The 271629-nt window shown below is 50.6% G+C and overlaps 4 protein-coding genes, 4 long non-coding RNA genes and 2 pseudogenes across 25 annotated transcripts, besides 58 other annotated features; 5 read left to right on the forward strand and 5 right to left on the reverse strand.

Annotated features, from left to right (window-relative positions):
* Positions 6203 to 6851: an enhancer, noted in NCBI's record as "H3K4me1 hESC enhancer chr4:6902995-6903643 (GRCh37/hg19 assembly coordinates)". NCBI's record gives its function as "activates a minimal SCP1, AML or CMV promoter by ChIP-STARR-seq in primed H9 embryonic stem cells {active_cell/tissue: H9 hESC(primed)}" and the evidence as "EXISTENCE:reporter gene assay evidence [ECO:0000049][PMID:30033119]".
* Positions 6907 to 7133: a silencer, noted in NCBI's record as "fragment chr4:6903699-6903925 (GRCh37/hg19 assembly coordinates)". NCBI's record gives its function as "represses an EF-1alpha promoter that drives an FKBP-Casp9 reporter gene in an ReSE screen in HepG2 liver carcinoma cells {active_cell/tissue: HepG2}" and the evidence as "EXISTENCE:reporter gene assay evidence [ECO:0000049][PMID:32094911]".
* Positions 14128 to 15187: a silencer, noted in NCBI's record as "silent region_15240". NCBI's record gives its function as "represses an Ori minimal core promoter by ATAC-STARR-seq in GM12878 lymphoblastoid cells {active_cell/tissue: GM12878}" and the evidence as "EXISTENCE:reporter gene assay evidence [ECO:0000049][PMID:35858748]".
* Positions 14401 to 138049, forward strand: TBC1D14 (TBC1 domain family member 14). 18 transcript variants are annotated; one of them, XM_011513508.2, is made up of 15 exons: positions 14401 to 14440; positions 28308 to 29046; positions 72239 to 72359; positions 99119 to 99237; positions 101260 to 101342; positions 104020 to 104137; positions 106080 to 106186; positions 109779 to 109859; positions 111567 to 111661; positions 112459 to 112560; positions 114812 to 114883; positions 115588 to 115716; positions 119383 to 119492; positions 129939 to 130197; positions 135262 to 138049. In XM_011513508.2, exons 2-15 carry the CDS (start codon positions 28325 to 28327, stop codon positions 135325 to 135327), a joined length of 2184 nt encoding a protein of 727 aa, XP_011511810.1. In that variant the 5' UTR covers positions 14401 to 14440; positions 28308 to 28324; the 3' UTR covers positions 135328 to 138049. The 18 variants fall into 18 exon arrangements, with proteins under 18 accessions (XP_011511810.1, NP_001106832.1, XP_016863966.1 ...); XM_011513507.4 differs by lacking the exon at positions 14401 to 14440 and adding an exon at positions 14761 to 14886; XM_017008480.2 differs by lacking the exons at positions 14401 to 14440; positions 28308 to 29046 and adding exons at positions 47659 to 47697; positions 49129 to 49226.
* Positions 15428 to 15497: an enhancer, noted in NCBI's record as "active region_21263". NCBI's record gives its function as "activates an Ori minimal core promoter by ATAC-STARR-seq in GM12878 lymphoblastoid cells {active_cell/tissue: GM12878}" and the evidence as "EXISTENCE:reporter gene assay evidence [ECO:0000049][PMID:35858748]".
* Positions 20727 to 21691: an enhancer, noted in NCBI's record as "H3K27ac-H3K4me1 hESC enhancer chr4:6917519-6918483 (GRCh37/hg19 assembly coordinates)". NCBI's record gives its function as "activates a minimal SCP1, AML or CMV promoter by ChIP-STARR-seq in naive H9 embryonic stem cells {active_cell/tissue: H9 hESC(naive)}" and the evidence as "EXISTENCE:reporter gene assay evidence [ECO:0000049][PMID:30033119]".
* Positions 21692 to 22656: an enhancer, noted in NCBI's record as "H3K27ac-H3K4me1 hESC enhancer chr4:6918484-6919448 (GRCh37/hg19 assembly coordinates)". NCBI's record gives its function as "activates a minimal SCP1, AML or CMV promoter by ChIP-STARR-seq in naive H9 embryonic stem cells {active_cell/tissue: H9 hESC(naive)}" and the evidence as "EXISTENCE:reporter gene assay evidence [ECO:0000049][PMID:30033119]".
* Positions 40799 to 40937: a silencer, noted in NCBI's record as "fragment chr4:6937591-6937729 (GRCh37/hg19 assembly coordinates)". NCBI's record gives its function as "represses an EF-1alpha promoter that drives an FKBP-Casp9 reporter gene in an ReSE screen in K562 erythroleukemia cells {active_cell/tissue: K562}" and the evidence as "EXISTENCE:reporter gene assay evidence [ECO:0000049][PMID:32094911]".
* Positions 43772 to 43821: a silencer, noted in NCBI's record as "silent region_15241". NCBI's record gives its function as "represses an Ori minimal core promoter by ATAC-STARR-seq in GM12878 lymphoblastoid cells {active_cell/tissue: GM12878}" and the evidence as "EXISTENCE:reporter gene assay evidence [ECO:0000049][PMID:35858748]".
* Positions 44535 to 45112: an enhancer, noted in NCBI's record as "NANOG-H3K27ac-H3K4me1 hESC enhancer chr4:6941327-6941904 (GRCh37/hg19 assembly coordinates)". NCBI's record gives its function as "activates a minimal SCP1, AML or CMV promoter by ChIP-STARR-seq in naive H9 embryonic stem cells {active_cell/tissue: H9 hESC(naive)}" and the evidence as "EXISTENCE:reporter gene assay evidence [ECO:0000049][PMID:30033119]".
* Positions 45113 to 45690: an enhancer, noted in NCBI's record as "NANOG-H3K27ac-H3K4me1 hESC enhancer chr4:6941905-6942482 (GRCh37/hg19 assembly coordinates)". NCBI's record gives its function as "activates a minimal SCP1, AML or CMV promoter by ChIP-STARR-seq in naive H9 embryonic stem cells {active_cell/tissue: H9 hESC(naive)}" and the evidence as "EXISTENCE:reporter gene assay evidence [ECO:0000049][PMID:30033119]".
* Positions 45254 to 45383: an enhancer, noted in NCBI's record as "active region_21264". NCBI's record gives its function as "activates an Ori minimal core promoter by ATAC-STARR-seq in GM12878 lymphoblastoid cells {active_cell/tissue: GM12878}" and the evidence as "EXISTENCE:reporter gene assay evidence [ECO:0000049][PMID:35858748]".
* Positions 47239 to 47308: an enhancer, noted in NCBI's record as "active region_21265". NCBI's record gives its function as "activates an Ori minimal core promoter by ATAC-STARR-seq in GM12878 lymphoblastoid cells {active_cell/tissue: GM12878}" and the evidence as "EXISTENCE:reporter gene assay evidence [ECO:0000049][PMID:35858748]".
* Positions 47853 to 48678: an enhancer, noted in NCBI's record as "H3K4me1 hESC enhancer chr4:6944645-6945470 (GRCh37/hg19 assembly coordinates)". NCBI's record gives its function as "activates a minimal SCP1, AML or CMV promoter by ChIP-STARR-seq in naive H9 embryonic stem cells {active_cell/tissue: H9 hESC(naive)}" and the evidence as "EXISTENCE:reporter gene assay evidence [ECO:0000049][PMID:30033119]".
* Positions 48679 to 49504: an enhancer, noted in NCBI's record as "H3K27ac-H3K4me1 hESC enhancer chr4:6945471-6946296 (GRCh37/hg19 assembly coordinates)". NCBI's record gives its function as "activates a minimal SCP1, AML or CMV promoter by ChIP-STARR-seq in naive H9 embryonic stem cells {active_cell/tissue: H9 hESC(naive)}" and the evidence as "EXISTENCE:reporter gene assay evidence [ECO:0000049][PMID:30033119]".
* Positions 49505 to 50330: an enhancer, noted in NCBI's record as "NANOG-H3K27ac-H3K4me1 hESC enhancer chr4:6946297-6947122 (GRCh37/hg19 assembly coordinates)". NCBI's record gives its function as "activates a minimal SCP1, AML or CMV promoter by ChIP-STARR-seq in naive H9 embryonic stem cells {active_cell/tissue: H9 hESC(naive)}" and the evidence as "EXISTENCE:reporter gene assay evidence [ECO:0000049][PMID:30033119]".
* Positions 64293 to 64793: an enhancer, noted in NCBI's record as "H3K4me1 hESC enhancer chr4:6961085-6961585 (GRCh37/hg19 assembly coordinates)". NCBI's record gives its function as "activates a minimal SCP1, AML or CMV promoter by ChIP-STARR-seq in primed H9 embryonic stem cells {active_cell/tissue: H9 hESC(primed)}" and the evidence as "EXISTENCE:reporter gene assay evidence [ECO:0000049][PMID:30033119]".
* Positions 69150 to 69389: an enhancer, noted in NCBI's record as "active region_21266". NCBI's record gives its function as "activates an Ori minimal core promoter by ATAC-STARR-seq in GM12878 lymphoblastoid cells {active_cell/tissue: GM12878}" and the evidence as "EXISTENCE:reporter gene assay evidence [ECO:0000049][PMID:35858748]".
* Positions 75713 to 76350: an enhancer, noted in NCBI's record as "H3K27ac-H3K4me1 hESC enhancer chr4:6972505-6973142 (GRCh37/hg19 assembly coordinates)". NCBI's record gives its function as "activates a minimal SCP1, AML or CMV promoter by ChIP-STARR-seq in primed H9 embryonic stem cells {active_cell/tissue: H9 hESC(primed)}" and the evidence as "EXISTENCE:reporter gene assay evidence [ECO:0000049][PMID:30033119]".
* Positions 77628 to 78265: an enhancer, noted in NCBI's record as "NANOG-H3K27ac-H3K4me1 hESC enhancer chr4:6974420-6975057 (GRCh37/hg19 assembly coordinates)". NCBI's record gives its function as "activates a minimal SCP1, AML or CMV promoter by ChIP-STARR-seq in naive H9 embryonic stem cells {active_cell/tissue: H9 hESC(naive)}" and the evidence as "EXISTENCE:reporter gene assay evidence [ECO:0000049][PMID:30033119]".
* Positions 77877 to 78171: a silencer, noted in NCBI's record as "tiled region #8425; K562 Repressive non-DNase unmatched - State 19:H4K20". NCBI's record gives its function as "represses a minimal TATA promoter and a strong SV40 promoter by Sharpr-MPRA in K562 cells {active_cell/tissue: K562}" and the evidence as "EXISTENCE:reporter gene assay evidence [ECO:0000049][PMID:27701403]".
* Positions 78266 to 78904: an enhancer, noted in NCBI's record as "NANOG-H3K27ac hESC enhancer chr4:6975058-6975696 (GRCh37/hg19 assembly coordinates)". NCBI's record gives its function as "activates a minimal SCP1, AML or CMV promoter by ChIP-STARR-seq in naive H9 embryonic stem cells {active_cell/tissue: H9 hESC(naive)}" and the evidence as "EXISTENCE:reporter gene assay evidence [ECO:0000049][PMID:30033119]".
* Positions 90887 to 91646: an enhancer, noted in NCBI's record as "H3K27ac-H3K4me1 hESC enhancer chr4:6987679-6988438 (GRCh37/hg19 assembly coordinates)". NCBI's record gives its function as "activates a minimal SCP1, AML or CMV promoter by ChIP-STARR-seq in naive H9 embryonic stem cells {active_cell/tissue: H9 hESC(naive)}" and the evidence as "EXISTENCE:reporter gene assay evidence [ECO:0000049][PMID:30033119]".
* Positions 91452 to 91501: an enhancer, noted in NCBI's record as "active region_21267". NCBI's record gives its function as "activates an Ori minimal core promoter by ATAC-STARR-seq in GM12878 lymphoblastoid cells {active_cell/tissue: GM12878}" and the evidence as "EXISTENCE:reporter gene assay evidence [ECO:0000049][PMID:35858748]".
* Positions 91642 to 91721: an enhancer, noted in NCBI's record as "active region_21268". NCBI's record gives its function as "activates an Ori minimal core promoter by ATAC-STARR-seq in GM12878 lymphoblastoid cells {active_cell/tissue: GM12878}" and the evidence as "EXISTENCE:reporter gene assay evidence [ECO:0000049][PMID:35858748]".
* Positions 91642 to 92411: a biological region, named in NCBI's record as "H3K27ac-H3K4me1 hESC enhancer GRCh37_chr4:6988439-6989198".
* Positions 91647 to 92406: an enhancer, noted in NCBI's record as "H3K27ac-H3K4me1 hESC enhancer chr4:6988439-6989198 (GRCh37/hg19 assembly coordinates)". NCBI's record gives its function as "activates a minimal SCP1, AML or CMV promoter by ChIP-STARR-seq in naive H9 embryonic stem cells {active_cell/tissue: H9 hESC(naive)}" and the evidence as "EXISTENCE:reporter gene assay evidence [ECO:0000049][PMID:30033119]".
* Positions 92002 to 92411: a silencer, noted in NCBI's record as "silent region_15242". NCBI's record gives its function as "represses an Ori minimal core promoter by ATAC-STARR-seq in GM12878 lymphoblastoid cells {active_cell/tissue: GM12878}" and the evidence as "EXISTENCE:reporter gene assay evidence [ECO:0000049][PMID:35858748]".
* Positions 92512 to 92561: an enhancer, noted in NCBI's record as "active region_21269". NCBI's record gives its function as "activates an Ori minimal core promoter by ATAC-STARR-seq in GM12878 lymphoblastoid cells {active_cell/tissue: GM12878}" and the evidence as "EXISTENCE:reporter gene assay evidence [ECO:0000049][PMID:35858748]".
* RN7SKP292 (RN7SK pseudogene 292) lies at positions 101947 to 102261 on the forward strand (annotated as a pseudogene).
* Positions 112208 to 112846: an enhancer, noted in NCBI's record as "OCT4-NANOG-H3K4me1 hESC enhancer chr4:7009000-7009638 (GRCh37/hg19 assembly coordinates)". NCBI's record gives its function as "activates a minimal SCP1, AML or CMV promoter by ChIP-STARR-seq in primed H9 embryonic stem cells {active_cell/tissue: H9 hESC(primed)}" and the evidence as "EXISTENCE:reporter gene assay evidence [ECO:0000049][PMID:30033119]".
* Positions 112847 to 113486: an enhancer, noted in NCBI's record as "OCT4-NANOG-H3K4me1 hESC enhancer chr4:7009639-7010278 (GRCh37/hg19 assembly coordinates)". NCBI's record gives its function as "activates a minimal SCP1, AML or CMV promoter by ChIP-STARR-seq in primed H9 embryonic stem cells {active_cell/tissue: H9 hESC(primed)}" and the evidence as "EXISTENCE:reporter gene assay evidence [ECO:0000049][PMID:30033119]".
* Positions 119199 to 119318: an enhancer, noted in NCBI's record as "active region_21270". NCBI's record gives its function as "activates an Ori minimal core promoter by ATAC-STARR-seq in GM12878 lymphoblastoid cells {active_cell/tissue: GM12878}" and the evidence as "EXISTENCE:reporter gene assay evidence [ECO:0000049][PMID:35858748]".
* Positions 120763 to 121266: an enhancer, noted in NCBI's record as "H3K4me1 hESC enhancer chr4:7017555-7018058 (GRCh37/hg19 assembly coordinates)". NCBI's record gives its function as "activates a minimal SCP1, AML or CMV promoter by ChIP-STARR-seq in naive H9 embryonic stem cells {active_cell/tissue: H9 hESC(naive)}" and the evidence as "EXISTENCE:reporter gene assay evidence [ECO:0000049][PMID:30033119]".
* Positions 121267 to 121770: an enhancer, noted in NCBI's record as "H3K4me1 hESC enhancer chr4:7018059-7018562 (GRCh37/hg19 assembly coordinates)". NCBI's record gives its function as "activates a minimal SCP1, AML or CMV promoter by ChIP-STARR-seq in naive H9 embryonic stem cells {active_cell/tissue: H9 hESC(naive)}" and the evidence as "EXISTENCE:reporter gene assay evidence [ECO:0000049][PMID:30033119]".
* Positions 126663 to 127240: an enhancer, noted in NCBI's record as "H3K27ac-H3K4me1 hESC enhancer chr4:7023455-7024032 (GRCh37/hg19 assembly coordinates)". NCBI's record gives its function as "activates a minimal SCP1, AML or CMV promoter by ChIP-STARR-seq in naive H9 embryonic stem cells {active_cell/tissue: H9 hESC(naive)}" and the evidence as "EXISTENCE:reporter gene assay evidence [ECO:0000049][PMID:30033119]".
* On the reverse strand, positions 135489 to 151166 carry LOC100129931 (uncharacterized). The gene is made up of 4 exons (NR_033828.1): positions 150594 to 151166; positions 149915 to 150037; positions 140106 to 140209; positions 135489 to 138988 (listed from the first exon to the last, which is right to left on the reverse strand). It is a non-coding gene; the product is annotated as an uncharacterized LOC100129931 (long non-coding RNA).
* Positions 142543 to 142622: a silencer, noted in NCBI's record as "silent region_15243". NCBI's record gives its function as "represses an Ori minimal core promoter by ATAC-STARR-seq in GM12878 lymphoblastoid cells {active_cell/tissue: GM12878}" and the evidence as "EXISTENCE:reporter gene assay evidence [ECO:0000049][PMID:35858748]".
* CFAP184 (cilia and flagella associated protein 184) lies at positions 145784 to 147936 on the reverse strand. The gene has a single exon (NM_153376.3). It carries the CDS (start codon positions 147871 to 147873, stop codon positions 146206 to 146208), a length of 1668 nt encoding a protein of 555 aa, NP_699207.1. The 5' UTR covers positions 147874 to 147936; the 3' UTR covers positions 145784 to 146205.
* Positions 147569 to 147718: a silencer, noted in NCBI's record as "silent region_15244". NCBI's record gives its function as "represses an Ori minimal core promoter by ATAC-STARR-seq in GM12878 lymphoblastoid cells {active_cell/tissue: GM12878}" and the evidence as "EXISTENCE:reporter gene assay evidence [ECO:0000049][PMID:35858748]".
* Positions 147999 to 148258: a silencer, noted in NCBI's record as "silent region_15245". NCBI's record gives its function as "represses an Ori minimal core promoter by ATAC-STARR-seq in GM12878 lymphoblastoid cells {active_cell/tissue: GM12878}" and the evidence as "EXISTENCE:reporter gene assay evidence [ECO:0000049][PMID:35858748]".
* On the forward strand, positions 148307 to 162887 carry TADA2B (transcriptional adaptor 2B). Its single transcript, NM_152293.3, has 2 exons — positions 148307 to 148784; positions 158997 to 162887. The coding sequence occupies exons 1-2, from the start codon at positions 148515 to 148517 to the stop codon at positions 159987 to 159989; spliced, it is 1263 nt and encodes a 420-aa protein (NP_689506.2). The 5' UTR covers positions 148307 to 148514; the 3' UTR covers positions 159990 to 162887.
* Positions 149519 to 149578: an enhancer, noted in NCBI's record as "active region_21271". NCBI's record gives its function as "activates an Ori minimal core promoter by ATAC-STARR-seq in GM12878 lymphoblastoid cells {active_cell/tissue: GM12878}" and the evidence as "EXISTENCE:reporter gene assay evidence [ECO:0000049][PMID:35858748]".
* Positions 150697 to 150866: an enhancer, noted in NCBI's record as "active region_21272". NCBI's record gives its function as "activates an Ori minimal core promoter by ATAC-STARR-seq in GM12878 lymphoblastoid cells {active_cell/tissue: GM12878}" and the evidence as "EXISTENCE:reporter gene assay evidence [ECO:0000049][PMID:35858748]".
* Positions 151606 to 151655: an enhancer, noted in NCBI's record as "active region_21273". NCBI's record gives its function as "activates an Ori minimal core promoter by ATAC-STARR-seq in GM12878 lymphoblastoid cells {active_cell/tissue: GM12878}" and the evidence as "EXISTENCE:reporter gene assay evidence [ECO:0000049][PMID:35858748]".
* Positions 152125 to 152626: an enhancer, noted in NCBI's record as "H3K4me1 hESC enhancer chr4:7048917-7049418 (GRCh37/hg19 assembly coordinates)". NCBI's record gives its function as "activates a minimal SCP1, AML or CMV promoter by ChIP-STARR-seq in naive H9 embryonic stem cells {active_cell/tissue: H9 hESC(naive)}" and the evidence as "EXISTENCE:reporter gene assay evidence [ECO:0000049][PMID:30033119]".
* Positions 162888 to 163829: 942 nt separating the features above from the next.
* GRPEL1 (GrpE like 1, mitochondrial) lies at positions 163830 to 172999 on the reverse strand. Its single transcript, NM_025196.4, has 4 exons — positions 172906 to 172999; positions 168996 to 169158; positions 167320 to 167401; positions 163830 to 166143 (listed from the first exon to the last, which is right to left on the reverse strand). Exons 1-4 carry the CDS (start codon positions 172965 to 172967, stop codon positions 165797 to 165799), a joined length of 654 nt encoding a protein of 217 aa, NP_079472.1. The 5' UTR covers positions 172968 to 172999; the 3' UTR covers positions 163830 to 165796.
* On the forward strand, positions 169818 to 171561 carry LOC105374368 (uncharacterized). The gene is made up of 2 exons (XR_925102.3): positions 169818 to 170122; positions 171115 to 171561. It is a non-coding gene; the product is annotated as an uncharacterized LOC105374368 (long non-coding RNA).
* Positions 170224 to 170325: a silencer, noted in NCBI's record as "fragment chr4:7067016-7067117 (GRCh37/hg19 assembly coordinates)". NCBI's record gives its function as "represses an EF-1alpha promoter that drives an FKBP-Casp9 reporter gene in an ReSE screen in phorbol 12-myristate 13-acetate-treated (for megakaryocytic differentiation) K562 erythroleukemia cells {active_cell/tissue: K562(+PMA)}" and the evidence as "EXISTENCE:reporter gene assay evidence [ECO:0000049][PMID:32094911]".
* Positions 172645 to 172874: a silencer, noted in NCBI's record as "silent region_15246". NCBI's record gives its function as "represses an Ori minimal core promoter by ATAC-STARR-seq in GM12878 lymphoblastoid cells {active_cell/tissue: GM12878}" and the evidence as "EXISTENCE:reporter gene assay evidence [ECO:0000049][PMID:35858748]".
* Positions 173195 to 173324: a silencer, noted in NCBI's record as "silent region_15247". NCBI's record gives its function as "represses an Ori minimal core promoter by ATAC-STARR-seq in GM12878 lymphoblastoid cells {active_cell/tissue: GM12878}" and the evidence as "EXISTENCE:reporter gene assay evidence [ECO:0000049][PMID:35858748]".
* Positions 173335 to 173384: a silencer, noted in NCBI's record as "silent region_15248". NCBI's record gives its function as "represses an Ori minimal core promoter by ATAC-STARR-seq in GM12878 lymphoblastoid cells {active_cell/tissue: GM12878}" and the evidence as "EXISTENCE:reporter gene assay evidence [ECO:0000049][PMID:35858748]".
* Positions 173425 to 173514: a silencer, noted in NCBI's record as "silent region_15249". NCBI's record gives its function as "represses an Ori minimal core promoter by ATAC-STARR-seq in GM12878 lymphoblastoid cells {active_cell/tissue: GM12878}" and the evidence as "EXISTENCE:reporter gene assay evidence [ECO:0000049][PMID:35858748]".
* On the forward strand, positions 175483 to 203993 carry LOC105374370 (uncharacterized). The gene is made up of 3 exons (XR_925103.3): positions 175483 to 176958; positions 177192 to 177347; positions 203387 to 203993. It is a non-coding gene; the product is annotated as an uncharacterized LOC105374370 (long non-coding RNA).
* Positions 175590 to 175659: an enhancer, noted in NCBI's record as "active region_21274". NCBI's record gives its function as "activates an Ori minimal core promoter by ATAC-STARR-seq in GM12878 lymphoblastoid cells {active_cell/tissue: GM12878}" and the evidence as "EXISTENCE:reporter gene assay evidence [ECO:0000049][PMID:35858748]".
* On the reverse strand, positions 202359 to 208311 carry LINC02447 (long intergenic non-protein coding RNA 2447). Its single transcript, NR_027441.1, has 2 exons — positions 208203 to 208311; positions 202359 to 204389 (listed from the first exon to the last, which is right to left on the reverse strand). It is a non-coding gene; the product is annotated as a long intergenic non-protein coding RNA 2447 (long non-coding RNA).
* Positions 207012 to 207141: a silencer, noted in NCBI's record as "silent region_15250". NCBI's record gives its function as "represses an Ori minimal core promoter by ATAC-STARR-seq in GM12878 lymphoblastoid cells {active_cell/tissue: GM12878}" and the evidence as "EXISTENCE:reporter gene assay evidence [ECO:0000049][PMID:35858748]".
* Positions 208340 to 208439: a silencer, noted in NCBI's record as "silent region_15251". NCBI's record gives its function as "represses an Ori minimal core promoter by ATAC-STARR-seq in GM12878 lymphoblastoid cells {active_cell/tissue: GM12878}" and the evidence as "EXISTENCE:reporter gene assay evidence [ECO:0000049][PMID:35858748]".
* RN7SKP36 (RN7SK pseudogene 36) lies at positions 217099 to 217334 on the reverse strand (annotated as a pseudogene).
* Positions 240273 to 240875: an enhancer, noted in NCBI's record as "H3K4me1 hESC enhancer chr4:7137065-7137667 (GRCh37/hg19 assembly coordinates)". NCBI's record gives its function as "activates a minimal SCP1, AML or CMV promoter by ChIP-STARR-seq in naive H9 embryonic stem cells {active_cell/tissue: H9 hESC(naive)}" and the evidence as "EXISTENCE:reporter gene assay evidence [ECO:0000049][PMID:30033119]".
* Positions 243907 to 244562: an enhancer, noted in NCBI's record as "H3K27ac-H3K4me1 hESC enhancer chr4:7140699-7141354 (GRCh37/hg19 assembly coordinates)". NCBI's record gives its function as "activates a minimal SCP1, AML or CMV promoter by ChIP-STARR-seq in primed H9 embryonic stem cells {active_cell/tissue: H9 hESC(primed)}" and the evidence as "EXISTENCE:reporter gene assay evidence [ECO:0000049][PMID:30033119]".
* Positions 244563 to 245217: an enhancer, noted in NCBI's record as "H3K27ac-H3K4me1 hESC enhancer chr4:7141355-7142009 (GRCh37/hg19 assembly coordinates)". NCBI's record gives its function as "activates a minimal SCP1, AML or CMV promoter by ChIP-STARR-seq in primed H9 embryonic stem cells {active_cell/tissue: H9 hESC(primed)}" and the evidence as "EXISTENCE:reporter gene assay evidence [ECO:0000049][PMID:30033119]".
* Positions 254862 to 255362: an enhancer, noted in NCBI's record as "H3K4me1 hESC enhancer chr4:7151654-7152154 (GRCh37/hg19 assembly coordinates)". NCBI's record gives its function as "activates a minimal SCP1, AML or CMV promoter by ChIP-STARR-seq in primed H9 embryonic stem cells {active_cell/tissue: H9 hESC(primed)}" and the evidence as "EXISTENCE:reporter gene assay evidence [ECO:0000049][PMID:30033119]".
* Positions 261287 to 262265: an enhancer, noted in NCBI's record as "H3K4me1 hESC enhancer chr4:7158079-7159057 (GRCh37/hg19 assembly coordinates)". NCBI's record gives its function as "activates a minimal SCP1, AML or CMV promoter by ChIP-STARR-seq in naive H9 embryonic stem cells {active_cell/tissue: H9 hESC(naive)}" and the evidence as "EXISTENCE:reporter gene assay evidence [ECO:0000049][PMID:30033119]".
* Positions 265661 to 266162: an enhancer, noted in NCBI's record as "H3K4me1 hESC enhancer chr4:7162453-7162954 (GRCh37/hg19 assembly coordinates)". NCBI's record gives its function as "activates a minimal SCP1, AML or CMV promoter by ChIP-STARR-seq in naive H9 embryonic stem cells {active_cell/tissue: H9 hESC(naive)}" and the evidence as "EXISTENCE:reporter gene assay evidence [ECO:0000049][PMID:30033119]".
* Positions 266163 to 266662: an enhancer, noted in NCBI's record as "H3K4me1 hESC enhancer chr4:7162955-7163454 (GRCh37/hg19 assembly coordinates)". NCBI's record gives its function as "activates a minimal SCP1, AML or CMV promoter by ChIP-STARR-seq in naive H9 embryonic stem cells {active_cell/tissue: H9 hESC(naive)}" and the evidence as "EXISTENCE:reporter gene assay evidence [ECO:0000049][PMID:30033119]".
* Positions 269728 to 270228: an enhancer, noted in NCBI's record as "H3K4me1 hESC enhancer chr4:7166520-7167020 (GRCh37/hg19 assembly coordinates)". NCBI's record gives its function as "activates a minimal SCP1, AML or CMV promoter by ChIP-STARR-seq in primed H9 embryonic stem cells {active_cell/tissue: H9 hESC(primed)}" and the evidence as "EXISTENCE:reporter gene assay evidence [ECO:0000049][PMID:30033119]".
* Positions 270229 to 270729: an enhancer, noted in NCBI's record as "H3K4me1 hESC enhancer chr4:7167021-7167521 (GRCh37/hg19 assembly coordinates)". NCBI's record gives its function as "activates a minimal SCP1, AML or CMV promoter by ChIP-STARR-seq in primed H9 embryonic stem cells {active_cell/tissue: H9 hESC(primed)}" and the evidence as "EXISTENCE:reporter gene assay evidence [ECO:0000049][PMID:30033119]".

Genomic DNA, 271629 nt, shown 5'->3' on the forward strand with positions numbered 1-271629 from the left:
ATGCCCGCCATCCATTTCTGATTGAGCCCCAACCTCAGTTAGCAATACCAGATCGTCTCATTAAAAAAAGAATTGGCTGGGTGTGGTGGCTCACGCCTGTAATCCCACCACTTTGGGACGCCGGGGCAGGCGGATTACTTAAGGTCAGGAGTACGAGACCAGCCTGGCCAACATGGTGAAATCCCATCTCCACTAAAAATACAAAAATTAGCTTGGCGTGGCGTACGCCTGTAGTCCCAGCTATGCGGGAGGCGAGGCAGGCGAATCACTTGCACCTAGAAGGCAGAGGTTGCACTGAGCCGAGATTGTACCATTGCACTCCAGCCTGGGCAACAGAGCAAGACTCTTAAAAAAAAGAAAAAAAAAGATAAAGAAAGGAAAAAGAAAAGAAAGGCCAGGCGCAGTGGCACATGCCTGTAATCTCAGCACTTTGGGAAGCCAAGACTGGCAGATCATCTGAGGTCAGGAGTTTGAGACCAGCCTGGCCAACATGGTGAAACCCCATCTCTACTAAAAATACAATAAAATTAGCTGGGCATGGTGGCGGGCGCCTGTAATCCCAGCTACTCGGGAGGCTGTGGCAGGAGAATCGTTTGAACCAGGGAGGTGGAGGTTGCAGTGAACCAAGACCGCGACATTGCACTCCAGCCTGGGCAACAAGAGCAAGACTCCATCTCAAAAAAAAAAGAATCATGAGGTTTCCCTTGAAGGCTTTTCCTTGCTGTGGTATTCAAGAACATTCCAGGAGGCAGACACTCTCCTTCCTCTAAAGATGCCTCATTGAGAAGCTAGACAGTTACTTGCTTGGTACAGCGGACAACCCTGCTGCAGGCTGAGCCCCCACTGCTGCCACTCACAGGAGCTCTGGGCATTTGGAAACTGGAATTCCCGAGTTTTCAAGGCGCTCAGCCGTTCTCTGCCCTGCAGTCAGGATGATCTTTGCAAAATGCAAATCTGATCTCATCCCCTCACATCTACCTCCATCTCAGCTCCAAGCAGATAGCTCCTCCTTTATTGCTCCCTGCTGCTATGGCCTAAATGTCTAATCCACTCCCCGCCGCCGCCACCAAATTTATATGTTGAAATCCTAACCCTCACTGTGCTAGTGTTAGGAGGTTGGGCTTTGGGGTGGTGATGAGGTCATGAGGGTGGAGCCCTCATAGACGGGATTAGTGTCCTTATAAAAGAGACTCCAGATGGGCCCCTCACCCTGTCCACCGTGTGAGGACACAATTGAGAAGGCACCATCTAGGAACCAGGAAGTGAGTCCTCACCAGACACCCAATCTGCTGCTACTTTGATCTTGGACTTCCAGGCTCCAGAACAGTGAGAAATAAATTGTGGTTGTTGATAAGCTCTCCAGTGCACAGTATTGTGTCATGGTAGCCCGCATGGACTAGGACACACCAGCACCACAGGGCACCCTGTTTTTGCTGCCAAGGGTGTCTTTTCTTTTCAATCCCCCTGACTAACGCCAACCAGCCTTCAGGTATCAGCTTCCCTTATGGTGCCAATATAGTATAGTCTGCTGTCACACTGCTAATAGAGACATACCTGAGGCTGGGTAATTTATAAAGGAAAGAGGTTTAATTGACTCATAGTTCAGCATGGCTTGGGAGGCCTCAGGAAACTTACAATCATGGCAGAAGGGGAAGCAAACACATCCTTCTTCACATGGCAGCAGCAAGGAGAAGTAGAACAAACAAAAGGGAGAAAGCCCCTTATAAAACCATCAGATCTCATGAGAACTCACTATCATGAGGACAGCATGAGGGTAACCACCCCCATGACTCTATTACCTCCCACCGGGTCCCTCCCATGACACATGGGGATTATGGGAGCTACAATTCAAGATGAGACTTGGGTGGAGACACAGCCAACCAATCATCTCCTGTGCCCCCAGTGTATTTTTTTTGTTTTTTTGTTTTTTTGAGACGGAGTCTCGCTCTGTTGCCCAGGCTGGAGTGCAGTGGCGCAATCTCGGCTCACTGCAAGCTCCACCTCCTGGGTTCACGCCATTCTCCTGCCTCAGCCTCCTGCGTAGCTGGGACTACAGGCGCCTGCCACCACACCCGGCAATTTTTTGTATTTTTAGTAGAGACGGGGTTTCACTGTGTTAGCCAGGATGGTCTCGATCTCCTGACCTCGTGATCCGCCCATCTCGGCCTCCCAACATTCTGGGATTACCGGCATGAGCCACCGTACCCAGCCCCCAGTGTATGTTTTTATAACATTTGCCACAGTTGCAGTATCTTTCTGATTCATGTGAATATTTGATCAGCATCTCCCTTTCCCGCTAAGACCACAGATTTCCACAAGGGTGGGACTCCACCTGCATTTTTTTGTGTTTTTTTTTTTTTTGAGACGAAGTCTCACTCTGTCACGTAGGCTGCAATGTGGTGGCGTGATCTCAGCTCACAGCAGCCTCCACCTCCCGGGTTCAAGCAATTCTCTGCTTCAGCCTCCTGAGTAGCTAGGATTACAGGTGCCCTCCACCTGCATTTGCTCTCCTTGTGCCTGGCTCTGAGAACTTGTGAATGGGTGAACATGTTCTCCCTGCAAACCTGGTATTCTGTTCTCCTGAACTACCTTGTTTTAATGAAATTGTTTGATTGTAAAGGATATAATAAGATGATAGAAAATTTCAAAATTAATAAAAAGTGTAAAGTACACATGCTAAAAACTCTACTACAGGCTGTTTTCTGTGGACATTTTTCACAATTGACAGCATTCCTTAGGTCTAATTTTACATCTTACTCTGTGAGCGAGAAGGTCACAGAGTTAAACAACTCATGCCATTCATGCCATTAAGATATTCTAAAATCTTGGCCGGGTGCAGTGGCTCACGCCTATAATCCTAGCACTTTGGGAGGCCGAGGCGGGTGGATCACCTGAGGTCAGGAGTTTGAGACCAGCCTGCCCAACATGGAGAAACTCCACCTCTACTAAAAATACAGAAATTGGCTAGGTGTGGTGGCACACACCTGTAATCCCAGCTATTTGGGAGGCTGAGGCAAGAGAATTGCTTGAACCTGGAAGGCAGAGGTTGCAGTGAACTGAGATAGAGCCACTGCAGTCCAGCCTGGGCAACAGAGTGAGACTCCCTCTCAAACAAATTAAAAAATTAGGCTGGGCATGGTGGCTCACACCTATAATCCCAGCACTTTGGGAGGCCAAGGTGGGTGGATCACCCGAGGTCAGGAGTTCAAGACCAGCCTGCCCAACATGGTGAAACCCCATCTATACTAAAAATACAAAAAATTAGCTGGGTGTGGTGGCGGACGCCTGTAATCCCAGCTACTCAGGAGGCCGAGGCAGGAGAATCACTTGAACCCGGGAGGCAGAGGTTGCAATGAGCCAAGATCGTGCCACTGCACTCCAGCCTGGGTGACAGAGCTAGACTCCATCTCAAAAAAAAAAAAAAAAAATTGAAAAATTAAAATAGGCCAGGCATGGTGGCTCACGCCTGTAATCTCAGCACTTTGGGAGGCTGAGGAAGGTGGATCACGAGGTCAGGAGATCGAGACCATCCTGGCTAACACGGTGAAACCCCGTCTCTACTAAAAATACAAAAAATTAGCCGGGTGTTGTGGCGGGCGCCTGTAGTCCCAGCTACTCGGGAGGCTGAGTCAGGAGAATGGCGTGAACCCAGGAGGCGGAGCTTGCAGTGAGCTGAGATCGCACCACTGCACTCCGGCCTGGGCAACAGAAAGAGACTCTGTCTCCAAAAAAAAAAAAAAAAAATTAAAATTAGTAAAAAATAAAATCTCTCACCTAAAGGATGCTTCACATCATGAGGCAGGGCTGACACTTGGCCACACCTTTACTGGACATTCCAGCTGTTTCCCACTGAAACTCAATAACCACAATCATTTATGCATAAACAAATGCTTTGCAAACCGTCTCAGCCAGATGAGGCGGCTTCCTGGAAGAAACAGGCACATTCGAGAACCTTTACTGTTTGCTACAGCACAGAACAGGCTGTAGGAGAGGTTCCCAGTGGGTCCTGGGTGGGAGACAATAAAGGTGGGTTCTTGGCCTTGGTCTTCCTTCACTCTGTAACTTTTTCTTCCCTGGGCCTCAGTTTCTCCATCTGGAAAATGAGGAGTTGGCCGTGTGATAGATGTAAATTAATAAACCTACACTCTACTCATCATCACAAAGCAGCCACTACCTGTCCTGGTTGGCTACTAACACTCCAAATTATTCTGTCTCATATAACTTCCACTTAGTCTGTGAGCATTCTTTTTTTTTTTTTTTTTTTGAGACAGGATCTGGCTCTGTCGCCCAGGCTGGAGTGCAGTGGCACAATCACAGCTCACTGCAGCCTTGAACTCTGGGGCTCACACAGTCCTCCCACCTCAGCCTCACTAGTAGCTGAGACAACAGGCATGTGCCACCATGCCTGGTTACTGGTTAATTTTTTTTTTTTTTTTTAGAGATGGGGTCTCCCTTTGTTGTCCAGGCTGGTCTCAAACTCCTGAGCTAAAGCCATTTTCCCATCTCAGCCTCCCAGAGTGCTGGGATTACAGGCGTGAGCCACCGTGCCTGGCCTAGGGAATGTTTTTTAAGCTCCTTTTCAGAGGTGAGAAAACTGAAGCTCAGAGACGTTGCTTGCACCACTTGTAAGCCACAGATCAGGAAGCTCTAAAGCTCCAACTCATAACATTTAGAAAAGAATGACTGAAAGGAAATGTACCCATATTTCAGTGGTTACCTCTAGAAAGCAGTATTACAAGTACAACGTATTTTCTTCTTTGAACACATCTGAATTTTCCATTTTTGTTGTTGTTTTTGAGACGGGGTCTTGCTCTGTTGCTCAGGCCGGAGTGCAGTGGTGTGATCTCGGCTCACTGCAACCTCTGCGTCCTGGGGCTCAAGTGATCCTCCCACCTCAGCCTCCCAAGTAGCTGGGACTACAGGCGCGCAACACCATACCCGGCTAATTTTTTGTATTTTGGGGAGCTGAGGTGAGGGGTTTAGCCGTCCATTAAAAAAATGCTGTGGGCCAGGCATGATGATTCAGACCTGTAATTCCAGCACTTTGAGAGACAGAGGTAGGAGGACTGCTTGAGCCTAGCAGTTTGAGACCAGCTTGGGCAACATAGTGAGATCCTGTCTCTAAAAAAAACCAAAAATGTAGCTGGGCATGGTGGCATGCACCTGTGGTCCCAGCTACCTGGGAGGCTGAGGTGGGAGGATCACTTGAGCTTGGAGGTTGAGGCTGCAGTGAGCCGTGATGGCACCACTGCACTCCAGCCTGGACAACAGAAAAAAAATGCTGTGAGAAAGGGTGGGAGGCAGTGTAGACCGGTGTGTGTAGACCACTCTTTCTGGAAGCTTGACCATGTGGGGTTGGAGAGAAGTGGGTGCAGCTGGCAGGCCACGAGGAATAAGCCTTGGAAGGGTTTCTCCTTCAGGCAGGGGCAGCTGAGTCTGAGTCTAGGCTGAAGGCAGGTGCTGGTGATGAGGAGAGGCCTGAGCTCCGGGGGCGGAGGCTGGAGGCTGGGTTGGCTGTGGGTGTGAGGAGCCTGCTGTTCCTGGGCCTCCAGGGAAGGTGCTTGGTGGACCCTCAGGGAGGCGAGGTGAGTGGCTCCTTCCTTCCCTGCCCTGAACCCCAGCCCCCGCTGTGTTTCCAACCCCAGGCCCACCTGTTCTGGGTTTCTACCTTGCGGGGAGGATGATTCTGTGTTTGTTGGGTGAAGCTCGGATCTTCCAGGAGGTCCAGGCTCCCCGGGACTGGGAATGTCTGGAGATGAGATCCTATAACCTGGACCCACCAGCCTCCAACTGTCCTGAGCTCCTGTGTGCCAGGGTGGGCTCACAGTCTAATGGGGGACGCAGAGGGTCAGACAGTGCTAGAGGCCATGGAGTGGGACCGGGACAGGCAAATGTCTAGGAGAGGCGAATGTCTAAGGGCTGGGAGAGGGACACTCACGGAAAAGACTGGAGACCACAGGGCCAGGCCCCGGCCCCACCCACACCTCCAGACGGCACCCTTCATGGTGTGCTCCTTGGCAAATCTCTTGGCCAGTTTTGGAGTTCAAAGGCAGTCCCACCCGCTCCCTGTTGTGTGGGAGGAGGAGGACTGGTCATTCAGCAGACATTTACTACCAAGACCTTCCCCGGCTGTGCGGCGCGGGGCTGGGAGCCCTGAACTCTGCTGCTGCCTCCAGCCACAGAGGGGCCTTGGAGGCCCCTCTGGAGGGAGTAGCCAGGCTCTGCCAGGCATGGGCAGTCAGGGGAGGGGTGGGGAGGTACGTGGCAGGAGCACGGTTGTGATGGCCGGAGAAGGTAAGAGGGAGGTCCGGGCAGGGGAACAGGACAGGGGAAGCTTGGACTGGTGCATCCAAGACTGGTGTGCTTAGAAACTGCACATCAGACGGGGTGGGAGAGTGAAGGATGGGGTTGCAAGTTTAGGCTGGAGCCAGGTTTGGGAGGAGGTACAGGAAGGATCGGGGCTGATGGCCCCACAGAGCATCTTGGTGGCCTTGGTGGGTAGAAATGAAGCGGCATTGGAGGTGGATGTGTTTCTGTCTACTGTGTCGCCCCAGCCTGCCCCAGAAATATGAGGTCCCTCCTCCTGGGACACTGGGTGGCCCCTGCCTTGCTCCTCTCTGGCCAACTCACCCTCACCCTTCCAGGCCCATCTCAGGCATCCCCTCCCCTTTACGTCCCCTCCCACCACCATTAAAACAAGAACAGATCCTACCCTGCAACCACTCTGTGCACAATGCCTGGCACGGGGGAGGCTTAGAACATCTGTGGGCAGATGGGCAGCTGCGGGGGCGTCTCCTGGCAGGTGGTCGTGGCTGAGAAGGAGGTCCCCGGGCCTGGGGCTCCAGTGAAGCCCCTGGGGCAGGGATGGGGAAGCTGAGGCCCGCTCCCGCCCTGAAGAGGAAGGGCAGCGGCTCTGGAGGGAGACAGGCAAGAAGGCACCCAAGAGTGTTTCCATGAGATCTGAGAACAGCCAGCTGCAGTGGGGAGGAAGGACAGGCCGCCGTGGGGCTGCGGGCAGGGAGGTTTCCGTGTGTGAGCCTAAGTGTCCTTTCTGTCCCTGCGGGTGTGAAGGTGAAGAGAGCGGACGCACACACCGTGCGGGGCTCAGCAAGCCTTGGCTGCTGTTCCCTCCTGTGGGGGCCCTGGGCTGGGTGCCAGGGTCCAGGAACACGAAGGCATTCAAGAACGCGGGGAGGGGCTGCGGGAGCCCAGGGGCAGCCGGGGGGTGGGGAGGCGGATGAGAGTCAGGAATGATTTCCTGAGGGTCAGAGCACCTGGGGGAACCGGCCAAGCACCGAAGGAAGTAGGGATGAGAGGAGGATGGGGGTCGCGCTGGGGGTGCAGGTCAGGGCACAGTGGGTGCAAAGGCAGGGATTCCAGAGAGTTTCGGGAACTTCTGGGGATGCCCGGGTGGTTCTGTGGGCCTGGGGAGACCTCAGGCCTGGTGACAAGGGACCTCACGTGTGGCGGGGCGGGGGTTCCCGCAGAGGACCCACGGGAGTGGGAAGGAGCTGGGCCTGCATCCCCTGCCCGCCTCTTCTCTTCAGCCCCCACGCAGCTCCACGTGAGCCCTGACTCCTGCCTGCTTCTAAATCGGGCTTTTCTTTGTGATGGTGGTGGCAGCAGGCAGCTGGGTGACGCCTTTAAAGATAAGGCTATTTGGAAAATTCCACTTTGGTGTGCTGTCACCTGGAGCCCCGTCCCCAAGCGCTTTCTGTTTTCTTAGCACCTAGAGCCTCATGGCCTCCAGCACTGGGCCTCTTAGGAATCACTGAGCCAGGGCCACTCGGGATCCCCCAAGTCTCCTCCCCCAACCTCAGGCCATGGGCTCCAGTCCTTGGAGGACCCGTTGTTTCATTACAACTTCTTTCTGGCCAGGCACGGTGGCTCACGCCTGTAATCCCAGCGCTTTGGGAGGTGGAGGCGGGCGGATCACCTGAGGTCGGGAGTTCGAGACCAGCCTGACCAACATGGAGAAACCCAGTCTCTACTAAAAATACAAAATTAGCCGGGCGTGATGTCGAATGCCTATAATCCCAGCTACTCGGGAGGCTGAGGTAGGAGACTCACTTGAACCTGGGAGGTGGCACAGGTTGCGATGAGCCGAGATCGCACCACTGCACTCCAGCCTGGGCAACAAGAGCGAAACTCTGTCTCATAAAAACAAAACAAACAAACCCTGATTTCTTCCAATCAATTACTTGGGATGCTGTGGGAATGAGTGACCTTAGGTTTTGAGCCAGATCTACCTGGATTCAAGTGCCCCCAGTACAATGGAGGCATTGGGGCTGAGATGCTGTGGAAGAGGGCAGGTCACACAGCCCAGCAGACACACAACTCTACTAGCCTCGCTCCCAGTAATGGCAAAGATTGTTTGGCCTGGTGTTGATTCCTTAACCTCCTGGAGCTTGAGTTTTCCCATTCATAAAATGGAAGCCGTACTTGTCTTGCTTCTCTCGGCCTTGGGGAGACGGCTGGGAACCCTTGCCTGATGGCCCCAGGTTCCTGTGCTTCTCTAGGCCTGCTGTTTACCCATCAGTGAGCGCAGCATATAGCATAAATACAGCATATGTTTGTTGCGAGCAAATTTAAAAGTCAAAAAATATAAGCAGGCCAGCCGCAGTGACTATTGCCTGTAATCCTAGCACTTTGGGAGGCCAAGGTGGGTGGATCACTTAAGCTCAGGAGTTTGAAGTTAGCCTGAGCAACATAGCAAAACCCTGTCTCTACCAAAAAAAAAAAAAAAAAACCCACAAAAAATAGGCCTGGCTCGGTGGCTCACGCCTGTTATCCAAATACTTTGGGAGGCCGAAGCAGGTGGATCACCTGAAGTCAGGAGTTCAAGACCAGCCTGGTCAGCATGGCGAAACCCTGTCTCTACTAAAAATATAAAAATTAGCCAGGCGTCTGTAATCCCACCTACTTGGGAGGCTGAGGCAGGAGAATCGCTTGAACCTGGGAGAGCGGAGGTTGCAGTGAGCTGAGATTGCACCATTGAAATCCAGCCTGGGTGACAGAGTAAGACTCCATCTGAAAAAAAAAAATAATTAGCCAGGTGTGGTGGGGCATACCTGTAGTCCCAGCTACTTGGGAGGCTGAGGTGGGAGGATCACTTGAGTCTGGGAGGCAGAGGTTGCAGTGAGCACTGCACTCCAGCCCGGGCGACAGAGCAAGACCCTGTCTCAAAAACAACAATAACAAAAATGGCAAATTCAGATGTGTCCAAAGAAGAAAATACGTTGTACTTGTAATACTGCTTTCTAGAGGTAACCACTGAAATATGTGTACATTTCCTTTCAGTCATTCATTTCCACATGTTATGCATATCTTGAGTTGGAGCTTTAGAGCTTCCTGATCTGCGGCCTATGAGTGGGGCAAACAACCTCTCTGAGTTTCAGTTTTCTCATCTCTGAAAAGGAGCTTAAAAAACATTCCCTAGGCCAGGCACGGTGGCTCACGCCTGTAATCCCAGGACTCTGGGAGGCCGAGGTGGGAGAATTGCTTTGGCTCAGGAGTCTGAGACCAGCCTGGGCAACAAAGGGAGGCCCGATCTCTACAAAAAATAAAAGATTAACCAGGCATGGTGGTGTGCCTCTGTAGTCTCAGCCACTGGCGAGGCTGAGGTGGGAGGATTGTGTGAGCCCTGGAGTTCAAGGCTGCAATGAGCTGTGATTGTGCCACCACACTCCAGCCTGGGCGACAGAGCCAGACCCTGTCTCAAAAACAACAACAGAAAAAGCCCGCAGGCAGCAGATACTTGCCTGAGCTGGGATGCCCATGTTGGTGTTTCTTCCCATCTTCTTTGATTGCTGTGAATGGAGTGCATTCACATACTTTGATTACACTTGGGGAGCTTCCACATTTCCTCTGTGCTGTCAATTCTTTTTTTTCTTTTTTTTTTTTTTGAGGTGGAGTCTCACTCTGTCACCCAGGCTGGAGTGCAGTGGTGCGATCTCGGCTCACTGCAGGCTCTGCCTCCTAGGATCATGCCATTCTCCTGCCTCAGCCTCCCTAGTAGCTGGGACTGGGACTACAGGCGGCCGCCACCACGTTGGCTATTTTTTTGTGTGTTTTTAGTAAAAGCGGGGTTTCACCGTGTTAGCCAGGATGGTCTTGATCTCCTGACCTCGTGATCCGCCCGCCTCAGCTTCCCAAAGTGCTGGGATTACAGGCGTGAGCCACCGCGCCCAGCCCAATTCTTTAAAGATTTTTCTGATGGCTCCTTTTGAGTTACTCCATTCCCGTCCCTCATTGCTGGACGTGTACATTATGTCTATGTTACCTTTGTAACATGTGACTGCTGCCACTTTATGAATGGTAAAACTGTGGTGAACATTTTTTGATGACAGTCTGCCTCAACTTGGGGGTCATTTTATAAAAGGATGGCTCCCTTCGGTTGTGTCATGAGACCAAAGGGATTCTGTGTGTTAGAAAGTTTTCGTTAGTGCCACCTTTGGCTGCACCCATACCTTTACCCTTTGGTGAATGCGCGGCTACTAGGAGTTCTGCCTCCCTGAATTTGCTGCTCTGAATGGACTGCAAGCTAGGACACAGGTAAGTGCCTTTGTTAACCGTGAGATGCCAGCGGCTGGGCTCTGGCGTGCGGGCCTGAGTGCTGCTGCTTGCCGCCAAGTGCAGAGGTTCTCGGAGGCTCCGCTGGCTATTTGGCACTTTTCCATTTCGGTGTCTCTTGCTGCCTTCTGTGTGCCTGAGGTTGCTGATCTGCAGCCATCTGGGCTATTCCTGCCTTTGTTTTTTTCCTCATACTGCTCAATTTCCAGAACCAACAAGAGAAACCTCAATTCCAGGCATTGTGTCCTAAAAATGAGAAGTCCTGTCTCCATGGTGAAGGAGATGACACTCCAAGTTATGGAGGCAGAAAGGATCTGCTTCTTCATGGACTGCTGACAGTCTTTGGGCCAAAGGGAAGCTCTTTTGAAAGAAATTAATGCTTCTCAAGCTGCCCCTAACCCATAGGGATGGGCCCATTGCCCAGTTGAGCTCCTTGTGTGGCATCACAGCTGCTGTTAGTTTTATTCATGCTGTTGCCCTTGGTGGCTCTGAGCTGGGGCAAGGGGATTGGGAGGGAGGATGGAGACTGGGCAGCAGCTTCTGGACGCGGGGGGCAGAGCTGGGAGCCCTGGGCTGAGTGGCCTCACCACCTGGTGCCTGTGTCCTTGCCTGGAAAATGAGAGTCCAGGTGCCAGCTTGGCAGCTTGTGTGGATCAACTGTGGTAATAGAGGTGAATCAGCCAGCACAGCCCAGGGCACCTGGGATGGTTCCAGGTAGAGACACAGGTACCAGCAAAATTCATGCACCCTCCACAATGGAGCTCACATCTAGGGGCTGAGAAAAGGCTGGGGCAAAATGCGTGTTGGGGAAACTAGATAGATCCCCATATCTCCTGAGATGCGGGGGTGCTCGGCAGGGCAGGAAGCCCCTGGCTTCACTGTGTGTGCACCTCCCACCCCCCTGAGCTTGGGCCATTCCTCACACCTCTCTGTGGCCTCAGTTCTCCCTCTGAATAGTCAGAGGGGACTTGATGCCAAGGGTCCTGCCAGCTCTCACGCCTGCTGATGACTCTCCTGGGGCGTGCATCTGGTCAGATAACCATTTTCCTTGCAGGGGAACAAGGCTGCATTTTTCTTTTCTTTTCTTTTTTTTTTTTTTTTGAGACAGGGTCTCGCTCTGTCACCCAAGCTGGAGTGCAGTGGTGTGATCTTGGCTCCCTGCAACCTCTGCCTCCCCAGCTCAAGCGATCCTCCTGCCTCAGCCTCCCAAGTAGCTGCAACTACAGGTGTGTGCCACCAAGCCCGGCTAATTTTTGTATTTTTTTGTAGACAGGCGGCTTTGCCATGTCACCCAGGCTGGTCTTGAACTCCTGGACTCAAGACATCTGCCCACCCTGGCCTCCCAAAGTGCTGGGATTACAGGCATGAGCCACGGTGCAGGGCCAAGGCTGCATTTTCAAGATGCCACCTCTGTCCGTCCTGGAAGCCCTGAAAGAGCAGGAGTTGTGGGCTGTGGGTCACCCTGGGGTCCCTAGCACCCAGCCCGAGCGGGCAACGAGCGGGTGCTCAGGGCTGGCTTCCATGGACACTGAACACCCTGGGAAAGGCACTCCCCTCCCCAACTGCAAGCTGAGCTGGCTCCTTCCTGCCTAGCAAGCTTCGGAAGGCTCCGAGGTCAGGCTGGAAAAGGTCCCTCAATGGGGTGTCCGAGGAGAAGGGGGGCGTGCCAAGAGTTCTCCAACCATGCTAGGAACTTTCATTTCATTTAGACTTGTTTAATCCTCACTACAACTCAACTTGGGAGGTGGAGACGCCATGTTTCTTGTACAGGTGGGAAGGTTGGGGAGGAGCAGGGAAGCCTTCCGGGAGACCTGAGGAGTTAGCCAGCCCAGCGGCTCCCATGCGTAGGTCCTTTGCCTGGAACTGATGAGAGGGAGCTAAGAGGCCTGGATCTTGTCCACACTAAGCGATGGCTTTACTGCGGGGAGATAATCCTTCTGGAAACCTCAGGTAGAGTCTGCATGGGGAATGAGATGGCTTCATCTAGCCAGTTATGATGGGGGTCTACGCCTCAGGACCAGCAGAGCTGAGATCCAGGGCTGACCGCCCTGATCCCGGGATTATCTGCACATCAGAGATGGGGGTGAGGGAGGTGCCGAAAGGTGAAGTGACCGCACACAGCCACACGGCTAAATCCTGCTCGCCGTGCTAATTTTGTCAGACTCAAGTTGCAATGAAGATTTGTCTAGAACACGTCTGGGCGCTGAGGGCAACAGGTAAGGCGTGGGTCAAATCACGCTGCGGATGCAGGTGACGACAGGCTCCGGGAGAGACGGAGTGGGCGCAGCAGGATGGCGAGTGAGGAAAAGGCAGGCAGAGGGCGCCAGGTGCAAATCTGCAGGACCACAGACTTCGGTTCTGGATACAGAACAATGGTTCCTTGTCATTGTAGGGTTTTAGACCCTAAGACTCGGAATTAGGGCTGGAAGGGATTTGGGAGCCCCAAGCAGATCTATTAATCCAACGCATTAAATTGCTAATTAAGTCACGACTGAAGCAGTCTGTACTTTTCCACTAGGGTTTACTTAGAAAAAGCTGGGGAGGCCTTGTTTTAAGAGGTATGAAGGAGGCCTCGTATTATTTTTACTTAAAACCCCCAGAAATTTAAGCATTTATAAAGTTTCTGTGATGCAGCACTGCGAGGGATGTTAATGTTTTTGCTTTCAAGAGATCGCCTTTAAAAATCTCTCTTGCTTCTGCGTCATATCTCATAGATGCTCAGGGTTTTTACAGCCATGAGCTGGAGAGGAGACCCAAGTTCGGGGTTCCCTAGCCCATCCCTAACGACCGCAGTAGAGACAAATCTTCCATTTCATGCTTCCAGATGCTTCCTGTAATGCGGAAACTCCTCCTGCCCCTGACCTTTCTGAGTGGCTGAGTCTTCCCTTAGATTGGGCTGCAGTCAGTCTCTCCCGGGTTTCCTCTCTGGTAATTTATCTGCCAGTGACAACCCTCAGGGCTCCTGGTTGGCAGGAGCCAAAGCCAAGTGGAAATCCAGGACTTCTGGCTCCCAGCGCTGGGTCTCTCCTCTTGCCCTCAAGTCCCCAGAGTCTAACGACAACCCAATAACGTCAAATACCAACTATTTGCCAGGCCCAGGGAAAATAGCAGTAAACAAGATAAGCCCGGCTTTCCTCATGGAACCCACAGCCTAGAAGGGGAATGGAGACCCACTGCCCGTCAACAGGGGCTCCTCACATACTCTCTACCAGCTCATGGAGGGCTCTGGGGCAGGGAACCTGGCTTCTGCCCCTCTCAGCTACTGACCCACCCGGGTCCTTGGGCGGAGGGCTTCATCTCTGAGCCCGTTTCCCGCTTTGTACAATGGCTCTGATCATAGATCCCGTCTCTGGAGTTTGTGCAATGTTGAGGCCAAATATGCAGATAACGCCAGGCCAGTGGCTTCCAAACCCGCGTGCACATTACACAGCTTCCCAAACTGATGATGCTTCCATCTCATCTTCAGAGACTGTGACTTAATCGGCCTGGGCTTCAGAATATTAAAAGCTCCGCAGGCAATACTAAAGTGCAGACCAGTTTGGGAACTACAGCGCCAGGCACCGTGTCACAGCGCGATAAGAGAGAACGTTCGGAAAAGCCCTTTATAGATTAAGAGACTGAGGCTGGCTGGGAGGACGCCACGGCGCCGCTCCCAAGACCACCGCGGCGGGGCCTGAGCTCCGGTGTCACGCAAAGCTTCCCTTCCGCGGCGGGGCCCGGGCCGTCTCCCGCACACCGGCCGGGGCAGGGGAGCCCCATCGATGCGCTCCGCCGCTCGGCTCCCTACGCCTGAGCCCTGCCCGCTCGAGCCCCTTCCCCCTCCCGGCCGCTTCCCACTTCCAAGATGGCTGCGGGTGGAGCCGACCAGGTAAGGGGCCCCCTGTCGGATGTCCGTGGGGGCCCTGCGGGCACAAAGGCCCGCTCAAGGCAGCTCCTCGCCACTCCGGTTGGTTCTCCGGCAAAAAAAAAGGGCCGGCGACGCCGCTCCGGAGGCCCGCGGCGGGCGGCCCCCGGAAGAGGGACAGCCGGGCGAGCGCCGAGCTCCAGACGCGGCGGCACGGGCGGAAGAACGGGCGCGGGCCGGCAGGGGGCGGGGCGCAAGTGCGTGGGGGCGTGCCCAGGGGGCGGGCGAGGGGGCGGGGCGAAGCGAGGGTGCGCGCCGCTGTTCGCCGCGGGCTGCTCGCGCGCACCTGCGGGTCGGACCCGCTGCCTACCGCGTGCCCGGCGTCCTCGTCGCGCGAGTTGCCGGTCCCGCGGGGCCTGGGCTGCGGGCCCACGGGTCCCGGGGATGGCGTCGGAGCCGCGCTAACTCCGGTACTGAGAGCCTCCCGCGAGGGCCGGGCCGCGGGCCGCGAGGGAGGGCAGGGCGCGCGGGGCCGCCACCTGCTGCAGCGCCGGCCGAGGCGGGGAGCGGCCGGGGCGAGGCAGGTCGCCGGGCGCGGGTCCTGCTGGGTGTCCCTCGCCGCGCGGCCGCGGCTCCTGCACGCCAGGGCAGCGCGTGCGTGGCGCCCGGGGTGCCGTTACGGGGCCTCCGGGGCGGGGGCGACTCTCGGGACTCGGCGGCCCTCGCGGAGGCGCGCGCTGTGTCCCGCTCCTTTACGGAACTTGACGAAAAGTTTTCCTACTCCGACGCGAGGCTCCCGGCCTGAGAAGAGGCGCCTCGGTGCGCCAGACCCCGACCCCGGAGCCCCCTTCCACCTCGGACCCTCAGTCCCCAGGCAGCGGACCCTCCTCCTTGGAGCCCCTGACCCCGCTTTCATCTCTGACCCCTCTACCCCTGGAGCCCCTGACCCGCGAAACCCCCTTTCATCTCGGAGCCCTGACCTCCTTGGACCTCCACCCACGCGAACCGTCTGTCCCTGGGCTAGGGAATCTCTCTGCCTCCGCCTTGGAGCCTCCCATTACCGGGCCGCGAAGACCCTGGCCCGGGGACTGTCTCGGGGCCGGGGTAGCTGCCTTGAGGAGTAAGTCCGGGGACTCCTGGTCTCCCTCCCGCCAGGAGTCTCTCTAGGCTGTGGGTTGCGGTCCTGATGGGAACAGCTGGTCAGGAGGATAGGAGAATGACCCTGTGGACTCCAGAGCCAGCCTCTGCGAGCCCCGGGGTGACCGCGCCTGACCAGGCCACGTGAAGTCGTTTCTGTCCTAAAGTTGCATAGGACGCCGTTTTCTCTAGCGTGGAATTGGAAGCTTTGCTTGGGAAGGTTTTATAGGCACCGGTGCGTTTTGCCCCTACTGGAGGTCCCTGGGCATCACCTTGGTTATTTCACGCACTGAGGCTAGATGAGGAGGGTAGTCGTGGTGGTGTCTTGGGGACAAAATGCTCACTGTCTTGTCCCCAGTATTGTAGGATGTTGGCACCTAGTTGCTGTCTTGCCTAGCTTTTATAGCGGTGGGTTGCCTGTTGGAAACTGGTGGTTGCTTTGTCTGGACCGGGCTAGTCCTTACAGCAGTCTTAGAACACTTCCTGTTGCCCAGTTTATCTGGCCAGTACCAACCCATATCTCAGTTTGGGTATGGCTTCCCCCCTCCGACCAACCCTCTTACTGCTTCTTTGCTGTGTGTTTGACCCCTTGAGATTGTGGGCTCCGCAATCCTAATGAGATCCCCAGTCCTAATGAGAGCCTGGCATGAACTTGGTGCTCAGGGTCATTGGGCGAAAACACCTTTTGGGAAACATCAAGGGTGTCAGCTGGTACTAAGGGAGACAGAGTAACTGGCTGGGAGCCACCCACATGGGGAGAGTCAGAGATGGGATTCAAACTGAGGCAGGCTACTGGGCCAGGCTCTGCTCACCTCGGTATCCTCCGCTGTTCCAGCACTTTGCACCGAGCTGGGCCTGATTCCTGTTTGTGCAACTGAGTTTTCACCGTCTGCCCCCAGCCTACCCTCTCACATTCAGCTTGGGCTTTGCCTCTCCTGGCTTCTGCTGTTCCCCTGTGTTCCTTTAGCCCCTGCAGTTCCTCTGCATTGGGTCCGCTGTCTCCACCCCACTCCCCGTTTAGTGGGTGAATTCCTGTCTTTCATGCCTCCACCTTCCCTCCTCTACTCTGGGTTGATTGCTTAGCTGGTGCGCTATAGAAGGCCTCTCTCAAAGTGGGGACACAGCTAGTCAGAGCAGCTTGTTTGAATCTCTCTCTCCCGTTGGTCAGAGCTTCTAACCTTGAGTCCCAGCCTCAGCACAGGGGATGCCTGCCGTGCAGGTCGGGGGTTGCTTGGGGAGTCTTTGAGACCTTGGAAAAGATTTGTTGTCAGTATAAACATTAATACATAACGCAACAGGATTTTAGGAAAGTGAGTATGTGTTTGTTAACTTTAAAAAAATTTTTTTTTAGAGATGGGGTCATGGTATATTGTCCAGACTGGATCTGAACTCCTCGGCTCAAGCGATTCTCCCGAGTAGCTGCAGTTACAGGAACGCACCACCATGGCCAGCTTAACATTTGTTTTAGGACCACGTATAAATAAAGTTTCAGCTGGGCGCAGTGGCTCATGCCTGTAAACCCAGCACTTTGGGAGGCTGAGGTGGGTGGATCACAAGGTCAGGAGATTGAGACCATCCTGGCCAACATGGTGAAACCCTGTCTATACTAAAAATACAAAAATTAGCTGGTTGTGGTGGTGCGTGCCAGCTACTTGGGAGGCCGAGGCAGGAGAATCGCTTGAACCCGGGAGGTGGAGGTTGCAGTGAGCCGAGATCTCACCACTGCACTCCATCCTGGTGACAGAGCTAGACTCCGTCTCAAAAAATAAAAATAAAATAAAAAAAATAAAAAAATAAAAAATAAATTTTCTTGGGCCCGGGTGGTTTAGAATTCTTGATTGTCCATCTGGAAGGCTCTCAGGGACTGATCTGCTTGGCTAGTCACTTGGTTTTATAGATGGGGAAGTTGAGGCCCAGAGCTCCATCAGTATCACACGGCAGGTGTGAGGAGAGAGACTGGTGACAGGAAGAAGCTGTACATTGTGGCCTTGTAGACACAGACTGGCTGTGTCTGGCCTTGCTTATGCAACTGGTTGCTAAAATAGTGGGACTGAGTTGGCTGGCCCGATCCGTGTCCAGGAAAGAGTAACACCAGCCAACATTTTCCAGGGCTTTCCCTGTGCCAGGCACGATTTTAAGGGCTTTATGTGGATTTCTTCCCCTAATCTTGTCAACTGCCTAACAAGATAGGGTCTCTTACTGTCTTCATTTTGCTGCAAGGAAACCAAGGCTCGGGGAAGTTAAGAAATGAGTCCAAGCTTACACAGCTGGTGAGCGAAGGAGCTGGGACTTGAACCCAGGCAGCCTGCTGCTGGAACCTGCATTATTTTTTCCCTCCTGTTGATTTTGTTTTGTTTTTTGTTTTGTTCTGTTCTATTCTATTCTATTTTTTGAGACAGCGTTTCGCTCTTGTTGCCCAGGCTGGAGTGCAATGGTGTGAGATCTCGGCTCACTGCAACCTTTGTCTCCCAGGTTCAAGCGATTCTCCTGCCTCAGCCTCTCCAGTAGCTGGGATTACAGGCATGTGCCACCATGCCTGGCTAATTTTGTATTTTTAGTGGAGACAGGGTTTTGCTATATTGGCCAGGCTGGTTTTGAACCCCTGACTTCAGGTGATCCACCTGCCTGGGCCTCCCAAAGTGCTGGGATTACAGGCGTGAGCCACCACGCCTGGCCTATTTTATTTTTAAAACTTCATTTGCAGCCTAACAAACATACATAGAAGTGTAAGAATGGTTAAGTGTTCAGCTTATCGATGATCAGGGTTATTGGGTGAATATACCTTTTGGGCAACATTAAGGGAGCTGAGAGGAAGGGGGATAAAGTTTAGGGACTGCATTCATAAGTACGCCAGCAGGCCATGTATGAGCTTTGATGTCAGATCTGGTTTGAACTCAGTTTCTGTTGCTGTGTGACCTTGGGTGCGTGACTTAGCCTCTCTGAATCTCATAGTTTCCTCAGTGCCCTTGGCAGGCTTGTGATTATTAGAGCATGTGATGGCATCCCGCATGCTTGGTGCATGCTAAATGCTCAGTAAATTATTTCTCTTATGAATAATTAAGATTATAAACTATACCGGTTTTAAGTAGTCTAAATATCTTCCTAATGTATCATTTGCCTCCCAGTCACTTCACAGCTACTTAGGAAAATTAGTTAATTAGTAATTTACCAAATCACTAAGTGAAGCTGAAACATTTTGCATTGAAAGTCTTTAATTTAAAATGTCCTGGCCAGGCGCTGTGGCTCATGCCTCTAATCCCAGCAGTTTGGGAGGTTGAGGAGGGTGGATCACTTGAGCTCAGGAGTTCAAGACCAGCCTGGGCAACATGGTGAAACCCTACCAAAACAACAACAACAACAACAAAAAATTAGCTGGGTGGACGTGGTGGCGGGCACCTGTGGTCCCAGCTACTCAGGATGCTGAGGTGGGAGGCTCACTTGAGCCTGGGAGGTGGAGGTTGCAGTGAACCAAGATCATACATCTGTACTGCAGCCTGGGTGACAGAGACCCCATCTCAAAAAAAAAAAAAAAGTTCCACCTGTGCCTTTAATCATAACCAGTGGTCAGTATAAGTTAAGTGTCCGCTTCTTCGGGTTGTGAAGGAGCCTTTGAGGACCCTGAACAATAACCGCAGTTTCTGCCTGGTTTGCCGAAACATACATGGGCTGAAACTTACTTAAACAGCATTGTGTTAAGTTCCAGGTGTCTGAAAGTTGCCACTCACCCTCTGGAGGAATATGTGAGCTTCTAGGAAATTTTTTTCAGGACTATTTTTATCCTAAAGAATCACCCATTTAAAAGCCAAACTACTTTTATAATGGCCTTTTCCATTTTACATAATGCAGATCAATCCACTGTTTTAGGCTGTGTGTGTAGCAGTGGAAACAGTGAGTGCCTCGGCTACTCAGGCTAGCCCGGCACAGCTCTGTTACTACGCACCACCCTTTAGACCGCAGTCTTCTTTCAGCTCTTTGGGTGGTTGTGGAGGTGACAGAACTAGTGCATATAGACATGGAATGCAGTGCCTGATGTGTCATCTGCGCTTGGGGAGCGGAGGCAGCTAGCTGGTCATGTTCGTGAGCCTGGAGCGTCCAGTCCTTTCTGCCTGAGCCAGGACTTGAATTAAAAAAGAGAAAGAGGCTGGGCTCAATGGCTCACATCTGTAATCCCAGCACTTTGGGAGGCTGAGGCAGGCGATCACTTGAGGTCAGGAGTTTGAGACTAGCCTGGCCAACAGGGTGAAACCCTGTCTCTACTAAAAATACAAAAATTAGCCGGGCGTGGTGGTGGGCGGCTGTAATCCCAGCTACTCAGGAGGCTGAGGCAGGAGAATCGCTTGAACCCGGGAGGCGGAGGTTGTGGTGAGCCCAGATCATGCCACTGCACTCCAGCCTGGGCGACAGAGTGAGACTCTGTCTCAGAAACAAAACAAAAAGAGAAAGAGATGCAGGGGTTGGTGCTTGTGGAGCCCTCTACCAGGCAGGCCAGTTCACAGGGAGGTGCCCCATTGCCCAGTGGGTTCTCCTTGGCATTAGAGGCTCGACTGGGCTGTTTCTCTTGAACCGTGCTGCCCTCCAGGGCAGGACGCTCATAAGAGCAGCTGCTTTTATGAGGAGGCTCTTAGTCTCCCCAGAATCCTCACCAGGAAACATGGGGGACCCTGAGAGGCCTTGCGGAGAATGCTGTGGGTGCTGGGGACAGATGCCTCAGGTCAACCCCCTGCGACCGGGGTAGGGGGTTGGGGGTCACTGCACCTGCTCAGCCCAGTTTTGTTATTCCCATCTGGAAACGGTAGAACTCAGCATGCTGTTTACAGGGTGAGGTGAGCAGAGGTGCTTATGTCTGTGACATGCCTTTGTGAGCAGCAAAGCTTACTGAGGGGCCTTGGAGTCACAGACTTGAGTTCAAGCCCAGCTCCGCCACAGTGGAGACCTTGGGCAGGCTGCATGCCTCGGTTTCCTCCTCTGGGTAATGGGCATACTACCTGGCTCACAGGGCTGCTGAGGGGCTGTGAGGCAGAACGGTGTATTTAGAGTTCAGGACGGTACCTGGTACTCATTAAATTGCCATCCTGCGGTGCTGCTGTGGTGGTGCTGTTAGGTGCTGCAGGCTGGTCTGCCCTCTGGAAATGTTGGCTCTGGGATCTGTATACCCTCAGGCCATCGTGGAGTAGGAATGAGCTGTGTGGGCCTGACCCTTAGGATAAGAACCCAGGCCTGGCATGGTGGCTCACGCCTGTAGTCCCAGCACTTTGGCAGGCCGAGGTGGGCAGATCACCTGAGGTCAGGGGTTCAAAACCAGTCTGGCCAACATGGTGAAATCCCACCTCTACTAAAAAAAAAAAAAAATGCAAAAAATTAGCCAGACGTGGTGGCGGGCGCCTGTAATCCCAGCTACTCGGGAGGCTAAGGCAGGAGAATTGCTTGAACCCAGGAGGCAGAGGTTGCAGTGAGCCGAGATTGTGCCACTGCGCTCCAGCCTGGGCAACAAGAGCAAAGCTCCATCTCAGGAAAAAAAAAAAAAAGGGATAAGAATCCGGAAGTCAGTGGCCAGAGCTGGGTTGATGGCAGGCTTGGCAGTGAAGGTGAGCGCACCACCCTTTGAGGATCAGATAGGACAGTGGTGCCCCCTTGCCATTGGGGTTTGAAGAGGCAGCTGTCCTGTGGAGCGTCCAGAGAGGAGCCGGGACAGGGAGTGCTTCGTGCTCCAGCCCTGCGAAGAGGCTTCCGGTGGATATCTACACAGACGGCAGCATGACTTCTCCCTGAAGCCACTAAGCGGATTTTTTTCCCCTGTGGGAACACACCTAGATCTCTTGGTTTGGCCTTGTAAACAGTTTCTTTTATGTATGAAGACTTTGGTTAAGACAGTTCCCACTGCTTTTTAAGGAGGAGAAAATCAAGCAGTTGCTTCTAGATGGAATTGTTTTCCAAAGCCCCACGCAGAGTCACTAGCAGAGCCACCCTCCGCTTTCTGACTTGTATTGAAGTGAAGATTGTGGCTCTGGTGGCGTGACAGTTGATTGAATCCCTCGGGGGCAGCTGTCCTCTTTGCTTCCTGCAGAACTGAGTCTTGTGACAGGTAAATACAATTCAGATGGCCTTGTTGCATGGAATGGAAACAGTCTTCCTCTTATCCGTACTTCACATCTTGTCTTTCTCTTGGCCGGAAGGTGATGACTCATCACCATTTGACTTGTGTTCAGTGCCTCCCGTGGCAGGGTGCTGGGTCAGGTGCTGGGGCGTTCCTCCTGTGCCTTGGGCACCTACGGATGCGTACTGCAGTGGTCACTGCTGCAGGGAGATGCTGTCACTAGGACGTTAGTGATTGGGACTTTGGAAAACACCTGTCAAGGCAGGAATTTTCACTTTCCTGACCATCATGTGTTGACAGCGTTCCTCACCATCTGGTCTAGCCCCTAACCAGTGTGTAGGCTGGTCACTGCTCAGCTGCTGGTGTGCACTCTCCGGGAACTTGATGGTAGGGGATTTCTTCCTCGTAGTCTCACCTCCAGCTCTCACCGAGTTCTTGGAACATAATCCAGCTCTCAGCAGATGTTTCTTGGCTGGGACTGTCCCTGGAAGCTGCCCACTTAAGAACTCAGTTGTTGGTAGTAATTAATTCAGCGAGTAGATTTTTGAAACCTTAATCCATGCCAGGCATTTAACCAGAGAATAGTTCCCAGAAATGATGAGAGCTGTGTCTGCCTGCAGCATAGAATGCAGTGGGGAGAGAGACAGGAGAACAGTTGTAAAATAGCTGTTTCAGGTGGGGTGTAGCCAAAAGGAGCCCAGGAGGAAGGAGGCCTGGGAGCTTTCTGGGAGAGGCAGGGAAGGCTTTTCAGAGGAGGTGGCCTTTGAAAGCACCAATTGAGTGTCTCCTTGTGCCACACCCTACTGGGACTCTGAGGCCCCGATGGCCTACCTGGGAGAGCACCTCAGGTGGTGGTGCAGTAGGGCTGAGTGGGCTGGTGGTGGGGGCGGGTAATGGCTGGGGGTGACTGCACAAGGCTGGAGAGGCAGGCAGAGACGGATCAGGAGGGCCCTGTGTGTCGGCTTGGGGAATTCAGGCTTAGTTTGTCTTTTATAAACGTGGACTTGGAGGCAGGCCATCTGCAGTTGGTCGGTCTCCTGGCTGGCGTCCAGAGTCCACCCATTAGCTTTGTCTCAGAAGCACACACCTTGTTTGTACAACTTCCCCTATAAAGGGTATTATCACGCGGTAGGTGGCCTGGAGTGCGGCTTCTGCCCTAGTGGCACGAGGCGGAAGTGCTTGAGGACAGGTCGCCTTGGCCCTTGCAGAGTTTGGTTTTACGGTATGTTGCAAGCGGAAGTACTTTTTCCTTTTTAGGTTTATTTCCCTGAAAACTGACGCCCTGTTCTGAGGTTTAAGGAACTTAACTGGAATTGGGATCAACAAAGACCTCAAAGGTCACTCAACTTCTCCATAGGAGAGGCCACTGGGCTGCTGTCCCTGGCCCCCCACCGCAGAGGAGAGGAGTAGAAAAAGGTTTTCTTTCTCTACTTAAAGCCAGATGGCTTTGGGCTCTGCCAGACCTCACTTCCTTCTTCCTGTGCTTTCTTCTTGGCGGCAATTCAGGGAAGGGTCCTTGGATTGCCATGAATGAAATCCTATAGTTTCACCAAAATGGTTTCCAATTCCAGGCGTGAGTGATGCCTTCTGTTTGCCCAGGCACTGATTTTCCTAGGAAGGATAGAGTTTTTTGTGTTCCTGTTTACTCTGTCATCAGCATTTGCGTTCTAACCCGCATCTCTTTTGTGGCTTACATTCGTGTTTTGCTGTACTAGGAAGTAAAGGGAAGCACACGTTCATTGGGCACCTGCTGTGTGTCAGTCAGGGGCTGGGTTTGCCAATGCCTTCAGCAGACCTTCTCATTTCTTTTGTCCTCAGACCAGCCTGTGAGCTATAGGGTATTGTCCCATCTTACTGCCGAGGAAGAGGGAAGTTGAGGCTCAGAAGGGTTAAGCACCTCATTTGAGGTCGCCTTACTTGGCAAGTGGCAGAGCCAGAATTTCAGCTGGGCCTGCGAGAGGCCCTCAGCTCTGTTTAGCATAGGATTTCCTCTTACATGTGTGGCTTTTTGCTAGTTTGATCTGCTGGAGTGTTGATGATGTTTTGATAATTCTAATGACCTTGACATTGTCAAAGATTAGCTCTTAACTGTGTGCTAAAAATGTTTCTTACTCTATTTTCCTTTTAATTAAAGTGTATGTAGAACTTCCAAATTTGTATATATTTGAATCATCCTGGATTATATCTTACTTTTGTGAATTCTCTTAGAATTCTGTTAGAAACTTGGATTCTTCCCAAGCAGGGGACACACAGAGGGTCTGCAGTAGCCCTGCCTTGGAGGGCTCACGGCTCTGGGGAAGAGCAGCGAGGGCTGTGAAACACTGAAAACGTGTTCACGCGTAGGGAGGCGATGTCCGGATTCTTTCAGATCTTGACCTGAGTTTTTGCTCTATAGGTTGGAGAAACATTTTATTTTTTGCAGCACCTGGGTAATTTCACCTTTTTTTTTTTTTAGACGGAGTTTTCTCTTGTTGGGCAGGCTGGAGTGCAGTGGCATCATTTCAGCTCACTGCAACCTCCACCTCCCGGGTTCAAGCTATTCTCCTGCCTCAGCTTCCCAAGTAGCTGGGATTACAGGCATGCACCACCATGCCCGGCTAATTTTGTATTTTTAGTAGAGATGGGGTTTCACCATGTTGGTCAGGCTGGTCTTGAACTCCTGACCTCAGGTGATCCGCCCGTCTCGGCCTCCCAAAGTGTTGGGATTACTGGCGTGAGCCACCATGCTGGCCTATAATTTCACTTTTGTATTAAATTCTACTTTTGTCTGTATTTTTGCCTTAGTGTAGTACAGTGTGGTTCTAATTTCTAAGAAAAATTGATTATCAATTACTATAACATTGTGATTAAATAATCCTCCTTTACTCACTGGGTCGTATTTCAAGTTTTTATTTTTTATATTTCTTTATATTTATTTATTTATTTTGAGATGGAGTCTCCCTCTGTCACCCAGCCTGGAGTGCAGTGGTGCTATCTCGGCTCACTGCAACCTCCGCCTCCTGGGTTCAAGCGATTCTCCTGCCTCAGCCTCCTGAGTAGCTAGGATTACAGGCGTGCGCCACCATGCCCAGCTAATTTTTGTATTTTTAGTAGAGAGGGGGTTTCACCATGTTGGTCAGGCTGGTCTCAAACTCCTGACTTCGTGATCTGCCCGCCTTGGCCTCCCAAAGTACTGGGATTACAGGCGTGAGCCACCGTGCCCGGCCTATTTATTTATTTTGAAATAGCGTCTCGCTGTGTTGCCCAGGCTGGAGTGCCGTGGCGCTGTCACAGCTTACTACTGTCTTGAACTCCTGGGCTCAAGAGATCTCCCTGCCTCAGCCTTCTCAGTAGCCGGGACTACAGGTGTGCACTACCATGCCTGGCTAATTTTTACTTTTGGTAGAGATGGGGGTCTCACTGTGTTGCCCAGGCTGAATCAAATATTTATATATAGTTGAGTCTATTTCTGAATTCTGCATTTCATTTAATTCCTTCACATTTCTATTTTTGACTCAGCGCTGCACTCTTACTGGCTCCTTCAATCTCTGGGAAGGAGGGAGATTAGTCCCCTCCCTTTCTCTCCTTTGTTTTTCTGGAGACAGGATTGTGCCCTGTTGCCCAGGCTGGAGTGCAGTGGTGATCATAGCTCATTGCTATGAGTCCTTGAACTCCTGGGCTCAAGTGGTCCTCCTGCCCCAGCCTCTTGAGTAACTGGGACTACAGGCATGAGCCACTGCACCTGGCTCCCCTTTTTCTGCTTTTAATGAATTTGCTTTTGCTGTGTTGACACTGAGGCAGGCCAGGCTTCCTAAAGTAGGAGCGTGCAGGCTCCTTACAAAAGCTGACGCCCAAGCAGGAGTGGTTATCATTCTTTCTTCTGTGCTTGAAAACCTTCAGCTCCTCTCTGTTTGATGATAGCAGCTACCAACAAAGTGCCTGTTGGGGGTCAGGTGCCTATTAAATGCTTTTCTTGTGGTACTTGATTTAATTCTCCCAAGGCAATATAGAGCCCAGGAGCGTGTGAGTCCAAAGCCCTGTTCTTTCTGTTGTTCTCTTGTATGGACCAGATTTGAATGCACCACCTGATTTCTTTTTTACTTTGAGACAGAGTTTTGCTCTTGTTGCCCAGGCTGGAGTGCAGTGGCGCGATCTCCGCTCACTGCAACCTCCACCTCCCGAGTTCAAGCAATTCTCCTTCCTCAGCCTCCTGAGTAGCTGGGGTTACAGGCATCTGCCACCACGTGCAGCTAATTTTTTGTATTTTTAGTAGAGATGAGGTTTCACCATGTTGGCCAGGCTGGTCTGGAACTCCTGACCTCAGGTGATCCACCTGCTTCGGCCTCCCAGTGTGCTGGGATTACAGGCGTGAGCCACTGCACCCGGCCATTTTAAAGAAAAATAAAAGATAGCAGTTGATGCCAGTGTTCTCAGTGTGCTGGGGCTGTGCTCTCCGGGCTGGTGTGCCACATACCCTCCCTTCCTCATTTGTCTTAGGCCAGAGAACTTTATTTTTTATTTATTTATTTTTGAGACAGGGTCTCTTTCTGTCATTCAGGCTGGAGTGCAGTGGTGTTATCAGGGTTCACTGCAGTCTTGACCTCCTGGGCGGGCTCAAGTGATCCTCCCACCTCAGCCTTTCAAGTAGCTAGGACCACAGACGTGCCACCACACCCAGCTAATTTAAAATTTTTTTTAAAGACAGAGTCTCCCATTGTTGCCGAGGCTTGCTTTTGAATTCCTAGGCCGAAGCGATCCTCCTGCCTCTACCTCCCAAAATGCTGGGATCACAGGCATGAGCCACCATGCCTGGTTAGGCCAGAGAACTTTATTTTTTATTTTTTTATTTTTTGAAATGGAGCCTCGCCCTGTCGCCCAGGCTGGAGTGCAGTGGCATGATCTTGGCCCACTGCAACCTCCACCTCCTGGGTTCAAGTGATTTTCCTGCCTCAGCCTCCATGAGTAGCTGGGATTGTAGGCATGCACCACCACACCTGGCTAATTTTTTTTTTTTTTTTTTTTTGAGACAGAGTCTTGCTCTGTTGCCCAGGCTGGAGTGCAGTGGCATGATCTCGGCTCACTGCAACCTCCACCTCCTGGGTTCAAGCAATTCTCCTGCCTCAGCTTCCCTAGTAGCTGAGATTACAGGCGCACACCACCACGCCTGGCTAATTTTTGTATTTTTAGTAGAGATGGGGTTTCACCATGTTGGCCAGGCTGCTCACAAACTGCTGACCTCTCGACCTGCCCGCCTCAGCCTCTCAAAGTGTTGGGATTACAGGTGTGAGCCACTGCGCCCGGCCATGCCAGAGAACTTTAGACATGCCCTTAGATGTGTGCGTGTGATTAATGGATTTTGTTTGTTTGTTTGTTTTTTTAGAGATAGTGTCTTTCTCTGTTACCCAGGCCAGAGTGCGGTGGTGTAATCATGGCTCACCACAGCCTTAAACCTCCCAGGCTCAAGTGATCCTCCCACCTCAGTCTTCAGAGTACCTGGGACTGCAGGCATGTGCCACCACCCCCAGTTGATTTTTTTTAGTCTTCTGTAGAGACAGGGTCTTGTTACGTTGCCCACGCCGCACTGACGGTTTTGACTCTACTCACTCAAACCTCGGAGGTTGTGGTCTTTACTCTTCCTTTATTGATTATCTTCACTGAGCTGGCCTTCTGACCTGGGTTTGTGTAATCCTAAACCAAGCCTTTCTAACCTACGTGTGGTCTCCTTTGGGGTCCCGTAGATCCCAGCTCTGCTGTTAAACAGCAGTGTGATCTTAGACCCGTTTCTTAGTCTTGCCGAGCCTTGGTTTCTTCCGTGGTAAAGGGGATACTACACCCAGCCTCGTAGATGTGAGTAAGCGTGACTGAAACATTTGTGGAGAGGCCTGGCTGCTGCAGATGGCATACATAATTTATTTTGTTGTTGTTTTCCGTCTTAATGAAGATATCTTAGGATTTTAATGCTGTCTCAGAACAAGTAGATCCTTGACTTATGTATGGGTTATGGATTCACATACTTTTGACAGATTATCATTTCACCACTCCCCCAAAAGAAAAAACCCAACCGCCGCCCCCCAAGCCCAGTCCTCACGCTCCTGGTGCTGCCCTGGGGATGGAGATGTGACTGGTAGGGAGCGTGATGATTATTTTTACTTCGGGTGCATCCTTTGTTTGGGTTATCTTCCTGCTATGTTATATCATGACAGTGTATGTTAAAACTCTAGCTTCTGGGCCAGGCGTGGTGGCTCATGCCCAAAATCCCAGCATTTTGGGAGGCCGAGGTGGGTGGATTGCTTGAGGTCAGGAGTTTGAGACCAGCCTGGCCAACATAGGGAAACGCTGTCTCTACTAAAAATACAAAAATTAGCTGGGCGTGGAAGCGCATGCCTGTAATCCCAGCTACCTGGGAGGCTGAGGCACAAGAATCGCTTGAACCCAGGAGGCAGAGGTTTGCAGTAAGCCCAGATGGCGCCACTGCCCTCCAGCCTGGGCGACAGAGCGAGAGTCTGTGTCAAAAAACAAAAACCACTTCTAGCTTCTGGACTTGAATCAAAACTTGGGTATGTGGAACCTTTTCAAGGCTTTCTCCCTTAAGTGAGATCAGACCATTTCAGCTGTGTGTCAGAGGTGTGGCATCTTTGAATTTTATATCCACTTTAATTTCCATGTTTGTGTTTTTTCTAGTTTCTCCTTGGACCAAGATGACTGATGGAAAACTCTCCACCTCTACAAATGGCGTAGCCTTCATGGGTATTCTGGATGGTCGACCAGGAAACCCCCTTCAGAACCTGCAACACGTCAATCTCAAGGCGCCCCGACTCCTCTCCGCGCCTGAGTACGGGCCCAAGCTGAAACTCAGGGCTTTAGAAGACCGGCACAGCCTCCAGTCCGTGGACTCGGGGATTCCTACCCTGGAGATCGGGAACCCGGAGCCTGTACCCTGCAGCGCGGTCCACGTGAGGAGGAAGCAGTCCGACTCCGACCTCATCCCCGAGCGGGCCTTCCAGAGCGCCTGCGCGCTGCCATCCTGTGCGCCACCAGCTCCTAGCAGCACCGAGCGGGAACAGAGCGTGCGCAAATCCTCCACGTTTCCCAGGACAGGCTATGACTCGGTAAAGCTCTATAGCCCGACCTCCAAAGCCCTGACCCGCAGCGATGATGTCTCCGTCTGCAGCGTGTCCAGTCTTGGGACAGAGCTGTCCACCACGCTGTCCGTCAGCAATGAGGACATCTTGGACCTTGTGGTCACGAGCAGCTCCAGTGCCATTGTGACCCTGGAGAATGACGATGACCCACAGTTTACCAACGTCACCTTGAGCTCTATCAAGGAAACCCGTGGCTTACACCAGCAGGACTGTGTTCATGAAGCTGAGGAGGGGAGTAAATTGAAAATATTGGGGCCATTTAGTAACTTCTTTGCAAGGTAATGCCATCTTTGCCCTCTAGAAGATCGTGGTGGTTGAGTCCAGACCAGTCTCCTTGTTCCTGTCTCAAATGTGTTGTGTGTTCTCTGTGGTGTTAGGCAGGCACTGTCTCACACAGATAATTGGGTCTTTTCCCAGAAGCCCGGAATCCTGTGGGATTGTGAGAACTGGTCTGTTGGGGATTCTGTTCTTCGGTGTCCCTGGCTCATTTGCAGTCTGTTGTCACATCTCTGCCTCTGACCTGCTGTGGCTGTCCCACAGGTGGCCAGTGTTACCAAATCAGCAGCCTGAGCCTCTGCGGGGCCCTGTGCACTCATAACTTAACGTTTCTTGGGCCAAGCAGAGGGCACTGGTGAGGGTGACGCCAGTGAGTAACTCTCATTTCTACTGCCAGCCCCTGCTGGCATAGTGCAGTGCTGGCATGCCGGGTGTTCCAGCCGTGTCCCCGTGCCCCTGGATGGCTGTGCTCTCGTGTGCCTGTCCTGGCCCTGCCTCTGCTGTGGAGGTGTGTGCTCTGCTGCACTGCAGCCCCATGCATTCCCAACGTGCTGGGCCTGGCCATGCACTCCGTCCCCATGGGGCCTTGTCACCTGAGTGCTGGAGTTCCTGTGTCTCCCTGAAGCCCTGGGGGGGCCGCGCCTTCAGCTTCTGCCTCTCGTTTGTGCTCTCATGCTTTTGTTCAACAAGTGCCTATTTCCTAGGCCCTGTTCTAGGCTGGTCATGTGGGGTAATACGGTGAGAGAAACGATGTTGGGTCATGACTTAGGGTGGGCTTGTGGCCTGGGGGTGGTGGGAGTGGACACCTTCGTCACACAAGCAAATGTGAACTCCCGAACGGTGGCGTGCTGGGAGGAAGGGCACAGGGGCTGTGGAGAGTACGTGTAGAATTGAGATCTGTGGCTGGGTGCAGTGGGTCACTCCTGTAATCTCAACACTTTGGGAGGCTGAGGTGGGTGGAGCACCTGAGGTCCGGAGTTCGAGACCAGTCTGGCCAACATGGCAAAACCCCGTCTCTACTAAAAATACAAAAATTAGCCAGGTATGGTGGTGCACGCCTGTATTCCCAGCTACTTGGGAGGAGGAGGCAGAGGTTGCGGTGAGCCGAGATCGCGCCACCGCACTCCAGCCTGGGCGACAGAATGAGACTCCATCTCAAAAAAACAAACAAACAAAAAAAGAATCGTGATCTGCTCCATAGCTGCTCTTTGGAGGGCTCTGGGGCCGGGGCTTGGCAGGTGGGAACATTTCTGCAGTTGACCCTGGCTGCCCCGTGTGTGTGTCTCTAGCAGAACCCACGTCAGACATTGCAGTACCGGGTGTCCCTTTGAGATGGTGTGGTGTGCCGGCTGGAGTCAGCTGGCGACTCTGACTGTGGCCAACACATTACCACTGCCTTAGTTGCTTCATCAACTAAAGGGGATCATCTCGGACCAGCCTAAGGCCAGTCCTGAGTGAGATGATCTGTGGTGTGGTCTGTGGTTTTGTCGGGAAACTTTCTTCTCGAATGTGCTGACAGATAGGTATCTTGGTACCATGAGCACAGTTCCTGGTCTCAGAATGCAGTAACTCAGCGATTGCCCTCAGTGGGAGGAACCTGGGAACTTTGGGGGAGATCTTGTCACTATCCCTTCTGAGGCTGTAGCCATATCGCGGTGTTGCTGTGGTTAGATTTGTGTGGCGGAACTTCCCCGTGCTCAGACGAGTGTGTTCAACTGTCCCTGCTTATGAACAACACCTGGTACCCGTTCCACGCGGACCTCAGGATCCATCCAGACATACAGAATCAGAAGCTCAGCGAGAAGGGCCTGAGGATGGGTTTTCAGAAATGTGGGAAACCTTGCTTGAAATGGGTTTGGCCGGGAAACAGCATGGTGGAAGGAGTGTGGCTTTGGAATTCAACCGACCTGTGCCATGTCCAGCTCTGTGCCCTTGAACAAGTTCCTTCACCTCCCAGTCAGTTTTCTCACCCCTAGAACCGTGCGCGGAGGAGCGTGGCCCGTGTGCCCATTATGCTGTTGACGAACGCCACACGCTCACCTTTGTCCTCGCACGTTCTGTCTCCGCTGCCTCACCTGAGAAGTGGGGATAATGAGCCCTTCCTTCCGTGGCAGTGGGGATTAAAATGGGTTAGCATGTGAGAAATTTAATGCAGATCCAGACACGTAGTAAACTTTTAAGTATGAGTTGCTTGTGGCGATCATGGCCACGTTGCTCTTTCTGCCGCCGTTGTGATTCAGCTGACTGAGCTGTGTATATTGGATTCTCTTCCCCTTTGAAAGGAAGCATCGTTGGTTATGCAATTTCTAGATCATTTCTAAAGCTACCGTTTCTTGGAAGTCATACTCAGCTTTGTGCTGCAGGAAACAAGTGTCTCTTCTTTTATTCCTTGGTTCCTTATCCTCGTTGTGATGGCTGTGACATTGTTATTGTGAGCCTCTCTGAACTACCTTTGGGAAGATAATGGAATATAATGAAAAATGACTTAAAACAAGTGATGACATGGGCAGAGTCTAGGGTTCTTTTGTCCTAGAGTCTTAAAAATGTTAGAGAAGAGTTTCCATGTAGAGTTCCTTTGAGGGGAAAGGGTTTCTGTGCCAGAATCTTTAGAGCTCACTAAACATTTTACAGGTGAGTAAATGGAGTTACAGTGAATGTTCATCAATTCAGCCCAGGGCCTGGCCCACAGCAGGTACCCAGAGGACTGTGGGCATCGTGAGTCTTTGCTGAGGGCAGGGCTGGGGCTAGAGCTGGTCCTCTGGGGTTCCCAGCCCTGGCTTCTGAGCCATCCTGTTTCCCCACTTTGTCCCCTCACTCTCTTGCCTTCTGGTTTCCTTGTCCTCAGTGAATCAGTCTCTGGGTTATGGAAGGACGTGTGAACAGTGTAGTCTAGGAGAACATGCTCGGAGGGAAGGGTGGAGACGGGCAGGGATGACCTTGGCTGCTTGATGAGGTGGGAGCAGGGGAGTGACAGGAGGGCTGGCCAAGCCTGACCACAGCCTCCCAGAAGCGCAGGCCCGGCTTGCATTTGTCCTTCACCCACACTGTAATGAGCACTTCTGTCCCAGACTCCAGCCTGAGCTTTAGAGAGAGTCCCTCCCCTTATGGCGCTCATAGTCTGATGGGGCAGACAGATAAGGCATTTCACGGGCTATGGGGGCGGGCACAAGTGCTGTTACTGTGGGTGGGGAGGGGGTGGCACCGCAGCCGAGAGTGCTGGTTCAGGAGTTCATGCTGGCTGGGTTTCTCGTGAGTCCTCCTATTTAATCGCTGTGGGCCTTGGGCAAGTTACCTCTCTGAGCCTTAAGTAGGGGATAAAACTACTGTATAAGGTTAGAGATCAAATAGAGCATTTAACTTCTTGGCACTCCGGAAGTAGTAGCTTTCTGTGGTTCTAACAGAAACATTATCATTTCTAAAAAATACTTTTTCTAAAGCTTTCTCTAGTTCTCACTCCCATATTGTGCTTGCTTCAGTCAAGCTCTTGCTGAAGTCAAGAGCAGGGTCTCTCCCACTGGCCGATGTTTTGGGGTAGATGCGTCTTTGTTGTGGGCGGCTGTCCTGTGCATTGGAGGATGCCTTACAGCTTCCCTGGCTCCGACCCACGGGATGCCAGCAGCACTCCCCAAGTTGTGAGAGCCAAAAATGTCTCCAGACATTGCCAGATACCCCAGGGAGGGGCTGACAGAATCACCCAGCCTTTGAGAATAAGTGTTGGGATTTGCTTCTTTGAAGGAAATTTACTAATGTAATTTGAGGACGATTTTCATTTGTGTAGAAGAGTGGGACCATGTTAAGGGATCATATGAGCCCAGTGTAGATTAACAGTATTTATTTAGAAACCCAGACAGCAAGTGTAAGAGAAAGTCAGTAACATGCTTGTGGTGGGTTTATTTTCCACAGAAGATAGGGTTGGGCTTTGTGAAGCCAGGGGTTTAATCTCCTAATCCACATTGGTCTGGAAGTTGAGAATTAGATTTGACCAAGTACATCGTCTCTTGTGTAGCCCCTTTACGGATCTCTCAGATAATCTGAGTGCCCTTTGCTAAGGAGAAGTGTTTGAACTGCATTGAAGGATCAGGAGCTTGCCCAGTGAAGGTGTGGGGCAGAGGGAACAGCTTGTGGCAGGCTGGGAGGTGGGGGCACCTGGCTGTGTTTAAAGAACTGGAATGATGGATTTTTCCGGACCACTTCCCGACCTGGCTGGGAGCTCCTTGGGGGCAGAGCCTGTGTCTGGTTCACCCTGGCACCAAGTGTAATTCACAGGCAGAGAAGAATATTGGTGGTTGAGAGCAGGGGCTGCTCTGACCCAAGTTTGAACCTCAGTTCTGCCATTTTTGTACTGTGTGATCTTGAGGAGGTCACTTAGCCCCTGCGATCGCCAGTGTGTACTTGAGTGACATGGGGTAATGGCACCTCTTGTAAACAGTTAATATGAGGGGGCCGGGTGCGGTGGCTCATGCCTGTAATCCCAGCACTTTGGGAGGCTGAGGTGGGCAGATCACCTGAAGTCAGGAGTTTGAGACCAACCTGGCCAACATGGTGAAACCTCATTTCTACTAAAAATACAAAAATTAGCTGGGTTTCTGTATCCTGCACTGAAAGCTGACTAATTCAAGTAAGTACCGTGAGTTTTCATTTACATGTGAGGAAACTGAGGCAAGGGGTGGTTAAGTGGTTTGTCCAAGGATACAGGGAAATAGGAACAAGTTCATGCTTCTGAGGGTTGTTGGGATTAAATGGGGAGGAAATGTACATACATGGGACGCACTGGGCACATCGCAGCATGTTAATGTCTAGTCTATGTTTTTATGTTGCCTGACTGTAATTTACTCCTGCTTTGGCCATCTTAGAATTAGCTCTAGTGACCTGAGATGGAACATTGTAACTATGCCTTTTCTGTGCAAACAGTTTGTTAATATTGCTGGTGACTTTGCCCTGGCATTATGGATATACAGATGGCACCTGCTATGGACCTGCATTGCTGCTGGTGTGTATGAGCTTGTATGTTGCTGTGATCCTGAGAGGGAGTGCTGGGTGGTGGTCTCTTGATGTCACTGTTTGCTGGTGTGTGGTCCTCGGTAAGGCAGGTGCTCAGTCTCTCTGGGGCTTAGTGTCCTTGTTTGCAGAATGAGCTGAGGGGTACGTACTTTACATTAGAGTTGCGGCGATGAAAGGACCATTCTAATCAAGGTGTTGGGCTGCAGTTGTCAGGGAGTAAGGAAGCAAGAAGATTCGAAGGTGGGCAGACTAGTGCTGGAGGCCACTGGGTCAGTCCCTCTACTGTGTGATGAGGATCTGGAGAGAGATGTGAACAAAGCAGCAAAGCCCGTTGACAGCTCAGAAAGAAGTAACAGGGCTGAGATGCCAGCTGGCCTTCGAAAGTGCTGTCCACCCGCCTGAGGGTGGAGGTGGTGAGGGATCAGCTTGTGCAAAGTCATGGGGGCAGGAGAGAGCCCAGCCTTCCTGGGAAGGTGCCGTAGCATGAGGCGCTCAGGAGGGGCAGGGGTAGGAGGGGAGACCACAGAGATGGTAGACGCCCAGATGGGGCAGGACTTTGAGGACGACATTTAGTCTCAAGACTCAAAGCCTGTCACAGCCAGACTGCATAAGATGAAAGTCTGCACAGGAGCGGATGGGCTGCCTTGATGAGAATGAGTTAAACTGTTAGCTGGATAGAGTTGAGATGAGCAGCTCCCTTTGGAGAATGCAGTTGCCCTGTTCTGAGCTCAGCTTCTGGGCCAGGCACTTCTGTCGCTTTCTAAAGCATTTCACAGCTCACTGGAGACAGACTCAGAAAGGCTAACTGCACAGACTGCAGAGCTGCGATTTGAACATTCACTTGTTAACTCCAAAGTCCATGCTGTTTCTAAAAAAGACAACACCCTGTCTCTTGTAACATGTGTAACGTGATCAGAAAGGGGGAAGTGCGGGGCTGGGAGAGCAAAAGGAGATGAATGAGAAATCAGAGGTGCAATGGTGATTTTGCAGGGCGGTGTTGGAACTGTGATGCTCTGCAAAAGGGAGGAAGCGAGCAGAGCTCTAAGCCGGGTCAGGGTCTAGCTGGGTGGCGTCTGTCCGGGCACTGAAGCTCCTTGGTGGGAAGACGGTTGGAGAATTGCTTCTTGAGCCATCGCGGGCCAGCAGGATGAGAATGCCTTTTCCTCCTCCAGTTACTCCAGGCATTTGAAAGTGTGGGAGTGAGGCTGGAGTCAGCCGTTTGTCACGGGGCCTGCTGCTGGGTTGGTGGCCTTTGTGGGCTGGCCATCGACAGGGGAGGGAGATACAGTAGAATCACTGCAGGTGCCTCCTGGAGGCCTTGAGCCAGAGAGAAGCAGAAAGGACTTTAGCAAGCAAGGAACTCGTAGGATGGTTCCCATTATTCCTCACTAAAAGTCTATGAGGGGGCCAGGCGCAGTGGCTCACGCCTGTAATCCCAGCACTTTGGGAGGCTGAGGCGGGTAGATCACTTGAGGTCGGGAGTTGGAGACCAGCCTGGCTAACATGGCGAAACTCCATCTTTACTAAAAATACAAAAATTAGCTGGGCTTGGTGGTGGGTGCCTGTAATCCTAGCTACTTGGGAGGCTGAGGCAGGAGAATGGCTTGAATCTGAGAGGTAGAGGTTGCAGTGAACTGAGATAGTGCCATTGCACTCCAGGCTGGGCAACAGAGTGAGACTCCATCTCCAAAAAAAAAAAAAACCTGTGAGGGGTCTCAGTGATTTCGGAAACTGGCCTTTGTTTAAGTGTTTGCACAGGCACACACTTACTCTGGGTCTTCTTTTTTATTTATTTTTAAAATGTTTTTGAGATGAAATCTTGCTGTGTTGCCTAGGCTGGAGTGCAGTGGTGTCATCTCGGCTCACTGCAACCTCTGCCTCCCGGGTTCAAACGCTTCTCCTGCCTCAGCCTCCTGAGTAGCTGGGATTACAGGTGCGCACTACCACACCCAGGTAAGTTTTGTATTTTGAATAGAGACAGGGTTTCTCTATGTTAGCCAGGCTGGTCTCGAACTTCTGACTTCGTGATCTGCCCGCCTCAGCCTCCCAAAGTGCTGGGATTACAGGCGTGAGCCACCACGCCCGGCCTCACTCTGGGTCGTCTGACACTGTTTTGATTCCCCCATCCCGAGGGATTAAATTCCCTGGTTGTGTGTTTTTGTACCAGGTGGATTTTCAGCAGATTGATTACCTCTCGATTGCAGAATGTCTGCACTTCTTTTCCAGCCACTGGTTTACACAGCTGGGTTCTTACCAAGCATTGATTCAGCACCTGGGAGGTCACTGGTAACCTTGACCCGAGACGTTTCTTTAAATCTGGGTGAGCTTCAATTTGAGGTTGTGGTTCATGTCTGGAAACATGCAGCTGATGGTGTCACTGCACACATGGTTGAAAGGAGCCATAGGACGCCAGCTGTGTATGTGCTGGACACACACAGGAGGTTGTCTGGTTACTACTGCAGATGCTGTCTGCAGACCTGCCAGTGGTCCAGCCACGTTCAGAAAGAACAGCTGTGCTTGTAAGGGTGTGCTGCTTCCCTGTGCTTTCCTGGGCTTTGTTTTCTTTTGGCAGCAAATCACAACCATAATGATCCATTTTTTGAGTGGCTGCTGTGTACCAAGCACTGTGCTAGGTTCTTAAATATGTTTCTCATCATACATTCTTTAAAAAAAAATTGACTGAGCACCTGCCATATGCCAAGGCACTGTTCTAGGTGCTTGGGATTCATTTGTGAACAAAACAGAGCCCCTGTCCTCGCAGAGCTTAAGTTCTAGCAGAGGGTGCTGATGGTAAACACAGTGAGTAGATGGAGGATATGTGTTGGCAGACTTAAGAGCTACGGAGAAAGCCAGCAAGCAGAGGTGGTACGAGGTCCTGGGAGGAGCGGAGAAGACAAGTTACACAATGAATAGACTGGTCAGGATAGGCCTGAAGGAGAAGAAGAGATTGAAGCAAAGACTTGAAGGTGGCCAGGCGGGTGGCTCACGCCTGTAATCCCAGCACTTCGGGAGACCAAGGTGGGCAGATCACCTGAGGTTGGGAGTTCAAGACCAGCCTGGCCAAGATGGTGAAACCCTGTCTCTACTAAAAATACAAAAATTAGCTGGGTGTGGTGGCATGCACCTGTAATCCCAGCTACTCGAGAGGCTGAGGCAGGAGAATTGCTTGAACCATTCGGGCTTGAACCCTGGCAGAGGTTGCAGCGAGCCAAGATCGCCGCCACTGCACGATCTTGGGCGACAGAGCAAGACTCTGTCTGGAAATTAAAAAAAAAAAAAAAGACTTGAAGATGTCAGTGACAAAGTTAACCAAGCAGGTACTTGGAAGGAGAGTGATCCAGCAAGGGAGAAGGATGCAGGCAGGCCTGATGCATTTGAGCACAGATGCCCTGGGGATGGACAGAGAGAAGGAAGGGATAGGGTCAGTGGGACCAGATTCTGTATGGGCATGTAGGCCACTGTGTGATGTTGGCTTTGACTTAGACTCAGTGGGGAGCCACTGCAGAATTTTTGTCTTTTCGAGATGGGGTCTTGCTGCATTGGCCAGCCAGGAGTCCAGTGGCCATTCACAGGTGCAGCCATAGCGCAGTGTGGCCTTGAACTCCTGGGCTCAAAAGGTCATCCTGCCTCAGCCTCAGAATAGCTGGGCCTACCACACCACTGTGCCTGGCTCTACTGCAGAATTTTGAGCAGAGGAGTTGCCGTGGTGTTTTGCTGCTGCATAACAAATAACCACACATTTGGTGGCTTGAAACAACATGGCTGTCCATCATGGTGTGGCTGGGTTCCCCTCGGGCACTTATCAGGATGAAACAGCATGTTGGCGGCTGTGTCCCCGTCCCAGTCTTGGCTAAGGAATTGTCTGCTTCCAGGCTCACTGAGGCTGTTGGCAGAGCTCGTTGTGGCTATAAACTGAGCTCATCATTTCCCTGATTGCTGTCAGCTGAGGGTCACTTGCAGCTCCTAGAAGTCATCCAAATTCTTTGCTGTGTGGCCCCTCCATATTGAAAACCAGCAACAAGGCTTCTTTTGTGTGGAGTCCATCTCACACTCCAAATCTCTTCCCAGAGAGAACACTGATTGCTTTTAAGGGCTCACTGAAATTGTGTAAGGCTCATTGAGAATTACCTCCCCTCCCCTCCCCTCCCCTCCCCTCCCTTCCCCTCCCCCTTCCCCTTCCCCTTCCCCTTCCCCTTCCCCTTCCCTTTTCTAGAGGCAGAGTCTCGCTTTGTCGCCCAGGCTGGATTTCACTGGTGCCATCATAGCTCACTGCAGACTTGAACTCCCAGGCTCAAGCCATCCTTGCACCTCAGCCTCTGGAACAACTAGGATCACAGACGTGCGCCATCACACACAGCTAACTTTTAAAATTTTTTGTAGAGACATGGTCTCACTTTGTTGCCCAGGCTGGTCTCGAACTCCTAGCCTCAAGTGATCCTCCTGCCTTGGCTTCCCCAAGTGTTGGGATTGAGCCACCATGACCCACTGTGCCTGGCCTACCTCTGTTTCTTAAAGTCATCTGTGCCATTTGATGTAACCTGATCACAAAGTCACTGTCCCATCATATTCATAGTTTATGCCTGTGTTCAAAGGGAAGGGTATGAACATCAGGGAAAGGGAATCTCAGAAGTCTGCCTGCCATAGGAGTAGTGATTTCATTGAGTCCTAAACAGAATGCCCTGAGGTGCTGTACTGAGAGGAGGCTTCCGGGCAGGGGAAGGGCAGAGCAGGGAGTCTGAGGAGGCTGTTGCAAGAGTCCAGACAAGAGGTGATGATGGCTTCACCTGGGTGGCAGCTGTAGGGAGGGTGCGATTTGAAGAATGGATGTGGGTGTGGAGAAAAGAAAGGAGTCAAAGATGACTCTGAGACTTTCGGCCTCAGCCAGTGGAAAATAGAGTTGCCAAGTTGGAGTGAAGATGAGGGGTGGAGTTTGAGACATCTTAGACATTTGCAGGAAGGAGGTGGAGTAGGTGACTAGAGAGGATCCTGGCAGGAGTGGGGCTGGATGGGAGGTATACATTGACTTGTTGGCATTGGAGGTGGTTTGAAACCAGGTGAGGTCTCCTTGGAAACAGGCGGACAGAGAAGAGGACCAAGGAGTGAGCCTGAGGCCTGCCGGCACCAGGAGATCTGGGAGGAGAGGAGGAAGCAGCAAAAGCGAGAAGGCAGGGCTGGTGAGCTGGGAGGGCACGAGTGTGGGGTCTGGAAGCTGGGTGCCGGCCCGGTGAGCATGGGTGTCAACAAGGGGAGGGGCAACTGGGCAGAGGTTGCTGAGAGGGCAGGGCAGATGAGGACTCAGAATTGACTGTTCAAGCACTTTGGGAGACCGAGGCAAGTCAGGAGTTCGAGACCAGCCTGGCCAACATGGTGAAACCCCATCACTACTAAAAATACAAAAATTATCTGGTGTGGTGGCGGGTGCCTGTAATACCAGCTACTTGGGAGGCTTAGGCATGAGAATCTCTTGAACCTGGGAGGCAGAGCTTGCAGTGGGCTGAGATTGCACCACTACACTCCAGCATGGGCGACAGAGCGAGACTCTGTCTCAAAAAAACAAAAAAGGAAAAAATGAAAAGAATTGACTGTTTAGCAATGAGGAGGCCATCAGTGACCTTTGAGCAGAGCTGTTTTCGTGAAGTGGTGCAGGCAAAAGCGAAACTGGAGTAAATATTTAAGAGAGAATGGGGCCGGCATGGTGGCCTCACACCTGTAATCCCAGCACTTTGGGAGGCCAGGGTGGGTGGATCACTTTAAACTGGGAGCTTGAGATTGGCCTGGGCAAAATAGTGAGACCCCATCTCTACAAAAAAATAGAAAAAATTATCTGGGTGTGGTGGTGTGCACCTATAATCCCAGCTACTTGGGAGGCTGAGGTGGGAGGATCACTTGACCCAGGAGGTCGAGGCTGCAGTGAGCTGCACATTGTTATCACCAGGGGTCTGCTGCACTGGTCCACTGCAGTGATCGCGCCACTGCATTCCAGCCTGGGTGACAGAGTAAGTCCCAAAGAGACTGGGAGAAGAGAAGTTGGAAGCAGTGAGCAGATGATTCTTTTGGTGGCTTTGCTACAGAGTGGAGCAGAGAATGGGGTGATAGCTGGAGGCAGAAGTGGTGTGATTTTTTTTTTTCCTTTTTTAAGATTGGAGAAATACAGGGTTTTGTTTGTTTGTTTGTTTGTTTTTAATTTGAAAACAACCTAGTAAGAGAATAAGAGGTGAACATATCCGGGAGAAGAGAGAATCACTGGAGCTTTGTCCTTGAGTTGCATCTGAAGGAGTGGGATCTAGAGTTCAACAGAGAAGTGGCTTCAGCTGGGGAGAGTCCAGCGTAGCAGGCGCCTGGGAGAGGATGGGGCACAGGTAGATGGGGAGGAGGGTGCTTGCTCTTGCAGGCACTCTCGTGCGTGCTCTCTCCCTCTCCTTCCCTCTATCTCTCCCTTTTCCTCTTCCTCCTCTCCCTTTCCCTCTCCCTCTCTCCCCCTTCCATGCTTGTAGTCTATTGTTTGTAGTGTTGCTTCATTGTTTGTGTGTGAGTGTACTTTTTTTTTTTTTGAGACAGAGTCTCACTGTATTGCCCAGGCTGGAGTGCAGTGGTGTGATCTCGGCTCAATGCAGTCTCTGCCTCCCAGGTTCGAGCGATTCTCCTGCCACAGCCTCCTGAGTAGCTGGGATTACAGGCATGTGCCACCACACCCAGCTAATTTTTGTATTTTTAGTAGAAATGGGGTTTCACTGTGTTGGCCAGGCTGGTCTTGAATTCCTGACCTCAAGTGATTCACCCACCTCGGCCTCCCAAAGTGCTGGGATTACAGGCATGAGCCACCGTGCCCGGCCTGAATATAGATTTTTAATTTCAACATATTTACTTTTTAAAAAATAGACTTTATTTTTTAGAGCAGTTGTAGGTTTACAGCAAAATTAAGCAGAAAGGATAGAATTCCATGTATCTCCTTTTTACCCTCATGTGCACAGCCTCCCCTCTCATCAGCAGCCCACACTGGAGGAGTCCATTTGTTACTGTCGATGAGTGCACACTGGCTGACACATCATTATCACCAGGAGTCCAGAGTCTACATCAGGGGCCACCCTGGGTGCTGTGCACTCTGTGGGTTTGGACAGGTGTATAATGACATGTATCTGCCGTGGCCGTATCACACTGAGGAGTTTCACTGCCCCCAAATCCTCTGTGATCCACCTGTCCGTCTCTCTTTTTCTCCTTACCCCTGGAAACTACTGATCTTTTTACTGTCTCCATATTTTTGCCTTTTCCAGAATGCCATACAGGTGGAAATCATTTTCAGACTGGCTTCTTTTACTTAGTAATGTAAATCCGAGTCTCTTCATGTCTTGATAGCTCATTTCTTTTTAGCACTCAATGATGTTTCACTGCATGTATGTACCGTAGTTTATCCATTCACTGCTGAAGGACATCTTAGTTGCTTCCAAGTGTTGGCAATTATGAATGAAACTGCCATAATCATCTGTGTGAAGATTTTTGTGTGGACATAAGTTTTCAGCTCCTTTGGGTAAATACCAAGGCGTGCAGTGGCTAGATTATATGGTAAAGTATGTTTAGTTTTGTAAGAAACCAGCAAACTGTCTTCCAAAGGGGCGATACCATTTGACTCCCCCTAGCAATGAATGAGAGTTTCTGTTGTTCCACATCCTCCCCAGCGTTTGCTGTTGTCAGTGGAAGTTCTTGTTCGATTGCTCTGGGTTTTTGTTTTGTTTTGTTTTTGGTGAAGTAGGAAGCAGGGTCTCGAGGATGGGTGTCTTAGTCCGTTTGAGCTTTTTTTTTTTATTTTTACTTACTTATTTATTTTTTGAGACAGAGTTTTGCTCTTGTTTCCCAGGCAAGAGTGCAATGGCACGATCTCGGCTCACCGCAACCTCCGCCTTCCGGGTTCAAGCGATTCTCCTGCCTCAGCCTCCCTAGTAGCTGGGATTACAGGCATGTGCCACTGCGCCCGGCTAATTTTGTATTTTTAGTAGAGATGGGATTTCTCTGTATTGGTCAGGCTGGTCTGGAACTCCCGACCTCAGGTGATCTGCCCGCCACAACCTCCCAAAGTGTTGGGATTACAGGCGTGAGCCACCACGCTGGGCCTTTTTAAAAATTTTAAACATAATATTGTAGACGAGGTGGCTTGTAAACAACAGAAATTTGTTTCCCACAGTTCTGGAGGTTGGGAGGCGTAAGATCAAGGTGCCAGCACGTTCAGTGTCTGGTGAGCTGTTGAACATGTTTTTTTATAAGGGCACTAATCCCACTGGGGAGGGCTCCACCCTCATGACCTAGTCACCTCCCAAAGGCTTCATTTCCTAATACTGTCAACCTGAGGGTTAGGATTTCAACATGTGAATTGGGTGGGGGCACAAACCCTGGGGTTGTAGCAGTGGGGATGGTGTGCTGGGTTGGAAGCTGTGTGAAAGCCATCAAGGCGTGTGGGAGAATGGATAGAGAGGGAAGGAAGCGTTGCTGGGGGGCAGCAAGGGCCCTGCCAGGTGATCAGGGACCAGTCAGCGTGCTGCGCGTCTTTCTCCAGCCATGTTTTTTGCACAGGTACACGTGCAGGGCAGGCTTGTCTTTGAGCTAAGTGTGTACAGGGAAGGGAGAGAGAGGCAGGGCTCAGGGACGTGTGAGGGTGATTACATTGGGGCATGGATTCTCCGGGCGGTGGAAGGAGGGTGGATTAGAGAAGCAGGATGGAGACCCTGAAGCCTGGAGGGTAGTGGGGGGTCGTCACCGTGTGGGCGGGGAGGCTCCAGTCACACAGCCGGCTGGGAGTGGAACCTGCAGGGTCAGTTTCCACCACGTCTGACGTAGGCTCCCCCCGGGGCCGTTGCATTGCTGATTGAGCCGCATCTGGTGAGCCTGGTCCAGGAGTGTTGGAGAAAGGAAGTGGAGGTCTTCATTCCACTCCTCCCGGGTGCTGGGTGGGGAGAGGGAGGCAGCAGTGCCGTCCCGGGCGTTGTGGTGGTGGGCGCTACTTTGCTGGGCTGGCCTTGCCGAGACACAGCTTCTTCCCATGGTGTAAGAGCCTCCCCATTTGTGAACAGCACCCCATCCTCAGGGAGAGCTTGTCTGGGGGAGGACCGTGGGGATCAGCCCTGACTGTTGGCTGTGCAGATCCCTCTTCTGGGGGCTGCCTGGTGGCCCCAGTGCTAGGAGCTGCATGAGACAGTGGTGCCATGCTCGGCCACCCTGCCCTTGGGTGGACATAACCTCACATGCTCCTCTGGAGAGGGCCAGGCCAGGATAGCAAGGGGGGAAGTCAATGCCAAGAGGAAACATCTGGGAGGAACAGGGATCGTGGTCACACGAGCGTGAGGCGCCACTTCCTCTTCTTCAGTCCTTGGCCCTCTCCAGGGGATCCCAGCCTCACTCCCAGCTGGCTGCCCACAGCAGGTGTCCCCTTGGCCTTCCCACCAGGCACCAGCCTGGCAGCTCCCCCTCCCCAGGACCAGGTCTGCAGAGAGGTGGGGCTCGCTCATTCAGGGACGCCTTCTCACTGCTTCTCTGAGGATCCACATCCCTAGATCATTTCTGCAGATGTTTAGCCACTGCCAGGAAGCCCTCTCCAGCCTCCATGAGAGGACCAGCCTTGCCTCGCGGGCCTTCTGTGTGCCTCGTGGATCCCGCATTCACCCAGGGGGCACAGGAGAGATGCCGGGGTGAGCATGTCTGTCACCACAGCTGTGCAGGGGCTGTGGCTCGGGCTGGCCTCCCAGGGGCCCAGTGTTCCATTGTTTCAGGTCATTGGGTTCCTCCCCTGCAGCCGCACTCTGAAGAGTATCCGTCCCGGCTGCAGGAGTGGAGATCTGGTTGTGCAGTAGTGCAGCAGCGGCGCCATCCCCCAGGCTCTGTGGGCTGGCCTGAGTGCTGCATGGGAAAGCACCGTGGACACCATGGGGAAGAGATGCTAGTGAAACCCTCTCCGGCTCAGCCGGTGGCCTCTTCCTCATCAGCAGTGGACGGCATCCTGGCTCTGCCACCCACTCCCTCTGCATCTGGGGCAAGTCGCTTTGCAGACACAGCTTTCCCACGTGTGAAATGCAGAGTTGCGTCAGGCGGTCTCGGCATCTTCCAGCAGGAAGAACCTTCTGGAATCAGCAGTAGTCCCTGCTGTCCTCCTGCAGGCCTGGAGACCCCTCCTGGAATGGTTTTCCTGCCTGCCTCTTCCTGCTGCATAAATGAGAAGAATCCACAGGAGCCCCCCCCAGGAAGAATGGCCCCCTTTGCTGTGTGTCGACTCCCAGCTCTGTGGCTGGGGCACCTCTCATGCGCAATGCCACCCGACCAGGTCCCCCCCAGAAGCATGCGCACCCCTCGAGGGACTGCCTCTCACTTATTGTACGCTGGTGCTCATTAGAACTCAGCAAGTGCTTGCCAGATGGTTGAATTCAGACGTCATCCCTTTTCTTAGAGATTATCTGCCCGAGGACCCGGTCCTGGGGATGTAGTGGTCAGCATACCTGCGTCAGTCTTGGGGATGTAACGGTCAACACACCCACTTCTCCCAAATCAAAGCACCCAACGGCAAGATAGTCGACTGAGACCACACTGCAGAGACTGATAAGGGATGCTCAGTGCCAGGCTGTGAGTCCTGTGGCAGAGTTCCTGAGGAGAGGGGTGGGGGTGGGGTGGTGGTGTGGAGGTGGCATGGGAAAGCTGGGAGAGGCTCCACTTTACACAGGGGGGTCAGGGAGGGCTTTGGTGGGAAAGCAGCATTTGAGCAAAGATGTGAGTGGTGTGCGGGTGAAGCGTGTTCTTCCGAAGGACACAGTGGAGACGAAGGCCCTGAGGCCGGCGGGGACTGGCCTTGCTTTTCAGGCGTCACGACCTACACCAGGCTCCTTGAGAAATGGGCACCAGCGGCCTGTGCCCCTGGCTCCCGCGGCACCTCACGCATGCTCAGCAGAGTCATCCCTTTTGGCTGCCTGGAGTCGTATATTGGGGCGCAGCTGGTGCTTTAGTTACTAGAATATCAAACTGCCGTCCAGTGTGTTAGCCACTAGCCCCATGTAGCTATTTAAATTGAGTTAAAATTACCCGAAATGGAAAATTCAGTTTCTTAGTCACTCTGGCCAGTCAGGCGCTCAGTAGCCACATGTGGCTTGTGGCCACCCCGTTGGGCGGCTCAGATTAGTACATTTCCACCATGCAGGAAGTTCTGTTGTTCAGCCCTGGTCTGTGGGACAATCTGTGACTTGAACCTTTGTTGTTCTTGATGTGTAACAGCAGCACACAGTGGGTGTGAAACGAGCAAATCCATAATGGAATGTGTGTAGCCCAGAGAGGTCTACAGAAAGAACCGCCCTCAGGGCTCCGGGGAAGGGGAAGGAAACCCAGGCCAGGTGGCAGGTGGGGGTGCTGGTCAGATAGGTATAGCGGGGAGGGCCCTGCCTGGAGTCAGCCTTGCTGGGGTTGAGGTTCTTGCCTGAGGGTGTGTTTGACCCTCCCTGTGACCTCTAGTGCACATTTAAATATGGGAGATGACGGGGGTGGGGGAGGAGCCTACACCCCTCAGAGATGTATTCTGAAGGTGCCTGTTGTGCCTTCCAGTGAGGGGACAAAGAACCTGGTGGAGATTGAGAGAGTGCAGTCATAGAGCCAAAGATCTGAAAGTCTGCTCTGCCTGGCCGGCTGGGCGGCTGGACACAGTGCTCTATGTTCTTGTGTCTTACCTGTCTCCGAGCTGGCAGCCAGGAGGCTGTGCTTGGGAAGTGCCTGTTACAGCAGTCCATGCAGCACTTACTAGGAGGTGTTAGGGATCACCGCGTCCCGGCTTATGGCATGAATGAACGAATGAATGAACAAATGAATGGTAATGAGGACTTGCCTAAGGGAGGCACTGCAGGAAAGGGAAAATGGAGAAAAAGGATTGAATCAGTTCTTGAGGGTAAACACGAGCGATTTATCTTGGCTATTAATGACTTGATGAAAGCAGGTTGGCTGTTCCGTGATCAACCAGTGCTCGAGATGTTTGTTCTGAATCCCACCTGGGTTTGATGGTCCATTTCCTTCTGTTGGTGGGCTGGGAAACTTGCCTGTATCTGAGGAAAGCAGCTTTTTTTTTTTTTTTTTTTTTTTGAGATGCGGTCTCACTCTGTGGCCCAGGCTGGAGTGCAATGGCATGATCTTGGCTCACTGCAACCTCTGCCTCCCAGGTTCTCGCGATTCTCCTGCCTCAGCCTCCCGGGTAGCTGGGACTACAGGCGTCCGCCACCACGCCTGGCTAATTTTTGTATTTTTAGTAAAGACAGGGTTTCACCATGTTAGCCAGGCTGGTCTCAAACTCCGGAGCTCAGGTGATTTGCCGTCTTGGCCACCCAAAGTGCTGGGATTCCTGGCATGAGCCACTGCGCCCGGCCAAAAGCAGCTCTTTAAGTTCTTACCACTTTATGTTGCTCCTGACATCGTCTTCCTGTGGGGAAGGCAGACACTTGCTGTGAAGCTGTGGAGTGTCAGTAACATTCAGGAATGGCGTGAACTGAACCAAAAAAGACCTTCCTCAGCTTGCACATCTGTTCCTGTGACTTGTCCCACAGACAAGGCAGTGTTTCTGCCCTGGTTTCTGGAAGGTGTTGATGTCCTTAGAAAATGCACAGAGGGCAAGGTTGTTTTGTGGGATGGGGTAAAAGGAGAATGAATTTGCTCCAGATACGTCAGACCTCCTGTGTTCATGGAACTTCCTCAGGCTTGCAGGCAGCCTCAGGAAACAGTACGCCCATCTTCCTGGAGGCTCCAGGTGTGTGTTTAGGTCCTTTGCCAGCCCACCTTCCTTCTGCCCTAGGTGAGGTTAGGTTCAGCCTGGGAGGTGGCGATTCAGTATGAAATGCAGGAGAACTGGTGTGGGACCACAGGAATACACGGGCTTTGAGAAACCCATGGGCAAGCCCATTCCTGCAAAGCAGTTCTTCAGCCATCAGCCACTTGCTACTCATAAATTAACTTCCCTTTGCCCAGATAGGGATAGAATCTGTTCTGCTTTTCAGATGTTAGTGGAAAATATCATAGAATAATGCAGTAATTAAAACGGTTTCCTCCTATTTCCTATCTTAAATAGGAGATTATTTAAAATATTTACACATCTTTTTTATTTTTAGAATATTCAGTACAAGTAACACTGAATTATTTCATGCCTTCTGTATTTTTCATGTGCACACATCTTACTAGATTGCCACATCAAATCAGTTCCTGTTTATGTTGAGCGAGCTGGGTTTGTAACTGCGAGCTGTTTCAACTCCAGTTTTGCTGATTCTTTGTTGTGAATAGCTGTGGTTTATCTCAAGAATCCTGTAAGATTCTGTATATGGAAGAATGGTGAGTCATCTAGAGTTGCAGAATAGCCCTTTTGGGCCCCACAGCAGTCCAGTTTCAGTCCAGTTTTCCTGTTCATTCCCCCTTGCCTCTAGCAAGAGGCTTTTACAACCCAGGCTCTGGGTACCAAGTGTTACAGGTACATGTTTATAGGCGTTTGAAAGTTAGAGGTTAGCTTTAAGCTCTGACCTCCTTTTAGGTTTCAGATCTGGGTGTTAAACACATTTTCTGTGGTGGGAGGAGTGAGGCGGGGAAGGCGGGTCAAAAGGAGTGGGCTCTGCCTTCCCCGCCCCCACATCCTGCAGAACCAGGCACGAGGAAGAAGGAAGGTGAGGGGCCAGTGGGTGGGATGAGGAACCATATCTCCTGGGTCACCCTTACCCTAATACCTGGCTGTTCATTCACTGTAAGTTTTTTGCCTGGGATAGATTTTATCCCTTTTAGAGGTTCGTTTGAGAGCAGTTATTTTTAAAGCAGAAGAAATTGAGTGGCAGGCAAAATTCCTGGGACAAATACATTAATATCTAGTTAGGTGGATGAATGTTCGCTGCTGTAACAAACTTGAAATATACATAAAGCTTCAAACACAACGGAGGTTGATTTCCAGGCCATGCTCCCCTAGGTTCCTTCCGTCCTGTGGCCCCATCGTTTTCAGCAGAAGCTTGCTGGGTTGTTCGGTATTACACCAAAGCAGGGGAGAGCGTGTGTAGGGACCAGTGTGGGAGTTCTGAGAGCCAGCCGTGCCTGAAGCGGCACACACAACTCCACTCAGAGTTAATTGGCTGGAATGCTGCCCCTACCTGTGAGGGAAGCCAGGAAAGAGGACTGCGCCCAGGACAACGAGGAAATGGGTTTGGTGAATAACTGGGAGCCTCGGCTGTGATGTCTTTTCCTTCCTCCCTCTGCCCCTCTCCCTTCTTCTTGAGAATTAAATGCCTGAAACCGATTAGTTGAATACCCCTCTCATTCTCTTGCCCAAGTGATAGTTCCCACCACCTGGAGGATGAAGTCCAGACCAGTTGGTGTGGCCTACGGGGCGTGCAGGATCTGGCTGCTGCCTGCATCTCTGGCCACCAGTGGTGCCAGTGCTCAGAGCCAGTGACGCCCTGCCTCTGCACCTTGCCTGTTCTGCTGCCTCTCCCGGGCAAATTCTTGTTTGTCCCTTAGGATTCAGCTTAAGTGACACCTCCTCTAGGAAGCCTTCTTTGATCACCCCAACCTCTCCCAGACCTCTAATGTGGACCCCACAGTCCCTGGACTTCTTTGAGACCACACTAGCCCACTCCCCGCCCCCTCCTGGAACCTTGAGCTTCTGGAGAGCTGGGGCCACACCGTCCTCCTGTGGTTTTCCGAGCCGGTGCAGGTGGTCAGCAGATAACCTTGAGTGAATGTGAATCTAAAAAAAGTAATAAAGGGATCTGGCACACTTAACTTTTAAATCTAAATATGTTTCTTTTAAATTCTATGATTGTTCTGGGTCTTGAGAGCAGACCTCCCCAACAATTCGGTCTCCCATATGGGGTCACAGCCGTTTGGGTTTCCGATCGCGGGCACGGCACCCATCTGCGGTGTCTGTGAAGCCGGCGCGTTCTGCCGGGGGTTTGGGTTTTTTTGTGTGTGTGATAGATCTTTTTAGCTTAGATACGTTTCTTAAAGCTTCTCTTTGTTTAAAAATGCGCAGGAAAACTTCGGCGTCGTTCTATTTTTGTCCTTTTTAACACCTACCCCTGATTTTTCCTTCTTTTTTTATTTCCTTGCAGACTTTGAATTTTAAACAGATAAAAATGGATGCTGTTTCCATCGTTTGGTGTCCTGCTTTTCTACGTAGAGGAAACATTTCTCAGCACAATTAAAACGTGTTCGTATGCTTATTAATGTCTTTGTAGGATTTCATCCTGTGAATCATTTGCTTGTCCAGCAATAAGGAAATGGCTTTTTGCGTCTGCGTTTTGATGATGGAATTCCCCATGGGCTTCAGAGTGCGGTGCCTGCCTTTCAGATGATTTCCTTAGGACCGAGTTCCTGGGACTTGCTGCTTCATGACCAGCGTCTCGGGCCCCTGTCAGCTCTGGCCTGTCCTCCCTGGGGTGATGGCCCTGCCGGGAGCCGTCTGTCCTTGGCAGATGGAGTTCACTGTTAGTGAGAGCCCAGCCTCTGTTTTACAAACGAGCATGCTCCAAGCAGTGGCTGATGGGCGGTTGGAATTCACCATGGCTCTGGCCTCTGGTTCCTGTAAATTGAGGCGTAGGAAAATTAGTCCTCCCCGGGTCCTCTGGTTTACAGAATGCGGGGATGTCCAGGTTTCTCCTGTCCTCCTCATCCCTGCACTGGTTCCACGGGACTGGCTGGACACAGCGTCACTGGTTCCCAGCACAGCTGACACCCCTTCCAGGAACCTTCTCACTATCCCCGGGGCAGAGGTGGCCTTCCGGGCATGCGTGCTCCTCTCCCGTCTCCTCTGCAGCTTCCTTTTAGTCCAGTGGTGTTTCAGGTGTCTTGCTCTTACTGGAGCTCCTTAAGGACAGGGCCTAGATCTCAGTCATCCCCAATCCCCAGCTAACCCCAGCTCATGTTCCTGATTGGCCCTGGGACACTAGCAGAACGTGACTTGGTTCTGTTCACTAGTGCCATATAGAGTCAGGTTCCTGGAGCTGGTGTGAGAGTGGGAGGTTTGAATCTTCATGGGCAGGGGCTACATTGTGTCAGGCTCTGAGCTTGGCATTTTCCATGTGAAAGGAGACAAGGGCTCCAGGAGAAATGGCCTGTATTTGCTGGGGTGTAGGGGCGGGCCACATGCCACTGAGCTTTAGAAGCCTGCTGGGTTAGGAATCAGCACACAGCCTGGATCAGTGAAAATACAGGAACAAGAAGATAATAGGAGAGTTTGTGCTGTAAGGCAGGTGTTTACAGTTTGATTTTTCTTGAGTGAGTAGAAATGTTGGCGTAGCTTGAAAAAAAATCTGAAATAATTCACTGTCCACGGAAAGGGCTGGAAAGGAGTTATCTTAAATTCACATAGATTAAAGAAAGCATAGCTGGTCGTGGTGGCTCACGCCTGTAATCCCAGCACTTTGGGAGGCTGAGGTGGGCGGATCACCTGAGGTTTGGAGTTCGAGACCAGCCTGACCAACATGGAGAAACCCCGTCTCTACTAAAAATGCAAAATTAGCCGAGCGTGGTGGCAACGCGCCTGTAATCCCAGCTACTCAGGAGGCTGAGGCAGGAGAATCGCTTGAACCCGGGAGGCGGAGGTTGCGGTGAGCCGAGATCGCGCCATTGCGCTCCAGCCTGGGCAACTAGAGCAAAACTGCGTCTCAAAAAAAAAAAAAAAAAAAAAAAAAAAAAAAAAAGATGAAAGAAAGCATTAAAGAAATGAGATAGCATGGGAGGGGAAAGACTTATTAAGGAGCGAAGTTCTCAGTCCTAGCTGCACAGTAGGATTACCTGGCAAACTTAACAAAGAAAAATTAATATATGCATTCTCCCCTCAGAGATTGATTTTCATTGGTTTGGGGTGAAACCTGCGCCTCAGGATGCTTGAAAACTCCCCGGGTGACTCTAGCACGCAGAGGGTTCAGAGCCACCAGTAGAAAGAATGGACTTTCAATTCAGACTTCAGCTCAAATATAGGCACTTTATCGCACGATCTGAGGCAAGGTTCTGTCTCTGAATTTTCTCTTCTTCAAGACAAGCCCCGTGAGGATGGGTACCTACATTTCCGGTCATCAGGAACTATATTCCCAGTACATGGCATAGCACCTAGAACATAGTTGGTTCTCAATATGTATTTGTTGAATGAAAAAAATGACATGGATGAATAAGGTTAGGATTAAATGAGAGGAGATGCTTGGGCCTATATAATTAACAGACTGCTCTTAGTGTTATTTATTTATTTTACTTGTATTATTATTATTTTTGAGACAGAGTCTTGCTCTGTCACCCAGGCTGGAGTGCAATGGTGCAATCTTGGCTCACTGTAACCTCTGCTTCCCGGGTTCAAGCGATTCTCCTGAGTAGCTGGGATTACAGGTGCGTGCCACCAGGCCCAGCTAATTTTTGTATTATTTTTGGTAGAGACGGGGTATCATCATGTTGGTCATGCTGGTCTCGAACTCCTAACCTTGTGATCCACCTGCCTCGGCCTTCCAAAGTGCTGGGATTACAGGCGTGAACCACCACATCCGGCCCCTTAGTGTTATTTATTAATAAGCAGAGTTAACAGACACAAACTCTGATGGTAACTGATTGATGATATCTCCATTCTACAGATGGTAAAACTGAGGCTAGAGAGGTTCATTTCTTGCCTAACATCAGGCAGCTTGTTACGAAGCTGGGATTTGAGCTCCTGACCTGCCTGAGTCTAAATCCCACGTATATCCCCTCCCACCTTAAGTCAGATCTTACTCCTTAAGATTTCTAATATGGAAGGAACATAGTAATGTCATTCCTTCCCTGAAATGCAATCCCTAGACCCCTCATAATTTGTGCTACTTACAAACTTATTGTTAAGTCCTCCTCTCCTCTTTTCCTTACTATTAGGTGGAGATTAAGAATAAATTAGTATTTTTCTTAGTACTGTTTTGTACTAAGTTACATGGGCATTTTTGCTCTGCCATCTCTCTCTCTCCTTGTAAAAATCTAAGTTAGGCCGGCGCAGTGGCTCACGCCTGTAATCCCAGCACTTTGGGAGGCCGAGGCGGGCGGATCACTTGAGTTCAGGAGTTCAAGACCAGCCTGGCCAACGTGGTGAGACCCCTGTCGCTACTAAAAATAAAAAAATTAGGGCAGGCGCGGTGGCTCAAGCCTGTAATCCCAGCACTTTGGGAGGCCGAGGCAGGCAGATCACGAGGTCAGGAGATCGAGACCATCCTGACTACCACGGTGAAACCCCGTCTCCACTAAAAATACAAAAAAATTAGCCGGCTGTGGTGGCGGGTGCCTGTAGTCCCAGCTACTTGGGAGGCTAAGGCAGGAGAGTGGCGTGAACCCGGGAGGTGGAGCTTGCAGTGAGCCGAGATCGTGCCACTGCACTCCAGCCTGGGCAACAGAGCAAGACCCTGTCTCAAAAAAAAAAAAAAATTAGCTGCCCCTGGTGGCGGGTGCCTGTAATCCCACCTACTCAGGAGGCTGAGGCAGGAGAATCCCTTGAACCCGGGAGGCGGAGGTTGTAGTGAGCTGAGATTGCGCCACGGCACTCCCGCCTGGGCAGCAGAGTGAGATTCCGTCTCAAAAAAAAAAAAAAAAAATCTAAGCTGATGTTAGAGAGTGGATCCCTGTTTACTTTTCCCCTCCTGTATTTAAATATTAGAGAGTGTTTGAAGGAGATTTCAAGGAGAGTATGACTTCAGGGAGAACACTAGATCTTGCTTTGGACTCAGTGACTTCATCAGTGGAGACGTTCGTGGCAGAGTCATTTCAGGGTTAGTTAATGAATACCTTTTAATGCAGTTCTATCTGGCAGGTTTTATGTCAGACCTTGGGGATACAAAGACCAAGTAGGAAGCCCGCCTGCCCTACAAATGCAGGGGGAGGTGAGGTGCAAATAACAAAAATGCAATACTCCCAGCTCTGTGTCAGAGATAAATGTGGACGTGCTTTGGGAGCACAGAGGAGGGACTGCGTGGGGAGGGGGCACATGAGCCCAGGAAGGCTGCACGGGAGAGTGGTTTGAGCTGAGTTAGCATGTATTGAAATTTTATGTAAAGGAGAGCAAAGCCTGCAGAACTTAAGTACATGAAGTGAACACACTCGTGTGTCTGCCACCTCAGTCAGTACAGAGACTATGACTAGAACCCCCAGAAGTCTCCTTTGGGTTCCTTCCCTGTCAGCATTTCGCTCCCCATGGGTAACCACTGTTCTGACTCTGTCACCACACATGAGCTCTGCCTTCTTTAGGTAAATGGACTCATCCATTATGCCCTCTCATGTCTGGCTTTCTTTGCTCAACACTGGCAAACTGACCCTGGGAGGTTTTGCATAGCAGTAGCATCCATTTATTGTTGTCTAGTTTTCGGCTGTATGGGTATCCCACTCTTTGTTCTCCCATGTGTGGAGGTTTGATTTGTTCAGGGTCCAATGGTTACAAATAATGCCCACCATGGTGTTCTCACGGATGTCACTGGCGTGTGCGTGCCTGGGGGGTGGGACAGGTGGGTCTCCCGTGGGTCCCACTCGCGGTGTGTGGTGATGCCGGCTGCTCTTGATCCTTCCGAAAGGTGATATTGTCAGTTTATTTTTCTTTTTGTCATTCCGGTGACAAGGTAGGGGTACTTGGTTTTTTTTTTTTTTTTGAGACAGAGTCTGTCACCCAGGCTGGAGTGCAGTAGTGAGATCTCAGCTCACTGCAACCTCCGCCTCCCAGATTCAAGCGATTCTTCTGCCTCAGCGTCCCAAGTAGCTGGGATTACAGGCGTGAGCCACCACGCCTGGCTAATTTTTGTATTTTTAGTAGAGATGGGGTTTCACCATGTTGGCCATCTCCTGGCCGGGCGTGGTGGCTTACATCTGTAATCCCTGCACTTTGGGAGGCCGAGGCGGGTGGATCACCTGGCCAACATGGTGAAACCCTGTCTCTAGTAAAAATACAAAAAATTAGCCAGGCGTGGTGGCGCACACCTGTAATCCAAGCTATTTGGGAGGCTGAGGCAGGAAAATCACTTGAACCTGGGAGGTGGTGGTTGCAGTGAGCTGAGATCTTGGCACTGCACTCCAGCCAGGGCAACAGAGTGAGAATCTGTCTCAAAAAAAAAGGCTGGGCGCAGCGGCTCACGCCTGTAATCCCAGCACTTGGGAGGGAGCCCTTCTATTTTGTTCTGGAAGGTTGTCTTGGCTAGTCTTGGTCTTTTTCATTTCTATATAGATTTTAGAATCAGTTTGGCAGATTGTACAAATAAATTTGCAAGGGTTTGGTTTGGGATTGCATTGAATTTATAGATCAGTGTTTATTACATGAAGACTTCTAATTCGTGGCCGGGCACAGTGGCTCACGCCTATAATCCCAGCACTTTGGGAAGCCGAGGCAGGTGTATCACCTGAGGTCAAGAGTTGGAGACCAGCCTGACCAACATGGCAAAACTCCATCTCTATTAAAAATACAGAAATTAGCCGGGTGTAGTAGCAGGTGCCTGTAATCCCAGCTACTTGGGAGACTGAGGGAGGAGAATCGCTTGAACCCGCGAGGCAGAGTTTGCAGTGAGCTGAGATCGTGCCACTGCACTCCGACCTGGGCGACAGAGCAAGACTCCGTCTCAAAAAAAAAAAAAAATTGAATCCTTGAACCTCTATTTAGGTTTTCTTTCATTTCTCCACATTTCGTAGTTTTGTTTTTGTTTTTTTTTTTAATGTAAAGGTCTTATGTTTCTTTCATTAAATTTATTCCTGGATACTGTTTGGGATGGTTTTACAAATGTCAAGAAATGTAGAGTTGACTCGTTGGGTAGTGTTTGTTGTAAATGCAGTGAATTTTTTTATTTTTTATTTTACTTTAAGTTCTGGGATACATGTGCAGAACATGCAGGTTTGTTACATAGGTATACATGTGTTGTGGTTGTTTGTTGCACCCATCAACCTGTTATCTGGGTTTCAAGCCCCACATGCATTAGGCATTTGTCCTAATGCTCCCTCTCCCCGTGCTCCCCACCTCCAACAGGCCCTGTTGTGTGATGTTCGCTCCCTGTGTCCATGCGTACTCATTGTTCAACTCCCCCTTATGAGTGAGAACATGCGGTGTTTGGTTTTCTGTTCCCGTGTTAGTTTGCTGAGAATGATGGCTTCCAGCTTCATCCGTGTCCCTGCAAAGGACGTGAACTCATTATTTTTTATGGCTAATGCAGTGAGTTTTTGTGTATAGGCCTTGCTAACTTCGGTTACTAATTCTAATAGCTTATCCATAGTTCATTTGGATCCTCTCTGTAGAAAATCGTCCTGTCTGTGAATGAGTTTCTTTCTTTCAACTCTTACACCTTTCATTTTGTTTTCTTGTCTTATTGTATGGCCAGGCTCTCCCATTTAGTGCTGAATTGAAGTGGGACTGGCAGAAATCCTAGTCTGGGTCTTGGGCTCTGGGAAAGCTTTCATTATTTCCTCGTTAAGTGTGATGTTTGCCATAGGATACCTTTTATCAGATACCTTACTCTTTATTAGATACCTTTATTAGATAAGGAAGTCTCCTTTTAGTCCTAGTAAAGGTGTTTTAAAAAAATTATGACTGTTGTATTTTATTAAATGCTTTTTTCCTGCATCTATTGATAACTTATGTTTTCTCCTTTACATGGTAAAGAACGTATTTTTCTAATGTAAAATTAACTTCGCATTCTTAGAATAATCCCAACTTGTTCATAATATATTATACTTTACATTTATCATTGATTTGATTTGCATATTTTGTTTGGGACTTTACTGTCTATATTTATAAGGGTATGGGCTGTAATTTTCCTTTTGGTTTTGATATCAAAATTATGCTGGCCTTATAAAATGGGTTGGGAGAGTTCTACTTTCTGTTTTCTCAAAGAGTTTCTATAAGATTTTTCTCTGGTGATTACATGAACCTACCAGTGTGTTAAAACTCGTAGAACTGAGTGGGCGCAGTGGCTCATGCCTGGAATCCCAGCACTTTGGGAAACCAAGGCGGGCAGATCAACTGAGGTCTGGAGTTTGAGACCAGCCTGGCCAACATGGTGAAACACCCTGTCTCTACTAAAAATACAAAAATTAGCCGCGTGTAGTGGCAGGCACCTATAATCCCAGCTACTCAGGAGGCTGAGGCAGGAGAATCGCTTGAACCCAAGAGATGGAGGTTGCAGTGAGCCAGGATGGCACCATTGCACTCCAGCCTGGGCGGCAGAGCAAGACTGCATCTCAAAAAAAATAAACAACAACAACAACAACAACATAAAAAACCCTCATAGAACTGTATTCAAAAAAGTCCATTTTATTGTATATGAATTGAAACAATAATAGCTGGGTGTGGTAGCCTGCAATCCCACCTACTCCAGAGGCTGATGGGGGAGGATTGCTTGAGCCCAGGAATTCGAGTCCAGCCTGGGCAACATAGTGAGACCTTATTTTCATTAACAACAAAAAAATTAAAAAGGTAATAAAACACTTTCACAAGGGAATTTTTAAAAATGTGTTCATGTACTCACCTACACCCCCTCCCTCACAGACTTTGTCAGATGATCCTCAAAGGGACATCAGAAAGTCCTTGTTGAATAAGTCTGTTTCTTATGATTAAATGATGCCAATAAATAATTTGTCGAATGATCTAATACATTTCCCCAGGGGGTGGAATGGTGGAGGAGAGGGCTAGTGAAAGGTCTGTTCTGTGAGTGTATTTCTTCCTTAATGTTTGGAAGACTTCACCAGTAAGGCCATTTGACCTGGAGTTTTCTTTGTGAGTTTCTAAATTATTGACTTAATTTTGTTGTTGTTGTTGTTGAGGTATAATATATAAATTGTGACTGTTGAGTGTTGAGGAAGGATTTGGAGAGGCATGGGAACACGAGGCTGCAGGGTCTGTATTTGGGAAGGAGACTGGCGATGAGGCGGCAGGGCTGGGAAGGCTTTGGCTGATAGGCTGTTGTCGTGGTTATGCCCCTTTGTGGAGTGACTGCTCTGGGCCCCACCCATAGCTGATGTGCTAGACCAGATGTGGTTTGAAACTCCCTGGGTAGTGGGAACCGATGAGAAGTGTTAAGTAGGACAGCAGGAATCACCTTTCTAAGTGCATGCGGCCGTTCAGAACAGTGGTTCTCAGATCCAGGTGTGCATCGGAGCCACTGCAGGGCTCGTTGAACCAGAGATTGCTGGATCCCACCCGGGGTTTATGGTTCCATAGGTCTGGGTGGGACTCAAGAAATTTGTGTTTCTAGCCAGTGCCCAGGCGATGCCGCTGCTGGTCCAGATTCCCCACTTGAGAACCACAGGGTTTGATCGTATTCATTAATTGGCCCCCTCCCCGAATCAAATGTTGGCTGCCCTGGGGCAGGGATTTTGTCAGTTTCATCCCCTCTGGTCCCCTGGGCCAGGCACAGACTAGGTGCTCAGGACCACTCTCTGCCAGGCCAGCTCTTGTACTTGATTGTCCAGGGTTTTTTAAATTGCAAAAGTAATATGTGCTTGTTTGGTTTTTTAAAACACAGTGCAGACATCTATGAAATAAAAGTAAAATTCCCTTTTCTGCTTCTCATCCTGTGCCTCTCAGCAGACTTCTTTGGTGCCTTGCATACATATAAACACACAGACAGGTGTTTTCTTTTTTAAGGGATGATGGAGCTGACTGTTAGAGGATGCTGGCTGGGGCTTGAGGAGGATGATTCTGCAGGGGCTAGTTGACATAACTGAATGGCGTTGGCTCCAAGGGGAACCAACCCATAGTGCATGCTGGTGGTTTAGACTAGTTTTTTTTTGTTGTTGTTGTTTTTGTTTTGTTTTTGAGATGGAGTCTCACTCTGTCGCCCAGGCTGGAGTGCAGTGGTGTGATCTTGGCTCACTGCAATCTCTGCCTCCTGGGTGATTCTCCTGCCTCAGCCTCCCGAGTACCTAGGATTACAGGCACCCACTGTCACGCCTAGCTAACTATTTTTTTCTTTCTTTTTTTTTTTTTTTTTTCTGAGACAGAGCCTCGCTCTGTTGCCCAGGCTGGAGTACAATGGTGCAATCTTGGCCCACTGCACCCTCTGCCTTCCAGCTTCAGGCAGTTCTTTGCCTCAGCCTCCCGAGTAGCTGGGATTACAGGCACCTACCACCATGCCCAGCTAATTTTTGTATTTTTAGTAGAGACGGGGTTTCACCATCTTGGCCAGGCTGGTCTTGAACTCCTGACCTCGTGTTCCACCCACCTCGGCCTCCCAAAGTGCTGGGATTACAGGCGTGAGCCACCACGCCCAGCCATAAGAATAGATCAGTTGGCCGGGCGCGGTGGCTCACGCCTGTAATCCCAGCACTTTGGGAGGCCGAGGCGGGCGGATCACGAGGTCAGGAGATCGAGACCATCCTGGCTAACACGGTGAAACCCCGTCTCTACTAAAAAAAAAAAAAAATACAAAAAATTAGCCGGGCGAGGTGGCGGGCGCCTGTAGTCCCAGCTACTCGGGAGGCTGAGGCAGGAGAATGGCGTGAACCCCAGGGGGCGGAGCCTGCAGTGAGCCGAGATTGCGCCACTGCACTCCAGCCTGGGCGACAGCGAGACTCCGTCTCAAAAAAAAAAAAAAAAAAAAAAGAATAGATCAGTTTTGGGGGACATGAGGTTGTTAGTTAGCTCTGGGTTTTCGTTTTTGTCTTCAACAGCATTTGAAGTGAGTGAGGGGGAATCCAGAGCGATGGTTCTAGTGTAGGTATTTGGATTAATTTCACGGTTCTGTGCTTGTGACTCAACGGCAGACCTGGCCGCTGCTTCACAAGGCACAGTGCCTGGCACACTGCAGACGCTCAGGAAGCGCTGTGTGCTTGGCGCTTTTCCAGGTCCGAGGTCCCGGTGGGTTTTGTGACAGGTAGCCTGGACGTGCTGTGTGCTTGGCGCTTTTCCAGGTCCGAGGTCCCGGTGGGTTTTGTGCCTGGTAGCCTGCCCTGCCACGGCATGTGGTGCGGAGCCGTGTCCCAGGCCCGAGAACCCGTCACTCAGGCTTTGCTTCCCAGACTTTGGGCTCACTCCTCCCTCCCTGTGACTGGGGAGGCCCGCCCTGCCGCCCCCGCCTTTCCGCCGGCCTGCTGGGTCCAGCTTGCCTTCATCTGGCAGACGCGAGGGGCGGGGCTCCGAGTGCACCCATGGAGTTTCCCCGGGACTGTGGCTCTGGCGTGCCAGGAATGCGGCACGGGGAGAGTCCGTGCTTCTGCAGCCGGCCCCTCGGAGCTGCGAGGTCACAGTAGACATGATGGCCATCTCCCCTGCGCTCCTGTTCATGGACAGGTTTGTGGCTGCTTTCTTGCCTTTCTTGCTGTTGGAACTGGAGACTTAACTGGAAGCAGAGTCTTTCCTGCGTGTAGCTTTGACAGCATGTGACCGTCGGCCTTGGTTGGGCTGAGGTGTTTCTGTGGGTCTCCCCCGGTGTGAAATGGAGGTGATCCTTTCTATCTAGGCAGCATCTCTGAGTGCCCGAGCTCCCTGGGCTGGTGTTTGTGCTTATGTGTATCTCATGCCCACTGCACTTCCTTGACTTGGATATTCTGTTTTTAAGGACTGTTTTTTTGAGACGGAGTCTGGTTCTGTCGCCCAGGCTGGAGTGCAGTGGCACGATCTTGGCTCACTGCAGCCTCCGCCTCCCAGGTTCACGCGATTCTCCTGCCTCAGCCTCCCAAGTAGCTGGGACTACAAACGTGTGCCACGACGCCTGGCTAATTTTTGTATTTTTCTTTAGCAGAGATGGGGTTTTGCCATGTTGGCCAGGTTGGTCTTGAAATCCTGGCCTTAAGTGATCCACCCGCCTTGGCCTCCCAAAGTGCTGGGATTACAGGCGTGAGCGGCCGTGCCCGGCCTGGATTAACTTTTTAGCATCAGTTGCTACTTGAGTAGCATTTTCTGAAAGAAGAGTGGCTCCAAGTATTTCCAGCTCTTGGGTACTTTGGATTGTGTGTGGAACTAGGAATTTTGAGCACAGTGATTGATCATGGTAATAGAACCTCACTTTCTTTCTTCGTGTTTCCTGTGGAGGAGGTAGGATTTTCTTACATAGGAGGTTTGCTCTGAAGGAGGCTGCATTGTTTTTCATGTCTCTGTGACAGTTCAGAGGGCTGGCCCTTTTCCCTTGCATTTTCAAAGGAGAGTCAGAGGCCCCTATGAATGTGTGTGGCAATGTCAGTTTTTGGGGGGTGGAGATCTGGAAAGTATACCTCGGAAGTGGGATTTAGAGGAAGCATTTAGGTTTTGCCTTCTCTACCTTTGGTGAATAACAGGATTGCTATGTCCCTTCAGGAGGAAGCGTCTTAGCCTCGCTGGGCCTCGGTGTCCTGTCCGTACGGTGGCGGCTGTAATACCTTTCTTGTAGGGTCATGGGAGGAGGATGTAAAACATAGGTAAAGTGCCTGGTGCAGCACTAGGCAGGCACCTGATAGTGCCCTGCACCAGGTAACTATGCTTCAGAAAGTGGTGGCAAAGATTCCCTCCTGGGCCTGGCACTCTCCATGGGAGCCGAGTGCTGCATTGCTCAGCTGGCTTCTGATTGCTTTGGAATCGGAAGTTGCCAGCAGTTTCTGTTAATGAGACAAAGGAGGGAAAGAGCAAGAAGCCCTGAGTAACTGCTGAAGTGCAAACAGGCGTTGAAGTGTATGGTATCTTGAGGGAGGGGACTTTGGGTTTATTTCTTAAGACTTGAGAGGCTTTGAGAAAGCCCTGATGAGTGTCCGTGGCTTGTGGAACCTGCTCCACCAGGTCAGGGAGGATTGCGTCCTGCCTCTCCAGCTGTCCTCTGCCTTCAGGGACAGGTAGCAGCCTCGGACACGTAAGTCCGAGTCGCAGCTCTGTGTTGTTTAGGTGGACGAGTCTGGGCCCATCTCCCCAGCCTCCTACCTTCCTCTTGGTTAAGTGCAATAATAATTCTCATGTAATCTTTATAAAAATTAATTGAAAAAAGCTTTCATTCAATAATCTGAGTGTTTTACTCAGTGCCAGGAACTGTCGTAGGCACTAGAGACAGAGCGGTAATTAGAAGAGGTGGTACCCACTTCCATGAGCTTGACATTCTGCTGAAGGAGACAGATCATAGCCCCCCGACTTGTACTTTGTTTTCATAATAAAGTTTTGTTCTTAGAGAATTCCCCAAACTGTGTAAGCTCCAAGGCCCTCCAAACCTAGATCTGCGCCTGCGAACAGATGATGCAAGTGCTGAAGTAGCAGGTGTGCTGGAGTGTGGCGGAGTGGAGGGATTGTGCAGGACAGACCACCCCTGGCCAGAGGCTCCTGAGCAGCTCTGGCTCACTGTGGCCACATCTTCTATTCCAAGAGAAGCTGGAAACCCAGGTTTTTCTGTTTAAAAATGTTGAACAAATCAAACTGAAGAACACGGCGTAGACAGAAAACACAGGCTCCCAACACGCCATCCCCGCTGATGGCTCCTGCGCACGCGCCTACACAGACCTGCCATTGAGCGCCTAGAGTGTGTGGGATGACTGACACGCCCGGTCCCCCTTCACTCTCGCCTGGCCCTAGGAGGAAGGTGGCATGATCTCTAATTGCAGATGAAAGGAGGCCCAGGGACCGGGGTTGCTTGCCCGGGGCTGCTTCTCTGTGGAAGGGCAAGGCTGGCATAGCCACTGCTTGGTCTCCTCAAAGCCTCTTGTGCCTCACTTCTCAGCCAATGCAGGTGATACGAGGTTACCTCCCACCTTGTGGCTTTCTAGATGCAGACCTGTGCCTGAGCTGCCTGTGCGGGGAAGGAGCACTGGGTCTGTGGCCGGGCTCAGGTGTGGGGGCCTTCTCACCAAGAGAGCCGCGGTTCCTCACCGCTCCATTTGCTAGAAGCGAACAAAGGTGGCCCCGGGAGTGGGATGGACAGCCAGTAAGCTGCTTCCGGCTACTTGGTTGTCTTTGCCTTTTTACCATTGATTTGGTATCTCCTCCACCACACCCCACAGCTTTGCCTTTCTTAGGAAAAGTCTGGGAGTGGAGCAGGAGCATGGTTGCACCGTGCTGGGAGCCACATCGCTTGCTGTGTGCTCCTCTTGAGGGTGGCGCCGGCCAGCTGTTCTTCATTTGTACTGGGAGGAAAGTGGAGAAACTTGTAGCCTGCACTGGGAAACTAGACTCCATGGGTCCACCGGTACTTGCCTGGGGAGGCCTGGAAGGGCCTGAGTTTGAGTCCCAGATGGGTGACCTTGAGAACTGACCTAATGTCTAGGCTATTTTCCTTGGAACACTATCACCAATCTCACGTTGAAGCAGTGGGTGATGTTTACAGTAAATTCCATGGGAGCAGGCGCTCCATGCCTGGAACAGTGTGTGACTTAGAGTCAACATACATTTGAACAAGTAAATATTTAGGTAAAGAAATACTTGGACAGATGGAGGTGAAAGTTGCTGGCATGGTACGGCGTCTCCTTGCTCTGTAAAGGTGTTTTGTTTCTGTGTTCTGAAGCCGGGGGCACACTTCCTCTCCTTTACCCATATAGCGCTCGCCTCTTGCTTTTGCCTACTGGTCTCCTCTGGTCTTGCCAGGAGAGGAATTTGGGCTGGTGATTGGGCACTTCTTGCTATATTCCTGGGAAGAGAATGTGTCTTTTAGGTTTTATCTTAGAAAGTTAGAGGGAGAAGGCCAAGGCGGGAGCATGGCTTGAGCCCAGGAGTTCGAGACCGGCCTGGGCCACATGGTGAGACCCTGTTTCTACAAAAATTAGCCGAGTGTAGTGGAATAAGCCTGTAGTCCCAGCTGCTTCAGAGGCTGAGGTGGGAGGACTGCTTGAGCCCGAGAGGTTGAGGCTGCAGTGAGCTGTGTTCACACCACTGTACTCCAGCCTGGGTGACAGAGTGAGACTCTCAGGAAAAAATAAATAAATAAATAAAAATAAATAAAAAAGGAGTGCTGGCTTTTTTTTTTTTATGGGCTGTTTTTATCATCCCCTTGTTGGGATATCCTAACCCTCTTGGCGATGTTAAGCCCACAGTGCTGCCTAGAAATATAACTCAGCCCTTTAGCCTGGGCCAGGCTCATCCTGCTCCCAGGTTCTCAGCTCCCCAGGGATGGCACTGCCTACTGTGCTCTGTGTCCCACTCAGCAGCTGAACACAGCGCCAGGTGTGGGTCAGGCATGAGTCAAGTCACTGTCCAGATGACTGCTCCAGGTGGCCAGCCCACAGTTAGAGCCGGAGTCTGCAGTTGCCTGGCCAGCCACCTTTCCAACAGCCTCACCTGCTTCATACTGGGGGTCGAGGGGGTTATGTCCCTTGAGCATCCTGACTTCAGTGAGTCTAGGAGGTGGGTGATAGGGTAAGGGTGATACACGTGATCCCCACATATACACACACACACACACACACACACACAGATATTACTGAACAATCTTTTTATGCTTTATTTATTTTTTTGAGACAGGGTCTCGCTGTGTCACCCAGGCTGGCTGGAGTGCAGGGGCTCACTCAGCTTGTGGCAGCTTCTAACTCCTGGGCTCAAGCGATTCCCCCCACTTCAGCCTCCCAAGTAACTGAGACCATAGGTGTGCACTACCACGCCTGGCTTATTTTTATTTTAAATGTTTTGTAGACATGAGGTCTTACTATGTTGCCCAGGCTATTCTCAAACTCCTGGCCTCAAGCGATCCACCCACCTTGGCCTACCAAAGTGCTGGGATTATAGGTGTGAGCCACTGGGCCTGGCTTGAACAGTCTTCTTAATGCCCTTCCCTGGAATGCTCTCACTCTTCAATCTTCTTTCTCTCACCCTCGAAAGCCGGACACTCCTCTTGGTTCTCAAGGTGTCCGTACCCCTGTCTCATTGGCCAGTTTATTGGTCAGCTTCTTGAGGATGGTAGCATTTTTTTTTTTTGAGACGGAGTCTCGCTCTGTCGCCCAGGCTGGAGTGCAGTGGTGGGATCTCGGCTCACTGCAAGCTCCGCCTCCCGGGTTCACGCCATTCTCCTGCCTCAGCCTCCCAAGTAGCTGGGACTACAGGCGCCTGCCACTACGCCCGGCTAATATTTTTTGTATTTTTAGTAGAGGCGGGGTTTCACCGTTTTAGCCGGGATGGTCTGCATCTCCTGACCTTGTGATCCGCCCGCCTCGGCCTCCCAAAGTGCTGGGATTACAGGCGTGAGCCACCGCGCCCGGCCGAGGATGGTAGCATTATTAACTCACCTGTTTGTTTTATAGTTTGAGCCTTGGAGACGATAGGTGCTCACTTAAGAGTGTGTGTCACTGAATGGAATATGCAGGGTGCCAGGCCCTGCAGCAGGTGCTGGGTGCTTTCCTGGCTTTCTTTTTATCATATTTAATCCTGAGAGGTAGAAATGAGGCTCAGAAGCAGTGCCTGCCAAGAGATAAAGTCAAGGGCAGACACAGCTCTGCCTGCTTCTCTGAAGCCCTTGGTCTCTGCTGGGCCTTCCCCCGGGCTGGTGTGAAGGCTGTGGTCCTCCTGCAGGCTCACAGCCGGCTGCTGCTGTTTCCAGCAGGGCCCCCGCCTCTGGGAAGCACAGTGTGGGCAGGGGTTCGTGCAGAGCTGCTGAGTGAGTGGGAACAAGGGGGGATCACAGGCTCAGCGCTCCATGCAGCCCCTTCTCTGGAACCCTCTCAGGATCCATTTTTGAGGCATAGTAGGCATGACGATTGTACTTAGACTGTGGAATAAACATTTTTATGTCTCTTCCAAAGGCCTTGTTTTTTGGTACCAGCAGCGCATCACTGAATACTTGCATTTCTTCTTTGGCCTTTTGCTTGCTGTCACTTCCTACCTAATGCAACAGGAGTGGCCCGATCTTGCCAAGTTGTGTTGCTAGGAGTGCAGAAAAATCCTGTACTTTTTTGGGGTGTGATGAAGTCTTACTGATTTGAAGGATGAGGTGGGAGTGGTACAAAGCATTTCATTTTCTAATGGCAGAAATGCCTAGTTTTGCAGTGGCTTTTAAATTTTTTATGAACTTTTTTCCATCAGCAACACGTTTGCATGGCTCAGAAATCAAAAATTACAAGACAGTATATGGGTGAAAAGTTGGCTTTCTACCCTGTGCCCCTTTTTTTTTTTTTTTTTTGACACAGAGTCTGGCTCTGTCACCCAGGCTGGAGTGCAATGGTGCGATCTCAGCTCACTGCAACCTCCGCCTCCGGGGCTCAAGTGATCTTCCCACCTTAGTCTACCAAGTAGCTGGGACTACAGATGCACATCACCATGCCTGGCTATTTTTTTTTTTTTTTTGTATTTTTTGTAGAGACAAGGTTTTGCCATGTTTCCCAGGCTGATCTCAAACTCCTGAGCTCAAGTGATCCGCCCACCCCTGCCTCCCAACATGCTGGGATAACAGATGTGAGCAACCATGCCTGGCCTACCCCGTGCCTTTTGCTACCCAATATCCTGCTCCAGAAGCAATGAATATAAGCAGTTTTTGTGTTCTTCCAGAGAGTCTGTGGCTGTACAGGCAAATGCAGATGCAGGTGTTACATGGCATGCCTTGTATGATTATGTACCTTGCTTTTTTCCCTTCAAAAAAATGCCTGTTGGCCTCCTGAAAGCTGCCTGTGAGTGTATCAGGAACTCTTGGGTTGTTTCCAGACTTTATCTGACATTAAAAAATAATAATATGTTTTATGTCAGCCAGCATCTTTCAGCATGATGAGCTGCACCTTTGGCGTGTCCAGTGGCTCCTGTATGGGACCGCACAGGCCCCAACCTGTTGTCAGAAGGTGAGGGGTGTTGGAGCCTCCAGGCGGTTTGCTGTTTTCAGCCCCCGCTGCGTCTCTTCAGATGTTGCCCTTCCAGCCTAATCGGGTGCACTGCACAGGCCTGTGAAAGACCCTGGTAACAGTGCGGAGGAGGCCGAGAGAGGCCAGAATCGGTGTCCAACGCGTACCTGACTACTCTTGTTGGGAATGGGGCTTCTGAAGGTCCTTTTGTCCCAGTTAAATGTGTGAGCCGTGGACCTCGCTCCTAATTATTAGGACACCGTGTCCTGGGGTCTGGCACTCGACACTGGACCTGGGAGCTCTGCCTTCACAGAAAAATGGACACGCCATTATTCTTAACATTACTTTGTTGGTGTCCCCTGTCTTTTCCCCATTACTTTGCAAGTCATTGGAGAAACGCCCCAGGGAAGCACTGGGCCCTTTTCCCTGTGCAAAAGTGCTTCTGCCTCTCTCTGGCTTACAGGTAGGCTCTTCACATGGCCGGGTGTGGCCTGATCCCTGACGGCCCCCAGCGTGTTTCCCAGGCTCTGCCATATGGCTTTAAAATGACACTGAGCAGCCTGTGTGGACAAATCCTGATGGGGCCAGCACCTTTCAGGGCACCCTTTGATGGGCACTCCCCATTCTTGTCAACTGTGACCCCCCAAATCTCTCTGTGCCATGGGGGAGCTGAGCTGGCCCTGCTGAGGAGTTGAGTAGGGAAGAATTTCTCTGCAGTGCCCAGTCCACGAGGAGCTGAGCCTGGTGGTGGGGCTGTGTGTGCATGGCCAGGCTGAACCCCCTCATTTAATCCTGAGTCTCCTCTCGGGGGCACTTAATGGGCAGAGGGAGCAGCCTGTGTGGTAGGCCTGAGGTAGGTGATTGGAGCCACGACGCCATTGCCACAAAAACAGGTGCAAGTCCTTGGCAGGATTTGTGGCAGGGCTGGCGTGGTCCACTTGTGCTTACAGAAGATGGCCCTGGTAGAGAGCGTTGCTGGGGTCTGGGGCTTGGTGTGGAGCTGTACCTGCGGGGTGCCTGAAGGAGGGGCAAGGCAGGCACACCTGGGGCGCGACTGGCATCTGTCTGCAGGGTGTATGCAGCCGAAAAAAGGCAGGAGGACAAGGAGGCTGGACAGTGGGGAGTCCTGGTGTTAACCTGGAAGACCAGAGGGTTTAGAGCACATACGACTCCTGTTTCTGTTGTTCAGTGTCTGAATGAATGCGGCCGAGGGCTGTTGAGAAAGCGTCTCGCTCTGGCCTCCTGACTGCAGAGGTGTGTCTGAGCCAAGGCTGATCGATGGGGCTTTTGACACGAGACATCAGCCTTTTAGAAAGAAGAAATGGTTCTCCTCTCATCTTTGCGGACGTTGTCAGGTCTCCTCTCCCACCTGCTGCAGAAGGAGGGATCTGAGTGGGCACCTGGACGAAGGGGCTAGGTAGGAGGTGAGATATGCCAGCACCTAGGCGCTGTGCAGGTATGGATGGTGGCGGGAGAGGCACCACAGCTATGCGCTGGCATGTGTGCATATCGGGGTAGTGGGGCAGGACTCATGAGCTAGAGTCCTGGGCTCTCAGGGAACCCCGCTGCGACGGTGCGGGTGGCACTGACCATGTGTGGGTTGGAGGCAGGGCACCTACAGATATCGATTGTTTACTTGCCGTGCCCTTGATGGTGGGGTTGCGGCAGCTGCAGGTGAGTCTCACCAGGGTTAATGAGTGCTCTGTGTCTGCACAGCAGCTGAGACAGCTTGGAGGCCAACAGCTGCTTGTCCTTAATGCTGCTAGTAGAGTGAGTGCTTTTTCTCCATAGGACAAAGGAGTTTCTTCTTCCCACTGAAGGGCCCTTTGTTGGGGATGCAAAACAAAAGGAGTCCAGCATTCTCTGGGGCAGGGTTGGTAAATGGCCCTCACCCCCTACTGGCCACCCCCCAGCTCTCAGCCTGCTCCAGGGAGGTTGTGGTGGTCTGCCACTCCTTGCCTGCTCTCTCCCAGCCCCCCACTGCCCATTACCCCTTCTTTTCAGAGGGACTCCTTCCTGCTGAGAGGTTACCTCTGTTGAGTTCTCAGTCTCGGGCCTTGATTCGTCTGGGTTGCACTCCCGTTACCTGACCCCTGTGCCTTGCATGTCAGTCCTGCCTCCTCATCGCCCTATACTTGCCTCCCCTGCACACACACACACACGGTGGCTGCTCCATTTGCCAGCAGACGTGTGTAGAACCTACTGCATGCTGGGTAGATCCTGGGGATGCAGAGGTGACTCTACCCTGCCCTCTGGGAGACCCCACCGAAGGTGAAGGCATGTGGAGAGGAGAGGGTATGGATCCATCACATAGGTACAGAATGGAGGGAATGCCCTGTGCCCTGGAAACAGAAGCAGGGGAGCCCAGGCCCGGCAGCTGGTCCGGGAGGGCTCTGCAGAATGCCCCGAGGGCAAGTGCGAGGACTTCCCATGTCGGGGGTGGGACAGGTGCATTTGAAATAGTGAAAAGAGGAAGCTTGGAGCCAGCAGCCCCTCTGTTCTGTCTCCTGTGAGTGTCAGAGATGGTGGCTATGGCCATTGTGTGCTCAGCATCTGAAGGTCAAAGGGTGGGCTGACTCACCGGGCCACACAGCCCATGAAGCAGCAGCTGAGGGACTGCTGGACTCCGGAGCAGCAGCACCAGTGTGGTCTCCCTGTCGGGCAGACAGCACAGATGTTGAAGGGACAGAGCAGATGGGCTCTGCAGTGCCCAGGCTCGCTCCTGCCCAGCTGTGTTCTCTCACTGCACGTGACCTGAGAGTGATGTTTGGTCATGTGACAAGTAGGTGCAGCTCCTTGGCTCCCCCTTGGCCTCCCGGGCCCGGCCACAGCTACGCCAGGACTCCCGATGGCTTGCCCCACCAGAAAGGAGGATGTCCTTTCAGCCCAGACCCCAGGCTACAGCACCTTTTCACTTGTAGTGACTTGTTTTGGGGTCGCACTTCAGCCTCTAACCCACAAAAAAATATATCAACATGCTTTTTATGAGCTTTTCAAAAGTCATGGCCTATCATATGAGCCTAAGCTCTTATGTTAAAAATAATCATGCAACTTTGATTTTGTTTGAGACTGAGTCTCACTGTGTCACCCAGGCTTGGAGTGCAGTGGTGTGATCTCGGCTCACTGCAACCTCCGTCTCCCAGGTTCAAGCGATTCTTTGTGCCTCAGCCTCCTGAGTAGCTGGGATTACAGGCGTGCGCCACCACGCCTGGCTAATTTTTGTATTTTTAGTAGAGACAGGTTTCGCCATGTTGCCCATGTGGTCTCGAACTCCTGGGCTCAGGCAATCCACCCACCTCGGCCTCCCAAAGTACTGGGATTACAGGTGTGAGCCACCGTGCCCAGCCACAACTTTGATTTTTGACATTAATTTTTATCTGCACTACCTTTGTACAGACTAATAATAGTGTTAGCCGAGACCTGAAAAACCAAGGTTTCTGTTCCTCTTAGTCGTCCTCCTGCCAGCCCGTTTCAGTGAATAACACTCCAGCTTGTGCTCAACCTTCCAGACCACGAATCTGGGAGCCACTCACCCAGACTTCTCCTTTCTGCACATCCCCACACTCCGCGGCTTCTGTGCAATTCTCCCGTCCATTCCTTACACCCTCTGCAGCTCCTGTCCCTCCAGAGTAGAGAGGCCTGTCCCGGATCCTGGTGCCTTCCCCTTCCTGACTGCAGTTTCCCAGAGACAGACAACGCCTCTTCAGCAAAATGTATACCCTTAGTGAACCCAAGTTCTGGATGCCAGGTTCTTAGTGTCTTCTACTGCCTGAAGTTTTAACCTGGTTTAATTGCCTAAGTCCTTCACTGATGGCGAAATCTTAGATGTTAAACGGATTGAATCTCAGACAATTCAAAGTTCATTTTCTTTTTCTTTCTTTTTTTGAAACAAGGTCTTGCTCTGTCGCCCAGGCTGGAGTGCAGTGGCACGATCATAGTGAAAGTCCATTTCTTATAAATAGAAATTACCTTGGGCTATGAAACTATTTCCGAAATGATTATAACCACAACAGAAAAGGAAGGAAACAGTGAAACTATTTGTTTTATTTTTTTGAAAGTTTCTGTAACTTTATTTTGATAAAATTTCAAATTTACTAAAAAACTGCAGAAAACCCCCGGAACTCCAATATATTCTTTACCAGATTTACCAACTGTGTGCATTTGGCTCCATTTGTTCTACTTCTCTTTACGTGTGATAGTATATATGCATATTTTTTCCTGTGCCATTAGAAGAGTAAGTTTGAGATACCATGTCTGTTTACCCTTAAATATATCAGCATATTTCCTAAGAACAAGGGCATTCCCTTATGTAACCACAGAACAGTTGTCAAAATGAGGTCACTTAGCATTAATCCAATGTTGTTGTCAAATCCACAGTCTGTAACCATACTTCATCAATTGTCCCAATAATCTTTTTTTTTTTTGGCGATAGAGTCTCACTCTGTCGCCCCCAGGCTGGAGTGCAATGGTGTGATCTTGGCTCACTACAACCTCCGCCTCCTGGGTTCAAGCGATTCTCCTGCCTCAGCCTCCCGAGTAGCTGGGATTACAGGCATGAGCCACTGCACCTGGCCCTCTTTCATGTCCTTTTAATCTGAAACAGTTCCTCAGCCTTTCTTTGTTTTCATGACATTGACATTTTGAGAGCTTATAGGTCCATTATTGTATAAATTGTCTCAGTCTGGGTGTGTCTGCTTCTCTTCATGATTGGATTCAGGTCATGCATTCTTGGGCATCAGCGCCATTGACTTGGTGTGTTGTTCCCCATGCATCAGATCAGATGTCCTGTGCCATCTGTCCTGGCTTTTTAAAAAATAGAGACAAGTGTCTTGCTCTGTCACTCAGACTGGTGGTGTAATCATAGCTCACTGTAACCTTGAACTCCTGGGTTCCAATGATATCGCCTTAGCCTCCCCAGTAGCTAGGGCTGCTGATACATGCCACCGTACCTGGCTAATTTAAAAAGATTATGTGTAGAGACAGAGTCTCACTACCTTGCTCAGGTGAGTCTCAAACTCTTGGCCTCCTAAAGTGCTGAGATTATAGGTGTGAGCCACCACTCCTCGCTGGTGATGTTAGCTTTGATCACTTGGCTGAGGTGTGTCCCTCAGGTTTCTCCGGCATAAGATTAACTATTTTGCTTCATGTAATTAATAAGGAATTTGTAGGAGACACTTTCAAACTGTGTAAAAATCCATTCCTCATTGAGCTTTCCCCACTGGTGTAAGCATCTGTTGATCATTTCCTAGCTCCATTGGTCTCTCCTTACTAGGTGACTTCCCAAGAGCTTTCCTCCTCCTCCATTAATTTCTATGTTTGTTTATTTGTACCTATATGGGCTAGTGGATTTCTCTTTTATTCAGTGAGTTATAATCCATTGTTCTCATTATTTGGATGAGTAAATTGTTCCAGATTGAGTCAGTGGGAGCCTATTCAGGCTGGCTACTGTTTCTTTTAGACACGTCCCAGTATTTCTTTGAGAACTTTCTTTCTAGTCCAGCAAGATGCTGCAGGCTCATCTTGTACTTTCTAGTAAGTCCTGGAAGCCATTTGTTTTTAATGAATGCATTGATACAGTGCATTCCAAAATTTTATTTTGTGTTAATACTACTAGTTGGGATTTATTTGTGTTATTTGGAACTTTTGTTTACATGTTCTTTGGAGAGAAGACCTTGTGATCATCTCATGAGTAACTTTCTTTTTATGATATGTGAATACTCATTATAAATAGGTAATACAGATTTACCTTGTACATAATTTAAGCTAGGGGTTACGTACTAAAGCAGCTGTTACTCTTTAACACTAATTGTGTACTTGAAATTTTAATTTGTATAACAACCTTGTAGAACATGGGGCAGTGTGCCCTTGTTAAATGTAGGAAACTGAGGCTCAGAGGTTAATATACTGGTCCAGTGTCATGTGGCTAATGAATGGTTGAGCCAGAGTTTCAATTCAGTTTAGTCTGACTTCAAAGCTTACTTTTTCTGATACCCTTTGTTATGACATAACACATTTTCTTACTCTAAATTATAGAATTAGTTGAATAACAAAAAGGTTTTTTGTTTGTGTGTTTGATTTTGAGACGGAGTCTTGCTCTGTCACCCAGGCTGGAGTGCAGTGGCACGATCTCAGCTCACTGCAAGCTCCGCCTCCCAGGTTCATGTCATTCTCCTGCCTCAGCCTCCCGAGTAGCTGGGACTACAGGTGCCTGCCACCATGCTGGGCTAATTTTTTGTATTTTTAGTAGAGACGGGGTTTCACCATGTTAACCAGGATGGTCTCGATCTCCTGACCTCGTGATCTGCCCACCTCGGCCTCCCAAAGTGCTGGGATTACAGGCGTGAGCCACTGCACCTGGCCAACAAAAAGTTTATTTCTGGCTTAAGGTCTTTCTCCTGCCGCGTAATTCTGTGTCTGTATGAAAATCAAGTCTGAAGAATTAAAGTACGTGGTTCTCAGAGGAAAGCTGACTTGTTTTTATTAGAGTGGTTCTGCTGTTCTGGTGTTTCTTGAATTACCCAGAAATGCCCTAACCTTGTTATTTTCTTCCTATAGGAACTTGCTTGCTAGAAAACAAAGTGCAAGGCTTGACAAACACAATGACTTGGGATGGAAGTTATTTGGGAAAGCGCCACTCCGAGAGAATGCCCAGAAGGATTCAAAGAGAATACAGAAGGTACACAAGATACAAAATCACAGAAATAGGCTGTTGGATGTGTTTAGCATATATTCATGAACCTTGCAAAAATGACCATATTGAGTCTGAAACTGGAAATCGCTTTGTATTATCTGCATACCACGTTCCTCAGATTTAAGTCTGTATTCACAATGTGGATGAATTTAACCTTCATTTCTTACAGCTTGTAACATGCACATAGGAAAGTCCATTTGACAGAGGTCGGCTTTAGATGTTTATAATGGTATTTAGACAGAGCTGGGCTCTAGATGTTTATAACTGTATTTAATCAGTTTTAGTAATAGTTGCAAATGTGTTTATCATCAAATTTGTATTGTTTGATAGTAAAGCTTTCTCCCGTGGGTTTCTTGGAGCTCACATCCTTCCTGTGCTACTCTGGGACAGGAAGGCGAGGGCCGACATTCCCCGGCTCTGCTGGGATGCCTCTCCCTTGCTCACCCTGAGGCTGCCTACTTTTGGGGTGGGGATGGGGTTCATGCCAGGCCTGCATGTCCTCACCACTGGGCTGCCTTGCTCCTTACGGTGGGAGAGATGCCACTGCTGGAGGCTTGCTTGTGCACGGACACAGCAAGTCCACGGCCCAGGTAGCTGTGACCGTCGCTGCCTGCAGCTTCTCTTAGGCTGTGGGTCTCAGCCGGCTCGGCATCCTAAGAGTCTGCTGTCTGCCCCAAGTGTCGCGACATTGCCCCCAGCACCCTCGCTCCTCCAGCTTCAGTTTTATATTCATTGACATTTGCTCAGTAGACACTCTTGAGGCTCCACTAAGCGCCAGGCCTCATGCTTGGCACCGGAGTTGGAAGGGACACAGTACCCGTGCCCAACAGTGTCCCCATGGAAATGATTCCAGGGCAGGCGCAGGAGGAGTGGGGTGGCACAGACAACTGAGGTTAAAGGTGTGACAGGAAATTAATTGCTATGGGGATCATGTACTGAGTGATTACTGTGTGCTAGTTCTAACGGACTCAGCACTCGTGTTTCTAGTTCCTTTAAAACTCGCAACAACCTTGTGAAGAAGATAGTATTATTAAACTCAGTTTACCAAAGAAGCACTGAGACACAGAGGCTGTGTGACTTGATGTGCAGGGTCACATTGCTAGTAAGTAGCACAGCTGGAAACCGGTCCCAGACAGTGGGATGCCAGGACCCCTTTTGCAGGCAGGGCCAGGCAGGTAGTGGGGACAGCATGAGCTAAGGACAATGTGCAGCTGAGCCCAGGAGGCTGACCGCCGGGAGGAGGCTGACCGCCGAGAGGAGGCTGACTGCCGGGAGGAGGCTGGCCATGGGGCCTGTGCGCTGCACCCGGTAGCCTGCCTCCAACCCCAAGGCTTTGCAGAGCCTCTGAGTGTTTTACGTAGGTAAGGAGTGATGGCATCACCCTGGCAAGAATATGGCTCTTGGACCAGCCCAGGCAAGAGAAAGTGGGGTCTGGCCCAGTGCTGCGTCGTGGGGTTACAGAGGATGCCCCTTTAAGTGCTAAATGGATGGGATTGACTTGCTGGGTGACCTGTTAGGTGTAGGGAGTGGTTTGTTGGGGGTGAGGCGGGAGCGCAGTGTTGAGGCTTCTGGGCAACAAAGTGGGTTTCCACATGCCACATTCTTCACGCGTCGGCAGGTTAAATTTGGTTTGAGTGTTGTCTGCCATTCTCTGCTGTAATCATCTGGACCCAGGGGACTCACTAAGTAAATCAGTGTTGGAATTCATTTTTGTTGATTGTTACATTTTGAATTTGAATCACTTATTGTGTAGGCTTATTAAAATAGCATACAATTAAAGTATGATGAGTTTGTATGCAAAGCTTAGCTATAAATTTCTTAGGAAATTAAATAACCAAGCTGCTATAAAGTTTTTAAAGAAATCACTTTAAAAAAGCAACAATTACATTAAAAAGAAATAGATCTTCCCATGGCACTTAATATCACTTACATAATGTTTGAACTTGTTTGTCTTTTTAAGACCCTGTTTTTTTTTCTTTTTTTTGAGACGGAGTCTCACTCTGTCGCCCAGGCTGGAGTGCAGTGGTGCGATCTTGGCTCGCTGCACGCTCCGCCTCCCGGATTCATGTCATTCTCCTGCCTCAGCCTCCCCAGTAGCTGGGACTACAGGTGCCCACCACCGCGCCTGGCTAACTTTTTGTATTTTTAGTAGAGACGGGGTTTCAACATGTTAGCCAGGATGGTCTCAATCTCCTGACCTTGTGATCCACCTGCCTCGGCCTCCCAAAGTGCTGGGATTACAGGCATGAGCCACCATGCCCGGCCCGACCCTGTTTTTTTTTTGAGGGGAGCATGGATTATGTTCTTGACCTTAGAGGATTTTTTTTTTTCTGTGAACTGAAATGACTAGGCCAGTTCATTATGCGGTAACACAATATTGCCAAGAGGAGGACCATCTGCTTCCGTCGTCAATAATAAAGAATGTAACTTACCTGCGCGAGTCATTCAATCCTGCCCGGGACCTGCTTGCTTGTCTCTGGCCCTCTCATCGCTCATCTCCCAACCCAAGGGACTTGGTGAAGCCTGGGAGGGGCTCAGGGTCAGGGACTCAGCACTGTGGGGAGGCCTCTGCGCTGCTGGCTGGGGCTGGCTGCTGTCATAGGCATGGGCTCACACAGCCTGCACTTGAGAGAGGCAGGCGCTGGGGCCATGACAGCCTAGACTTGTGATCAGGATGGTGACAATAACTCCAGTCAGGGCCGAAGCCTAGAGAAAGTGTTGAGGAAATTCCTTTTCCTTCTCTGGAAGTTTTCTTATTACTTGAGAGAGCAACATCACGTGGTGACATAAGAACTTGGACTTTGGAGTTAGACTACCAGGGTTTGTATCCCAGCTCTGCTACGGTTTGGTTGTGTGACTTTGGGCAAGTTATTTAACCTTTCTGAGCCTCATTTTCCTCATCTCTACAGTATGGAGAACAGTAGCACCTGCCTCCATGGTGGTGAGGATTAAACGGGTGAATACACACACGCACTCAGAATAGTAGTGGACATAGAAAGTATTTGCTGTTACCGTTGTTTCTTTCTTATGACAAGTCAACCTTGAACAACAGGAAATGGAACAACGGAACACAGTGCAAGAGAATGAGCCTGAGCTCTTCAGTGCATTCTTCATCTGCTTGGCCAACAAGTACTGAGCCATGTTGAGGCCAGGTCTTGTGCTGCGCACTGGGAGCCCAAGAGCAGTTGGGTTGACCTACCTCAAGGAGCCTGTGGCTGAGCTGGGGTCAGGTGTTCACACTGGCCAGGAGCTTTGGACCTGCCTCAAGGAGCCCGTGGCTGAGCTGGGGTCAGGTGTGCACACTGGCCAGGAGCTTTGGACCTGCCTCAAGGAGCCCGTGGCTGAGCTGGGGTCAGGTGTGCACACTGGCCAGGAGCTTTGGACCTGCCTCAAGGAGCCCGTGGTTGAGCTGGGGTCAGGTGTGCACACTGGCCAGGAGCTTTGGACCTGCCTCAAGGAGCCCGTGGTTGAGCTGGGGTCAGGTGTGCACACTGGCCAGGAGCTTTGGACCTGCCTCAAGGAGCCTGTGGTTGAACTGGGGTCAGGTGTTCACACTGGCCAGGAGCTTTGGACCTGCCTCAAGGAGCCTGTGGCTGAGCTGGGGGTCAGGTGTTCACACTGGCCAGGAGCTTTGGACCTGCTTCAAGGAGCCTGTGGTTGAGCTGGGGTCAGGTGTGCACACTGGCCAGGAGCTTTGGACTTGCAGGCTTGGGTTTGGTTTCTGGCTTCACCACTTTTTGTCTCTGTTGAGCCAATGACTACTTCTCAGTTTCCTCATCTGCTAAACAGGCATTATGACATCTACTTGCTTAATTGTTCTACACTAAGGGATAATGCGCATGTGGTGTATTTTTGCCCAGGGTTGAACACAGTGAGTCGCCCGGCGTTACTAGTCAAGGAATGGATGTCTTGACTTTTAATCAATAGGTCCGATTTGTGGTGTTGATCCCATATGTGGTTTGCCCAGGACATTTGCCCAGTACATCGGATTTTATTCTAACTGGGCTGCATTCTTTTGGCTTGGGCCTTATATATTACTATTTTGGGGAAATATTGAAATGTTAACTTTTAGTTATCTTTTCAAATTGCATAAACATTTTGAAAATTAAGTCATATTTTTTGTTAACCTCGATGGTAGTTTGAGAGCGATTTTCTTAACAGGGGAAACAAAAATGACCACGGGTAGGAGAATAACAGTACAACAGTGGCTGTCCAGTTGCGGTCCCCGGAGTAGTCACATCAGCATCACCCGGGCATTTGCTAGAAATGCACGTTCTCGGGCCTTACTCCAGACACATCAAACCAAGTTCTGGGGCTGGGGCCCAACAAGTTTTGTTTTAACAGAAGCTACAGGTCATTCTAATGCATGCCAAAATTTAAGAACTATCGGTATGCAGGAAGAGAATGTTAGCTATTGGAAGGAAAATAGCCATCTTTGCCACAGCAGGTTAAATAAAGGGCCCAAAGCCCACCGGCCAGGCAAATTTCAGTAACTGCTGGTGAACCGGAGAAGTTATTGTGGATAAAGATGGGAGCATGTATTTGGAGAGAGCTGCCTTCAGGCCTCTGGTTGCTGGCTTTGTATGAGCTGGACTCTGGCCAGGGCAGCATGGATGGTGACACTGCCTCGGAAGTGCAGTCCTTTGCCTTGTGAGTAAAGGGGAACCTTCTTTCTTGGATTCCATGGCCCTTTTGTTTGTTTCACAGATTTGAGCCTCTGAGTAGATCCATCCTGAGATTACAGTGAAGGGCAAAGACTTCTGTGGCCCTTGCCTTCGTTGGAATTTACCATGGGTCAAGGAAAAGACAGATTTAAACAAATAACTCTACATATAATTATAGTTGTGATCAATGTTGTGAAGAATTGCGGTGATAAGCAATTCTTATCTCTGAGGTCACCTGTTTCAAGTGACTGTCAGCCGCCGGCCACCAAATGCAAGCGTCTGTTCTCAGCCCTCGTCTTCCTTGGCCATCAGCAGCATTACCCCGGCTCCTTGAGTGACTTTCTTGCCTCGGCTTCCAGGCTGCCCGTTCGCCCACCTTTTCGGTTTCCTTTGCTAGGTCCCTCATCTTCCCCATCCTCTAAATGTTAGAGTGCCTGGAAGGCCCTTCCCTGTCCACTGTCACCCTCTAGGGCAAGCTTGTCCAACCCGCCTTAGTTTTTTGTTGTTCTGCTTTGTTGAGGCTTTTAGCAGTCTGAAGCTATGGTTTTTGTTTTCTGTATCTAGAAGCGGAAAAGAGGGATGAGGAAGGGGCTTTACTGGCCCAATCAGAAACAGAAACTAAGAACCCATGACTGTATTCTCTCTCTTGGACACCCCTGGGGCATCTCAGCTGGACTCGAAGCTTCAGCGGTCAGGCTGCCGCCCTGTCTCCAGTTGGGACCTACCTCCTGCCCAAAAATGACCATTTAAAAAGTAAAAGTGATGCTTTGTAATTTGAGCAGGTGTCAGAGGCTCAGGGCTGAAAATACGTGGGGATGCTTTACAACAGACTCGGTAACTCTTTCCGACATAACACTGTGTACATAGGCTGTAGGGATTGACGTCGTTGTTGGAAATGAGGTTGAGCGGAAAGTTAATGTCCTGGTTGGACTCTGAGGGTGCTGCTGATTGTTGGAAAGATAGCCGCAGGGAGGATAGGCTTGTAGGTTTCAGTGTCCTGGATGAAACCCTGTCATGTGAGCACCGATGAGTACATGGCCTGTTGTGTTAGCATTTGTATAGCCTGGAATGTCTTGGGCGGCCTTCTGGAATTTCAAGTCAGCTCTTAGATTTTAAAGCAAGAATCCCAGAAGAAGGCAGATCCAGGACAGTGACATTTTCTCTCCTCACCTCTGAGAAGTCTGGGGTACTCCAAAAGTCTCAAAACATTGTAGATTGCAGCAAGGATAGGTCTTGGTGGTCAGTGGAAGTAATTGGCTGCTGGCCTACAGGCAAATTCTAAAATAACAAGAAAAAACTTCACTTTCATTATCCCTTACGCCTTTGCAAAATGGGTTTGAAAGAGCTTACAGAAGTGAACAGGTCCCGGTCCCAGGTTAGACGGAATAAGCACATTCCACCCGGTGTCACCCAATGAATGCAGATATAAAACCTGAACAGAAAGCATGGAGCAGCTATTTGAGATTCTGGAAAGTAAACAGTGGCAGGTGAGTTGGGGAAGAAGACCAGAATTTGAAGTACCACTGGATTGGTACTGAGTTTACCAATTTTTTTTTCCCTTCCAATATTTCTCAGCCTGAACTCAGGCAGACCCAAACCCAGGAATAGGTCTTAATGTGGACAGAGAGCACCAGGAGAAGCTCTGTACTTCTGACTTGGCGAATGGGTCTCTAACACTTAGAATGAAGAAACCCCATTTTTTAGTTTTATTTATTTATTTATATTTATATTTTATTTTGAGACAGAGTCTCACTCTGTCACCCAGGCTGAAGTGCAGTGGCGCAATCTTGGCTTACTGCAACCTCCACCTCCTGGGTTCAAGTGATTCTCCTGCCTCAGCCTCCTGAGTAGCTGGGACTACAGGCGTGCACCACCACCCCCGGCTCATTTTTATATTTTTAGTAGAAATGGGGTTTCATCATGTTGGCCAGGCTGGTCTCGAACTCCTGACCTCAGGTGATCCACCTGCCTTGGCCTCCCAGAGTGCTGGGATTACAGACATGAGCCGCTGGGATTACAGACATGAGCCGCTGCGCCCAGGCCTAGTTTTATTTTTTACTCTGTCCTCTTGCACCCCAGCCCTCAGGCATTCTTATGAGAGCAGCAGCTGATGGGAGCCTGAGACTCCCAGAAAAGGGGAGCTGATTAGAAGAATTTTGTTTCCAAGGGGTAAAGTGTGAACCCCCCGATGCTTTATTCTCTCTCTCTCCCCATTACCTGGCCCAGATATGGATGCAGTTGTGGGAAGCGTGTGGCTAGAGAACCAGAAAAGGGGAGACCCAGGAAACTAGAAAGTACTGGGGGGATTGCAGAGAGGAGGAGCTCAGGAAGGTAACCCTTTAAGGTGTTAATGAACTCCCAGACTTCTCGTCATGTTGTGGGTACCCAGATCTGACGCTGAGTAGCTTACGTAGACTTGGAGAACTCATCTCTGGGATAGACCACCATGCAGTTCCCTAACTGGCCACTGGATGGTGCACAGGCAGGATGGATCCAAAAAGCGCTTCAAAGGCTTTGAAAACAGCTGACTTGGGAACCACAACTCACAGAAGGCTGGCTGGAACTTGTGTGTGGAATCTAACTGCATAAATTGCTTACTAAGATAAAAACGTCAACATTCTCCCAAGGGTTGAGAGAAAATTCAGAGTTTCTTAACACAATATTGAAAATGTCTAGAATGCAGTTCAAAATTAATTGGCTTAAGAACTAGAATCATCTTTAAAAAAAAAAAATTTCCTCTGAATCAGAATAGGTTCAGATAGGATCGTCTTTTTTTGTGTGTCTGTTTTGTTTGTTTGTTTGTTTTTGTTTTGTTTTGTTTTGTTTGAGATGGAGTCTTGCTCTGTTGCCCAGGCTGGAGTGCAGTGGTGTGATCTCAGCTCACTGCAACCTCTGCCACCCAGGTTCAAGTGATTCTCCTGCCTCAGCTTCCCAAGCAGCTGGGATTACAGGCGCCCGTCACCATGCCTGGCTAACTTGTTTGTATTTTTAGTAGAGACAGGGTTTCACTATGTTGGCCAGGCTGGTTTTGAACTCCTGACCTCAAGAGATCCGCCCATCTTGGCCTCCCAAAGTGCTAGGATTACAGGCATGAGCCGCCGCGCCCGGCCTGTTTTTTGTTTTTGAGATAGGGTCTTGCTCTGTCCCCCAGGCTGGAGTGCAGTGGCGCATCTCAGCTCACTGCAACATCTGCCTCCCAGGCTCAAGCGATCCTCCCATCTCAGCCTCGTGAGTAACCGGGACTACAGGCACGTGACACCACACCTGGCTAATTTTGTATATTTTTTGTAGAGACAAGGTTTTGCCATGTTGCCCAGGCTGGTCTTGAACTCCTGGATTCAAGTGATCTGCCTGCCTCAGCCTCCCCAAAGTGCTGGGATTACAGGTGTGAGCCACTGCGCCTGGCCAGGATCATCTTTTAATAATCAAGACACCACTGCCGAGATAACACAGATGTTGGAATTATTCAATAGACTTTAAAGCAGTCATTATAAAAATGCTCCAACAAGTAAGGGTGCACACTTCTGAGATGGGAAAATAGAAAGTATCAGTAAAGGAAAAGAAACTATAAAAAGAATTAAGTGGAAATTTTGTAACTGAAAAATACACTAACTGAAATAAACTAACCAGACAGGCTCAATAGCAGAATGGAGATGGTAGAGGAAAGAGTGAAGGAATTTTAAGATCAATAGAAATTATCCAATCCAGGCTGGGAGTGGTGGCTCACACCTGTAATCCCAGCACTTTGGGAGGCTGAGGCGGGTGGATCACCTGAGCTCAGGAGTTCGAGACCAGCCTGGCCAATGTGGCGAAACCCCATCTCTACTAAAAATACAAAAATTAACCAGGTGTGGTGGCAGGTGCCTGTAATCCCAGCTACTTGGGAGGCTGAGACAGGAGAATCACTTGAACCCAGGAGCCGGAGGTTGCAGTGAGCCGAGATCGTGCCACTGCACTCCATTCTGGGTGACAGAGCACTCTGTCTCAAAACAAAACAAAAAACAGAAATTATCCAGTCTGCATAGTACAGAGAAAAAAATGAGTTTAAAAAATGAACAGAGCCTTAGGAACATGTGGGGCAGTACTAAAAAGTATAACACTGTCACTGGAGTGTCAGAAGGAGAGGAGAAACAATATGATGCAGACAACTATTGGAGTAAATGATGGCTGAATATCTCCCACATTTAGCAAAAGATAGAAACCTATAGATTCAGGAAATTCAGTGGCCGCCAAACAAAATAAACTCTAAAAAGTAAGAAGTCCATGTCCAGATACATCATAACCAAATTGCTGAAAATAAAGACAAAAAAATCATATAAGCAACCAGAGAAGAACAATGTCATACTTATTGGGGAATAACAATTTGACTGAATTTCTCATCAGAAACCGTGGAGGCCAGAAAAAGTAAAACGATATTGTTAGAGCGCCGAAAAGAACTGTCAACCCAAATTCTGTATCCAGCAAAAATGCCCTTCAGGAATGAAAGTGAAATAAAGATATTCTCAGGTGATGAAAAACGAAGAATTTGTTGCCAGCAGCAGACTTGCTGAAAGAAGTTGTTCAGATAGAAGGGCCTGTATGCTAGGAGGAGACTTGGAACATCAGGAAAGAAGGGGAGCAGAAATTGTCAGGATCTGGATAAATACAGTAGACTATTTTCCTTTTGTTTTAACTGAAAGCAAGTAGATGTTGCCTTTAAATATACAATAACAATGTGCTATAACACGATTAGAGTAGAAAGAGCAATAAACAATTTGCCGTATAATTATAATGCAAAGTTGGTGACTTAAAACACCATAAATATAAAGACATTCACAAAACCACAGTTGAATATACATAACTCTCATTTCCTGGGAAACACAATTTTAAATAAATAGTTGAGTTCCCCAATGGACTATCAATCCCGGAGAAGAAAATCAGGGCGCTCCCTCCTCTCCCTCTCCCTCCTCTCCCTCTCCCTCCTCTCCCTCTCCCTCTCCCTCTCCCCACTGTCTCCCTCTCCCCACGGTCTCCCTCTCCCCACGGTCTCCCTCTCCCTCTCTTTCCACGGTCTCCCCCTGATGCCGAGCCAAAGCTGGACTGTACTGCTGCCATCTCGGCTCACTGCAACCTCCCTGCCTGATTCTCCTGCCTCAGCCTGCCGAGTGCCTGCGATTGCAGGTGCGCGCCGCCACGCCTGACTGGTTTTCGTATTTTTTTGGTGGAGACGGGGTTTCGCTGTGTTGGCCGGGCTGGTCTCCAGCTCCTAACCGCGAGTGATCCGCCAGCCTCGGCCTCCCGAGGTGCCGGGATGGCAGACGGAGTCGCGTTCGCTCAGTGCTCAATGGTGCCCAGGCTGGAGTGCAGTGGCGTGATCTCGGCTCGCTACAACCTCCACCTCCCAGCTGCCTGCCTTGGCCCCGCAAAGTGCCGAGATTGCAGCCTCTGCCCGGCCGCCACCCCGTCTGGGAAGTGAGGAGCGTCTCTGCCTGGCCGCCCATCGTCTGGGATGTGAGGAGCCTCTCTGCCTGGCTACCCAGTCTGGAAAGTGAGGAGCGTCTCTGCCCGGCCGCCATCCCATCTAGGAAGTGAGGAGCGTCTCTGCCAGGCCGCCATCCCATCTAGGAAGTGAGGAGCGTCTCTGCCAGGCCGCCATCCCATCTAGGAAGTGAGGAGCGTCTCTGCCAGGCCGCCATCCCATCTAGGAAGTGAGGAGCGTCTCTGCCAGGCCGCCATCCCATCTAGGAAGTGAGGAGCGTCTCTGCCCGGCCGCCCATCGTCTGAGATGTGGGGAGCGCCTCTGCCCTGCCGCCCCGTCTGGGATGTGAGGAGCGTCTCTGCCCGGCCGCCCCGTCTGAGAAGTGAGGAGACCCTCTGCCTGGCAACCGCCCCGTCTGAGAAGTGAGGAGCCCCTCCGCCCGGCAGCCACTCCGTCTGGGACGTGAGGAGCGACTCCGCCCGGCAGCCACCCCGTCTGGGAGGGAGGTGGGGGTCAGCCCCCCGCCTGGCCAGCCGCCCCATCCGGGAGGGAGGTGGGGGGGTCAGCCCCCCGCCCGGCTAGCCGCCCCGTCCGGGAGGTGAGGGGCGCCTCTGCCCGGCCGCCCCTACTGGGAAGTGAGGAGCCCCTCTGCCCGGCCACCACCCCGTCTGGGAGGTGTACTCAACAGCTCATTGAGAACGGGCCATGATGACAATGGCGGTTTTGTGGAATAGAAAGGGGGGAAAGGTGGGGAAAAGATTGAGAAATCGGATGGTTGCTGTGTCTGTGTAGAAAGAGGTAGACATGGGAGACTTCTCATTTTGTTCTGTACTAAGGAAAATTCTTCTGCCTTGGGATCCTGTTGATCTGTGACCTTACCCCCAACCCTGTGCTCTCTGAAACATGTGCTGTGTCCACTCAGGGTTGAATGGATTAAGGGCGGTGCAAGATGTGCTTTGTTAAACAGATGCTTGAAGGCAGCATGCTCGTTAAGAGTCATCACCACTCCCTAATCTCAAGTACCCAGGGACACAAACACTGCGGAAGGCCGCAGGGTCCTCTGCATAGGAAAACCAGAGACCTTTGTTCACTTGTTTATCTGCTGACCTTCCCTCCACTATTGTCCCGTGATCCTGCCAAATCCCCCTCTGCGAGAAACACCCAAGAATGATCAATTAAAAAAAAAAAAAAAAAAGAAAAGAAAATCAGGGCACATAATAAATTATCATGAAAAGAATCTAGAAAATGAAATGACGTGTGCATGGGGTTCTTATTCCTATTGAGATTGATTTGGGGAACGTTTTCAAATCAGTAGACTGTTTTCTTAATGAGTTATTTAAAAATATGTTTGAAAGCAAAAATGATAATGTCTGGCGTTTGCAGTGTATGTAGATGTTAATATGTAGGACAAGTGAAATACAAAAGGGGACAAGGTGTGGTGATGAAGTTTCTGCATTCCACTTGAAGTAGTAAAATACTGATTCTAAGTAGATTGTGAAAAGTTAATATGTATATTGTAATCCTTAGACCAACCACTAAACTATACAAAGAGATGGCAAAAAACATAATAGAGAAATCAAAATGGAGTTCTAAAAAAAGTTCAAAAAGCTTGAATCAAGACAGGAAAGAAGACATGGAGGAAGAAAAAAAGAGAAAACAAATGAGATGGTAGACCTAAATTCAAACATATCAACAACTACATTAAATGTAAATGATCTGAACACAGCAGTTGTGTGTCTCAATACTCAGTTCTGACAGATTGTCAGAATGGGTTAAAAAAATGGGCTGGGTGTGTTGGCTTGCACCTGTAATCCCAGCACTTTGGGAGGCCGAGGCAGACGATTACTTGAAGCCAGGAGTTCCAGACCAGCCTGATAAGCATAGTGAGACCCTGTCTCTATTGAAAAAATTTACTTGGGCATGGTGATACACACCTGTAGTCCTAGCTGGTCAAGAGACTGAGGCAGGAGGATCGCTTGAGCCCAGGAGTTTGAGGTTACAGTGAACTGATTTTACCCCTGCATGCTAGCCTGAGTGACAGAGTGAGACCCTATCTCAAAAAAAACACAAAACCATAGACCCAACTATGTATATGTTGTCTGCAAGAAACTCACTTCAAATATAGAATATGTAGATTAAAATAAAAAGATAGAAAAAGATATACCATGAAAATACTAATCAAAATTAAGATAAGTCTATTAATATAATAAAAATTAAGATAGGTCTATTAATATTATAAAAAGTAGACTTCAGAACAAAATTACCAGAGATAAAGTGGGACATTACCTAATGAAGACATAATGATTCTAAATGTATTTGCACTTCATAACAGAGCTGCAAAATACATGAAGCAAAGTCTATTAGATCTGAAACAAATGGACACGTCCACATTTATAATGGGAGTGTCAACAGTCCTCACTAAACAGTAAGTGATAGAACTGTAGACAGAATCAGCCAGGACATAGAAATGAACACCATCAACCAACCTGATCTAATTCACAATTTATAGAACACAGCACCCTCCAGCAAAAGCAGAATACAGTTTTTTCAAATGTACATGGAACATTCACCAAGACAGACCATATTCTGGGATATAAGAGAAGCTTAAAAATTTCAAAAGGATTAAAATTATACAAAATATGTTCTGACCAGAGTGATATTAGACTAGAAAACAGTGACAGAAAAATAATTGCCTCCCCAAACTTGCACATTAAACAAGTAGCATACTTCTAAATCATGGGCCCATGAGGAAGTCACAAGGAAAATTAGAAAATATTTTGAAGCGAACGAGAACACAACATACCAAAATTTGTAGGTTGCAGTGCTTAGAGGGAAACGTATAGCATTAAAATGCTCACATAGAAAAGAAAAAAGGTCTCAGATCAGTAATCAAAGTTTCTACCTGAAGAAAGTATAAACAGAGCAAATAAACCCAAAGCAAGCAAAAGGAAGCAAGTAATAAGTGTGAGAACAGATATCCGTACAATTAAAAACAAAAATGATAGACCGAAAGCTGGGGCTTTGAAATGATCAACAAAATTGATTAAACTCTAGCAAAACTGACAAAAAGAGAATAAAATTAGCAAAAGGAATGAAAAAAGGGGATACCACTACAGACTCCACAAAAATAAGACAATAGAATGTTATAAATAACTTGTCTTTTTTTTTTTTTGATACGGAGTCTCGCTTTGCCACCCAGGCTGGAGTGCAGTGGTGTGATCTCGGCTCACTGCAACCTCTGCCTACCGGGTGCATGCCATTCTTCTGCCTCAGCCTCCCAAGTAGCTGGGACTACAGGCGCCCGCCACCACGCCCGGCTAATTTTTTGTATTTTTAGTAGAGACGGGGTTTCACCGTGTTAGCCAGGATGGTCTCGATCTCCTGAACTTGTGATCCACCCGCCTTGGCCTCCCAAAGTGCTGGGATTACAGGCGTGAGCCACCGCGCCCGGCCTCTGTCTCTTTTTTTTTTTTTTTTTTTAAAGACTGAGTCTTGCTCTGTTGCTCAGGCTGGAGTGCAGTGGTGCGACCTCAGCTCACTGCAACCTCTGCCTCCTGGGTTCAAGTGATTCTCATGCCTCAGCCACCCGAGTAGCTGGGATTACAGGCATGTACCACCACGCCCAGCTAATTTTTGTATTTTTAGTAGAGACAGGGTTTTGCCATGTTGGCCAGGGTGGTCTAGAATTCCTGGCCTCCAGTGATCCACCTGCCTAAGCTTCCCAAAGTGCTGGGATTACAGGTGTGAGGTACTGCACCAGCCACATAAATTTGATAACTTAGATGAAACCGTCCATTTCCTTGAAAATTGCAAATCACCAAAATTCATCCAAGATGAAATAGATAACCTGAATCATCCTGGAATTTATTAAAGAAGGACTAGATGGTTTCACTGATGAATCCTACTGAACATTTAAAGAAAACACCAATTTGAGAAGAAGACGGAGTACGTACTTCCTCACTCATTTTAAAGGCCAATCTTACCCTGCTATCAAAACCAGATGAATACAGTACCAAAAAAACTACAGGCAAATATCCCTTTTGAAGACACACAAAAAATTCTCAACACAGTATTAACAAATTGAATCCCATAATACATTAAAAAGTTACAACCATGACAAAGTGACGTTTAGCCCAGGAACACAAGGCTGGGTCAGTGTTTGAAAATCGATCAGTGTCAGCTACCATACTACCAATTTAAAGAAAACCACACGATCCTATCAGTTGGTGCAGCAAAAGCATTTGATAGAATTCAGTGTCCATTCCTCACAAAAACTCTCAGCAAAGAAGAAATGGAAGAGAACTTCCCCCACCTGATAAAGAGCATCTACAGGAAACAGCTACAGCTAACATGCTTAATGGAGAAAGACTGAAGGCCTTCCCCTAACATTGAAAACAAGACAAGGATGTCCGCTCTTACTATTCCTGTTCAACATTGTATCGGAAGTCCTAGCTGGTACCTTGCTTGTGGTAATGCACAATGGTACAGCCATTCTGGAAAACCAGTTGGGAGGTTTCTTTAGGTGAAACATATACTTAGAATTAGCCCAGCAATCCCACTCTTAGGTGTTTGCCATCGAGAAATGAAAACTTATGTTTGCACAAAAATCTGTACATGTTTATAGCAGCTCTTTTCATAATCTTCAAGAAATGGAAACAACCCAAATGCCTTTCAATGAATGGATGAATGGTGGTACATTCCATACAACGAAATATGACTCAGTAATAAACACACCTAATACCTTGGGTGAACCTCGGGCATTATCTGAAGGTAAAAGTCAGTCTCGAAAGTTTGCGTGCTGTGATTTCATTTGTATCACATACTTGAAAAGACAAAGTTGTAGTGATGGAGAACAGATTCACAGTGCCAGGGGTGGGGTAGGGTGTGACTACCGAGGGCTAACACAAAGGAGGTTTTGAGAGTGATCCAACTGTTTTATATCTTGATTGTCATAATGGTGGCTACAAGGCAACATTTTAGAAGTCATAGGACTATATACACTAAAAAGCTAACTGTATGTTAATTCAAAAAATTAACATGAATTAATGGATCATTTAGGGTTCTTTTGACCCAGCATTTCCACTTCTGTTAATTTCTCCTACAGATGAATACGCATATAGGTGAAATGACAGTTGTATAAGGGTATTGATCGCAGCACAAGTGATTGGAAGCTATCTAAATGTTTGGCAGGGAATTGGTGAAATCCTAAATGAAATACTGCACCGACCTCACAAAGCAAGATGGATCACTATTTGTATAGTGTGGTCTATGTGGCTAAAGATACACACACATCCTCATAAATGCAGAGACCATATTTGGAAGGGTACTTACAAAATAGCTATTAGTGGAATTTCTTTGGAGAGGAGAACAAACTGGGTACATGGGAGATAGGAGGGAGACCTACTTTCCACTGTATACACTTTTGTACCTTTTGTATTTTGTTCTGTGTACATGTCTACTTAAAAGAATTTTTTTTTTTGAGACAAAGTCTTGTTCTGTTGCCCAGACTGGAGTGCAGTGGCACGATCTCGCCTCACTGCAACCTCTGCCTCCTGGGTTCAAGCAATTTCTGGCTAATTTTTGTATTTTTAGTAGAGACAGGGTTTCACCATGTTGGCCAGGCTGGTCTTGAACTCCTGACCTCAAGTGATCCGCCTGCCTTGGCCTCCCAAAGTGCTAGGATTACAGGCGTGAGCCACCGTACCCGGCCTTTAAAATATATATATATATTTTTAATGTGTAGAATGACAGAAAAATTGTTGAGGAAATTTGGGCAAAGGACAGCAAGATGAAACCAGACGTAAGTGGATGCCCCAAGATACAACTCACAGAATCTCATGTAACTCCTAGAGGTGTGCTACAAATTTTACATTGAGCTTTCTAGTGGCCAGAGCAGAGGGAAACATTATACAGCTGGTGACCGAGTTGAAAGCTGAACCTACTCTGGAAGTTTTGGCTTGTCAAGGTGGTAGAGGTCATGTTTGTATGGGACTGGGATCGTTTGGTGGAGAACAGGTCTATCAGGAGATTATCCCATAAAATGTCTAATCCCCATTTGTCCCCATTAATGTTGGGGTTTAGAGAAGCAGCAGGTTAATTACATATCATACTTCCACATGATGCCAAGAACTAGAAAGAAGGAAGTGATCTGAAGTTTCTACAGGGGAAATGGCAGCATGGTTGTTTAATTTGCACTTTCCTTTTTAGTCTTCTATTATCCTGGTAACAGCTTATTTATTCTGAGAAGTATAAATTCTTCATCCCCAATGCCTTTTAACAATAAAGACTGAAATTCCTATTTAATGCTTAATGCTTCCTAAGTTTTGCTTATTTTTCCTAATGTGGAAGTGATAAGTTTCCGTTAGTTGGAGAGGGTAGTGTTGAGAGCACAGTTTCTTTGGTGCAAACACTGTGGATCTTGTGTTCAGTCTTACTGCTGCGTCTCGCCAGAAGGAATAGGAATTCAGGAACAGGAAACACATTTGTTCTTTTACAGGTCTTTACTGGGGCCTTTCACAGTACTGGGGTGAGAGGGGTCTCAGGCCTGTGAACATGGGGTTGGGGTGGGTTGGGAAGACTCTGGCTTTGGGATTAGAAAGCTGGAATGTGTACCTTGGTTCTGTCATTTACAGTCAGTCGTGTGGACTTAAGCCCATGTCTTTGTCTCTCTGAGCCTCAGTATCCTCTGCAGAGGTAGTGCTCACATTGCCTATGCTCGTGAGGGTGAAGTACAATGCAGCATGGGGTCGTGGAGCAGTGGCTGGCATCCTGGCATCCCATGGGAGCTTCGGCACGGTCAGGACTCCTCATTGTGGTCTCCTGTCACAGCTAGACCTTCAGTCTTGTGTGCATAGAAAAAAGCCAGCAACAGACCCAAAAAACAACCTTGCTGCAGTAATAATTCGGTGTGGTTTGGAAATAGTTGGTGAAATCGATTTTTGATGCCATCTGAATTAGCTTAAAAATTATTTTTCACATTTTAAATACAATTTATGAAAAAATACTTATCAAATACTCAAATGATAGATGCAAGACAGGAAAATCCTTTCCCTCCTGAGACTTCACAGCCCCCGTTACAGGAGTCTCTGATGGTTTCATGTCTGCCCTCCCAGGCCTTTCTCTGAGACAAATTATGTATGTGTAAATTTCGTCCACACAATTGCATAGACATGATGTAATTGCAGACTGAGTTCTTTGAGCACCTTCTCTCTGGTATGCTTAGGAATCTTGTTAAACACATAACTTGAAGCTGTAGTAGCCTGTGATTGTAAGGAGGGGACTGTCTGTGTTCTAAGTCTGGTTTCTGGCTGACCTTGGACTCGGCAGTGGTGTCTGCAGGCGGGTGGCCCGTTGTGTACGATTGTGAACGCCGAAGAGATGGTGCAGCTCAATTGATGCCGCTTCCCAGAAAGACCGAGAGAAAAGCCCCTGGGAGCTTTTGAATGCTTTTGCCCTCGCCTGGGCAATTTAATGTGTTAATGTGCCCCACTTAGATGGAGCGGCTGTTGACATTTTGCCATATTTACTTTATTGTGCCTCTATTTTTTAAAAAATTGAACCATTTGCAGTATTATGACATCTTACTGCTAAATACTTCAGCACACAGCTCTTAAGAGTAAAGACATTCTCCTACATAACCATGACTGTTACCACACCCAGGAGAATGATGGGGAATTCCATAGTAGCATCTGATACCCAGAGCATGTTCTAATTTCCTCAGTTGTATCAAGCTGTTCTTTTTGAACCAGGATCCAGTCAGGTTTGTGTATTGCCTTAATTATATGTCCCTTTATTCTTTTCATATAAAACACTCCTTTTTCTCACGACTTTTACCTTTTTTAAAATTAAAATGATCAAGGTCAAAGATTTATTTTACGCCTTGAGGAGACCAGTAAGAGATAAAACTTATGCCAAGAGCATTTGAGGAATTAGGGGTGTGTGTGTGTTTGTACACACATATATGCGTAAAACCCAAAAAGAACTAGAGTAAGATGGCTAGGTTAGATTTCAATGAACAAACAAACTGGTGACAATAAAACATAATCTTTGGGGTTATCTTTTCTTTTGGACATTATCTACAAGTTAATATGTAACTTTACAGTATCGGGGCTTGAATGGAGTAACAAATAGCACAGGGACAGTGTCCTAGATAATTAATCTTTAGGCAGCCATGCTAAAAGTGCCCAGGAATTAATTGAAAGAATAACCCCTACTCCTGCTTTTGCCTTATTTTCAAATTTTGGATAATTGTCTTAACAAGGCGTTCGCTAATCCTTTCAGCCAGAATCAGCCTCTTTCCCTTTTATCCTATTTTTAAAAATGGCTTGAGGTATAAATAATATACCATGAGATCCACTCATTGTAAGTGTTCCACGATTTTAATAAATGTATACAGTTATGCAACTATCATTGCAATCTAGTTTCAAAATATGTTCGACATCCAAAGTTTTATTTTTCATCACCCAAAAAAGTTCCTTCGTGCCTGTTTGCAGTTGATCCCACTCTCACCCCCAGGCAAACATGAATTTGCTTCCTCTCTAGAGATTTACCTTTTTAAGAAGTGTCACATAAATGGAATAATGGAATTTTCTTGTCTGGCATCTTTCACCTGGCCTAGCGTTTTTGAGGTTCATCCATGTAGGCCCATGTCTCAGCAGTTTCTTTTCATGGCCATTTCCCTGCTGCTCATGCATCCGCGGTTGGTGGACGTTCTGGTTGGCGTGGACAATGCTGTTAGGAATGTTTGCATGCAAGTCTCTCTGGTCGTATTTCTCTTGGGTGGGTTCCAGGGAGTATGGTAGGGGATGCTGAATTATAGAAGAAGCTGCACCATTTTACACTCCTACCAAGGATTTAGGAGAATTCCAGCTTCTCTAAGTCTTTGCTATCACTTGCCATTGTCCTTTTTATTTTATCCTGGCGGCCGTCACAGGCTTCCTCTGATGGAGACCTGTCTGCCGGCGATTTGGTAGTTCTGAATCCCAGGAGATCTGCGGGGGGAGCCTTGGGCTAGGCCCCGTCACGGGAGAGCCTCGTGTTGTCGCAGACCGGACTTGCTCAGCCCTGGGACCTGGGGCCCGCGGCTGACCAGAAGTAATTTTGACCCGACGTAGTCCTTATGGTGTAGGGTCGAAGTTTAAAGACTGTTTTTAAAAACCTGAGGTCTCATCGACAGCGTACCGCGCCATCTGAAGGGCGCTGTCCCGCCAGCTTCCGTCTCCCTCCCGGCAGCCCCGGGGCGCCTGTTCGGCTTCTCTGAGTGTTTTGTGTGCTCCCTGACGTTTTAAACCCACCTGTTAATACTTTGTGAAAAACAGGAGCCACGGTAGCCCGTAAAAACTGCTCACAATCACCCCGCCACCCAGAGCTCACTAGTGCGACTATTTTTGTGCAATTTCTTTTGGCAACACGTTTCTCAGCTCTCGGGTGATCTTTAAGGCAGAAGCTGGCTCTCCGCCTGTCGGCGCGCGTCCCCGGTGTTTACGGCCGGTGGGGCCGTACCACGGGGACGCCCCAGCCCCGCCCCTTGTGCCCGCCCCTCGCCGCTCATCAGCCCCGCCCCCTTGGGAGTCTCCAGCCAGGCCTGACGCGCCGAGCCGGCAGCGCGGATCGCCTCGCTGTGTCTGCGCGCGATTGAGCGGCCTGCCGCCCCGCCCCGCCCCGCGAGTCTGAGGAGCCGCCGCGTCCGCCCGCCCGCCCGCGGTCCGGGAGGGAGGGAGGGAGGCCGGCCCTCCGCTCGCTGGGCATGGAGCCTCCGGCCGCGCGCCTCTAAGGCCCCGGCGTTCATGGTGAGTCGGGGTGCGGGCCGGTGCCTCTCCCTGCGCCCCAGGCCTGCCCGGTCCCGTGGGCCTGTCCTGTCCTGGGCCTGCCAGCCCTGCGGCCCCGCGCAGGTGGAGGGTGCGAGTGTGCATGTGTGCGGTTGTGCGGGTGTGCGAGCATCACGTGTATCTGTCCTCAACAGCCGAAGCTTGCTGTGCATGCTGCTGATGCGCTCTCCTCCCTGGTACTCTTTGTGTCTGTGTTTCCACGTATTTTCTTCTGGTTCACGTTTACTAGGACGACGAGAGACAGCGTGAGCGAGCACGTCCTTTGAGTCCTCCTTACCCTGTTTTCAGAGCCGGGCCAGGCCCAGCAGCCCCCTTAGAGGTCAGAAGGGCCTCGCCTGCGATCCGATGAGCCTTTGTATGGAGATGAGACTGCGCTCCGAGCTCTAGAGCCCAATGAGGTGGTCAGGTTGCAACAGCAACCGGGCGTGTTAAAACCTAGTTCCTTTGAATATGTTTCATTCACCAGCCCGCATATTAACTTTTGATGCTCTGGGAGGAATATGACTATTAGAAAAGGACTCCTGAGAGTGCTTCCCAGAATGCCAACATTCCCAGTAACTTAGAGAACGCTTTCCAGGAGGGGACTGCAGCTTGTTAAAGAACCCAGGCCAGAGGAACCACTCAGATGTTCTCAGTGGCTTTACTTACTGTGAGGTCAGGCTTCAGGGGTTAGCCGGGGCTGCCTTTTGGAAGGTGGGACCTTTCTAAGACCTGTGCAGGCCATTCTTCCCCCTCAAAATGGCAAAACAGCCCCTCCCAGATGCTAAACTGGGCTCCCCCCTCCAAGACAATTGCTTTTACAAATGGCCAAGTGTGAGACCAGCCGCGGTGTTGCGGACACTTTCAGTTTCGTGCCCTTTTCCACAAGCAACCCTCTTAGAGTGGAATGTTGTGAAGAGTAATTTCATAGTATATAGTGACAGTCATACTCCTATCATTTCTGGGCACCTGCTTTGGCTCTGCAGCTTATGCTGGTTCTCATTTAATCTTCAAGTGTAACAGATGAGGAAACAGGCTTGTGGATGGAGGAGGAGCTCAAGGTCATTCTGCTGGTGGTGCTGGCTCAGACCAGGCCTGCCGCTGTCCCCCAGCGCTTCCCTGGGTCCTCAGCCTGTGCAGATGTGGTGGCCGTGCTGTCACAGCATTAGTTCAAGTCAGTCTTTTGATAGGTACCACTCGGATGGCCAGCCTGCCTTGGCAGCTTTATTCCAGGCGCGCTCCCAAATCCTCAGGTTATTTTCACTGGTGAATCTTGATACTGCAGACAGCGGGGTCGGAGATTTAAGCACAGGATTTGACTGATGACCCTTTCCTCTTCTAGGTAAAATAGATTTCCAGGGAGCCAGAGGCTCCTTCCTGGAAGTCAGGGGGCTTCCAGTAGCAGGTTATTGACATCATTGGCTGTTTTGTAGTGTTCCTCCAGTTCATAAGTAGCATTGATGACCTTTCTTGTCTTTCTACCAGGAGTACTTTCTTTTTTCTTTCTTTCTTTCTTTCTTTTTTTTTTTTTTTTTTTTTTTGAGACAGGGTCTTGTCCTGTTGCCCTGGTGCGGTTATGGCTTACTGCAACCTTGAACTCCTGGGCTCAAGTGATCCTTGTCTCAGCCTCTTGAGTAGTTGGGACCACAGGCACAGCACCTCTGTGCCAGGCTTAGGAATACTTCTTCATTGTTTGAGAATCATGATCCTTTCTTTTCGCTCTTAAAACAAATGTGCATTGAAGCAGGCTTTTCCCCCGCTTTTTAAACCAACAAACGTTAAACCTAATTCAGGAGCCTCGTGCCCTTCTTGTCTTTAGCACTGTGCAGATCACACGTGGAATGTAGACCCTGCCCCTGGATGCGTCTGAGGGGCTCCCCATACCTCATAGTCTCTCCTCTGGCTCTCCTCTCTCTCCTGGGGCTTGTCCCAGCACCTCTGGGTAACGTGTTGAGACCTTCAAATCTAGAGCAAAACAACTTTGACTCTGCACCATTCCCGGTTCAAATCCTGGTGCTAGCCTGCTTGTGGGTGTCTCTTGGCCACTGCTTCTGCTGTCAGAGTGCCTCTTCCTCTTGGCCTCTAGCCCACGTCTTACCTGTCTGTCCACTCAGCTGGCCCCTTTGTGAAAGCTTCCCATGTCCCCCTGGCCTCAGGCATCCTGCCCTTCCTCCCACAGTGTGTGGCTCGCCCCTCCTGGCACATCTCACGGTCTCACCTGTGTGGGAGCCTCTGCCTGCATCGTATTGCCCCTGTCGAGTGAGCCCTGCTGGGTTGGAGATTGAGGATCTCCTAAACTGCCAGGCCCGCGTGGTCCCTTCACAAATTAGTTTCCTCTTTTCCACATGGCCCCTTCCCTCTTGCCCTGCATGCTGAGTCTCATGCAGAGCCCTCTGCATGAGACTGGGGCTCTGCTCAGGCACCCTGCCTCCCTGCCTTTTTTCTTCAACCTTAGCTGGGTCATCAGACCACACCCCACAAGTTGGCTGCTAGTGAGGTGCTGCTGCCATGTTGGTATGGTCTCGTCTTTCCCAGCGTGATTCCTTATAAGCTGCCCAGAGCAGGGACTTCGAACAACTGTGCTTCTAAACTGACAGCCTGCAAACTTTTTTGAAATTATCCCCAGTTAGACACTTTAAATTGAGACTCATTGTACTGACATAACTAAGTGTAAAGCTGAAGCAAATTGTATTTATGTACTGTGTTTTATTGTTTTGTTTTTTTTAAAAATGCTGTTGTGACCAATCAAACTGATCTGCTGCTAGAACTTTGAAGAACCTTGTTCTAAATTCCTTCTGGGGGCTGGGTGCAGTGGCTCACGCCTGTAATCCCAGCACTTTGGAGGCTGAGGTGGGTGGATCACTTGAGATCAGGAGTTCCAGACCAGCCTGGCCAACATGGCAAAACCCTGTCTCTACTAAAAATACAAAAATTAGCTGGGCCTGGTGGCACGCGCTTGTAATCCCAGCTACTTGGGAGGCTGAGGCAGGAGAATCGCTTGAACCCGGGAGGCAGAGGTTGCAGTGAGCCAAGGTTGCACCACTGCACTTCAGCCTGGGTGACAGAACGAGACTCCTCAAAAATAAATAAATAAATTCCCTTTAGGGTTGTCCAGGGTGGCAGCTGTCACTTAAGTGGGCAGTTTATTTTACCTGTTAGTCTGCAGGGATTTTGACGAGCACAGCAAGACGGGCATCGATGCTTGGTTTAAACCAAGAGACTTCAAAATTTGGTCCCATGCAGAGATGGAACTTGGGAATGATGAGTTGGACTGAAGTGGACCGCACCAGTACTTGCCTGGCACACAGAAAGGGCTTGGCACTTGAGGGAGTGAGTGCCCAGCCATTTTACATATCTTATCTCTTGACCGCCACAGTGGTCTGTACAGTTGCTACTGTTTTATAGCTGAGAACAGACTGAGAGACAAGACGACTCACCCAAGCCAGGACCTAGAACTCTGGTTTTACTTCCAGAGCCTTATCCCTTGCTAGCCCGACCTTAGCGCTGATAATCCACAACTGAGTGTTCTTTCTCCAGTGCTGTTTCTTCCCTCCGGGATCCTGGGAGTGAACAGTCCTCTTTCTTCTTTCTAAAGTTGGTTTGTCTGGCCTGGACAGTGAGCTTACTGTTGTCACCTCCAGGTTGCCCTGGGAGAACCGGGTCTAGAGCAGGACCTGTCACCATTTCCAACACCATTTCTCTTCTGAAAGGGTGCCTAAGGTTTTGGAAAGGGCTTTGCCTGGGATTTCAAGTATGAGCAGGCTAGGCCACCTGTGTTACTTTATTATTTTAATCATGCCTTGGTCTGTGATTAAAACAAGCATTTGACCCTGCGTCTCTGCTGATCTGTGCACTTAGTTCAGTATTTGAGGTTTCGGTCACGGTTGTGAAAACTACTGAGACTGAATCTGAATGATGGATTACTTCTGATGCATGTCTGCCAGAGGCTTGCATGAATTCTGTGATGAGGAGTGTGGCTGCGGAACCCCAGCGCGTGGCCTGTGACCCAGCTTCCCCACTTGCCCGCCGGGTAAGTCACGGACACCTCTGGGTCCCCGTGTGTGTTTGGTGCACAGGGAGTGCTGGAGAAACAGCAGCCCTTGTTGGTCTGTGGCACTTGCTTTTTCTCCCCCTCAGACCTGAAACCACTGGAAGAGGCAGGAAACCATGCCTGCCTCAGGTAGCCTGCATCCCTGCTTTTTTTTCTTGAACCTTCGTTGGGCCATCTGACCACAGCCACAGCTTTGCGCTGGTGAGGTACAGCGTGTCCTTGTGCAGCTGTCTTGTTGGCGTGGTCTGGGATGGGGCAGCCCCTTCGGGGGGCTGGTGTGGAGGAAATGGAGTTAACCCAGCATGGTCTAGGGTGGAGCAGCCCCTTCGGGGGGCTGGTGTGGAGGAGATGGAGTTAACCCAGTGTGCACGCGTAAAGCACTCAGAGGTGCTGGGCTTGTTAGCGTCAGCCGCCGCCACTGTTTGTTGCTGTTGGTAATAGTAAGAAGCTCTGACTGAAGCGATCTGATGTTTCTGGTCATGACTCAAGGCTTTTACTTCCTTTTACTCCTACTTTTTGTATCTGTGCTGTTGGCAACTTGGCAGGGCTCCTAGATTGTTGTTTGGCACTAGAGCATGGTTTTCTGCCTTTCCCGTGGTTTCAGGTCTGAGGGGAGAGAAAGCTAGTGGCGCAGACCAACAAGGGCTGCCCTTCTCCAGCACTCCCTGTGCACCAGAGGCTGTGACATCACCTCATTCCTTCCAGCAGCCCACTCAGGGTGAGGCAGGCGGGGTTTCCCATTTTGCAGATGTGGAAAGAAGGCTTAGGGATTTGAAGTGAGTACCTTGCCCGAGGTCACAGCTGGTGGTTGGTGGATCTGAATTTGCTCCCAGAGCTATCTGGCTGCAGAGGCCACACCTAAGCCGTGTAGGACTCGGGCTTTCCCCTCTAAAACTGCACACCTGTGGGTTTGAGTGTATTCACAGATGATATTGGGCCGGCTCAGGGCGGCAGGCCCAGCCTTGCTGGCTGTATGCTTCAGGCAAGTCACTTCACTTTGAGCCTCAGTTACCCTGTCTTTAAAATGGGTAACACTTGCCAAGCAGATTGCTGTGAAGACAAAGTGAGTCCACATGCACAGAGCACACAAAAGCCGATGGAAATGGGCATCCACATCCTGCCATGGCTGATTTTGGGCCCAGCATTCTGGCCTTGGCATACAGTTCACCAGACCAGGCTCAGCAGATAAGTAGCACCTCATGGGGTATGTGTTACTAATTCTTGTTAAAATGCAGCATGCCTCAGAATCTTTCTCAACACACAGCTTTTGTTTGATTTCCTATGAAATTGGAGACTTTGACATTCAGGTGCTAGACTTGAAGCTTCATGAGGGCTAGTGCCGTCTTAGGTCACGGCTGTGTACCCCATACAGTGTAGATGTTCAGATGCTTGAATCCAGCAAGGAATGAGTCCGTGTTTTCAGTTTTTGGTAAGTGGAAGTAATTTTAGAATTGTAATGAAACCATGTTAAGCCACAGTAAACAGTGTTAAGACATGTGACCATATACATCCAGGTGTACAGAAACTGCCCCACCCAACTGCTTCTTGGTGCACGTCCTTCTCATAGCCTGTGTATTTTGAGGAAATAATCTATTTCTTTATACTTTTTAGAGGCCTTTCTGGCTAAGAGAATAATTGCTTGCCGCATAATTTCACCAGTAACACGCCTCTTGACAGCTAGTTTCCCTGAAATTCATTTAGCAATTTCTCACCACCTCATGACAAACATGAAATCTTAGGTTAACACTACCTTCTTTGTCCTATCTTCTCAATGAGATTATCTTCCCTTCAGGGGCATTCCTGAGAGCCTTGTCTGTAATATTTCCTTAATTATCTATAATCATCTTAAATGATTGTGTTTTTTGATTTTGCACAGAGCGAAGTACCTACACATTATTTCAGAAGCACCAACCTGTTTGGCTCTCCTGAGTTCTTCCAGCTGGGCGTTTGGAATGTGGGTCACCGGGTGTGAATGAGCTCTTGTGGTTGCAGTGCACGGGTGAATCGGTGACCCAGTGATGTGGAGGCTGCTCTTAGATTTCCAGGGCATGGCAAAACTATTTACATAACAATTTGCAGTGGCAGCTTCCCAGTGGCCGTGATAATAATCAGTTAAAATTTACAGTGTCCAGAAGAGAGAAAACATGCCTGTTACCCAGGAGACAGTAGACCTGAGGCAGCGTTTGAGGGCCCTCCTCAAAGGGGCTGCTTTGATAATGAGATCCTTTGTTATTTCCCCACCAACGAGGGAAGCGTGCAGTCATATCATAAAGCAATGGTCTCAGCTTTGGAACTCTAAGACCCCTTTAGGCTGGGCACAGTGGCTCACGCCTGTAATGTCAGCACTTTGGGAGGCTGAAGCGGGTGGATCACCTGAGGTCAGGAGTTCAAGACCAGCCTGGCCAACATGGTGAAACCCCATCTCTACTAAAAATAAAAAAATTAGCCAGCCGTGGTGGTGAGTGCCTCTATTTCCAGCTACTTGAGAGGCTTAGGCAGGAGAATCGCTTGAACCGAGGAGGTGGAGGTTGCAGTGAGCCAAGATCATGTCATTGCACTCCAGCCTGGGCGACAGAGCGAGACTCCATCTCCAGAAAGACCCCTTTAGTCAGCGGCTTTTCATTCTGAATAGCAGGAAAGGTTTTTGGCGAATTGTCCTCGAAATTGGCTTAAAAGAGTTTCATGACAAAACAACTTTCTTACTTTCCGAAGGACTTCATCCTATCTGAAAGGACCTGGAGTCATCCCTGGTTTCTTTGTCCTAGGAATATGAAGACAAGGCTGGAAGACCTAGCAAGCCACCCTCTCCAAAGCAGAATGTGAGGAAGAATCTTGACTTTGAACCACTTTCCACCACCGCACTCATCCTCGAGGACAGACCAGCGTGAGTTTAAGAAGACTCTCTTTAGAGTGTTTGCTTTAGGAAATAAGTACAACTTGCTAAGCAGCTTTTCATTAGAGAAAAACTAGGGTCAGAAAAGGGGAGAAGAGTAAGCCAGAATCACTTCTTATTCTCTATATTAACATGTGTTCTGTAATTATATTAAATGACCAATTTGGAAAACTGTCCTATAGCATAGAAGTTTTGACCAGGATTTTCCGTTCAGGTAATTTTTCTTTTTACTTTAGCATTTAAAAATAAGTTGTCAGCTGGGTGCAGTGGCTCACGCCTGTAATCCCTGCACTTTGGGAGGCCGAGGCGGTGGATCACTTGAGGTCCAGAGTTGGAGACCAGCCTGGCCAACATGGTGAAACCCTGTCTCTACTAAAAATACAAAATACTAAAAATACAAAAAAATAGGTGTGGTGATGGGTGCCGTAATCCTAGCTACTCAGGAGGCTGAGGCAGGAGAATCACTTGAACCTGGGAGGCAGAGCTTGCAGTGAGCCAAGATCACACCATTAATTACACTCCAGCCTGGGCAACAAGAGCAAAACTCCGTCTCAAAAAAAAAAAAAAAAAGAAGCAGTGTGTCTTCTACTATTTTCTTGTCCTTGAAAGTTGTATGCTGGGGAGAGAAATGGAGGACTGGAAAGTTAGAGGCCATCAGGAAAAGACTCTGGCCTTTGAAGTCCAGTCGTTTTCATGCTCTGAAAGGTGAACTGGCGGACTCTCCTGCAAGTGATGGTTGTTTAAAATGTCCCAGTGAATGTGGGTCCTGTTGTGTGAGGGACACAGGCAGCCAGACACTCCTGCTCTCCTTTTACCCTAGTGCCAGTACAGTTACAAGCACGCTTCTGAAAGAGAGCACGAATTGTATTTTTTTAAATGGGTTTTGAAGGTATACCAAGATGCTTAGAACTAAGGTGCACATCTGTGTATATGTCAAAAAACAAATGAACCACGTAGCTAGTATGAAATCTGTTCACTTTAAAAATCTGGTCAGGAAATGTCTTCATACATACATGTAACAAATGCTGTTAGGGTGCCCTGCCTCAAGAATTAGGTGTTGACAGTTATTAGTGTATTGCAGTCAAATCAAAGTTTCTTTGGAGTGTGGGGTGAAAATATACCAAAAGATTAAGTGTTTATCACTGTTGCAGTTATGGATAATTGTTATTTTCTTCCTGCTAATCTTTATCATTCATTTTTCCTTTCTTTTTTTTTTTTTGAGATGGAGTCTTGCTCTGTTGCCCAGGCTGGAGCACAGTGGCGCGATCTTGGCTCACTGCAACCTCTGCCTTCCAGGTTCAAGCGATTCTCCTCCCTCAGCCTCCTGAGTAGCTGGGACTACAGGCACGTGCCACCATGCCCGGCTACTTTTTGTATTTTTTAGTAGAGACAGGGTTTCAATGTGTTAGTCAGGATGGTCTTTATTTCCTGACCTCGTGATCCACCTGCCTCGGCCTCCCAAAGTGCTGGGATTGCAGGCGTGAGCCACTGCTCCCAGCCCATTCATTTGTTTTTATTTAATTAATTAATTTATTTATTTTTTGAGATGGAGTCTTGCTCTGTCGCCCAGGCTGGAGTGCAGTGGCGCGATCTCAGCTCACTGCAAGCTCCGCCTCCTGGGTTCACACCATTCTCCTGCCTCAGCCTCCTGATTAGCTGGGACTACAGGCGCCCGCCACCATGCCCGGCTAATTTTTTGTATTTTTTAGTAGAGACGGGTTTCACCATGTTAGCCAGGATGGTCTCGACCTCCTGACCTCGTGATCCGCCTGCCTCGGCCTCCCAAAGTGCTGGGATTGCAGGCGTGAGCCACATTCATTTGTTTTATAGTGAACTTGTTTTTGTTTTTGTAAGAAAGCATTATAAAAGTTTGTGAAAGAACTGTGTAATCTTAAAAAAATGAGTTTTTAGTGTTTGAGCTTTATATTTTTTAGGAAATTATGCTTCAGGTTTTTTCTGAAAGACTTCTATGCGGTATTTATAATGGTGAAAACTCATTTCTTTCCTGTCAAGAAATCTCCCAGCAAAACCAGCTGAAGAAGCTCAGAAGCACAGACAGCAGTATGAAGAAATGGTGGTTCAGGCCAAAAAGCGAGGTAATGGGGTTCACACTTGATGGGTTAAATCAGGCAGCACAGGGTTTGTGTCTTTCTGGTTATTTTCTTTTTACCATTTGGAGTCATAGAACCTGAACTTCAGTCTTTGAAATTTGTAGTCTTCCAGTAAAAAAAAAAAAAAGATGCATGCGGAAAGCCCCCACAAGCGAAAACAGGGCTGCAGGGTGGCGTGGGCGGACTGCAGGGACTCGGGGGGATGTTGAGGCAGGCAGAGGGGAGAAGCGGTGAGACCGCAGGGTTTGCTGGGAGCCTCCCAAGGAGGCCTCTTCCATCCCAGAAGCCCCCAGGGCTGTCCCGGGCGGGCTGTAAAGCCCCAGGCTTTGGAGCTGGGTGCCTGTGTCTCTCGCAGAAGGCTACTATCCATTCCGGGTAGCTTTATTCAAGAGAAAAGCACTTTGAACTGACGTGAGAAAAGTGACTGTGTAAGATAGAAATACTAGACTACAGAAAGTTTCAGCCATCAACGACACGTATATTTCTTTCCCTCTCTGGGTTGTTTTTTAAAGTTCCAAGAAGATATTTTGATAAAATTCCTTGCAACACTTAAACTCTTTTTCTAGGAGATTTTAAAAATATATAACATGGATGTGAGGGCGATTTGGCTGTCATATCTGTCACTCCATTGATCACCAGGGTTGATTCGGCTCATCTGCTGGCTAGCCCGGTGTCCCCTTCCCCACTAGCACTCCATGTGCGTCCCTCCCGAAGCTGTGTGTTTGGTCAAAGAGAATGACCATCCCTGATAGAGGACCGGTCTTCAGTCAGGGTATGTGAGTAGCTGCACTCCCCTGCTAGAGCCTCCAGACAGGCTCCATTCGTAGGAGAATGTAGAGTCGTCAACCTTCCAAGACTCCAGACACATCCAAATGAGGCACTGCATGTGGCAGTCTGCCTTTCTAAAAATAAAAATAAAAAAGGCCAGGCATGGTGGCTCACGCCTGTAATCGCAGCACTTTGGGAGGCCGAGGCGCGTGGATCACCTGAGTTGGGGAGTTCGAGACCAGCCTGACCAACATGGAGAAACCGTGTCTCTACTAAAAATAAAAAATTAGCCAGGTGTGGTGGCACATGCCTGTAGTCCCAGCTACTTGGGAGGCTGAGGCAGGAGAATCGCTTGAACCCAGGAGGTGGAGGTTGCAGTGAGCCGAGATCGTGCCACTGCACTCCAGCCTGGGTGACAGAGCGAGACTCCATCTCAAAAAAAAATAATAAAAATATATAACAATGTGGTGTATATGTACAGTGGAATATTATTTGGCCTTAAAAAGGAAGGAAATTCTGGCACATGTGGCCACATGAAGGAATCTTGAAGATACCCTAAGTGAAACCAATCAATCAAAACAGGACAAATAATGTATGGTCCACTTCTATGAGGTCCCTAAGAGCAGTCAAACTCAGAGACAAAAAGTAGAATGATGGGTGCTAGGGGTTGGGGAGACGGGGAGTAGGAAGTTAGTATTTAATGGGGGCAGTTTGATTTGGGAAAATGAGAAAGCTCTGGTGATGGATGGTGGTGTGGTTGTACAGTATGAATGTTCTTAATGCCACTGAACTGTATACTTAAAATGGTAAATTTGACCACACACACAAAAAAGTATATGTAAACTAAATGCATGGTATTTCTCAGAGCTGCTATTTGTAGATTAAGAGTAATGCTCAAGGCTGGGCATGGTGGCTCACACCTGTAATCCCAGCACTTTGAGAAGCCAAGGCGGGTGGTCAGGAGTTTGAGACCAGCCTGGCCAACATGGTAAAACCCTGTCTCTACTAAAAATACAAAAATTAGCTGGGCCTGGTGGTGGGCACCTGTAATCCCAGCTTCTCAGGAGGCTAAGGCAGGAGAATTGCTTGAACCCGGGAGGCGGAGGTTTCAGTGAGCCAAGATTGCATCACTGCACCCCACCCTGGGTGACAGAGCAAAACTCCGTCTAAAAAAAAAAAAAAAAAGCAGTGCTCGAACTGTTGGAAGTCAGCATGGAGCTTGCATTTGGAAGGGGATAGGGCTGGGAGCACAGGAGGGACTTCCAGAGTTCCAGTAACGTTCGGTTGTTTTGATCAGGATGGTAATTTCAGGGATTTTTCTATTTTGTGGTAACAATTGTGTTCTTTTTTTCTTTCTTTTTTTTTTGAGGTGTAGTCTCGCTCTGTTGCCCAGGCTGAAGTGCAGTGGTGCTATCTCGGCTCACTGCAACCTCTGTCACCTGGATTCAAGCAATTCTCCTACCTTAGCCTCCCCAGTAGCTGGGACTACAGGCCCCTGCCATCATGCCCAGCTAATTTTTGTATTTTTAGTAGAGACGGGATTTCACCACTTTGGCCGGGCTGGTCTCGAACTCCTGACCTCAGGTGATCCACCCGCCTTGGCTTCCCAAAGTGCTGGGATTACAGGCGTGAGCCACCGCGCCTGGCCAACTGAATCGTATTCTTCTTTGTGTACTTTCCTGTCTAGATGTTAGACTTTGCAAGCTTACTAAAGGGTGGATAATGCCTGAGCCTTCTGGAGTCCGTCAGGTGTGAAGTGAGCGCTGGAGCTGATGCTCGCTCTGCTTCAGGGCGGTTTTCCTGGTGTGTTCGCAGTGTGACAGGAAAATCACCTTGCCTGGAAATGGTCCATATCAGTTAGTAGATTGTTGTTTTTCTAAATTGTGATTTCTAGAGCTGAAAGAAGCCCAGCGAAGGAAGAAGCAGCTGGAAGAAAGATGCAGAGTCGAGGAAAGCATTGGAAACGCTGTGCTCACCTGGAATAATGAGATCTTACCTAACTGGGAAACAATGTAAGATGTGGCTCTGGGTGTGGCTGAACTGCAGAGCATGTCTTTCTAGAATCTGTGGGCCACAGCTGTAGTCGTCATAGCCAGCAGTGACACCCTGGATGCAGCGAGTTGAAGTTGCATCATCTTCCTTCCCTCTACCCTGGCTCAGCCTGCGCCATCCCTTGCTTGGAGACTGTGATAGCCCCTTCCCCTCCCTTCCAGTTCACCTTCTTCTCATCTCCTGAGCCAGCTTCTAAAGCATGAGTCAGTGTCCCCTCCCTTACCTAGAATTTCAGTAACTTCCTGTGACTGTCAGTACACAGTTTGAACCCTTAGCAGGCAACACCCTTAGTGAGGTGGCCTGCCTTCCTCGGCAGCCTCACCCTCGGATGCCTCTCCTCCACTTGGACAGAGCCCTCTCCCTAGGGAGCCCCCCATAGGTGTTGCTCCTTTTAAACCTGGGGCCTCGCATGTTCCAGGCCCTGTGTCTGGAGTGCTCTTGTCCTGTACTTCCTCAGCCAGCAAACTCCTGTGTGCTCTCCAAAGCTCAGGGAAGACTTTGCTGCCCCTACCCTGGCTCTAGGGCCCTGTGGTTCTGTGTGCACACAGCTGTCTGTTCAGGCCTCTGTCTTCCTCTCTTTGAGGATAGTGACCCCAGTGTCCAGTAGAGTGCACCTGGCAGAGTCTGGCAGCTGCTGCCCTCTTTACATCTGAGGGGCAGCTGTGGGTCTTGTTTTTATTCTCGTGTTCAGAACGGTGGGGGCCAGTGTGCGGGCAGAAGTCCCAAGGCTGCGCACAGAGGCATTCGGGGAGCTTGGATGCCAGCTTCCCTTCTGCTCTCGTCCCACATGTCAGCACTGCAGGGGTCACGCGGCCCTGCTCAGGGTCTCCACTAGGAAAATATGCTCAGAGCATGCTTTTTAAGGCAGTATCCTCAAAAGGCTGGATGCTGTCAGGAAACACTTTATACCTGTTCTCGCATGGGATCTAGTAACAAGGACAGAGGTTCTCAGAATGCTTGCTGCTCCCACCGAGGGAGACCACTCTGGTCTGTCCTGCAGGGCCGTGGGTTGGATGTGGTCTGAATGCATTGCATGCAGACCCACAGCAGTTCCCGTCGACTGCACACGGACGCTGCCTGGCACTGTTCTCCGTGCTTTTGTACTTTATCTCACTTCATCCTCACAGTGGCCCTTGGGTGTAGGTTTCATCGTCTTGACTTTCGAGAGGATGGTATAGGTTCAGAGAGGAGAGATCATTTGTCCGGATTCCACAGGTAAGGATGGAGTTAGGATGCAGCCTGCTTTCTGCAGCCTCAAGCCTGTGCTCCCCACGATGCTGCGTTCAGAGGCACCACGGGGGCCTGGTTTGCCCAGGCTGTTGGCAGTGTGTGTTCCGTGTCCCAGCAGAGCTGAAGGACTCTGTACAGCCTACAATGTTCTGAGTCAGCAGTTCTTCTCCGCAGTTAGAACTTGCCAGCTCACATCTGGGCGCTGGGCCTGTATTGGTGGTGCGATGGCCGTCTGCTGACTCTCTGCTGGGGTCTGCTTCTGTCTCCAGTGCTGCTGCAGTGCCGCCTGGCACTCCTCACCCACTCCCAGCTATGTGCTGTTCCTGTAGGAGGCCAAGCCATTGCTTTTTCCTGTGTTTTCTGCTCAGAAAGTCCTCCCCATCCTTCATGTGCTCAGGTCATTCAGAACTTGGCCCCAGAGCGTGCCTGGGCCTCTGGTTCGTGGTGACCTACGCTATGCTGTGCTCCTCCATACCTGCCACGGCAGCTGCCAGTGGAAGGGGATTGTTGATTTGATCTTTACAGAGCCCTGGACTCTAAGCTTCCTGAGGGCAGGGGCTGTGCCTGATGCAACGGTGCATCCCAGCTCTTGGTGGTTCGGGGCTAGGCACGCAGGTAGACAAATGTCTTTGTGTGGAACAAACTCAAACTCCTGCTTCTGTTTTTGTCCAGGTGGTGCTCTAGAAAAGTTCGAGATTTATGGTGGCAGGGAATCCCTCCAAGTGTGAGAGGCAAAGTCTGGAGCTTAGCCATTGGCAACGAGTTAAATATCACCCACGGTGAGTGGCCTGCATGATCCTGGGGAGTCCACCTCCAGGCCCTTTGGCTTCTTCTCTCCCTTTTGCCCTGTTGGAAAGAATGGCAGCCATTGCCACGAATCTGTGTCTTTTGAGAGACCAGGAGACTGTGTCCTTCAGGAGAGAGGGGCAGTTGGGAGGCCTGGGTTTAGTGCTGTGCACTCCGGTTACCTGACAGCTCAGCGCAGGAGCTCTTGAATAGAGGGGGCTTGGAAGACAGGGCTTAGAGCATCGGGGAGGTGCCTGAGCTTCGCAGATCAAAGTCCTAGGAAGGCAAGCCTTGCCTGCGACGTGAGTGTGGAAGGGGCAGGTGGTTCTTGCTGTGAGGGTGTTTATTGTACTGGGGTGTCTGTTGGTATTTTGTGGGATTTTTTTTCAGGCAGCCTTGGAGGAGACAACATACTGTGCTGGGACTGCGGTCCTTGGGGCTCTGGGAGTTTGTCTGCTGGGTGAGAACCATGCTCACCGATCTCTCGCTGTATTGCATCTACTCAGTTTGCATGTACACTTCCTCCCTCAGGCTGAATTCACTTCCCCAGGTGTCCTGAGCACTCTGAAGCGCGTCCAGAGTGAAATAGGTGCCAGGAGCCCGCAGACTTCAAATTAAGTGATTAATACTGGCAGCCATTCTTTTCACTTCTGCCTCCCTGCCTGCGGTCTGAGCTGTGGAAAGACGGGGCTACCTTCCTGCTCTTTCTTGGGCCTAGGACCTGCTGGGGAGTTGATGATGTGGTTTTTATGCTCATGAAGGCCTTGAGTTTAAACATTTGATTTGTATCTTCGCTCTCTAGTTGGGGTTTTGATTGTTGTTCTTATCCTGACAGGTTATCTTAGCCTCATCCCAGGCAGGTCTCCCCTCACGCCCTCACGGAGCGTCAGCCAGCTGGCTGGTGACTGGCTTCTGTGCGGTGTGGTCCTACAGAGGAACGTGGGGGCCCGGAACTCCCTCTTGGCTAAATCCATACCTACCAAAATTTTGTTTTAACATCTCTGTGTGAGAAGATGAATAACGTTTAACTTGTGGAAATGGTTTTTTAAAAGTATCCTCAGAAGTTGAGGTTTGGAGAAATTACTGAGCATTTATTTCTAAACTCTTGTCTCTGCAGATTGGATGGAATGCACAGTACCTTGTGTGTGTGTTTAATTTTTGCTTCTCACTGATGCCTGGGTGGATTTTATTTAAATTAAAACCTATGGACCGTATTGTTTTGGATTGGGCTAAACCGCTGACGAGTCAGTTACATGTTTAGACATGAGTCTTAGACATTTATCCAAACCTTGGTATTGGCTCGATTTGTGTACATTGTGTCTGTCTTGTATTGTGAACCGCGCAGTGTCAGTGGCCCCCGCTAGCACTGGTACTCAGGAAGCTGGGCCCTCACCTGCTGTGCTCTCTACCTTTTCACCCTTACCAAGCCTGGGTCTCTGCATGGGGCAGGCCCTTAAGAAATACCTGCTGTGTGAATGAATGCTGCCTTACTGGGTCCTGCTTAATCTCGATTTTACTACGTTTCCAAGCCAGTGTAAGAACACAAACAAACTTGGTTGCTGAGTACCAAGCATCATATTAGGTTCTTTACTTATGGATCTTATTTAATATTGACAGTGCGACCTTGACCTCATTTTCCTCTAGAGAAGGCTCAGCATCCTGGAAAGGCTAGGACTGTGCCCAGGTCTCTGGCTCGTGTGTGTGGGGCCAGGACTCTGATCCTAGGCCCAGGCTAATCCTAAATCCCATGTTCTGACTTGGAGAGCCCTAAGGTTTTGCTCTTGTGGTTGTACAATTGAAAACTTAGTGAAAGTCGACCTAATAGTACTATTAAAACTTCAGTTTTAGGGCCCCAGTCAATCTTGTACTTTGACATTGGAGCAGGGGGTTTGGGCAGAAGGTGTGGTAGCTGTCCAGCCTCCAGCGTTCCCCAGATGCACACCAATAAAGAAAGCCATGGGGGAGACTTACAACTCTTTGACACTTTGACCCATTAAACCCCGAGGCTGGCAGCCTCTGTGACTTAAATGTCAAATGCCTTAGTTGGGAAGGGATTCCCTAGTGGCCATGGCCACACAGTGGTTTTCATCCACCTCCTGCCAAAATGACCAAAGCTTGGCCGGCCTCCTGGAGGCCGAAAGCAGGTGGAAGTGCCACCAGGTGCATGAGGCAGCAGCTCAGAGCAGTGTGGGATTGTCCTGGGAGCATGCGTGCTGAGTTACTGCTTTGGACACTGATACCATAATAGCGAAACTAGATTTTGGATTACATTTTAATAAAATAGTGTGCACTGCCCAGAAGGCAGATGTGCTCTGCTGTATTTTCCAAAAGTAATGATGGGAAAAATAAAGTGCTGAAAATTCCATGGGTAGCTGCAATTAAAGTCTTAGTGATAGACAAGTGATTGTGTGTAATCTGAGACATCTGGGAGCTGATCAGGAACATCAGAGCCAGAGGAGTGGCGGGTGCAGCAGCTGGCGCTTGTCATCCCAGCACTTTGGGAGGTTGTGGCAGGGGGGAATCACCTGAGGTCAGGAGTTTGAGACCAGCCTGGCCAACACGGCCAAATCCCATCTCTACTAAAAAAAATAAAAAATTCACCAGGTGCGGTGGCGTGCACCTGTAATCCCACCTATTCAGGAGGCTGAGGCAAGAAAATTGAGATTGAATCTGGGAGGCAGAGGTTACAGTCAGCCAAGATTGCGCCACTGCACTCTCCAGCCTGGGCGACAGAGCAAGACTCCATCTCGGAAAAAAAAAGAAAAAGCCAGATGACCAGGAAGCACCTGAGACTGGGCTGTGTCGGGGAACAGGGCGCTGAGAAGGAGCTCTGTGGATTCAGCCTTCACACTTGTCCTTGAAAGAAGAATGGGGCACGGATATACCTGTGGAGGTCTGTGTATGCTAGTGAAGTCGTGTTGTTTAACTATTACCAAACCACCCGAAGAGAGCTGTCACAAAAATAAGTTCTAAATATGGAGATTTGGAGGCTGTCATGATCCTTCTCTGCCAGCAAGAGTCCTGTTTTTTGAAGCTTCTGCGTATTCCTGGGATCTTCCCCCACCCCTGCTTCACTGCCAGGCAGCAAGACGAGGCCTGTGCCAGGTGGGGGCAATTGCACCATGTCCTTTCTTGAAACCCAATGATTCTCTGCTGGTCCTTCCTTCCCTCCCTCGGTCATTGAGACATTCCTTGATTGGGTTGCTCTGTGTCAATTCCAGTGCTGTGTGTTTTGGATACAGAGGGAGTGAGAGAGCTTCACCGTCTTGCCCCAGGGATCTTGCGGTCTGGGAGAGGCAGTAGACAAGTCACAAAGACCAAAACAAGGCAGTTTTGTGGGTAGGCTGTGTCAGAGAACTAAATAGCAGTGATGTGTGTAATCTTTCTTTGTTTCAGGCTGTGTCTTTAAACAATAAAATTACTTTCAGGCCAAGTTGGGGGGAATTGTTTAAGTAGCCTGTTAAGTATGCATTAAGCCTATTATAGTTGAACTTAAGTATTTGGAGGAAATAGTACTGTGTTCTGTGGTGGTTTTGACGAAAAATACATGTGCACGTAATACTTACCCAGAGGCTTTTCTTCCAGAGCTCTTTGACATCTGTCTTGCCCGAGCCAAGGAGAGGTGGCGGTCCCTTAGCACAGGAGGCTCTGAAGTGGAGAACGAAGGTAGAATGTCTTCTAAAACCAGCGGACTGCTGTGGTCAATTATGTTTGTCATTCTTTATTACATAGTGAAGAAAGTTGACGTTAACTACAGTAGAGATTGTTGTGGAGTCATAAAAAGCTCCACGAGAAAAGGGTTTTTTTTGTTTTGTTTTTTTTAGCAAAAATTAAAGGTAAAAACTTTTTATAAGAAATTGGCCGGGTGTGGTGACTCATGCCTGTAATCCCAGCACTTTGGGAGGCTGAGGTAGATGGATCACCTGAGGTCAGGAGTTTGAGACCAGCCTGGCCAACATGGTGAAACCCTGTCTCTACTAAAAATACAAAAATTAGGCTGGGTGCAGGCGCTCACGCCTGTAATCCCAGCACTTTGGGAGGCTGAGGCGGGTGGATCACAAGGTCAGGAGTTCGAGACCAGCCTGGTCAACATGGCGAGACCCCCGTCTCTACTAAAAATAGAAAAATTAGCCAGGTGTGGTGGTGGGTGCCTGTAATCCTAGCTACTCGGGAGGCCGAGGCAGGAGAATCACTTGAACCCGGGAGGTGGAGGTTGCAGGGAGCCAAGACCGTGCCACTGCATTCCAGCCTGGGTAACAGAGTGAGACTCTGTCTCAAGAAAAAACAAAAATTAGCTAGGCGTGGTGATGTGCACCTGTAATCCCACCTACTCGGGAGGCTGAGGAAGGAGAATCGCTTAAACCCTGGAGGTGGAGGTTGCAGTGAGCCAAGATCTCACCACTGCACTCCAGCCTAGGTGACAGAGCAAGACTCCCTCTAAAAAAAAAAAAAGAAATAGAACATCCCAGTTCCTGCGAGGTGTTTGTGTCCTGACATGCTGGAGGGCCCGTCATAACCAGTGCCATTCCCTTTAAAGTTGTTCATGTGACTTCCAGTACCCTGGTGTCTGGGATTAGTTGAATACTGGCTTATAGAGGAGCTCAGATTTACAGAGACAAGAACACTGCATGTTTGCTAGATTATGCCTTTAGAATTCTCCATAACACACAAGGATGATTACTTCTTTTGGTTAAGAAATACATGATTTTACTGATCATTTTTACAGTCTTTGTGGTATTAGAATTCTAAAAAGTATAAAACAAATTATTTATGATTACTTGTTAGAGATACTACACACTGGCTGGGCACAGTGGCTCGTGCCTGTAATCCTAGCACTTTGGGAGGCTGAGGTGGGCAGATAAGGCCAGGAGTTCAAAGCCAGCCTGAGCAACAAAGAAAGACCCTGTCGCTACAAAAAGATAAAAGAAAAAAGAAATATTACATGAGTATAATACCGCAATAGTTTCTACATCTAGTGAGTTTACACTGAAGATGTTTGAGATCGAGCAGTGATATATGTGTGTGTGTGTGTGTGTTTATGCTTGGAGTTTCTTTGTGTTTATTCTCCTACTTGTCCTTGCTTTCCACTGATTGTTATTGATGAGAGGCAAAATGTTAGATTTTGATTTCAGACTCTGGAAAATATCTAATGATAATCTAGAATTAGCTGGTGCCATAAGATATTTTGTTCTCTAAGAAACCCTGCAATCTGTTAAATACTCTGAAGCTGCACTCTGAGTCAAGATGTGATTAGGTCAGTGTGCTTCTGAAAAACTTTTTTCCGTGTTTTGTTCTTGTAAAACTTCAAAGGCTCGTAATTGTCCTACATTCGTGCCCTTGAGGAATGTAATTATTTTTGGCATCTTTTGACAGATGCTGGTTTTTCAGCAGCAGACAGAGAAGCCAGTCTGGAGCTTATTAAACTGGACATTTCTAGAACATTTCCTAATCTCTGCATTTTCCAGCAAGTAAGTGGTGGTGACTTGTTGCTTTCAAGTATGTTTTGTCTAAAATTCATAGATGCTGAACTGTGTATATTTGTTGTCAAGTTTGAAAGGTACTTGGGTTTTTGGGGGTGTTAGGAGGTAGGGTGGATGTTACTATTAAATACATTTAGACTTTTTAAAATAAGTGTAACTGATCATTTCCAACAAATATTTACTATGTCCATACTTGTGCTCCAAAAGACAATTCTGTCTTCCTCTTGAGATACATGTCTCGGGGCCCCTGTAGGTCTGGTCTGAGAGGGTCCCCATGGGTGGCTGTGTCTGCTGGCGCTTTCTTGGACACTCCTCTGCTCTCAGGACTGTGTGTAGCAGTCTGCGCTCAGCAAGGCCATGTTGGTGTGATGGGCTTCGGCTCAGATGAGCCCAGTGCAGTGAGCCCGTGTGAGAAAGGGAAATCCCTGGCAGCCTGGGTGGGTGGCCAAGCCGGGGTGACAGGTTTCTGAGCAGGTAGACCAGGAGAGCAGTGCAGCTGAGGGACAGAAGCCTGCTGTGGGAGATAGGACAGGCTCCTTAGGTGGCAGGAAAAGCAGAGGGGAGCCTCCTCCTGGGCATCTGAACACAGGACAGGGCTGCCAGCAGTAGGTTGTGGGGTCATCTGAGCTGAACTCTTTAAAGACCTTCTATTCTTTGAGCCAGCAGACGTTAATCTGGGGATCTTTTGATCCCTTTCTTATCTATAACGGGTTTTTGCGGGGGCAGTTGTTCTTGCAGAATACCTTTGCACCTGTCCCTTGTCTGTTCTCACTGCCTTTACTCAGGTTCTCATCTTTGTGGATTTCCGTGTGGGTCTTCAGAAATCTTTTCAGAAGAGGAAAGAGAGGGAATCTACAAAGCTCCAGCAGCTTTGGTCCTGGTGTCTGGTGCGTGAGCCCAGCGAGCACCCCACTGGCTTGCAGCAGGCAGTTGACTTAGCTGGGAGCCTGTTTCCTGGAACCCTGCTTCTCCCACAGGGCAGATTTCAGCTTCTCTGCCCTTTTGCCCCAGTTCGTCTCCATAGGCCTCAGTGCACTCCATGCTTTGCAGCCCCTGCATCGCTCTCTTGGAGCTGCTCCTGTTTCTTGGCCCTTGGAGGGGAAAGACTTTCTTCCCCCAGCCCAAAAGGCCCTTCCCCACCCTCCACCCACGGTTCACGTGCCCCCTCACCAGGCTCTCAGAGGGATCCAGGAGAGGCAGCTTTCTGGAAAGGAGTTTTACCTTTGATTTCAAACAAATTTGGGCTTTTATCACAGATTGCCTTCCCACTAGCTTTGGGCAAATCCATCTTTTTGAGCCTTAGTTTGTTCATCTGTAACAGGGTGATCATACTGGCCTAACAGGGCTGTTGACAGTACTTGGCAGATAACAGTGCTTTTTGTTATTAAATCTCTTTGAACGTAATTTGAAACTGAAAGACAACTAAATCCAACCAGAGGTCAAAGGGCCATATCCTACCAGGTGGTGGCAGAAGTGTGTGATGAAAGAGGTGGTGGGCGGAGGCCAAAGAAGTTTCTTCCCAGGTCTTTCATTCCAATGTAGAGATCTCTCAGCCCTGGTAGAAAGTAGCTTAGTAACCTTTCTAATGAGCAGAGATTGAGTTTACTAAAAGAAAGCAAAGAACAGTTGAGGGGGAGAGTGGAGAACTGTGTCCAAAAGCAGTTAAGGTCATTTATTATTTTTTCTTTTTTGAGACAGAGTTTCGCTCTTGTTGCCCAGGCTGGAGTGGAATGGCATGATCTCGGCTCACCGCAGCCTCCGCCTCCCGGGTTCAAGCGATTCTCTTGCCTCAGCCTCCCGAGTAGCTGGGATTACAGGCACCCACCACCATGCCTGGCTAATTTTTGCATTTTAGGGAGAGACGGGTTTTCACCATGTTGGCCAGGCTGGTCTCGAACTCCTGACCTCGTGATCAGCCCACCTCGGCCTCCCAAAGTGCTGGGAATACAGGCGTGAGCCACTGCGCCCAGCCGCATCATTGTTTTCATTTAAGAAATGACAGAAATGACATTTAGCACCAAAGTGAGATGGAAGGATCGAAATTACAACGGTAGAAAACCTTTGAAGTTAAACACATTTAGCTTTAAGAGAAGTTCAGTGTAATGCTCTTGTTTTCTTGTTTAGCCTTGGCCTGGATAAAACTTTGTTACAGTCACACTAGTCCTTAGACTGGCATTTGGTGCCACTGCAGACCGTCACCCCCACCCTAGGCCTGGATGCTGGCATTTTTACCCTCTCATTGCTATTTTTCCTTTTGTCCCTCTGTGATTTGGAACTGTCTTTTCTTTTACTTAGCTCTTTTCACATGCTAGAATATGATGGTCTGGGCCATGGCATTCTTTTGTAAGCCACCTGTGGTCACCTGTGGAGTGACTTCTTATCTCTCACCATGTGTGATTTTTATTCCTTGTGTTAAATGTAGGTACCTGGTAGACATAGACAGTAAGTGTTTGGGACTGAACCTGTCCTTTTGTTGTATCTTCTCACATGCTAACTTCAGCGTGAGGCATCTCTGCACTTTCTTCTGTGCTCCATTGGGGAAATAATTCCAACAATTGACTTTTTGGAAGCAGTTATAAGAGCAAGTGGAAATGTTAGAGGGGTGGAAGAGCTGGGAGAATGTTTAAACAAAATGGTAGCCACCAGGACTTAGAAGAGTGTATTTCCTAAACTTGCCATTCAGAAAACCAACAGAAACAAGGAGAGTGATAAGCCTGGGAGGAGAGGCAGAAAGGATAGTCAGGATGTGGGGCACAGTGGGAGACGGCCTGAGTGACACTGAGTAGTCACCTGCTTTGAAGAGCCCCCGCATACCTGGCTCTCCTGGTGGGCTTTGAAAGGGAACACAGTTATACAGCAGGAGCCAAATAAAGGATATTTGTCCAGGGTGGTGCTCCTGCCTGGCCCTCCAGCTTCTTTTCAGAGCAGTTACATAGCGTGAGCTGCAGACTTCCCTAGCTGTGAATGGGTAATTTGTTAAATTCCATATGCATATAGAGCTGCTGGCATCATGCTTGGCATATTTCATAATGCTGAAAATAGCAGGAGTGGCAGCGGCAGCAGTAGTAGTATCAGATGTTCGTCTGAGCACTAACAGTACTCATGCATGTGTTGTTTTTGCTGTGTTGATCCTTTTAGGGTGGTCCATATCATGACATGTTGCACAGTATTTTGGGCGCTTATACTTGTTACCGGCCAGATGTGGGTTATGTAAGTGAAGTTTCTCAGTATTTTATAATGTTGTTATCTAAAAAGAAAGTCAGATATTGTCCAGCACGTGTTAGCTGCAAATGTCATGCCAGTGCCTTCGTTTTTGCCGAGGAGTATGAAAAGTCTCGTGGTAAGTGAGTTAAGTGAGTTGACTCAGGTTCCTCTTAAAGAAATTGAGCTGTCGTGGCTGCTCTGGGGCATTAATCACATTTTAATCGAATGCAATTTTCATTTTTGGCATGTGACTTTTTTCCAACATTAAATCAAAGAAACCTTAACCACGTTAAAAGCAGCAACCATTAAAAAGCACTGCTGATACTTCTGTGGCTTCGCGGATGTGTGTGCGCATGCATGGTTTGATATTAAGCTTATTGAGATAGATAACACAAGTCTACGGCACCGGGACACTGGACATAGGAAAGAGCAGTATTTCAGATGCTCTGGGCCTAAGAGGGCTGGTTTAGGGTTTTCCATTTGCGGGGTGGGAGCAGGGGTGGGAACTGAAGGAGAGCAGGCCGGGTGGCTGGGGTGGCAGAGTGGTGGTTCTGAGTGAGGGCAGTTCAGCGTTGGGTGGCCGGAGGAGTGGGGCGGCTCTAGGGACACTTCTAGTGTGAGGGTGGTAGGTTTGTCTTTGCTAAAAATGAACACACTACGGTGACCCTGTGGCCACTGTGATTTTAACGTGCCTTTCTCTCCTCTCTCAGGTCCAGGGCATGTCCTTCATAGCAGCAGTGTTGATCTTGAACTTAGATACTGCAGATGCCTTTATTGCCTTTTCTAACCTTCTGAATAAACCCTGTCAAATGGCGTTTTTTAGAGTGGACCATGGCCTTGTGAGTATCCTCTGTGTTCGGGCCCTGGGTACTGTGTCTTTAAATGTCAAGAGTTGCTTACTCGTCTGTGTTTTCGGTGGAAAAAAAGAATACATTTTCTCTCTGTGAAGAGATGTTTAGAGTAAGCAGCACTGTAAGGTGGAGGATGATTTTGAGCAGCGTATTGCATGGAAGCTGAAAAAGACACGGTTAGTAGCCGTATGTCTGGGTTTCTTAATACGTTCTCTCAGAAAAACATTACCTGTATTTTTGAAAATGTATTCTTTTAATGAAGGAAGAAGTGTGGCTCCTGCTTAAACTTAACACACACTTGGTGTCAAAGTCACAGCTTGATGGCAGTGCCCACGTTTGGGCCTGTTGGGTAGAACATGTCGTAATCGAGCGGTGTTGCTGCTCATTGTCACCCTGCTTTGTGAAGTGTGCCCACACCCGGGAGAAAGGAGACACGCTGGAGACCATACTCCTTTATTTTTTAAAAGGCAGCCATTTGTTTAGTGGACCGCTCTAGTCTTTATGACACTGCGTAAGTGGGAGGCGGTGACAGTGGGGGGTGGTGACAGTGGGGGGTAGGGTTTACATGCCTCCCAGATAAGCCCTCTGCGCAGTTCAGGTGAGGAGATAAGGCTCAAAGTGAAGGGACTCGTTCAAGGCATGCATCTGGTAAGTGGAGGAGCTGAGATTTGAATCCGTTCTGGTTCCTAAGCCCTTGTTCTTTCTGTAGCATAGAAGTCACTCATTTAATAAGCCCATCAGGGTTTTTTTTGTTTTTTTTGTTTTGTTTTGTTTTGTTTTTTTGGCAGGGTCTTGCTCTCTCACCCAGACTGGAGTGCAATGGTGCCATCTCAGCTCACTACGACCTCCGCTTCCTGGGTTCAAGCAATTATCGTGTCTCAGCCTCCCTAGTAGCTGGGATTACAGGTGTCTGCCACCATGCCAGGCTAATTTTTTGTATTTTTAGTAGAGATGGGGTTTTGCCATGTTGGCCAGGCTGGTCTTGAACTCCTGACCTCAAGTGATCCACCTGCCTCGGCCTCCCAAATTGCTGGGATTACAGGCGTGAGCCACTGTGCCCGGCCATCACTGTCTGATTTGCTGATAATTATTACCAGTACTTCAAGACTAAAATGATCTAATACTTTAGATCATCTAGGGAGTATTTCTTCCTTGATATCTTAAGGTTTACTGAGTATGTCTTGCTCAGATAGTACATACATAAAGTATTTAAAAGCTGTTGGTTGGCCGGGCATGGTGGCTTACGCCTGTAATCCCAGCACTTTGGGAGGCCGAGGAGGGCGGATCACGAGGTCAGGAGTAACACACGAGGCCTGGCTAACACAGTGAAACCCCGTCTCTACTAAAAATACAAAATAATTAGCTGGGCGTGGTGGCAGGCGCCTGTAGTCCCAGCTAGTCGGGAGACTGAGGCAGGAGAATGGCGTGAACCTGGGAGGCAGAGCTTGCAGTGAGCCGAGATTGCGCCACTGCACTCCAGCCTGGGCGACAGAGCGAGACCCCATCTCAAAAAAAAAAAAAAAAAAAGTTGTTGGTAAATTTGGTAGCTATTACTGGGACTGTAAATTGGCACAGTCCTTTTGGAAGACAACTTGGTATTAAGTATCAATAGCTGTAAATAGCATTGGTGTGCAGTTCTGCTCATAAGAATCACTTCTAAGAAAGTCATAAATGTGGACAAAGCATTATGCACAAAGATAGTCATTACACACTTATTTACAATTGTAAATGTGAGAATAGCTGAAATGAGGTTAGGAGAATGCAGAATGGTAAATTAAAATTTGGTAAGTGATCAGTAGTGATGCTTACAAAGAGCTGCATTGTGAGAAAGTGTTCAAGATGTTAATTCAGTGTATGTAAGATAAAACGTAAACTATAGTGACTGTTGTATTTAACAATAAAAGGAAATATGCCACAGAATTACTAGTGTTTATAGTTTTTTGAATGATGGATTAATAGTGTTTATGTGTTTCCTAAGTTATCTACAGTGAGTGTTTACAGGTATGACTTTCATAATCAGGTAAAAACTTACCTTTCCAAGAAAAGTAATGGTCAGAAACAGAAAATAAATCTTGAGGAAGCGTTCTTACTCTTGAAATAACTCATTGGCACAGTATATACTGGCCTTACGTTGCTTGTGATATTAATTCCTGAAAATAATTCCTGCATGTAAATTTAATTTTATCTTTTTATAAATAAATACATGATTCCCATCTAAGTTTCTGCTGATTTTGAAGATAAGACCCCAGCTTTCTCTTTGGAAATGTGGTAGAAATTGTGCCTAGGAATCATAGCTTGTATTTTGAAGGAGAAACCATAGAGTCATAATGTTGAGTGGGGTCTTCATGACAGCAGCAGATTTTCTCCCTGGCAGCCCCGTTGAACTTAGGACTGTGTGACTCTGCTGGGGGATGTCCTGTGCGCTGGAGGATGCTAAGCAGCTTGCCAGCCTCCATATCCCCGTGCCAGCAGCACCTGCCCCCGGTTATGACGACCAGAAGTATCTTCACATTGACCAGTGTTGCCTTAGAGACCAAATCACTCCCTTTTGGGAGCCACCGTCTACAGTAGAGCCCCTCCTTCGGATGCACAGACACCAGAGTCGTGATCTGCCCCCAGGCGCCCAGCTGGTGAGCACTGGAGCAGAACTGGGCCACTATCAGACGGGTGCTGCCCCCAGTCCAGCTGGAGTTCTTTCTGCTGTCAGCACTGCTTCCCAGCTTTGTACATTTTGCTTCCTTAAAAAACCGTCCACCGTTGGAAAGCAAGTTCCATAAACTACGGGCTGTAACGCCCTCCTTTCCTCCTTTCCCTGTAGTGTTTCCCCCTCGTTGCATTCAAAGGTGTGCCTCTGTCAGCTGGAGGGGTGCTGCCGTTGACTCAGACATGAGTCGTGTAGCCCCCTGGAAGTGCCAGGGGTTGGACGAGGCATGCCTGCTTTTCCAGATACTTTTTTTTTTTTTTTTATGAGATGGAGTCTCGCTGTGTCGCCCAGGCTGGAGTGCAGTGGCGCAATCTCGGCTCACTGCAAGCTCCGCCTCCCGGGTTCACGCCATTCTCCTGCCTCAGCCTCCCGAGTAGCTGGGACTACAGGCGCCCGCCACCACGCCTGGCTAATTTTTCGTTTTCGTATTTTTAATAGAGACGGAGTTTCACCGTGTTAGCGAGGATGGTCTCGATCTCCTGACCTCATGATCCACCCGCCTCGGCCTCCCAAAGTGCTGGGATTACAGGCGTGAGCCACCGCACCCGGCCTCCAGATACTTTTACACGTTCATATATTCCTGGTTTTTAGGAAAGAGTGAGTCTGTACAGGCTCCACCTTTGCAGCGGGACAGGCACAAATTCATTCCCAGCTTCACCACCTACAAAGCTTGTGCCCTTATTTGGCAAGTTCCATAACTGCTTTGGGTTTCAGTTCCCTTTTCTATGAATTGAAGAAGATGAGGTGTAGCTATTGATGTCATTGTGAAGATTAGAAATAGTGCTTGTTTATAATTTGAATAGTACCTACAATAAGTTGCCATTCAAAGTGTATTAGTAATTACAGAAGAAGGTAATTGTTAGAGTCTAAAGATATACATATATTGACTTTTTTGTAAATTGAAAACTTGTGCAGATAGTTTCTGAGTAAATTTCATATTATCTCCCTAGATGTTGACTTATTTTGCTGCATTTGAAGTATTCTTTGAAGAAAATTTGCCGAAATTATTTGCGCATTTCAAGAAGAACAACCTAACTCCAGATATCTACCTAATTGATTGGTAAGACTGGCTTTTCCCTGTGTTTTCAGAGCATTTCTCAGCCCTTGTCTGTTCTTCACTCTCTTCTCTGCCAACTTCTTCATGGCCCGGCTGAGTCCTCATATCCTGCTTTCCAGCCTTCCCTGATGGCCCTGCCCTTGAGTTTTATTTCCATCAGTGCCTCCGCCTGGCCCTCCTGAATTCCCTCAAGGGGAGAAATGGTATCTTGGGCCTGTTTGTTTCCAAAGTGCTGTCCATTCCTTAAAGGACCCGTCCTAAGCACCCGGCCTGTGCAGGCCCTCGCTGGGTATAGAGGTGGCCTGAGGAGCAAGGGCAGCGCTTGCCTGTCAGGAGCTCCTGGCTTGTGGGAGACACGTGTGTCCATGGACACTGTCCACGTGAGATGAGTGCCGTCTTGGAAGGCAGGAGGTCCTGGACCCAGCACAGGGTTCAGAGTACATAGAGCGAAGGTGACAAGTGCATGTGCCATTCCAGAGTCAGCGGGCACTGTAGCCAGGTCTGGTGGGGTAGAGGTTGAAAGTAAAGGGCAGAGGACGGCAGGCGATGAGGTGGGGAGGCCAGGTCACGGTGGCTCTTAGACCCAAGCTCTGGAGCTTGGGCAGGATTGCGGGGCCAGGGGGAGTGGGAGAAGGCTTCTGCTGAGGATGAGGGTGGGGCAGATCCAGCGGCGAGTTTTAAGTTACCTGGAAGGCAGGAGAGCCTGGGAACAGAGAGACCAATTAAGGGGGAAAAAGCTGAAGTAGGTGGAGAGAAGGCCCCGTGGAAATATTGTGGGTATGTCAGAGAATCATGGTCAGCTCTTGACTGCGGTTGGGGAAGGGGTTTGCTGATGCCTTCAGCTGAGACCAAAGACAAAGGGAGAAGATTCGGCCAGGGCAGTTAGTGGATTTGACTTCAGATGGGTGATTTTGAGGTGCCTGCGGGACATGTGAGTACAGGCATCCTGAGACAGATACAAGGATCCTGAGAGGTCTACGCAGCAGCATTGGGCCAGGCAGGTCTTCATGCTGTGGTGAAAGGGGTTGCTGAGGATGTGGTGTGGCTGTTAGCCCAGAGAGCACCATGTTTGAGGGCCAGGTAAGAGGGCTGGGAGACCTGTGTGTGGAAGGGAGCAGCCTCTCAGATCACATGGTGGGAAGAGGGTGCCTCCGGGATCCAGCAGCCCCAGCCCAAACCCAGCTTCTCCCATTATTGCCTTGTGGTCTTGGGGAAGGCTGTGAAGCCCGGCTGAGCTCCCAGTTCCTTATCTGGAGGCCACAGTGATTCACCCCACAGGGTGCTGTAGGGTGACCGTGCGGCACCACCCGACTCATAGAAGGGGCTCCGCAGAAGTAAAGAATGTACTATTCGACCAGAAAGGCACGTTCCACTAAATCGTATGGTAAATGTCAAACCACTGTGAACAGATAGCTGGCTGGTTTGGTTTTGTTGTTGTTGCCCACTTTCTTCATCAGGGAAAAGGCCTTCTGGAAGGTAAAATTCAAGTATCATTTGAAAGGAAGCTGACCCTTAGCTAAAGCAGCCTTGTCTGTGCCCTTAAGAGTGTGCCTTTGGGATTCTTGGTTTGTTGCTTCTGTCCGAAACCCTGGACTGTTCTCACTCCACTGACCTTTGCTATGAAGGACGAGGGTTTTGGAGGTTGAATCTTGTAGCTGAAGCCACAAGGCGCTGGTGACAGGACAGTGAACATGGGGCCGTGAGTGGCGCTGGCGGGGATGCTGGGCTGGCCTGCCTGGCTATACTGGGTAGAAGTGTTTAGGGCCTGCTTTAAAGGGGACCTTTATTCAGCAAATGGTGATTTTCTTCACAGCTGTGAACACAAAGCTCCTGCACAGGCTGCCCCACCGTGTGCATTTGACTGCGAGCCCTGCCCCTCAGATTCCTGGCTGGGGCCCGCGGTGCTGGAGGACGGGAGGGGATCCAGGCAGGACCTGAGCCTTTAGCTTCTCCCTTATCTGTTTTAGGGCTTCTGATTAGTTTCTTAGGATTCTAGGCCAAAAGTCAATAGTGTCTTTCAAACTTTTCCCACCTTTACTTGCAAAAGGAAATGTGTTTTAAATTGTGACCCAATGTGTGCAGAAACTTAACACGTACGTATGCTGGGAACGGTGGTTTCATGACCCAGTACCTAACCCTGACCATGTGAAGCATTCTGAAATATTGTACTTTGTTCTATTTATTCCAAAAAATGCTGGTGATAATCTGCTTTCGTTGCCTTCGTGATCCACTGGCTGTTGTCTGGGTCATGCCTGGCAGTGTGAAAAGTACAGGCCTGGAGAATAGTGTTGTCTGCTTCTGTCCCAGCCTGAAGATGGTTGTAATCCATGTAGGGGCAAAGACAAAAGGCACCAGCGTTTTTTGACTCGAGTGCTTCTCACACATGCTGTCTTTGAACCCTTGGAACAACCTCTCCAAGCCCAGTGTAACACTTGTGTTTTATAGAGGAAAAAAACAGGCTCAGGGCGGGGTGCACTAGCTCACGCCTGTAATCCCAGCACTTTGGGAGGCCCAGGCGGGCAGATCACATGAGGTCAGGAGTTCGAGACCAACCTGGCCAATGTGGCGAAACCCCGTCTCTACTAAAATACAAAAATTGGCTGGGCATGGTGGCGCGTACCTGTAATCCCAGCTACTTAGGAGGCTGAGGCACGAGAATCATTTGAACCCAGGAGGCAGAGGTTGCAGTGAGCCGAGATCACACCACTGCACTCTAGCCTGGGTGACAGAGTGGGCCTCTCTCTCCAAAACAAACAAACAAAAAATAAAACTGAGGCTCAGAGAGGCAGAGTGCCTTGGCCAAGGTCCTGATGCCAGCCAAATGCAGAGCTGGAGTCCGGACTCAAGTCTACCCGGCTCTAGAGCTGTGCACTTTCCCTTAGAGTCCTTTCTAAGGGGGTTTGTGTGAGGCAGTGTCACCCATAAGATGGGTCCCATAGCTCAGGTTCCAGAGACAGGAATAGCATGTCGAGTGTAGAACCTGGGTTGGACTGTCAGTAATGAGCAGTGAGGCAGAGTAAATGAAAAGGAAGTGGCAAGGGTTCTTCACTGCTGAGGCCTTTGTGCTGTGAGCTGGTTGGTGCCCAGGGCCTTGTGAATGCTGTCCACTGTGCTTTGACGAGGCCTCCACAGGCCTTATTCTTGAAGTGCTGACTGTGTTCTAGAATAAGCACCAGCTAGGATACAGTCTGTTTTCGCAGTTCCAGTACAGGGCAAGGCATATAGAAAGGCATTAGTAAATATTTAAGTTGAACTAAGCACAGGAAAGCCATGTATTCATGACTTATTTCCTGAGTCAGCATTTATTGGTGGTCCGCAGTGATTCAGGCTCCTTGTTGGGTGCTGACAGTTCGGTGAAAGCTCAGATCAGAAACAGGTTGGGCAGTAGGGAGGAAGCAAAGGGGAAGAACAGACTTTACATAAGACCTGTCCTAGAAGCTGCCATTTCAGAAGCACTCGTCACTGTGGTCTTCAGTGTTCAGGAGCAGGTGTACCTATTTCTGGGCACAGAAGAAGTCACTGAGGCCCATGGTGTGAGGTCCAGGTTGGTTTGCCTTCGGGGTCTTTGCTGCTTCTGCTACATCAGACCACCTTTCCCAGAGACACGTCCACACCCATCACAGCTGGGCCTGCCTCCACATTATGGGTCTGCACTGTGCCTGGCGGGGTATAAAGCATGCTAAGTTCCAGGGCTCAGCAGCTAACTGCCTGAGCAAGAGAGCCTTCCTCCTGCTCGCGGCAGGGGCTGAGGGGCCTGTGGGTGTGGCCAGCTCAGCGTCCTGGGTGGGCTGTGTGGGTAGCCCATTAAAATGGCTACACTTTGGGTCAGAAAAATCTCCTGTCCTGCCACACTGCCTGCCCACCAAACCTGCTCCCCACCGCCCCAGCTCCACCCACTCTCTGAGGGTCCCCTCTGTCAGCTGCTGCCCCAGTGGTAAAGCTTCAAGAGTCACCTCTGTGTCCCCAGTGCCTGGCCCCATGCCTGGCTCAGTGTCCTAGGTCAAAGAATGCGTCTGTGCCTGAGGGTCACCTTCCTCGGTCCCTTTTCCAGTGCACCCTGTACGCTGCCTAACCAGTGGCTCATGAGGAGTCAGGGCTGAGGGTTCGCTGTCCTTCCAACACCGCCTTCCTGGCCGTTCTTTAATTGTGGCTTGCCACTCCTCCCGATGAGGCATGTGGATCAGAGCAGGGGCCCTTCAGCTGTCTCCGTCTTCCTACAGAGTTTTCAGTGTTTCGACTGTCAAGCATCTACATTTTGTAGGACTGACTTTAGGTCATTTCACTTCTGAAAATATTTCCCATTGCCGGCCAGTGGCAGAATTATCTAGAGGTGTGAGTGAGCTTTATAATAAATAATCTTGAGCTAACAAAAGAATCGGGGACTACATTCCATGTTATGGTTAGCGTTTCTGAAATTATGTTTAATGATCCTTGGAGATGCTGTCATTGCCTGGAGTTTCCATCTTTTTTTGTTGTTGTTGTTGTTGAGATGGAGTCTCGCACTTTCACCCAGGCTTGAGTGCAGTGGTGGATCTCGGCTCACTGCAAGCTCCGCCTCCCGGATTCACGCCATTCTCCTGCTTCAGCCTCCTGAGTAGCTGGGACTGCAGGCGCCCGCCACCACCCCCAGCTAATTTTTGTATTTTTAGTAGAGATGGGGTTTCACTGTGTTAGCCATGATGGTTTCGATCTCCTGATCTCGTGATCCTCCCAACTAGGCCACCCAAAGTGCTGGGATTACAGACGTGAGCAACCGCGCCCAGCTCGAGTTCCCATTTAAAAGGAAAGGTTCAAGGGGGAGTGACTGTTGGGAGGTTTCCGTTTCTGCTGCCTCTTGCACTTGGGTCGTCTCTGGCCTGTCAGTTCTGGGGTACAGGTTGCCCCACGAGTGCCTTAGGAGCCGGGAGCATCTTGCTGAGCACGTCTGGCTTAGGTTGGGTCTTTATGGGCATGTGGAGGAGGGAAGAGCGTCCCCTGCCTGCACTGGGGACCTGCTCGAAGGGAGGGGCAGCAGCCTGTGCATCGTTGGCACACCCTGGCCTGGCTGAAGTGGGAGCCTGCATTCTCATGCGGTGCTCATGATGTTTACTTTCATGTCTGTTGGCCCCTGCCAAGTGCTGGGACAGAAAGACTGGAACCCTGCTGGGCTCAGGTTAGGGAGGACTCTGGGGCACAGAGGTGGGTATGTGAACCCCGCTGGGCTCAGGTCAGGGAGGACTCTGGGGCACAGAGGTGGGTATGTGAACCCTGCTGGGCTCAGGTTAGGGAGGACCCTGGGGCACAGAGGTGGGTATGTGAACCCCGCTGGGCTCAGGTCAGGGAGGACTCTGGGACACAGAGGTGGGTATGTGAACCCCGCTGGGCTCAGGTTAGGGAGGACCCTGGGGCACAGAGGTGGGTATGTGAACCCCGCTGGGCTCAGGTCAGGGAGGACTCTGGGGCACAGAGGTGGGTATGTGAACCCCGCTGGGCTCAGGTCGGAGAGGACTCTGGGACACAGAGGTGGGTATGTAAACCCTGCTGGGCTCAGGTTAGGGAGGACTCTGGGGCACAGAGGTTGGTATGTGAACTCCTCTGGCCTTAGGTTGGGGAGGACTCTGGGGCACAGAGGTGGGTATGTGAACCCCACTGGGCTCAGGGTGGGGAGGACTCTGGGACACAGAGCTGGATATATGTCTAATTGCTTTCAGAATCAAGGTGAGCGCAGTTTATGGGTTTAACTAAGTTTGAACTGAGTCTTAAGTAACCATCTCCAACTTTTAACAAATGGGATTGTGTGTTTGGAGTTTAATGTTGCTTTATTTAAGCTTCACAAAATCTAATGAGGCTCAGTAGTAACCCTGTTCTTACCTAGCACTGTCTAATCTAACTGTTGATGTTTCTGGGAATACAGGGAGCCCTGTGGTTGGGGGAGGGGCGGAGTGCCATTCATGAGCCAGCCTGGGAGTGAGGGCGCCTCCTTAGCAGCTGGTCAGGTTGGGAAAATGGGGACACAGCTAGAAATTGGTAATGTTGGGCCTTGAAGGTCCAAGTTGCTGGTTTTGGCTTCTTAATGGGTGAGACTACCTGCTGACTTTCCCTTTTACTTTAAGCTAGATCTGCTTTTCCACAGCCTCCCTTTATTTGGTTGAGTTTTTTCTTGTTTTGTTTTGTTTTCTTTTCTTTTTGAGACGTATTGTCACTCTTTCCAGTCTGGAGTGCAGTGGTGCGATCTTGGCTCGCTGCAGCCTCCGCCTCCCAGGCTCATGCAGTTCTCCTGCCTCAGCCACCCAAGTAGGTGGAATTACAGGCACATGCCACCATGCCCAGCTAATCTCCCTTTATTTGTACTGTCCTCCTCTGTAAAATGGAAAAGACGATTGTACCTCCTCTTGGGGTTGTAACAAGGATTCAGATGAACAGTCCCTGTAAAAATGTATGAAACGAGCACTTTCTGTTGTGTGCAGCCCGGGGCCCTGATTAGTAGACAGGGCAGAGGCCAGTTCTGTTCCGTGGATGCCGTCTTCCTCCTTCACGACAGCCCTGAACTGCCCTCGTCCTTACCCCATGGTGCTTCCTTGCCTCTAGCAAGCTCAGACAAGCAGGCGGAACAGACCTGGCTAGGTAAGAATTTTCTGGAAGTTGTGAAGACACATCAGCAAAAACTGCCCCTTTCCTCCCTCACGTATCACGGGGGAAACAGATACGCAGCTTTTGTCTGGGGTCTTTTCTAAGCTGAGAGACACGTCATTTGTTTAGCGACATAGAAATATATCATTTTGGGCTGGGTGTGGTGTCTCATGTCTATAGTCCCAGCACTTTGAGAGGCTGAGGTGACAGGATCATTTTAGCCCAGGAGTTCAAGACTAGTCTGGGCAACACAGTGAGACCCTATGTCTACAAATAACTTAAAAATTAGCCGGTGTGGTGGTGTGTGCCTGTAGTCTCAGCTACTCAGGAGGCTGAGCTAGGAGGGTCACCTGAGCCCAGGAGGTCTAGGTTGCAGTGAGCCGTGATTGTGCAACTGCACTCTGGCCTGGGCGACACAGTGAGACCCTGTCTTAACAAAAAGAAAAGAGAAGAATTATGTTATTTTGCATTAGTTGAAGTTGTACTTGAAATTACTTTTTTTTTTTTTTACTTTTAAAAACATACTTTTATTTATTACTTTTAAAAAAATACCATTTTTGATCTACAACGCAATAATATGCAGTGGTCGGAGGCAAAACGTAAACATCTTTTGGGAGAGAAAAACCCTTGAATTCTGTCTTCCGACCATGGGAGGAGTACTGAGCCGTCTCTGGGAAGGCCAAGGGGCCCTTCCCGTCCTGCTTCTGTGAGCCTGAGGGCAGCAGGGGAAGGTGGACCTTGAACCAGGAGGGCCGTGTGGACAGTAGCCCCCTTGTTCCGACCGGTTCTGATCCCATGGCAGGGCTTCTTTGGGGCCAGGACAGAGCCTGGTGTCCCCCTTCAGTGGCCTGTTCACGGCTGGCTTTCAAATCTAAATGTGGTTTAAAATAAAGCCCACATTTGGAAGCTCCTGATAATGATGTGGGAGCACCTCTGAGCAGTCCCTGCTGGAGGAGAGAATGGGAGAAGAGGAGCCTCAGTTCAAGACTGTGGGGCGGGGTCTCTGCCCTTGAGGCACTTCCAGCCTGGAGCAGGGGACAGAAGTGGCTTAGGACGGTGCAGAGCTCTTGGAGTGGAGTCCAGGGGCTGGAGAGGCCATGGGGAGCCCTGACTGGGGCAGAGGGCCTGGGAGCTGCTTGCTGAGAGGCCTGCCAGAGCCTGCAAGGCCCAAAAGATGCAGGATGGTATGCGAGGCAGAGGGAAGTGTCCAGGAGTGTCAGGAGCGTCCCTTCACTGACTCAGTGTAAAGGAAGGTGAAGAATGCCAGGGCCTCATGAAGGAGGGTGCGTGCAGTGCAGCGTGAACATTTCAAGGAAACTTGGTCCAGCCTGAGGGTCAGGAAATGACCTTCCAAGAAATAGTGACACACAGCATGTGGGAAGAGCCTGCAGGGGACAGAGGCTGATGCCAGGAACAAGCCCAGAGGCCGCAGTGAGTAGCCAGGCATGGTCGCAGCACGGCGTCAGCAGTAAGCATGGCCAGGAGGTGGAAGCTCATGGGATTGGAAATGGATTTGTCTCATGGAAATGCAGAGCAGGGGGCATCGTGGGCATAGTGAATGGCATTCTGGGTCATTCCAGTGGTGACTTAATTTTATAAAGTTCATTACCTGTCTAGAGTAACTTATGGAGACTCACACATAAATCTCAGCTTAAGAATATTATGTTAAATAAAAAAAAGAACAAACTTTAGTTCTTTGGGCTTGGGGGGGTACATTGTAGAAATCTCTTTTGTTCTCTTTGCTATAAAAACTATTTGACTATATATATAAAATATGTATGGGTATAAACTATATAAAAACTGTTGTTTTGGCTGGGCGTGGTGGCTCACGCCTGTAATCCCAGCACTTTGGTAGGCTAAGGTAGGTGAATCACGAGGTCAGGAGTTCAAGACCAGCCGGGCCAAGATGGTGAAACCCCATCTTTACTAAAAATACAAAAATTAGCCGGGCATGGTCGTGGACGCCTGTAATCCCAGCTACTTGGGAGGCTGAGGCACAGAATTGCTTGAACCTGGGAGGTGGAGGTTGCAGTGAGTCGAAATCGCACCACTACTGCACTCCAGCCTGGGCGACAGAGTGAGACTCCGTCTCAAGAAAAAAACAAAACAAAACAAAAAACATTGTCGTCTTTCCCCATCCGTTTTTTTCTCAGGACTCTGCTTTTTAGCAGATGTAGGGAGAGTCTGATTTCCATGTGTGAGTGGGCACACAGAGATAGTTGTGCAGGCCGAGTGGACTCTCCTGCCCTTTCTCATAGTGTTAACAAGCATGCTCTCCAGGTACAATTGAGAATATTCTCTAGACTAAGGAAACAAAAGATCTCTTTGTTCTTTCTTGAACTGTACTTTCTAGACCAGGTGGTGAAATGGTTTTCTGGTTTTGAAACAGCAAGAAGCTCGGGCTGAAGGCTTGTGATTTTAGAATCAAGCTTCCTACCAAGCCTGCGACGGTGCTGCTGCCTCATGGTGTGTGCTGAGGCTCAGACATCAGAGCGTGGGCGTTGGAGTCAGGTTCAGAGTCTGGCTCGGGACTTACTGGTGGTGAGACCTGGGTCCGTTTAGCTGTTGTCCTGAGGCGCGGTTCTGTCAGGTGTAGTGAGATGAGAGAGCCCGTCTCCCGGGCATTTCTTGATGCATGGGGTGTCCTTCCGGAGGGGCTCGCATAGCACACAGCGCCCGGTGTGCGCCCAGCTTCTGTTGTTCCTCTAGGTGCAGGTTTTCCCTGGCATCTGGCTCTCCGTTCCCTCCTCTGAGTTGAATGAAGTCTAGATTTTTAGGCCTTCCTCGACTTTTACTGTTAGAAGGTTCTGATGAGGGACAGCCTGGAACATTCCTGCTCTCATCTAGGAGCTGTGGGCTCTGTGCAATGCACGTCCATAACTGCATGTCCTCGGGACCTGGAGGACAGGCCGCATCTAACGGAGCACCCCCCGGCCGGAGTCCACTGTGGGCAGAACCCATGCCCCTGTCACTTGTGAGCAGGTTGACCAGTGTGCGGGGTTTTCTGTGGAATCGTTATGGGAAAGTCAGGGTCACACTGTGGAAGCTTTAGTGGCCTGACCTCCTGACCGAGTCAGCCCCTCAGGCCGAGTCCAGTGCCTGCAGTTCAGGGGCTTTGTGGGCCCAGCACTTTCTCTGTGCCAGCACAGGAAATACTGAACTCCGTAAGAGAGGTCCTCCAGGAGGGGTGGAGATGTCCCCACCCAGCTGGGGATCCCCACCTGTACCGAGCACTGTCAGTGTTGGGCAGGTTTTGAGAGCCAGGAGCGTCTGGGAAGTCCTGCCGCAGACAGGGCGTTGGAATTCAGCAGAGATTGCCGGACAGGGCACTAGATGTGGAGCTAGGGTGTGCCATGATGAGCACCAGGCTGGGGACCAGGAGCCTAAGGGCACCCAGAGGAGGAAGGAGCCTCGTGCATGCTCCCAGGGCGGGGGGAACCTGTGCAGTGGCGCCAGCATTGAGCCCCATAGCCAGGAGGAGCACCTACCGTACGCTTGCTCTGTGGGTGGCGCGGCGTACAGCGGCCCCTAAGACAGGATGCCTGCCCCCACAGCGTGAGCACACAGTAGGGGCTCAGCACATATTCCTTGCAGGCAGGAGTCGTTGCTGTCAGTCATTCGGAAGCTGTGTGCTGCATGATTCTGTGCGGAAGCTGATAGTGCTGTGTCCTGAGCGATGTTAGAATTACCCTTCAGTGTGAGTGCAGGCCTGGCCCTGGCCCCAGCTGTTGCCTGAAAGTGACTAGGGGAGTGTTTTTCATGGAATCAGACTGGAATTCACTGTTCTTTCTTTGTTAGGAGAGATTCAAAATCTGAAAAATTCCAACTTTTACCCCCTAGGATCTTTACCTTATATAGTAAATCTCTGCCCCTCGACCTGGCCTGTCGTATCTGGGACGTGTTCTGTCGCGATGGGGAAGAGTTCCTGTTCCGCACGGCCCTGGGCATCCTGAAGCTGTTCGAGGACATCCTGACCAAGATGGACTTCATTCACATGGCCCAGTTCCTGACCCGGCTGCCCGAGGACCTGCCCGCCGAGGAGCTGTTTGCCTCCATCGCCACGATCCAGATGCAGAGCCGAAACAAGAAGTGGGCTCAGGTCAGCGGGCTTTGTGTTCTTGGCTTCCCACAGCGTAGCCGGCAAGTGGCGCGACTCAGGAAGGCCCCTACGTAAAGTGCTGTCTGAGGACGTAGCCCCTTTGATGGAGTCCCTGGGCTGGAACTGAGGGGGGCCGGGTGGAGACGTGGCTGTGCCACAGGGCGTCTCGGCGGGTCGCCTCCTCTTTGGGTTTCTGTCAGCTGGATGGGGTGTGGATAATGAAAGCCTTCCCACCTCCTCTGCAGTGGCATTGGGAGGGTCAGCACTTGTATCATTATAGTGCTCTTTACATGTTAGAAAGTACTTTGTAAGCCACGTACCCCCCTTTTTAAAAAAAATAATGCCAGAGACAGAAAGCAAAGTGGACCCACTTACTGAGCCCCGTGGCCATGCCCTGTGGCAGGCTTTTGTGTGTGTCCTTGAGAAGGAAGTGGGATTACCCCCCTCTTACAACAAAGGGAGGCCCAGAGAGGAGGGCGCGGGTCCCTCCTGGGTCTTCCCATGCGCTGCTGTGCCCTCTCTGGGCTGAGTGCCCCAAACAGTGGCGCGGATAGTCCGTATCCCTTGGTTTCCCTCCAGGCATCCCTCCTAGGTCCTGTCCCCAGTGGGATTGACCTGCATTTCCTGTTCCGAGTCTTTGTCATACTAAAAAGGAAAAAAAAACCAGTTTGGGTTCTTGATCCTGCATACACTCTGCATTGGTTTGAAGTCCTTGTTGATTGACGTCTATGAAGACTTTTCCTTTTCTGTACGTGCTACACCATGCCTGGGGGATTTCTTTGTTTTGAGAGAGGGTCTCGCTCTGTCATCCAGGCTGGAGTGCAGCCCCCGCCTCCCAGGCTCAGGTGACCATCCCACCTCAGCCCCCCGAAATGTCTGTTCTTGATTTAACTTTTTTTTTTTTTAATGGAAGATTTAAAATATTTACAAAACTAGAACAGCATAAAATAATGCACCCCCACACGCCTGCTCTGCAGTGTCAGTGACTGTGGAAGCGCAGCGGCTGTTGGAGCTGCCTCCCACCTCTCCCCTTCCCACCATATTGAAGCGAGTCCCAGGCACCGTGTCACCTGTTGGTGTTAGCGATCTCTGACTCATATGGGCTCTTTTAACGTAACTGCAATACCGTTACCACTCAGCTACTAACTCCTTCCTATCATCAGATATCCAGTTTTCAAATTCAGATGTCATAAATGGCTTTATAGTTGGTTGGAATCAAGATCTAAATAAAGTCCATGCCTTGTGATTGGTTGAAAGCTCTGTTAAGCCTCTGTAATATCTATGCCACGCCACTTCTCACTTTTTAGCCCTCTCTTGCTTGCCTTTATTTGTCAAAGAAAACAGGTCATTTAGGCTGGGCACAGTGGCTCACACCTGTAATCCCAGCACTTTGGGAGGCCAAGGTTGGGGGATCACTAGAGCCTAGGAGTTTGAGACCAGCCTGGGCAACATAGTGAGACCCCGTCTCTACAAAAAATACAAAAATTAGCTGGGCATGGTGACGTATATCTGTAGTTCCAGCTGCTAGGGAGGCTGAGATGGGAGGACCATTTGAGCCTGGGAGGTCAAGGCTGCACTGGGCTGTGATTGCGGCACTGTGCTTCAGCCTAGGCAACAGAGGAAGACCCTGTCTTAAAAAAACAAACAAACAAACAAAAAAAACAGGTTGGCCAGGTGCAGTGGCTCACGCCTGTAATCTCAACACTTTGAGAGGCTGAGGCAGGTGGATCACGAGGTCAGGAGTTCAAGACAAGCCTGGCCAAGATGGTGAAAACCCATCTCTACTAAAAATACAAAAATTAGCCGGGCACGTTGGCAGGCTCCTGCAATCCCAGCTACTCGGGAGGCTGAGGTAGGAGAATTGCTAGAACCTGGGTGGCAGAGGTTGCAGTGAGCCAAGATCATGCCACTGCACTCCAGCCTGGGCAATAGAGTGAGACTCCATCTCAAAAAAACCCCAAAAAAGCAGGTCATTTGTCCTGTAACATTTCCCACTGGGGGAGAGTTTTATGGCATATACATATGTCACCCCCCCCACACACATCACACACCTATACGTACACAATCACCCCACACACACAATCACCTCCACGCACACACATTGCACATCCATTCACCCCCCATCTCACACACCCACACAATCACCCCCCACACACCTACACATACACAGTCACCCCACACATAGACACGCACAGATCACCCCCACGCACACTCATTGCACACCCACAGTCACACCCCTACACCTCACACCCAGTCACCCCACACACACATCACATACACAATCACCACACACCACAATCACCCGACACGCACATCACACACCCACCCACGCATACAATTACCCTACACAGTCACATCCACACACAATCACCCCACACACATCACACACCCCCACAATCACCCCACACAATCACACACCCACACAAAATCACCCCCCACACATCACACAACCACACACAATCACCCCCCACACATCACACACCCACATACACAATCACCCCACACACATCACACATCCATACACAATCACCCCCTACACATATCACACACCCTTAAATACACAGTCACCCCACACAGGCATACCCACACACACACAGATCACCCCCATGCACACACATTGCACACCCAGTCACCCACAATCACACACATACACAATCACCCCACACAGTTACCCACACGCACAGATCACCCCCCACACACACATTGCCCACCCCCCCACACATAGATCACCACTTACACATCACCCCACACACACCCACACATACATGCACACATCACACACCTACACATTGCATACCCACACACACACCTACAGATCACCCCCCACATACACCTATCACAGCCCCACACACACGTCACCCCACACATCACACCCACACGTACACATTACACACCCACACACCTCACATGCACATACACACCCACGTACAGGTGCAGGTCAGTCCCTGCGCATCCACATACTGCACACCCACATACACAGGAAAGGATTAAACCCAGATCAGCCATTTTGATCCTTGCATATTTTAGGGACTAGGTAAAAACTATTGGTTAAAACTGGGTCAGATTATTTGACCGTAGGACATTGTTATTAATGGGATGGTGATAGGAGTTAGTCTGATGATGGGGGTGGGGGGCTTGGGCATCAGTGACGTGCTGTCAGTTTTTTGTTTGTTTTTTTTTTGAGACGGAGTCTCCACCCTGTTGCCCAGGCTGGAGTGCAGTGGCGCAATCTTGGCTCACTGCAACCTCTGCCTCCCGGGTTCAAGCGATTCTCTTGCCTCAGCCTCCCGAGTAGCTGGGATTACAGGCGCCCGCCTCCATGCCCAGCTAATTTTTGTATTTTTAGTAGAGACGGGGTTTCACCACGTTGACCAGGCTGGTCTCAAATTCCTGACCTCGCGATCCACCTACCTCAGCCTCCCAAAGTGCTGGGATTATAGGCGTGAGCCACCACACCTGGTCCAGGCATCAGTAACTTTTATACAGTTCAGGTCTCATGGGACTTGTGGTCCATGCACATTTCTCTCAAATCCTGTGCTTAAGGTTAAGACACTGGTGAGCTTTCTTTTTCTTTTTCCTTCTTTTTTTTTTTGAGACAGAGTCTCACTCTCATTGCCGAGACTGGAGTGCAGTGGTGCGATCACAGCTCACTGCAGCCTGAACCTCCGGGGCTCAAGCAATTCTTCCACCTCAATCTCCCAAGTAGCTGGGACTGCAGGCATGTGCCATGATACCCAGCCAATATTTGTTTGTTTTTGTAGAGATTTGTTTGCTTTTTTGTTGCTGAGGTTGGTCTCAAACTCCTGGGCCCAAGTGATCTTCCTCCCTTGGCCTCCCAAAGTGCTGGGATTGCAGGCATGAGCCACCACGCCCAGCCATGAGCTTTTTCAAAATGACTAAATGTTTATGTTGAGCCAGCAACCCCATTTACTTCAAGATGCAGGGGGACTTTATCTGCCATTATTCCTTTTCTGCACCTTAATTGAAACCAAAATGCTTTTACTTTTAAATTTGTGACTCAAAGTGGCATGGTTCCTGGCCCCAGGCAGGTAGCACTGTGTTACCAAGATTCTCTTGGTTTCACCCTTGGACTTTGAGCACGTCACTTCCGTACATGTCTGTTGTTCAGGCCCCTCATGTTGGGGCATTAGCCTTCCAGAGTTTGTCGCGTGGGCTAAGCGGGTGCTGGGCGCGAAGCGCTGGCAGAGTTCTCTGCTTGGCGTGGAGCCTGTTAGTGTTGCTGCAATTGCTAAGCAGCCACAATGGCGTGGAATATCTTTTAAAAGAAGGGTGTTGGCCTGGCATGGTGGCTCAAGCACTTTGGGAGGCCAAGGCGGGCGTATCATGAGGTCAGGAGTTCGAGACCATTCTGGCCAATACGGTGAAACCCTGTCTGTACTAAAAATACAAAAATTAGCCAGGCGTGGTGGCACACCTCTGTATTCCCAGCTACTCAGGAGGCTGAGGCAGAAGAATCTCTTGAACCCGGGGGTCAGAGATTACAGTGAGCCGAGATGGCGCCACTCCACTCCAGCCTGGGTGACAGAGCGAGACTCCATCTCAAAAAGAAGAAAAAGAAGGATGTTGACCAAGAACTGTGAGAACAGAGGAGGGAGCAGGCTCTGGGTGAGCTCAGGAAGGCAGGCAAGAGGAACCAGTGCCTTGAGGCCTTCTCAGGTGGCAGGCTTCCTGGTGGAGGAGGAACAGGGTGGCAGGAGTGCAGCGGGATGGGCACAGGGCTTATTAGCATCCTAGCGTTCAGGCCTGGGCTTCCTGGGTGGCCACTGCAGGACCCCAGTGAGGCCCCCAGCTGTGCTTTGACGTGGATTCTGTGGCCGGCTGGAAGGAGTGCAGCTAGCTCACCAGGCCAGAGAGGGCACGGGCAGGTGTCCATGTTGGAAAGACCACGAAGGACGTAGGAGTGGAAGACCCTGGAGGGTTGGAGGCAGTGGAAGTGGGGAGCCGGGGGACCCTGTTAGGAGGCTACTGCTGTCTCTGCTTCGCTGCTGTCAGGATCTGTGTGCGTGGTCACTTAACCTCAGCTGTCTTCCCTGTGACTTCTAGGTACTGACTGCATTGCAGAAAGACAGCCGGGAAATGGAGAAGGGAAGTCCGTCCCTCCGACACTGAGGCTGCAGCGGGAATTCGCACTCGGCACCAATCAGAGCCCCATGCCGCGGCCCCTCTGTTGTTTCAGACTGACACCCGGGCAGCCGAGAAGAACAGACGCTCTTTAAGTTTGATTCCTAACACTGGAGTTGGCCTTAAACAAAACAAACACAAAAACTTTTAAAGAATTAAACCAAGGCTTAGCCTTAAGCAGCTCAGTGGAAGGATGAGCTGCTGCGGACCACAGCCAGCCACTGCATCTGCTGCACAGTTGAACGATGGGCAGTGGCTCACCCCCACTCCTTTATTTCAGCAAAAGCTAATTAAATTGTAATGTTTCTATGTCAACTACTGGGAAGTATGTTACAGTCTTAGCCAGGATGCATGAGAGATGTTATTTGGGAGACTTGAGATGCTTTGGCTGATATTTACATGTTTTCGATAAGAAAGGGATCGCTGATTGAGTTATTGAGATAGTTTTTCCAGAGCTGGAGGTCACGTTTCTAAAACTCACCTACGAAAGATAGCATTAAAGGAACAGGGGCTCTCTGAGGATGGCCACTGATGTGTGTTTGTGGATACCTGGGCATCGACCCAGCCTGCAGGTGAGCTCTGGGCCATGTTGCCTTGACACAGTCACAGTGTAGAGGCTGCAGGTGCACACGTGGGCTCCAGTGGGACTGCGCTCTGGGAGACTGCTCCCTGGCATCGGTCCTGCGGAGGTGGAAAGTTCGAGAGGAGGAGCTATTTGCGAGGAAGCCCTGTGGCAATAGAGATAGGCTTAAAAGCGGAGAGAACACAGAGTGGAATCAGCCCCCTGTAAGTAAAAGGGTAGAGAAAGAGATGTGTGGCTGGGCCCTCTCCCACCTGCCTGTTCAGTGGAGGCCAGGGCAGCAGCCCAGAACAGCACATGTGGGGGAGGTGGCCCCTTGTGCCAGCAGTGGCTCCTCTCTGCCTTTGAGCCCTGCACAGCTGGACCCATCCTAAGTGCCAGTGAGTCCCTCACACATTTGACTTTAGAACGTGTGCTTCATGACCCGTTGTACAGACGGAGGAGCGAGCAACACACGTCTAACAGCCTAGACAATCTCGTCAGATGCTCATACTGGACCATCAGCCTCCCCATTTTAGCTGACTTTCCCAGGGTCGTTGGCAAATTTTTTGTTCTGTCTTTTCCTTGACTAATTGTAGAACTTTGTGTGAGGACTTTGGTTATCCAAAATCACAGAAATGAACCGTTTTGCAGCTGCGCAGTCTAAAGGGCAGGCCAGTGTCTGGAAGCAGGGCCCACGTGGCGGTCCGCTGGCAGGCTGGTCCTGGGGAGCATTCTGCGGACCCGGTCACGGGCTTGGTTAGTCATGCGTACATGTGTGCCTTGGGGTGCTCTGCACTCCACGGCCCTTCTCAGCCACACTTCCCACCCCAGGGGGTGCCCCCAGGCTGATCTCATTTCTGATGTTGAGGGCTGTTTGGCTCTGTCTGTATAGCTTGTAACAGGAGCCTTGGGCTAGGGGCTGGGGAAGGAAAGCCGAGCTGGCATTCGTTCTCTGGACTTTTTATGCCTGCCATACCCGCTAATGCTCCTCGAGGTGCAGGAGCAGGTTGCTGAGCCAGTGGCTGCCCCGTGCCCTCCTTCCCAGCACTATCATGTGTCACGTTTCCCGGACTCTGCCCCTACATCTCAGCTGAATCTCCAGGGAGGCTGCAGAGCATCGTGGAGACCACTTTCTGCCTCGGCCTTTAAATGCTGACTCACCTCCTCTCGGAGGAGGCGTCCTGTCTTCACGGGGGGGTCCCGGTGGCCTCCAGACGTAGCCATTTCCTGACATCAAGATGTTGAATGTAATCTGGTCTGAGCTGGGCCTGTGGGAGGGGCCGCCTGAGGCCTGTGCGCTGTTGTCCTCGCAGATGTACTTATTTTTGTTCATGTTACGGGCGTTCCGTTCCTTAAAGATGTATATATTTTCTTACTGTACATAAAGATGTTCCTTAAGTCGTACAGAAGGTGGCGCGGCAAAGGGCCTCGTGCAGTGTGTTCAGATTGCCCCTGGGGATCTTCTGTGTCTTCAGCGCCCAGCCCTGCGTGTTCCTGGTGAAGCAGTTTCACATCAGTCTCTCCAGATAGCACTACGATGTATTCCGCTTCTGAACAGGATCCCATGCCAGTGTGGAACACCTTCCCAATCTTAGTTCAGAAGTGGCTTGTATGACCTGTTCAGGGGTCACATGAGGTCTCGCCAGTTTCCTGGGTCCTCTTCAGAGGCCAGAAAGTTCTAAGTTCTGAGTCCCCGGCCAGGGTCCCTTAACACCTCGGCACAGAGGCTGTTGGCAAGTGTAGAGGCTGCCTCTGTGTGTGGTTTAAGTAAACTGGAAATGAGACATTGACGTGCTGCTCCTCCAGAGGTCTGCACACTCCACTTCACATGCCGTTGACTCTCACAGTCTAAGACTTCAGGGCCGGGACCTTTGTCCAGCCTGCACAGTAGAGTGAGGCTGCCTCTCCCGCCAGGCATTGGGATCCCATTTAGAAACGGCATTCACTTCAGAAGGTACTTTTTAACTGCTCAGTTTTTGACTATTTTAAATAGTTTGCTGAAAACTCCTGATAACACTTGCTACATATCATGTTTTAATTGCTTGTACAGTTAACCTTTAATTTTATTTAGTAAAGTGTATCAAAGTAGGACTTTTTTGAATTGTAAATAGGTGGTTTTATTAAATAAAAGTCAATGTAAAATTGTTACTTATGTTCACCATCGTTTGTTTAAAGTTGAAGTTCTCACTTTGAGCATGATGCTGTTTGAATATCTTAAGATCCATTTATCAGACTGGTTAATAACAGGATGGTGCAGTGGTAGTTGAGTGAAGGGATTCGAGAGTTGAGTGTGCCCCTTGCAGGTTGGAGGGAGTCGCACCCTTGTACCCCCTCTCGAGCTAGCCCCTACCCACTGCTCCTTCCTGGTCCTGCAGCACCCTTCCTGGCGTGCAGCTGGTGCTTACTCTGTGCCAGCCACAGGACCAGGGGCTCTCCATGTTCCCTTCAGAACCTTCTCAGAAGCCCATGAATCAGGCACTGAGGTCTGTCTCCCCAGCAGGCAGTGGGGTGGCATGAGGTGGGGGTCAGTGGTGTCTTCTCAGGAGGCCGTGGCTGTGTGGTGGAAGGCTCCGCGAAGCCACTGAGAACTGGGTAACACAGGGCCCGCCGTGTGGGTGGGCATCGCTCCGCTTCCCGAGGCAGGAGGCTCCCGGCTGGCGGGGCAGAACCTAGGGCAGCTTTCTCTTCTGGCCCCTTGCTCCCAGGACAATCCTTCTGTGTGCTCCATAGCACTCTCCCCAGAGCAGGTGCGGCTGCCCGCTCTCCCGCCTCTCCCTCAGTGGCTGCTCTCCTCTGTGGGCCACTGTTATCTCCTATGCGTTCTCTGCAGGCCATGGTGAGAGGACGGGCCACAGGCGTGATGGTGGCAGCAGTCACAGCCACGCCAGGCGCTGGGCCGAGTGCTGCCTGTGAGTCATCTCTGCAGCTGCTCTGCGGATGACAGGGCTATTGCCCCATTTCAAAGATGAGACACGGCCGGGCGGGGTGGCTCACGCCTGTAATCCCAGCACTTTGGGAGGCTGAGGCGGGTGGATCACGAGGTCAAGACATAAAGACCTTCCTGGCCAACATGGTGAAACCCTGTTTCTGCCAAAAAAAAAAAAAAAAAAATTAGCTGGGTGTAGTGGCACATGCCTGTAATCCCAGCCACTCAGGAGGCTGAGGCAGAATTGCTTGAACCCGGGAGGCGGAAGTTGGAGATCGCACCACTCCACTCTAGCCTGGCAACAGAGCGATACTCAGTCTCAAAAAAAAAAAAAAAATATGAGACGCAGGGAAGGATGTGCGTAGACGCGGACAGTGGTCAGAACTGGGTTTCAGACTCCAGCCTTGTGAATGACTCCCAAGCCCTTGTCAGAAACACCCTCTAGGGGAGGGGGCCTTTGCGAGCCTTGTTCTTGTAGGGCTGACCTCAACTCCAAGTGCAAGGTCTGGGGTGGAGCCTGGACTTACTTATTTGAGCGCCTCCTGTGTGCAGGCACCACCTGCAGAGGAAGAGATGGGGCCAATGGGGCTCATGGGCCAAGCACGGGCTGTGGTGGCAGGAGCCGTGGGATGTCTGCCCCAGAGGTAGCAGAGGTGCAAACATGAAAGGGGCCGGGATGCTTTCCTGAGTGCTGCAGCCCAGGGGAGAGGGGCTGATAGTTTACAAACCACCCCCGAGACGTGGAGCCTGCCAGGCAGGAAGGCACAAAGAGAACGGAACGCTGCACCAGTGCGGTGTGGAGAGGCAGTGTGGACCTTGAGACCAGCTGTGGGTCACCGGGGAGCCAAGGGAAGGGGCTGGCCAGCAGAGGGAAGCCTCAGAGCCAAGGGCCAGTCCTCAGATGGGTCCGTGTTAGGACGCGGAGGGGCTTGCAGGGTTCCCAGGGAAACCAGTGGATCTGCTTTGTGTGGTACAAACACAAAGCTCAAATATTTGCTCATATGACTCAGGCCCTTGCCTGCCTACCAGGAACCTGGCCACGAACTAGAGTGGCCAGATAGGTCTTTCAGGCCCAGAGTGCTGGCCTGCCCCATGGGCTCCCGCGAGCATCGCCTGCAGCCAGCCTGCTCTGGCAGCACCGGCCAGGGCCACACCAAGGCACTGTTTCCCGAGACTTGCTGCCAAAGCCCCATTTTCCAGGATGCCTGAGCTGCCTGGGGTTCTATGTGGAGTGAGGGGAACTGCCTTCTCCCTAAGCATTACAACAAAAGGACTTACTTGTCAACTCAGAAGCATCACTCTGGACTCCAGAACCTCACAAAGTTTATCCTCAAACGTTGTTCCTCCAGCTTCTTGCCCTGCTCTGGAGCTGCTGGTAGAAACTGCTCCAACCAAAAATAAATCCAAGTTTAAGGTGCAGTCTGGCCACAGGTTAAGACAGGGCCCTGGAGATAAATCTCATAACCAATCATTGCCATTTAGGAACTCTGTGACTTTGGGGAATTTTCTTGAATTCCCTAAGCCTCATTTTTCTTTTCTGTTACCAAAGGTTAAAAAGAGTACCCAGCCCTGTCCACTGGCTTATGAAGATCAAACAAAAATAAGCTGAACTACTAATTATATTTTTAAAAAACACCCACAGAAACGTTGCCATGGGTTGGTAGACTCATGCCCTTCACATGGAAACCGTTAGTATCTTATACTCTTGAACTTAAGAATTTTTTTTAATTTGGGATTTTCCTCCTAAATTAAGTACGTTTACTATATAAAATTTGGAAATTCAGAAAAGCATGAAGACAGTTGTTTTTAATTGTACCACCTAGAGAAAAGATACTGTTTTTAAATTCTGATCTTTTTTTCCTATAAGTAAAATTTTCCCATTTTACAAATGAATACATTGAGGCTTAGAAAGCTGAAGTATTTTGTCCCAGGTCCCAGTCAGAAGAGAGCTGAATCCAGCTCAGCCTGATTCCAAGGTCTTAGGAACAAGCTGTGTCTTCTCCTAGACAGATCCTCGTATTCACCCTTGGCATCCTGTGGGTGAAATGTTAGAATACATCGTCAATTTAAAAATTAGGGAGGGTGTAATTTTATTCATTAAAATATGTACATATTTAGCCGGGTGCAGTTTCTCACGCCTGTAATCCCAGCACTTTGGGAGGCTGAGGTGGGCAGATCACCTGAGGTCAGGAGTTTGAGGCCAACCTGGCTGACATGGTGAAATCCCGTCTCTACTAAAAATACAAAAATTAGCCAGGCATGGTGGTGGGTGCCTGTAATCCCAGCTACTTGGGAGGCTGAGGCAGGAGAATCGCTTTAACCCGGGAGGCAGAGGTTGCAGTGAGTGGAGATCATGCCACTGCACTCCAGCCTGGGTGACAGAGTGAGACTCTGTCTCAAAAAAAAAAAAAAAAAATTGAAATTCAATGTAAAATAAAATATGTACATATTTAATCATTGGTGATTTAAAAGTAGACAGTCCTCTGGAGGGAATATTGCATGGAAGTAGGAGGCATGCAGTCAGTTGAAATGGCCTCCTGCAGCCCTTTCCATTCATAGCATTTGTACGATTCATCACTCTGACATTAAGACTATCTGAAAGTTCAAAGCACAAAAAGCACCAAATTGAGGTGCAATAACTCTGATATTTCATGGACAGGCACCCCATGCCAGTGGAGAACAAAATCTAAATTATGACTACAGATGAACTTATTATAAAGGAAGAAAGCATATATCTCTACTTAGATAAATTTTAAATCTCAAATGTGTTAAGTCAGCAAAAATGATTTTCATTTACCGATGAAAAAGTGTTTCCTTGGCCGGGCGCGGTGGCTCATGCCTGTAATCCCAGCACTTTAGGAGGCCGAGGCGGGCGGATCACGAGGTCAGGAGTTCGAGACCAGTCTGGCCAACATAGTGAAACCCTGTCTCTACTAAAAATACACAAAAAATTAGCCGGGTGTGGTGGTGTGCTCCTGTAATCCCAGCTACTCAGGAGGCTGAGGCCGGAGAATCGTGTGAACCTGGGAGACGGAGGTTGCAGTGAGCCAAGATCGTGCCACTGCACTCCAGCCCGGGTGACAGAATAAGACTCTGTCTCAAAAAAAAAAAAAGTGTTTTCTTTTCAGATGCCTCAGGCTCTGTCAAATTAGGTGTCTGGTTTACTCTTGCTACTGCTGCTGAAAAAGAGAAAGCTTCCTGTAACACTGAAGGGGACAGACCTCAGTGTCTCAGTTTTGATTCATACCTATTTTTTCAAGAAAGGTCTAATTTTATATAACACCTCACTCAAAATGTATTCAGTGCCAACGTTTTCTGGGTCCTCTACTTTTTGACGAGGAGATGACAGTCTTTTAAAAAATCATCATGTCTCAGAGGTTTCTAGCCCAGCTGCTGCATTTGGAGCAGCTGCATTCCCTGCTGGCATGAACAACTCTCTTTACCTGTAGTGTCTTCCTACTTTGACTACAAGTCTGCCATTCTGCTATTTTCCTTAACTGGTTCTATGTCTTGCGAGATCCTCTTTTTGCCTGGAATTATTTTTGAATCCAACACAGGACTTACCAGTGCCCGACACGTGATAGGCATTCAAGTAATACTTATTTTCAGAAAACGAGTGAGATGGGCATTATATTAATGTATTAATCCAACGCATTTACTGATTACCATTTATATGCCAGGTACTGTGCTGGCCACTAGGGAGGGTGATGAACCAACAGTCTTTGACTTCCAGGGACTTTGTCTCACTGGGGAACAGGTACCTAAGTGCACCATCACTAAGCAGGAGATCAAAGGCTGAGATGGGGCCGCACACAGGCTTCTGTGGAGGCACTAACAGCTCTTCAATGAGACTTTGGGGATAGACTGCGTTAGGGTCTGTAGAATTCTTCAGAAGTCATTATCAATTTGTGAGTGTGTTGCTATTTCATGATTAAGCACTCTCCTAGAATTGGAAAGAACTGTGGTGGGAGATAATTAGCAGAAGATTACCTTCTAATTAATTGTAACATCTCCAGCATAAGGTACTATAATTTGAGAGAACATTGGTAACTCACTATACAGTCACTTAGGACAGGTTTGCTTTGCACCTTAAAGCCATGGCAGACTCCTTTGTATCTTTGTGCTCTGAGAGATCTGCTTGTTACTGGGTTCAAGTCTGGTGAGGGAGTGTTTGCTTGGATCTGGATAATTGCTGGTGGGTGAAAACCAGCTGAAAATACCTATTCTCCCTGTAGCAAACCAAAGAGATAAAGGACGCCATTATCACGAAAGCCACATGCCTGGTCAGGTCTCGGAGCATCATTGCCAGTTCCACTTGAGGCCTCCCCAACTACAGAAGAACCCAGTGGGCCTGTCCTGCTTTTAGTTTGAGGCACACAGGAAGTTCTGTTCGCCAGTGATTTGCTTTGGCTTTGAAGAAAAGCGTAGAGGGAAGACTAAAATGTTGATGAATAAGTGAGTGAGAATGGAAGCCAGAAGTCAAAGCTTTTGGAGACAGGATCTCACTATTACCCAGTTTGGAATACAGTGGCACGATCACTACTCACAGCGGCCTCCACCCCCTGGGCTCAACTGATCCTCCCACCTCAGCCTCAGCCTCCTGAGGCACTGAGACCACAGGCATGTACCACCACACCCGGCTAATCTTTTTGTATTTTTATAGAGATAGGGTTTTGTGATGTTTCCCAGGCTGGTTTCAAACTCCTGGGCTCAAGTGGTCCACCTGCCTTGACCTCCCAACATGTTGGGATTACAGGTGTGAGCCATGGCGACCGGCCTAAAGCTTTTTAACTCATTACTACTTTTGAGTGGTTTGATTTAAAAAAGTGTATTCGAGCCATGAAAGTTAGAAAAGGAATTTTAATCAACCTTCATTGGCTTCCAAGGGAGCACACTTTACAAAACAAAATCATGGCCGGGCGTGGTGGCTCATGCCTGTAAATCCCAGCACTTTGGGAGGCCGAGGCGGCCGGATCATGAGGTCAGGAGTTTGAGACCAGCCTGGCCAATATGGTGAAACCCCGTTTCTACTAAAAAATACAAAAAATTAGCCAGATGTGCTGGCGGGCGCCTGTAATCCCAGCTACTCGGGAGGCTAAGCCAGGAGAATCGCTTGAACCCGGGAGGTGGAGGTGGCAGTGAGCTGAGATCATGCCACGGCACTCTCCAGCCTGGGAGACAGAGTGAGACTCCGTCTCAAAAAAAAAAAAAAAAAAAGAAAAAAAACACAAAATCATGGCATCCAAAGATAACGTTCACAACCAAGTCCCCTGCCCAGAGTTGGGTTCCCACCGTTCTTCAGAGGTAGCCAGCACCAAAAACCGTGTTGCATTTTTTTATGATTCACTTAAGTGTAGGAGTGGGAGAATATGTTTAACCCCAAATCTGCACATCTCAAAATTCAATCTAGGATTAAGAAGAAATGAAAACAAGCCCCTAGCTCCAAGATAATCACTGATATTGCATTAAGGAAACAGACCTACCAGGTATTTTTGACACAAGGAATAAGGGGCATTTTACTATTTGATACTCAATGAACTCGTGTATAGCAAGGGCCCTGTTGTCGAGATCTGAAATAGACTGATACAGAAGGCTCTGTCTCCTGTGATGCCAGCAGCCACCGTGTAATATATTTTACACCTTGCAAAGCATGCAATACAACTGTCATTTTGTTTTCACTGGAAAACAAAATTTCAGTTTTTTTTTTTTTTTTTGAGACGGAGTCTCGCTCTTTCGCCCAAGCTGGACTGCAGTGGCACTATCTTGGCTCACTGCAAGCTCCGCCTCCCGGGTTCACGCCATTCTCCTGCCTCAGCCTCTCGAGTAGCTGGGACTACAGGCGCCCGCTACCACGCCCGGCTAATTTTTTTTTTTGTATTTTTAGTAGAGACGGGGTTTCACCGTGTTAGCCAGGATGGTCTCGACCTCCTGACCTCGTGATCCACCCGCCTCGGCCTCCCAAAGTGCTGGGATTTACAGGCGTGAGCCGCCGCGCCCGGGCCAAAATTTCATTTTTTGGTACAGATTAATGCATTTCTTCAGAGGATCCAAGAACATGTTTCATTAGACTTGAACACTGTCAGGCCAGGCACGGTGGCTCACGCCTGTAATCCCAGCACTTTGGGAGGCCGAGGCAGGTGTATCACTTGAGGCCAGGAGTTCGAGACCAGCCTGGCCAACATGGTGAAACCTCATCTCTACTAAAAATACAAAAATTAGTTGGGCATGGTGGCCTGTGCCTGTAATCCCCGCCACCTAGGAGGTTAAGGCGGGAGAATCGCTTGAACCCGGGAGGTGGAGGTTGCAGTGAGCCGAGATCCTGTCACTGCACTCCAGCCAGGGAGACAGAGACCCTGTCCCAAGGAAAATAATAATAATAATAATAATAATAATAATAATAATAATAATAATAATAATTGAAGACTGTCATTGAAGCAGAAACAACCATCAACAGTGAGTAGACTGAACTCCCTTTCATTGAAAAAGGGACGATGAAGAAACATCAGCTCCTCTCCTGTTTATCATCTCTCCTGTTTCCTGGATATTTTTATTGCCCCCTAAGCTCGTGCTAGTCACATATAAAAAAAATTTTTTTTTGAGACAAGAGTCTCGCTCTGTCGCCCAGGCTGGAGTGCAGTGGTGCGATCTCAGCTCACTGCAAGCTCTGCCTCCAGGGTTCACACCATTCTCCTGCCCCAGCCTCCCGAGTAGCTGGGACTACAGGCGCCCGCCACCAGGTCTGGCTAATTTTTTGTATTTTTAGTAGAGATGGGGTTTCACCGTGTTAGCCAGGATGGTCTCGATCTCCTGACCTCACGATCTGCCCACCTCGGCCTCCCAAAATGCTGGGATTATAGAGGTGAGCCACCTAGCCCGGCCCAAAATCACTTAAATTTAAGATTAATCTAAGGGGATTAGTGAGCTTCTAACTGAAACAGTGTCTCGGGACTACATAATTTAATAAATCCAAAGAATTTAATAATTAGCTTAATGCACAGGGTTTTTTTGTACCTTGCCCATTCGCTGAACTTTTAAACCCTCCTACATATGAAAGAGGAACAGTACTCTTTAGTATTACATCACTGAAATTATAGAATTGCTCAGACTTGAGACTTTTGACAGTTTTTCATGAGAAGTCAGTTACATTAAATCACCCTTTGTTTGCTTTTCTGGACCTATTTTTGCTCAATCCCAGATAAAACTCCTAACCCAGGTTTGGGCTCAGCACTGATTTGGAAGCTAAAACGTTTTGAGATAAATACAAAATAGAGTCCCGTCCCAAATGACACAGGCCTTTTTAATAGCAACGAAGGTAAAATAAAGCAGGACAGCACGTCCTGAGGATGAAGTGTTTTGCAGACTCTTCTCATCGATCTGGTCAAGAAGGGAGAAAGGCTTTGGCCTCCCTGATCTTCTGCCTCACGCCTCTGCAGGACAAAGTGAGGCTAGCGTGGTGGCGCTTCAGGGATTCCAGGCGCCGGTGAAGCAGTTCGGTCTTGTCCACCTTTTCTTCCAAGTCCCGAAGAAGTGAGTCCTTGCCTAGAAGGCCGCACTTCTGATTCAGTCTGATGTTGTCCGTCCGCAGCCCCTCTCGGGCTTGCTTCGTCTTGGTCAGGATGTCTCTTCCTAGGGCGGCCTGGGCCTCGATTTCTGCCAGCTGTGTCTTTTTGCACGCGTTCTCCATGTCCATGAAGTGCAGCTTTTCCTTCACGTGGGTTATTACTTGCACACTGTTGGTCACCTTGCTGCGAAGTTTTAAAAGTTCCTCATTTCGTTCCTCAATTTTCTCATTGAAGGTTTGGTTCTCAATCTTCAGCTGTTCAAAGTCAATAAGAAGCAGACCCTGGGTCAGGTCCTCCTGGGTCCTCATCCTGGTTTCAAAATGCACCAGGCTCTGCTTCAGCTGAATGTTCTCCAGCCGCACGGCGCTCATCTCCTTCTCCTTTTTATCCTCCAACGCCTGGATCTGCTCCACCTCTCGCAGAGCAGCCTGGCGCCCGCCCCTCATCCGACAGCTGCCCATGGCCTGCATCACCACCTGCTTCTTGAGTGCCTGGAAGCGTCGCCACTCCTTCTCCACCCTGGTGAGCTTCTCCTGGCACTGCCGCTTCAACTGGCCCAGCTCCTGGTGGTACCACTGCAGGTCGTCTGCCTGCTGCTTCTTCAGCTCCTCCAGCATGCCCAGATGGCGCAGGTACGCTTGCTCTTTCTCGGGGGCCTCGGCCTCTGCGCCCCGGTCAGCCACCTCAGCGGCCTCCAGGCCCTTCTTTCTGCGCAGCGCCTCGAAGATCTTGTGCTGCAGGTATAGGTTGTAGCGCTGGGAGCGGTTCCGCTCCACCAGCAGGGAACGGTACTGGTCCAGGAGGTCGCTGCGCAGCTGCTGCTCCTGCAGCTTCTGGACCTCCTCGGACCACTCGAGGTCCTCAAACTCGTCCCTTCCATAGAGGCGCTTCCCCTCTTCCTGGCTTTTGGCCGGGCGTCCTTCCCCATCCCTCTCCTTGCTCTCCGCGCCGTCTCTCTGCGTCTCCTCCTTGTCCTCTTCCTCCCCCTCCACCCGCTCTGTCTCGGCCTCCGGGGCTGCAGCAGCCTCTTCCTCATCGATCCTGGTCAGCGGCAGAGAGGCCTGGAACCTGACTTCCTTCCCCTCTGCCGCCTGCTCCAGTTCCTCCGCCCCCGCCTCCGCCTCTAGTTCCTCGGGCCCGGCTCCGGGCTCCGGCTGGGCGGGCTCCTCAGCCCCAACCTCGGCCGGCTCTTCGGGCTCGGGCTGGGGCTCGGCCGGCCTCCCCGGCTCTCCAGGCCCCTCCTCGCCCGCAGCCTCGGCTGCCGTTAGCCCTTTCGGGGCCTCGGCCTGCTCGTCCGCGGCGGTGCCTCCCTGCGAAGCCGCTTGCTCCTCCTCCTCCTCCTCCGGCTCCGACTCCAGCTCCCCGGGTTCGGGAGAGGTCGGAGGGCCAGAGCTGGCCTTGATCTTGGACGGCCGCGCGGCCAGGCTTTCCCCGTCTCCGCCTTCCCCGCCGGGGTCCTTAGTGTGCTCAGAGCTGACGTCCATCTCCTCCCGGCTCGGCCAGCGCAGCGGACCCCGGCAGGACGCTGTTAGGTTTCCCGGGGCAACAGAAGGCGCGCGCGCTGGGCCCGGCGATTGGCCAGGCGACAGGCCGTCGTCCAGCGCCTTCTCCCCGCTGCCCGGCGAGAGCAAGCCAATGGGAGGCCGCGAGCTGACGATAGGCGAGATTGATTGGAAGCGGCCGTGGGCTCTCGCCGCGAGGGGCGTGGCGCCCCCGCCGGGCTTTCTGCCTGCCCATTTCCCACCGCCGGGCCTGGGGCGGGGCGTTCAGGAGGCTCTGGGAAAGGCGGCGGTGGCCGGCGCGGGGGGCGCGCAGGCGCAGAGCGGCGGGCCGGGCGTCCGCAAGGTGGCGCCCGCGGGGCGCCTGCGCGATGCGGCGGGGCGACAGCTGCGGCGGCGGTGGCGGCCGGGCCGGGCCGGACGGCGCCTGCGTACTGAGGGGGGACGCGGCCCGGCTGGCTGGCTCTGGCGGCGGCTGGGCTGGGGCCGCGGTGGCGGCAGCCGCGGCGGCGGGCGGCGGTTGCTCGTGCGCGGCGGCGGCGGCGGGTCCCGCGGGCGGCGGGGCGCTGACGGCCGGGGGCGCGGCGGCTGCGGCGGGCCGGGCGGCGGGCGGCGAGCGGGGGAAGATGGCGGAGCTGGGGAAGAAGTACTGCGTGTACTGCCTGGCCGAGGTGAGCCCGCTGCGCTTCCGCTGCACCGAGTGCCAGGACATCGAGCTGTGCCCCGAGTGCTTCTCGGCCGGCGCCGAGATCGGCCACCACCGCCGCTACCACGGCTACCAGCTGGTGGACGGCGGGCGCTTCACGCTCTGGGGGCCCGAGGCCGAGGGCGGCTGGACCAGTCGCGAGGAGCAGCTGCTGCTGGACGCCATCGAGCAGTTCGGCTTCGGAAACTGGGTGAGCGGCGCGACGGGGGCCGGGTCCCGGCTAGGGCACTGGAAGGCCCGCGCCTCTCCTGTAATCGGGCGCGCAGGCAGCGCTGGACCTGCTCGCTCGCTCCGCACCCCAGAAGGCCCCGGAGGTGGGGAGGGCGACGCTGCCGGTTTATAGTCGGGCACCTGTCGGAACCTATGCTCTGAGAGGCTGTGACGCGCCCAAGGTCACACAGCCGAGACGGGGCCGAGTGGGGCTTTGAACGCTGGCTTCTGACAGCAGAGCCATTTCCCTCACCTTCAGGGACGCCTTCACAGGCGTTTGCGGAGTGCAGACGTTGGGCAAGACTCGGTGCCTTACCTGAGTTCGTGGAGACAGGCAGGCCCACAGACTCGACAGAAAGCGGTGGGAGCACCAGGGAAGGAGAGCGGTGGGCGCCCTGCGGCTTGTCTCGGGGTCTCTGGGGCGGCCCCGTTTGCTTTCTGTCACTGTATGCATGTGCCCTGTGTGGTCCGCAGTGCACAGAGTCTTTTGTGGGTAGCGTGCCTGGTTTATGCTTGGGTCCCCACAACCCACGACCTTGTGCGAATGGTCAGTAAAGAATGAACAAAGAGGCCTGGCCTGGGAGGCCTGGGGCTTGGGTTTTGCTCTCTTTACCTTTGAGGTTTCTGTAGAGACAGCCCTGTGTGGGGAGCGGTGAGAGCTGGACTGGATCCACTTACGCTAGCAACATCGTGTGCTAGGTTCTGTCCTTGAGAGAGGAACATGGTTCTCTCTGGGCGGTCTCTCAGCTCTCCTTCCACTCTGGAAGCTTGCATCCGTATTAGAAAGGAGAAAATCTCTAGCCGTATTCCCGCTCATAACCACCAAAGACATGTGGCCATCCCCGGGCACCCTGAGGAGGAGGGGAGTGAGACACCCCCAGCGCCCTTAGCTTTCCAGAGTCTTCCCCTGCTACACCAGGTGCCTGCTTCTCGGAACAGCATCCATCTCGCTGCCACCTCTCCAGCAGTCCTGCCTGGGCTGCTTTGATTGCCTTTTGCTTTCCTTTCCTGAGTGAGTCTCAGGGCCGCCTCACATACTCATTCTGAAGCCCTGGAATGTTGATTCTCCTCCCAACTCCTTAGAGAAGATGCTCCTTTACAAACCCTTACCTAATGGCCACCAGCACTGGGATCTCCATTTTTCAGAAACTCCGTCCCACCTTGTCCTTCCATGCTGTTTGTGGATATGCACTGAGCATGTGTTCTGTGCGGATTCTACAGTGGCGGAGAACTCTGAAGGAAAGAGAAGGCTTTATCCCTGCATTCAGGGAGCTTAAAGTGTGGTACTGACTTGGTCCTAGGCCCAGAGCTCTTCCCTAGCACCAGCCCTCCATGTCCAGCCGCCTCCCTGGCCTACCTGCCTCTCTTAGTTCCTTGTTCCACTAAGTTCCTGATCCAATTTATCAGCTGTCTCCTCACAGTACATGCAGAACAAACCACTTCTTACAGCCGTAGTCCCGGCTGATGTTTACGTTTACTTCTTGCCTTGACCACTTTGGGAGCCTCCTTGTTCGTTATTCCCCCTCCACCCCATTCCCCTATTCCACACACCATAACCGGAGCGAGCTTTGGAAGCACAAAGCGCCTCACACCGGCCTCAGTGGCTTTTACTTCAATTAAGGCAGCTTTAGAAGTGTTGAGCAATGAGATCTCATCTGTTACCTCCCTTGATCGTTTTATATTTCTTCTACCTAGAGTGCTCTCCCTGTAAATCATGGCCCAGGATTGAGCTTTCCACTTAAATATCAGTGCCTCAGAGGGCCCTTCCCTTCACCATCCCAGCACTTACCTCTACGTTAGCTGCTAAGGAGGCGCAGAGCCTTGGTGGCATATCTGTGCGTATCTCAGGACATTTTCCCGACAGCCCTTGGCAGTTGGCTTTGGACGGACCAGTTTGACTTCAGAGCCTGTACTCTTAACTTCACTGTCTGCACTGCCTTCCCTGCGGCACTGTGGAAAATACACAGAACACAAGACCTGGGGAACAAAAACATCTATGTGGTTTTGGAAGAAACCAGGCTAGAAGTGGAGAGGCCTCTTCTAAAACAATACTTTCCGAACGAATGTGCACACAGAGCACCTGGGGAGCTGGTGAAAATGCAGATTCTGACTCAGCTGGTAGAGGAGGCAGAGCCAGGACAGGAAGAGAATGGGGCTGGGACTTGGTGCACAGCGAGCCTGGCCAGGCTGCGGTCAGGGCGTTCTCCCGTTGCACCAGCGCGAGGTTACGGTGAGGCCTGAGAGCCTGCATTGCAACCAGGACTCAGGGGGTGCACTGGCCCGTGACCACCCACCCCCCCGGAGTGGTGAGGCACCAGTATTTGGTCGTGCTGCCATCTCCCTGGCAGAACCTCGTTGCGTTATCCCCCGGGACTTTATTTTTCTTCCTCTGAGGCTGTTCTGCAGCTCTGAGATGGGTGGTGCTCTTCTGAGCATGTATCCAGCTATGTGCACAGAGCTGGCGTGTCCCACTTTGGCATATTTAGCCTCTGCCCGCTCTGGGCCAGGCTCTTCCCATATGTGTCCTGTGGGATCTTCCTAGCAACCCTCGGGGGTGGGTTCTTATTCTTACAGTTGAAGAACAGCAGCTGTAAGAAACTAAGCGCCTTGTCAGGGATTCCATGGCATTCATGTGATAGAGCCAGGAATGAACGCAGGCCTATGTGATTCCAAAGCCTGGGCCCTAACCCATTCTGGGTGAGAGCATTAAGCAATGTGGGTCAGAGGCTGGGAGGCCATCGGTGCCACCGCAGGAGTGGCAGAAGGGCTTGACCTGATTCACTGGAGATTAGTGTGGAGGCAGGGCCTGGACTCATGGGCTGTGACTGTGAGTGTGGAAGGAGATGGTGTGGGGGCTGGCGACAGTGATGTGACGAAAGATGAGACCTGTTGAGTTCTACTTTCAGATGGCAAATGGTGACACCTGGCCTGGGGGTTGTACAACTACATGTGGGATTCATGGGAGAGGGTGGATTGTGGCCAAATCTGGCAGCTTTGTGGTCACATTTTGTACCAGGGCTGGGGGATGGGGCCTGAAGGGGACGGGATGTAGCTGAGCAGGGTTAACAGTGACACCTGGGGGCTTAGGGACAACCCGTGTGCTGGTGTGTATGTTTGATAGCGAGGGGCAGAGAGAACAGGTTAAAGGACCTTGGCTACAGTGGGTAAGAGTTGGCAAGCAGTGGCCTAGAGTCAGATTAGCGGGGTCTGGCGTCTCTAGAAGGCCGGTTTGTGATGGGTTCTGCGCAGGATTCCAAGAGTTAGAGGATGCAGGCCCTGCTGGAGCACAGGAACACAGACGCAAACACAGGTGACAGCTGAGGGCAAGTCGCAGTGGTGGCAGAGGAGCCGGAGCTGTTGATTGGTTGCCAAAGAAATTGGGCTGACACTGAGGAGCTTTAGGAGGGCCAGTGCTCCTCTGCAGGTGGTGGTCAGGAGGGCTTTGGCGGGGAAGTGGGGTTCAAGCTGGCCCTTGTGGTTTTGAATCAAATGAGCATGTGAAGTTCTCTGTGAACCATGGAAGGCCTTGTGCACACACGTCAACACTCAGGCTCCTTCTTGGAGCCAGGTGGGGTGTCCTGAGTAGAGCTGCACCCTTTGAGATGATGGTGGACACCCAGGAGGTGGCAGAAGGCCAGACACATCGATGGTCACTGCCTTGTGCGTGCATTCATTCTCTCGCTCATTCATTCAGTTAGCACAGCCTCGGGGCCTGGTGTGCGCCAGCCCCTGTGGTGAGAACAGGCTAGGAGGAAGACAGCTGCCTCACCTGGCAGGTGCCGTGTGGGCAAGTGGGCCTCAGGATGTCCTGCGGAGGGAAGGACACAAGATGGCTGTGCAGGTAGAGGAGAGTGTGGAGGAAGGAAGGGTTTTGTGTTTTAAGAGTCTGGTGTATTCAGGGCCAGGCAAAAGCCAGCTTGGGGTGAGGGAGGAAGCTGGTGAAAAGCCCTGGGTGCTGGGTACAAGAGTGTTGCTGGCTCAGGCTCTGTGATCACGCAGTGTCTGCTCGCCAGTGCCAGGCCCTGAGCAGGTGCTTTGACACGCGCCCCTCTCACCATCTCCCCGTCCCCTAATCCCTGAGACAGGTGCTCCCCACTTTTACAAACGAGGAAACAACTGTGGGTGATGTGGGAACGTGGAATTTCAACCCAAGGCTTCTGACTCCATGCCTAGAACCATCCGTTTCATTGTTCACCAGCCATGCCGCAGGATCCCCTAGAATTCCCAGGGATCCCCTGAGATCTGCTGGATTGTCACCTCTGAGGCCGAGGTCTGGAAATTTGGATGGATGGAAAGAACCCCAGGGAGCTGTGAGGCATGGTTGGGAACCATGGGAAGTGGGGACTTACCTTCCCCGCCGGGGCAGGAGCCTCCACTGTGCGGGCTTCCAGGGATGACCATTAAGGATGGCGGGAGGGGGAGGGAGAGCCCGGATGGGAGAGTGGCTGGGAGGGGCAGGGCACGCAGAGGTGGTCTCCAACTCCAGCCCACAGTGGGACACCCAGGATGCCTGGTTTACCTGAGTCACCCCCACCTCCCAAGCTGCTGAGTCAGGGGTGGGGCTTAGAATCTGCATTTCTAACAACCTCCTAGGTGCTGCTGATGCGGCCGCCGTGGGACCCCACTTTAAGAACCACTGGGGTAGAGTGGTAAGACATGTCACTTTATAAAACTTCAAAATTATTTAAAAATATATTGATTTTTATTGTGGTACAATACGTGTAACATAAAATTTACCATTTTAACCGTTTTTAAGTGTCTGGAAGCATTAAGTCCACTCCCAGTGTTGTACAGCCATCACCACCAGCCACCTCCAGAATTTTGTCATCTTGGCAGACTGAAACTCTGTCCCCATTCAACACTCACTCCCCCTCCCCCTTCCCCAGTCCCTGGCACCCCCATTCTACTTCCCGTCTGGCGCTAGGGACCTCAAATGCGTGGGTCCTGCAGGATTTGTCCTTTTCTGACTGGCGTATTTCACTTTGCCTCATGTCGTCAGGGATCATCCGTGTTGTGGCATGCGTCAGCACGGCCTTCCTTTCATGGCTGAACAATCCCTTGTCATCTGTGTGGCATAATGTGTTTATCTACATAGCTGTGACGGACATTCGGTTGCCTCCACCTCTTGGCGAATGTGAACAAGGCCGCTATGAAGATGGTGTTGAGGGATCTCGTCAAGTAAATAAAAGTGGAATTGCTAGGTTAGGTTCTGTGTGTAATTTTTTTTTTTTAAGGGTTTCGCTCTATCGCCCAGGCTGGAGTGCAGTGGCACAATCATGGCTCACTGCAGCCTCCACCTCCTGGGCTCAAGCGATCCTCCTACCTCAGCCTCTCAAGTAGCTGGGACTACAGGCATGTACCACCACACCCGCCTAATTTTTAAATTATTTGTAGAGACGGGGTCTTGCCATGTTGTTCAGGCTGGTCATGAACTTCTGGGCTCAAGTGATCCTCCCGCCTCAGCCCCCGAAAGTGCTGGGGTTAGGCTAAGCCTGGCCTTGTGTGTGATTTTGAGGAACCGCCCTGCTGTTTTCCACAGTGAGGAATGCCACTTTCAAAATCTCTGTCACAGTTAGCCTTATCTGACCTGAAGGTGTCAGTCACCTTGAGGGCCAATGACAACTCTAAGTCACTGAGGTCTCTGAGTTGAGAGAGACCTAGAACTGAGGCTTGCAGGGCTGCCCACTGGAACAGGCTGGGGGCAGTGGCCAGGGACAGTGGGGTCTCCGAAAGGTCTGACACCTGGAAGCAGTGGCTGCAAAGCCAGTAAGTCCCCAGCCTCTGGCATCAGAGGGATGCTTGTGCTGAGAGTTGAGCTGTTAGAGCAGGGAGGAGGGAAGGGGAAGATACAGGGGGTGACCCGGTGTCCTCAAGTTGTCTCTTTAAAGGTGACAGACAAGGCTGAAAGAGGGAAGAGCCAGGGGCCACCGCATGGCCGTGACTGAGTTGGTGTGCCAGCCCCGAGGGCTGTTGGCATCCCACGCCTACCTTTGCCCGGCCGCTCTGTCCTGCCGCTAGCTGCAGGTGGCCCTAGTTGTTGGCCCAGTGTCTGAGGCTGAGCTGAGACTGGAGGTGCTGAAGTGACTTTGCTGTGGAATGTGATGAGGACAGCCTAGTCAGCCTGGAGCCCATGCGGCATGGAGGTGCGACTTGGAGCTCCTAAGAGGGGCTGGTGGCCTGGGTGGCAGGTGGGGCCCTCCCATGTCTGCACGCTTCTGCGGAGTGGCCAGGCAGGTGACATGTCAGGGCTCTCTGACCTGTGCAGATGGGAAATGCACGCGTGGGCTCGGCTTGGAGCCCTCCCGCGCTGCCACCTGTGGCCTGTGGTTGGTGTGTTTCTTACCTTGCTCTGCCCCTGGGGCCAGTGGTTCCCTCCTGTCCTTTAGGACATAGTCCAGTCCCCTGTCCCATGGATTCCATTGCCTCCTGGCCCTGCAGGGGCCACCAGTGTGCCCAGCTGCTCCTTGAGAGCTCTGCCCGCTGAATGCCCTTCCCTGGTGGGACCCCTCCCTTACACCGAGCTCCCTGGGGAACTGAGCCTTCCTGGCTTTTTGAGACTTCTTCATTTGGAGAAAAAGGAGCTGGTGCTGGGCCTCCCTTTGGAGACGACGCCTGGCCCCAAACCACCGGGAGAAGCCCAGCTTGTGGCCGGGATGAGCTGTCCTCTGCCTCGTCCTTCACAGACCAGATGGGGGTGAGGAAAGGACAGCAGTGGGGCCACCGAGGGACAGCAGAGCCGCAGGGCTTTGCGGCATCGCCCGGGACAGGAGATGCTCCGGAGCCTGCAGGGCTGGCAGCCTCGGGCACGACGCCGGGCGCAAAGGCCTGCGTTCACTGCACATCACGGGGGCAGGGTCAGCCTGAGCTGTGGCACGTCTCCAACGTGCTTGTTCCAGAAAGAAGAGCAGAAGCCCAGCGTCCGGCTTCGCTCTGCCTCTCATCACAACATCGGGAAGCGGCTAGGACCCCCTTCTGCTGTGCGCTGCATCGTGGGATGGTGGGGGGCGCGTGGCGACGGGTGTATGCTCCCAGCCACATTACCTGGTGTGGAAGTGGCTCAGCATTCACTGGTCTTGTGCCCTTGGCAGGGGCTCACCCTCAGGTTTACTTTCCTTATCTGAAAACCGTAGGCGGTAACAACACTCCTCCTCCGTGGGAAGCGCACGGGGTGAGTGGGATGATGGGCGTAGACGTGCTTATCTGCTGTTGTTTTAAATTTTATTGGTAAAACCTGCAAAAGGAGGGCTGGCAGGTCAGGAAACAAGCTGAGAGGACCACAACTGATGGAAAGAGTTGAGCCCGGCCCTGGGGGTCACTGAAGGCTTCCTGGACCCGGCGACCTGGTCTTGGATAAACCTTCCCTGTGGGAGGGAAGCTAACAGCATCCAGCGCTGGGGAAAGCTGCCGTGACCGAGCACACGCTGTGGCCGCACCTGCCTCCTCACTGCCCTACCAGGTGGACCCCAGCCCCTAGCCTGGGCACGAGGAGCAAAGGGCACCTCCAGCAGGGTGGGCGCTGCCAGGCCTCCAATGTCTGGCTGGGTGCTGGGAAGCTCCTGACAGGTGCGAGGCAGGAGCCAGGGACAGCTGTAGACCCCACGAGGCACACTAAGGAGTCCAGCTGATGCCGATGGGTTTGTGCTCCAGACTTCCAGATTTTTGAAGGATTTTGGAGGCTGACCTAGTGTTGCTAACTTGAAAATCTGCCAAGTAAGTAAGTTTTTTTTTTTTTTTGGTTTTGTTTTTGAGACAGAGTCTCGCTCTTTCGCCCAGGCTGGACTGCAGTGGCACTATCTCAGCTCACTGCAAGCTCCACCTCCCGGGTTCACGCCATTCTCCTGCCTCAGCCTCCCGAGTAGCTGGGACTACAGGCGCCCGCCACCACGCCTGGCTAATTTTTTGTATTTTTAGTAGAGACGGGGTTTCACCATGTTAGCCAGGATGGTCTCGATCTCCTGACCTCGTGATCCGCCTGCCTCGGCCTCCCAAAGTGTTGGGATTACAGGCGTGAGCCACCGTGCCCAGCCGTAAGTAAGATATTTTAAAAACATCTCTGCAAGTGAGAAGTCTGCAGGCCTCTTCCTGCTAGTCTCACTGGCTTGAGACCAGGGCCAATGCCAGGGGGGCCCCACTGACTCACCTTGTGACCTTGGGTAAGCAAGCCGGCACCACAGAGCCTCTGGGACGAGGGGGACACCCAGCCTCACGTGCCTGGGAACCTGGTGCAGCAGCCATCGGAGCCTCCTGGAAACTGGCCTCTTGAGTCGGCTGTGTATGCAGCAGCCCCTCCGCAGCCTTGGACAGAAGCTGGTGTCGAGGGCTGGAGAAGCTGCACAGGCCAAGGCCGGCTCTGCCCCTGCCGCCCGCCTGCGCGGTGGAAGCACAGACGTGAGGCGTTGGGATGGAAATTCCCATCTTCCAGGCACCCCAGGATGTTCACCCAGGGTTTCCACCCAACATGACCCTTTCCTTCCTAAAGGGCGGGCGTTAGGGACTGTTGTTCCGTTAGGTAGACACGGCCTGTAGTTATCTGTTTCAGAGGCCATTGCGGTTCCTGGGGCTCCCTGGCCCCAAGGTTGTCGGGGAAGAGCATGAGTTCCTGGTGGCGTCTGCCCCGGCTGCTCCATGAGAGGGGACTTCGCGCTCGCTGTGTGGGGCCCACTCTGGCCCTGAAGGCTTTTCTTACCCATGTGAGGTGTGTGGGGCTGCACGTGTCTCCTCTTCTGGCAATGACAGACCCGAGGCTCAGAGATGGGCAGTGACCAGCCTGGGTCACACAGAGTGGCAGTAGCTGCCGGCAATAGTTGTGACTTGGTGTTGTGTTTTGTTTTAGGCCAAATGCTTCCTGGGGAAATAAAATGAACAGATTTGCTACAAACGGTGTTTTTAAAAGAAGCAGTCATTGTCCCCAAAGACCAGAATCAACATTTAGCTCTAATATTTTTACTTTATGATTCTCAAAGAGGCCCACAGTTGAGTTTTGGCACTGCCTTCTGTAGTCAGAGTCCTGGAGATTCCTGGGCCCCAGGTGGCGGGGGGAAGGGTCCAGCACCTCGGCTCCAGGCATGTGTGCCAGAGGAAGCCCCAGCTGTGGGATCCCATCCGTTCCTGGAGCCCAGAACACTTCTCTCCCAGACGCCAGCTCATAGTCATCAGCCTGGATGGGGTGGCGGTCCCTCTGGTTTCAGCTGGGCCTCTGGCAGTGCTGCAGGCAGCGCTGCAGTGCTGGTTCCACACCCAGGCGGGCAGAGGCAGGTGGGGGCTGGGTGGCTGAGAGGCGGTGGCCAGGGAATGAGTGCGCACTTTGGGCAGTTACTTTCTGAAGTGGCTTTAGCGGTTGACTTTGAGGAAGAGGCCTCTCGGCAGAAGGAAAAGATTGAGGGAGTTATACAGTTTCCTCCCATTAAACCTTGTATTTATGGGTTACCCTCTTGTAGGAATGATGAATGCTTTCAGCCAGTGGCAGACTCCCAGCCAGCTGCTTAACCGTGGAAGGTGCTAAAAATGAAGGCCTGCTCCCTTGAAGAGCCACAGGCCCATCTTCTGCAGTCACTGCCTAGGAAAGGGCCACGCCAGCCCCCCCGGCGCATGAAGGCCAGGATGGGTGTGCGGCCAGGACAAGCGTCACAGAGGTGTCCTGGCCCTTGCTTTTCCAGCGGGTGGCAACATGGTAGAACTGGGTCCCCTCCTGCAGTGCCGTGGACTTGGCCTGGTCTCACACCCTGGCACAAGCCCGTTTTCTAGTCTGAATGAGGCGAGTTCAGGCATTCCTTGGCCTGCCCTGCTGTCTCCTGGGACATTCAGACAGCCCCTGAGTGCAGGGTTTATGGCAGTACCAGGTGGGCTCCTCTGGTCGCAGGTGGGGAATGAGAACAAAGTCCAAACCTCAGCCAGGGGTTCTGGCCTCAGCTCTGCCACCAGCTCACCCCAAGACCTTGTGCCAGCTTGTGCCTCTCTGGGTCTTCACTTTCTCATGTACAGAATCAGCATGTGTTGTTGCTTCAACATTGTCATCTCTCCCCTGAGCCCAGCTCATAAGACAGTGTGTGACTGAATGCCTTTGGGGAGGGTGGGTAACGGTGCTGTAGGAAGTACTCTAGGTCAGCCTTTGTAAAAACGTGAAGAGAATCTGTGCGGAACCCAAATCTGGCACCCTGATGGTGGAACTAACTTCTGCCCTTTGTCATCGTAGGAAGATATGGCTGCCCACGTTGGTGCTTCCCGGACTCCCCAAGAGGTGATGGAGCATTACGTGAGCATGTACATCCACGGGAACCTGGGGAAGGCCTGCATCCCCGACACCATCCCCAACCGCGTGACAGACCACACCTGTCCCAGCGGAGGCCCCCTCTCACCCAGCCTCACCACCCCGCTGCCCCCGCTGGACATCTCTGTGGCTGAGCAGCAGCAGCTGGGCTACATGCCGCTGCGGGATGATTACGAGATCGAGTATGACCAGGATGCCGAGACGCTCATCAGCGGGCTCTCTGTCAACTATGATGACGACGACGTGGAGATCGAGCTGAAGCGCGCCCACGTGGACATGTACGTGCGGAAGCTGAAAGAGAGACAGCGGCGGAAGAACATCGCCCGTGACTACAATCTGGTGCCAGCCTTCCTGGGGAAGGACAAGAAGGAGAAGGAAAAGGCGCTGAAGCGCAAGATCACCAAGGAGGAGAAGGAGCTGCGCCTGAAGCTGAGGCCGCTGTACCAGTTCATGTCATGCAAGGAGTTTGATGACCTTTTTGAAAACATGCACAAAGAAAAAATGCTCCGGGCCAAGATCCGAGAACTGCAGCGGTACCGGCGAAACGGGATCACCAAGATGGAAGAGTCGGCAGAGTACGAGGCAGCGCGGCATAAACGGGAGAAGAGGAAGGAGAACAAAAACCTAGCCGGCTCCAAACGGGGAAAGGAGGACGGCAAAGACAGCGAGTTCGCCGCCATTGAGAACCTTCCAGGCTTCGAGCTCCTGTCAGATCGCGAGAAGGTGCTCTGCAGCTCTTTAAACTTGAGTCCAGCCCGCTACGTGACTGTGAAGACTATTATAATTAAAGACCACCTCCAGAAGCGGCAAGGAATCCCCTCCAAAAGCCGCCTTCCTAGCTACCTGGACAAAGTCCTAAAGAAAAGGATTTTGAATTTCCTCACAGAAAGCGGCTGGATCTCCAGGGACGCGTCTTGAAGCTGAGACGCTTTGAAAGCCAGGGTGATGCTCAGACAGTGTGCCAGCCAAAATGACTTGGGGGAGGGGAGCCGCTTCCCCACTGTTGCTCTTTTTTAAACAAATTGAGTTCCTTTTTTTAAGATAGAAATTCTTTTCATGGTCCTCTGAAAGAAGCAATAGTAACAATCTTATATTGGATCATGGGGGAAGCAAATGTGTGTATTTTAAGTGAGTTCCTGCGAGTCATACACTGCGATGATGCTCCGCCTTTACCCGTTCAGTTGGGAGCTTATTGTGAGATTGGATCATTTCCTTTTGAGTGTTCTTCTCTTTGGTACAAAAGCTATTGTGGGTGACAGGAGCAGTGTTTTCCTGCTGGACCCGCAAGCCACCAGCTATTTCCTGGTGACACAAGCTCTTCTCAGGCGGGGCTGCCTGCAGGCTCCCGTTTTCTGAGCCCACGCTGCCCACAGCTGACCCCAGCGCAGCCCCGGGCACGCGGCACTTTACATGGGGGCAGCTTGGGCCCAGACTCCTCCGCTGTGTAGCAGATGAGGAAAATCAGGCCAGAGGACAACAGGCTGGCGTTTTGTTGGGAACTGAAGAGGAATCTGTTGAACACAGCGACCAGATGACCTTCCATTTCACCGGCGGCAGCAGTTTCAGCGTGCAGTTCCCAAACCCCAAAGCTGACCCTGCGCCCCATTTGAATACGGCCAGAGCCTGCTGGTTCACTTTGGGTAGAGCCGTGCCTCTTGGGCAGGCTCCCATAGTGACCACGTCCCCACGAATGGGAAAGCACGTTAGTGGGAGGGACGTAGGACACGTGTGGACCGCCAGGCCCTCTCAGTCCATTTTCCGGGGCTGCTCGGTGCTGCTGTTAAGACGTGAGTGCATTTCACTTGGAAGAACCCATTGTACAAAGTTCAAGGCTAAGAGTTCTGAATTCTGGCGTCAGCTTCCTCAGGATTTTCTTCAGTTGCAAGTACCTTTCCACTGAAAATATGAGCATGCCCGCCTGGCTAGTAGGCATCTGTAAGAGTGTCGCCAGGCCCGCGCCAGCTGAGGCCTCAGACTAGCCAGGCAAGAGCCGTCTGACCAGTTGGCTGGCGGTGGTTCTGGTGGAGCACGAGGGAGCCCGGGTGGTGCCCTGAGCCTCGAGCTGCTCTCTGTCACTGTCTTGAATCAGACTCAGAAATGGCTTCTTCCCAGCCCTGCCTACAAGTTTTTCTCTGGGGTCCTCTTTCAAGGATGTCCACGGTACCTTCCTCCTGAAACTTGAGGAAGTCTTTTGTCTTCCAGCTGCTCAGGGTTCTCTGGTCCAAGACCCTGCTTTAAAGAGAGTCTTTGGCGTGCTCAGACTCCAGCGCTCCGTTCTTCAAGGAGGTTGACTTGCCTCTCGGGCCCCGTAGGTACCAAGAGACTGTTTACCTCCCAGAATGTTTGGGCTTGAAGTTACATTAAAGTGAAGTTATTTGAAAGAAAGAAAACCTCATCATTTCTAAGGATGACTTAATTACTGTGCCTTTTCCTTTCTTTTTACACATCCTACTGTCCCTTAGGGTAAAATTTTCAGCATTAAATAAAACATTTCAAATATATTGTATATGGCTTTAGTTGTAAACTATACTGCATGCTGACAGAGAAGCGCTCTTTTAGCTAAGCCCAGAACTTCTCTTTTGACAATAAAGTACTGAGCAGTGGTATCATGAGGGCCACCTCCACATTGTCCCCTGCAGAATAAATGCGGATGACAGAAAGCTTATGCTGTCTACCACTGAACAGTGATGGAGATGGTGCTAAGTTTTTACAGTTGTCTTAGCCCCAGTGGTTCTCAAGGTGGGGCTCCTGGCCCAGCAGCAGCAACTTGTTTGTTAGAATGCAGACGCGCAGGCCCCACCTGGCCTCCTGAATCAAAATGGTGTGCGGCAGGGTGCAGCGAGCTGTTTTCACGAGGCCTCCAGGTGACTGGATGTAAGCTTGCTTGAGAACTATGGGTTTTAGCTATTCTGGTGTCTCCCTGATTTTCTACAGCGCCAGGATCCTAGTTTGGTGAGGTTTTAAATTTAATCTTATTTTTATATAAAATGATTGCCAGACGTACTATATTAAGCTTGAAGAAGCAGAAGATCCCTGTTAATGTGTATGGCCCAGGCCAAGAGCTGTCAAATGAAAAACTTTGTGCTGAAGCAGGTTTTTAGTATGTATATCTTTTTGATGGTATGAAGAATTTATTTAGGCTTGACTGTTTTAAAACACCATAATGAATGTATAATTAATTTATGTTAAAGTATTAACCCTTTGTCACAAAGGAATGGTAATGTGATTGGCTGCCTGTTAGCCCATCGACTATTCCCGTCACGGTAGTCCTTACCTCTGTCGGCAGCTCAGAGCCTCCACATTTTTATATTTAATTCTCATGATAAATTAGCCACCATAATCCCATGGAATTAGGTCTTGTTAAAATCTAGTCCGGGCGCAGTGGCTCACGCCTGTAATCCCAGCACTTTGGGAGGCCAAGGCGGGCTGATCACGAGGTCAAGAGATCGAGACCATCCTGGCCAACATGGTGAAACCCTGTCTCTACTAAAAATACAAAAATTAGCTGGGTGTGGTGGTGCATGCCTGTAGTCCCAGCTACTTGGGAGGCTGAGGTAGGAGAATTGCTTGAACCTGGGAGGCGGAGGTTGCGGTGAGCTGAGATCACGCCACTACACTCCAGCCTGGTGACAGAGCAAGACTCCATCTCAAAAAAAATCTAAGCAAACTATCTTTGAGTCAAAAAAAGTTGGATAACTCATCTATATTTGAAATAATGCTGTCTGAATGGCCAACATCCCAAGAATGTATTAAAAACAGCAACCCTGCCTACCGTTTTGATGACCTTTTTCCATATTAAACAAGTTGAGAACAAAAGAGTGTCACCGCTTGCTTCTTACCTCTGGTTCTGAAATCAGATGTCTTCTTGGAGCCACACAGAGCTAGGGGTGAGCCACAGTTCAAACACAGATACAGATTGTCACATGACGTACTTTTGGTACTTTGTATCAACCCAGTTTTTCCTCCAGAAGATTAAAGTTGCTTTGTCTTTTTTTTTTTTTTTTTTTGGGGAAGAGTCTTGTGCTTGTTGCTCAGGCTGGAGTTCAATGGCACAATCTTGGCTCACTGCAACCTCCGCCCCCCCGGATTCAAGCGATTCTCCTGCCTCAGCCTCCCAAGTAGCTGGGATTAACATGCACCCACCACCGCACCCAGCTAATTTTTTTGTATTTTTAGTAGAGACGGGGTTTCACCATGTTGGCCAGGCTGGTTTTGAACTCCTGACCTCAGGTGATTCACCTGCCTCAGCCTCCCAAAGTGCTGGGATTACAGGCGTGAGCCACTGCACCCGACCTAAAGTTGCTTTCTCTTAAGCAGAGACCCTTTCGTGCCAGGTGCTCTCCTCCCTCAAAGCAGCAGTACAGCCAGAGAAAGCCAAATGGGTCTGAGTCTTTCAGGAAGCCAGGCCGACTTTTCAGATGCCTCTGAGACTTCCAGTTCTGGTTTTCACTGTTCACACGTGACACTTCACTCATGCTGCAGTTATGCTAAATCCAGTAACTACTAGAAGGTAGCTAAACAAATCTTTAATTCCTACTGTAAATATGCACATAATTAAAAGACATTTTCCTATTACAGGTTGAGTATCCCCAAATCTGAAAGGCTGCAAAATCTGAAACTTTCTGAGTGCCTACATGGTGCTCAAAGGAGATGCTCATTTAGAGCATTTTGGATTTTGGGATTGGGGATACTTAACCAGCAAATACAATGCAAATAGTCAAGCAGAGAATCTCTTTTCAGTCAATGAGGGGCCACATATTAGAACACAGTTTGCACTGTACCTTTACTATGTTATGTTCAGATACACAGATACCATTGTGTTAACAGTTGCCTACAGTATCAGTACAGTAACGTGCCCTCCAGTCTAGAGCAACAGGCTACATACACCATATAGCCTAGGTGTGGAGGAGGCTCCACCACCTGTTTTTTAGGTCCATGTAGGTACACATGGTGTTCACAGGAAAAACTGCCTGACAGCGCATTTCTCAGAACACATCCCTGTGGTTAAGCCATGCTTGACTATATTCCAAAATCCGAAAACCCCCCAAGTTTGAAACAATTCTGGTTCTAAGCATTTCAGATGATAACCAACTTATAGTGACTATGGATGACTGAAGCTTACTGTAAAAAAATATTTTGCTACTTAAGCTATATTGCCTCTAGGTTACGAGTTAAGTGCTTTTTAGCAACTGCAGCTGTAGTTGAGACGGTAGGAGACTGCAAACATTCACAGAAATGAGTTGATAAATTACTTTTCTTAGCCTCCATTTAACTCGGGAGCTCCAGGGGTGATGATGCACTCACAACCCCACAGCGTGAAAACAGGCAGCGCTGGAGCTCCCAGTCATGTTTTCTTCAATACACGATGCTGCCTTTAGTTGTTTCTGACCAAATTAACTTAAGGCATCTTAAAGGTGGAACATGTTTGGGAATGGTATCCCAAGATGAAGTATTATGGGACCATTACTTGCGTCTTTTAAAATTAGAAGTGAAATAAACTGCCCCATCTTTCCTGTGCAGCAAATGGCTTTCACAAGTATCTTCCATTCTAGAAGCAAAGGCAGCGAAAGGTTCTTTTCTCTTTTTTGTAACAGACGCCAATCATTCAGCCTTTTTCTAAGCCCTGGATGACCGTGTAAATGAGGAACAGCCCTTTGGCAAGATGATTTTGCAAATCCTGTGCCCTTGCTGTGGCTCCTGGGTGTTTCGTATTCTTACCGGACGGGCTGCAGCTGCACTGGGGGAGTGTGGCTCTCCCTTTCTGTGTAGAAGCCTGTATATGTGTGTACGTGAATGTGCACGCACGCACGTGTCAAGCTGACAGCTTCTGGGCTGGAGTAGAGAATGGGAAGGCTAAGCCATGCTTGCCTCAGCGGCAAGGATCTCCATGAGAGGACACAAAATTGTTTTCAGAAAGTAGGAAAATAAACATTAGGGCTTTAATCCTCTTAAATAAAAATTTTAAATTAAACATTAACATTTAAAGTACACCAAGCGTGCAGTCCTATTTTGAGAAAGTCCATTTTGCCAGGGAATACAACTTGAGGTCATTAGTAACTAGTTGAATATGATTTAAATATGTCTGCATTTAGATGAACAGAACAGGGTAAAAGGAACTTTGCCAAGCCAAGCTCAATTCCTGGCCAAATAATGGGGGAGAACTGTCAGTGCCCACACCCATTTCTCAGTGGTCAGTTTCAGCCGCTGTTGACTGAAGACAAACGAACTCACTATGTTCTTCACAAAGATCATTTTTTTTAAGTAAGAAAAATGTTTCAACTCTCTTGCCTTTCCTTCAGCGAATGAAATGTGACGGGCTAAATACGCCAGTCACTCATGCGCCGCAGGGACACATGGTGCAGACTGGCGTGCCCAGGTAGCCAAACAGAATTCCCCAAGACCTTTTATTTGTTTAAAATACTTTGGTGTCAGCAGAGTCTGAGCAGACACGTTACTCATGATGCTCGGGAGACCAGGCAGGGCCCTGCTGAGCTCTTCTGAAAGTATGTGGAACTATTCAACGCGTGGCACTAAAAGGGAACAGACTCCCGAATTAGAGTTCATTAATGCAGTTGGGCAACCGGCTTTTCTGTTTAGCCACTGGTTACTTAAGGTTTCCAATAAGGTTTGGGAAAAGGTCACACGTACTCATAGATGAGAAACAATGAACCAGCCTTGAGAGTTACATCAAGTGAGTTTAAAAACACCCACCCCATCAACAGCAGCTAAGCTTCCTTCACCACCCCCACCAGGGCGGGTCTCAGAGTGCGCCCATGCAGCTTGTACCCCACTTTGCTAACTAGGGCCACTGTGCCTGGCTCCTTCCCCTCAACCGGTGTGTGGAACAAGGCCTCATGTTCATAAGGGTCGAACTTGGCTCCGACAGGGTTCAACTTGAGCAAGCCATGCTTTGTGAACACCTTCTGGATCTGGACTTCAGTCATGACCAGCCCCTCATAGAGGTTCTTCAGGTGAGGGTTATCGTCTTTAATTTCTTCTTTTGGAACACACTGTGTTGCCTTCTCCAGAACGTCTGCCACCTCCAACAAGTCCTTGCAGAAGGCTTGAATGCCTGGATGAAGTTAAAGAAGATCATTTGCACTCCATACCAACCGCACAGGGCAATTCCAAACTGAGCACTGCTGACCTGATGTGGAGGCTATTTAGTAACTTGTCAAATCAATCGCCTCAGAATTCCAATGGCTCAATAACTTTAAAAAACAACACAAAACTCTCAAAAGCTACTTGTGGGATGAGACCCAGAATTTACTAAATTTAGAATTCACTAAAATGTGAAGAAAGGAGTGCAGTAGAGGGGAAAATACCCTTGAGACATCCAAGCCCAGATGTCAAGCAAGCAGTAAGATTTAGGGGACTGGAACTCGGAAGATCCGAGTTTGAAGCTGAGACTTGTGTGTGGATGCCACTAAGCCCGTAAGAGTATGTAAGTCACCCAGGGAGCACAGCAAGGGGAGAGAAGAGGTCTGGTACTGAGTCCCAAGAGCCCAGGCATTTACAGGTCGGAAAGGGTAAGAACCAACAAAGCACATTACCACAAAGAGAGGCGGAATACCAAGAAACAGGCCACAGTATCCAGGAAAAAAAGTGTTTCAATGAGCGCCTCAGTCTCTGTGAATGCGACAGAGACTCTAGCTCTTAGTTTCCATGTGGCCTCTCACCGTCTGACCCAGGCAAGGCCATTTACCCTCCCTCGAGCCTTAGGTTCCACATCTCTAATACCCACTGTCAGTCACGCAGAGATCCAGAGCCAGCACTCAAACAACCAGCCTGTGGAGCTGGGAGCCTGGGGTTACGTACCAGCTTTGTGATGTGTGGCAGGTGACTAAACCTCAATGATCTCAACTGTAAAATGGGAAGGACAGTAACAAAAACATCCAAAGGTGGCAATGCATATAGCATGCTGGGAGTTCTGAAGTGATGCCAGTGTTACTTCCGGAGGGCTAAGGGGATGGGCATCAGAGGCTGACCTGCTGCAGGTTCCCACCAAGGTCTCTGCGTGGGGGAGGACACACCTATTTACAATTCTTCATGCTAGTCTCAGCTACTTGATTTCTGCTCCTCCAGACACCTTTGCTGTTGAGCCATCATAAAAAAAAATGCAGGGGATGCAACAGCTGGACCCCCCACCCCACAGCCTTGCTCTCTGACACTTCCGTATGCATGGCCTTCCCCTTCCCCACCCCATTATCTTCTTTCCGGAATCAACACCATGTTATGTTGAAAGTACCGTATAATTTTGCCTCCTCCACCAATTTCTGGCTCCTCTGCCGTAAGTTCTCAGTGTCTGCCAAAGCTCGTTTATATTTTTCCTAAAAGAGAAAAAAAGGGATATTTATATATATATATATATATATATATCTTTTTTTTTGAGACGGAATCTTGCTCTGTATGTCGCTCAGGCTGGAGTGCAGTGGCATGATCTCAGCTCACTGCAAGCTCCGCCTCCTGGGTTCACGCCATTCTCCTGCCTCAGCCTCCCGAGTAGCTGGGACTACAGGCGCCTGCCACCACGCCCAGCTAATTTTTTTGTATTTTTAGTAGAGATAGGGTTTCACCGTGTTAGCCAGGATGGTCTCCATCTCCTGACCTTGTGATCCGACCGCCTCGGCCTCCCAAAGTGCTGGGATTACAGGTGTGGGCCACCATGCCTGGCCGGGAGATTTATATTAATATGGAACAAAGTCATAGGAAAGCGAGCTTGATTGGAAAACGGCTGTGTAACTAACTACAAGTCAAAACAGAAGTAATATCACTGCCTTTGAGATGTGACTAAGGAGGGCAGCTTAATGAAAGCTTAATAAAAGCTGCACTCATGATCTTTTGCTATGCTGTGTTACCCAGAGGTGGCTCAGTTCAAACATTCCTTGTGTAATCATCATCTGAGTTCTAGTATATTCCTCATGTCTCACCACCTTCCGGTAAGCTCACTCATCTGAGCCTTTTTTTTTTTTTTCTGAGACAGGGTCTTGCTCTATCATCCAGGTTGAAGTGGTGTAATCTCGGCTCACTGCAGCCTCAACCTCCTGGGCTCAAGCAATTCTCCCACCTCAGCCTCCTGGGTTGCTGGGACTACAGGAGTGCACCACCACGCCCAGCTAATTTTTAATTTTTTTTAGAGATGGAGTCTCACTATGTTGCCCAGGCTGGTCTTGAACACCTGGGCTCAAGCAATCCTCTTGCCTCAACCTTCCAAAGTGCTATCAGAGGGGTAAGCCACTGCGCCCAGCTAGCTTTTCTCTTTTTAACATTTACTAAGTTGCTCTGTGGGGGCCTCTATACTGCATCCATTTTCAGTCTTCAGGTAATCACTGTACAGTGGCAAGGAGCAAGAGCTCCAAGTCCAGGGGGTTCTAGTTCGAGCCCTGGCTCCGCACCTGGCAGCCAGGATTAACATATGTAACGGGTTTGGAATGGTGCCAGCACTCAGGGTTTGATGTCTTTCTCAAATCCTTAAAGAACTTGATTTGTGCCACCTATGTGTTTTCACATGGAGTAATAATCCATGTTACTAGTTCATAAAACTCCTACCTGCCTATGAGAGCATCACATAAAACCACACTCCTGCTCCCAACTCTTGTACTTGCAATTTTCTGCTTCCTCTCCTAAGTCCCAGCCTAAACAACCATACTGAGCATTCCTCATTTGTAAAGATGATTTTAAGTTTTCATTCAATGACAAATAACAGCGTGTAAAGATTAGTCTCTTGCCAGAACCAGAGTTGCACAGGATTTGGGTTTTAGTCTTTGCTTTGGCAGTAACTTGCCACCTGGGCCCACTGCAGGCCATGGACAACGGCTTAACTCTGGCTTTAGTCTGTCACCAATGAAACCTGGAACCTTTATGTGGCCCAGGAGAGAAACAGTTCAGCCGAGCCCGCCCCCACAGGAGCCTCACAGTCCTCACCACAGTCTCCTTCAGCTGTTCCTCCAACTTGACCTTCTCTTCCAGGAGGGTCTTCTCTGTAGCAGGAGGATCTGCCTTCTGTTCACTCTGACCCATGTCCTCTTCCAGGTTCTGGCCACTGTTCTTTTGTTTCGTGGCTGTGCACAACAACCGGGGAGATGGCCTACAGGGAAGTCCACACGTGAGAAACGAAGACTTAGTTTTTGTGCTTATTAAAGTCAGATGTATGACTTTAGAAACTTAAAATAGCTTCAAACTATTTACTATTACTTGGGGAGAAAACATTTCTGTTAGATCTAATAAAGGCACACTGTACGTGACATATAGAAGCTATATTAGTAAATATAAAAGCTGTAAGTCATATACAATGTGCCTTTATTAGATCTAAGATAAACATATATATATTTTTTTAGAGACAGGATTGGTCTCTCTCTATATATCTATCTATCTATACATCTATCTATATCTATATGTATTTCTTTTTTTTTGAGAGAGAGAGTCTTGCTCTGTCACCCAAACTGAAGTGCAGTGCAACCTCCGTCTCGTGGGTTCAAGGGATACTCCCACCTCAACCTCCCCAGTTGCTCGTCACCACACCCGGCTAATTTTTGTATTTTTAGTAGCGATGGGGTTTCACTATGTTGGCCAGGCTAGTCTTGATATCCTGACCTTAAGTGATCTGCCCGCGTTGGCCTCCCAAAGTGCTAGGATTACAGGCGTGAGCCACCGCGCCTGGCCTCTCCATGTATTTTTAGAGACAGGGTTTCGCTGTCACCCAAGCTACAGTATGGTGGCACAATCATAACTCACTGTAACCCCGAACTCCTGGGCTCAAGTGTTCCTCCCACCTCAGCCTCCCAGAGTGCTGGGATTACAGGCATGAGCCACTGTGCCTGTCTTTTTTATAAGATCTTCTGTAAGTACATGCCTAAACTTACATGTCAATGTGCCAAGTTACAGTACTTGGTACAGAACAGTACTAACCTCCTCTTTCCATTCTAAGGTGACTGAGACAGTCTGCCCAGACCTAACCACGTACTTATGGAATAGCTACTACTAGAGTGAGGCTGGCCTACTGCTGATCCTGATGACAAAGATAGACCCAGCAGAGATCTTGCAAAAAAAAGGTATCTAAACACAAAGAACAGTAATTTGTGATTTAAAAGTGATTAAGACAGGTTCGCTGGCTCACGCCAGTAATCCCAGCACTTAGGGAGGCCAAAGCAGGTGGATCACTTGAGATCAGGAGTTCGGGACCAGCCTGACCAACATGGAGAAACCCCGTCTCTTCTAAAAATACAAAATTAGCCTGGCGTGGTGGTGCATGCCTGTAATCCCAGCTACTTGGGAGGCTGAGGCAGGAAAATCGCTTGAATCAGGGAGGCGCAGGTTGAGGTGAGCTGAGATCGCGCCACTGCACTCCAGCCTGGGCGACAAGAGGGAAACTCTGTCTCAAAAAAAAAAAAAAGTGATTAAAAAAAAAAAGGGAACTAAGTGCTTTGTGCTTTGGGAGGCTCAGAGTAGAAGGAGATACCTAGCTTGGGGAATGGAAAACCATGAAAGGCTTTGTAGGATAGGTAAGAGTTACGAAAAAGGGATCAGAGGTGGGACAATGGGATAGATGCAGCTTCAGGAAGATGAAACTGCTTGGACAAAGGCATGAAGACAGGAAAGCATGGGATATGTACCGGTGAAATAGACCAAGACCAAGTGATAAGCCCAGGTCACAAAGCCATCAACGAATGATAAAATAAAGTCTTAAAACCTAGATTTCTTCACCAGGACCAGAGGACCTCTTTTTTTTTTTTTTTGAGACGGAGTCTTGCTCTGTCACCCAGGCTGGAGTGCAGTGGTGCCATCTCGGCTCACTGCAAGCTCCGCCGCCCGGGTTCACGCCATTCTCCTGCCTCAGCCTGCCGAGTAGCTGGGACTATAGGCGTCCACCAACACGCTCGGCTAATTTTTTTGTATTTTTTTAGTAGAGACGGGGTTTCACTGTGTTAGCCAGGATGGTCTAGGATCTCCTGACCTCGTGATCCGCCCGCACCCGGCCAGGACCTCTTTTTAAATTAGGCCACAGTCCTATCTGAGAATAAGCTACATTCAATTTTCTTCCCAGATTAAAACTGCTTCAACGAATAGGAAGGTGAAGGCTGCCAGCACACAGAACTCAGTCAAGGCTGTTTATTGCAGCACTGCGAGCGACAAGTTGGAAACAATGTTTGTCAGCGAGCAAATGGTTGAATAAACTTGCTAACACAATCTGGAATATTATGCAGCTCCTAAAAATGAGTTAAACTGCCATTTATTGGATACACTTTGGATGTTCTGTTAAGAAATGCAACTTACAGAGAAATACACAAAACAGGATCCTATTTTTGTAAAGACAAACTAGAAATCCTGTGTACTTATTAATATCTTAGATCTGTGGAAAGAAGTGGAGTGGAAGCCTCCATTACAGTCTTGCCATGGGGGTGGAGAGCGATGACCATTTTATATTTTTACTCTTGTGAATTTAAAAAGCTAAGAATTTAAATAAAAACTGAGTGTACTGTTGTGAAGCCCACCTTCCTCTCCAGTTGTTCTGCCTGGGGGTGTGACAGCCACCAGCCTTTCTGCAGGTCAGCTCTTCACAGACCCCTTTCCGAAGCACAGCCAACACAAAGTGTGGCCAGGAATGTGCAACAGGACCCACACCCGGGGCCATCTCGTTCTGCAGAGGGAAACTGAGTCTCAGAAAGCCTAGTTACTCTGAGAGCTATGACTACCAGTCAGTTCTCCTGCCTTTCCCTAGTTGAGCATCTTTCCACAAAACTACCATTCTAGAGACAGAAATGATGCTGACTTGGTGGTCACTTTCCTGGCAATTAATTCCAATACAAAACCACCAATTACTTGACCAAAGTCTTTTTACTCAAGTATTCCACGTGGGTCGTTGCTCTTGGCTCCTGTGTTGTTAAGATATAATTTATTAAGCTAGCACTTACCCCTTAATCACCTAGACTGAAAGTGATCTTCACCTCACCTGCCTGCTCTCCTTCAGGAAAGAACTACATCTCACTGCCCAGCTTTTGGCCAATTTGGCCCTCAGTGGCTTCTCTAATCAATAACTTGGTTCTAGGCACTTCCTCCAGCAAGTACTTGCCATACTAACTTCTAAAGTAGAACTTTCAAAAAGCAGAAGGGGCAGATTTGAGGGGAAAAAAAAAAAGGGGCACTGTCTCGTGGCCCTCAGGCCCGAAATGTGCCCTTGTCTAAACAAACTCTTCGCCCAGCAGCAGCACAGGTTCGACTGCTCTTTTGACCTCAGACGCTGGAGAAGGCGGAGTGAAGGAATTCGAGGTCGAGTGGAAAAAGCCCGTGAACGGGCAACACGCACCTTGCGACACGAAGTTTCCCGAGCACCGCTGTGGCCCCGGCCTCGAGCTGCGGCACGGAAATGAGTAACCACAGCTCCTGCCCAGGGCACACCCGGCCCGGCTCGGCCTCGCTGCGTGACCTTGGACAAAGCTCGAGCTTCTTTGGTCGCTTCTTCAACCGCACAAGTTGCGGCTGCCTCTGCGCCCGTGAGCGCCGAGACCGTGAATGCGCGCGAGGCGTCGCCGCAGGCCCTGGACCACACGCGCACGTGGGCCACCGTACCTTCCGAGCCAAACGCCCCCCGCGCTGCGGTCCTCTCCTCCTGACACGGCGCCCGCCCGCTCCACGCTTCCCAAGCCCTGAGCTGGCAGCCTGGCAGCAGAGCAGGCCCCAGCGGGGCGGTCCGCGTCCCGCGGCGGGGAACCGCGAGCCCGGAGATGCCCAGCTCCGGGGCCGAGGCCGGGAAGGAGGCCCCGGGGCCGGGAAAGGCCCCCATCGGAGCGGGAGGTCGCGCTGCCACCTCCACCCAGGGAGACCAAGTGCCCCTTACCTGAGAGACAACGCCAAAGCAGGAAGACTGCGCCGCGCCAACCTCACGCACTGAGCCGCCATGACTGCCACTGCCCGTCGCAGTCGCCGCGCACGCACCAAGCGTGCGTGCAGGCAGCTATACCCACTTTTCTGCCCTACTACTTCGCCTCAGCCAATCCGTAATCGCTTTTCCTGTTATGGACAGGCAATAGTCACCAATAATTGTGGGTCACGGAAGAGCATCTTTCCCCACCCCCCGGTGGGCGGGGCCTGAGGCGTACCGGAGGCCCTGAAGAGGTGAAAGGTGAAGTGAGCATTGGGAGGAGCCTCCTGTGGGCGTGGCGATGCCGGGAGGAGCCAATGAGGAGGCAGCGTGAGGGGGCGGGGCCAGCGCCGGGGTGGGGCGCGCGCGTCGCGGGCCGGGAGGGACTTCAGAGCCTGGTTTTGGGTAGGAGTGAGGCGGCAGCTTGTCGTTTCCCGGCCCGCACCCGCCCTTGCGCTGACACCGCGGGCCTTCCTTTGCTCTGGGAACGAGCGTGGGGAGCCCTGTTCACCCTCACACCCCGGCTCCAGAGCGGCGCGGAGCACTCCATGTTTGCTAAATGAAAATGAAGTCTCGGCGCGAGCGCCACCCAAACGGCGGCGTAGTTGCTTGAGAACCGCGGAGGCAACCGCTTGGGAGGGCGCCCCGACCCCGAAGCTGCTTCTCCAGGCGCCCGAGGCGGAGAGAAGGCACTGGGGTCTCCGTCTCCACCAGTGATTTCTGGTGAAACAGGAAACAAAACCCGGGAAACAAATGGGACGAAATGTTGGCGGTTTTGATGCTGGATGATGGGAATATGGGCGTGTGTTTTGTACCTTTCTGTTATCTTCAGTTTTCTCAAAACACGAAAAACAGACTAAGAACAGCGCATAGAAAACATTGGGGCACAACTAAAGCTCATAAATGCACACGTTTTCATAACCTGACCGAGGTCCATGCTGCTGTAGCGCATACCCCCAAGAACAGAGGGCCGCGTGTTCTTATGGCCCCGGTGCCGGCCCCCAAGCGGGGTTCCCGCAGGAGATAGGGCCTGGCTCCCGCTTCAGCACCGCGTGGCCTGGAGTGCAGTTCTGGCGGCCAAGATCTGAGGGCTGTAGCCCGTGCCCTCACCAGGATCCCAGACTTAGAGTCCCTGCCCTCCCCGGGATCCCAGGGCTCGATCCTGTGCCCTCCCCGGGATCCCAGGGCTGGAGCCCATGCCCTCCCCAGGATCCCAGGGCGCGAGCTGGTGGCTTCTCAAGCGGAGTTTTGCCTGCTTGTTACATTAGTGAATGTAGGACCACTTGAGTAAAGGACCAAACCTTTATTCTTTTGCTTTTCTGCCATTGAAACCATTCAACCCATGCTGATTAATACCTACTGTTTGCCAGGTAATATGCCCCTTGCAGAAAGACGCAAACAGCTAAACCCCAAATGGGATGTTGTACAGGACAAATGACCGTGTCAATTAATACCAATAATTAAGATAATAGTATAATTATGATGATAATATAATTAATTCGAGCCTGGAGGAAACAAAAGAAAGTGGAACTGAACTATTAGAGAATAAATGAGCTTAAAAGACGTCATTGAATGGAATGTGTGGAACTTACTTGGATCATGATAGAATAAACTAGCTTAAACGGGGCATTTGAGAGATAGGTGGGGGAAATTGGAATATAAAGCTGGGTATTAGATGAAAACTGGGAGTATCGATACTTTTGGTAGGGAGCAGTAACGGCTGGTGGGTAAAATGTCCTAACCTTTAGAGATGCAAACGGAAGTATTTACAGCAAATTGCCCCTATGTCTGGTATTCGCTTTGTAAATTCTCCATGAAAAAAAATTCAAGGACAGGTGAAACACAAGTGGCAAATGTTAGTAACGGTTGAAGCTGGGTGATGAATGCCATAGGAGTTATGACGATTTTCTTTTGCATATGTTTGTAGTTTTCTGCGATAAAATTTATTTTATTTTATATATATATTTTGAGACAGAGTCTCATTCTGTTGCCCAGGCTGGAGTGCAGTGGCGCGATCTCAGCTCACTGCAAACTCTGCCTCCCGGTTCAAGCGATTCTCATGCCTCAGCCTCCCTAGTAGCTGGTATTAGAGGTGTGTGCCACCATGCTTGGCTAATTTTTCGTCTTTTTAGTAGAGACGGGGTTTCACCATGTTACCCAGGCTGGTCTCGAACTGCTGAGTTCAAGCAGTCCGGCCTCCTCAGCCTCCCAAAGTGCTAGGATTAGAGGCGTGAGCCACCACACCCAGCCTTTCTGCAATAAAATTTAAAAGTGTCTCGGCCGGGCACAGTGGCTCATGCCTGTAATCCCAGCACTTTGGGAGGCCGAGGCGGGTCGATCATCTGAGGTCAGGAATTCGAGACCAGCCTGGCCAACATGGTGAAAACCCGTCTGTACTAAAAAAATACAAAAAAAGAAAAAAATTACCTGGGCATGGTGGCGGGCACCTGTAATCCCAGCTACTCGGGAGGCTGAGGCAGGAGAATCGCTTGAACCCGGGAGGCAGAGGTTGCAGTGAGCCGAGATGGTACCACTGCACTCCAGCCTGGGCAATAGGGCAAGACTCCGTCTCAAAAAACAAACAAAAACAAAACAAAACAAAACAAAACAGTATCTCATGTTTCTTATTGGCTGTGACCAAGTAACTTCATTGCTTTCAACCTTGGATCTGCTCACCTGTAGAACTGAGACATTATTTGTTGTGAGATTTAAAAAAGAAACATGTTCATTTCCTTCCTTTGGGGCTCGGAAGGAATCAGATGGGCGTCTTGCAGCTCCGATCCTGATGAAGAATTGTAGCTGCTGTGCCTCAAGACAGATAAGCACAGGTCGTCCCAGAGGGGATGCCACCTTGGGGACTGTGAACCTCCGCTGAGGCCAGGCCATGCCCTGCCCTGTGTCTGTATCTGGAACTGCGGGATTTCTCTGATCTGCCAGGGAAAGGCCTGCCACCTCGTGGCCACTTCAGGAACTGCTCCAAAGGCAGTCTGCTCTTGGGAACCTACCTGGTCAGGTAGCTCCTTGAGGTCTGGAACTGCACCACAGTGCAAGTTATCTTCACGTGGAGGTGAAGCTGCCTGTATGGAAGACTCTTGGATCAGTCGTCTGAGCACATGTCCAGCAATGGGCATGGGTGGGCTAGCCAGGGACTGGGGGTGCCGGAAGAGCCGACTGTACAGCACGTGGTGCCCCTAACAAGGATTGAGTGGTGTTTTTAAAAAGAAAAAAAGGTCGTGCAGATGGTCTGACAGTCTGTCGACCGTGGGCGCGGTGCTCATAGCAGCTGAGCACTGCCGGGGTACCAGGCTGTGTGCTGGGTGCTTCAAAGATGTCCTCTTGTGGATCAGCCCATCTGTGGCGAGGAGGGGACCGGGCTCAGCCAGGTTAGGTGACTTGCACAAGGTCATGTGGGTGAAAGGAAGGCAGAACTCTTGTGTATTTCTCCTGACCCCAGATTCTGCGTCAAGGCTGAAGCCAGAACCCACACGTGTCCAGCGCAGGGTGATTGCTGCCATGAGCTGCATTGCTGTGATCCTCTGGCGAGGGCGTGGATTTTCATCCTTTTATTCAATTTTGAAAGAAGCAAATTTAGAAAGATACGATATGATGGGTGTGGCAGACAGAATTCTAAAGGTGGGCCCACTGATTCGTACCCCTGGCTGTTCAGTTAAACACTAGCCTAGGTGCTGCTGTGCAGGGACTTTGACGAAGGAATGAAAGTCCCAAGCCATCTGACCTTGAGATCAGAGATTATCTGGTGGGCTTGACCTCATGAGCCTAATGAAAGCAGGGAGCTTTTCCAGCTGTCAGCAGAAAAGAAGGTCAAATTCAATGTGTGAGAAAGGCTGGAATTAACATTGCTGGTTTGAAGGAGGAAGGGGTTGTGTGAGAAGGTGTGTGAGTGACTTATAGGAGCAGAGAGTGGCCCCCAGCCATGGAATGAGGACCCCAGGTCTGCAGGCACCAGGAGCTGGACTTTCAGGGCCACCTGAATGCACCCAGAAGCGGATTCTCCTCCAGAGCCTCCAGGTAAGAGTTCATTCCAGCCACCACCTTGATTTAGACCTTGTAAGACCTGGAGTGCAGAACCCAGTTTAATTCACTTCAGCCATATAATAACCCTGTGGGGCAGGCATTACTTTTTTTCTCCCCATTTTATCTTTATTTTGGACTTTGGTAGTCAAGTTTATTTATCATAAACCTTTGGTTCCCATTCTCACCCTTGTGCCTGCCTTATTCTTGGTCTGCTTCTGTTTGTTTAGTTGCTATAATCAACATCCCTGGACCCATCGCGCAGAAGAAACTAAGGTTCCCAGGTTAAGAGACTTGCCTGGAAAAGGGTTAACTGACAGCTTGGCAGCAGAGCCACCGCTCCTTCCCCCTTGCATGCTGGTTCCAAACCGAAAATGATGTTCTGGGTAAGAAAAAACAGCAGCATAAGGGACCACAGACATTCGAGTTGAAATAATTTGAAATAACTTTCTGCAAAAAGAGCCAGACTTCATGAGAGGTGGTTTAATTGGGATAATGAGTTGCACGGGGAATGAGCAAATGCAAAGTTAATTAACAGTCATTTCCCTGAGACTATTTGAAGGAGAGAGATGGCTGCCTGGACCTTGTGGAATCCAGGTGTGATTCAGGTGCCTGCCGTTGGCATGATCATTTCTTCCCTGTTGCAGCCAGGGCAGCTGCAGAGGTGGGTGTGAGGTGGGCCTGGGCTGGCCTGAAGGACAGGGAAGGAAGGAGGAGGCAAACCTCATGGAGCTCGAGGAGATCTTCTTAAAAGCCCATGGATGTGAGAGATAATTGGACTCAAAAGCTGATTAAATTGTTCCTTACAAGCCTGTGATTTGAGCCCTCCTGTGTGTGGGTCAAATCCATCATTAGGCAGCAAAAAAGTCAGAACTGTGAAAAGCACTGTGGGTGAGGATTGGTGAGAGGGAAGGTTTCTCATTATAAAAATAATGGATGCTTGTAGAAATGTTGGCAACGGAATGGTAGGATCATTTAAGAACATTAGCCCTTCTCCACTCTGGTTCCTCTCTCTTGCCCCTGTTTAGGAAATAGTGGGGTGGGGAACTCACTACCTTCCCTTGACGTTGCCCTTGGATTGATCGCAAAGCCACAACTGGAGCCAAAGGTATCATGAGGTGACAGCTCTGACCTTGTGGTCTGCCGGTGGGCAGAGGTGAAGGGAGCCTCTCTGAATTCTGGTCTCTTCGTTGGTACAGCGGGCCAGTACACTCGTGGTGTTGTCGCACTTTTTCCGGATGCTTACCACCGTCAGTGGCGTCGGTCACCACCATTGCGAGTGTTCAGGCAGTGGGTGCTATGGCAGACTTGCAGTGTGTGGCGCTTTCTCAGGAGCTGTGCTTGAGGGTGGAGGGGCTCCCTGGGGCTGAGGCTGGGGCTTACAGGCCTCCTGACCCTGTGCCCCTTTCCTTGCCACTGGAGGCCTGGCGTACCTGCTGCTCCTCTAGTTCCTAAGCCCCTCTGGATAGGGAACCACATCAACAGTAACTTCAGCCAGAGACGTTTATTTCTCCAGTATGCAAAAGTCCAGGGGTCGGCAGTCCATGGCTCCCTGACGTCTCTGTGGCCTCAGGTCATCAGGGACCCAGGCTCCTTCCAGCCTGCAGCTCTGTCCTCCGCAGGGTGTGGCCTGCACCTCACTGTGAGCATGGAGCTCCAGGAACATCCCAGACAGGAGTGGGCAGAAGGGCAGGGATGCAATGCAGCTGTCTCCTTATATCCTATTGGGCAAAATGTGGTCACATGCCACACCTGGCTGCAAAGGATGCTGGGAAATGTAGTTTTTATTCCCAAGGGTCCACTCCCTGCTGACAATTCTGTTCCTGCAGATGAAGGGAGAATGAATGCTTGGGGACACTAGCAACAGCTCCTCCCTAAGCCTCCGTGGCCCTTCTACCCCCACTTTCCTGGGCCCCCTCACTAATGGGATCTCATTGCCTTCCCTCAGTAGCCCATGAGACTGGGGGGGGTCCTGTTCGCTTATCTGACACCCCCGTAGTCTAGGGGGCCCGGTGCTCATTCTTCCCACCTCACTGTCAGTAAACTGAGGTGCAGAAAGGTGACCTGAGCCATCGTCGTCCACAGCCAGTGAGTGCTGGAGCCAGGGTTGGAGCCCAGGTCTTTGCCAGCCCCGCCTGCAGCATCTGCAGTGCAGAGACGCGGCCACGTGGGCACCTCCATGGCTGCTGTAACAGATGAGCACACCGAGGCTCAGAGCAATAAACATTCTATCCGCTCATGGTTCTGCAGGTCAGAGTCTGAAATCAGCCTCGCTGGGCTAATGTCAAGGTGTCGGCAGGGCTGTCTTCTTCTGGAGGCTTCAGGGGAGAATCTGTTTCCTTGCCTTTTGCAATTTCTAGGTGGTGCCTGTCTGCTGTGGCTCATGGCCCCTTCCTCCGTCGCTCCAGTCTCTCTCTCCATCCTCACATGGCCTTCTCCCTGCCCCTCCTGCTCCTTCTCAGTAGGACTTGCCCACAGGATCAGGACGGACTCCGCTTCTCAGAAGCCCTCATGCAATTGCCTTTGCACAGTGCCTTTGCCAGATAGAGTGACATTCACAGGTGCCAGGGATTAGGACGTGGGCATAACCGATGCCATGAGTCAGCCTTGAGGCAGGAAGGGCCAGCTGACCAAACCCTGAAGAGAAGTCCTGCCCCACGCTGCATTCTTGAGAAAGGAATGTCCCACTAAAGATGCTTGGGTGTCAGGGAGGACGGTTTCCACCATGCCCAGGGCCAGGGAAGGCCAGGACGGGTGTGGCCGGGGCCTTTCTTAGACCTGCCCTGCCCCACCTCTCTCCCTTGCCCCTGCAGGGGCAGCTCTTCTGAGCGGAGGCCCAAGTCCTTTCTGCCCCTGGAAGACTCCAGCCTCTCTGGCCCCCAACCATTCCTCTGTCACCCAAGGCTCAGGCAGGGGTGGGATGGGGTGGGAGCCTCCAAGACTCAGCACCATGGTCGACCTTCGTGACTCCCGCCCAAATTCCCCCACTCCTACTGTCCCGAGTGTGGGTTTCATCCCTGTGCCCTGATTCTGGGGGAAATTGAAACCTATTGTTTTGCCCAGCTCTTAAACAACTTAACAGAAAACTTTTTTTTTCTTTTTCTTTTTTTTTTTTGAGATGGAGTCTCACTCTGTTGCCCAGTCTGGAGTGCAGTGGCACGATCTCTGCTCACTGCAGCCTCCGCTTCCTGGGCTCAAGCGATTCTCCTGCCTCAGCCTCCTGAGTAGCTGGGATTACAGGTGCCCACCACCACACCTGGCTAATTTTTGTATGGTTTCGAACTCCTGACCTCAAATGATCTGTCCACCCTGGCCTCCCAAAGTGCTGGGATTACAGGTGTGAGCCACCAAGCCCAGCCCCGTTTGTTTTCTTAAAGCATCTTTGTGTGTCTTGGATTGGCAAAAGTGTATTTGAATGGAGCGAGATGAGAACAGACTTCCTCGTTATCACAGCACCTGCCCCCTGCTATGGCGGTGTGGACCCTGGGCCATGTCTTCCAGGGCCTCGTTTCTGTGCGTCCCCAAGTTGGGGAGTCTTCTGGGCTTGGGGAAGCTTAGATGCTACCTCTGTACTGGAGGATTTTGCGGCCAGGGTGTGTGATGGCCACCTCCCCCCAGGCTGTGCCCACAGCCCAGCCCTTTCTCCACCTGCCACTCCTCTCCACGGTGGAGAGTGTCACTATGGATGATCTCCCCAGCGGCTGGTGTCTGGAGGCCTCCTCAGTGGAGGATCAGCAGCACGGGGCAGAGGTCCGCTCTGTCTTCCACTGTCTCAGCAGCTCCGGCTGCCGAATGGGCAGGCACGTGAGGGCAGGCCTCTGGAGGTCTGCGCAGACGAGATCCAAGCTTCGCCTCTCACCGCCCTGGTTTCCAGTGATAGCTGCGTCCTGGATTTGACTGCTTCCTCTTAGGCAACCTAGAAAACACACCCTCTAAGGGAATTTTCCAAATGAAATTTCCCTTGCAACAGAAGGAAAGCCAGATGCCCTGCAGAGAGGCAAACTGAAAGTTGACCCAGGCCTCCAGGGAGAAGCCCCTCCACCCACCCTGTGACTGACCTTGAGCCCTGTCGCTTATCCGAGAAGCCCACAGCCTGACTGCTCCTGCGCTGTGTGCTCCCCTGCCCCCATGCGCTGCCCCACTGTGCGCTGGCCCCTGTGCACCGTCCCACTGTGTGCTGGCCCCCGTGTGCTGCCCCACTGTGCGCTGGCCCCTGTGCGCTGCCCCACTGTGTGCTGCCTCACTGTGCGCTGCCCCACTGTGCGCTGGCCCCTGCGCACTGCCTCACTGTGTGCTGGCCCCCGTGTGCTGCCCCCATGCGCCGCCCCACCATGCGTGCCTCACTGCGTGCTGGCCCCTGTGCGCTGTGCCACTGTGTGCTGGCCCGTGTGCGCTGCCCCACTGTGCGCTGCATGGTGGGCAACTCTAAACCTCACATCTGCAAGCAGAAGCACCTGGAGTGTGCAGCACACACTCGTGGTCCAAATACTGTTTCTCAAAAGTTGGATTGGAAACCATGACTAATGTTTTAAAGCATTTTTGAGGACAGTTTACTGCTGGTGAGTGGTGGCCATGGTGACGGTGGTGGGAGTGGTGGCGGGGAGGAAGAGAACCCCATTTGCCAGTTCTCCATCACAGTGCCGGTCTGCATTGTGGAGACCTACTGTGTGCCTGGGCCTCTTCCAGGCATCACACGCCCTAGTGCAGTGGGTCTTGCAGCCAGCGTGGTCGTTTTCTGTTGTTGGTCATTGTTTTGCTTGGTTTTGTTAGTGTGTTTTCACTCCCCAGCATGTGCTTGGACTCCCTTCCTCTATGCCCCCTGCCGCTGAGGACTGTGCCTGGGACCCAGGCCTTTTAAGGAAGCCCAGCCTTTGGTGACAGTGATTGATGCCAGGTCTGGGCATGTGACCTGGGCAAGGCCAGTCGGTTCCTTCCCTGGAAAGGCTATGTGGAGGCTGGGAAGAGCAGCTGTCCCTGCCATGGTCCCCTGGGTGGGAAGGGCACCCACCCCAGCCCCTGTATTCTCTGCCCCCTCCCCCACAGAGGGAGCCTCGCTGCTGCTGAAAGGCAGGGGAGACCAGACAAAGGGTCCTGTAGACACACCCTGGAAGTCTCAGTGCTGGTTCCAGTACCAAGCCCTTGGCTCTGCCAGCCTCTGCTCCACTCCTGCAAGGTGCCTCCAGCTCTGCCCCAGCACTGAAAAACCAACTACAGATTGGCTTCATTTGCTTCCCTTGGTTTGGGTTGAGCTTCTGTCACTTACAGCTGATGGCCTTCACCGAAATAAGTCTTAACAGCCACACCTGCGGCAGGCATCGTAACCCCAGTTGACAGACCAGGGTGGGTGGTGGGGTCACGCCCCAAGCTCTTTCCAGTACACACTTTCCTGTCCTTCGTGTCATCAGAGCACGCTGACATCCACAGTGGGCCTCTTTCACTGGGTCCCTGCAAGGGTTTTCTAGATGAGGGGGTGAAGCAGAGCTGTGGCCAGAGGATGCACAGCTGTGGACGGCCGGGCTGGGCTGGCCCCACACCTGGTACCACCGACCACCCAGGCTGCAGGCACCGAGGAGGATCCAGCTTACCTGCATGCAGGAGGGCAGGCGGGCAGATGAATGAGCTGCCAAGCATCAATGGGCAATGACAGAGATCAGGGCAGCCACAAACACCACACTGCCTGTGGGCTGCGGCCCCTGGAATCTCACAATTATCTTGCGTGAGGCGACGGTAGTAACTTCAGCAACAGTGGCGCAAGTGAGAAGAGCAGTCTCTGCAAGTGGAGCTGGGTTTGCTTGCTGGGCCTTGGGCTGAGCCCTCCAGGTTCATGATCTCAGCCCTGCAGCAGCTCTGCAAGGTGGGAGTGAGACTGGGGTGTGAGGTGGGGCTTCATCACCCTCTGCAGACAGGGATGGGTGGAGTGTCAGCCAGGTATGTCACTGAGGTATCAGCGAGGTGAGGGAAGCGGTTAAGGTCCCACCACACAGAGTGGAAAGAGATGGGAAGAAAACGTGTGTCTTGACCTCCTGCCATGGCTGGGCAGGTCTGTTAGAAAGACCAGCCATATTAGAACCAGGGCAGAATCTTCTGCATTATTCAGAAGGACGATTCCAATTGCACAAGTAGTAAATGAATACCTTCTTGTGAAAATCCAAACAGCATAGAGTGAGAGTCCCATTGCCTGCCCTGGTGCTAATGTGTCCTTCCACATGTGCTCCTAGGCGTCCACATGTATGCGTATGCACATATGCACATACACACACGTAGATAGATCACTTTGGTTTTATAAAAATGGCTTCCTACTATTTCAGTGTTCTACAGTTGCCCTCTAAAAAACTTATTTCCATATACATTCTTTTTTTTTTTTTTTTAAGAGACAGGATCTTGCTCTGTTGCCTAGGCTGGAATGCAGTGGCGTGATCTTGGCTTACTGCAGCCTTGACCTCCTGGATTCAAGGGATCCTCCTACAACAGCCTCCTGAGTAACTGGGGCCACAGGTGTGTGCCACCACGCCTGGCTAATTTTAAGTATTTTTTTTATTTTTAAATTTTTAATTTTTTTTAGTTAAAAAAAATTTTTTTTCTTTTTGAAACAGAGTCTCGCTCTGCCACCCAGGCTAGAGTGCAGTGGCATGATCACAGCTCACTGCAACCTCTGCCTTCCGGGTTCAAGTGATTCTGCTGAGTAGCTAGGACTACAGGCATGTGCCATCACACCCAGCTAATTTTTTTTTGTATTTTTAGTAGAGATGGGTTTTCACTATGTTGGCCAGGCTGGTATCGAACTCTGGACCTCAGATGATCCACCCACCTCGGCCTCCCAAAGTGCTAGGATTACAGACCTGAGCCACAGTGCCCGGCCAATTTTTTTTTCTTTTTTTTTTTAGACAGAGTCTTGCTCTGTCGCCCAGGCCGCAGTGCAGTGGCATGATCTTTGCTTACTGCAACCTCCATCTCCCAGGTTCAAGCAATTCTCCTGCCTCAGCCCCTGGGGTAGCTGGGATTACAGGCACGCGCCACCACGCCTGTCTAATTTTTGTATTTTTAGTAGAGATGGGGTGGGGTTTCACCATGTTGGCCAGGCTGGTCTCGAACTCCAGGTATTTAGCGACCTGCACTCCTTGGCCTCCCAAAGTGCTCGATTACAGACATGAGCCACCTCGCCCAGCCATAGTTTTCTTTTTCTTTCTTTCTCTCTCTTTTTTTTTTTTTGGGAAGTTTTTAGTTTCATTTTGTAGTTTTCTTCAAATTGCTTAGCAAGTAATTAGCTGCTGTAGTTTTTTTCTTTAACTTTTACTTTAAGTTCCGGGATATGTGTGCAAGAAGTGCAGGTTTGTTACATATGTAAATGTCTGCCATGGTGGCTGGCTGCATAGATCAACCCATCACCTAAGTATTAAGCCCAGCATCCATTAGCTATTCTTCCTGATGCTGTGCCTTCCTTTGCTCCCCCGTCCCGACAGGCCCCAGTGTGTGTTGTTCCCCTCCCTGTGTCCATGTGTTTTCATCATTCAGCTCCCACTTATAAGTGAGAACATGTGGTGTTTGGTTTTCTGTTTCTTTGTTAGTTTGCTGAGGATAATGGCTTCCAGCTCCATCCATGTTTCTGCAAAGGACATAATATTGTTCCTTTTTATGGCTACATAGTATTCCATGGCATATATGTACCACATTCTCTTTACCCAGTCTATCATTGATGGGCATTTGGATTGATTCCATGTCTTTGCTATTGTGACTAATGCTGCAGTGAACATACATGTGCATGTATCTTTATAATAGAATGATTTATATTCCTTTGGGTATATACCCAGTAATGGAATTGCTGGGTCAAATGGTGTTTCTGGTTCTAGACCTTTGAGGAATCACCACGCTGTCTTCCACAATGGTTGAACTAATCTACATTCCCACCAACAGTGTAAAAGTGTTCCTTCTTCTCTGCAGCCTTGCCAGCATCTGTTGTTTCTTGGCTTTTTAATAATTGCCATTCTGACTGGCGTGAGATGGTATCTCATTGTGGTTTTGATTTGCATTTCTCTAATGATCAGGAATGTTGAGCTTTTTTTTTCATACGTTTGTTGGCTGCATGAATGTTTTCTTTTGAAAAGTGTCTGTTCATGTCCTTTGCCCACTTTTTGATGGGGTTGTTTGTTTTTTTCTTGTAAATTGTTTAAGTTCCTTGTAGACTCTGGATATTAGACCTCTGTCAGATGGATAGATTGTAAAAATTTTCTCCCATTCTGTAGGCTGCCTTTCACTCTGATGATAGTTTCTTTTGTTGTGCAGAAGCTCTTTAATTTAATTAGATCTCATTTGTCATTTTTTGCTTTTGTTGCAATTGCTTTTGGCATTTTCATCATAAAATCTTTGTCCATGCCTATGTCCTGAATGGTATTCCCTAGATATTCTTCTAGGGTTTTTATAGTTTCAGGTTTTATATTTAGGTCTTTAATCCATCTTGAGTTAATTTTTGTATAAGGCATAAGGAAGGGGTCTAGTTTCAATGACTAGCTAGTTGTCCCACCACCATTTATTAAATAGGGAATCCTTTCCTTGTTGCTTATTTTTGTCAGGTTTGTTGAAGGTAAGATGGTTGTAGGTGTGTGGTCTTAGTTCTGACTTCTCTATTCTGTTCCATAGGTCTATGTGTCTGTTTTTGTACCACTACCATGCTGTTTTGGTTACTGTAGCCTTGCAGTATAGTTTGAAGTCAGGTAGCGTGATGCCTCCAGCTTTTTTATTTTTGCTTAGTATTGTCTTGGCTATTTGGGCTCTTTTTTTTGGTTCCATAGGAATTTTAGAATAGCTTTTTCCTAATTCTGTGAAGAATGTCAATGGCAGTTTAATGGGAATAGCATCGAATCTATAAATTATGTTTAGCAGTATGGGCATTTTCATGATATTGATTCTTCCCATCCATGAGCATGGAATGTTTTTCCATTTGTTTGTGTCCTCTCTGATTTCCTTGAGGGGTGGTTTGTAGTTCTCCTTGAAGAGGTCATTCACATCCCTAGTTAGCTGTGTTCCTAGGTATTTTATTCTCTTTGTAGCAATTGTGAATGGAAGTTCATTCATGATTTGGCTCTCTGCTTCCAGTCATAGTTTGTACATTCTTTGAAGAGAAGGGGTCTTGCTCTGTTGCTCAGGCTGATCTTGAACTCCTAGGCTCAAGGGATCCTCCAGCCTTGGCTTTACAAAGTGCTGGGATTACAGGTGTGAGCCACTGTGCCTGGTGAATACATTCTTTAATAGCAAACTGTTAATTTATTTAACCGTTTCCCTACTGATGAACATATTTAGGTTGCTTCCTTTTTTGTCATTAAAACCAAATTTCTTGGTTCTGCTTACTTCTCTCTTTTTTTTCTACCTTGAACAAATCTTATACTCCTTTTTCTCTTTTGGGTGAACTTTAGGGTTGGTTTCTCACTGCCACGAACATCTGTTGGAATTTTGACTGTGATAGGATTAAATGTATAGATTAATGGGGGAGCATTAAGCACCTTTATAATATCAAATCATCTCTTCCAGAAAAATGATATCATTTACTTTTATTCCTGTCTTCTTAAAAGGTTTTTAGAAAAGGTTTTGCTGTGTTCCTGCACATCTTTTTCTTTAGAGTTATCCCAGGTATTATGTGGGTTTTGTGGCTTTGGTGAATGGGATGCTCCATTACGTCTCACACTGGCCATTGCTTGGGTGTTGGAACCCTTTTGGTATTTATATGCTGACTTTATACCTGGTCACCTTCTGTTATATCCAAGGGGTAAAGTGGGCCCTGCATATTGGCCCCATGTTTTCACTTCTTCACAGCAGGCCGGGGCTGTTAGCTCAAAGCAAGCCAGCAGCAAACTCAAATTTTCACACATCCATTTGCATTAAATGTAGCCCAGAGAAGCATATTGTTAGCCACTTAGAGCCTGCCAGCTTTGCACAGTCTGCCCCACTCCACCACACTGCACCCACCATCTGTCAGCCACAGATAAGGGGCTACAGAGAGGTCAAGACTTCAAATGGCTGCTGCCCTTTGGAGGTTTCTGACCCAGAGATTCACCTAGATAGGTAAGCCCTCACAGAGTCCCTTCTCCCGGAGTCCCCTTGCCCTCCCTCCCTTCTGGGTGTGGCCCAGTGCTGTCTCTCTGGAAAGTGTCCCAGCTGTCAAAAAGCAGCCCAAAGGAAGCTCACGGTGTGCCGGCGCCACCTCATGGTCATACCTCTTCCTTAATCAGCCCCGAAACTCCCAGTCTTGCCAGACCTTGCTGAATTCCTTTCTTATTTCAAATTGTGTTCAGTCAACATAACTTTATTTTTCGGGGACTGCACAGTCAGCCGTGGCTTCTCTGCATCTTCTTTTCTATTATTCACATTTCATTTTCTTGTCTCACTGCATTTACCTTGAGTTGGTGTTGAATTTTAGCAGCGATGGTGGCCCTCGTTGCCTTGTTCCTGTCTTTATTTATTTATATTTATATTTATTTATTTATTTATTTATTTATTTATTTATTTATTTATTTATTTTTGAGACGGAGTCTCCTTCTGTTGCCCAGGCTGGAGTGCAGTGGCACGATCTCAGCTCACTGCATCCTCTGCCTCCAAGGTTCAAGCAATTCTCTTGCCTCAGCCTCCCGAGTAGCTGGGATTACAGGCGCCCGCCACCACGCCCAGCTAGTTTTTGTATTTTTAATAGAGACAGGGTTTCACCATGTTGCGAGGCGTGTCTCAAACTCCTGACCTTAGGTGATCCACCCACCTCGGCCTCCCAAAGTGCTGGGATTACAGGTGTGAGCCGCCATGCCCGGCCCCTTGTTCCTGTCTTTAATGAGGTTGACTTGAAACTTTTGGCATTTAGTATGTTGCTTGCAGTAGGCTCCCAGTATTTAAGAGCGCGCTGCTCAAAATATATCCAGTATACCTCATTTTCTGTCATATCCCTATCTACTGCCTTACTCCACACCACCGATACATCTCACTTGGATGAGTACACCAAGCTCTTATCTCTTCCCCTACTTCCACACTTGAACTTTCTCTACCTCCCAATAGATTCTCTACAAAGCAGCTCAAGTTGTCGTACAAAATAATAAATCAGATCCCGGCTCTTTTTTGCCCAAAACCTGCCAGTGGCTTTTGCATCACACTAAGAATAAAACCCCAGCTCCCTTTACCAAAGACTTCAACAGTGTGTGCTGCGGGGTGGGTTCCCCGAGGGTGGCTGCCGAGATGGGGCTTCGGATGCAAGCTGTGACCGCGGATTATCCATTGCGGAGGGAAGGGAAGTGCAGCAGGCTTGGGCAGAGGAAGAGATTCCACGCCTCTGCCAGCCTAGGGGTAGGGTGGAATCTGGAGTGAAGACCCATCAGAACGCCCCCATGTGCCTGAGAGGGCTGGGCTTCCGTCCCCCACCTCCATCAGTCACCGGATGCAGGCGGCTTTGGAAGGGGGATGCTGAGCTTGCAGCTGAGGTGATTATATGGTCCCCGTTATACTTCACATTTTACTATTTTCTCCTGGCTTTAATGTCCTTCTTGCTGAAGTGCAATAGCAATGTCTTCAGTGAGATCTGTGGGGAGTACACTGCTTGGACATCTGAAAATGATGTTCTTTCACCCTTACCCTTGAATGCTAATTTAGCTCCATACACTCTAGATCGGGGTCAGCAAATGTCCCTGGCCAGAGAGTAAATACTTTAGTCTTTTCAGTCCTTATGATCTGTGTTACCACTCCACTGTTCTAGCACCAAAGCAGCTGTGGACAATATATAAATGAATGGCTGTGGCTGTGTGCCAATAAAGCTTTATTTATAAACACAAATGGTGGGCCTGTTTGCCAGTGGGCTGTATTTTGCTGCCCTCCCTGCCCCAGATTTCTATTTTTTTTTTTTTTTTTTTCAGATTTTTTATGATCATCTTTATTTTTTTTAGAGACTGGGTCTTGCTCTGTCACCCAGGCTGGAGTGCACAGGTGTGACCACAGCTCACTGCAGCCTGAACTCCTTAGCTCAAGTGATCCTCCCATCTCAGCCTCCTGAGTAGCTGGGATTACAGTTTTTTCAGAGTTTTGTGTCTGCTTCTAGGCTGAGTCCCCAGGTCCCAGGTGGAGCTGTACCTCTTGACTAAAGTACCCATGCTTAGCTTGTGTCCCGTTTTGCACGTTAGCAGCAGGAGGGTGCTTCCCGTGCTGCTCCATGGGTCAGCTTCCTGGGAAATCCCACCGGTCATGTCTCTCCCAGTATGGCTGGGACATAGAGAACAAGGGGGTGCACATGCCGCCTGAGTGTGTCATCAGAGGGGATTCTGTCTCCTCTGATGCCACGAATGGCTGCTGTTCCCACACAGGCTGTCTGGGTGGCAGTGCAGATTGGTGTGCCTTTTCTGAAGGGAAACCTGCCAGTGTGCACACAGGACCTTAACAATGTATACTTCCACATCCTGAAGTGTACACTGAGGAAATGCTCAGACAGGACACAAGTACTCTTCAGAGTGCTGCAGGAAGGGGGTCCCGATCCAGACCCCAAGAGAGGGTTCTTGGATCTCGTGCAAGAAAGAATTTAGGGCGAGTCCACGGAGAAAAGTGAAAGCAAGCTTATCAGAGAATTAAAGGAAGAAAAGAATGGCTACCCATAGAGCAGCCCCGAGGGCTGCTGGTTGCCCATTTTTATGGTTATTTCTGATGATATGCTAAACGAGGGGTGGATTGTTCATGCCTCCCCTTTCTAGACCATATAGGGTAACTTCCTGACATTGCCACTGCATTTGTAAACTGTCATGGCGCTGGTGGGAGTGTAGCAGTGAGGACGACCGGAGGTCACTCTCGGCTGGGTTTTGGCCGGCTCCTTTACTGCAACCTGTTTTATCAGCAAGGTCTTTCTGACCTGTATTTTATGCTGACCTCCTATCTCATCCTGTGACTTAGACTAACTAACCATCTGGGAATGCAGCCCAGTAAGTCTCAGCCTCATTTTATCCAGCTCCTATTCAAGGTGGAGTTGCTTTGGTTTACGTGCCTCTGACATTTCTCCCCTCCCTTTTATAAGAGAACCTTTAATCCTAAGGGTTGCAGAGGGATGAAGATCCATCTTCTGTAACTTCTTCAGGCTGAATAGGGATAATGATGTTCCTGCCTAACTCTGAGGTTCTCTTGCATTCAGGGTAGAGAAGAGCTCAGTTGGAAAGCATCAGTATGGTAGGGGGCATTCATAACTCTTGAGTTTTGACAAAAGGTGATATCTGCAAGATTAATAAGTGTTTAAGAAAACATTCAGTAAGCTTGTCCTATATTCCTACACAAAGAGTATAACAGCAATATATTCCATAAGAATAAACCAAAATAAGTAAAGTTATTCCAAGTAAACTAAATTAGAAGGCTTTTCATGAACTGGGCATGTTGGAACTAAGCTGACATGGGGTTGTTAGCTGATTGTAATGTGCCCAGAATTAGAATGCTGATCCAGATTTTTACATTACCCATCCCTCTTGTTTCTTCTGAGCAGCAGACAGAGATCGCTGGTTGGTTTACAGGAATAAGCAGGGTTAGCCTGAATTGCAGAAACAAACTTAAAAGCAACTAATGAGACTAGAATTTAATAAACAAGTGTACCATAGTTCTTGAAACATAATATTTCTCTCTCCAGTTTCTCATTTTTACTAAAAACAAATCATGGTAAGACTGATTTGCTTTATTACACTTGGCCTTTGGCCTGATTATTTGTATAAAGTGCAGCAAGAATAATTATTTTCCACAGAGGCTCTTTTAAAATTGGCTTTGCTGGAGCTCTGTTCCGTAGAAGGAATTTTAGGTAAGGCTTTTTAAAGCTAAGCTCAGCCGTAGTTTTGTACCCTCAAATACCTATGAGTTGAGTTAATTCCTCTCCTCTTGGGGTCCCAAGATAACTTGGGGCTCCTGGACCTGTCAGAAATTGACATTCTTTACTTACCACAGGTCAGAAACCCTATGCAGAGACTATTGCAGACAAGGTCAGACCAATTCTCCAAGGGGCTTTTATTGGCTTTACAAGTTAAGTTTGATTCCTTAAATGAAAGCACACCATGCCAGTTAAAGCCTTGGTAAAATTTCTCCAATTGTGTCCTGTTACAAAAGAAAACAGATTCTCACCCCTAACCCCCCACCCCCTTTTGTTTTTTTGAGATGGAGTCTCACTCTGTTGCCCAGGCTGGAATGCAGTGGCTTGATCTCAGCTCACTGCAACATCTGCCCCCTGGGTTCAAATAATTCTCCTGCCTCAGCCTCCTTAGTAGCTGGAATTACAGGCATGTGCTACCACACCTGGCTAATTTTTATATTTTTAGTAGAGATGGCCTTTTGCCTTTTTGGCCAGGCTGGTTTCGAATTCCTGACCTCAAGTGATCTGCCCACCTTGATCTCTCCAAGTGCTGGGATTACAGAAACGAGCCACTGAGCCCAGCCCAGAAAACAGATTCTTATCTCACTTATGCAAAAAACTATATTGCCATAAATTAAGAGTATTCACAAATAGTTTCCAAAGTTTGGAGAAATCAGGTAGAGAGAAACAAATATGCTCCAAATTTTGTTCACAGGAGTATAGTTTACTTAATTGCTAAAAGCTGTAAATAGCTCAAAAGTTTCCTTCACTCTGAAAAACAAAACAAAGAATCAGCAGCATTTTAAGCAAAGTTAAAAAGATTATTTCAGTTTTCTATTGGTTCAGTTAATTCAGTTAACTCCTGTTCTATTTGATATTCATGAACATTCCAGCTCTTCATGAGAGTTCTCAAAGTTGTTTCCTCTATTCTAAAGTTACAGTTCCAAAGTTATTAGAAACCTGTATTTAAGAACACCTGTTAGAGTTTTATAGTTGACTATAAGCCACCTTCTAAAGAGGATTAAAACAAGACAATGATTATCTGTGGATGATAAAAAGTTTTAGGACAGTCGCTATTAAAGCCACAATTAATAAGGAAATTTGGTTACTTCTGTGGCACAAAAATTTTTACATAACAATTAATAACTACACTAAGTCATATTAGAATTATGAGTTTCCCATAACTTTGGAACATATACCAATTATACCAAATCTTATAGTCTTTCACCAAAAACACATTTTCAACTTTTATTTTTGGCAAAAACCTTGGTAAGTTTGAGATTTTAATTATTTACTAGGTGTGGATCCTGCCTAGGACATACTAGGCAGAAGTGCAGACTTAGAGCTGACTCTCCAGCATAGCTAGGGGGCGTGGCTAACTCCACACGTCCCCAGGGCTTACCTGTCTGTAAAGCAGGCAAGTTGTACAGTAAGAGTCATAGTGGCATTTTATGAAGCATTTAGAAGGCCTGACAACCTTTGAATTGTACAACAACATTTCTTGCATAAATTCCTTTTCACAAATCCTCTCACGACTTAAACAACCTGAGACATTCTTGGACTTTCTGACTTGCCCTAAACATTTCTCCTTTTAAACAACCAGTCATTTTACTTTAGGACAAATTTTTTTTTTTCAAGATGGAGTCTCACTCTGTTGCCCAGGCTGGAGTGCAGTGGTGTAGTCTTGGCTCACTGCAACCTCCACCTCCCAGGTTCAAGCAGTTCTCCTGCCTCAGCCTCCCAAGTAACTGGGATTACAGTCTCGTGCCACCATGCCCCACTAATTTTTGTAATTTTTAGTAGAGATGGGGTTTCACCATGTTGGTCAAGTTGGTCTCGAACTCCTGACCTCAGGGTGATCTGCCCACCTTGGTCTTCCAAAGTGCTGGGATTATAGGCGTGAGATACCGCACCTGGCCTAGGACAAGAATTTACCATACAAGGATGTTTTATTTCCTTTTTTTTTTGAGATGGAGTTTCACTCCTGTTGCCCAGGCTGGAGTGCAGTGGTGCAATCTCGGCTTTCTGCAACCTCCACCTTCTGGGTTCAAGCAATGCTCCTGCCTCAGCTCCCAAGTAGCTGGGATTATAGGCATGTGCCACCATGCCCAGCTGATTTTGTATTTCTAGTAGAGATGGGGTTTCACCATGTTGGTCAGGCTGGTCTCAAACTCCTGACTTTAGGTGAGCCACCTGCCTCGGCCTCCCAAAATGCTGGGGTTACAGGCATGAGCCACCGTGCCTGGCCGAAGATCCTTTCTCGTAGAAAATCTTTCTTTATAATCTTCTTTGTATAGCTAGGAAGCATGGCTAATTCCACGTGTCCCCAGGCCTTATCTAGAACCTAATGGTTTTTTTTTTTTTTGAGATGGAGTCTCACTCTGTCACCCAGGCTGGAGTGCAGTGGCACGATCTCGGCTCACTGCAACCTCCGCCCTCCGAGTTCAAGCAATTCTCCTACCTCAGCCTCCCAAGTAGCAGGGATTACAGGCATCTGCCACTGCACCTGGCTAATTTTTTGTGTTTTTAGTAGAGATGGGGTTTTACCATCTTGGCTAGGCTGGTCTTGAACTCCTGACCTTGTGATCCACCTGCCTCAGCCTCCCAAAGTGCTGGGATTACAGGTGTGAGCCACCACGCCTGACCCTAATGGCTTTAAGGTAGGTAAATTGAACAAGTTTTCAAAGTGAAAGAAGCAGTTTATGACCTTAAAGCATTTAGCAAACTTAATATCTGACCTGCATAATTTAGACTAAATGTTTTTATCAATAATTTTTAAAGCTGTTTTTATTTCCCAAAGATTACTAAAGTTACATGAACTAAAAGGCGTTACAGTTTTTATTTTGCCTTCAAAATATTTAAGTGCTTATTTTTGTTTAAGCCAGTTAATTAGAGTTCTTTTATATAAACATTACACAGAACACATATATAGCTACACAGAAAGAAGAAGATTACTACAGTAGTTGTAAGATTTTTCATTTGCCAGTTTTTAAGTTTCTTAATTGGATTACTGGCTTTTGGGTGGAGCCCTTAGAAGAACAGGGCCAGGAAAGGGGTCTGTGGTGCCTCCTGTTTTTCTCAAGGAGTCCAGGCTGTTAGAGCTTGAATAGCCACTTTTAATGAAACTGATTTTTAACCATAGTACTCATTAATAAAGTCCTTTTAGAATTTCTTATGCCAAACGGCCAATATTTCTGGCCTTTGAACTTTACCAAAGGTAACCTCCCAGGGGCTTAGAGAAAGGAAAATTTAAGACAATCCACGGAGGAGGAGAAAATAGACAAGGACACGCAGATATTAAACCAGAAAGGACTTACTTCCAAGGTGGGGAATTGAATCAGGACCGTGACTGTGAAAGTGCAGAACCTTAGTTACTGAGCTCTAGCATGGGGCAGCCTCTGTTTCCCTTCCCAGAAGGGAATAGTTAATTTTGAACTTGCAAAGGCTTTTTATTTAATAGGATTTTTAGAGCTAACTATGACATGAACCCTAAAATTCCTGTTCCTTGGAAGGCAGAGACCAAAAGTACTGCCATGTGGTTACAAGGTCAAACTCCCAAGGACATAAAACAAGGTGGAGACTTCATCCAGATTTTTGTTTGTTTCAGGGACCTGCAGCCAAGTTTGTTACTGACCCAGCCTGCTGGGTCGTCTTGAAAAGTGGGCTTACCGGTGTTTTAAGGTCATGTTTTATCCTGAAGTACCCCTCAACACAGAAAAATGAATTCATAGCATAAAATACAACAGCTTAAAACTAGCCTTAGAATTCTTTTTCGCATTAATCAAAACTTGACAGAGGAGATAAACAGTTTTTTTTTTTTTCTCTCCCCATTCATTCAACCATTTGCACAGAGAGAGAAGCCAGAAATCTGACTGGTGAGAAATTCTTACCCTTTTGCCAATGTGCCAGGCTTCTGGGTTCCCTTTCCCTAAGCAGCCCTAGTGATCCAGCTTGTGGCACCTCGCCCTGGGGGTCAAGCCACATTATAAAGGACATTATTATTTTTTGTTCTGGCCAGAGCAGAATACATGTGATCAAACACAGACATTAGCCACTCTGCTTAGCACACAGTATGAAACTGGCAAGGCTTAAATTTGCCCCCAGATGGGCCCCGTCATCTTTAATCCAACTTCCAACTTGGAGTTTCAACACGTGGTCTCTGGGCAAGATGGTTGCCCTGAGTAACAGAAAAGATAGAAAAGGAAAAATAGAGAGGGAAAGTATTGCCTGAGGCAGGGTGGAGAAGGTGAAGAGCTTAGGGAGGCCAGAAAAGACCCACTCATTGCAGCCGACAATGAAAAGCTCAGGCGGCCGCTTGTGGGTAGCAAAGGAATCTTTTCCAGCCGTCCCATAGCTCTCAAGTTTCCCCGTTTAGGGAGGAAAAAGCTCCCCATGTCCCATGATCCTGTACACGCCTAACCCTGTCACCCACAGCCATCAGCAAAGAGTGCAAGGCAGATTATTCCGAAGAGAATAGCTTTTAACATCTCATAGTGCCAGAACTGTTCTTAGCTGAAAGGGACTGCACTGAGAGTCTTTAACCCCCTAAATCTTAGAAGGGACTCTAACCCTCCAACCCCCTAAATCTTAGAAGGGACTCTAACCCTCCAACCCCCTAAATCTTAGAAGGGACTCTAACCCTCCAACCCCCTAAATCTTAGAAGGGACTCTAACCCTCCAACCCCCTAAATCTTAGAAGGGACTCTAACCCTCCAACCCCCTAAATCTTAGAAGGGACTCTAACCCTCCAACCCCCTAAATCTTAGAAGGGACTCTAACCCTCCAAGCCCCTAAATCTTAGAAGGGACTCTAACCCTCCAAGCCCCTAAATCTTAGAAGGGACTCTAACCCTCCAAGCCCCTAAATCTTAGAAGGGACTCTAACCCTCCAAGCCCCTAAATCTTAGAAGGGACTCTAACCCTCCAAGCCCCTAAATCTTAGAAGGGACTCTAACCCTCTTAAATTGGGCCTCTAACCCAAGTTTGGTCAAGCATTCTTGCCTTTTATTAAGAGGGCCCTCTAACCCACTCTGTCTTAGGAGAGACTAACTTCCCTAAGTTGGGCCTCTAACCCAATCCCATTGTTTACCCAGGTACCCCACCACTTACCCAAAATCGTCCAATCAGTGCTGCAGTGTATTTCCTTTGGGTCAGGGGTCTCCTCAGTATTGTCCCTTTTGTGGTTTGTGAAAAAGATGTTACTGGACCCCACCACTTACCCAAAGTTAGCTTTTGGGTCAGGGGTTTCCGCAGTATAGTCCCTTCATGGTCACCAGAAAGATGTTACAGGAAAGGGGACCCGATCCAGACCCCAAGAGAGGGTTCTTGGAGCTTGCACAGGAAAGAATTCTGGGCAGTTCCACAGTGCAAAGTGAAAGCAAGTTTATTAGTGAAGGAATAAAAGCATGGCTACTCCATGGACAGAGCAGCTCTGAGGGCTGCTGGCTGCCCATTTTTATGGCTATTTCTTGATGATATGCGAAACAAAGGGGGGATTATTCATGCCTCCCCTTCCTGACGTTGCCATGGCATCTGTAAACTGTCATGGTGCTGGTGGGAGTGTAGCAGTGAGGACAACCAGAGGTCACTTTCATGGCCATTTTGGTTTTGGTGGGCTTTGGCCGGCTCCTTTACTGCAAACTGTTTTATCAGCAAGGTCTTTATGACCTGTATTTTGTGCCAACCTCCTATCTCATCCTGTGTCTTAGAATGCCTTAACCATCTGGGAATGCAGCCCAGTAGGTTTCAGCCTCATTTTACCCAGCGCCTATTCAAGATGGAGTTGCTCTGGTTCACACACCTCTGATAAGAGCATTATCACTTATAGCAAGGACTTGAAACAGCCGGCATCACAGAGCATGCTGGGGCAGGAAGTTAATGACACAGAAAATCTGGTACAGTTTTGTGAAAGTTGTGGGATAAAAGAGTATTCCTACACCATGATTTCAGTGATGTAGAAGAGCCTGGGAGAAAAGACACTGAAAGGTTGCTAGTGGTCACTTGCGGGGATTGGGATCTGGGCTAATTTTATTTTCTTCTTTGCACTTTTCTATTTTGTCCAACTTTTTTTTTTAATAATGGGCATATATTAACTTTTTAAAAAAAGTTTGTCTGACTTTATCTTTAATGAAAAGGTATTTTAAGGTATAATACATTAAATGTATATGTACATTAATATATAATATGTACATTACATACATAAATGTGTACGTTAGTACATAAAAATCTGAAATACATGCACATGGGAAAAAAGAATTGAAACCATATAAAAATACGTCTGGAGGACAGTTTCCCTCCTGTGCCTGTCTCTAAATTTCTTTCCAGGGCAACTGTCACTATCATTTCCTGTGGGTGCCTGTGGAGATATTTTATATAACAGTCATGAATATGTATACAACACCCACGTTTTTTCACAAATGTTGCATTTTATTCAGGCTTTTCTGCTCCTCATTTTCTTTCCCTTTTACTACATGAGAACTTAGCTCTATTTTTTATTTTATTTATTTATTTATTTATTTATTTTTTGTTTTTTTGAGATGGAGTTTCACTCTTATTGCCCAGGCTGGAGTGCAATGGCGTAATCTCGGCTGACTGCAACCTCTGCCTCTTGGGTTCAAGCCATTCTCCTACCTCAGCCTCTTGAGTAGCTGGGATTACAGGCACCTACCACTATGCCCAGCTAATTTTTTTTTGTATTTAGTAGAGACGGGGTTTAACCATGTTGGTCAGGCTGGTTTCAAACTCCTGACCTCAGGTGATCCAACCTGCATCGGCCTCCCAAAGTGCTGGGATTACAGGCGTGAGCCACCGCGCCAGGCCTATTTTTACTTTATTACTATTTTTTTTTGAGATGAAGTCTCGCGATTGTTGCCCAGGCTAGAGTTCAGTGGCGAAATCTTGGCTCACTGCAACCTCGGCCTCCCAGGTTCAAGCGATTCTCCTGCCTCAGCCCCTGAGTAGCTGGGATTACAGGTGCCCACCACCATGCCTGGCTAATTTTGGTATTTTTAGTAGAGACGAGGTTTCACCATGTTGGCCAGGCTGGTCTTGAACTCCTGACCTCAAGTGATCTGCCCGCCTCGGCCTCCCAAAGTGTTGGGATTACAGGTGTGAGCCACCACGCCCGGCCCAACTCTGTTTTTTAAATGTAACTAATACAACCCAAGACTGTTCATATCTACGCACACAGATCTACTCAGGCTTTTCAATGGCTTCATGGTGGTCTGTTATCTCAATGTAATCATAATTTCATCTGACTCCATATGTGGACATTTAAATGTTTCTAATCTTTGGCACAAGTGCTAATGTAGATGTATATACATGTGTAAATCACTAAGGGGATGTCAGATTGTTGTAATCACTTCCAGCAATCCAAAATCCACTTCTAGCAACAAGAAAAGTGACAGGAAGCCTACCTCGTTGGGGGAAGGGGGGAATGGTCTTTTTGATAAATAATTCTGGGTGAACTGGAGATTTGTATGGGAAAGGCTTGTCTTGATCCACCTCCCGCCACACCAAAAAACCCATTCCATACGGACTGCAGAGCTAAGTGTGAAAAGTGAAAACAAATCAAGCTTTTAGAGGAAAATATAGGAGGACGTCTTTGTATCCTTGGAGCAAATAAAGATTTCTTTCTTTTCTTTTCTTTTCTTTCTTTCTTTCTTTCTTTCTTTCTTTCTTTCTTTCTTTCTTTCTTTCTTTCTTTCTTTCCTTCTTTCCTTCTTTCCTTCTTTCCTTCTTTCCTTTCCTTCTTTCTTTCTTTTCTTTTCTTTTTTTGGGATGGAGTCTCATTCTGTCACCAGGCTGGAGTGTAACGGCATGGTCTTGGCTTACGGCAACCTCCATGCTCACAGGTTCAAGCGATTCTCTGGTCTCAGCCTCTCAAGTGGCTGGGATTACAGGCGCCCGCCACCACACCCAGCTAATTTTTTGTATTTTTATTAAGAGACGGGGTTTCACCGTGTTGGCCAGGCTGGTCTCAAACTCCTAACCTGCACTAACTCCTAACTCCCTAAACAGAAGTGCACTAACCTAACTCTGCCCGCCTTGGCCTCCCAAAGTGGTGGGATTACAGGTGTGAGCCATCACACCCGGCCTAAAGATTTCTTAAAACAGTGCTCAAAAGTGCTAACTGAGAAATTGATAAATTGAACTGTATTGAAAACAAGAAATTCTGTTCATCAACAGACACTGTCAAGAGAGTGGGAAGGATAGTTGCAATATATGTGTATATCCCCAACAGGACTTGTATTCAGCCAATACAGAGAACTAGAGCTTATGAAGGATAAGACAGACAACCCCATGGACAGATGGGGATACTTCACAGAAGAGGGTTGCTAAATTGTCAACCATCATGGAAGAAGTGTTCAGTTGCACTGATCATTAGGAAGATGCAAAGTAAAACCGCAACATGAAATCACTACATCCTCACCCGGCCCACGCCTGAAATGAAAAAGACAGCAAATATCAAAAGCTGGGGAGGATGTTTGTTGTAGTTTTGAGCTGTTAGGTTTTGGGGTAATATGTTATGTGGCAATAGCTAGCTAATGCATCTGAGTCATTTGGAGAGGGTTTTAGGAGTCATTGAGAAGATGAAATGGATACATTTTGGGACTCATTTTTAAGTAGCTTGGTCCTTTCTATCAAGATGCAATGAAAAATGAAAGCAATTATCTAGGTAATTTGACCAACGTAATATTAATTCCATTTGGAGTTTTCCAGTCAAAGTTTATGATGTGTCTTTTATTTTAATTGAATTTCTTTGTAATGGTCCTGATTCCCATTTCACTTGGCTGAGGCCAACTCGGCCTTGATCTCCAAATTTCCTTCCAGCGCTGGAAACCTCTTTGGCAATTGGGGGTAATCACCCCTCTGATGTTGCTGCATCCAACTGTAAGAGACGAAAGACATTTTTTCTGAGAAAAAGCTTGCACGCAAGAGAATGCAGCACTCACTAGCATGTCATAAAGACTCGGGCCTGACCTTTAAAACCGATTACCACGATATCCACACCAAGCTAAACAAAACAACGATTAGGGGGACAGAGCTGAGCAGGCTTTGGAAACCCCACACCAAGTGGTTTCACTTTGCCCTTTCTGTAAGACTGTTCCCTCTTAAAACACAGCATAATGTCCGAGGGGGCTTCCATCTGGAAAAATCGCCCTGGCCTTAAACCTCGTCAATGTAACGACACAGTCATCTTTCAAAGGAAAATTCCAAAGGCAAGGGCAGGCGCTCGCCCTTGAGTTTGGCTTCCTTTTACAGAATCTCTTTCTTGGCAGCAGCCACATGGCCGCAAGCTGTTTAGAAGTACAAGCCCTGGCTGGGGCGGTGGCTCACGCTTGTAATCCCGGCACTTTGGGAGGCTGAGGCAGGTGGATCACCTGATGTCAGGAGTTCAAGACCAGCCTGGCCAACATGGTGAAACCTTGTCTCTACTAAAAACACAACAAAAAAAATGAGCCAGGCATGGTGGCGGGCACCTGTAATCCCAGCTACTCAGGAGGCTGAGGCAGGAGAATTGCTTGAACCTGGGAGGCGGAGGTTGCAGTGAGCTGAGATCGTGCCATTGTGCTCCAGCCTGGACGACAAGAGCGAAACTCTGTCTCAAAAAAAAAAAAAAAAAAAAGTAAAAGTGCAAGTCCATCCCCACCCATGATGACAGTGAGTCCCAGGCACACGGAGGGGCAGTCCTCGTGCAGCTGGCAGGCTCTCAGAGGAGTTTTCTAGCCTCTGACGGTGTGTAGTCTCGGGGCGGGAAGGGGAGTGCCATGATGCCGGCTGTGGCCATGGCCACCCCTTTGTCCCCACATCGTCTAAGGATTTTCACCCCCACTTGCAAACACGGGAGATGCTCCTGGAGGTGGGACAGTGCCCGGTGTGCTGGGGAGGACCATTGGGGCTCGCTGCTGCTTCAGGGAGGGCACATCGTCTTCACAGCTAATTCCCACTGGGGTTTATTTGTTGCCCCTGTTTGTGTCTGTGGGGCTGGGGCTCAGCTCCACGTGGTCACCCAGGACCCAGTAGACAGGGTGGCCATTGCAGCAGGTGCCTGTGAGGAGAGGACACTCCCACAGAAGGAGCACATGTCGCCGGCACTCACGGCCCACTGGCCAGAGCTGGCCACGGCCCCCTTGCTGCTGGGGGAGCCCGATGGCTGTCTCAGCCACAGCCAGCCATGGTGGTGGCCTTGCCACCCGGCGGCATCCCCGGTGCTAGACACTAAGCTCCCAGAGGGCAGAGAACACAATGCTTTTGCTCCTCCTGCCTCCATGGTTTGGCCCTCATCTTCATTCCCACGAGGAGCCCTTTCTTCTGTGTGCACGCATGTGTCTCTGTGTATGTGTGTGTCTGCATGTGTGTGTGCATGTGTGTGCATGCGTTGGCACTGGGAGCCTCAATCGTGGTGTTATTTTTCAGATATAACCGACATCTGATTTCCCTCTGTGATTTTTTGGCTGCTTGTTTTTAGCCCCAGGATTATTTTCTCAATAGCACTCTAGCAGAGCTTTTATCCCAGCTGAATACAGTCTGCACGCAGGAAGTGTGAGCTGGTTCTGATATCGGTGGAATAGCTGGATTGTAAACCTGCGGCATGGGAGTCCTCAGGAGCTGCCTCATTTAGAAGCATCTGGGCTGCCATCCTTTTGAGCTTGTGCCTCCTTAACTGAGAAATGACAGAGCTGAGCAAAGCCGGGAAAGACGCAGGAAGGAGGCCTGGCAGCCCTGAATCAGTTTCTCCAAGAAACAGGCCTGAGGTTTGAAGAGATTCAGGTTAGAAATCAATGAGGAGATTTTTTGGTCTCCGCTAATTTTTTAGATAATCAGGTGAGATCCAAGTGTACCATGCTAAAGATTTTTGAACGTTAAAATTGCTTTTTCATTTTTGATGGGCCATTCTACTCCTGGGCATCTACCCAAAGGAGCTCAAAGTAGGGACTTGAGCAGACACGTCTTTGCCAATGTTCACAGCAGCACGGTTCACACTGGCCAAGAGGTGGAAACAACCCAGATGGCCAGCAGTGATGAATGGACACACAAAACGTGGTCTAAACATACAATGGAATATTATTCAGCCTTAAAAAAGAATGAAATTCTGACACGTTCTGCAATGTGGATGAGCCTTGAGGAGATTACGCTCAGTGAAATAAGCCCGACACAAAAGGACAGCTATTGTGTGGTTCTGCTGGTCTGAAATGTCCAGACTATGCAGGTCTTACACAGAGACAGAAAGTAGAATGGTGGGTGTCGGGGCTGGGGGAGGGCAGCTGGGAGCTAGTGTTTGATGGGGACAGAGTTTCTGTTTGGGAAGACAAGAATGTTCTGGAGGTGGATAATGGTGATGGTTGCACACCACTGTGAGTGTGCTTAATGCCTCTGAACTGTACACCTAAAAGTGGCTAAGATGGCAAATTTTATGTTATATATAGTTTGCCACAATTAAAAAAATTAATAATGTAAAAAACATACCTGGGATGGGTTTGCAAAAGTTCTGCCAGAAACAGGAATGGATGTGTTTAGGAGAATCTGGGCAGAGAACCAGGAATGAAAGCCAATTAAACCTCTTTGAGAACTCTTACTTAGGCAATTTTAATTTCTTCTAAGTAGTAAAATAGGTAAGACCAACAAATTAAATACTTCTTGCAAAAACAAAATTGACAAAATGTATGGCTCATTTACATTGTAAATCTACAATTAAGATGGGAAATAAACCAATTCTGGACACCTGAACCGGTGAGACGAGTTGAATTGTGTCCTCCAAAATTCATGTGTTGAAATTCAAACTCCCAGCATCCCAGAATGTGACCTGATTTGGAGATGGGGCCTTGGCTGAGACAGTCAACTTAAAATGAAATCATTAGGGTGGGCCTTAATCCAGTAGGACTGGTGTCCTTATAAAGAGGGGAAATTTGGAGACACACACACACAGGGAGAGCGCCGCATGAAGATGAAGGCAGAAACTGGGGAGATGCTTTCACAAGCCAAAGACTGCCCAGGCTTGTGAGCAAAAACAACCTCCAGAAGCTGGAAGAGAGCCTTGCACAGATTTCCTCCCAGAGCCCCTAGAAGGAACCCACCCTGCCAACACCTTGATTTGGAACTTGCAGCCTCCAAAACTGTGAGATGATAAATTTCTGTTGTTTAAGCCACCCAGTTGGTGGTACTTTGTTACAGCAGCCTTAGAAACTAATGCAAGTAAATAAAACACCAGAAAGATTTTCCTTTTCCCTGTATTGTGTTCGGATTTCCCTCTGCTCATGAAGACACCCCTCATATTGGCTTAGGGCCCACCGTAATCTCCAGTGTGATCTCATCTTAACTAATGACATCTGCACAGCCCCGTTCCCAAATAAGGTCAGAAGGACAGGTAGTGAGGGTTTGGACTTGAACGTCGTTTTTGAGGGTCCTAGTCAACCCATAACAGTCCACACTCTGGTTCCTCCAAGTTCATGTCCTTCCCGCAGGCAAAACGCCTTCATCCCATCCTAACATGCTCCGAAGGCTTAAGTATTCTAGGGTCAACTTGGAGTCCAAAATATCATCTAACTACCATTATTAACTCAAAGTTCCAAATCTCTGTTCTCCTCTGTTGTTTCAGGCCTTGCACAGAGGAGTGCTTGGTGAACATTTGGTGGAGGATACGGAAACCCACGTGGATTCCAGGTGCTGACTTTTGTGCCACTACAGAGTCTAGCGTACATTAGGAAGACGATGCCAACCACCACCATCTATTGACTTACTCAACGTTTACTGCACACCTACTGTGTGCAGGGGTCCTGGGGACCCCATAGATGAAAACATAAGCACATGATCAAATGGAAAGCTGGGCTTCGTCTATTACAGTGGGTACCATACAGTTTTACACTCGTGTACCTAAAACAACCTGGACAAGGCACGGGATTGATTTTCAATTTTGTAAAACAGAGCAAAAGTGCTTTTACTGATGTTTCTTTTCTTTTTCCTGAGATCTTATGTCCCTAGACAGAACTATAAAGCGTTTTTATATTAAAGGTCTGTGCCTCAGACTTTAAAAATATCTGTAGAATGTGTAGTAAAGTTATCCATTTCATTTGTGATAATGGTCATTTTTATTTTCTCTTTTGTTCCTGATCAATCTAACTATAATTTATAAATTTAACAATTTTCTCAAGAACGTTCTGTTTCATTGATGTTCTCTATTATTTTCTGTTCTCTGTTTCATTGATTTCAACTCTGATTTTTATTATTTCTTTTCTTCTTTTTATTTTAGGTTTCATTTGGTCTTTTCTAGTTAAGGTGGAAGCTGAGGTCAATAATTTTCCTTTCTTCTTTTCCTTAAAAAATTGTTGGCCAGGTGCGGTGGCTTATGCCTGTAATCCCAGCACTTTGGGAGGCTGAGGCAGTCTGATCACCTGAGGTCAGGAGTTTGAGACCAGCCTGGCCACATAGTGAAACCCCGTTTCTACTAAAAATACAAAATTAGCCAGGCGTGGTGGCGGGTGCCTGTAACACCAGCTACTCGGGAGGCTGAGGTGGAAGAATCACTTGAACCTGGGAGATGGAGGTTGCAGTGAGCCAAGACTGTGCCATTGCACTCCAGCCTGGGCAACAAGAACGAAAACCTGTCAAAAAAAAAAGAAAAAAAATTGTTTTAGGCTGGGCGTGGTGGCTCACACCTGTAATCCCAGTGCTTTGGGAGGCTGAGGCAGGCAGATCACTTGAGGTCAGGAGTTCGAGACCAGCCCGGCTAACATGGTGAAACCCCATCTCTACTAAAAATACAAAAATTAGCTGGGCATGGTGGCATGTGCCTGTAATTCCAGCTACTCAGGAGGCTGAGGCAGGAGAATCGCTTGAACCCGGGAGGTGGAGTTTGCAGTGAGCTGAGATTGCACCACTGCACTCCAGCCTGGGTGACAGAATGAGACTGTCTTAAAAAAAAATTGTTTTAAAAACAGCTTTATTGAGATATACTTCACATACAGTTCATCCTTTTAAAGTATGCGAGTCAGTGGGTAGTATATTCTTAGACAAGTTCAACCACCACTAAAATTAATTTTAGAACATTTTCTTCACCCCAAAAAGAAACCTATATTCATGACTTCAAATTTCTCCTTCCCCAGCTCCTGGCAACCAATAGTCGACTTTCTGTGTCTATAGATGTCCCTGTTGCAGACATTTCCTATAAGTGGAATCATATATGATCTTTTGTGTATAGCTTCCTTCACTGAACATAATGTTTTCAAGGTTCATTCCTGCTGTGTTAGGGCCTCCTTGCTTTTATGGCCAAATAAAATAATACTCCATTGTATGGGTAGGCCACGCTGTGTTTATCCATTCACCATTGGATGGACATCTGGTTTGTTTCTGCCTTTTGGCTATTATGAATAATGCTGCTATGAACATTTACATGTACATTTTATGTGGATGTATGTTTCCTTTTTTGTTTTTTTTCTTTTTTTTTGAGATGGAGTCTTGCTCTTTCACCTAGGCTAGAGTGCAGTGGCGTGATCTCAGCTCACCGCAACCTCCACCTCCGGGGTTCAAATGATTCTCCTGCCTCAGCCTCCTGAGTAGCTGGGATTACAGGTGCCTGGCACCACGCCTGGCTAATTTTTGTATTTTTAGTAGAGACAGGGTTTCACCACATTGGCCAGGCTGGTCTCGAACTCCTGACCTCATGATCCGCCCGCCTTGGCCTCCCAGATTGCTGGGATTACAGGTGTGAGCCGCTGCGCCCGGCCTGTTTTCACGTCTCTTGGGTGTGTACCTAGAGAGGGAATTGTGGGGTTCTATAGTAGCTCTGTGTTTCACCCGTGAAGAACTGCCACACTGTTTTCCAGAGCAGGTACAGCATTTTACCTTCCCACCAACGGTGTTATCAGGGTTCTTATTTTTGCACGCCTTCACCCACACTTATCTGCCTCTTTTTCCCGCTGACTTTTTGATTCTAGCCATTCAGTGCATGTGAAATGACATCTCGTTGTGGTCTTGATTTGCATTTCCCTGGCAACTAATAATGTCTAGCGTGTCTTCACGTGCTTGGACCATCTGTATATTTTCTTTGGAAGAATGTGTGTTTAGATCCTTTGCCCATTTTTAAATTGGGTTGTCTTTTTATTATCGAGTTACCTGAGTTCTTTACATATTCTGGATACAAAGCCCTTCTTAGAAATATGATTTGAAAATATTCTCTCCCATCCTGTTGGTTATCTTTTTACTTACTTACTTTTTTTTTTTTTGAGACAGGGTCTCACTCTTTTGCCTAGGCTGGAGTGCAGTGGTGCAATCTTGGCTTACTGCAACCTCTACCTCCCAGGTTCAAGCAATCCTTCCACCCCAGCCTCCTGAGTAGCTGGGACTACAGGCATGCACCATCACACCTGGCTAATTTTTATATTTTTTTTGTAGAGGCAGGGTTTTGCCATGTTGGCCAGGCTGATCTCGAACTCCTGGCCTCAAGTGATCGAACCGCTTTGGCCTCCCCAAGTGCTGGGATTACAGGCGTGAGCCACTGCACCCAGCCTATTTTCTTGATAGTGTCCTTTAGAGCACAACTGTTTTGAATTTGCTGAAATCCAATTTATTTATTCTTCCTTTTGTTGCTCATGCTTTGGTGTCAAGGCTAAGAAGCTGTTGCCTCCATGAGGTCCTGGAGACACGGCCCTCTGCTTCTTCTAAGAGCTTGATCATTCTAGTGCTTGCCTTTAGTTCTTTGTTTTTGAGGGAACAGAGGCCATTTAGCTTGGAGAAGGAGGGAGGGGTATGGTAGCTACTGGCAGACTCAGAGGGGCTGTCCTGGCATAGTGTCCAGAGGGCACTGGGACCCTGAGGACAGCTGGAGCCAGTGTGTGTGTGGGTGGGTGGGTGGGTGGGGGGGGGGGGCGGTGGTCAGCTCTAAGAATCTGGGGATGAAACACGCTGGGCAGGGAGGGGTCCTTTGGAGCTCTCGCCTCTCAGAAGCAGGACCCAAACCAACTCCCCAGCTCCCCCAGCATTCCCCCTCCAGCTTGAGGCAGGGCTGGTGTGGGGTGGGAGTGGGGAAGGAGCCCTGGTGAGTCAGATGGAGAACAAAGGGCCCACCTTGGTGGGAGGAGGGAGAGAGGAGGCCGAGGAGGGTGAACTATGCAGACAGGTGGCCTGCGAGGGGTGCTGTGCTGCCCTCGGGCTCTGGGCGAGGCCTCTATCCCACCGCAGGAAAACCCTCCTTGCAGGGAGCTCATCTTCCGCCTTTCAAAACTTCAGGGCGCTCCTCAGGCATCGCACAGGGTAACGGCTTGGACCAGCAGCAGCACTGGCTGTTCACAAGCATCTTGTGGTTTTTCAGAGCCCTGTCCTGCCGCTTGGGGCAGCACTTCCTCCCGCCGGGCCCTCTCCCTTCCTCTCTCCAGACGCCTAGTCCTCACATGGGCACCTTCCCTTTCCTCACCCTCCAGGGTCGCCCAAATCCCATAGCCCTTATCACGTGCTGTGGATGCCAACACGCAGCCAAGCCACTGTTTCTGGGGAGCAACCAGGGGATCGGGCAGCCCAGGTAAAGGCTGCGGTCCCAGAGCTGTGGGAAGGGAGGGGACAGGACAAGAAGGAAAGGAAGGAAAAGCGTGCGGAACCTGCAGTGCAATTGTTGGGGGAAGCCGGTGAGAAGTCAGGCTTGGTGAGGGCAGATACCTGTTTCTGCCTCCACAGGACGCTGCTCTCAGAAGGCAAAGAGCTCTTGGGCTGGGCATAGTGGCTTACGCCGGTAACCCCACCACTTTGGGAAGCCAAGGCAGGTGGATTACTTGAGGTCAAGAGCTCGAGACCAGCCTGGCCAACATGGTGAAACCTCTTCTCTACTAAAAATACAAAAATTAGCCGGGTGTGGTGGCACATGCCTGTAATCCCAGCCACTTGGGAAGCTGAGGCACGAGAATCGCTGAAACCCGGGAGGTGGAGGTTGCAGTGAGCTGAGATTGCACCACCGCACTCCAGCCTGGGCGACAGTGAGACTCCGTCTCAAAAACAAAAACAAAAATTAAAAATAAAAAGGCGAAGAGCTCTTGGTGGATGGAAGGACAGCTTCCAGTATTACCCAGGTCTCAGGTAAGCACTCTCTTGACTCTCTGGGACTCAGTTTCCCTGTCTCCTGCTGTGAGGTGACAGTTGCTGTGGTTGATCCATCCAACCTCACCCTGAGCAATTTTAGGGGCTGGGCCCTGAGCCCTGTCCAGGGCCGCAGAGGCAGGGGCGCTGTGATCCAGGGGCGTCTCTGCAGCGGCGGCGAGACGGTCGTGACAGTCCAACCTGTCAATCTCCCAGATGGGGGCAGTGAGGCCCAGAGAGAGGAGAGGACTAAACCGTCAGCGGGACTGTGAGTTCCCGGAGGCAGGGCTGAGTCTTTTATTTTTCTTTTCATGTCTGTATCCCCAGCACCCAGCAAATGGCGGGGCACTTACGAGGTCTTCGGAAGCTGCCTGGCTGCCTCGGGTGCAGTGTTTTGTGATAGAATCAAGAGTTGGAACCTGGACCTCTGCTTCTTGGCCCGCTTTCCACTGCGCCGGGCTCCGAGTTAATGGCGGAGAGGGCAGGGAGGTCCTGGGCCCCGCCCACCAGGCTTCCAATCACCAGTGCCCCGGCCCCGCCCTGCCCCGCCCTTGCCCCGAACCCCGCCCTTCCTTGGCTCCGCCCCTTCCCCGCCCTCGTCGCGGAGCCAGGTTCTACCCCGGGACATCTCGCTGGACTCAGCCTCCCACAGGATTCAGGAGTGCGGGGATGCTCTTTGTGCTGAGAACTCGCTGGTCAGGCTGGTCAGGCTGGTCAGGCTGCTTGGCCTCTTACTCCATCTGTAGAGTGGGCTCAGGCCTGATGGTGATCGTGTCTTGTTTTGTCACGCTGGGATTCGTGTCTCTGGTGACATTTTCCTGCTGTGTGTAGCACTTGGCCACGCAGATGACTGGACAGCTGCCAGGAGCACTGGCCGTGTGCACCAAACTCAGCTTGAGGAAGTCCTCGGGAGCAAAGTGCAAGTGGAAAACGCTGTGAGGGAAAAGCTGTGGGCGGGGAGTCAGGGGCCCAGGGCACGGGTCCAGTCCTGTCCCTGACTGGCTAGTCCACAAAAGCCTGTCCCCCGGCGTCAGTTTTCTGTGCCTGGATTACATGGCAGTTGAGTCCTAAACACTGAGGGACAGACGCTGCCTCTAGTTCCCGCATCTGGCTCAGTCCTTACAGAGGAGCTGTCTGGAGGACTGGCGGGGCTCTCGGCTTCTGTTCTCCCAAGCTCCTCCACCCTGCCTGTGGGCTCTGCCAGGAGCAAGCGCCTGACGACCCTCTCCTGATGTTCGCTTCCACTGGGGAGGTCCCCCTCCTCCTACTCAGAGGCAGAGTTTGTAGATGAGGTGGGTCGACAGGGGCCTACCATCTTCCCTCTGCCCCACGATGACAGACACCTGCCCAGGCTGTGGAGGCCCATGGTCAGTTTGTCCAGCGCTGGAGCTCATGTTAGGCATCTCACTGGCCTGCAGACAGAAGCCATGTTCTCCAAAATCCCTTTCCTTAGCAATAAGGGGGTATCTTGGTTTCCCATTTGCCAAGTCCTGTGTGTGGTTTCTCCCCTGAGTTGGAACACAGCAGAGGTGCTGTTGGCTGGCCACTCCATGCGTCCGGTCAGGTGGTTCCTCTCACCATCCTGGGTGGCTCCCTGCTGCCAATAGGATGAAGCTCACATCTCTAGGATAGCTGGCCCCATGCACCCCTGCCTGCACCCCAGCCTCAACCTTCTGCCTGCACCCCAGCCCTCAGCCACATTGAGCTCCTGCAGACCCTCTGCTTTGCTGCACTGGCCTTTGAAGATTCTGCTGACTTACCTGGAATGTTCTTTCCTCCCCTCCTGAACACCCCAACCGAAGCTCATTGCCTAGCTAATAGCTATCGTTTGACTCAGGTCCCAACCTGGTTGTCACCTCCCCCAGGAAGGATTCCTGGATTGCCCAAGCTAATTTAGGCATCGCCTCTGCCTTTCTCCATCGGGGTCCTGGCCACAGTGGGAGGTCTTTGCTTCTTGGGCTGAGGACAAGGGCCTGTCAGGGCTGTTGGGCAGAACTGTGACCCAGAGCTAGCAGGTGCCCCGGGAGGTCTGAGGGAACTGTTTTTCTCCTTTCCTCCCCTGTCACTGCCCCTGCCTGCCCCTCCCTTCCTTGTTGTCTTCATTCACCTCCTATACTCTTTTTTTTTGAGACAAGGTCTTACTCTGTCTCCCAGGCTGGAGCACAGTGGCGCAGTCTTGGCTCACTGCAACCTCTGCCTCCCGGGTTCAAGTGATTCTCCTGCCTCAGCCTCCCGAGTAGCTGGGATTACAGGCACATACCGCCAGGCCCCGCTAATTTTTGTATTTTTAGTAGAGATGGGGTTTCACCATATTGGCCAGGCTAGTATCCAACTCCTGACCTCAAATGATCTGCCTGCCTCGGCCTCCCAAAGTGTTGGGATTACAGGCATGAGCCACCGCGCCCGGCCACCCTCCTATACTCTTGATTCCCGACACACTGGGGTTAGTGACCGAGCTGCAGAGGGGCCTCCTTCAAGCCCCTGATCCCCTCGGATTCCAGCCTTCTCTCTGGGCCCTCCTTGCCTTGACTTCCTCCACGCCAGCCTTGAATTATGGGACCCGTCGGGCCCATTTGCCAGGTGTCTGGCCCCGTCTGGAAGCAAGTGGTTTGCTTCGAGGTGATGAACGTGGCTTGCTGGACTTGGCCCTGAGCCAGCACACGTTGTTCGGCTATGAGCCACCATGAGCCTTCCCCTGACTCTGCAAAAGAGTTCAGCCAAGAAAGAGGACTGAAATACATTCTCCCCGTTTTGTCTTTGTTTTGGGAAATATCTTGCACATGCTATTTATGTTTTTGAAAAAAATCAATGCAACAAATTGTGTGCAATATGCTCCTTAGCTAGAGGAGGTGGAATTATTCTTGCCCTGTTTTTTTAGTCCCACTGTCAAAGAAGACACCCTGTGGTAGCTACATCCCCCCTGACAGTGGCTGGTGGCCTTGGGAGATTTGTCTTCAGAAAGCCCAGGCGGAGCGGGAGTTTTGACTTTTTGTTTTGTTTTGTTTTGTTTTTGAGATAGAGTCTCACCTTGTTGCCCAGGCTGGAGTACAGTGGCACGATCTTGGCTCACTGAAACCTCCACCTCCCGGGTTCAAGCGATTCTCCTTGAGTAGCTGGGACTACAGGTGCCCGCCACCACACCCGGTTAATTTTTTTATTTTTTAGTAGAGACAGGGTTTCATGATGTTGGCCAAGCTGGTCTGGAACTCCTGACCTCAGGTGATCCACCCGCCTCGGCCTCCCAAAGTGCTGGGATTACAGGCCTGAGCCACCGCGCCTGGCCAAGTTTTGACTGTTTTGTGCCACTGGGCAAACACATTTGCACTCATTGGCCCATGAGTGTTTTGAGGAAAATATGTGAATATGTGTGCCCCAAATTACCCACTCTCTGGGGCTCTGCATTCAGCCTGGGCTGGTGGGGAACCCTGCCATCTCTGAGGCTGGTGGAGCAGCCATGGGGCGGGGTGAGGTAGAAATCCCCCTTCTTGGCCGGGCGAGGTGGCTCACCCCTATAATCTCAGCACTTTGGCAGGCCAAGGTGGGCAGATTGCTTCTGTCCAGGGGTTCCAGACCAGCCTGGGCAACATGGTGAAACCCCATCTCTACTAAAAATATAGAAGTTACCTGGATGTGATGGCACCTGCCTATAGTCCCAACTACTCAGTAGGCTGAGGCTGAGATGGGAGAATCAGCTGAGCCCTGGAGGTCAAGGCTGCAGTGAGCCAAGATTGCATCACTGCACTCCAGCCTGGGCAACAGAGTGAGTTCCCTGTCTCAAAAAAGAAGAAGAAAAAAAAAACCCGTTGTTGGCTGGGCACGGTGGCCCACTCCTGTAATCCCAGCACTTTGGGAGGTCAAGGCAGGTTGATCACTTGAGGTCAGGAGTTCGAGACCAGCCTGACCAACATGGTGAAATCCCGTCTCTACTAAAAAATACAAAATTAGCTGGGTGTGGTGGCACATGCCTGTAATCCCAGCTACTTAGGAGGCTGAGGGAGGAGAAATGCTTGAACCTGGGAGGCAGAGGTTGCAGTGAGCTGAGATTGCACATTGCACTCCAGCCTGGGCAACAAGAGCGAAACACCATCTCAAAAAACAAATCCCCCTTCACACACTCCCCCATCCCTGGGCTTGGCACTAGCAGCTGGGGACCTTGCGTTGTGACTCGGACAAGGCCCCTCACTCTGGGCCTGAGCACTCCACGCTGTTACAGCACTCCACACATTCTCTAGCTCCTGGGAGCACTCTAGCTCCCAGGAGCTAGAGAAGGTGATGATCAAGTGCACACTCCCATATATGATCCCCCAGGGCCCCATCTGGATTCCTGCTGGCCCTGGCTCTTCAGGAACCCATCATCTATGCTCTGAGCTGAGAGCATTCACTGGCCTCCTCTGGCCAGCCCTCTTTTGGGCTTGTGGGCACTAAGGCAGATATGAGGGCCGGACATCTGACCGTCCAGGACAGTGCCCAGCCTGGGGCTCCCTGCATGGGGTGAATGGCTGCCCCAGCTTTCGTTTTATAGGTCAGGGTGGGTTTTCTTTCCGCTTAAATGCCCCTCTGGTCCCCGAGAAGGCCCTGAGAAGACTACCTCCCCTGTGTGCAGGGTCCTTCCAGCTTTCTGAGACACTGGGGACTCAATGGATCTGGCGTGGGCTCTGGTGGGTGCCTGGAGACAAGGGGGCGTCCTGTGATGGGAGCCCGAGAGGGGCCAGCACAGGCTCCAGAGGAGGCGGGCAGAGGGACTTGCTGTCCCAGGGCTGGGGAGTGCCATGGAGAGGGCACCTGTGGCCCTGGGCTTCAGGGACTCCTGGGGCCTGGTGTCCTAGGCCTAGTGGCTTCCCAGAGCTCCCCACCAGCCCTCATTCCTTTCCCCAGCCAAACTCCCTTTTCTCCATCTTGGCTTTCAATCCACGGGGAAGTCAGAGACTAACTCAAACCATATCCCCAGTGGAGACACCTTTGTGGCCACTCGGTGGCTGAAGCTACTGCTTCTCTGGTTTCGAGTCATGTGCCTGTGTGTGGTGTGTGTGTGTCTGTATGTGAGTGTGTGTGTGCACATGTGTAGTCCTATCGGAGTCTCCCCTGAATCCCCATGGATGTGCCGGGGTTCCGCTCAGGACCCACAAACCTGATGGGGAGAGAGGTGGGCGTGCCTCTTTGGACTGCGGAGTGGAGACAGCTCATGCAGACTGCCCTAATGCCTCCTAGCCTAGAAGGCAGGGGTTGCGCTGATCGGCTCAAGGGTGGGCCGAGATTGGGTCCCAGGTCTGTGGCTCACAAACCACAACTTGGACAAGTTATTTAAGCAGTCTGGGCCTCAGTCATCTGTAAACAGGGGAGGAATGGCTCCTCCCTGGCCGAGTGGAAGAGAGGATGACATGCATCGCTCAGTGTGGGGTGAGAACGGCGCCTGTCCTGTTGACAGTGAGGATGAGAATGGCACCATTGCCCGGGTTCCCAGGCCACAGGAGGAGCATTTCCTGTCCGGCCTCGGACTCCCCCTGCCCTCCTCCCCGACATGCAGGGCAGCACCTGAGAGGCACGTGGTTCTTACTGCCCGACCCACTGGGCTCCGCTCCAGCCACCCCTACCATGCCTCGGCCCTTGTCCTCCCACTTTAAGCCGGCGTGACCTCTGTGGACACCACCTCCCCAGGACTGACTGACTGCGCGCAGATCTCCCGTCTCCTAACAGAGTCATGCGCATATCAGCCCCTTATTTAAAGCTTCATGGAATCCACCAAGCAGAGGCAGTCATTTTCCTATTCCCTCCCCCACCCCCAGATCCTTATTCTTTGGTGAATTTTTCGCTCAAAACATTGACCTTTGACCTGAGGTTTGCCAGGGGCAGCAGGAGGATGCCCTGCTGTCCAGCCTGTCCCCCGGGCAGCAGTGGCGGGTGGTGTCTGACTTTGAGGGCCAGCTTACTGCCTGCTCCCTGGTGCAGGTGTGCAGCAGTGCCCGCTGGTCTGGCCCTGGCTGCTTCCTCCACCCACCCCTCCTCTCTGCCCCCTGAGCCGCCAGGGCCAGCCCACCAGCCTCTCTCCCTGGGTTATTAAGCCGCCTCCTGCCTGGTCTTGGCAACTCCCTCCAATCTGCCTCTGTCCATCCCTTCCAGAGAAGGCTTTTAGATCACAGGTGGAACTGGCCCTCCCTCTCATTTCCAGCCATCCCTGTCCCCGCTCCATCCAGGGCCAGTCCAAACCCTGCAGGTGTTAGATGATTTCTGGGATCGGGGCCTGCTTTTCTCCATCTTCATCAGTGGCTGAATTTTGTATCTGGCACAGGCTTATTGTCTCCTCCTCCCTCACTGGAGCATCAGCTCATGAGGGTGGGGACCTGGCCACTGGTTTGTCTCTAGCGCCTAGACAGAACCTGGCAGGTGTAGGCACCACTCACCCGGTGAGGGAGAGAATGAATGAATGAATGAATGAATGAATGAATGACTGTCTCTCCAGGCGCTCCTTGCCAGGCCCCAATCCCTACCCTACTCTAGGCTCTTGCTGACACCCCAAGCCTGCTCCTGTCTTCCCATGCTGGTGGCTCCTCCCCATAAGGATAGAAGCCCTAGGCTGGCAGAACAGAGGTTTTGCTGAAGCAGGTGCACCCACCCGTGCCACTGGCTGAGCAGAATCCAGTCCAGAGGGGCTGCTACCTCCTTAATTTAGTAATCTGAGCTCTCTGTCCCCTGAGCAGGGTTAGGTGGAAGTTGGAGGCAGCTATCAGGAGGGGCTGAGACCCTTGCTATGTGCCCTGGGAGGGGATCCTCTCCCTCCTAGTCCTCGGAGCCCTTGGCAGATACAAATTGTTTGCATCTGCTCTAGACTCCAAGGGAGTAGGCCTTGCTGCCAGCTTGCCCTGGCCCCCAGGCCTCTCCCTGAATCCCTTCACTCCTTCCATTAACCGGGGATGGGGGTGGGGGCAGGAGGTCGGCCATGGGGCTCCTGTCCTGGATGGGGACACACAAGGCAGGAGCTACACGCTGCCAGATCCCAGAGCAGCTCAGCCTCCAGGGCACTGAGCTTAGGTGGGGGCCAGGATGCTTCCCCATGTCTTGAGGCATCTCAACAGGAGAAACAAAACAAAACAAAACACCTGATATGGTTTGGCCATGTCCCCACCCAAATCTCATCTTGAGTTGTAGCTCCTGCAATTCCCATGTGTCATGGGAGGAACCCAGTGGGAGATGATTGAATTTATGGGGGCAGGTCTTTCCTGTGCTGTTTTTGTGATAGTGAATGAGTCTCATGAGATCTGATGGTCTTAAAAATGGGAGTTTCCCTGCACAAGTTCTCTCTCTTGCTGCTACCATGTAAGAAGTGACTTTCACCTTCTACCATGATTGTGAGGCCTCCCCAGCCATGTGGAACTGTAAGTCCACTAAACCCCTTTCTTTTGTAAATTGCCCAGTCTCGGGTATGTCTTTATCAGCAGTGTGAAAATGGATGAATACAACACCTGGACATCAGCCAGAGAGAAGCAGCTAAGTGCATCCTGCAGCCCTGGGTGGGAGCACTCTAAATTGGACAGAACACATCACGGGTTATACTTTCCAAAAAGGCAAAATATGACATTTTATACAGCAAAATTCTAATTTTGTAGAAAATCAAGGAACGAGATGGAGGGACTATCTCAGGGTGTGGAGCAGAGGGCTCTCTACACAAGTCCTCAGGTCTCCTGGCCAGCACCTGTGTCTCTTCTGGGGCCACGCCAGGGCTTCCAGAGCCCTGTTGTCCGTGTGCACAGCAGCCGCTAGTGCCTGGAATGAGTGCACCCTGGGGGCAGCTCTTAGCCAGTGCTGAGCCTAGGATGGGGGCCACTCTGGGCTGGGCACCACTGTGGAGGGGCCTGGAGGGGGCAGGAGGAGAAGCTTGCCCCTGCCCTCACAGTGCTTACTGTCCATGGTTAGACAGGCAGTTTCTATGCTGACCTCCTCTGCAGAGTGGCCCATCACATGCCGTGCCTGCCCCTTTCCATGGGTTCATTCCAACCCTGACCCTCAGACTACAGGGTCCTTGAGGCTGAGGACTCTGTTGCCCTGTGTATCCCTAGCACTGATGCAGGGTCTGGCACCTAGCAGGTGCTGGACTAATGAGAGTTGAGTTGGATTCACTTGATGAAAGCTGGCTTCTGATCAGGGAGGGACATGTACCAAGCTGCCTGATGAGGGTGTGGCTATGGCCCGATGCTGGGGGCCCTGCAGAGGAGAAGCTGGACTCAGGAGGGCTGGACATGGGGTGGGGCAAAGACAGAGAAGGACGGCAGCCCTGGAGGATGGTGTGGGTGAGGGAGACCTGGGAGAAGGTGATCTCTGAGGGGACAGGGTGTCAAGAGGCTTGTCATGGGTGTGGCAGTGAATGCCTTGACTTCCCCGGCTCCTCCAGAACCTGCAGCAAAGTTCCTGGTACCAGGCCGTGCTCTGTGGTTGGGGAGCCCAAGGCTGGTGGGCCAGCTGCCATCAGGCCATTTTTGCATAAAGCAAGAGAGAGGCGAGGATGCCAAGATGTCATTTTGCTGGGCCTGGGGATGGCAGGTGACTTTAATTATTTCATTTCTGCATTTTCTAAATTTTCTGCAATGAACCTTTGCTGCTTTGTTTTTCTTATAAGGATGGAATGATAAGCAGTATTGGCAAACCAGGCAGCCCCATGGGTCTGTCTACCGTGGCATGGTTCAGGCCTCCTCCCAGCGGTAAGGGAACCATGACCTTGGCAATGCCTCGGCCTTCTGAGGCAGGGCCAGTGGGCTGAGACAGAGTGGCTCGAATGGTCGTCTGTGATGCGTGACTGCTGTGGAGTCACTAAGTGGTGGCCAGTGTGGCAGCAGTGGTGAAGGGGGACGCCCTCCTGGCCTTCTGTTCCCGCATCTTTGGGGACCAGGAGTGGCTTTGCTCCAGCTGTGCCAGCCCTGGAGCTGGCCATGAAGGTGCTGGGTGGGCACCCTCTCTTTCCTGGGCAACAATGGGCCTTGGACCACGTATCCTGACAGAATAGGGAGGACAAGGGGCTCACGGAAGCAGAGACTCAGCCAAGGCCCCAAAGCACAGGCACAGAGGGGCTGGGACGAGGGCCCAGGTCTCCTGACCCCCAGGGTAGCCACAAAAGACGGGTCCTGGCTTCATAGCACCTCCAGCAGGGAGTCACAGCTGTAATCGTTGAAGTTTCTGCCCCACCCAACGAGAGGCCATAGCTTATGGGTTGAATTGTGCACCCCAAATTCCTGTGTTGAAGCCCTAACCCCCAGTGTCATTTGGACCTTGAGAGCTTGTTTGGAGGTTCTAGCAGGGGAGTGCAGCTACTCATATACCCTTGACCGAAGACCGGTCCTCCTCTGTTGGGGATGGTCAATGGAGCATGCAGCTTTGGGAGGGACGCATGTGGAGCAGTGAGGGAGGAAGGGGACACCCGTCTAGCCAGCAAGATCAACCGAATCAACCCTGGCAATCAATGGCGTGACAGATGTCGCAGCCAGATCGCCCTCACATCCCCCCAGTATCATTTGGAATGAGGGTCTTGAAGGAGATAATTAAGGCAAAGTGAGGTCATGTGGGTGGGCCTCAATCCAATCTGACTGGTGTCTTTATAGGAAGAGGAGATTAGGACACAGACACATACAGAGGGAAGACCCTGTGAGGACCAAGGCTGAGGAGTGAGACCTCAGAAGGAACCAGCCCTGCTGGCACCTTGACCTTGGACCCCCAGCCTCCAGAAGTGTGAGGAAACCATTTCTGTTGTTTGAGCCCTGTGCTCTGCGAGGCTTTGTTATGGCTGCGCAGGAGGCCACTCTCCCTCCCCCTTGGCTTGCCCATCCCAGGAACAGGGAGCTCCTTGCCTGACCAGGAGGCCTCCGTGGACAACTCCGAGAGCAAGCTCTCCCTGTGACTGAGCCAACCACCCCTCCCACAGCTCCGGCCAGTGGCCCTTGTTCTGCCCCTGATTCCACCTGAATGGAGGGCATCATGCCAGGGTCCTCAACAAGCACGAGTCGCGGCCTGCACAGCCACCCTGGACCCCACTGCAGGAAGCTGTCAGAGGCTGCGGATCATAGAGGAGGGAGAATTTTGAGCAGGAGCATGCCATGGAAGGCTTCTCCAAGGAGGTGGCATTAGATGTGGGCCTGAAATAGGAGTTATTTTTTGAAGGTTTCATTTTATTTAATTAATTTTATTTATTTTTCTTAGAGTTGGAGTCTCCCTCTGTCACCCAGGCTGGAGTGCAGTGGTGCCATCATAGCTCACTGCAGCCTCGACCTCCTGGGCTCAAGCAGTTCTCCCAACTCAGCCCCCTGGGTAGCTGGGACCACAGGCGTGCACCGCCACACCTCGCTAATTAAACAGTTTTTTTCAAGAGACGGGGTCTCACTGTGTTGCCCAGGCTGGTCTTGAACTTCTGACCTAAGGGATCCTCCTGCCTCAGCCTCCTGAGTTGCTGGGATTATAGGCCTGAGCCACTGCATCTGGCTTATTTATTTATTTATTTACTTTTTATGTCAATTGTTATTTATTTTGCAAAAGCATCATCACAGAGACTCAATTTTTTTTTTTTTTTGAGACAGGGTCTCATTCTGTCACCCACGCTGGAGTGCAGTGGTGCCATCATGGCTCAGTACAACCTCTAACTCCTGGGCTAAAGGGATCCTCCAACCTCAGCCTCCTGAGTAGCTGGGACCACAGGTGTATGCTGCCACTTTACCTGGCTAATTCCTTTTATTATTTATAGAGATGGGGTCTCATTATGTTGCCCAGGCTGGTCTCAAAACTCCTGGCCTCAAGCCTTGACCTCCCAAAGCGCTGGGGTTACAGGCGAGAGCCACCACACCTGGCCAATATGAATTTTTTAAATTGATAGAAAAGAAGGCTCACTTATTAATCGATAAAAAAAAAGAGCCATAGATGGGAAGTGAACCTTCCCATGGGGAGAGTTCAGCTGGGGATTCTTGCCCCCCCAGCTCACCAAGTACAGAGCCATGTCCACCTGCCCGTTCCCCAGGACATCAGCAGGGCTAGCCCTGGACTTCTAGCCTCCCCTGGCTGTTCTGCTGGGTCTGGGTGATGTTCCAGTTGCCACGGCAAGTATGGGTTGTCTGTTATGGAGCACAATGATTAATGATCAATTATTATCTAATTATTAATGTCATTTCTTGGTGGAGTCCCCATGCCCTGTTGGGCCCTGAGCCCCTGGGTGAGGCAACGACATGAACAAAGGCACCGAGGAATCCCCACAAGGCAGGAGCTAAAATTCCAAGGGGTGACAATGATATTTGGGGGACTTAGTGCAATCAGAAAAAATGAAGTCAGAAAAATGGAAAAATGATCGCAGTGGGTGAGTGTTGACAGACTTGTGGGGACGGCCCTGATGTATGATTGAGGAGGAAAGGGCCAATGCGTAATAATCAAACTATTGATTTTTTTCCAGTCAAAAAGCATCAAACAAACTCTCTCTGCATGTGGGCATTTCTTGTATAGGCTTGCAGAGACCAGGAGCCCGTGGGAAGGCTGCGGGTCAGGCTGTGGTACCAGTCACACCAGGAGATGGCACACAGAGAGGGTGGACCGTAGGGCGAGGAGGGTAGGGACGGACTTTGCCCTCTCATGTCTTCGTTTTTTTGTTTGTTTGTTTGTTTGTTTTTTTTTTGAGACGGAGTCTCGCTCTGTCGCCCAGGCTGGAGTGCAGTGGCGCGATCTTGGCTCGCTGCAAGCTCTGCCTCCCGGGTTCATGCCATTCTCCTGCCTCAGCCTCCTGAGTAGCTGGGACTACAGGCGCTCGCCACCGCGCCCGGCTAATTTTTTTTGTATTTTTAGTAGAGACGGGGTTTTACCGTGGTCTCGATCTCCTGACCTCGTGATCCACCCGCCTCAGCCTCCCAAAGTGCTGGGATTACAAGCATGAGCCACTGCGCACGGCCCTTCGTATTGTTTTGATTCAATGTCAGTTGCACATTATTTACTTTAATTAATTTATTATTTATTTATTTATTTATTTTTTGAGACTGATTCTCGCTCTGTCACCCAGGCTGGAGTGCAATGGCACAATCTTGGCTCACTGCAACCTCCGCCTCCCGGGTTCAGGCAATTCTTCCGCCTCAGCCTCCCGAGTAACTGGGATTACAGGCACCTGCCACCACGCCTGGCTAATATTTGTATTTTTATAGAGACAAGGTTTTACCATGTTGGCCAGGTTGGTCTTGAACTACTGACCTCAGGTGATCCACCCGCCTTGGCCTCCCAAAATGCTGGGATTACAGGCAAGAGCCACCATGCCCGGCCTTATTTTATAACTTGAGAAACATCAAATAAGGAATTATTAGGCCAAGGCGAGTGGATCACCTGAGGTCAGTAGTTCAAGACCAACCTGGCCAACATGGCGAAATCCCGTCTCTACTAAAAATACAGAAATTAGCTGGGCGTGGTGGTGCACACCTGTAGTCCCAGCTACTCAGGAGGCTAAAGCAGGAGAACTGCTTGAATCCAGGAGGCAGAGGCTGCAGTGAGCCGAGATTGTGCCATTGCACCCCAGTCTGGGCAACAGAGTGAGATTCTGTCTAAACAACAACAAAAAAAGAATTATTAAACACGGAACGAAAAAAAGATGGAAAGAAGATATAAACCAGAGAGGGCGATATTAAAGGCAACATGGAGGCGCTGTGGAGTAAAGCGCAGGTGATGTGGAGGTGAGGAGGAGGTGAGGTGGAGGTGAGGAGGAGGTGAGGAGGAGGTGAGGAGGAGGTGATGTGGAGGTGAGGAGGAGGTGAGGAGGAGGTGAGGAGGAGGTGATGTGGAGGTGAGGAGGAGGTGAGGAGGAGGTGAGGAGGAGGTGATGTGGAGGTGAGGAGGAGGTGAGGAGGAGGGATGCTGAGCTGCTGGGGCGGGGATGTGGAGATACTGTAGTGGTGACGTACAGGTGATGTGACGGTGTTATGGAGGTGAGGGGATGGCATTGTGATGCTGTGGAGGTGACGTGGAGGTGACATGAAGGCATTGGATAGGTGATGTGGAGGTGACGACGTGCAGGTGCCGGGGAGGTGACGTGAGCGCAGTGTGGAGGTGATGTGGAGGGGATGAGGAAGGGCCGTGGGGTCATACTGTGATCCCAGTCCTGCTTCCACCAGCTTCTGCCATGGGACTCAGGCTTCAGGCTTATATTCCCCTTAGGAGATGGGGCTCACCAGGCTTCCCTCCGGGTCTGTGGGAGAATCCACCTAGCTGGCACGCCGAGCTCCAGGGTCATCACGGGGGCCGAATCACTTCTGAGAGGAGCAGGTGAGCGTCATGTCAGCTGGGACTCCCGCATCCATCCTGCTCCTTCGCTCTGCATGGCCGGTGACCCCAGTGGCTTCCTGGCCCCTCGCTGCTGTCACAGGCTGCACCTCGGGCTCTGTTACCTGAAGGGACTTCTCTGGGGATGTCTGGGGCAGGGGCCAAGGGCACCAGTGTTGGAGTTTGATGGACCCAGATTTTAACCCCCACTGGGCTGTGTGGCCAGGGGCAACTCACTTCTCCCCACCTCTTAGCCTCCATTTCGTCACCTAAAAACAATGGGGGACATCACAGGCCCCCAGGACATTGCATGGGTTCAGGGAGTGACAGCCCTGCACGGGGCTCATAGTGCACACTCAGTGGTAGCGGGCACAGTTGCTAGTATTGCTCCTGAAAGGGCACTGTACTGGGGTGAAGACGTGGACACCCTGTTCCAGGAATGTGCGCACATTGAGAAGCTGGCGTTTAGTTTGTGCCAAGGACATGTGTTGCTGGTGTCAGCTGTCCTCTTATCTGGACCCTGCAGCTCGTGGGCTAGGGGGCATTGGCCACTGATGTGGCTTCTCGGGGCTCTGTAAGATGAAGTATTAGGAACCCAAACACATCACTTGCCAGGTGTAAGATGACAGGGTGTCATGGGGACTGTGGCTGACTGGGTGGAGCCTGCAGACCCCATTCAAAGGCAGGACTGATACACAGCTTGCACGCACTGGCATGGCCACACCAGCTGTCAAGATGATCAAATGCTTCTGCACTGGGTGGTCAGAAGCTGTGGCCCTGAGCCCCTGATTGCACTCCTGCTGCCGTGGGCCCTCGGGAGTGCCTCTGGACTCAGCAGCTAAAGGGTCAGCCCCTGGCCAGCAGGGCCTTCTGGAACCTGCTCCAGCGCCAAGGCTTGAGTCCACTCTGATCGGTTGGTGCTGGGCTGTTGCAGTTATTAACGATTTCTGATTTCACTCCTGACTAAAGATATTCAGATTAACGTTTTTAAAAACATGGTGCTGACTCATTGGAACACATCCAAGTCTTGATTTGTCCTTGGTTGGGACCTCCAGTGTTGGGGTAAGGGGACATTGATGATGGGGGTCTTGGAGTTCCAGCCCTCACCTGGCCATGGCTAGAAGCACAAGCCCTGCTCTTTCTTCCCAGCTAGGGGTAGGCGGTCTTCATGCCTCTCCCGTATTCTCTGGTGGCTGTGGCTCTAAGCTCCTCTCTCTGGTCTTCTTCATTAAGGGCTACACTGGTTGCCCCTGGTGCTTATCTCCCCAAAGTTGGGGACCACGTTTTCCCCAGATTTCAGTTCTACATCAAGATTCTCAAAGGGGAGCTTGACCCTCCATCACAGCCCTCTTCTTCAACCCTCTCTCTCCCCACCCCTGCACAGATGCCCTTCCCTGCAGCCCACATGGACCCACCTTTAGTCCCTTGAACACAACAAGCAGTTTTGCAGTGCCCTGTTTTTGCTCTTGGTGTGAAATGCCCATTTTCTTTTGTTTGGGTGCCTTATTCATCCTCTGAGATCTGGATCTGGTGCTACCCGCTCCAGGAAGCCTTCCTAGACAATCCTTGTATGGGTTGGGTGCCTCCTGGGTCTCCTCAGACCTCAGTGCTTCTTTCTGTCACAGCCCTATTAACTTTTACCAATGTTGTGTCTGTGTTTCTGTTTTATTGGACTGACTTTCTTGAGGGTGGTGCCCAACACAGAGGAAGTAAATGCTTGTTGAGAGGATGGACAGACAAAAGTACAGAGGGATGGATGGATATTGGATGGATAGACAGATAGATGGATAGATGATGGATGAATGGATGGATGGAGGATAGATGGGTAATGGATGGATGGGTTGTTGGGTGGGTGGATGGAAGGATGGATGGACACAGGAATGGATAGATGGATGGTGGGTGGATGGATAGATGGAGGAAGGGGTGGATATTGGGTGGATAGATGCATGGATGATGGATGAGTGAATGGATGCGTGAATGATGGATAGGTGGGTTGGTGGGTGGGTGGATGGAAGGATGGATGGACTGAGGAATGGAGAGATGGATGGGAGATGGATGGATGATGGGTGGGTGAGTTGATTGGTAGGTAGATGGAAGGATGGATGGATGAAGGAATGTTTAGATGGACGGTGGATGGATGGATGGAGGGATGGAGGGATATTGGATGGATAAATGCATGGATGATGGATGAGTGGATGGATGGATGATGAATGATGGATGAATGGGTTGGTGAGTGGGTGGATGGATGGATGATAGAAGATGGATGAATGGGTTGGTGAGTGGATGGATGGAAGGATGGATGGATGGAGGAATGGAAAGATGGATGGAGGGATGGAGGGATATTGGATGGATAAATGCATGGATGATGGATGAGTGGATGGATGAGTGGATGGATGGATGATGGATGAATGTGTTGGTGAGTGGGTGGATGGATGGATGGATGATGGATGGATGGGTTGGTGAGTGGGTGGATGGAAGGATGGATGGATGGAGGAATGGAAAGATGAATGGTGGATGGATGGATGGATGGAGGGAAGGAGGGCTACTGGATGGATAAATGCATGGATGATGGATGAGTGGATGGATGGATGATGGATGAATGGGTTGGTGAGTGGGTGGATGGAAGGATGGATGGATGGAGGAATGGACTGAGGAATGGTGGATGGAGGGATGGAAGGATGCATGGATGCATGGTTATATGGATGGATGGATGGAAGTTTGCTTGAGTTCAGCATATTTTGTTGGCAAGTCTCTGTGGCAATGTGCTCTCTCTAGTCTCAGGTTTACATTTCATTTAGCTGAGCCATCCTACCCTTCTTTCACTTCTGCCCTTCCCTTTCTTTCAATGTCTAAGTCCTGGTCTATTGAGGGTTTTCTGGTTGCCCCAAGTCCCCTCCACCATCTTCCACAGGAGGCCTTAGGGATTTGATGCCAGTGTGGCTCCTCTGCAGTCCCAGGTTCTCAGGGTGAGCATGCAGTCTTGTGCTATACTCCTGCTACACTTCCAGCTCCTAAATTTGGCAACGTCCTGAGTCTGGATCAGGCAATACAGATGGCAGGGAGAAGGCTGGCTTGGTTGCTTTACTTGAAACAGGCTCTATGTAGCTGTGTGGTCTTGGAGAAATTGCTCATTTGCTCTGAGCCTCAGTTTCGTCATCTGCAGAATCTTGTGATTCTGTGGGAGAAAGAGACCAAGAATAAAGTGCAGTCATGTGAAGTTGCCATCCCCCTGGCAGAGGACGCGGGGTAGAGCTGGGGTCTTCTTCAGAAAGCTCACCTTCCCTCTTCCTCCCAGGGCTGCAGCTGATCAGCCTCCAGCATGCAGCGCAAGTCGGGCGTTTTGCTTCAGTAACGGAGAGGAAAATTGCAGTGGTGATGGTTTGAGTTGTGCTATCACTTAGCCTTCACACTCTGAGGGTCAGCAGTTTCTGAGGGTTTATAACCCAGGCACATTTTATAAATCAAAATATTATCAGAGCACAGTCAGAGCTGCACCCTTCAGCACCGAGAGGAAGTCAGTGAAGCAAGAAGCGCACACTGGGATCAGCCGTTTGCAGAGCCGAGGTCCTGCCTTGCCCTGCGGATGGCTCCCGGCCGCCTTGGGGAAGATGCTGAGAGACCGGGAAAGGCCTGGCGTCCAGAGCGTGTGTGGTGATCCATCAGCAGGGTGGCTGCCCCTCCTGCACCCTTGCCCCTGTTGTGAGCAAATGGCGTGCCTGCCACATTTGGGGACTGTAGGATTAATTGTGTGGGGTGTGCAGAAACACTGCTCCCCCTTGATGTGGTTGGGGTATGGACCTGGTGAGCATCCCCTGAAATCTGCCTCAGATCTGAGGGATGAGTGGGAGCTCTGGGAACAGGAGGGAGGCTGGGTACAGGCATCGGGTAGCTGTGGGAAGCCAGAGAGGCCTGGGAGGAGGAGAGAGGGAAGAATGAAGACGTGGGACAGGAAAACAGGCTGTGTGTCTAGAGCCCCCTCCTTGTAGTTCTGACTTCTGTATGCACGGGGGTGGGGTGGTTATAATCACTGGGTCTGAGCTGACCATTTGTAGGTAACGTAGAAAATGACTTTAGCTGCAAGTAGCAGAAGTAGCAGGCAGGTGCCTGCTAGGTTTGAACCCACAGGGATTCATGTTTCTCCTGAACAGAAAGTCTGGAGGGTTGGGCTGCTGCATGATGCCACCAGGGCTGAGGCTACTGTGTCTCCGGACATCACATCCATGTCCCAGTCAGGAAGGCGGAAGACAGGAAAAAGGCCGTTTTCCTCTTAAGTCTTTGCTTTTGCATTCAGGAAGGAAAGCTCCACCCAGCAGATTTTCCCTTACACCTCATTGGTTACAACTGGGTCATATGCCTGCCTTTTGACGAATCATGGGCCATGAGCAGTTACCAGGGCTGATGTGGACCAATCAGGATTTACCCCCTTTCACTGGGGGTGGGCCTTACCTCCCCTGCGATCTCGAAATCTCTGGGGGTTTCCTGACAGTTTGGGGTTTGGAAAACAGGATGGGTGGTGGCTACTGGGGAGGCGAAGGACAGCGCCTGCCACTCTACCCACCCTGGGCAAAGCATGTGACACACACGACTGATTTACGCCTCCAACCCTGTTTTCACGACCCCCATTAAACCCTCTCTGTGGGTGGGCACCCTTGCTTGCATACCTCCAGTGACGGGGAACTCTTCATCTGCCCAGGCCTGGAGGTTCGGGCCTGTCAGAAAGTTTTTCTTTGGACTGAACTGAATTCTGGCTCCATACGGTCCACCTGCCAGCGATGGGCCCTCCGTGGCCATTCTCCTCACTGCGGTGGCTTTTCCTGTGGTGGCCATTCTCCTCACCACGGTGGCCTTTCACATGGCAGAAGGCTGCTCCCACCGTCCTTACGAGTCAGATCTCCTTCAGGAAAGGCCCTGGCTTTTCCCACTGCTCCCTGTAGGCCACGGTCCCAGGCCCTGCAGCTTCCTCCTGGTAGAGTGGGGAGTGAGTTGGGGGGGAGCCGAGGCTGGGATGGCGAGGCCTGGAGCAAGGGTGCGTGCCTCCCAGCTCAGCTCTGCTCCTCACTCGCCCACACCAGGCACGGTGGACACCGGGAGGCCCTGCCCGCCTTGGAGGACCTCACAGTCCCTGAGGCCACTGGAAAGCAGCCACAATGGAAACCCAGACTGGAGAGTCTTGAGTGCACTCCAGGCTCTGGTCCAGGCGCCGAGAGAAAGAGCTCAGAGGAACGAGGCCTGCCAGCCACGGCCACAGTCAGGGCCGGCTCGTCCAGCCCCTGCCCTCATGCTGTCCAGTTGTGGACAGGGCCTCCTGCTGGGCACACGGGCTGAGCAGGAGCCTCTGCAGCCTTCCCGAGCCCCCGAGGCTTGGAGCAAGGAGTGAATAGGACCCTAGAGGTCTCCAGAAGGTGTCTCTCTCTCTCTCCGCCGTCTCCTCTTTCCTCTCTCTCTCTGCCATTTCTCTCTCTCAAGCTATACAAGATTCTGAAAAAACAAAAACAAAACAAAAACAAACAAACAAACAAACCCCAAAGCCACGTTGTGAATTTCCAGGGCCTGTGCTGAGCTGCCAGGGAAACCACAGCCTCTGGAAAGCAAACCCCAAGCCACTGGCGAGGCTCCTTCGGCCCAACCACGGGAGTGTCCGAGCAAAGATCCAGCCCTCCACCTCCCTCCCGACCCCCCACAGACAGAGCCCCGTCCCCAGGAAGGCCTGAAGAGGGGGTGCCAAGGCCGTCCTCAGCGGGGTGCCTGCGTGCAGAGGGCAGCCCGCTTTCTCCTGAGACACCCGAAAGCGGGTGCTGCTGTGCTGGGAGACTCTGAGCATCACCGTTTCTCCTAGACCCTGCCAAGGTGAGGGCTGCGTCCCCAGCTCTGATGGACGGCAGGGGCAGGAAATGACGGCGAGCAGAGGCCTGAGGACACGGAGGGGCTGGGCAGGCTTGCCTGCCCTTGGCTGGCTCACGGTGCAGACGGAGCCCCCACCACAGGCCACCGCCTGGTCCCTGCTGGGAGGCACAAGCTGCAGGGAACCTTTAAGGTCAGGTGAGGTCCCCTCCCTCCCTCCCTGTGTGTCCTCCCTCCCTCCCTCCTTCCTGCAGCGGAGTAGGTGGTTAAGAGCTTATGCTCTGGAGTGAGACAGCTCCGAGGGCCATCTCAACCTGCCATTTCCCAGCCTGTGGCCTCAGACGACCTATTCTGCCTCCCTGGGCCATGATGTCCTCACCTCTGAATGGGGCTCCTAACCTCCAGCTCTGTAAGTCATGCTGCCACCACAGGTGACGCCAGCCTCCAACCAGGGCCTTGAAGCAAAGGCCTATTTCTTGCTCAACTTCAGTGCCCCTCACGGGTCCAGAGAGGCCTGGCTTTTTGTCTTTGGGTTCCCAAAAGCCAACCTTGAGATAAAGCTTTGCGTGCGAGTAGGTTATTTGGGAGACGATCCCGGGAAGTGCCAGCAGGAAAGTGGAGGAAAGAGAGAGGGAAGGGAAGGAAGCCAAGCAGGGGCGCCTTCTCCGGGGCAGGTGATCACCGTGGGTCACTGGAGAGAGGGAGGGGAAGGAAGCCAAGCAGGGGCACCTTCTCCGGGGCAGGTGATCACCGTGGGTCACTGGAGAGAGGGAGGGGAAGGAAGCCAAGCAGGGGCGCCTTCTCCGGGGCTGGTGATCACCGTGGGTCACTGGAGAGAGGGAGGGGAAGGAAGCCAAGCAGGGGCACCTTCTCCGGGGCAGATGATCACCGTGGGTCACTGGAGAGAGGGAGGGGAAGGAAGCCAAGCAGGGGCGCCTTCTCCGGGGCAGGTGATCACCGTGGGTCACTGGGCTCATTCCCACTGCGAGACGGTGTGGAACCTGCCTTGGAGCTGCACTGCCCAGGGGCAAGAAAGCTGGGAATACTCCTGCCCATCACAGCCTGGGGGCTGGTCCCACAGGTGGCAACTCCCCAGCATGCCCAGCCTGCCCTGCACAAAGACACAGGTGGCAGACTCTGAGCAGAGAGAACTCTTTTTCTCCTTTTTTCTTTTTTTTTGAGATGGAGACTTGCTCTGTCGCCCAGGCTGGAGTACAGTGGCGCGATCTCGGCTCACTGCAACCTCTGCCTCCCCGGTTCAAGTGATTCTCCTGCCTCAGCCTCCTGAGTAGCTGGGATTACAGGTGCCCACCACCATACCCGGCGAATTTTTTGTATTTTTACTCTAGACGGGGTTTCACAGTGTTGACCAGGCTGGTCTCAAACTCTTGAGCTCAGGTGATCCACCCGCCTCGGCCTCCCAAAGTGCTGGGATTACAGGTGTGAGCCACCACGCCCGGCGGAGAAACTCTTATCAAATTTTTAACCTTGTGCTTTGTGGCTGTGTCGTTCACAGACAATTGTTGTTTTACTCTGATACTATCCTGGATGCTTCTGGAATAGCTACAATACAAAATTGCAAGAGATTCTTGGAAAAGACAGTACCCCTGCTGGGATTCTCCAGCCCAGTAGTCTCCTTTTGGTCGATATGAAGACAATTGATCCCCAATCTCCTTTCTTTTCTTCCTTCCTCCCTCCCTGTTTCTTCCCGCTGATCTTTCAGCATATATTTAAGCCCCTGGTTTTAGCGTCAGGTGCTCAGGGTTCAGAGGTGAATGAATCACCACCCTGCCTTTATGTAGGAGGTCATTCCAGTTCCAAAGCAGGGTGCCAGAGGTGTGTGATGACCCGGGTGTGAAAGGAGCCTGGAGGTGGAGAGGCCGCCAGGTGGGAGGAAGAGTTCCTGGCTCACATAATTAGGAGGTGCAGCTGCTGAGCTCTGGGCTCTGCTGAATCTGGAAGGTGGGAGCCCCGGGTTTGTGCCAAATTTATTACTTTTTGGTTGGACAGTGAAGTAAATCTCATCCGTACTCCATCCCCATCTCCAAAATGGGCCAATATGTACCTGCCAGGTTGTTTTGAAGACCAAATAAGACAGCTGCTGTCTAAGATCTTTGTAAATAACAAAAACCTGTACTGATTGTTGCCTTGTTGAATCCTACCTCCTTGTGTAAATGAATGTTCCTGTTGAAACGTTTTTTTTCAGAGTGCAAAACTAAAACACATGCATTGAAAAAACTGGAACCAACGCAGGGCAGGCGAGCCCCAAAGTGGAGCTTGGCCTGCAAGGGTTCCTGGCTTTGCTCAGGAACTACTTCAAGCACAAGGCAGAGGTAGTAGAAAACAGCTTTATTGAAGTGGCAGTGTTACAGCTCCGTGTCTGCTCCCGCAGAGCAGGGCTACCCCGTGGGCAGAGAGTAGCAGCCATATTTATACCCACTTTATTTTTTTTCCAGCCTGGTGTCGCCCAGGCTGGAGTGCAGTGGCGCGATCTCGGCTCACTGCAACCTCCGCCTCCCGGTTTCAAGCGATCCTCCTGCCTCAGCCTCCTGAGTAGCTGGAATTACAGGTGCCCGCCACCACGCCCGGCTAATTTTTGTATTTTTAGTACAGATGGGGTTTCACCATCTTGGCCAGGCTGATCTTGAACTCCTGACCTCCCAAAGTGTTGGTATTACAGGCGTGAGCCACCACGCCCGGCCTATACCCACTTTTAATTGCATACTGATTAAGGAGCAGTTCATGCAGAAATTTCTAGGGAAGGGGTAGTAATTGTTGGGCCATTGCTATGAAAAAGAGCGGTAACGCCCGGGTGTTGCCATGGCAATGGTAAATCGATATGGCCTACTGGTGGGCATGCCTGATTGAAAGCTGCTTTGGCCCAGCCCTATTTTAGCTAGTCCTCAATCTGGTCTTGTGCCCAAGCCCGGTCTCTGGAGTCCAGTCCCGTCTCCTACCTCAGGACCACATATAAGTTGATAAAGTACAACGTGGAAAGACTCACTCTGAACCTCAAAGACTGCTGCTGCTAACACTGTAACTTCTGCAAACGCAGAAACAGCTAAAAGGCAAGGAGGCTCAGCTGGGGTGGCTGGGCCAGCCCTGGCCTGCCTCCACTCACTAGCTGTGCGTTCTTGGCAAGTCACGGGAGCAATTGCAACCTTGCTGGTGTCACACTTATGGTAGAGAGGAGAACGGCGCCACCTCACTGCCTTCGTGAAGGTTGAGCGATCTCATCGCCTGGCTTGGTGAGGGTGAGTACTCAGGCAGTGCTGCTGGGTCCACAGCTGTGGTTTCAAAGTGAGGGAGATATTTTGCTGAGCCGACTTGAGTCATGACTAGTGTTTTGCAAAGGTCAAAGGATTCCTGTCATGATTCCAAGAGCAGTTTCCACGGCAAATAAGCCGGGCGTGTTGGGCTTCCCAGTTTTGTTTGCTGAAGTCGCCTAACGTTACCCATGCCATATATTTCAAGTCTATGCTTTCCAGGTTTTTGTTTTAAATTGTGGTAAACACCTAACATAAAATTTACCATCTTAACCATTTGTAAGCATATAGTTCAGTGAAATTAAATACATTCACGATGTTATGCAGTGATCAGCACCATTTGTCTCTAGAATTCTCTCCATCTTCCCAAACTGAAATATGTCCCTATTAAATAACAACTCCCTAGGCCCGGCGCCATGGCTCACGCCTGTAATCCCAGCACTTTGGGAGGCTGAGGCAGGTGGATCACCTCAGGTCAGGAGTTTGAGACCAGCCTGGCCAACATGGTGAAACCCCGTCTCTACGAAAAATACAAAAATTAGCCGGGTGTGGTGGGGGGCGCCTGTAATTCCAGCTACTCAGGAGGCTGAGGCAGGGGAATCACCTGAACCCGGGAGGCGGAGGTTGCAGGGAGCCGAGATCGAGCCACTGCAGTCCGGTCTGGGCGACGGAGCCAGACTCCGTCTCAAAACAAACAGCCTGAAGAACCCAGCAGCTCCCCATCCCCCTCCCCGCCCCGGCACTCAGCGTTCCTCTTTCTGCTCTGTGAGTGTGACTGCCCTAGGGGCCTCATGTCAGTGGGATCACAGAGCATGTGTCCTTTGGTGACAGCTTATTTCTCTTAGCGTAACGTCCTCAATGTCACGATGTCCATGCTGTAGCATACGTCAGAATTTTCAGTTTCTTTTTTTTCTTTTTGAGACAGAGTCTCCCTCTGTCGCCAGAGTGGAGTGCAGTGGCGCAATCTTGGCTCACTGCAACCTCTGCCTGCTGGGTTCAAGCGATTCTCCTGCCTCAGCCTCCTGAGTAGCTGGGATTACAGGCACACGCCACCATGCCCAGCTAATTTTTGTATTTTTAGTAGAGACGGGTTTCACCATGCTGGTCAGGCTGGTCTCAAACTCCTGACCTCGTGATCCACCCGCCTCAGCCTCCCAAAGTTCTGGGATTACAGGCATGAACCACCTCGCCGGCCTTGCTGCCACCTTTCGGCGATTGTGAAGAATCCTGCAATGCACACGGGTGTGCACATGTTTCTATGAGACCACCTTTCAATCATTTGGGGTTTACATCCATCCAGAATTTTTTTAAAGCACTCTTTGAGGGCCAGGTCTGGTGTTAGGTGTTGAGGGTAAGGAGGTGAGGAGGACGAGGTTCCTGTTCCTAAGGAGCCTTGGTCTGGAGGGAGAGACCACTGGGTGTGGAGACACCAGTGCATTCATCTCCACAGCGCTTTTGACTTTAATATGCTCTCACCTCTGTTATTTAATCCATTTTATAGTGGGGAAACTGAGTCACAAGAAGATGCAATGCCCTGGCTAAGATCACCTGGGCAGTTAGTTATAAAACGAGTGCCAGAATTCAGGTCTATGGAGCCCAATGCACTGAAGTATTATCAAGTAAGTCCCCCAGGCAGCTGGTTTTTGGACATTTTTGGCAGAGGCTGCAAATGCAGGTCACCGAAAGCAGCTCATGCCAGCTCCAGCAGAGAGGGACAGACGCTCAGGTGATTGGGACATCCAGGGGTCGGGGCTGGCTGTGGGCTCTGCCAGAACGGGGGCCTGGGGCTGTTTTCTCGCCTCTCTCTCCACCTCCTGGGTCTGCTATCCTTTCTGCCTTGGTTTCATTTTGCAATTCTTCCATGCAGCTGGGGAAGCTGACTGCCAGCAAGCTGGGTCTCTGTAGCCCTTAGGACTCAGATCCCAGAGCAGAGCAAGCCCCCGCACCTGCGCCCTGCCTTCCTGGGCCTGTGCAGCAGATTCTAAGAGACACTCTTTCAGACCCAGGTTGGTGGCCAGACTCACACGAACCAGTCAAGGAGCCGAGCAGATGGTGGTTTAGTTGGGAGGCACTGGGCAGGCCCCAGGGTAAGGGTGGAGAAGCAGGCTGGCAGGAAAGGCATGGCTTTCCCCACAGGGTGAGGAGAGCTGGGCCACGGAGCCCAGGCAAGAATGGAACAGGAGCGAAGAGTCTATTATGGGCAGCAGAGCCCCACACACTTTTCATCTTCTTTGTGTGCGAACCCACTCTGAAAACTGATTGAAGTCAAAATAGCTGCCTTTTCAAGTACCTCGTGAAAGTTTAGCATCCAAAGGGATTTCTGTACGAAAACCTTTCATGTTTTTTGGTTCAATATTTTAACTTCGTCTTTTATTGTAGATGCAGTCGTCTGCCAACTTTTCAGAGCGGGCAGCCCTCCTGCTCTCTTCCTCCGTGTCGCCTGCTGGCCCTGCCCGCAATGTGTGTCCCAGTGGATGTGCTGCTGGGGGAGGGTGCCGGGACCTGCGGCCCGAACGCGGGGGCTGCTGGCCTGTGGTTTGTGAGTGGCTCCACGCCAGGGTGTGACATGGAAATAGTCCTGCTCAGCTCACCGTGGTGAGGCTGAAATAAAAATAACGCCGATGAGAGTGCTTGACAACCCGAGAGACGGAGTCAGTGTAGGGGGGATCAGTCACCTTTTTTCCTCTGGCCCACTCTTCTAGAGGGTGGCTTAGGCCCCAGCGGCCCATCCCTGCAGGGACTTTTGCAGAGCTGCTGGCTGCTGGGGGCTTTCCTTGGCTTCTGCAAAAACCTCAAGTCTTTGGGAAGCTGATGCTCTGAGGCCTGGGCCTGGGCCTGCAGCAAGGGAGGAAAGAGGGTAGGAAGCCTGGCTTGGAGATGCCGTGTCAGGGTAGGCGAGGGAGAGCTCGGGGGTGCAGAGGGTTCTGCTCCAGAACCAGCGAGGGCTGTGGTGCCACTCACTGATCTAAGTGGGGACTGTGCAGGGGAGGGAACCAGACTTCCATTTTTGCTGTGCACGTGCCTGTGGGAGCCAAGAGGAGGCATCAGCCTGACCTTCAGATCCACAGCACCTGTTTTGTTCATGGCACTTTCTGAGGCTGCTAGTCACGGCCCCTCTTCTGTGGCGGGTCAGGAACCTGATTTTTGTTTCCCGCCAACCCACCCCACGTGTCTCCATCTCCCAAATGGGTTTTAAGCTCTGGCGAGGTGCTGGCCCTGTTTTAGGTGCTGGGGATATAGCTGTAAACAAAACAGCCAGAAGCCCCGCCCTTGTGATGTGTATTGTGTGTGTGTGTGTGTGTGTGTGTGTCAGGGGGTGGGGAGTGACAGCAAACAATAAACTCATCGCTGCCTATGCCAGGAGACACACTGGTGCGGGGAGGAAGGGGAGGGTGGGGAATGGGGCCCGGGTGCTGGGGGCTTCAGGTAGGGACTGGGCTCCTCAGAGAGGTGTGAGAGCCAAGGGAGGAGGAGAGAGCGCGTTAACTGAGGGCTTCCTGGGGGAAGAGAGTCTAAGAGGAGGGAGGGGTAGTGGGCGAGAGCCCATGCTCTCCCTGGCGGGCAGCCACGGTCACGGTTTCCGCCTTCACCTCATCCTACGATCACCAGCCCAGTGCCTCTTGATCTTGGCTAGGAAATAGGGTTGCCTGGTAAAACGCAAGATGCCCAGTTATATTTGAATTCCAGACAAACAATGAATATTTTAAATATAAGTATATCCCAAATACTTAAATATAAGTATATCCCAAATTTAGCCGAAATAAACTTCGACTAAAAAATTATTTGTTTACCTGAAATTCAGATTTAACTGGGCATCCTGTGTTTTTATGAAATCAGCAACCCTGTCAAGGAGAGGAGGCCCACGAGAGAATCTCGCACAGGGCTGGGGTTGCCAGTGCCGCTGGGCTGCCGCTGTGTTTCTGATGATCTGTATCTGAGTTACTTTATTCATATCTAGCAAATTGTTTCTACAAAGCTTATCTTATTTTCCACCTGTTTCTTTATTGATTCAACTTTATTGATTCAATTGTCTCTTTATTGAAGCGCCTACTCTGTGCCGGCCATGGTGGAGGCAGGAGCTGGGCCCTCCCCGGTTGCTGGGAGGAGACATCCACCGGGAGTGCCCTCCCCAGCGCACCGTCACGGTTCCCTCTCGCACGGCAGCCCAGTGAGACCTGGGCCCGTGGGCCTCGCCACTCTGCACGGCTGCTGCCTGGAGCATGGTCCTGGACATGGCAGGCTTTCGAGAAATATTTGTTATGTGAGTGACTCTGAAAATGTGCACCAAGCAGTAACAGTTTCTCATGAGACTCAGCCGGTGCTGGGGCAGGGTCATGGAGTCAGCGCAGCCCTTGCTTGGGTAATTTTTTAGGAAATACTTTTGGGGAGATGTGTTCATGCGAGATTGCACCTTTCAGCTGTTGCCCTGACAGCCGCTGGGGTTCCCTCGCGTCATCAGTGATCACTGTCTGCTGCGCCCCGCGGGTTCTGGGGTGGCTTCCTGCAAATGTGTCACTGGGGCTGCTGTAAGCTTCACACCCTGGGTTCTCCTCTCCCTCCCTGGAATCAGGAGTCTCAAGGTGGCTTCACACAGAACTGCCAGCCTCTGCCTGTGAGTTGGGGTCCTGGATTTAAAGGAGAGCCCTGGCCTGAACTTGGCGAAGTGTGTGGGTTCACACAGAAGGCAGAGCAGGCTGGGGGCGCCAGAACGGCCGTTCCCCGCCAGTGTGGAGTAAATGACTTTGGGCAGGACGGAGCTCTGTTTCCACACGGTGCAAGGTGCAGCTGTGAGCGTGAGAGGGGACAACTGGCAGGGCAGGGGCAGTAAGCTGGTGACGTCCAGGCTGCCGTGGGCCCCCCGGGCAGTCCGTCTCTGCTGAGTGGCTCTATTGCGGCCTGCAGGAGGTGGAGCTGCTGAAGTGTGTGTTGGGGGTGTTTGGAATGAGAATTTGGCAGGCACATGACTGAGTGGGATTTTTATGGAGTGTCTCCTGCTTTGGGGCCCCGGCCTGCACCTTTGCAGGCATGCAAGGCCCCCGCCCAGGCCCACTTCCCTGCATCTGGCTCGCACCTCCTTCCAGGCCCAGGCCCGGGTCTAGAAGTCAGCCCCTCCAGAGAGAAAGCTAAACCCCACCAGCTCCCCGCACGCAGCAGCCCAGGGGCCACCAGGGGTTGCGTTCCGGGGCTGGGCTGTCGCTTTCCTAGAAAGGCAGAGCAGCTCCGGGATGAGCTTGGTGTCTGGCTATGGAAGCAGAAAGCCCCGCAGAGTCGAATCCCCCAACCTGCACGGCCCCATGCTGGAGAGGCACGGCACACCCACTCCTTTGCGTGCATCTGGCATCCCCAAGGCCTGGGGCTTCCAAGTGTGACATATCTGTGTGTCTGTCAGTGTGATGTGGGTGCGTATGTCGAGTGTGGTGTGAGTGTGTATGTGTGAGAGAGTATGGTGTGTGGTGTGTGTGTGTGTGAGTGTGTGGGTGTGGATGTGTGTGTGGGTGTGAATGTGGTGTGTTGTGTGGTGTGTGTTTTGTGTGTCAGTGTGGTGTGTGGTGTGTATGTTGAGTGTGGTGTGTGTGGTGTGAGGGTGTGAATGTGGTGAGTGTGGTGTGTGTGTGGGTGCGAATGTGGTGTGTTGTGTGTTTTGTGTGTCAGTGTGGTGTGTGGTGTGTAAGGATGTTGAGTGGTGTGTGTGGTGTGAAGGTGTGAATGTGGTGAGTGTGCTGAGTGCAGTGTGTGTGAGTGTGGCATGTGGTGTGTAAGTGTGTTGAGTGGTGATTGTGATGAGTGTGGTACGAGTGTGAGTGTGGTGTTTGAATGTGGTGTGTTTAGTGTGAGTGTGTAGTGTGTGTGGTGTGTGTGTTGAATGTGGTGTGTGGAATGTGGTGTGTGAGAATGTGTGAGTGTGGTGAGTGTGATGTGCGTGTGAGTGTGAATGTGGTGTGTTGTGTGGTGTGTTTTGTGTGTCAGTGAGGTGTGTGGTATGTATGTTGAGTGTGGTGTGTGTGGTATGTGTGAATGTGTGTGTTGAGTGTGGTGTGAGTGTGGGTGTGAATGTGGTGTTGTGTGGTGTATGTTTTGTGTGTCAGTGTGGTGTGTATGTTGAGTGTGTTGAGTGTGGTGTCAGGGTGTGTAAGTCAGTGTGGTTAGTGTGGTGTGTGTGAGTGTGGCATGTGGTGTGTAAGTGTGTTGAGTGTGGTGAGATGAGTGTGATGTGAGTGTGTGAATAGTGAGTGTGTTGAGTGTGGTGTGTGTGTGGGTGAGAATGTGGTGTCTTGTGTGTTTTGTGTCAGTGGTGTGTGGTGTGTAAGAATGTAGAGTGTGTTGAGTGGTGTGTGTGTTGTGAGTGTGGATGTGAGTGTGTTGAGTGTGTGTGTGAATGTGGCATGTGGTGTGTGTGTTGAGTGTGGTGAGTGTGATGAGTGTGGTGTGAGTGTGTGAATGTGAGTGTGTTGAATGTGGTGTGTTCAGTGTAGTGTGTGTGAATGTGGTATGTGATGTGTGTGGTGAGTTTGTTGAATGTGTGGTGAGTGGTGTGGGTGTGTGAATGTGGTGTGTTGTGGTGTGGTGTGTGTTTTGTGTGTCAGTGTGGCGTGTGGTGTGTATGTTGAGTGGTGTGTGTGGGTGTGAATGTGGTGCGTTGTGTGGTGTGTGTTTTGTGTGTGAGTGTGGTGTGTGGTGCGTAAGTATGTTGAGTGTGGTGTGTGTGTGAATGTGGCACATGGTGTGGTGTGTAAGTGTGTTGAGTGTGGTGTGATGAGTGTGGCGTGAGTGTGTGAATATGTGTAAGTGTGTTGAGTGTGGCATGTGTCCTTTCTGACCCGGGGCCTGTGCAGGGGGTGAAGGTTGGAGGCTGGGCAGTGCCAGGTCACAGGTGGCCCCAGGGAGTAGAGATGGGCGAGGTCGCGGAGGGAAACTAGGACCGTCTCAGGCCAGTGCCCCCGTTTGGAGCTTTTGGATGTTAACGTGAGGGGGCTGGTCGGGGGAGTCCGTCCAGCCTCCAGCTCCAGGGGACAGAGGACCCGTGGCCAGGTCCTCGTGCCCGCGATGGCAGAGATGGTACGAGCCAGACCAGGGGAGAAAGTACCTGCCAGTGTGAGCTGCCCTCTGAGAGTTGCCACGTCGCCACGCAGCCACCTAAAGTGCTAGACTAGGGGGCTTCTGAGGCAGAGGCTCTGGTAAACACTGAAGAATTAAAACCTGGAGTATATTAAAGTAAAAACACCAACCACAGCCCTTACTGTCTGAGGTTTGTGGGGGTGTTTTTGTTTTTTGAGACAGGGTTTCACTCCCATTGCCCAAGCTGGAGTGCAGTGGCATGATCTCTGCTCACTGCGACTTCTGCCTCCTGGGCTCAAGTGATTCTCCTGCCTTAGATCCCGAAGTAGCTGGGATTACAGGTGCACACCACTGTGCCTGGCTAATTTTTGTATTTTTGTAGAGATGGGTTTTTGCCATGTTGCCCAGGCTGGTCTTGAACTTCTGAGCTCAAGTGAGCTGCCTGCCTTGGTCTCCCAAAGTGCCGGGATTGCATGAGGTCTTTTTAACACATGTGCTTGCTGCCTGCTGATGGAAGGAAATCAACTTTGGGATTCCTAAAACAGGAATGTTTTCCCCAGTAGCAACCTCATAGCAAACACCTCCTCACTGGGACAGTCCTGCTCATGCCGCTGCACCTCTGACCCTATGCTGTTCCTGTGGTTATGCTGTCTGCCTGGAACAGCCTGGAACATCTGGCTTTCTTCTCATACTTATCCTTCAAGGTCCAATTCACATGTCACCTCCTCCCAGAAGTTTCTCTTGCCCTCCAGGTCTTCCCCTGAGCTCACCTGGGTACACCTGCAGCAAAGCAATCACCATACCCTGTTGTCACCATGTATCAGTCAGCAACTGCTGCAATAATGCTGTGTAACAAATTACTTCAAACATCTGGTGGCTCCTAATAAGAAGGTGGCTTATTTTTCTCACTCCTGGGGCTTCAGAGTGGCTGCAGCCTGTCTGACTCAGGCTGTGGGGCAGCAGGGTTTGGCTCCAGGCCTTGGGTTGGTTTTGGGTCTCTACCATGTGTCTCATTCTGGGACCCAGGCTCATGGCAGATCACCAGAGCACAAGAAGCCAAATGTAACAGTGCAAGTGTGTGTAAGGCCTTGGCTCACATCTCATCCTTGAGTAATCCATTGGCCACATCCTTTGCAAGGCCAAGCCAAAGCTGGTGGGGCAGAGGGATGTCTGTCACTGCAGTGTGTGTACCGTCTCCTCCACTAGACTGTGGATTTCTTAGGGCTGGCGTCTGAGTCTCTTGTGTGGTCCCAATGCCAGTGAAGAGTGGGTACCCAGAGATCTTGAAGAACTGAATCCATGCCCTCTGCCACTAAGGCCACCGGCTTGCCTATTACTGCCCCATCAACAGCTGGTGGGATCTGTCCACACAAGACCTCCTCCATCAGGGCTGCCTTCAGTTAAATACAGTCCCCTCTCCCTCACGCGTCTTATTCATTACTGCTAGTCCCGATTCTTCCTATACAGGAAGTAAACGCATTGTCCTGATGGGAGGAATGGGTCATGGAAGTTTAATTCCTTTGCCTCAGGATACATAGTGGCATTGTGCACATAGTAGGCACCTTATTGGTGTTGGATAGCTGAAAGGCAGAGTGGCAATTTGAAGAATCATCTAATTCAAGAAGTTTTGCATGCAGGCCACCAAGTGGACATGAGCAGAAGTGTCCAGGTGGTGCTCACACATAGTAGGTGCTTTATTAATGTAGGCTAGTTGAATGGCAGAGCTGGGATTTGAAGCACTGACTCTTGATTCAAGTAGTGTTCAGGGCAGGTCACTAAGAGGGCAGGTGTGGAAGTGTCTGGGTGGCACCTGCTCATAGTAGGTGCTTTATTAATGTTGGCTAGCTGAACAGCAGAGATGGGATTTGAAGCATTGTCTCTTGACTCAAGCAGTGTTCAGTGCAGGCCTCTAAGTGGGTAGGTATGGAAGTGCCCGGGTGGTGCTCGCACATAGTAGGTGCTTTATTAATGTTGGCTAGCTGAAAGGTGGAGCTGGAATTTGAAGCACTGACTCTTGATTCAAGTAGTGTTCAGGGCAGGTCACTAAGAGGGCAGGTGTGGAAGTGTCTGGGTGGCACCTGCTCATAGTAGGTGCTTTATTAATGTTGGCTAGCTGAAAGGTGGAGCTGGAATTTGAAGCCATGATTCTAGCTATGTTCAGTGCAGGCCACTAAGTGGACAGGTGTGGAAGGCTTTGCATGTGGTAGGTGCCTTTTCAATGCTGACTAGTTGAAAGCCAGAGCTGGGATTCAAAGCACCATCTGATTCAAGAAGCGTTCCGTGTGGGACACCAAGCAGATATGTGTGGAGGTACTGGGTGTGGCTTGCACACAGTAGGCACTTAAGCAGCATTCCTTCCCTTCCCTGTGTCTGGTGGAACCCTCTGGAAAGGAACTTCCTCACAGCCCCCATTTCTTCAAGCCTTTGCTCCCTGCCCTGTCTCTGCATCCTCCCTCCCTGGCCTCTCTCCCTGTGGGGCGGGGTACGCCTTCCTCTGAGTGCATCATTTCCCCTGAATGCCAAGACACTCAGAGCAGAGGGCGGGGATGAGGTTGCCAAAAATGCAGGCTTGAAACCAGAGATGTTTTTCAAGGAGGAAAAGAATGTTAAAATCTTGGCCTAAGAGTTTTCCTCCCAGAAGAAAGCGAGTACCAGTGGCTCCTTGGCTTCTCTCCAGCTCGCCTCTTTGGAACTGAGTCGGGGAGAGGAAGTTGGGGCTTGAGAGTGGCTTTATTTTGCCCTGCAGCTTCACCCCCGCTCCTCAACTCTGCGCCTCAGCTCGTTCTCCCACCTTCCAGGAATGACCTTTCCCTGCTCAGCCCCAGGGATCAGCTTGAAAGCATCCTCCTCCTCCATGAAGCCTGCCTGGGCACTTCAGCCCCGCTGCACTGCATGCTCACAGGGTGAGGGGCAGGCAAGTGAATTGCACTGAGACACAGACAGCCCTGGGTTTGAGTCCAGGCTCTGCTGGCCATGTGAGCTTGAACAAGTCCCCAGCGTGCCTGGGCCTCAGTTTCCTAGGTGTACAATGGGCATGGTGAGGGCAGCACTTGCCGAGGCGCCCCTGAGAGGGTAGAACAGCGTCTGTCCCCAGTCATGCTTGGCTCTGGCTGGCAGCAGGAAGTGCCTGTCTGTCTCTGTCACTGGGTTTCTACAGAGGCCTCCTGATGCCTCGCCTTTTGCGACCTGCCCCGGCTGAAGAAGGGGCTTGCGGGAGCTCGGCTCTGTGGTTTCTGGACAGGCTCCCATCCCTGCAGCTGGAAAAACAAGACAGAGCTCGTATGCACCTCCCAGGCTGGGGCTGCAGACCTGCCCAGTGGTTTCCCCGGGACCCCCGCAGGCTCGACATTTCTCCCTCACTGCTCCCCGCACGGTGCTCTGAGATTTCTTCAGATGACTTTATTAAAGGCAGGTGCTCTCAGATGACTTTATTAAAGGCAGGTGCTCATCGTCATCTGGCAAAGGCTTTATTTAAATTAACATAGCAAAGAGGAATATCAATTAACAGCCTTGCAGCCCTGAGATGAGACAGTCTTGAGGCCAGTGACCTGGTCACTGGGTTTTAAGAGTTACAGAGACATTTTGCTAATCAGCATAGAAGTTTCTCCCTTCCCTGGAGAAAGAGGGATAATTTGGACAGGAACAGACCTGGGGCGTGAACCACCCAATGTGTAGGGAGGCAGCAGGATGAATTGTAAATGCCCACGTTTGGGACCTGTCTGAATTCCTGCTATGCCCCTGGCTGTCTGGGGGCCATGGGCAAGTTGCTGCCTTGATCTGCACCCCAGGCCTCTCGTCTGGGAAAAGAGAATATTCTTTCCTCAGAGAACCGTGCAGATTAGAAGAGACGGTGTGGCGAACTGTCTAGTCTGCTGAGGATCTCAGAAGGTGCCCGAGCCCCTCTGTAGGGGCCCTGAATACATGTCCAGGCAAACGCCTTAAAATGTAAATTTCAGCCTGGGACTCTTGGTCAAAGGCTTCTGACTTTGAGAATTAAGTCAAAACTCTTCTGCTTGGTGTTCCAGTCCCTCCTGCTTGTGAGCCCTGCTGTCCCCTTGCGTGGTGCCCCTGGAAATTCCTACCTTGCACTCAGCTTCCTGGTCTCTCACCTGGAGAGGGGTGGTTCACTCTCGGAGCTACCCTGCCTCTCCTGTGTAGCACTCCCAGCTCAGGCATTTTAACTTATTTATCTCGTCTACTGTCTCTCCTTCAGAACTGGGCTTCTCGACCTCAGCACTATTGCATTTTGGGTGGGATAACGCTTTGTGAATAAGTGGGGCTGCCCTGTGTGCTGGAGGGTGTTTAGCAAGACCCCGCCTCCACCTGTAAGATTCTAGTGACACCTCCCATTTTCCCCAGGGTTATGAAAACAAACAAAAAAAATGTCTCCAGTCATTGCCAAGCGTCACGTGGGCGACAGACCCGCCCAGGTTGAGACCCGCTGCTCTAGAACGTCTGCCGCGAGCAGGCAGGGGGCTTGGTTTGTTGTGTTGACTGTAGGGTCTGCCTTGCTTCCCCAGCCTGGGGCAGGGCCTGGCATGTAGGCAGCGCTGAATCAGTCCTTGCTGAGTGTTACTGAGCAACAGAACACCTGCTATACTTGCCAGGCATGCAGCAGACCCCACGGCAGGTTGTGTCACCCCATTTACAGATGAGGAAACTGAGGCCCAGTAAAGCACCAGCTGCAGGTAAGAGTGTGGGCAAGGAGGTGATAGGAACAGGTCTTGCTGTAACCTAATGGCCTCTTTGGTGTGTTAGGGGCGGGGACCACTTTGAGCTAGCAGATGCTAGGTGTTGGAGGGGCTACAGGAAAGGTGACCTTGTCAAGGAGTGAATGAGTGTCTCTTCTTAGTTCTCAAGCTGACAAATAACAGCAGACAGCACATTAGCGGGAAAGACAACTGGAGACCTTTCCCCCAGGCTGGTATGGAGATCTTTCCCCCAGGCTGGTATGGAAACCTGCGGAGGGCTGAGACCCCCAGTCTGCAGGCGGGGCTTTGGGTGGGTCAGCCTGCCTGTCTTGGCACGAATAACCTTGGCTCGCCCATCCTGATGGGCTGGGGTCTCCTGAGAAAGCCTCTTGGATGCCAAAGGGCCTGGTGGGCTCCGGCGTTGATTGATGGGCTCTGGGAGTCAGTCCACAGTCAATCTGTATCAGCGCAGGGCCCGATTTGAAATTCAAATTCCAACTAACCAGAAAATGAATATGAATTTCATATTTTGTTATTTTCACCGACCGGGCTGCGTCTCTGCCAGTGGCGCGGGGGTGCGGCAGGCTCCACTGCAGAGGATACTCATGACTTCCCACCCCCACCGCAGCCCACACTGCGGAAGGTTGGAGGAAACATCTCCTCTCATTGGGTATTTCACCTTTGGGTAGACGGCGAAGTAGAACCCAGAGATGACTGGGGCCACCCTGCCTCAGTGAGGGTAAAAGGGGACCTCCAAAGACAGGGTGTCTCATGTCCCATCCCCAGTATCGCTGCATTCCAGAGTGGCCCCAAGGCCTGGCCTTGGAACCTGGAGAGTGGGCTCTGCTGGAACAGGGAGGTGGTGGGCACCGCGAGAGGCTGGGCGACCCTGGCCAGGCCTGGAAGTAGAGCCGGGAGGTCCATGGCCCCTTCGGGCTGCCTTGATCTCCTGACGAAAGCTTGGGAATGCACCTGTCAGAGGAGGTCCACAGACCGACCGCCTCGGGGCTGGCACGTCCCGCCCTTGCTGTAGAACCCAGCGCCACCCTGGCTCTGCTGTCCCCACACTGTTCCTTCCTGCCATGGGATGGGGTTGTGACCAGGTTTCCATCTCCAGCCTCATCCCCATCTCTTCTCCTAGCCCCACGCAGAGCCCCCAGGCTGCTCCTGTACTCAGTAACCTTCGGTGGCTCCCTATTGCCTGAGAGGCAAGAAGCCATCAAGCTGTGGGGCCATAGCTTGGCTCCGTCAGTTTATTAGCTGAGTGGCCTTGGACAAGTTTCTTAGCCTCTTTGTGCCTCAGTTTCCTCATCTGTACGGGGGGATAAGAGCACCCCCCTCACAGGTGAGTTAACACACATGGATGCCCGCCCTGGCGGTGCCTGGTGCAGCGAGCGGGGCTTCTCTCGCTTTCATTGCTGACCCAGGGCGAGTGCTCCCTGGCCTCCTTCCCACCATTCACCTCCTTGCACCTGGATGGGGGCAAGGACTCCGGCCCCTACACCCTCCCACCGGTCCTTGGCACCTGCTGTCCCTCTGCCAACGCTCTGTCCCTGTGTCCCTCTGCCCACACATCCCTTCTTTTAGTTTGCCTGACACCGACGCATCATCCTTCCAGGATTCACTCAGGAGTTCTCTCCCCGGGAAGCACCCTCGGCCCTGCTAGCATCTTCGGCCTTGGCCTGGCTGCCACAGTGGTCTGGGGAGCAGGTGGTGCTCTCGAGTCCTCCGTGTCTCATGGAGCATAGGCTCCTTGAGGGCAGGGCTGGGTCATGATCACCTTCCCCATCATTGCTCCTGAGCATGGAGCTGGCCAAGCTGGGACTTGCTGGGGCTGAGTGGCCCCTCTGCCCAGAGAGTCTTCTCTGGTGAGTCTGTACTCATCACTACCAGCCTGGCTCAGCCTTGCCCCGAGCTTCAGGGGGCACCCACTGGAGGTGGGCTACCTCTGAGCCTCTGGTTTCCCAATGGCATCCCCAGCTCTGGAGCTGGGGACCTGTGGGTACTGTCTCCTCCCCACCATCCTTGCTTCCAGGGCTCACCAGGAGAGGGCTGAGCATCCTCCAGGGTCTGGCGCTCCTGAGCACCGTCCTGGGCTCTGTGGTAGGAGCTGCAGCCTCCCCATAGTGCCACATATAATAGACTGCATGTGCCTATTATTATTGGACCACTTGGCAAGTGCGAGGAGGACTGTGTTGGAAGGAGCATCTGTCTGTATCTTGTGGGCTCCATGAAGCAGGGACCAGGACCAGGTCTGCCTGATTCCCCACGGTGTCCCTAGCACCTGCCAGTGCCTGGCATGTAGTGGGTGCTGGTTACTGAGTAGGTTAATGAGTATTTCCCAGAGTCACCCTTGTTTCGACTTAACCTGCCCAGGGTGGGACCAGAAGGCAGCTGTGAGTCCCCGTGCGGTGTCTGGGCTGTGGGCAGGGGTGCAGTTGGCACCCGAGTGCCTTTGGAACTGCAGTGCCTGGACCTCTGGCATGTGGGCACAAAGCCAGCTCCCACCCGGTTCATGTCCCTTTCCTCCTGTAGCCTTCAGATGCCATCTGGGCTGGGACTGCTGCCTTCAGGGTGGTCCCTGGTTCTGCCCCCACCTCCCTGCTCTTCTGAGGCCCACTGAGCTGCCTGTAGCCAAGTCCTTCAAATACATGACCCGGGACATGGTGGGGCTGCTCTGATCTGGGGCAGATCTCCTGGGCCCCCCTCCTGCTCAGCTATCTGGTGGCCTGGTGTGGTGCTGTGAGCCTCGGCAGGGCCTCCGGCTGCCCTTGGGAGGGGCCAGTGGGTCATGTGTTGCTACAATCATCTCTGTGCGTGGCACCTCCTTCCCAGGCTCCAGTGCTTTCTTTATGGCTGACTTGGGGGCAGGCTGCACCTTTTCTGGGTTTGCTCCATTTATCAATCCCTCCTGACAGTGCCAATCGTGGCCCCATCACTCTCCTGTGCTCCCAGCTTCCAAATGCGCTCCTCCCTGCCTTTCTTTACCAGCCTTTAGAGGGAGGAAGGGGACACCGAGGGGAAGGGGAGTTATTTTTATTAAAATCTGCATGAGGGCCCACACTGCAGCTCTTAAGTGTTGCCTGCTTCACCTGCCAACAGTTCTGCAGGGAGGCAGGAGCACAGCCATCCTCACTTACACAGCAGAAACAGAGAGGCTGAGGGAGTACCCCCAACGTTACACAGCAAAGAGCGGGGGCAGCTGGCATCTGAACCTAGGCAGCCTGGTGCCCGTCTATGCTCCTCAGCCTCTCATCGCTGCTCAGCAACGGCCTTATTACCAGAGAGAGTCCACGTGAGGGGGCCAGAGGGACAAAGTCCTTTGTCCAGGCAGCCATTTATTCAGCAAGCAATTCCGAGACCCTGATCACTGGGAATAGAGACGGGAACAACATTTTATTTGTATGCATTCATTTAATCTTCCATAGTTAACACATATAAGTTAGGTGCTTTTATTAACTTCATTTTCCAAATGAGGAAATAGGCACAGAGGTGTTGAGTGACTTGCTTAAGGTCACACAGCGAGTAAGTGGGGAAGGAAGACAGGATCTGGCCCCAGCTGTGTCTTGCCTTGGAGGCATTCACAAGCTAATGGGGAAGACAAGAGGAGTGTGCCCATCACCATGCAGGGCTGTAGGATCCCGGGGGAGCACCGAGGCACCTGGAAACCCAGGTAGGAGCCTGACTGGGCAGCCTCCCAGGAGGTGGGGGCGGGAAGCCTCCGTGTGCTGAGGCCTGAGGGTGCCCACTTTCCCTGGAGCCCCACTCACCCCGCACCTGTGTCCTGTGGCTGCTGTGCCCCAGCCTGCGTGGGGTGCAGGGGACACAGCGGGCATGGGCATGGCCCCTATTCTCTGGGGCTCTTCCAGGATGAGGGAGTAGCAGGGCTGGCCCAGCTGCTGAGGACCTGGTGCCAAGGCCCCAAAGAGCACTGGCCACAGAGTCTTCCATTCCGCTGAGGGCTGCCTCGTCCTGGGTGGGGTGGGCCGGCAGCCAGGCACCCCTCCTGTGGGGAACATGAATGCTTTAGTGGTAGAGCCTGGCATTGTGGACACCCAGTAGCCAAGTCTCCAGCAGCCCAGGCCGCTTCCCTCCCACTCACCCGCCTGCCACTCCTCACTACTGTCCGTGACCTCGTCTGATAGAAAGCAGCTTTGCAATTGGAGGCCTCTTTTCACGGAAGCCCTAGGGGTCCTTCTTCAGTACTCATGTGATGTCCACACTTGAGGCCCCTCACTGTCCTCTGCACACTTCCGGGCCTCCAGCTTGAAGGAAAAGGCTGGGAAGAAGAGTCCACGGTCAGGAGGAAGTGACTGCGATGAGCAGATTGAAGGACAGAGTGCCGGGACTTCCGCCGCTCATGGGCTGTGTGAGTCTTAACCTCTCTGTGCATCAGGTCTCAGGGTCAGAGAAACCCAGGGGGTGGGGAGGGCTGTGGCTCCACTGTACAGAACGTCCACCTCCTTCATACCTGAAAACCTTAGTTTTAACCAGAGTCACATTAGCGGAACGTCTCCCATCTGTCCTGTTCCTGTCACCACCGACCCAGCCCTGGTTCAGCCCCTTGGAGCAGGACAGCATTTTATGTGTGTCATACATATTCCACTGGGTACACAGGATGTTCGCCCCAGAGGACAGCTTCAGGGCACAACCTTTTGGGCTGATGGAAATGCTCTTTATGCTGATCGTGGTGGCTCCATGACTATATGGATTTGTTAAAACTCATAAAACTGTACACTAAAAAGGGGTGAGCTTCACTGTGTATGTATTATACCTCCATTAAAAAATTCTTCATAAAGGTCTTACATATAGTTCTTAGATTTTTTTTCTTTTCTTTTCTTTTCTTTTTTTTTTGAGACAGAGTCTCACTCTGTCACTCAGGCTGGAGTGCAATGGCGCAATATCAACTCACTCTACCTTCCGGGTTCAAGTGATTCTTCTGCCTCAGCCTCCTGAGTAGCTGGGATTACAGGCGCATATTACCACGCCCAGCTTTTTATTTATTTATTTATTTATTTGTATTTTTAGTAGAGATGGGAATTTGCCATGTTGCCCAGGCTGGTCTCGAACTCCTGACCTCAAGTGATCCACCTGCCTCATCTTCATCCTCATCAAAGTGTTAGGATTATAGGCATGAGCCACCGTGCCTGGCCCCTTAGGAGAAACTATTGGTTTGCATATCTTGTTTTAAATAGTGGAGTTCTTCAAATTTTTAATTTCTTTATGAGTCAGTTCAGTTATTATGGTTATTTTTAGAAAAATGCCTATTTCATTTTACATTTAAAATGTATTAAGATGCTTATTTTATTAGTATTTTAATCTCTAGTATATCTGTACTCATGGTCATGTTTTTACTCCAAATATAGTTTATTTTTGCATTCTCTAGTTTTTTCTTGACTGCTCTTGCCAGAGATTAGTATACATATTTATCAGTCTCCCCAAATAACAAACATTGGCGTTGCTTTTTCCTATTGTTTCTTTGTTTTCTGTTTCATTTATGTGTCATCTTCTTTCTACTTTTTTTGGGTTTCTGTAGTTGTTATTTTTATTTTAATTTGGATACTTGGCTCATTTAATTTTCAGCCTTTCTTTTCTAATATAAAATATTAAGATGGCTGGGTGTGGTGGCTCACGCCTGCAATCCCAGCACTTTGAGAGGCTAAGGTGGGTGGATCACGAGGTCAGGAGATCGAGACCATCCTGGCCAACATGGTGAAACCCCGTCTCTACTAAAATACAAAAAATTAGCAGGGTGGGGTGGTGTGTGCCTGTAGTCTCAGCTACTCAGGAGGCCGAGGCAGGGGAATGGCTTGAACCTGGGAGGCGGAGATTGCAGTGAGCCGAGATCACGCCACTGCACTCCAGCCTGGTGACAGAGGGAGACTCTGTCTCAAACAAACAAACAAACAACAAAATATTAAGGCTACAAATTTTGCCCTTAAAACAACTTTTGTTGCACTCTGCAAGTTTTGATATGTAGCATTTCCCCCCTTACCATATAATTCAAGGAATTAGAAAACATCCATGTGTTCCCTTGAGCTGTGATGAACTTTGTTTTCTGGAAGAGAGAAACAGTGGGGAAGTGAAGTTTCTGGTGCAGGTAACTCACAGGTCCCGTTGGGGCTGTTAAGAGGCCTCGGAGAAGGCATTTTTTGTTTTGTTTGCTTTGCTTTTTAGCTTGGATTAATGCAATGTTGAGAGAAGGAGCAAATTGCAGAGTTATGATTTAAGTCATTTAAGTGCATTTAAAAAACACAACATACACATAAGTAGCAAAAGTGAAAACAGTGAAACACCGATGGCTGTGTACCAACTTCCCTGTAATTGTTGTCTGGGGAGAGGGAGGAAGGACAGTGCCCTCGGAGGAGCACGGAGCAGGTCTCTTGTAGCCGTGTTTTATTCCTTATAATAAAAAGATCTCTCCTCTGAGAGGCTGGAGACAAAAATAAAACATAAAATACAATAAAAAGTTAAAAAAAAAAAAAGATCTCAAGCAACCGTAAGTACCCAGGTGTGTGCTGCGTTGCTCTGCCCGTCTGGGATGGTTTTCAGCACCGCTGCTTTGTGGGAGTTGAGTAAGGGAAAATAAAGAGCCAAAATAAAGCCAAGTCTGAGAGTAGCCCCCAGAAGCATGCACTGTGGAGTCCTGAGGCTGTAGAGAGGCCGTCACCCAGCTTTCAAGGAGCCACATTAAAACAAGCTTTTGGAAGGTGATTTGTCACTGTTTCTCGAGAACTTTTCTGTTTGGCTTAGAAACTCCACTTTGGGGATTTAAGGGAAGAAAGAGAATTTGGACAAAAGCAAGAGAAAAGATATTTATCGGCTGGGCACGGTGGCTCACGCCTGTAATCCCAGCACTTTGGGAGGCCGAGACGGGCAGATCACGAGGTCAGGAGATCGAGACCATCCTGGCTAACACGGTGAAACCCCGTCACCACTAAAAATACAAAAAAAAAATTAGCTGGGCGTGGTGGCGGGTGCCTATAGTCCCAGCTACTTGGGAGGCTGAGGCAGGAGAATGGCATGAACCCGGGAGGCGGAGCTTGCAGTGAGCAGAGATCGTGCCACTGCACTCCAGCCTGGGTGACAGAGTGAGACTCCGTCTCAAAAAAAAAAAAAAAAGATATTTATCAAAATCAATATTCTGATATTTATTGAAATATTTTTATCAGAATTCTCGAAACAGTAGGATATAATAAATTATATATTTAAATGCTAGAAAATTTTGTATCATTTTAATAAAAATGGTGATGGAAAAATTTAATAACACAGAAAAATACTTACGGTTACCTTCTAAGTGAAAAAAGCAAAACAGAATTAGGCATACCATAGGATCCATACATGAAAAAAATGTGAAGAAAAATCATCCTGAAGAAATGGATCAAAATGTTATCAGGGCGTGTCTAGCTGTTAATAGTTACTGCCTTATGTTTCCCAAGGTGTCATATTTTAGACCTAATTTAAGAAAGCAGGTGCTATGGGGTGGCCTTGTTAATGTGACGGCAAGAGGCGGCTCATTTCCAGCCAGTTGAGGCCTGAGTGCTTTGCTTCCCGTGATCTCATTGAAGCCACACGACATCCCTGCTGGCAAGCACTGTTACTGTCTCCATTTACAGATGAGGAAACTGACTTCAGTGACTCGCCTGAGGTCACACAGCTAGTAAGTGGCAGAGTGGAGGTCAACCCCCAAGTAGGAGTGGGAGCTTCGAGATGACCTGCCCCTGCTCAGAGCCCAGCTTCTCCTGGACTGACCAGGGCTGGCCACCGCCTGCCTCCACTCCCTGCTGGTGGCTGGGTCTGCCTGGCACAGCTTTCTCCACTTCCCCAGCGCCCACCCCATCCTGACGGCCTCTCACCTGTGAGTTCCCAGCCCTCCTGCTCCTGTCCTTGCTGCTGAGCGCTGGCCTCCCTGGAGACCCTGCTGTCTTCCCTGCCTGTCCCACCTGGCTCCCCTCAGCCCCAACACAGTCCCTGGTCCCAGAGGGAAGGTTCAGGCCTTCCCGGCCTCCCATCATCCCCCATGACCTTGGCAATTGCCTGAGGAGGCATCTGTTCATCCCCTGTGATTCCCCAGCATGGAGACCTAGGATGGGGCGAGCCCTGAGCTCCCCAGGAGCAGGGACGTGCCTCACTCCACTTTGAAGAGGGGTCATTACTCCAAGTTTATAGGTGAGGAAACGGAGGCCCAGCCATGCGCATGCAGACGTGCCAGGGTCTCTCAAGTCTCCAGCTTGGTGTCACTCCCCCTGCTGCCCCTGGGCAGCTGAGCTACCTCCTCCACGAAGGCCACAGGCCTGCCCTTCTCACCGACCCTGTGATTCAGTGTGTGCCTCACAAGCCTGCCTGTGTCCCAGCACCCATGCTGAGTGGGAGCCCAGCATGGGGGAGTGGTGGATGAGGGTAACACCCCTGAGATCTATTCCCTGCAAGGATGTCCCCCCAGGCTTCTGCAGCCCCGGGGCTCCCTTCTAATGGACACTGATGGCTGTCAGCAGGAGCATGAGCCGATGTACCCACCATGTCCACGTGGAGAGAATCCATGCAACATTTGGGATATACTTACACTGAAAAATTATTTGTTGCTTATCTGAAACTCAAGTTTAGCTGGGCATCCCGACTTTATCTGGCAACCCTGTGCTGGACTGACATCCAGTGCCCGCCTCGCCTCTCTCCCATCCCTTTTTCACCTCCCTCGGGAAGCAGGAGGGACTCCCAGATAGTGAGTCTGCGGGGGAGGATGGCATGCTCAGCCCCTTCCCTGCTTTCCTTCTGAAAGGCACTCTGTAGGGTTGGGGCCGAGTGCCTGACCGTCTGGGTCCGAATCCTGGCTATGACCTTGGGCAACTTACCTGACCTCCCCACCTTGGCTTACTTATCTATGAAATGGGCATTGCGCTGTTGAGAGGGTTCTGTGAATTATTACTTACCAGACTTAGAATGGTGCCTGGCATAGAGTAGGTATCTGTTATTAAGGTTCTCCAGGATCTGCCTGGAGAGAGGGAGAGAGAGAGTGAGCTTTGGACTGCCCTCAGCTGCTGGGGTGAATGGGGGAGGCCCGTGGTTGTTGAGCCCTGCTGTGACTCAGTGAGTGAGTTTCATTCTGGGGTACAGCACCAAGGAGCCCCTTCTTTCATCCTGGCCTAATTGTAACAGAACCCACACTCTGAGCTAGGAGAGTGTGAACCCTGTGTCGGGCTCTCGGCTGGACAGGAAGTGTGGGCAGGGAGGAGAGGGCTGTTTATCCTCCTGCACATCCCATTGCTGTGGGCTCCTGAGGGTGGCACTGTGTCCTATTTCACCACGTCCCCCCACCGGGCGGAGGACACGGAGGCCCCTAAGGACAAATATGCCCCAACAGGGGCCCTCGATGGTTAATGGAATGGGTCAGCTTGGCGGGGCCACGATGCCCAGACATTTAGTCAAACACCTGTCTGGATATTGCTATGGAGGTAATTTTTAAAGACAAGAGTAACGTTTAAATCACTGGGCTTTGAGTAACGTTGAGGACCCTCCACAATGTGGGTGGGCCTCATACAATCCATTGATGACTTTAAGAGAAAAAGCCTGGCCACCTCAAGGAGGAGGGAATTCTGTCTGCGGGCGGCCTCAGGACTCAAGCTGTGACATCTGCTCCATCAGCTCTTCTCTGGGTCTCCAGCCTGCCCTGCAGATTTTGGACTGGCCAGACACTACCATCAGGTGAGCCAATTTCTTAAAAATAACCAGCCCCCCTACTCCCTGTTCTGGTTCTGTTCCGTTCCCTTGGAAAGCCCTGACTACCACAGGCACATTTGAGGGTCAGGTCACAGGACCATCAGCCCCTCTGTCAGCCGCAGAGTCCCGCATCCCTGCCTGTGCGCGCCGGTTCTGGGCAACGAGGGCCTGGCTTCCCCCACGTGGGCAGACCCCATGTTAATTGCCATCCAGGGCCTGGGGCTGCCTGTCTCGGCTTCTCATGGGGCATTTCTCTGCTACCTGGCAGGCAATCCCATCTCGACATTAAAAAGTCATTTCTTACAGACTGCTTGTTCATTTGTCAGCTTTTCTCCAGACAGAGAAAAGCTGTTTCACCCGACAGATCAGCCCCGCAGTGGAATTTCTCGGAGCCAGTGTTCCTCCCCTCCGTGCACCTCTGTTCTGACACAGTTTCCCCCTTTGGCTATCCAGCTTTGGTTTCTTGAATCTCCCCTCATCAATCATACCCCCGGCTATTCATCGTGTTTGTCTCTCGGAGCCATCGTTCTATGTCTCTCCTGTGTGTAGCAATGCTTATCCCCCTTTCCTGCCCCAAATGGAGATTGATTATCTTCACTTGTGCGCGCAGATGAGAACTCATCCTGTGAGTTCAGACTGCGAGGGGGTCTGGAAGCTCAGTGGGTGCAGGGATCTGCCTCCCAACACCCAACTCCCACGTCTCCTTGGTGCTCAGTGGCCTCGTGCATTGGCGGCCCGAGTGCTCTACAGGGCGAAGGTTGTGCCTCCAGATGGCCGTGGATGGCGAAAGATGGCACGGACACTTCCACCCCACCCTCGGCCTCATCCCACCTGCCGTAACAGGTGCCGGTTCTTGTTGTTTCTCCCTTCTAAAGAGCTCTCATCTCTGTGGCATCCTCCCTTGTGCCTGCCCAGGCCTGGGCCCCCCAGCTCCTACCTGGATCTCCAGAGCCTCCTCCTCCCTTGCTGGCCTCTGTGTGCCCTTCACACTTCAGTGGGAGTGAGTACATCACAGGCAAGCCTGACCCTGCAGCTCTGCGGGACGGGAGGGCCCAGGTCTGTAGCCTGGCTCTGCAGGGCTGTCTTGGCCACGCTCACCCAGGCTCCCCGGCTCCAGCCCATCGGCTCCTGCGATCTGGGTATGTTGCTGCCCTCCCTCTTGCCTCTGGGCCTGAGCACAGGACACTGCCTTTCCTGGTTCAGGTTTCAGGTTTCAGCTTATGGCAAAACTATAGCAATAGTGACAATGATTGCCAGTGTTCATTGCTCTCTTCCACTGGGCCGGGTGCTGAGCTAAATAAGCCCTTGCCATTCATTGTCTCACTTAACCCACAACACAACCCTGTAGGATTGCTGTGACTTTGGGCCCCATTTCACAGGTGGGAAAACTGAGGCTCAGAAGGTTTAAGGGAATGGCCTAGGTCTCATAGCTAGCACAGGGTGGAGCTGAGATTTGAAACCAGGCCTGTCTGAAGCCAGCATCTGCCTGCTTAACCAGGGCACTCGGGGGCTTCCCTCATCCCAAGTTCCTGGTTGGTGCCCCTCCCGGGCTTCCGCTATCACCCCTGTGTCACGAATCAGTTTGATTCTCCACCCCGGGACTCAGCTGCAGAGCCTGGCGTGCCAGTACCCAGGAGACATTTGTTTGGAGCATGAGAGGGGACTGTGTGAGTCGGTGAATGGCTGCTGCTGGCATTGCCGAGGGGTGACGAGCGTTGTCTGGCCCATGGGAATGTGAGGGACACAAGGATGTGCTGCGGTAACAAATAACCCGAGAGCTCAGGGCCCGGCAACGAGGAGCCCGGCGTGGGAGCTCCTGGCACTGGCCCTCCTGGCAACTCTCTCCAAGCAGTGACCCTGGAGTGGGGCACCCTCCCTCACAGCTTCCATGGGGAATGGAGGTGGACCGGGGAGCGGGGATGACCCCTGGGATGCTCTGGCTGGGTCCCAGATTGGTGCACCTCACATCTTCCCACACTGTGGGGGGTAGACCCAGGCCCACAGCCCTACCTGGCCGCAAGGAGGGCTGGGAGGTGCTGCCCGTCTCAGCCTGGAAAGGGGAGGGGAGAAGGCAACAGTGGACCTGGACGGACTCTGTCACAGGGAGAATGTTCTGAGCTTCACAGCTTCCGTCAAAGGAACCCCCAGAAATACCTGGGGGGTTCTCACTCTACTAAGTGAACGGAGATGCTCAGTGCTGTGGACTGACTTGTGTCCCCCACAAATTTCGGTATTGAAGCCCTAACCCCCAGGACCTCAGAATGAGACTGTATTTGGAGGCGGGGCCTTTAAAGAGGTCATTAAGTCTAGGCCAGGCGTGGTGGCTCACGCCTGTAATCCCAGCACTTTGGGAGGCCGAGGCGGGTGGATCACTTGAGGTCAGGAGTTCGAGACCAGCCTGGCCAACATGGTAAAACCCTGTCTCCACTAAAAATACAAAAATTAGCCCGGTGTGGTGGTGCGCACCTGTAATCCCAGCTACTCCTGAGGCTGAGTCAGGAGGATTGCTTGAACCTGGGAGGTAGAGGTTGTGGTGAGCCGAGATGACACCACTATGTTCCAGCCTGGGTGACAGAGTGAGACTTTGTCTCAAAGAAAATAAAAATTAAAATAAAAAAATAGGTCATTAACGTAGAATGAAGTCTTTAGGGTGGAACCTGATCCAATAGGACTGGCGTCCTTTTGGAAAGAGATTAGACACAGAATTAGGTCATGATTCCTGACTTGGCATGGGAGGTGGCTTTTCTGGGTGGGTCAGAGCCTCATAGAAACACATCCGACATCTGTTGGGGGAGGTCCTGGTTGGCCTCGGGGGGACTTGGTGTCTGGGTCTAGGGACCTTCCCCGCTGCTGTTTCACATGGGCCTGGCTCTCTACACTCACTGGGGTCCCCGGGCTTCATGTCAACTAGTCAGGTGAAGTCTTGCTGGGAAAGCCCAGCACACATTGGGAGCACACATTTGTTAAAAGCGGTGTGAGAGTAAACGCCTCCCAGCCGTGCTGCCTGCTCGTGCTCTGGTCTGCTTGGGGTTTCCAGCTAAGCTGAACTAAGCATGAAAATTCAGCTTCCACCACAGAGGACCCGGGGTGCCCTGGGCAGGTGCCCAGCCAGGTTAGGGCTGGGATTCTCACTGGGGTGAAACTCGGGGAAGGAGGAGGCTGTCTGTTGGAAGAGTCAGTCTTTGGCAGGGACTACTCTGCCCTTGAGCAAATGAAGACAAAAGATGAATCCCAAGAAGCCTTGAGATTAGCTAAACACATGGAGGACAGCGGGGCTCAGGAGCAGACCCATGGAGAGGAGAAGAAAGACAAGGGCACCACACCGGCTGAACCGAGGATGCTTCTGCCATTTTTTCTCCTGTCGAGAAAGGCCCCTGGTGAATATTTGCTTTTGCCAAATAAACATGTGTGTCCAGAAGCAGCATCATGCTGTCCTGAGCAGCTAAAGGACAGTGGGAAAACCGGGGTTGCCAAGATTTACGTCTTGGCATGAGGCCTGGGGAATCTGCCCTACATGCTGAGCTCTGGCCACACTGATGTTTCTGAGAGCTGCGAGGAGAAGCTGCTTGGAACCCGGCAGGGCGGGGCTGATGTACCACAGGACGGCCCCTTCAGAAACAAGGGTTGGCCGGACTCACCCCTGGCCTGGGCCATGGGCTTCCGACAGCCTCTCTCCAAGGTGGCTTCAGCAGGACTGTGACATAGGAGGTGGCCTCATCACACCCCACGCAATGTGTGGATGTTCATCGGAGGCAGATCTGCAAGTCCCCTGGTTTCTCTCCCTTGTGCCGCGGCTTTGTCCTTAGAGACGGGTTCCACTGGGTGGGCGTCTGCCATCCAGTGGAGCAGCTTCCAGTTCCAGTGGAGCAGCTCGGGGAAAACGAGGTGGCTGCTGAACGATGCTGGGTTTCTCCCGGGATGGGGGACCCAGGGCAGGGGAGAACATCAGCCATCAGCCTTGCTCCCCTGGCCCCATGGTCACCCGGGCCCCAGAGTGGAGCAGACAGCCCATGAGGGGGTGCTTCTGTCTCCTAAGGTGGGAGAACCAAGTCACCATAAATTGGCTGCCCTCAAACGACAGTTCTCATAGTTCTGGAGTCCAAAGTCCAGGTGTCGGCAGGGTTGGCCCTGCCTGGGGCTGAGGGACGGTCTGATTCATAACTCTTGCCGGCCTTCTGGTGGTTGTGGGCCATCCTCCACACTCCTTGGCTTGCAGCCACCTCACTCGTGGTGGTCAGGCAACTCCCTCCCTTCCTCCCATAACCACATCTGAACTACCTAGTTGATGGGGTGATCTGTGCAGCAAATCACCATGGCACACATTTACCTATGTAACAAACCTGTGTATTCTGCACATGTACCTTGAACTTAAAAGTTGAAGAATAAAAAAGAGATGACACCATTACAAACCTCAGTGGCCCCCAGACCTACGGGTGGGTGTAACTGACAAGTAACTTGCTAATGACAAGACAGATGACTAAGAGTTGGAGGGATGGTCTGGTGGTGACAGGCTCCTACCTCCAGCCCCATGGCATCTCAGCTCAGTTCTGAAGGGTGACAAGAAGCCATTTAGGAGGGAAGGAGCAGCAGCTAGGGCCGAGGTGTGTTCTTCACCCCGAGGGGAACTGCGAGGGCAAAGGCCAGAGCAGGAAACCAAGGAGCCTGGTAGTCCCAGCTCAGCAGGCAACACTGAGCCCTGGGCTGTGAGCATTTGCAGTTATCTCGTTCAGCCTTCACTACACTCTCAGAGGTCGCAGCCCTCCGGCAGATGATGAAACCACAGGTCTTTCTGGGGGCTGGGCTGCAGGTTATGAGGGGCAGGTGGAGGGGCTGAGCTGGGGAGGTGTCCGGGAGAGGGGATGACTGTTAGAACAAGATTCTGGAGGGGAAGTTGAAAATTATCTTGTTCAGCCCCTCCAACTGTAATCTGCCAGCAAACCTGAGACCCAGGGCCTGGTTCATACCTCCGGGACTAGAAACTGACCTTCCCGTTCGCAGCTTGCATCCTTTCCCAATATGCGAACAGAGCTGACAGTCACGAAGGGTTTTACCCTGTTGCATCTCCTGATAAGGAACTGAACTACAGCTTTAGACTAACTCTGTCCCAACAGATGTAAACCATATGGGAGGATCTTTGCTACCCAGATTTAATTAAAAAATTGCAGAAATGGTGTGTGCCTTCCGTAAAGAATGTAAATGTTAGCTGGTATAAAAAGAAAACCCCTGGCCGCGTAACTCCACTCCAGCAGTGACCATTCTTCACCGTTGGGTGGAGTCCTTGAGATTTGCTGCGAATGCATACAGGTATTAAATCATAATTCTCTGTTCCAGAGACAGGAGGGTGTGGGACTTGTGGTTTGGCACCTGGCTCCCACCCCCACCCTGTCAATTGGCTTTACCATTATAAGTTTGCACAAAGCCACCTCTTTTTTTTTTTTTTTTTTTGAGATAGAGCCTTGCTGTGTTGCCCAGTCGGGAGTGCAGTGGCGCGATCTCGGCTCACTGCAAGCTCCGCGTCCTGGGTTCACGCGATTCTCCTGCCTCAGCCTCCCAAGTAGCTGGGACTACAGGCGCCCGCCACCATGTCCGGCTAATTTTTTTGTATTTTTAGTAGAGACAGGGTTTCACTGTGTTAGCCAGGATGGTCTCGATCTCCTGACCTCGTGATCCGCCTGCCTCGGCCTCCCAAAGTGCTGGGATTACAGGCGTGAGCCACCGCGCCCGGCCACCACCTCATTCTTTAGTGGTTGTGGGGTCTGTCTCCATCAGATCGACTCTCCACTTATTTCACAAGTCTGATGTGAAGAGACACCTTGGTGTTTTCCGGTTTTCTGGCTAGCGCACACATTGCCGCCTCACCATCGGGGGACATCATGCTTGTGCGTGCCTGCAAGTCTTCAACCAAGTATTTTTCTAGAAGCAGAATTTCTGGGTCAACGAAGTCACATATTTAAAGCTTCCATAGGGATTGTCGAAATGACCCCAAAGGGCCGTTCCAGTTAAAGTCCCATTGCACAAGGCACAGAAGTCCCCACTTTCCCACACTTTTGTGGTGCTGAATGCTGGCAACCTTTTAAATTCCCACCTATCCGACAAGGGAAGGCAGTTGCTCTTTTTGTAACCTAGTCTGGCCACTGTGGCCCGGGGGCTGCTTCTGCCCTATCATCTCCCTTTCACCTCACCCCCTGATTCCTCTGTTTTGTCCTCAGTGGCCAACTGTTGAGTCTGTCGTCCACCTTGGTTCGCGGTATGCACTTCCCACAGGCCTCTCACACGTCATGTCTACCTGGGCATTCACCTTTATTTTACCCCTCTCTCCATTCACTTTTCTTCACGTTGTTTAATGTGCATTTTTGCTTATGTATGGTGTGCGTGTGTATAAATCTATATGCATGTATTTTTGGGACAGAGTCTCGTTCTGTCACCCAGGCTGGGGTGCAGTAGCGCAATCTCAGTTCACTGCAGCATCAGTCTCCTGGACTCAAGTGATCCTCCCGCCTGGGCCTCCCAGAGTGCTGGGATTACAGGCATGAGCCACTGCGCCCGGTTGTAAAGTGTATATTGATCTCTAATCATGTGCATGCATTTTGAGTGAACTTTTAATTGAAGAATAACATACATATAGAGAATATATATAGAAAAGTGTACAGGTCATATGCATAGCTGGAAGGATTTGCACAAAATATACTAGCCTGTGTCATCAGCACCCAGTTGGAGAAACAGAACTTCACTAGCATCTGTATAGACCTCCCTTGCTCCTCCTTCCCCAAACTATTTGTTCTACAGAGGATGGGTACTGGTTGTTTCTGGTTTGGGGCTATCAGGCACGGTGCTTCTATACCTGATACGTATATGTGGCTTTTGGTGAACACCTGCATAGGCATGTAAGTAATATCCACGTCAATGGCATTGTACTGTACAGCTCCCACAGTTACTTGCTTTCACTGGGTTTGGGTTTTAAAGCTCCATCCCTATTAACTTCAGGGGCATCTCTGCTGCCTCCAGAGACTGCAGGGCACCCTGTGGTCTAACCCACCTTGCACTCCAGGAAGGATCCCAGGCCATCTCCAACTCCTACCACCCTGAATAACGCTGCAGAGAGCAGGCTTGCAGCGTCCTCACCCAGTCCCCTCCCCATCCAGTGGGTGGTTTTCTCCGGTGCGTATGACCAGGGGTGAGCAGGTCTCAGGGTAGCTGCCTCGGCTGCTTCAGTCTGGTTCTGGTGGTTTCAGCAGTGAGCAGCCTTCTCTGTGTCCCCACATTGGGGGATGATGGTTGGGGCCCAGCCACAACATAGGTGCTGGACGCAGCTTCTCCTGTTAAGCGGAAGTTGAAGACACATACTAGAGGGGAGTGTGGATGGTGAGGCTGCAGGTAAGGAGCTCCTGGTGCAGCAGCAGTGCTGATCCGTCCTGTGTGCTCATCTCATGCCCAGATCTGTTCACACTCACCTTACACCCGTATTCAGCTCTATCTGGTATCTAGCTTGGCTTTCATGCTTATTTTAGCAGGGGTCACAGCAGGAGTCTGCTGTGCCAATGATGGTGAGTTTTCTGTGTCCCTGTTCCCACCATGGAAGGTGGCTGGGCTTGAGCCATCTCTCAGGTTCCTTTTCCAAGGCAGTTGGACAGCAGGCAAGGACACCACCAGCAGTGACCCCGGGGGTTGGGGGAGGGACCCACCCCTGTGTAAAATGGCACACAGGCCCCAGCGAGGCGGTGACTGCAGCAGAGACCGGAAGGACGGGAACCCCAGCCGAGGCCGTGGTGGGTCTGGGGTCCCTAAGAGGCTCAGGAGGGAGGAGAGCACAGAGCAGAGGGTGGGCAAAGTCAGACTTGAGGTGTGCAGAGCCGCGGGGCCTCTGAGGGGTGCACCTTGGCTTCCTCGAGCTGGGGTTTTCCTCGAGGCTGCCCGCTCCTTGCTGTGTTCCTGACTCCTCCCCAGGGGTGGGGTGGTTACCTGCAAGTTGGCTGGCTCTCTTGGCTCCACGTATCTTGATACCAAAGGTCCAGGGCTTGGGGGGTCTTTGGATTTGCTCTCCTCTCTGCTCTACCTGGTCCAGCGTTGTAGGAAGCAGAGCCGAGTGTGCAGAAGCAAACCGTTCAGGGGCAGGCTGCTTCGGTCTAGGCTGGTTGTGACTCTTAATCCCCATTCCTTCCAGCCCCAGTGTCGCCCATCTTCAAGGTGACATTTTGTTCCCATCTGCTGGCTCCTCCATTCTGTTGTCTCAGTTGGTTCAGAATCAGGGCAGGAAAGTGGGGGCAGCTTATTGGATCCCTTCCAACACCCAGCCGCTCCCAGAGCAGGCTCTGAGTCTTGACTTGATCCCGAGAGCCAGGGAAAGGGGTCAGACAGCCCCCGCCCTGCATTTTTATTTTGGAACATTGAAAATCTAGAGAAAGTTTGAAAACGTAGAATCATGTTAATCTGTATGCTTTTCCCTCGGTCTAGCAGTTTTAACATTTAACTGTGGCTGTTCCCACTCTCTCCAGTACATACATACATAGAAAAAAAATGCAGAATATATACACACACATATACGTAGGATACACACACACACACATGTTCTATGTGTATGTGTGTGTATATATTCTATATTCCATGGGCATACACACATGGAATAGTATCTACAATACACACACATGCACACAGGCTCACACGTGTGCACACACACACACACACACACACTCTTTTTGGTTTGCTGAACTGTTTGAAAGTGAGTTGCAGACATCATGATACTTAATCCCCAAATGCTGCAGCTTGTGTCTCAGGAGCAAGGATGTTCTATCCAGTCACAACACAATTGCGTTAGGGTTCTCCAGAGAAACACAGCCAATAGGATGTGTATATACGTAGAAGCAGATTTATTATAAGGCATTGGCTCACATGAGTGTGGCGCCTGCAGGTCTGAGATCTGCAGTGCAGGCCACAGGCGGAGACCCAGGAGAGCCGGCGGTGCGGGTGGAGTCTGAGGGCGTTTCCGGGAGAATTACTTCTTGCTCAGAGAGGCCGGGGTTGTTTTGCGTGAGCCAAGTTTTCTGAAGATTCATGAGAAGAACAATTCTGCCTCTAAGGTGGGTTGAACTGACCTTGTTTCTGAGTTCCAGGACTGCTGACTCACTTGGGCTGGAGAAAGCATTTGAAAGGGAAAGAGCTACTGGGGAACGGGGCAGGATGTGACTTGAGGAGCCCGGGCTCTGCGGCCACGTGCTGTGTGGCCCTGCTCAGTTTCTCCCTAGTTCGAGTTCTCAGGCACGGCGTCCTGCAGGTGAGGGCTGCAGGGCCAGAAACCCTCCAAACCGTTGCTCTGCCGCTCACTGGCTGTGCCGCCCTGGCAGCCTACCCAAGCTTGTTGAGCCTCAGTTTGTCCATTTCAGGGTGATGCTGATGGTCTTGACACCACAGGCTTAGTGTAAGAGTTAAAAGAGACAATAATTGGCAAAGGGCCTGCCCGGAATCTGTGACATATTTTTGTAATTAATAAATAATGGCTCTAAGTATTACCAAATGGGGTAATGATTATGAGCCCTGAAGTGGCTGTAATTATGATGAGTTGTTGACTTTTAAATTAAAGTCATGGGGACTAACAAGAGTCTACTGTCAGTGCTGGCACGTAGAAAACCTAATGGTCAGTCCTTGGAGGCTCTCACTCGGGAACAAATTCCCGCCTGCTGCCATTTCAGCACAGAAAGAGTAAGATACACATCTGTTTCCTGTCAGAGTGGGACTGACCCTCCCTCCAAGGACAGTTAGAAAATGTAACAGCGATAACAACGGGGACCTCTGTGTGGAGATGTCGGAGAAGTAACGAGACAGTGAGGAAATGGTGGGGCAGGATCCAGGGAGGAGAGAGGCTCGGGGGGTCAATGCAGCATTTAGGGGTACTGTGATTCTAGAGCACGCTTTCTGAGACACTGGCCGGGGGTTGACAACATCGTGTGGCTAAGGGACGGGAGTCCAGGGCTGTGGTAGGCTGGACCCTAAAGATATCAGGTCCCGGTCTGTGGAAACTCGGACTGTTAGCTCGCAAGGCAGAAGGGACTTTGCAGCTGTGATGAGGGGCCTTGAGATGGGAAGAGCATCTCCATCAGCTGTGTGAACTCCATATGTGGTGACAGCCTCCTTGTGAGAGGGGCAGAGGGAGACTAGACCCTCCAGGGGGAAGCCACGTGACCACCGCAGTAGGATGCAGTGCTGCTGGCTTTGAAGGTGGAGTGAGGGCCAGGGGCCCAGGAATGTGGCCGTCTCTGGAAGCTGGGAAAGGCAAGGAGACAGATGCTCCCTGCGGCCTCCTGAGGAAGTGCAGCCCTGCCCACTCCTTGGCTTTGGCCCAGTGAAAGGGATGTTGAATTTCTAGCTTCCAGAACCATAGGAAAGTGAATATGTGTTGCTCTAAGCTACTATGTGTGCAGTAGTTTGTTACAGCAGCCACGGGAAACCAATGCAAGGACCCTCCATGGGAAAGCTTGTCCTGGGAAACCTGCCATGAGCTGGAACCCCGAGGGGCTGGACCGCATCAGTGACAGTGAGCCAGAAGTGGACAGATCCTTGCAGATACTGCACTGTGGCAAATAATCTTAATTGGTGAAGTTGTAGTGAGGCCATCCTGGATAGCCAGTGCCCCAGGCCACCAGCAGACAGAGACAGAGATGACATCAGACCACTTGCTCGGAGCAAAAGCCTTGGAGTCATCCTGGAATGGCATCTTCCTCCCGTGCCCCACGGTCAGTATGTCAGCACACGGGGCTGTCCAAATGTACCCTCTTCTAGTCTCTCCTTTTCTTGTTAATTCCACCCTGATTTGAGCCCCTACCCTCTGATAGCTGGATTACTGAGACAGCCTCCTTTCTGGCCTCCCTGCCTCCACCATCACTGTCCTCTAGTCTGTTTTCAAGTCAGCAGCCAGAGTGATCTTTTTAAAACTTAAGTCAGACCACATCACTCCACTGCTGAAGACCTCAAAATTTGGGGTACTTTGTTCTAGCAGCCTGAATGGACAAAGACATCTGCCTAGAATCTGCCTGGAAACAGCTTCCCACTGCACTCAGACCAAAAGCCCAAGTCCTTGATGGTTTACAAGGCCCTACGTGGCTCCGCCGCCAGCCTCCTCTCTGATAGCGTCTCCTATTCCCCTCCTCCTCGCTCACTTGCTCCAGCCACGGTGGCCTCCTTGCTGTTCTTAGGAAACAAGCAATGCTCCCATCTCAGGGCCTTTGTACCTGCTGCCTCCTTTGCTACGGTGGTTGAAAGTTTGTGTCTTCCCCAAATTCAGCTGTTGAAATCCTAGGCCCAAGGTGATGGTTTTAGGAGTGGGGCCTTTGGGAGGCGAGGAGGTCGTGAGGACGGAGCTCACACTGATGGGATTAGTATCCTTATAAAAGCAGCCTGAGGGGGTGTGTTTGCTCTTTCCACTGTGAACAGAAAATATCTTGGGCCCCTCAAATCACTAAGGAAAACTCCAGCTGGAAAGTGCTTAGGGCAAACCTGCCTCCCATCTACTCAAAGTGATCCCTCTGCTCACTGAGATAGATGCGTATCTAATTGCCTCCTTCGGAAAGCTAATAACAAGCTCAAAATAATGCAACCCTTTGTGTCTCGCCTATCTGTGACCTGGAAGCTCCCTCCCTCCCGGCTTGGAGTCTTCCTGTCTTTGCTTCAAGTCGTCCCACTTTTCCTGACCAAACCAATGTACTTCTTACATATATTGATTGATGTCTCATGGCTCCCTAAAATGTATAAAACCACGCTGTGCCCGGACCCCCTTGGGCGTTTGTCGTCAGGACGCGCCCTCCTGAGGCTGTGTCCCAGGCACGCATCCTCAACCTTGGCAAAATAAACTTTCTAAATTAACTGAGACCCGTCTCAGATGTTCTGGGTTCACATCACCATGCCAGGCGACACAGTGGGAAGTCAGCAGTCCGCAGCCTCGGAGAAGGGTCCTCATCAGAACGCGACCATGCTGGCACCCTGATCTTATACTTCCCAACCTCCAGCATTGTAAAGAATAAGTGTATCTTGTTTATAAGCTGCCCAGTTTATGGTATTTTGTTAAAACAGCCTGAAGAGAATAAGACATCTGCCTAGAACACTCTTTCTCCAAATAGGCACACGGCTTCTTCTCTCGACTCTTTGAGGTCTTTGTCAAATGCCCTTTCTTCCCAAGGTTGCTGCCTTCTTGGGATGTTTAAAATGACTTCTTGTTTGAGCCTCTCCAGAAAGCAGAGTCTGAGGCTGGGATTGCAGTGTTAATGCTTCATTTGGGAGGTGCAAGCCCCGGGTGGTGAGGATGAGGGGGAGGGGACCCACATGTTCCCAGTTGCATAATGAACTGCGATGACCATCCCCAAAGCACTCAGCCATTGGGTCTGTGCAGCACACAGGAATCCTGCAAGTGTTCGCAGGCAGGGATCACATTTGGGAGGCGTCCACAGGTGACAGCACACGGCGGGGGATGCATCTGTCCAGCTCTGTCATCCCCTGTTTCTCACTGGTCAAGTTTCACCTCCAGGGAGCAAATTCACCTGCAGGCCGGGGTCATTTTCTCCAGCACCTGGCTGGCCCTTCGGCAGGCAGTGGGTGTGATGTTTTATCCAAGTGTGCAAGTGCAGGGCGACACAGGTGGGTGTCGACTGAGAGGGAGGGAGGAGACAGGCCAGGGAATTAGAGACCCAGTTGTCTTCACCCCACTCCCACCCTGCCCCCACCGCCTCCCTTACCTGCTTTTTGGCTTAGAACCTGGGGTCTGACATGCTCTAGGGTTTTATTGATTCTCCACTGATTGTCCCTCTCCCTGCACTGCTCAGTTTCTTCTGTATTCACGGCCTCATTCCCTGTGGTTATGACTATGCTTAACATGTCCCTGGCACTCGAGAAATATCTGCTCAATGAAAAAATGAAAGAGGACTCTTTGCGGCTGACGCTCCGACGCTCCTTTTTGGAATGGCAGTGTCAGTGCTGTAGGATTACATGTTTTTCTCTATGAGTCTAATGCCGTTTCTTTTCTTTTTCAGAGACAGGGTCTTGCTCTGTCTCCCAGGCTGGAGTACAGTGGTACAATCACAGCTCACTGCAGCCTCGATCTACCGTGCTCAATTGATCCTCCCACCTCAGCCTTCAGAGTAGCTGGGACTACGGGTACACACCACCACGCCTGGCTAATTAAATTTTTTTTTTCTTTTCTTTTTTTTGCAGAGATAAGGTCTTGCTATGTTGCTTAGGCTGGTCTTGAACTCCCGGCCTCAAGTCGCCTTGGCCTCCCAAAGTTTACAGGTGTGAGCCAACACACCTGGCTGCTATTTCTTGGTTCCATGCACCAGATAACATTAATTTAACCATATCCTGATGAGCGCCATGTGTTGGGTTCCATGGTTTAGAATCTCCTCCTAGACAAAGTACACAAGACTTCACTGGAATTAGGAGGCAGAGGGTGAATGTTTAACCTAGAGGTTGTAAAATAAATACGTGTGTCTGTGTGTGTGGGGGGGTTAAACATCTGGGAGGATCAACACTCACACGTTCACAGTGGCTGGACTGGGGAGTGGGGGGCGCTTTAACTCTATACATTTCTTTATATACCTCTATATTGTCAGGGTTTTTTTCTAACAAGCATGCATTCCTTTTACATTAAGTATTTTGTTTTTAAATAGAAAAAGAAAAGCCCAATTTGAAGATCTGGAAGAATCAATGTCAGTTCTGAGGCCAGTCCAAGCCCTGGAGTCTGAGGCTGCAGAGAAGACCAGGGCAGAGCGGCCCGGCCAGGCCCGCCTTGGGGCTGCTGCGTCTCAGGGGCAGGGGGTGCTGCCCCAGAGGGAGGCTGGCTGGAACCAGAGCTTGCTTTCCAGTCAGCACAGGGGGATCACTGCCAGCCTCGCCACTCCATCGGCTGCTGCTGCTGAAAGAGGACAGTGTTGCAGGCCGGCACAAGGCTGGATGTAGAGAATCCAGGACGCCCGTTCTCCGGGAACTGGCACATATCTCTAGAGTGGCTGCTGCCAGGGTGGTGATGTGCCCTTGGAGTCAGAAGTACTGGGGCTGTTAACTGTGTGTGTGTGATCCTGGACGAGTCACTTTATGCCTTCATTCATTCATTCATTCATTCATTCTTTCTTTCTTTCTTTCTTTCTTCAATCCCTGAAGGTCTACTTTATACCGAGCCCTGTAATGGGCACCATGAGTGAGGGATGCATAAGATGCGGCCCCTGCTTTCAGGGGGCTCCCAGGCTAGTGGGGGAGACAGACTTGCAAATGGGAAGTGCTCAGAGCCATCCAGTGGGTGCCAGTCTCCCACCTGGTGGCAATGCCCAGGCCAGCTGTTCTAGAGGGCAGGCGCTCAGTGACCTCTGTCTGCACTCAGGACAGGGAATCAAGACTCAGGAATCAGGGCAGAATTCCTGGAGGAGGTGGCAGCTGAACTGAGTCTTTGTGGAGTTAGAGAGTCCAATGTGGGAGGAGGGGTGCGTGCCGGGAAATGAGGAGGCGGCTTAGAGGAGGGGAAGCTGTGCTCAGGAACGGCTTTGTCACTGGCCTGGGTGGTGGGGGCAGTAAATGAGGTGAGGCGTGGAAAGGCCAGCCCAGGGCAGGGCTTGGTGCATGGGTCAGCCCCGCCGCAGCAAAGCGCCTGTACTCCCAGCTACTCAGGAGGCTGAGGGGGGAGGATCGCCTGAGCCTGGGAGGTCAAGGATGCAGTGAGCCCCAGCAGTAGGGCCATGAGCTTTGCCACCAGGCCCAGCTATAATACTTTGTTTTTTGTATTTTTTGTAGAGATGGGGTCACACTATGTTATCCAGGCTGGTCTCAAACTCCTGGGCTCCCAAACTGCTGGGATTACAGGCATGAGCTACTGCATCTGGCCACCTGGGTGTTTTAAAGGGAGAATGATGGGATGGGAGAGGGTGAGCAGAGGCTCAGCAGAGCCAGAGAGTGAAACATTACAGAAAGCAGACGGGGGTCAGTCCCTGTGAAACCCGCCTGAGTCTGCAAGCTGGTGCCCATTGAAGTCAGGTTCCTGCCCTCCCCATGGGCTGGGGGACGGGGCTGTATCTCTGGGCATGGCAGGAGCCAACAGCAGATTCTTCTGGCAGCTTTGAGTTTCTCAGGCAGGCACTTTCAGGGAGCTGGCACCATCCTAGGGATGTGGCCTTGAGCTGTCAGAAACCATGTGGGAGGTTATATTTTTGTTGGCCAAGACTGAAGCCTGCTTGAGAAGAGGGTTTGGAGGGCCTGGCTGGAGTGTGGTTAGGGAGAGAGCCTTTTCCAGGCGCCTCTCCTGGCTGTTCCTGGTTGCTGGCAATCCCTGGTGCTTTGTAGCTTCTGTATCCCTGATCCCTGCTTTCCTCTTCACACGGCGCTCTCCCTGTGTGTGTATCTGTGTCCAGATATCCCCTTTTTATCAGGGCACCTGTCCTGTCACATTAGCGGCCACCCTCCTCCAGGGTGACCTCATCTTAACTCATTACATCTGCCACGATTCTATTTCCAAATAAGGTCCCATTCTGCAGTACCAGGGCTTAGCGCTTTAGCGTATGGATTTGGGGGTACACAGTTCAACCGTAACAGGCAGTTATTATTATTTTGAGATAGGGTCTGGCTTTGTCGCCCAGGCTGGAGTGCAGTGGTGTAATCTTGGTTCACTGCAACTTCCGACTCCCAGGCTCAAGCAATCCTCTTGCCTCAGCCACCCAAGTAGCTGGGACTATCTACAGGCATGTGCCACTATGCCTGGCTAACTTTTGTATTTTTAGTAGAGACAGGATTTCACCATGTTTCTTGGCCAGGCAGGTCTCGAACTCCTGAGCTCAAGCGATTGGCTCACTTTGGCCTCCCAAAGTGCTGGGATTACAGGCATGAGCCACTGCGGCTGGCTGGCGAGTTATTATTTTTAACCTCACTGCTTCATTAGCATTTCCATCCCACCACGCCGACCCTCTGTGAAGACTGGAAAGGAGGGATATCCTTGGTGCCATGCTGAGGCCTCTTAGGGAGTGGAGGAAGAAGGGTGAGCTGAGGGCCCCAGCTCGGGCCTGTTTTTATCTCCATGTCCCGGGAAGTCTCGGCCTCCCTGACACCCTTTTTCTCATGGGAGCATGGAGCTCACAGCAATCCCTCCTGTCCTTTCCCCTGTGACAGCCCTGTTCGCGTGATTGTGGATGGGCTTTGTGACCTGCACAGCGCTGATTCTGGCTTGACGGCCACCACAGCCTCGTAAGGGGAGGCCGCAGTTGCGAGGAAGGGGATGTGCTTAGTTTGTGTTCATGGTTTTACCAGGGTACTAACGGCTGGCGCTGAAAGCTCTTCCCGGGGGACTCTGTTTCGGATTAAACATAAGCACTGTTTCGTCACTGAGAACAGTTGTAAGAATGACTGCAGGAGAGATGATCAGGAAACCAGGTGGGCGAAGCCCACATTCTGCCTAAGAATAAATTATCTGAGCTGTCTCTGGTGAGAATAGACTCTCAAAGGTTTCCAGAACAGAGAGGTGTGGTCCACTTGCTGTGTAGACCAGAAGTAGCTCACAACACGGTTCCCGTGTTAGCACACCTGCTGCAGCTGCATGAACGGGCTCCTTAGGGGCTTCATCTGTAACTCATGGCACATGAAACACGCTGAAGTGTTCCTGAGGGTTTCCCACACCTGAGGCGGCGCGCTGGAGTCAGAACATGGATTCTCTGCCGGGAAAACTGGATAGCCACCTGCAGAAACATAAAACGATACCCTGATCACTCACCATACACAAAAATCAACTCACAACGGATCAAAGACTTAAATATAAGACCTGAAACTACAACTAGAAAAAACTACTAGAAGAAAACAGGGGAAATGCTTCATGACATTGGTCTGGACAAGGGTTTTTTTGGATAAGAACCGGAAAGCACAGGCTACAAAAGCAAAAATAGACAAGAGGGGTGACATCAAACTAAAAAGCTTCTGCACAGCAGAGGAAACAATCAACAGAGTGATGGGATAACCTATAGAATGAGAGAGAATATTTGCAAACCGTACATCTGATAAAAGGTTAATATCCAAAATACATAAGGTGATGGCTGGGTGTGGTGGCTCATGCCTGTAATCCCAGCACTTTGGGAGGCCGAGGCAGGCGGAGCACAAGGTCAGGAGTTCGAGACCAGCCTGACCAACATGGCGAAACCACATCTCTATTAAAAATACAAAAATTAGCCGGGTGTGGTGGCACGTGCCTGTAATCCCAGACTCAGGAGGCTGAGGCAGGAGAATTGCTTGAACCCAGAAGGCGGAGGTTGCAGTGAGGCAAGGTCATGCCACTGTACTCCAGCCTGGGCGACAGAGTGAGACTCTGTCTCAAAAAACAAAACAAAACAAAACAAAAAAAACCAACATGCCGAAGTAGCAGAAAAGTGGTCACTAGAGGCTAGGGAGAGGGTGTTGGGAAGAGATTGCTTCACAGGTACAAAATTCCAGTTAGGAGGAATACGTCCTGGTGTTCCTTTTTTCTTTTTCTTTTTGTTGGGGACAGGGTCTTTCTCTGTTGCCCAGGCTGGAGTGCAGTCCACCTCAGCCTCCCGAGTAGCTGGGACTACAGGTGCACACCACCATGCTCAGCTAATTTGTGTATTTTTGTAGAGATGGGGTTTTGCCATGTTGCCCAGGCAGGTCTGGAACTCCTGGGCTCAAGCCATCTGCCTGCCTTGGCCTCCCAAAGTGTTGGGATTACAGGTGTAAGCCACCATGTCCGGCCAAGTTCTGGTGTTCTGCAGCACAGTAGGGTGACCGTAGCTGGCAATATTATAATCATATTTCCAAATAACAGAGAGTTATGAATGTTCTCACCACAAAGAAATGGATGAGGTATGATGAAATGTATGAGATGCTCGATATGATATATCCCCTGATTGGATCATCACATATTGTATATGTGTAGCAAAACATCCCACCGTACCCCATACAATGTACAACTACTATGTGCCAATTAAATACAACAGAAAAAGAACATGGACTCCCTACTGCCCAGGGGCCAAGAGTGCAAGGGCTTCTGGGTGAGGAGGAAGGAAGCAAGGCTTTGCCTGCTTGGAGCATGTTTCCTTCCTGGGCCCCTGTCCGGTATTTCCTTCCTGGTTTTCTCCTGGGACAAGAGGGTTGGATTGGAAAGCTTCTCACTGCCTGTTTGCCTTCTGTGCATTTGTTTCATATTTGAATGTGGTTTGGAGTTGAACAGGCCTGAGCTCCAATCTCAGATCTGCTGTGTGACTTGATGGACAAGTCACTGAATGTCTCACTTCTCACCTGTGAGGTGGGGACCTTGGACAACAGCTGATTAGGGCTGTGAGGAGGTGACTCCAGGTGAGGGTGACGTGAGCGCTGTGAGGAGGTGACTCCAGGTGAGGGTGACTCGAGGGCTGTGAGGAGGTGACTCCAGGTGAGGGTGACACGAGGGCTGTGAGGAGGTGACTCCAGATGAGGGTGACACGAGGGCTGTGAGGAGGTGACTCCAGGTGAGGGTGACTCGAGGGCTGTGAGGAGGTGACTCCAGGTGAGGGTGACGTGAGCAGGTGACTCCAGGTGAGGGTGACACGAGGGCTGTGAGGAGGTGACTCCAGATGAGGGTGACACGAGGGCTGTGAGCAGGTGACTCCAGGTGAGGGTGACACGAGGGCTGTGAGCAGGTGACTCCAGGTGAGGGTGACACGAGGGCTGTGAGGAGGTGACTCCAGGTGAGGGTGACGTGAGCGCTGTGAGGAGGTGACTCCAGGTGAGGGTGACGTGAGGAGGTGTCTCCAGGTGAGGCCGATGTGAGGGCTGTGAGGAGGTGACTCCAGCTAAGTTTGACTAATTGGTGCCTCAGAGATGGCATCCAGAAACAGCCAGCCTTTAACACTTGAAAGCACGCCCTTGAGAAGAGAGGTTTGACTTTCCTTTCTGTATCTGAAACTTGCCTTCCGTGGCTGCCGCCAGTTGGGAAAACAATTCGCCCTTCTGCAGGAACGTCCCGAGTGTGAATCTCGGCCTTTGTGATCCAGCTGTCTCGCCCGATGCCCTCCTCCTGCTTGGGCAGACACACAGGCTCGCAAGGCCGGTTCTGGAGGCCCTGGCTGCCCCGCCTGTAATGGCTCCAGCAGGAGACCCCCACAACTGCCCCCTGTTGCTCAGTCTGCGCTCATACAGGGCAAATGGATGCAAACTGAGCTGTGCAGTGTGGTGGGACCCTACCTCACAGGTGGGGTGTCGAATGAGAGCTGCCAGCCTCCATGCAACGTTCAGGTGACAGGCCCAGCTGAGCTCTGGGCTCAGGTGCACACTGGGGTGTAAAACTACAAGGCTTCACAGCCAGGGTCCTGGTCCCCTCTGGGGCTGAGGAGCAGGAGGTGCGTCCGAGGCCTCTGGGGGCGGGGGAGGGTGTTTCTGGACCTGGGTGGCGGTCCCGGCTGCATGGGCCAATGCTTCATGGTCATTGGGAAGCCGGGCACGTCTGTCTCATGTGCATGTTTGTGTGTGTATTATATTGTGTTGTGGGTTCAGATGTGGTCTCACCCCCAAATTCATGTGTTAAAGTCCTAACACCCAGGACATCAGCATGTGACCTTATCTGGAGACACAGTCTTTACAGATGATCAAGTTAAAGGTCATTAGGGCAGACTTAATCCAGTATGCCTGGTGTCCTTATAAAAAGGCAGACTTTGCACACAGAGACACACACGGAGAATGCCGTGTGCAGGTGAAGGCAGAGGTGGGGTGAGGCTTCCACAAGCCAAGGAACTCCAAGGGCGGCCACCAAAGCACCTGAAGCCAGGGGAGAGGCCTGGGACAGAGTCCCCTTGCAGCCTGAGATGGAATCCACCCTGCCCATGCCTGGATCTCAGACTCCTGGCCTCCAGAACTGTGAGAGAATACCTTTCTGATGTTGAAGCCACCAAGGCTGTGGGACTTTGTTACAGTGGCCTCAGGATACATAAAAAGTCTTGCATTCAAATCTCGGGCCGGGTACTTTG

The sequence above is a fragment of the Homo sapiens genome, chromosome 4, assembly GCF_000001405.40.
Source record: "Homo sapiens chromosome 4, GRCh38.p14 Primary Assembly".
In the NCBI taxonomy this organism is placed as follows: Eukaryota; Metazoa; Chordata; class Mammalia; order Primates; family Hominidae; genus Homo; species Homo sapiens.

What these genes read in the sequence shown, in the direction of transcription:
- TBC1D14 (XM_011513508.2), top strand. Translation starts at nt 28,325, where the DNA reads ATGACTGATGGAAAACTCTCCACCTCTACAAATGGCGTAGCCTTCATG. An exon ending in GGTTCAGGCCAAAAAGCGAG is followed by an intron (nt 101,343 to 104,019) that starts GTAATGGGGTTC and finishes TGTGATTTCTAG; the next exon opens with AGCTGAAAGAAGCCCAGCGA. An exon ending in TTACCTAACTGGGAAACAAT is followed by an intron (nt 104,138 to 106,079) that starts GTAAGATGTGGC and finishes GTTTTTGTCCAG; the next exon opens with GTGGTGCTCTAGAAAAGTTC.
- CFAP184 (NM_153376.3), bottom strand. Translation starts at nt 147,873, where the DNA reads ATGGACGTCAGCTCTGAGCACACTAAGGACCCCGGCGGGGAAGGCGGA.
- TADA2B (NM_152293.3), top strand. Translation starts at nt 148,515, where the DNA reads ATGGCGGAGCTGGGGAAGAAGTACTGCGTGTACTGCCTGGCCGAGGTG. An exon ending in AGTTCGGCTTCGGAAACTGG is followed by an intron (nt 148,785 to 158,996) that starts GTGAGCGGCGCG and finishes TTGTCATCGTAG; the next exon opens with GAAGATATGGCTGCCCACGT.
- GRPEL1 (NM_025196.4), bottom strand. Translation starts at nt 172,967, where the DNA reads ATGGCGGCTCAGTGCGTGAGGTTGGCGCGGCGCAGTCTTCCTGCTTTG. An exon ending in GCTTTGGCGTTGTCTCTCAG is followed by an intron (nt 169,159 to 172,905) that starts GTAAGGGGCACT and finishes ACTTCCCTGTAG; the next exon opens with GCCATCTCCCCGGTTGTTGT. An exon ending in AACAGCTGAAGGAGACTGTG is followed by an intron (nt 167,402 to 168,995) that starts GTGAGGACTGTG and finishes TTTCTCTTTTAG; the next exon opens with GAAAAATATAAACGAGCTTT.